This window comes from Rhineura floridana, chromosome 3 (genome assembly GCF_030035675.1).
Source record: "Rhineura floridana isolate rRhiFlo1 chromosome 3, rRhiFlo1.hap2, whole genome shotgun sequence".
Classification (NCBI taxonomy): domain Eukaryota; kingdom Metazoa; phylum Chordata; class Lepidosauria; order Squamata; family Rhineuridae; genus Rhineura; species Rhineura floridana.
Genome location: NC_084482.1, coordinates 210,238,925 through 210,485,740, shown reverse-complemented (window position 1 = coordinate 210,485,740; position 246,816 = coordinate 210,238,925). Strand labels below are relative to the sequence as shown.

General features: G+C 45.5%; 11 protein-coding genes, 1 non-coding gene and 2 pseudogenes across 23 annotated transcripts; 3 read left to right on the top strand and 11 right to left on the bottom strand.

Moving 5' to 3' along the window:
- Nucleotides 1–8,503: 8,503 nt before the first annotated feature.
- Nucleotides 8,504–10,141, bottom strand: LOC133381465 (zinc finger protein ZFP2-like). Its single transcript, XM_061620618.1, has one exon. The coding sequence runs from the start codon at nt 10,048–10,050 to the stop codon at nt 9,469–9,471; it is 582 nt and encodes a 193-aa protein (XP_061476602.1). The 5' UTR covers nt 10,051–10,141; the 3' UTR covers nt 8,504–9,468.
- LOC133381467 (zinc finger protein 664-like) lies at nt 10,054–19,945 on the bottom strand. Of its 5 annotated transcripts, none has more exons than XM_061620622.1 (4): nt 19,877–19,945; nt 16,544–16,712; nt 12,013–12,057; nt 10,054–11,256 (listed from the first exon to the last, which is right to left on the bottom strand). In XM_061620622.1, exon 4 carries the CDS (start codon nt 10,548–10,550, stop codon nt 10,137–10,139), a length of 414 nt encoding a protein of 137 aa, XP_061476606.1. In that variant the 5' UTR covers nt 10,551–11,256; nt 12,013–12,057; nt 16,544–16,712; nt 19,877–19,945; the 3' UTR covers nt 10,054–10,136. The 5 variants fall into 5 exon arrangements, with proteins under 5 accessions (XP_061476606.1, XP_061476605.1, XP_061476609.1 ...); XM_061620621.1 differs by having other exon boundaries at nt 10,054–11,253; XM_061620625.1 differs by having other exon boundaries at nt 10,054–11,253; nt 16,544–16,626; nt 19,877–19,943.
- A 14,605-nt stretch (nt 19,946–34,550) lies between these two features.
- On the bottom strand, nt 34,551–78,956 carry LOC133381476 (zinc finger protein 420-like). Its single transcript, XM_061620632.1, has 8 exons — nt 78,878–78,956; nt 73,822–73,963; nt 73,160–73,286; nt 68,761–68,838; nt 66,734–66,817; nt 64,965–65,960; nt 57,955–57,962; nt 34,551–38,466 (listed from the first exon to the last, which is right to left on the bottom strand). The coding sequence occupies exons 2-8, from the start codon at nt 73,894–73,896 to the stop codon at nt 37,045–37,047; spliced, it is 2,790 nt and encodes a 929-aa protein (XP_061476616.1). The 5' UTR covers nt 73,897–73,963; nt 78,878–78,956; the 3' UTR covers nt 34,551–37,044.
- Nucleotides 38,541–57,099, bottom strand: LOC133381468 (zinc finger protein 530-like). Of its 3 annotated transcripts, none has more exons than XM_061620626.1 (5): nt 56,979–57,099; nt 48,787–48,929; nt 48,185–48,308; nt 46,774–46,898; nt 38,541–38,627 (listed from the first exon to the last, which is right to left on the bottom strand). In XM_061620626.1, the coding sequence occupies exons 1-4, from the start codon at nt 56,983–56,985 to the stop codon at nt 46,798–46,800; spliced, it is 375 nt and encodes a 124-aa protein (XP_061476610.1). In that variant the 5' UTR covers nt 56,986–57,099; the 3' UTR covers nt 38,541–38,627; nt 46,774–46,797. The 3 variants fall into 3 exon arrangements, with proteins under 3 accessions (XP_061476610.1, XP_061476611.1, XP_061476613.1); XM_061620627.1 differs by having other exon boundaries at nt 38,545–38,624; XM_061620629.1 differs by lacking the exon at nt 38,541–38,627 and adding an exon at nt 44,687–45,140.
- A 2,388-nt stretch (nt 78,957–81,344) lies between the features above and the next one.
- Nucleotides 81,345–113,934, bottom strand: LOC133378934 (zinc finger protein 546-like). Its single transcript, XM_061613547.1, has 11 exons — nt 113,846–113,934; nt 111,421–112,051; nt 108,094–108,214; nt 106,070–106,152; nt 105,241–105,367; nt 94,933–96,115; nt 91,250–91,323; nt 90,605–90,682; nt 88,588–89,192; nt 84,371–84,497; nt 81,345–83,481 (listed from the first exon to the last, which is right to left on the bottom strand). Exons 2-11 carry the CDS (start codon nt 111,832–111,834, stop codon nt 82,502–82,504), a joined length of 3,792 nt encoding a protein of 1,263 aa, XP_061469531.1. The 5' UTR covers nt 111,835–112,051; nt 113,846–113,934; the 3' UTR covers nt 81,345–82,501.
- A 707-nt stretch (nt 113,935–114,641) lies between these two features.
- On the bottom strand, nt 114,642–120,246 carry LOC133381406 (uncharacterized). Its single transcript, XM_061620492.1, has one exon. The coding sequence runs from the start codon at nt 120,244–120,246 to the stop codon at nt 116,674–116,676; it is 3,573 nt and encodes a 1,190-aa protein (XP_061476476.1). The 3' UTR covers nt 114,642–116,673.
- A 3,925-nt stretch (nt 120,247–124,171) lies between these two features.
- LOC133378933 (uncharacterized) lies at nt 124,172–151,016 on the bottom strand. The gene is given in 14 exon segments (XM_061613546.1): nt 124,172–126,300; nt 128,706–128,786; nt 130,004–130,081; nt 130,948–131,092; nt 131,501–131,677; nt 134,527–135,488; nt 140,307–140,527; nt 143,263–143,754; nt 143,756–144,239; nt 145,420–145,546; nt 146,593–146,675; nt 147,381–147,501; nt 149,256–149,883; nt 150,906–151,016. Coding segments are annotated over 13 exon segments (4,500 nt in total). The 5' UTR covers nt 149,712–149,883; nt 150,906–151,016; the 3' UTR covers nt 124,172–125,227.
- LOC133382466 (5S ribosomal RNA) lies at nt 136,139–136,264 on the bottom strand (annotated as a pseudogene).
- Nucleotides 151,017–155,097: 4,081 nt separating the features above from the next.
- Nucleotides 155,098–187,000, bottom strand: LOC133378931 (uncharacterized). Its single transcript, XM_061613545.1, has 11 exons — nt 186,930–187,000; nt 179,082–179,954; nt 177,670–177,796; nt 174,250–175,629; nt 171,829–171,863; nt 170,136–170,222; nt 166,781–167,260; nt 165,570–165,696; nt 162,214–162,296; nt 160,959–161,085; nt 155,098–160,384 (listed from the first exon to the last, which is right to left on the bottom strand). The coding sequence occupies exons 2-11, from the start codon at nt 179,901–179,903 to the stop codon at nt 159,435–159,437; spliced, it is 4,218 nt and encodes a 1,405-aa protein (XP_061469529.1). The 5' UTR covers nt 179,904–179,954; nt 186,930–187,000; the 3' UTR covers nt 155,098–159,434.
- Nucleotides 155,712–157,540, top strand: LOC133378932 (ATP-dependent RNA helicase DHX15-like; annotated as a pseudogene).
- Nucleotides 179,846–195,640, top strand: LOC133381456 (zinc finger protein 708-like). Of its 5 annotated transcripts, none has more exons than XM_061620604.1 (3): nt 179,846–179,956; nt 190,239–190,360; nt 191,956–195,640. In XM_061620604.1, the coding sequence occupies exons 2-3, from the start codon at nt 190,330–190,332 to the stop codon at nt 192,744–192,746; spliced, it is 822 nt and encodes a 273-aa protein (XP_061476588.1). In that variant the 5' UTR covers nt 179,846–179,956; nt 190,239–190,329; the 3' UTR covers nt 192,747–195,640. The 5 variants fall into 5 exon arrangements, with proteins under 5 accessions (XP_061476588.1, XP_061476584.1, XP_061476585.1 ...); XM_061620600.1 differs by lacking the exon at nt 179,846–179,956 and adding an exon at nt 188,876–189,007; XM_061620601.1 differs by lacking the exon at nt 179,846–179,956 and adding an exon at nt 188,876–189,014.
- LOC133381448 (uncharacterized) lies at nt 184,173–185,569 on the bottom strand (the record flags this gene model as incomplete). Its single annotated transcript, XM_061620576.1, has 1 exon — nt 184,173–185,569. A coding segment is annotated over exon 1 (1,371 nt), but the record flags the coding sequence as incomplete, so codon positions are not given.
- Nucleotides 195,641–199,472: 3,832 nt separating the features above from the next.
- Nucleotides 199,473–244,193, top strand: LOC133381426 (zinc finger protein 420-like). Of its 2 annotated transcripts, XM_061620532.1 has the most exons (9): nt 199,473–199,681; nt 201,762–201,888; nt 207,280–207,360; nt 207,837–207,919; nt 210,765–210,891; nt 212,458–212,574; nt 214,338–215,708; nt 220,241–220,248; nt 241,954–244,193. In XM_061620532.1, exons 1-9 carry the CDS (start codon nt 199,679–199,681, stop codon nt 242,719–242,721), a joined length of 2,685 nt encoding a protein of 894 aa, XP_061476516.1. In that variant the 5' UTR covers nt 199,473–199,678; the 3' UTR covers nt 242,722–244,193. The 2 variants fall into 2 exon arrangements, with proteins under 2 accessions (XP_061476516.1, XP_061476515.1); XM_061620531.1 differs by lacking the exons at nt 212,458–212,574; nt 220,241–220,248; nt 241,954–244,193 and having other exon boundaries at nt 199,481–199,681; nt 214,338–217,683.
- On the bottom strand, nt 212,202–212,272 carry TRNAG-GCC (transfer RNA glycine (anticodon GCC)). Its single transcript has one exon. It is a non-coding gene; the product is annotated as a tRNA-Gly (tRNA).
- Nucleotides 244,194–246,816: the final 2,623 nt, after the last annotated feature.

The following is a 246,816-nucleotide window of genomic DNA, read 5'->3' as shown; positions in this document are numbered from 1 at the left end:
TGGGAAGGCTAGCCAGAGGGCCTCGCTCAACCCTTGCAACCAACTGGATTCTCCTCCTGTGTGCAAGAATCCTCTATGACCCAATCCACCTCTGTGCTTGTCTGGTCTCATCACTGCACCTCTCTAATCGATGCAAACAGAAGAATCACCTAAGCTGTTAAATCTGTAGAAGTCATCCCTCCATGGAGTTCGTGGTCATGTGCAAATTTTTCCCTTCTTTATTTTATCCCCACAACAACCCTATGAGGTAGGTTAGGGTGGGAGATAGTGATTTGCCCAAGGTTACCAACTGAACATCATGGGTGAGTGGGAATTTGAAACTCGCTCTCCGCATTCCTCATCTGACACTCTAACCCGGGGCTGGGGATCCTTTTGTGGGTGAGGCTAGAGGCAAAAGTGGTGGAACTGTAGTGAAAGCAGGGAGTTCCACTCCTCCTACTTTTACTGTCCCAGGAATCAATCCCCAGCCTTGGGCAATTGATCCTAGCAATCCTGGTCTGCTAGGGTTGTGTCTGCTTACACCAACCCCGCACGGTAGTACTGCCACCACCCTTTTATTGGTTAACTACTCTGGGGTGAAGGGACCCCCAGAGCCCACTGAACACCTGAGCCTCTCAGGACCAGAGGCTAGATACCCTCCTGGCCCCTTCAGAGGTCTTAGGCAAAAACGTTCCTCTAGTACACTGTAGTATGGTCAAGCAGCCAGGACTGAATTTAGGAACTGAGCCCCTTCTCTGGAATAAACACACGTTGCTTTAAAATAAGTAAAGTTTATTAAAAGAAAAAAAATAAGAAAAGGGATAAAAGGGTACAAGGGATAAAAAGGTACATACAAATGATTTTGGAGCAGCAAATCAAATCCTAGAACCATACACCCAAAGGGGCAAGGTATATAACAAAACAGTCTACAAGAGGTTCTGGGCACAAAATGAAAATAACAAAGCTAACTGCCTCAGCTATACTTACAAAGCTTCAGATCTCTCTGAAGTTAGCGTTCTTCCCCTCCGGGTCTGCCAGTCAGGATGGATAATGGAGCCACCGCAGAGCATCACCATAAGCAAGGTGGTGCCCACAAGTGGAACACAGCCCAGAGTCCGAGGCCTCCTCTTATGGAGAAAATCCCTGCCTCAGCCGGAGACAATCACCTAATTAACATTTTCATCAAAGGAATGATGAAATGATGTTCCCACAGCACCTGGCACTGTTCCTCTTGGTTTCTCATAACAAGCCGAAGGAGTTTTACGGCCTTGAAGGAACCAGGCCCCTCTTACTGATAGAGAGGTGCCAAATTGCTGCAAGCTGATACAGCTGGGCTGTAAAATCACCAGGTCACCGAGATGGGAAAATATACAAAAAGTTTAACTGTTTGTTACAAGCGACCCAGGAAAATAATTAAGGGGAGAAATCCCCTGAAAGCTTTTAAAAATAGCCAATTTATTGGTAAACTCATGTTAGGGGATCAGGCTGGCATGACAGGAACAATGGATGTAAATTTTCCCTTTGTACGGGAGACAAGTGTCTGCACGCACATTCTCCTTTATTTATTATTAGAGGCAATGGTGTGTCTGCTTCTTTAAAAGCCCTCTCTGGATCCAATGGAATGAAATAACTTTAGACCAGTCACCAACACCCCTTTCTTGGCAAAGGTGGTGGTTCGGGAACATTCCTGGATGAGACTCATTACAGTAGGGCCCCACTTTACAGCGCTTTGCTTTACAGCGCTTCGCTAATGCGGCAGCTTTCAATTAGGGAAAGTCCCCGCATTAAGCTGCTTGTTCCGCTTTTACGGCATTTTTTTTCTGTCGCGTGCCGTTTTGACGTCAATTTGGTGTGACATGCCCCATTATTGTCAATGGGGTTCCGCTTTATGGCGATTTCCGCTTTACGGCGGGGGTCCGGAACGGAACCCACCGTATAAGCGGGGCCCGCCTGTACCTAGATCCACTACAATCTGGGTTCAGACCTGGTTTCAGAGTTGAATCAGCCTTGGCCACCCTGACGCATTACTTTTATCATAACAGAGATGGGGAGTGCAACCCTGTTATTTCTGCTCCATCTCTCAGTGGGTTTTGGTACCCTTGATGGTGATATCCGGACACTCCAGCTCTGGGAGCTGATTTTCAAACGCCTGCTGAAAATTCTTCTACGTCACCAGGCCCATGCAAGCAATTGAGACAATAATTGTCTGCAATAGTTAGCTGATTTCTGATTTTAAGTTTTCAGATGTTCTTCCCCCTATTTTTATATATGTTGTAATCCGCTTTGATATGTTTTTTAAATGAATAGCAGTATATAAATATTTTTATAAATAAATAAATAAATGTAAATCGTTTTGTGAGATCTGCCTTAAACAAACAGATGCATATTATTCATAATCATTAATTAATCATAATTATTCATTCATAATTATTCATTGCCATCATCATTATTATTAAATGCCTTAAATCAATCGATGAATATTGGTCATTTATTTATTCATTGCATTTATATCCTGCCTTTTCTCCCAGGAGCTCTAGGTGGCGCACAATGGTTCTCCCCCTCCTCATTTAATCCCCCCAACAACCCTGCGAGGTAGGCTAGGCTGAGAGGCAGTGACTAGCCCAAACTCACCCAGCGAGCTTCATGGCTGAGCGGGGATTTGAACTCTGGTCTCCTGGGTCCTAGTCCGACACTCTGACCACTTCGCCACGCTGACTCTACCCTCCGTCCAGACAAGGAAGAGGCATTGCCAGAGTTCAAGGACTCATTCTAGTCCAGAGGAAACTCTCAACAAGGAGGGTGCAAAGCAATGCCAGTAAGGGGCGTGGCCTAGCGGCAGTCTTGAGGACCTGATAGAGAGGCTTGGAGGCCCACATTTGGGAGCCTGCGGTTCCCCACTTTTACTCTAACCACCGCACGATGCTGGCTTTGTTGAGGGAGGGATACCCCCAAGGCTAGCAGGGAGGGGAGCCCCATGTAGCTCTGCCATGCTCACAGACCCAGCCAGAAAGGGCTTTTGAACTACACTGACTGGCAGCGGCTCTCCAGGGTTTCAGACGAGGTTCTCCCCAATCCCTATCTGGGGGTGGCGGGGATCGGAACAGAGACCTTCTGCATGCAAAGCAGATTCTCTACCACTGAGCCACAGCCCTGTCCCTCAAGGCTGAAAAGATGATGAATGGACTCCGCCTGGAGATTTTTACTGATTAATTCAAAGGGACAATCTTTATTTATTTACAACAGCGATTCCCAATGTGGGCGGTAGTGCCCCCCTGGGGGGCGTTACAGCCTTTCAGGGGGCGTTGGCATGACTACAAACTTTAGGGGGCATTTGGGTTCATTGGGGGGCGTTGACATTTGGCCGTCTGATGCAACAGTTGAAGCATTTAAGTTTAATTTTATTTAATATACAAATCATTAATTTTTAAACTGTTTTGTCCCCAGTTAGGATGTATTTAATAGTCTCAATTCATGGAAATAACACTATAAATAGTGTGTGCTCTTTAGTAAAGAAATTCTGAATAGCGGTCAGTGTCATAACAAGGAATGGGGATATTAGCCATGCCCCAGCACTAGGTAATGTTCCGATGCTGTCTTGAGGGACGTTGGAACCAATCATGAGAGAGTGTTTGATAAGCTGGGTGTATTGGTGGAGGGTGCATTCTTCCAACGGATGAGTGCTGTGTGCAAACGGGTGACGCAGACAGTCAGTTATTTGCTGGTTTTCTTCAGGAATGGGACACACTCGCTACCCGTTTTTTCTGTGATGTTTAAATGAACTTGTTTAACGAAACGATGCCGGTAAACTGAATGAGTTTGTTGTTAAGTAACACAGTGTATTCTATTGGTTCATACTGTGTGGACTTAATTAGTTCTTTATATTGCCTTTCCATCTTCTTATCTCATTGAACAAGGATTTAGTGCAGTGAATCGCATACTAGTGAAGAATGGAAACCATTTGGATATTGTTAGTCGTGGTGACTTAAGACTGTTACTATCCAAGTATACTCCAGATATTGTGAAGTTAGCCAAAACTCTTCAAGCTCAAGGATCACACTAGTATTTTACAATAAATCTCATTTTATTTACTTTTCTATAACTATGTATGTATATTAGTAATTCATACTAAGAATTCAATGTGTAATCTAAGTGCAATAAAAAGGCATTATAAAAACGATCAGTAATAATAATTGAAAATACCTTTTATGCATTACTCATATTTTAAGGGAAGAATAGGAAGCATTGGCATATATGAACGTAATTGTGATTAACAAAACGTTTCAGCTTCCGCCTTCATCAGCTGCTAACATACAAATGCTGTTACCAAGGTGGCAGTTATAGAGCTTTGAGGATGGAATGCTCAGAGGGGCTTCATTTGCAGAAGCTAAGTCGTGGTGGTACTGTCCTCCAGGTTCAGGCCATGTGGTGCCAATGTGTCCAGAGAGTAAATCCAAAAGTTCTCCCTTTTGGTCAATGCTGCTGGATCTGCTGGCATCTCTATCACTGTAACGGAAAAGTCCAACAGGCTGTGACCCTTGATGTTAAAATGCTTTGCAACTGGTTGCTCCACTTTTTTTGTCAGAATTGCGGACTTGTGGTTCCTGAAGCGCGTGCATAGGTCAGTTGTGGTCTTTCCTACGTATTGGATATGACATCCTGGTCTTTTGCACTCGATGATGTAAACTATATTGCAGGACCTGCAGGTGATGTTCTGTTTGATGTAATATGTTCTGCCTGTCCTAGTGCTTTTGAAAGTGGCTGTCTCCCTGAGGTACACGCAGATGATACAGCGTTTGGAGTGACAAGGATGAGACCCTGGATTGGTGATAGGTGGCTTAAGCACAGCTCTCACCAACAGTCTGCACAAATTAGGAGGTTGGCGAAATGCTGTAACAGGAGGCCTGCTGATGGCTCTAGCAAGATGTTCAGAGTTTGCCAGGATGGTTCATGACAGATGCTCTTGGAGGTCGCTGATTCATATGGTCGCCATAAGTCGTAATTGACTTGAAGGCACATAACAACAACAACAATAGTAATATGATCCTTGAAGAGTTAAATATTAGAACTTTATAAGATGGGCTACCGTTAGACTCCAACCATTGGACTTTCTTTTGCTCTGCTTTTCGTTTTCATTTTCCGTTCTGCTGTCTACCCAAACAACAGTAACAACGCATGTTTGTTTGCCTGCAGTAAGAGTTTGTTTATTCTGTAGTTAAAATGAGTAGAGCAGGATTGGGTGCTGATTGCTAAAATAAAGAGATAACAATATGATCTGAAAAATATTGCTACCCTTTACTCTTTTAAAGCACTCACTATATTCAATCATATTGGCTATTTTTTTGTTTCTTCCTTTTCCTGATTACATGATGGCAAAGGATGAAAACAGCCTTAGAGGAATAGTGCTGTGTATATTACCCTATACCCAATATATGTAGCTTTTAAGGGGTTTTGACAGAAAAATCATGCCAGCAAACCAATAAAAAAATTAATTCCGGTTGCTTTCCACAATTAGCTTCCAATTGCTGAGTTCATCCTTAATATAGCAGCCAGTTAAAAAGTTTTCCCTTGATTGTCCAACAGGAAGGGAAATCAGCCAGGAACAAGTCCAGAAAGGACTCTCAAGGTGGAGTTAAGAAACACACCCTATAGTCAGGGCTGGCTCCAGCCTGACCCAGGCTCCAACCTGCCCCGGGCCCTGGCACACGCTGCCGTTGATGGCACCGCCTGTCCGTCTGTCCCCTCGCTCCGCCTATCTTTCTGTCCCGTGTTTTGCGGCTGCCCTTACCCAAGATGACGGCTGAGGTTTCCCTAAGGGGCTGAAGCCTCCACCGCCATTTTGGTGATAGCATGCATGCATGCTATCCACAGGCAGGACTGCCATCAACCAAGATGGCGGCGGACACTTCAGCCTCTTAGGGAAACCTAGGCCGCCATCATGGTTAAGGGCAGAGCTGTGTGCACAGCCGCAAAACACAGGAAAGGTAGGTGGAGCGAGAGAACTGGCAGGCGGTGCTATCTGCGGCAGCGATTATGCCGCAGACTGCAGAAGGGGAGCGCTACTCCCCCACCCTAAAGAGGGGCCCTTCAAGGGGCCCCCTGGGCCACAGGGCCCTCGACCAGGGCCCAACCTCGCCGTCCTTTAGAGCAGACCCTGCCTATAGTATTTATTTTCTGTGCTCTTCCCTAAGCTTGTAGAATCATAGAATGATAGAGTTGGAAGGGGCCCATAAGGCTATCAAGTCCAAGTCAAAGGGGCGGCTGTACAGCTGGTAGGTACAGCTCTAGGTAATTGGTTCCATTGTCATATAGCTCTAACAGTTAGGAAGCTTTTCCTGATGTTCAGTAGAAATCTGGCTTCCTGCAACTTGAGCCCATTATTCCGTGTCCTGCACTCTGGGATGATCGAGAAGAGATCCCGGCCCTCCCCTGTGTGTACTTGAAGAGTGCTATCATATCTTCCCTCAGTCTTCTCTTCTCCAGGCTAAACATGCCCAGTTCTTTCAGTCTCTCTTCCTAGGGCTTTGTTTCCAGTCCCCTGATCGTCCTTGTTGCCCTCCTCTGAACCTGTTCCACTTTGTATCTTTCTTAAAATGCGGTGTCCGAAAGTGGACACAGTACTCAGGATGAGGCCTAACCAGTGCCGAATAGAGGGGAACAAGTACTTCACACGATTTGGAAACTGTAGGTCTGTATTTTATTTTTATTTCCATTTATTAATCACTTCCCATAATCTCAAAACATCAACAATGGAACCAAAAAAGATTTCATATGTCAACATGATTAAAAATATTTTCAAAGCTAATACATATACAGACTGGGATAAAGAGCTCCACTTAAAAGGTTTGTTGAAAAAGGAAGGTCTTAAAATAGATGTGCAAAAGAGGACAGAGACAGTGCCTGAATAAGTCTTTAATCTTTCTAGCCTGCGTGATTAAAATTAACTACAAACCTAACATTGCTACATTCTGTTGTCATGGGCTCTTCCCATTTCTTATGTATTTTTACCTCCTCAGGCTCTCATCTGTACAATAAATGCATATTATGTACCATGTATAATGCTGTCTAATGTTGTCTAATGTTAAACAAGCTTAGAATAAAAGACTTGGGCATTTCTCCCCCTCTGTTTTTCAGTCTGCATTTCAATCACCAGGCAGTCTGTGAAGTTAGTAGTAAACAAAGATTAGAGAGCTGGCACCAAAGCCAAATGTAGCTACATGACACTGCAGTTAGGAGGGAAATGGAGCCAAAAATGTGGAAATAAGCTGGCCGAGATATTTTTACAAGTCTTAATGGGAACACTTTCATGTAAGACATGATTATCTGCTTTACATGTATTATATTTATTTATTACAATGTACCATGTACCCAGAATGATTCTGATATACATTATATAGTATGCATTCATAAAAGTGTTTAAGAAATCCCAAATTTCTTTCTACATTTCCTGATGTGTTCAAAGTCCCAAGGCTCCTTGGGAAGGATCTCTAACCATTAGCCTCCCTATTCAGACAACTGCTGTCAGTAAACGTACCCACATAGTTTTGTGCAAAGTCTGAGAATAAGGAATCAGAGTAGCCTAAGGGCAAAACGAAGAACTTAAGACCCCTCAACCTTGTCTAATCATAAGAGGCTGTTTTCGCAGTTTCACTAGAGTGGCCCACCTAAATTCCTCCAGTCTTCTAGGTTAAAGATTTAAAGTGAGGCTCACACTGAGGTTCTATCTACATTCCATGCATTTGAATGGCTTCTTCACTGTGTGGGTTCTGCGATTTCCAGTAAGGCTACTGCTTACACTGAAGCACTGTCCACAGTCCATGCATCTAAATGGTTTCTCCCCGTGTGGGTTCTTTGATGTGAAGTAAGGTTACCATTCTGACTAAAGCTCTTTCCACACTCCATGCACTTAAATGATTTCTCCTCTGTGTGTATTCTGTGATGTGAAGTAAGGCGACTGCTTCTACTAAAGCTCTTTCCACACTCCATGCATTTAAATGGTTTCTCCCCTGTGTGGGTTCTTTCATGTGACGTACGGCTACTACTGTCAGTGAAGTTCTTGCCACATTCCATGCATGTAAATGGTTTCTCTCCTGTGTGGGTTCTTTGATGTGACATAAGGCTACTGTAGTGAAAGCGGGGAGCCCTCCCCGTCTGCTCTCACTGTCCCAGGAGTCAATTCCCTGCCTTGGGCAATTGATCCCAGCAAATCCTGCTTTACCAAGGTTGTGCACGCTCACACCAACCCTGCAAGGTAGTAACTGCCACCACCCTTCAACTGGTTAGCTACTCTGGGGCAAAGGGAACCCCAGAGCCCAATTAAACACCAGAGCTCCTCAGGACAAGAGTCTAGCTTTACTCCTTGTCCCTTCTGAAGTCTCAGGTAAAACATTTCTCTGTTACACGGTAGTTGTGGTCAAATGGCAAGGACTGAATTGTGGAACTGACCCCTCTCTCTGGAATGAACACACGTTGGTTAAAGTAATTAAAGTTTATTAAAAAAAAGAAAATAAGAAAAGCATAAAAAGGTTACAAAAACAAAGAGATGCACAAAAGTAAGTTTTAGCAGCAAATTAAATCCTGTTACCATACACCCAAACGGGTAAGGTTTCAGTAAGTAAAAAGATAAAATAAGTTTCTTGGCACAGATCAAAATAACAAAGTTTTCTGGCCTAAGCTATACTTACAAAGCATAGGATCTCTAAATGGATAGCCTTCTTCCCATCAGGGAATTGCGAGTCAGGATGGAAATGGAGCCACAACAGAACATCACCAAAGAGGCAAGGTGGTGCTCCAAAGTGGGACACTTAACCCAAAGTTCTGAGCTTCTTCTTATGGAAGAAATCTTCCGCCCAGCCAGAGACAATTAACCAATTAACATTTTCATCAAAGGGATGAAAAAACTATGTTCCCACAGCACCTGGCGCCTCCTCTTGGTTTCCCATAACAAATGCAAGGAGTTATATGGCCTTGACGGAACCAGGCCCCTTCTGCTGATAAGAAGTTCCGAAGCTAACTGTAAGCTGATACAGCTGTGTTGTAAAAATCACCAAGTCACAGTGATGAAAGAGAATCAAATGTTTAACTGCTTGCTAGCAAGTTAAAAAAAAAGTTGTCAAGGGGAAAAATTCCCCACAAAATTCCCTTTGGGATTTAGCCATTTTAAATGCAGGCCAGGGCAAGGCTGGCAGGCTGGCATGACAGCTACTGCTGTCAGTGAAGCTCTTTCCACATTCTATGTATGTAAATGGTTTCTCCCCTGTGTGTGTCCGTTGATGCTTACTAAGTTGACCATTCTGACTGAACCTCTTTCCACACTCCATACATTTAAATGGTTTCTCTCCTCTGTGTGTTTGTTGATGTCTATTAATGTTACAGCTTCGACTGAAGCTCTTTCCACATTCCATGCATTTAAATAATTTCTTCCCTGTGTGTGTTGTGTGATGTGAAGTAAGGCTGCTGCTTACACTGAAGCACTGTCCACACTCCATGCATTTATATGGTTTCTCCCGTGTGGATTCTTTGATGTATCCTAAGGTAACTATTCTGACTGAACCTCTTTCCACACTCCATGCATTTAAATGGTTTCTCTCCTCTGTGTGTTCGTTGATGTCTACTGAGGCCACTGCTTACAGTGGAGCTCTTTCCACACTCCATGCATTTAAATGGTTTCTCCCCTGTGTGGGTTCTTTGATGTAAAGTAAGGCTACTGCTCTCCCTGAAGCTCTTTCCACATTCTGTGCATTTAAATGGTTTCTCCCCTGTGTGCCTTCTTTGATGTGAAGTAAGGTGACTGCTTCTACTGAAGCTCTTTCCACACTTCCTGCATGTAAATGGTTTCTCCCCTGTGTGGGTTCTTTGATGTGATGTAAGGCTACTGCTGGCAGTGAACCTCTTTCCACAATCCATGCATTTAAATGGTTTCTCCCCTGTGTGTGTTCGTTGATGCATACTAAGTTGACCATTTCGACTGAACCTCTTTCCACACTCCATACATTTAAATGGTTTCTCTCCTCTGTGTGTTTGTTGATGTCTAATAAGGTCACAGCTTCGACTGAAGCTCTTTCCACATTCCATGCATTTAAATAATTTCTCCCGTGTGTGTTGCGCGATGTGAAGTAAGACTGCTGCTGCCACTGAAGCACTGTCCACACTCCATGCATTTATATGTTTTTTCCCGTGTGGATTCTTTGATGTATCCTAAGGTAACTATTCTGATTGAAGCTCTTTCCACACTCCATGCATTTAAATGGTTTCTCCCCTATGTGGGTTCTTTGATGTGAAGTAAGGCTACTGCTCCCCCTGAAGCTCTTTCCACATTCTCTGCATTTAGATGGTTTCTCCCCTCTTTGTGTTCTGAGATGTGAAGTAAGGTGACTGCTTCTACTGAAGCTCTTTCCACACTTCATGCATGTAAATGGTTTCTCCCCTGTGTGTGTTCTTTGATGTGATGTAAGGCTACTGCTGGCAGTGAACCTCTTTCCACAATCCATGCATTTAAATGGTTTCTCCCCTGTGTGTGTTCGTTGATGCATACTAAGTTGACCATTGCAACTGAACCTCTTTCCACACTCCATACATTTAAATGGTTTCTCCCGTGTGTGTTTGTTGATGTCTAATAAGGTCACAGCTTCGACTGAAGCTCTTTCCACATTCCATGCATTTAAATAATTTCTCCGCTGTGTGTGTTGTGCGATGTGAAGTAAGGCTGCTGCTTACACTGAAGCACTGTCCACACTCCATGCATTTATATGGTTTCTCCCGTGTGGATTCTTTGATGTATCCTAAGGTAACTATTCTGACTGAACCTCTTTCCACACTCCATGCATTTAAATGGTTTCTCTCCTCTGTGTGTTCGTTGATGTCTAATAAGGTCACAGCTTCGACTGAAGCTCTTTCCACATTCCATGCATTTAAATAATTTCTCCGCTGTGTGTGTTGTGCGATGTGAAGTAAGGCTGCTGCTTACACTGAAGCTCTGTCTACACTCCATGCATTTAAATGGTTTCTCTGCTGTGTGGCTTCTTTCGTATTCAGCAATGTTACCATTCTGACCGAAGCTCTTTCCACATTCCATGCATTTAAATGGTTTGTTCCCTGTGTGGGTTCTTCGATGCAAAATCTGAGAAGAGGATTTCTTAATCCCATTCTTTGACTAGTTTCCTTCATCCTTTTTTGGTCCCCAATGATTTCCAAACATCTCTTTTTGTGCTTCACATTTGGCTATTACCAATAACACCATTTGTGCTTCCGTATAATTCTCTTTCTTCTGGGCATCTTCTGCTGAGGGGGAGGAGAGAGAAATAAGAAAACAATGTTGGTATTTCAAAGCAAAAACAAAGAAACTCATCACAGATCAAGACCAATTAGCTGCTTCTGAGGTTTTTACACCTCCAAAATTCTTATTTCTCTCTGTATGCCCAGCTGAAACAAAGCTTACATGAATATTCTACAGTCTCACAGAACAGCATGAATTCTCTTCTGGTCCATATGTCACTTGATGTCACTAAGCCCTGATGTGTCTGGTGTTTCCTCCTACTGCAAAGCAACTGCGGTATACATTTCTAAAATAATACAACAATTTGATGAGGGAGAAGACAAGGGCAGCAAGGCTGCAGAAGAGGCAAACTGGGCACTGCTCACTGGTTCCTGTGGTGGTCAGACAGAAATACAGGAACACAGGAAGTTGTCTGATTCTGAATCAGACCATGTGTTTCTCTACCTCACTACTGTCTACACTGGCTGGCTGCTGCCCCACAGGGTTTCCTATGAGGATCCTTCCAAGATCTATCTGAAGATTCCAGGGATTAAACGTAGGAACGTCTTCACAGAACTCGGTACTCTATTGCTGAGTTAAAACAGGGATGGCCCAAGACCAATATTACAAGAGTTTGCAATGACGCTCTGAACTGTGAGGGGAATCACTCAACACACAGCGGAGTATATATTTCGCTGGCAACTTTTGAATTTAGGCACAGGTACTGCATCATCCTTTCATTCCCAGTATAACCTTTCCCAAGTTATTTTTAAAATCCATACCTGCTGGTCTCTCCAGGCAAAAGATGAAATCCAGTTTTGAAATTTCTGTCCAAGAATCAGACAAGCTAGTTAGTTCTGAAACCAAATACCTAGGCATTTCATGTCCACCCACCGCTATGGCCCCCTCCCAAAAGCAAAGGAAAGCAAGTGATAAATAGGACGACGCACGTGGATCTAATTGGCACTTGTTGACAGGCAACTATACATAAAGCTCCATTCAGTGGTACTAAGGAAACCAATCCAGCTATTGTAATTAGGGGATTTTCTCAGGAGATGGAAACTTCAACCTGGAGGCCACCTCTCCTCTTTATAAGTACAGCTCTGCTAGATCAGATTAAAAGCCCATCTAGTCCAGCATCCCCACAGTGCCTGAGTAGAAGCACTCCCTTGGAAGTCCACAAGGAGGCCATAAAGGCACCACCCCTCTCCAGCTGCTCGTCCTGATTCCAGAGGTAGCAAATATCCAAAAGGTGTTTGCAATAAAGAAATCAAGGAAGCATCCAAAAGAGAATATGTTGCAGTAATGGGTGACTTCAACTACCCTTATCTAGACAGCGTACATCTGTGTCGCACTCACACCAAAGAGGCAAAGTCTCTAGGGTCCCTAAATGACTGTGTCCTAGAACAGCTAGTCATGGAACCAACCAGAGGGGTGGGGACCCTGGAAAAGATCCTAGATCTCCTGGTAATGAATAGGACGGGCATGTGGATCCAATTGGCACTTGTGAACAGGCAACAATACATACAGCTCCACTCAGTGGCACTATTGAAATCTATCCAGCTATCATAATTAGGGGACTTTCTCAGAAGGTAGAAACTTCAACCTGAAGGCCACTTTACAAGAACAGCCCTGTTGTATAACTCTAATAGCCTATCTAGTCTAGCATCAGCACAGTGTCTGAGTTGATACATCTGGGAAGTGTCATGAAATCGCAATATTGGTTCAGACTGGTTTAAAATGAACTGTGTAAAATGGCTCAGATGCAGAGAATTGTGGGGATTTCATCTTGGGAGGAGATGGGCCTCTGTGTGAGTGGAAAACTTTAGGTTTCGTTTCTCAGCTGAAACTAATTAGGAGGCCTGAATAGCAGCTCCTGGTTATCTCTGTTATCTGGTGAGAGCCTGGTACTCAAGGCCATGCGGGCCTGAGAAGGTTTGAGATCAGGAAGGGAGGGGGCCTGCCAAGGCGCAAAAAGTGAAGAAGCGTCGGGAATATTACTTCATGAGAAAGCCCCCTGATTGGCTGAATCATTATGAACTGTTGCTGGGGGTTTTTCCTTAAGTATAGGGGATGAGACCCATAGCCTTTGTTCCCCTGGATACCATGCGGGGTTCCATTGCCTTTGTTTCCAGTCCCCTGATCATCCTTGTTGCCCTCCTCTGAACCTGTTCCAGTTTGTCGGCATCCTTCTTGAAGTGCGGAGACCAGAACTGGACACAGTACTCAAGATAAGGCCTAACCAGTGCTGAATAGAGGGGAACTAGTACTTCACGCAATTTGGAAACTATACTTCTGTTAATGCAGCCTAAAATAGCATTTGCCTTTTTTGCACCCACATCACACTGTTGGCTCATATTCAGCTTGTGATCACCGACAATTCCAAGATCCTTCTCACATGTCATATTGCTGAGCCAAGTATCCCCCATCTTATAACTGTGCATTTGGTTTCTTTTTCCTAAGTGTAGAACTTTGCATTTATCCCTGTTGAATTGCATTCTGTTGTTTTCAGCCCAATGCTCCATGCTTTCCTGGCACCCCCTGCAAAACCAAGAAGGTCCTGCAGCGGTTCTTGGGCTTTGCCAACTACTACAGACGCTTCATTGCTGCCTTGTCCAACAAGACACCCCCCCCTAACAGAATGTTTAAAAGAGACTGGCCCTTTCATTGGACTGAAGAAGCCCAAAAGGCTTTCAAACAACTGAAGGTGTCGTTCACTTCAGAACCCATACTACAACATGCTGACGCCTGACTACCGTTCATGGTGGAATCAGATGCCTTGGACGTAGCCATTGGAGTGGTGTTGTTACAACCCACCGAAAAGGGAAGGGAATTGCTTCCCTGCGCCTACTTCTCCCAAAAACTATCTAGCTCGGAGGAAAACTACACTGTATGGGAGAAGGAGCTACTCGCCATCTGAGATTCATTCAAGGCCTGGTGACACCTCCTGAAGGGAGCCCAGCATGAAGTGGAGGTCCGCACTGACCATCAAAACCTCGAGAGCCTACAAACAACCTGGAAGGTGAACCAACGGCAAGTGTGCTGGGCTCAACTCTTTGTGAGATTTTATTTCCACATCAACTACATTCTCCAAGCACAAAACCACAGGGCTGATGTCCTGTCCCACAAGCCGGAATATCATGAAACCCTCCTTACTCCTCATCATTCCCCTGGATAAGATGATAGCGGTGGCCTGCCCCAATCTGTGGGCTGAAGAACTGCATGCTGCTCAGGAACAAGACCCATTCGCTCAAGAGCAACTGCAAGACCACACCCCAGCCTTCACCCAGAGGGGGGGTGCTGCTCTATCATTTCAAAGCCCTGTACGTACCCCCTGGAGAGCTTTGGGCCGAAGTTCGATGGCAATGCCATAACATTCCGATAGCAGGACATTTTGGGGTATCAAGACTTATGCAGGCTGTTACATGTGGCTTCTGGTGGCCACGAATGAAATACGATGTCAAAAAATACATCTACTCCTGTTTTACTTGCACGAGTGCCAAGCACACCCCTGGTCACCAGGCCGGGTTGCTGGAGCCACACCCCATGCCAGAGGGCCCTTGGCAGATGGTCACACTGGACTTTATCATGGACTTACCTGCCTCTCAGGGAAAAACCACGGTCCTGTTGGTTGTGGAGGCCTTCAGCAAGATGGTTCATTTTATTCCATGTACCAGCATACCAACAGCCCAAGAGATGGTGCAGTTGTTTATCCAGCACGTGTAGGGGCTACATGCACTCCGCACCAGTCTGGTCTTGGATTGGGCCCCCCAATTCATGGCCCGATTCTGGCATGCCCTGTGGCAGCTGTTACAGATCCAACTGAGGGCTGTCATCATCACACCACCCCCAGACAAATGGACAGACTGAAAAGGTGAATGCCACCCTGGAGCAGTACCTCCGCTGCTATGTCAACTATCAGCAGGACACCTGAGTGTCTTTGTTGCCCCTGGCTGAGTTCGCCTACAACAACTCACTAATACTTCTACCCAAAAAACTCCCTTCTTTCGCCAGCGTTGGGTACCACCCTAGAACCTTCTCCACACCTAACTCCACCCTGGCAGTACCTGCAACGGCAGAGTTTGTTCAAGGCAATGCAACAGGCAATGCAACAGTTGTTACAAGAGCAGCTGGCAAGAGCTAAGGCCACTTAGGAGAGAGTTGCTGACCAACACCGGCAGCCTGGCCCCAAGATACGGGTGGGGGATAGGGCATTGCTCTCGACACAGTACCTGCCCACGAGGGCACCTTCCCATAAACTGGAAGAAAGGAGTGTGGGACCCTTTGAAGTAGAAGCCCAGATCAACCTGGTGGTGTTCCTGCTACGCTTGCCCGCCTCCATGAGAATACACCCCGTGTTCCACCAGTCTTTGCTAACCCTGGAGGAGACTCCGAGTCCCTACCGAGCGCCCGATGCCCCTCCCCCCACCGCTGGTCATTGTCTATGGCCAGGAAGGATATGAAATGGAACAGATCCTCGACTCCCACCGGTGCCGATGGAAGTTACAGTATTTAATCCACTGGAAAGGTTTTTGGACTGGAGGAAAGATTGTGGGAGGCGGCAACAGACATCCATGCACTGGACCTGGTGAGAAAGTTCCATGAAACTTACCCTGACAAACCCAAGGCTCCAGGGTGGGAAGAGGCCCGGCATGGAGAGGGGATGATGTCGTGAGCCATGCTAGTAGGGGGTGGACCAATGAGGAGGAGGACTTGGATTGGGACTTCCCAGTCGGTGAAGGACCAGCCGAGGTGGGAACACCAAAGCAGGCCCCACTCTGGACATTGACACCTCCACTCTGGATGTTGATGGGTCACCTCCATCAGTTCCAGCTACCCCCTTGGAGAGACCCCCAGACCTGTCAGTCACTCCTCAGTCTGACATTGCACCTCTCCTGGCACCCATGCTACCACTGGACAGCCCTCCCCTCGCAGAGGAAGAGGACAGGACATTGCCTGAAACACATGTTTATGGAGATGAGGCTACCAATGGCTACTAGCCACAATGGCTATGCTCTACCTCCATGGTCATATGCAGTATGCCTCTGAATACCAGTTGCTGGGGATCACAAGAGGGGACAGCGCTGTTGCTCTCGGATCCTGCTTGCTCAGGGGCTTCCCGTAGGCATCTGGTCGGCCACTGTGGGAACAGGACGCTGGACAGGATGGGCCTTTGGCTGGTCCAGCTTCAGGCCTCTTCTTACGCAGTGTTAAAAGTAGAGAAAAAAAGGCAGACTCTTTCCCTGCCATCCAACCCAGAAAGAGGCACCTGGGTTGTCCTCTCTGTCTTTACCCCAGAGATCTTTCACTTACCTGAGGTGGCCGCCCAGCACCTCTTCCCATTCTGCCCCAGGGAAGAGACGATCCGGACGGTGCCTCTGAGGCCATTGCGCTGCCTGTGGGGGAGATGGAGGAGACGTCAACTAGGCCACCTCTGGGACTCTCACAGATTTTGCCACAATGGGGAACAGCTCTCAAGAGCCTGCAGGGGAGAGACAGGGGATGGGAGGAATGTTCTCCTTTATGCAAATGTGGAGGCGAGGAGTGTAAATATTATAAGCGTCCCGAAGCTTGTGCGGAACTGTAAAGGCTCTAAACAAATAAAAGGGACGTCACTTTCCTCAGCTGTTTCTCTTCATCTCAGTTGGCTTCTGGATGCCTGACCTACAAAAGGCCTTAACCTTTAGGCCCTAAATCTCTCCCAGACCCCTCCCCAGTTTCTTCCAGACTGTCCTCCATGCGGGGGTGGGGTCTCATCTCCTTCACCACCCTCAGTCAAGCCACCCATCTTGGTCCCCCCCATCTTGTCTCCACTCTGGCATCCTCAAAGCCTTTCCTTCCTCCCCACCGCAGAGTCTCTCCTTCAACATGTCAACCATTCCAGGCTTTGTTACTGGGCCCTCTTCACTGTGTCTTATGCATCTTTTTGCAGGCACCCCAATCTCTGAGTGATGAGAGACCTCCAGAGGCTCCACAGATTAGCCAGGGTTTGGTTTCCCTGGAATGAAGGTGTCTTTAGGATATATGGTTTCATTTATACATATATACAACCTGAGCATAAGATGGAGGGGTTCTCGGCATTAACAATCTAACAGATCTTGGTTCCCCATCAGGATTCTAGAGAAGTCCCCCAAAGCCATACCTTTGGGACGAAGCACAGAGAACAGAGACTAACTCTAACACAGACCACTTCTTAGCTCTAGGATGAGGGAGCCTCCAGCCAAAGGAGCGGGAGGAGGGCCTCTCTTCTGAAAGTTTCTATGGCAACACATTGCTCCAGTGCCCAATATTTACACATGCTAATGGGGGCCACTTGACAAACTTGGCTGGACCTATTAGCTTATGCAAGGAATTAGTTCGTCTCCTGGAGCAGGTTTCTTTGCTACAACTCCACCTGTAGATTCCAAATCAGAGGCTGGAAAAGGGACCCAAAGACATCATCCATCCCAACCACACACTCCTATAACACTGTCATTAAAAATTAACACGTTGTGTATGTTAATCAAATATCAGGTCCCTGACAGTTGGCAGTCGTATGCTTTGTACGTATTGAAACAGAGGAGTGGATGGAGAACAAGTCTTATGAGGAAAGGTTGAAGGAACTTGGCATGTTCAGTCTGGTGAAGAGAAGGCTGAGGGGTGACATGATTGCACTCTTTAAGTACCTGAAGGGCTGTCACATAGAGGAGGGTACAGATTTGTTCTCTGCTGCCCCAGAGGGTAGGACTAGGTCTAATGGTTTTAAGTTGCAGGAGCGTAGATTCAGATTGGACATTAGAAGGAACTTCTAAAGGGCAGTTCCGGCAATGGAACCAACTGCCTAGGGAGGTGGTGGGATCCCCTTCGCTGGATGTCTTCAAGCAGAGGCTGGACAGCTATCTACAGGAGATGCTCTAGCTGTGGATTTCCTGCTGTGAGCAGGGGCTTGGACTCAATGGCCTACAAGGCCCCTTCCAACTCTATGATTCTATGAGGTCAATGGCTCCATCTTGGATCTCTCTGGGGATGAGGAAGACCTCCACCGCTTCCATCGGAAGTATGGAGAGAGAAAAACTGAGCTGCATTTAGTCTGCTCCAGCTCACTGGGCAATGTAAAGTGTTTGAACTATTTGCAACACATCTACTTTAAAAACAGCAGGGCAAATGGCTGGTATCACCTATTCATATAATCTGAGTTAACTTTTGGATCAAGTGTGGGGAAACTATTATCAAGCGTGGGGAAACTATTACTGAATTACAACTCCCATCAGCCCCAGCAAACATGACCAGTGGCCAGGGATCACTGGAGTTGTATTTCAGAATCATCTGGAGGGCCAAAGCTTCCTCATGCCTGCTTTAGATGTTGTGGACTACAAGTCCCATCATCCCTGGCCATTGGCCTTGCTGGCAGGAGCTGATGGGGGTTGAAGTCTGGCAACATCTGGAGGGCACTAAATGGCAGGTCAGTTCCAAGTTGAGCAGCTGGTGTACAAGGTGGACAGGTTAACAGCATTCTTGCCTACTTTATAGGGTTGTAGTTTGGGCGACTAAGATAAGAGGTTTATTATCTTTAGCTGCATGTTTTATTGCTTTAATATTTTTCCCAGGCCTTCTTCAAAGGAGCCGAGTGTGAAATATAATTTGACACACACACACCCCTTTGTCTTCACAAAAACCTTGTCACTGGGCCAAGATCACCAACTGAGTTACACTCCTGAGTAGGGATTTGAACCTGGAAAGTAATTCTAATAATCTCTCTTTGTCTCTGTCTCACACACACGTGTCCAGAACTTATCCACCTTTAACTTCACAACAACCCAGTGAGGTAAGTTAGGTTTAGAAACAGTCACTGGTCCAAGGTGGCCCAGCAAGCTGTGTAGGTTAGTACGGGGGTTTAATTCTGGGTTTCCCTGGTAGAGATGTGAATACCTGGAAAAATATGAGGGGATAAAACTATTTTTCTTCTGATTTTTCCCCCTGAGCTGGCACATCTCTACCCCAACTCAGACTAAGTGTAGTACTCTGCATCCCCCTAAAGTGTTCTCTCTCTGTGTGTCGCTCTCTCTCTTGATATGCATATACTTTCTGACTTTGGCTACAATTTAGTCTACTGTAAGAGTCACATCCATTGCTCCACCCCCTTTTGCCTCTGGCCCCGCCCACCAATGAAAGTGGCCCCGGAAGGCTGCTCATAACGGAATGTGGCCCTCAGGCTGGAGAAAGCTCTCCCCCACCTCCACTTACCAATCTATTATATCCAGCCTTTCACCCGGGCCCACCTCACAGGGTTGTTGCGAGCATTGCCCACTACACGCTGTACTGTGGACCTTCTGTAGCACCCGGAGGCCCTCCCACCAGCGCGGGTGATCCCAGGGCAAGGGGTGAAGCCGGGCAGGAGGGGGGCGGGCAGCGCCAGCAGAGGCAGACCCTCCGCCCCTCCGTTGGGCCAGTCCTGCCAGAGAAGCTCAGATCCACCCCGGGGGAGGAGGCTTTGATCTTCCCTTTCAACACACTCGGAAGGGGAAGTCTGGAGAAGGCTCTTAACCCCCCCCCCGGTCCAGCTGAGGGGGGACATTCAGAGGGGGGAGTTTCTTCCCTCAACCCCCCCAAATCCTTTTTCTTCCTCCTTCTCTCCCCTCCTCTTTTTCTGTCCCCCGCATGCCGCACCTCTTTGTCCTCTGCACGCCCCAGCCTCTCCTCCTCCCTCCTCCTCTCTGGTCTGATTTCTCTCGCCGGGTGACAAAGAGAGACCTCCCCGCCCCCTCCCCTTCACTATTCTCTCTCCCCCTCCTCCTCTACAACTTCCTGCCCCTCTAGGAGCCAGAGCTCGTTTCCTTGACCTATTGGAGGACTGAATGACCCCCTTTGAAAGCCAAAGATTCCCTCCCTCCTCCCCCCGGTGCTTAGTCAATGGGGCTTAGATCGCCTCCTTCCCCGCCAGTTTAATCCTCCTCCTCCCTGCGGTCGTGTGGGGGCTCTTGGGGGGTGCACATTTGGCCAGCCTCCCCCCCCCCCATCATACTGGGCACCCCCTGCATTTCCAGCTCTTCCCCTTTTGCTCTTTGTCCGGAATTGAAAGGGGCCCAGCAGCAGGCAATGGCGGATAAGTGGGGTTGGGGGAGGGGGTGATCAGAGGAGCTGCAGGCTCCCAGGCTCACTCCCTCCCTCCTTCCAGCTGCAAGGGGACCCCCACCGCTCTCCCTGGCCTCAGGCCCTTGCTACTGGCTACAAAAACACTGGACCTCACTGAGGTTTTCATGGGGGGAAGGTAAGCTTTTGCAGCAACAAAAAATCCTCTCTGCCCCCCCCCTTTCCAGCTGTCTGATCTTCCTGGTTTTGATGCAACTCAGGGCTAAGGTCTGTGATGATCAAACTCATCAGGATTGGGACTTGGGCCAGGCTGAACTTAGCACAGGGGGTTGCCTTTCCTCCCTTGGCTTCAGTGTCAGTGGGCTAACATTTTGCATCAACCGCCCTGGGCTCCTGCTGGAAGGAAGGGCAGGGTATAAATGAAATAATAAATAAATAAAATAAATAAACGAGAGCCATTTGACCCCCCAGTTGTACAGCTAGCTGCAAGCCTTGTTCATTCACTATCCCAACTAGGGTTGCAATTTGATGAAGTCATTTTGTATTTTCTGCCTAGGAATCTGCCTTATACTGAGCCAGACCACTGGTCTTATCTAGGTCAATATTTCCTACACTGACAGGCAGCGACAAATGAACCTGGGACCTTCTGAAATCAGAAATCAGCTAACTGTTACTGTAATGCGCTCTATGTGGGGCTGCCCTTGAGGTTGGTCTGGAAGCTGCAGCTGGTGCAAAATGCAGTGGCGAGACTGCTCACTGGGGCAGGGTATCGCCAACATGTCACCCCACTGCTGAAAGAATTGCACTGGCTGCCCATTTGCTGCTGGGCCAAGTTCAAGATTCTGGTCTTGGTGTACACAGCCCTATACAGCTTGGGACCAGGACACCTGAAAGACTGTCTTACCCCTTATATATCCAGTCGATTACTGCGCTCTGCAGATGAGGTTGTTAGAATGCTGAGACATGATGTATTCCAAAAGACATGGACAGAGTTAAAACAGAGTTAAAACACACACACACACACACTCTGGAGCTCAAGGACAAAGAGCAGACCGAAGGCTGCAGGTGGCTGGGCAGGAAAGCTGCCAAGGCTATATAACTCCATAGAAACAGCTCAGGGTGTGGGGGGTGCATTTGATGTATGTGAAGGAGAGAGCTCGTGTATCTGTGTATCTGAACTAAGCTATTGAATCAGTAAAAGATTCATCTTCACCACTTCTAGCGTTCTGTCTCTATTCATTCCTGTCATACGCAGTGGCATTGCCCTGACAGGCAAGCCGCAATTCCAACAAAGGGTTATGGGCCCAGAGACAGGAAAGGAATAGAGCATAAGCAGAGTGCAGTGAAGAAAGAAAGGCAGCAGAGCTGAGCCGACTGTCGACAGCAGCACGAACGGTGACAGGAGCCAGTGGAAGCCTGTGCAGATCGTAAAAGGGACCTGCAGTGTAAAGAAATCAGATACGGTACAGCTGTCAAAAGAGAAGTTTCGTTTCTCCAAAGTGACGCAAGGAAACTGTGAAAAATGGCAGTTTCGCTTTCGCAAGGGATGCCGCTGGAGCGTCTGAACGAAACTAATTACTTGAATTGGAGACTGAGGATGCAGGCGTTTCTCACAAAGGAAGACTTATGGACTGTTGTAACAGAGGATCCCCCGTCTGATCCCCCACCGGCACCGTGGATAAGACTGGATGAACGTGCAAGATCGTATATTATCCTGGCAGTAAGTGACTCTCAATTGCTATACGTGCAGGATAAAGAAACAGCGAAATTAACCTGGCAAGCTCTGAATGAGATCCATGTCCGAAAAGCAGCAAGCAATAAAATAAGTTTAACAAGAAGATTGTACCAGCTCAAGTACACGGATAACATCACGATGGCTGAACATTTGTTTAAAATTTCAAAGCTGTTTGCTGAGTTACAAGAAAGAAATGTAATATAGCCGGACACACAAAAAATATATATAATCCTGGCAACATTAAATTCATCATGGGACAATCTTATTAGTTCACTCGAAGCGCTCCCTGAAGAGGATTTATCGCTCCCTTACGTGACTGGCAAGTTGATACAGCAGTGGGAGAGACGTCAGGAGGCTTCTGAACAGGAGAAGGAAAGAAAGCCGGAAGGAAAAAGTGAAAAGACTGAGATTAATGGCAGGTCGTTTGGCAGGTCGTTTGGTACAAAGGCATGCTATCGTTGTGGGTCATTAACTCATCTGCAAAGAGACTGTGAGTTGCGGCAAAGAAAACAGAGAAGGAATTAGTCACAAGTGCAGCTAGTGAAAGCGGAAGGTAAAGACAGAGACAGAGACTATAAAATTAAAGGAACCTGGCTTATTGATTCTGGGGCTACGCACAATTTGATAAATGACAAATCAATCTTCAGGACAATGGTTCCAGCGACTTCACACGTGATGCTGGCTGATGGAACACGGAAACAGGTACAAGCTATGGGTACTGTGACTTTAAGGGATTTAAATACAATTATTACTGACGTTTTGTACGTGCCAGACATTCAATGTAACATTTTATCTGTGTTCAGACTGTGTGCAATGGGGTTCACAGTTACATTCAGAAACAGAACATGTGAGATAGTGAAGGGAAATAAGACATGTGTGAAAGGTTTCATTAAGCAGTCTTTGTTTCATGTGACACTCACCGCAGTTACAGGTACTCAAGTAGTGGAGGAAAAAGTGCAAGCACTGCCACAAATAAAAGCCACGTTAGTGTTGTGCGAGGAACGTCCCTCGTGGATTGAGGGAGGCACAAAGAGAGATCCAGGGGATATAAATGAGATTAAACAAATGTCTCCGGATGAGCAAGCCAAATGGCAAAAGGCCATGCAGGATGAATTAGAGGCAATGGATAGCAATAAAACGTGGACATTGGAGCCATTGCCTCCTGGCAAGTCAATGATAAGGTGCAAGTGGGTATTTAAACATAAAAGAACAAACACAGGTGAAATACATAGAGCACGTCTGGTTGCCAAAGGGTTCTTACAGAAACAGGGCACAGATTATGATGTCGTCTTTGCACCGGTAATCAGACATGAGTCTGTTCGTCTCCTATTGAAGGTGGCAGCTGTAAGAGGCTTAAAGGTATATCATTATGATATCAAGACTGCATTTCTCTATGGGGATTTAACAGAAGAGATTTATATGCAGCCTCCACCAGGGTGTGTAACACCACCAGGAATGGCATGCAGGTTACACAAATCTATATATGGCCTGAAACAAAGTGCAAGATGTTGGAACATCAAGTTGGATGAGGTTTTAAAGGCCATGGGGTTTCAACGTTGCGTAGCAGATCCATGTGTCTATATTAAACAAGGGAAAGAAATCTCTTACTGTCTAGTTTATGTAGACGATATCCTATATATGCATAACAATGAGAGGGAGGAACAGGAATTTGCCTCTGGTTTGAAACAAAACATGCAAACAAAATGCTTAGGGCCCGTACAGGAGTATCTGGGTATGCATGTAATTCATGATGGTAACGGTGGTTTCATCCTACATCAAGGAAGCAAAATAGAGCAGCTATTAGCTGACAGTAAGATGGCAGATTGCAATGAAACGAAAACACCCATGTCGGTGTCATTTCAAAACGAAACAGAAGGTGACTACTTTACTGACCCAGACTTGTATAGACAAATCATAGGTAAACTACAGTATTTAGCCAAAGTGACACGCCCGGATATAGCTAATGCTATTAGCTTACTGTGTAGTAAAGTAGCAAACCCACAGAGAAAGATTGGCGTGGAGTTAAACGTGTAGTTAGATATCTCAAGGGTACAGTGAATTATGGACTCGCCCTATCTGCTGTAGCAACAGGAAATCTAGCATGTTATGTAGATGCAGACCATGCTGGAGACAAAAATAACCGTAAATCAACAGCGGGTGTGTTGATTATGTGTCATGGGTCTACAATAGACTGGTTCAGCAGAAAGCAAACGCTTGTGGCAACATCCAGTACTGAAGCAGAATACATCAGCCTGTCCATGGCATGTCACGAATTAAATTGGTATGAACTCTTAATGGAGGAAGCACAGATAAAAATACATAAGCCAATAAGAGTATATGAGGATAATCAGTCTTGCATACGTTTGGCTGAATCAGAAGCCAACAATAGGCGCACTAAACACGTGAGTGTGCGGTTTCACCACGTTAGAGACTGTGTACAGAGCAAAATGATTGAATTGAGCTATGTGAACACTAAAGAAATGCTTGCTGACGTATTAACAAAACCGTTGACTGAAGAAATACATGACAGGTTAATAAACAAAATGGGCATGTGTATAGTAAAAGATTAACAATGATTGCAATGTAACAATAAAACAATAACAAGCAACAGAAAAAAGAGAAACTATAAAACTGTAAATAACTGAACTGTAATTGTGGTATGTGTAAGATGAAAAATCATAATCTGTAAAATGTAAAATGTATAAGAAGCCATGTGTGTTTGGAAGGTGGGGGCTTGTTAGAATGCTGAGACATGATGTATTCCAAAAGACATGGACAGAGTTAAAACAGAGTTAAAAAAAAAAAAAACACTCTGGAGCTCAAGGACAAATAGCAGACCGAAGGCTGCAGGTGGCTGGGCAGGAAAGCTGCCAAGGCTATATAACTCCATAGAAACAGCTCAGGGTGTGGGGGGTGCATTTGATGTATGTGAAGGAGAGAGTTCGTGTATCTGTGTATCTGAACTAAGCTATTGAATCAGTAAAAGATTCATCTTCACCACTTCTAGCGTTCTGTCTCTATTCATTCCTGTCATACGCAGTGGCATTGCCCTGACAGGCAAGCCGCAATTCCAACAGAGGTCTCCTGCAGATACCATCTTATCAGGAGGTCCATTCTGCACAACATAGGAAACGGACCTTTAGTGTGGCAGCACCTACCCTGTGGAATTCCCTCCCCTTAAATATTAGGCAGGCGCCATCTCTGTTATCTTTTCGGCACCTTTTGAAGACTTTTCTCTTTCAACAAGCATTTTAAGTTGAGACCTATCCCAGTCTGCATCTGTGTTAGAAATGCTTTTTAATATATATATATATTTAATGATATGTTTTCAACCCTTTTTAAAAGTTGCCAGGCCCAGCCTCCAAGAGGTCTTCTGTATCTTTAAAAGTTGTGCAGGGGGAAAGGAGAATTTCACCTTGTGGTTTTTCCCACTACAGTGTTGCACGAAAACCTGCACTTGGCTGAATTTTCTCTTCTCTTAAAGATACAGAATCATTCTCAGGCCCTGAGCCTGGCAACCCTAGTAAGTATATAGCTTTCAGGGTTTTTTCTCTTGTGTGCAAGAGTCAAACCCTAGGATGTTGAAGAGGGCAGTGCTTTGAGAACCTTCCCAATATGAAAGCTTTAATCCAATACTTGTTTTTGTGGGAGTAAAGCAATGCTAATCCCACGTACCTGGAGTAAACCCCATTGAATTTAATAGGACTTACTTTTGAGTAGACATGGTTAGGATTGTGCTGTAAATTATTAGGACTTTTGATTGAACATAGCAAAGAATTGTGTATATCACAGTTTTTATTATGTAGGAAATAGGGTTGCCAGGCTCAGGGCCTGAGAATGATTCTGTATCTTTAAGAGAAGAGAAAATTCCTTGGGGTGGTCATGGTCCCCTTCTGTTGTTTTCATCCTGAGGGACAGATTAGGCTGAGGGATGACGTGTAGCCCTTGGCCACCCAGTACACTTTGTAGCTTATTTCCATTTTAAAATTTAAGTAAAATGATTTATACATAGGCAAAGTTTATGAAGTAATGCAGATCCACATAATACATTTAAAGCACATCCAACTCACATTTAAAGCACATGACTTTCCCCAAAGAATCCTGGGAAGTGTAGTTTTTCCCTCACAGTTATAGTACCCACCACCCTTAGCAAACTACAGTTCCCAGGATTCATGTGCTTCAAATGTATGTTGAATGTGCTTTAAATACATGGTGTGGATCTGCCCTAGGTATACTGTGCATTCATTATTGCAGTGGTTCCCTACCTTTACAATTACGGGACCCCCTTTGTAAGTTCAAAAATTGTCATGACTCCTCCCCCCTGCTAATTGTAATTTTAGTTTCTTTTTATTGAAAAAATGGTGTGTGGCACAATCACATCTCCAAATATCCCTTTCCATAAAAAGCTCCCTGCAGACAGGGAGGTGTTGCTTTCTTAATGCAAAGGTCCAATCAAATTGGTATCCCCCTCCCACCTCACCCACAGTCTGAAGATGTACAGTCCTGTCTCCCAACACCAGTGGCCTAAGATCCAGGTTCAAATCCCCACCCAGCCATGAAGCCCACTGGGTGACTTTGGACCAGACACACTCTCTCAGCCTGACCTTTCTCACAAGGTTGGTGTAAGGACAAGATGGAAAGGGGGGGGACAATATATACCACCTTGAGCAACTTGAAGGAAAAGTAAAATGCAATAATAATTAAATAAATAAATTTCAGCTGCTGAGCATTTTTTAAAATAATAATAATCAGAAGCAGCACTGTGGTAGTGGTGGGGACGCTAGATTGTGAAGACAAAAGGGTGGATAGGTTGAGGAGGGGGGTTAGTGCTTTTAGGCCTTGGGATGATCACCAGAACTGATGACTTGGTTAGCGTGCACTTGGGGAATGACAGTGGAGCACAAGACAGATCAGTGCATGCATGCACCCACACAAATACACCTGCCCCTCCTGCAAGCATCTGCAGGCAGGCATTTGGGCACGTGGGAAACCCTCAATTACTGCAGCATCTTGGAGAGAGAGGTTGGGTGGTGGTGGAATGTAAGTGGAAGAAAGGGGGAATGCTGGCACACACACTTAGCTTCAGAGATGGGGGGAGAGTAAGTCCTGAGCTTCCTCACTGCTCCTTGGCTCTGTGTGGGCCGAAGGTGAGATCTGAGCGGCCTTGCCAATAAGAATATTTAAAAGGAAGTGGCAGCAAAGCAGGAGCCAAGAAAGGCAGGCAGGCTGGCTGTTAGGAAGGAAGAGGGAAAAGAGCCTTTCCTTGCAGCCTTGCTGCTTTTTGCTTCACAAAAAGCCCTCTCCTGTCTTTCTGAGTAAGGGCATTGTCAGCTGTGGCAGTGTGAGGAGACAGGAGTCAGGATAGTAATCCCCTCTTCTTCCTGGTAGCGTTCAGCCTCCTTCGGTATCTGCCATGTGTGGTATAGGCAGATGCCTGCACTTGGTGTGCCTGAAAGATGCTCTGGCACTTCAGCAAAGCCCTTTCCTCTTGTTTGGAGCAAGGAGGAGGTGTCATCTGCAGCGGCAGTTGGGAGCAGTCAGTGTCCTGGAAGTGAAGACCTTTTTTTAAAAAACAACAAATTTCTTTACTGTTTGCAGCCCCCTCTGGATTACTTCACAGTCCCCCTAGGAGTCATGGCCTCCAGGTTGGGAAGCACTGCATTAGTGAATTGAAATTTGTTTTCTTAAAAAAAATGTTTTTAAACAGTGCTGTAGCTCAGTAGTAGGGCACATGCTTTTTATGCCAAGGTCCAAAATTCAATATCTGGAAGAGACTATTCCCTGGAATCCTGGAGAGCCAATGCTGGTCCATGTCATCAGTACTGAGCTAGGTGGTACCAAATGGCCTGACTCGGTACAAAAGAGGAAAGAGACCCAAGGGCCACAGTGACTCCAAAATTTAATTATGTATTTTATTTACCACATTTATATATTGCTTTATTGTAAAAACCTCAAAACGGTTTATAGAAGGAATTAAAACAATAAAATTATTGGCAAAACAGTTAAAAACAGGTATTTAAAAACATTCAAAATAATAAAACTAACAATGTTAAAAGAAGATAAAAAACATAATAGCTTCTACATGCCTGGGTAGGCTTGCATAAACAAAAATGTTTTTAGCAGGTGCCAATATGAGTACAATGAAGGCGCCTGCCTAATGTAAATGGCAGGGAGTTCCAAAGCATAGGTACTGCCACACTAAAAGATCGATTTCTTACAAGAACAGAACAAGTACTGTGTGGCATCTGTGACATGGAAAGCACACCTTGAACTTGGCCTGGTAGCAGATCAGCAACCAGTGCAGAATTCAGAGCAAAAGTGTTATGTGCTGATAGGGTCTCACTCATGTCAGCAATCATGCAGCAGCATTCTGCACTAACTGCAGCCCCAGGGTCAGGTTGTGCTGTATGAGGATTTCTGTGACCTTGGCTAACTGGCTGCCAGAATTATTTTAGTTTTGGTTAGGAACCCCAACTGGTTGAGGGATGCTGAGTTTTCTGTCTTACTCATAGGAATCTTGTTGTGGTTGGTATGGTATTGCATTTAGGAAATCATCACTTTTGTTTGTTTTTTTCTATTTGAATTTAATTTACCTCTGACCTTCCTCCCTTACATCCATAGAAGCAACAACAGTGGTTCCATGTTGTCAGCTCAACCCCCTTAAACCCACTACACCTTGTTATTTGCATGATGGTTTGTTTCTTTGCCAATAGTGGTAAAAGAGAATTCACATACTGGGAAGTGTGGCTTCAATTGCTGTTGTTCTCAGTCTACTGCCTGTGAAGGTAGACCAAACCATTTGTGTTTTCTCTCTGTCAATTATTACTCATTGGAATTGAGTTGGCGGTCAAATTGAGTATAGCAGCCCACAGAGTAGGCAGGAAGGAGTAGAGAATCTTTTTAACTCTTACTCGTTTCTCAAACCTCTCTCTGCAACGAAGGGTCAAGTCTGTAAAGAGGTTTGGAACAACCATGGCATGGCATCCAGTATGGAATAACGGGAAGCCTCATGGTAGCGACACTAAGGTCTCCACGAGCTAGAGGGAGCCCCAGCTGATGAAGCCTCAAGGCCCCAGCTGACAAAGCGTCAAGGCGAGTTAAGCAGCAGAGCGAAAAGAGGATAAGTAGCTCCCATTTATTCCATTATTTAATTGAAGTAAAACAGCTCAGAGCAATAACTAATAAGGGCAGCCCAAGGTCACCCTGAGCTAGGAGCCAAATCCTGAAAGAACCTATATCTTAGGAGACAGATCCTAGGAGAAGGAAGTGTATAGAAAGCTAGTTTTCAACACCACCCTAGCAGGAAAGCTTCAGGGGACACTGTAAACAAGGCTAAATTCCAGTTGGAGAGAAGGGGGAAAAAGAAACTCCACCGATACATACAGGGAGAGAGTCAGCTCAGTCCTTGCTAAAAAGGGCAGCTTCAGCCTTCCTGAAACACAACCACAAACTCTGTTTCCCTAGGTTAAAGAAAGGTCAGGCTGTTCTAGGTGGGAAAACAACAAACACAAAAGACTTGCCTGGAAGGCGCAGCCCCTTGCTGAGATTAAAAGCAGCCAAAAGCTTAAACAGCCCCGCCCCTCACTCAGGAAGGAAGCCTGAGAGAATACTAAAGAGTTAAGCCCCAGCTGATAGCCATCAGCCTCAAGTAACACATCATTGGCTGGCAGCAGTAGCTGGGAGGAACCAGCCACACATATAAAGTCAGAGCACCCTAGCGAGGGAGCCTGCTCCATGAGCTAGAGGGAGCCCCAGCTGACAAAGCATCAAGGCGAGTTCGGCAGCAGAGCGAGTTCGGCAGCAGGGCGAGGAGGCCAGGGCCCCCTACTCTGCCCGTCTGTTTCCTGACCTCAACTAAACCGCAGTCTCCAACCCATTGACGTAATAAACCTTAAACAAAACTATGCAGGTAAGAAGCCAGCAGGGGTGTGGGGGCTTTCCAGTGTTTTGCACCGCCTGCAGCATGTACGACTATCTGCCTGTTGGACAGAAGTCGTGGGTGTGCTCTCGGTGCAATGAGCTCCTGGCTCTCCGGGAACGACTTCATTTCCTTGAGGCCAAGGTGGCGGACCTGGAAAAGCTGAGAGAGGCAGAGAGGTGTGTGGAGGAGGCCTTCAGGGACGTTATAGCTGTGTCCCACTCCAACGATGATAGCTCTCCTGCTATCATGGAGAACGATGGTCTCGGGGAAGGAGAGCATCCAGCTGAGGAAGAGGGAAACGATCCCTTAGAAGGGACCCATTCCTTGGGGGATGAGCAGCTATCCTCTCGTGCCGAGGATATATCTCCAGGGGGTGGAGGGATCCTTGTAGTGGGTGATTCGATCATTAGGAACATAGACAGTGGGGTGTGTGATGGGCGTGTAGACCGCAAGGTGTTTTGCCTGCCTGGTGCGAAGGTTGCGGATATCGCCCGTCGTTTAGATAGTTTGGTAGACAGTGCTGGGAAGGAGTCAGTGGTCGTGGTGCACGTTGGCACCAACGACATGGGGAAATGCAGCCATGAGGTCCTGGAAGCAAAATTTAGGTTGCTAGGTAGGATGCTGAAAGCCAGGACCTCCAAGGTGGCTTTCTCTGAAATGCTACCAGTTCCATGCGCAGGACCAGCCAGACAGGCCCAACTTCGCAGTCTCAATGCGTGGATGACACGATGGTGTCGGGTGGAAGGGTTTGGATTTGTTAGGCACTGGGGAACATTTTGGGACAAGCCGGGCCTGTACAAAAGGGACGGGCTCCACTTGAACCAGAATGGAACCAGACTGCTGGCACTTAAAATTAAAAAGGTGGCAGAGCAGCTTTTAAACTGACTGAGGGGGGAAACCCGACAGGAGCTGAGAAAGGTCTGGTTCACAATAAACCTCCCCCCTGGGATAAAAACCAAAGAAATGATGAAATTTTAAAAGGGGTAGGCCTAGAAGTAGGCATTGTGAGAGCAGGGGCACAGGATATAAATTCAGAAGAGCAAAATTACCACAGGCCTAACCACAAGTGCCAAAGACAGTTGAAGAGAGACACTGCTTACAAGTGCCTGTACGCTAATGCTAGGAGCCTGCGAACCAAGATGGGAGAACTGGAGTGCTTGGTCTTAGAGGAGAGCATTGATATAGTGAGCATAACGGAGACCTGGTGGAATGGAGAAAACCAGTGGGATACGGTTATCTCTGGATATAAACTATATCGGAAGGACAGGGAAGGACGTATTGGTGGCGGAGTCGCTCTATACGTGAAAGAAGGCATTGAATCCAGCAAGCTCGAAACCCCAAAAGAGGCAGACTCCTCCACAGAATCGTTGTGGGTGGTGATACCATGCCCCAGGAGGGACTTAATACTGGGAACGATCTATCGTCCCCCTGATCAAAATGCTCAGGGAGACCTGGAGATGAGATATGAAATTGAGGAAGCATCCAAACTAGGGAATGTGGTAGTAATGGGTGACTTCCACTACCTGGACATAGACTGGCTGCATATGTGTTCCAGTCATGACAAAGAAGCAAAGTTTCTAGATATTCTAAATGACTATTCCCTAGACCAGTTGGTCATGGAACCGACCAGAGGGACGGCAACCCTGGACTTAATCCTCAGTGGGGACCGGGACCTGGTGCGAGATGTAAGTGTTGTTGAACCGATTGGGAGCAGTGACCACAGTGCTATTAAATTAAACATACATGTAACTGGCCAATTGCCAAGAAAATCCAACACGGTTACATTTGACTTCAAAAGAGGAAACTTCACAAAAATGAGGGCACTGGTAAAAAGAAAACTGAAAAACAAAGTCCAGAGGGTCACATCACTCGAAAATGCTTGGAAGTTGTTTAAAAACACTATATTAGAAGCTCAACTGGAGTGCATATCGCAGATCAGAAAAGGTACCGCCAGGGCCAAGAAGATGCCAGCATGGTTAACGAGCAAAGTCAAGGAAGCTCTTAGAGGCAAAAAGTCTTCCTTCAAAAAATGGAAGTCTTGTCCGAATGAAGAAAATAAAAAAGAACACAAACTCTGGCAAAAGAAATGCAAGAAAATAAGGGATGCTAAAAAAGAATTTGAGGAGCACATTGCCAAGAACATAAAAACCAACAACAAAAAATTCTATAAATACATTCAAAGCAGGAGACCACCTAGGGAGACGATTGGACCCTTGGATGATAAGGGAGTCAAAGGTGTACTAAAGAACGATAAGAAGATTGCAGAGAAGCTAAATGAATTCTTTGCATCTGTCTTCACAGTGGAAGAGATAGGGCAGATCCCTGAACCTGAACTAACATTTGCAGGAAGGGATTCTGAGGAACTGAGACAAATAGTGGTAACGAGAGAGGAAGTTCTAAGCTTAATGGACAATATAAAAACTGACAAATCACCGGGCCCGGATGGCATCCACCCGAGAGTTCTCAAAGAACTCAAATGTGAAATTGCTGATCTGCTAACTAAAATATGTAACTTGTCCTTTGGGTCCCCCTCCATGCCTGAGGACTGGAAAGTGGCAAATGTAACGCCAATCTTCAAAAAGGGATCCAGAGGGGATCCCGGAAATTACAGGCCAGTTAGCTTAACTTCTGTCCCTGGAAAACTGGTAGAAAGTATTATTAAACCTAGATTAACTAAGCACATAGAAGAACAAGCCTTGCTGAAGCAGAGCCAGCATGGCTTCTGCAAGGGAAAGTCCTGTCTCAGTAACCTATTAGAATTCTTTGAGAGTGTCAACAAGCATATAGATAGAGGTGATCCAGTGGACATAGTGTACTTAGACTTTCAAAAAGCGTTTGACAAGGTACCTCACCAAAGGCTTCTGAGGAAGCTTAGCAGTCATGGAATAAGAGGAGAGGTCCTCTTGTGGATAAGGAATTGGTTAAGAAGCAGAAAGCAGAGAGTAGGAATAAACGGACAGTTCTCCCAATGGAGGGCTGTAGAAAGTGGAGTCCCTCAAGGATCGGTATTGGGACCTGTACTTTTCAACTTGTTCATTAATGACCTAGAATTAGGAGTGAGCAGTGAAGTGGCCAAGTTTGCTGATGACACTAAATTGTTCAGGGTTGTTAAAACAAAAAGGGATTGCGAAGAGCTCCAAAAAGATCTCTCCAAACTGAGTGAATGGGCAGAAAAATGGCAAATGCAATTCAATATAAACAAGTGTAAAATTATGCATATTGGAGCAAAAAATCTTAATTTCACATATACGCTCATGGGGTCTGAACTGGCGGTGACCGACCAGGAGAGAGACCTCGGGGTTGTAGTGGACAGCACGATGAAAATGTCGACCCAGTGTGCGGCAGCTGTGAAAAAGGCAAATTCCATGCTAGCAATAATTAGGAAAGGTATTGAAAATAAAACAGCCGATATCATAATGCCGTTGTATAAATCTATGGTGCGGCCGCATTTGGAATACTGTGTACAGTTCTGGTCGCCTCATCTCAAAAAGGATATTATAGAGTTGGAAAAGGTTCAGAAGAGGGCAACCAGAATGATCAAGGGGATGGAGCGACTCCCTTACGAGGAAAGGTTGCAGCATTTGGGGCTTTTTAGTTTAGAGAAAAGGAGGGTCAGAGGAGACATGATAGAAGTGTATAAAATTATGCATGGCATTGAGAAAGTGGATAGAGAAAAGTTCTTCTCCCTCTCTCATAATACTAGAACTCGTGGACATTCAAAGAAGCTGAATGTTGGAAGATTCAGGACAGACAAAAGGAAGTACTTCTTTACTCAGCGCATAGTTAAATTATGGAGTTTGCTCCCACAAGACACAGTAATGGCCACCAGCTTGGATGGCTTTAAAAGAAGATTAGACAAATTCATGGAGGACAGGGCTATCAATGGCTACTAGCCATGACGGCTGTGCTCTGCCACCCTAGTCAGAGGCAGCATGCTTCTGAAAACCAGTTGCCGGAAGCCTCAGGAGGGGAGTGTGTTCTTGCACTCGGGTCCTGCTTGCGGGCTTCCCCCAGGCACCTGGTTGGCCACTGTGAGAACAGGATGCTGGACTAGATGGGCCACTGGCCTGATCCAGCAGGCTCTTCTTATGTTCTTATGTTCATTAAGTCAGCCAGACTGCCACTCACTCTCCCACTTGCTGCTTGGTCTCATGTGTCCAGCTGCCTTCCTTCCTTCCCTCCCCCCCCCACATTTGAGCCCAGTGTGGCTCGGTCATGCTGCAGTTCCCATCGCCACCTGTCTGTGGCAAACTGACCTGCCTGACATTTACTCTATAAGTTCACAGTGCCACCTGTCTGTGGCCAGGTGAACTGCAGCATGGCGTGTCACAAAAATATAATATAGAGAAAAATCAACATTTAAAAACAAGTTTAGAAAAGGAAATGAATAAATTCAACAGCTAAAACTATACTAAACTGTATGAATGCACCTACTAAAGTGACCTTTACATACAAGGATTAGCATTATTTATTTTTATTTCCATTAATCACTACTCATAAAAAATCACAAAACACCAACCATGGAAACAAAAAATATTTCATATGTCAAAACGATTAAAATTATTTTCAAACCAATACAGATACAAACTGGGATAAAGAACTCCACTTAAAAGGTTTGTTGAAAAAGGAAGGTCTCAAAAAGACCCGCAAAAGAAAACAGAGACACTGCCCATGTAAGGCTTTAATCTTTGTAGCCTGCAAAATTAAAATTAACTATAAACCTAACTTTGCTAAATTCTGTCATGGGCTCTCCGCATTTCTTGTGCATTTTGTAGCACAGTGGGGAGGAGACCCTGGCTGGGAGGCCAGAGTCTGTGAGTTCAAATCCCCGCTCATGCCTCCTGGATGTCAAGGGGCAGCTAAAGATCACCCCCACAGTGAGTGGCTCAGGGGTTATGTGCCCTGCCGTGGGCAAGCTGCATAGTCGCAAGGAGCTCAGTTGCCCCCCAGCTGGCAGTTGCAGACAAGGAAGGGGCTGGCTTGTGCCAGCTGTGGCAAGCTGAGCAGGCCCTAGCCAGTTGGGGAGGACTAGCCTCAGAGGGGGGCAATGGGAAACCCCCTCTGAATACCGCTTACCATGAAAACCCTATTCGTAGGGTCACCATGAGTCGGGATCGACTTGAAGGCAGGCCATTTCCATTTTCTATGTATCATGTATAATGCTGCCTAATGTTGAACAAGGTAAGAATAAAAGACTTGGGCATTTCTCTCCCTCCGTTCTTCGGCCTGCATTTCAATGTCCAGGCAGTCTGAGAGGTTAGTAGTAAGCAAAGATTAGAGAGCTGGGACCAAAGCCAAATGCAGCTGCATGAAAATGCAGTTAGGAGGGGAATGGAGTAAGAAACTTGAATATAACCTGGTCGAGATATCTTTACAGGCCTTACTGGGAACACAGACTGATGTCTAATCGGGACATACAGTGAATAACCCCATGGAGCATACAAAGGCGACACCAGTAGATAACACAGACTGCTATAAATATCAAAGAAATGTAACCCTTTTCACCAGTCTTTCTTGACTGGTCGAAGATGTGCTTCTACTGACTCAGATATTGGGTGAGATAACATTTCTTTCCTGAGCATTTCTTTCCTGGTTGTTGAGATATTCAACTGAACAATAAGAGTTAAAGCTTTGCTAAGGCTAGCTTTCAGGTATGACATGACTGCCTGATTTACATGCATTTTATTTATTTATTACAATGTACCATGTACCCGGAATGATTCTGATATACATTATATGGTATGTATTCATTATAAGAGTGTTTAAGAAATAAATAGTAATAAAACTATCCACTGTGGGACTCCCAAATCACTTTATAAATTTCCAGATCAGTCCCAAGTCTTTTTGGGAGAGATCTCTAACCATTAGCCTGACTATTCAAACAACTGCTGTCAGTAGACACACCCACATAGTTTTGCACAAAGTCTGACAATAAGGAATCTGAATAGCCCACGGGCAAAGGGAAGAACGTAAGACCCCTCTACCTTGTGTAATTCGAAGAGGCCATCTTGGCAGTTTCACTACACTGGCCCATCTAAATTCCTCGTCTTCTAGGTTAGAGATTTAAAGTACAGCTCATACTGAAGTTCTTTCCACATTTCATGAATTTGAATGGCTTCTTCCCTGTGTGGGTTATGTGATTTCAAGTTAGGCTACTGCTTACACTGAAGCTCTGTCCATAGCCCACGCATTTAAATAGCTTCTCCCCTTGTGGGTTCTTTGATGTACAATAAGACTACTGCTCTGAATTAAGTTCTTTCCACACTCCATGCATTTAAATGTTTCCCCTCTGCATGGCTTCTTTAATGTGAAGTAAGGCTAGTGCCTACACTGAAGCTCTTTCCACATTCCATGCATTTAGACGATTTCTCCTCGTGTGGGTTCTTTGATGTACAGTAAGTTGACCTCTCCACCTGAAGCTCTTTCCATATTTCATACACTTAAATGATTTCTCACCTCTGTGAGTTCTTTGATGTGCATTAAGGTTACTGCTCCCACTGAAGCTCTGTCCACAGTCCATACATTTAAATGGTTTCTTCCTTGTGTGGGTTCTTTGATGTACAGTAAGTGAACTGCTCTGCCTGAAGCACTTTCCACAGGCTATGCATTTAGATGGTTTCTTCTGTGTGGATTCGATGTACAGTAAGCTGTCCTCCCCCGCTGAACTTCTTTCCACGTTTCATACACTTAAATGGTTTCTCCCCTGTGTGTATTCTATAATGTGAAGTAAGGCTATTGCTGTGGTTGAAGGTCTTTCCATATACCATGCATTTAAATGGTTTCTCCCCTGTGTGTGTGTGTTCTTTGATGTGAAGTAAGGCTATGGCTGCGACTGAAGCTCTTTCCACATTTCATGCACTTAATGGTTTTTCACCTGTGTGGGTTCTTTGATGTGAATTATGGCTACTGCCCCCACTGAAGATCTGTCTACAGACTATGCATTTAAATGGTTTCTCCCCTGTGTGGGATCTGTGATGTAAAGTAAGGCTACTGCTCTGCTGAAGGTCTTTCCACACACCATGCACTTAAATGGTTTCTCCCGTGTGTGTGTTCTTTGATGTGAAGCAAGTCTAGTGCTTACAGTGAAGCTCATTCCATGCATTTAAATGGTTTCTCCCGTGTGTGTATTCTATAATGTGAAGTAAGGCTATTCCTGCAGCTGAAGGTCTTTCCACATACCATGCATTTAAATGGTTTCTCCCCTGTGTGTGTTCTATAATGTGAAGTAAGGCTATTCCTGCGGCTGAAGGTCTTTTCACACACCATACATTTAAATGGTTTCTCTCCTGTGTGTGTTCTATAATGTGAAGTAAGGCTATTCCTGCGGCTGAAGGTCTTTTCACACACCATACATTTAAATGGTTTCTCTCCTGTGTGTGTTCTTTGATGTGAAGTAAGGCTACTGTTTACAGTGAAGCTCTTTCCACAGTCCATGCATTGAAATGGTTTCTCCCCTGTGTGTGTTCGTTGATGCTTACTAAGTTCACTATTCTGAATGAACCTCTTTCCACACTCCACACATTTAAATGGTTTCTCCCCTGTGTGAGTTCTTTGATGTACAGTAAGTGAACTGCTATTCCTGAATCTGTTTCCACAAGCTATGCATTTAAATGGTTTCTCCCCTGTGTGTGTTCTATGATGTGAAGTAAGGCCACTGCTTATAGTGAAGCTCTTTCCACACTCCATACATTTAAATGGTTTCTTTCCTGTGTGTATTCGTTGATGTGAAGTAAGGGCACTGCTTATAGTGAAGCTCTTTCCACACTCCATACACTTAAATGGTTTCTCTCCTCTGTGTGTTCGTTGATGTGTATTAAGGGTACTGCTTACAGTGAAGCTCTTTCCACATTCCATGCATTTAAATGGTTTCTCCCCTGTGTGGGTTCTTTGATGTGATGTAAGGCTACTGCTGGCAGTGAACCTCTTTCCACAATCCATGCATTTAAATGGTTTCTCCCCTGTGTGTGTTCGTTGATGCATACTAAGGTGACCATTGCGACTGAACCTCTTTCCACACTCCATACATTTAAATGGTTTCTCCCCTGTGTGGCTTTTTTGATGTGTAGTAAGGTTACTCCTCTGGCTATAGCTCTTTCCACATTCCATGCATTTAAATGGTTTCTCCCCCATATGTGTCCGTTGATTCCCTCCTGTGTGTTTTTGTTGATGTGAAGTAAGTCCACCATTCTGACTAAAGCTCTTTCCACACTCCACACACTTAAATGGTTTCTCTCCTCTGTGTGTTTGTTGATGTCTACTGAGGCCACTGCTTACAGTGAAGCTCTTTTCACACTCCATGCATTTAAATGGTTTCTCCCCTGTGTGAGTTCTTTGATGTGGCGTAAGGCCACTGCTGTCAGTGAAGCTCTTTCCACATTCCATGCATTTAAATGGTTTCTCCCCTGTGTGTGTCCGTTGATGCCTACTAAGGTGACTATTGTTACTGAACCTCTTTCCACACTCCATACATTTAAATGGTTCCTCCCCTGTGTGGGTTCTTCGATGCAAAATCTGAGAAGTAGAGGATTTCTTCACATTCTTTGACTGGTTTGTTTCAGACTTTTCTGGTCCCCCATGATTTCCAAACATTTCGTTTTGTGCTTCACACTTGCTTATTACCAATGACATCATCTGTGGTTCCATATAATTCTCATTCTTCTGCCCATCATCTGCTGAGAGGGAGGAGAGAGAAAAAAGAAAACCATATTGGGATTTCAAAGCAAAAACAATTAGCTGCTTCTCAGATTTTTACATCTCAACAATTCTCCCCATTTCTCCCTGTATGCCCAGCTGAAACAAAGGTTACCTGAATATTCTACAGTCTCACATAACAGCATGAATTTTTTCCTGGTCCATACACTGCTAGATGTCCCTAAGCCGAGATGTGTCTGATTTTTCCTCCTGCGGCAATACAACTGCGGTATACATTTCTAACTCCCCCTAGGATGCACACCTTAATGTGGTGAGGGGGGTTGAGTGTTGAAGAAGCTGAGACTAATACAAGCAGGGGCACCCAAGGCAGAATGGTCAGAGCTGAGACACCAGACTAAGATGCCTCCAAGCTCAGAGGAAGGCAATGGTAAACCACCTCTGAATACCTCTTACCATGAAAACCCTTAAAGGGGTTCCTTTAATAGTGAGAAGTGATGAAGGAAAGCAAATAGTAGCTATAATGCAAGGTCTGAGCAAGTGATATTAATTAGATTAAACAGGAAACCTATTAACATAACCATCATCCAAGTCTATGCTCTAATGGCAAACACAGAAGACGAACTGGAGAGATGTTATGCAGAAGTGCAGGAAGAAATTGATCACACACCAAAACAAGATGTGCTGAGAATTATGGGAGACTGGAATGCAAAAGTAGGGAACAGAGAAGAATTAGGAATTGTGGGGAAATGGGGCCTAGGAGACAGAAATGAAGCAGTAGAAAGACTTACTGAATTCTATGAAGCCAATAATTTGTTTTTCACAAACACATTTTTTTGAGCAACTGAAAAGATGACTGTACACGTGGACATCACCAACTGGTCAATATAGGAATCAAATTGATTATAAAATTGGTAGCAGAAGATGAAGAAGTTCCATACTTTCTGCGAAAACAAGACCAGGAGCAGACTGCGGTACAGATCATAAACTGGTCATATCGAAGATCAGAGTAAAGCTAAAGAAGAAGAACAAAGCAATCATAATGCCAAAATACAATTTAAATAACATCCCAGAAGAGTTTAAAAATCAAATAAGGAACAGATTTGAGGCTTTAAATTTAGTTGACAGAGAACCAGAAGAACTATGGAGTGAAATCAGAGACATTATCAGGGAAGAATGCAAAAAGACAATACCTCTAGTTAAAAAGAGAGAAAGACCTCAATGGATGACAGAAGAAACTCTTCAAATGGTTAGAGAGAGAAGAAACGCAAAAGCAAAAGGAGACAGGAACACGTTTAGAATCCTAAATAGAACTATACAGCAACTAATACGTAGGGACAAAGAGAACTATTACAATAGTTATGGTACAGAGATGGAAGAGGACAACAGAAAGGGTAGAACAAGTGCCCTATTCCAAAATATTACAGAAATTAAAGGGAAATTTAAACCAACAATAGGGATGTTGAAAATCAACAGGGGAACACACTGACTGACCGAGATAAAATAAAAGGAAGATGGAAGCAATACAATGAAGAACTCTATGAAAGAGATGCAAAAATGACAGATTTATTCATGGAGGAACCGTATAATGAAGAACCAGAAATTTTAGAAATTTTAGAAATTTTAAAATACTTGGAAGAAACAAATAATCAGGAACAGATGGCATACCAATAGAGTTGCTACTAGGTACTGAGACTGAATCTGTCCAAATTCTGACAAAAATCTCAACAGGGGATCCCAGGGAATGCAGTAATTGCTGAACTATTGCATCAATATCCCATGCAAGTAAAGTAATGCTCAAGATTCTACGACAAAGGCTCGTACCATATATGGAGCAAGAAATGCCAGATGTCCAAGCTGGATTCAGAAAGGGAAGAGGCACCAGAGATCATATCGCAAGTATACGTTGGATAATGGAATGGACCAAGGAATTTCAGAAGGAAATCACCCTGTGCTTTATAGATTACAGCAAAGCCTTTGATTATGTAGATCACAAAAAACTATGGAATGCTTTAAAAGAAATGGGGGTGCCACAGCATCTCATTGTCCTGATGTGCAACCTATACTCTGGACAAGAGGCTATTGTAAGGCCAGAATATTTCGGAAAGGGTGTGAGACGGGTGTATTTTATCACCCTATTTATTTAAAGTTTGTTTAGTGTATATGCAGAACATATAATACGGAAAGCAGGATTGGACCAAGATGAAGGAGGTGTGAAAATTGGAGGGAGAAATATAAATAATTTAAGATAAGCAGACAATACCATACTACTAGCAGAAACCAGTAATGCTCTGAAACGAATGCTGATGAAAGTTAAAGAGGAAAGCACAAAAGCAGGACTACAGCTGAATGTCAAAAAGACTAAAGTAATGACAGCGGAAGATTTATGTAACTTTAAAGTTGACAATGAGGACATTGAACTTGTCAAGGATTATCAATACCTCGGCACAGTCATTAACCAAAATGGAGACAACAGTCAAGAATTCAGAAGAAGGCTAGGACTGGGGAGGACAGCTACAAGAGAACTAGAAAAGATCCTCAAATGCAAAGATGTGTCACTGAACACCAAAGTCAGGATCATTCAGACCATGGTATTCCTTATCTCTATGTATGGATGTGAAAGTTGGACTGTGAAAAAAGTAGGTAAGAGAAAAATCAACTCATTTGAAATGTGGTATTGGAAGGGAGGTTTACACATACCATGGACTGCAAAAAACACAAATAATTGGGTGTTAGAACAAATTAAACCAGAACTATCACTAGAAGCTAAAATGATGAAACTGAGGTTGTCATACTTTGGACACATAACGGGAAGACATGATTCACTAGAAAAGACAATAATTCTGGGAAAAACAAATAACCTGCAACAAGATGCGGGATGATGGGGAAGAGAAGGCCACAAGGCTGCGGCAGAGGCAAACTGGGCACTGCTTACACGTTCTTGTGAATGTGACGGCAGTCAAAAGTGGTGATCCGATAGAAATATAGGAACACAGGAAGTTGCCTGATACTGAATCAGACCATTTCTTTCTCTACCTCAGTACTGTCTACATTGGCTGGCAACTTCTCTACAGACTTTCAGATGAGTAAGATCTATCTGAAGATGCCATGAATTAAATGTAGGAACTTCATAGAACTTATGCTTTCTTTCGCTGAGCTAAGACAAGGATGTCCCAAGCCCAATATTACATGTGTTTGCAATGATGTTCTGAACTGTGAGGGGAATCCCTCAACAGTTAATACACAGTGGGGTGTATATTTCACTGGCAACTTTGGAATTTAAGCACATGTATTGCATCAGCATTTCGTTACCATTATAACCTTTCCCTAGTTATTTTTAAAATCCACACCTGCTGGTCTCTCCCCTTCATCAGAGCCCCATCCAACTAGATCTTGGAATTCCAGGGAACAGATCAAATCCAGTTTTGAAATTTCTTTCCAAGAAACAGACAAGCTAGTTAGTTCTGAACCCAAATACCCAGGCACTTCATGTCCACTCATTGCTATGGCCCCCTCTAAAAAGCAAAGTAAGGCAAGATCTTAGATCTCCTGGTGATGAATAGGACATGGTATGTGGATCCAAACTGGCACTTGTAAACAGACAACTATACGTATGGCTCCATTCAGTGGAACAACGGAAACCAATCCAGCTATCGTAATTAGGGGACTTTCTCAGATGGAAACTTAAACCTAGCGGCCACCTCTTCACAAGAGCAGCCCTGCTAGTTCAGACCCAAAACCTATCTAGTCCAGCATCCTCACAGTGCCTGAGTAGAAGCACTCCCTTGGAAGTCCACAAGGAGGCCATAAAGGCACCACCCCTCTCCAGCTGCTCGTCCTGATTCCAGAGGTAGCAAATAGCCAAAAGGTGTTTGCAATAAAGAAATCAAGGAAGCATCCAAAAGAGAATATGTTGCAGTAATGGGTGACTTCAGCTACCCTTACCTAAACAGGGTACATCTGTGTCGCACTCACAACAAAGAGGCAAAGTCTCTAGAGACCCTAAACAATTGTGTCCTCGAACGGTTGGTCATGGAACCAACTAGAGGGATGGCGACCTGGACAAGATCTTAGATCTCCTGGTGATGAATATGGCAGGGGCACATGCATCCAACTGGCACTTGTGAACAGACAACAGTACATACAACTCCACTCAGTGGCACTATAGAAATCTATCCAGCTATTTTAATTAGGGGCTTTCTCAGAAGGTAGAAACTTCGACCAGGAGGCCACTTTACAAGAACAGCCCTGCTGGATAACACCAACATTCTATCTAATGTAGCATCTGCACAGTGTCTGACCTGATACATCTGGGAAGTCCACAGGGAGGACATGAAGGTGCCACCCCGCTCCAGCTGCTCTTCCCCTCATTCTACCTCAGAGTTCTCCAAGAACTCAAATATGAATTTTTTCCCTAAGAACCGCCTCCATACCTGAGGACTTTAAAGTGGCCGATGACACACAAATGTTTAAAAAGAGATCCAGGAGGAACTCTGGAAATTACAGCCGGTTTGCTTAACACCTGCCCCAGGAAAACCACTGGAAAGTATTGTTAAAGATAAAATAACCAAGCATGTAGAAGAACAAACCTTGCTGAAGCAGAATCAGCATGGCTTCAGTGAGGGTAAGTCCTGTTTCCCTCACCTATTAGAGTCCTTTGAGAGTGTCAACAAGCACAGAGATGATCCAGCTGATGTAGTGTACTTGGGCTTTCAAAAAGCTTTTGACAAGGGACCTCACCACAGACTCCTGAGTAAGCTCAGCAGTCATGGAATAAGAGGAGGGGTCCTCTTGTGCATCAGGGACTGGCTACGGAACAGAACCACAGAGTAAGAATAAATGGGCAGTTCTCCAGTGGAATGATGTAGAAAATGGACTTTGTGTATTCCATTGTAAACCGCTTTGAGATCTTTTAGATAGTAAGCGGTCTATAAATGGAAATATAATAATGAAAAAAATGGAAAATAATAATGGGGAAAATGGAAAATAAAAATGGAATTATTATTATTATTATTATTATTATTATTATTATTATTATTATTATTATTATTATTCATCTGCGTCCCCCAAGGATCGGTATTGGGACCTATGCTTTGTTACTTGTACATAAACAATCTAGAGTTAGGAGTGAGCAGGAAGGTGGCCAAGTTTGCTGATGATACTCAATTGTTCAAAAACAAAAAGGGATTGTGAAGAGCTTCAAAGGAACTCTCCAACTGAGTGAGTGGGCAATAAAATAGCAAATGCAGTTCAGTGTAAACAAACTAAGGTGATGCACATCGCTGCAAAAATCTTAACAGGCTGTTATATAAATCTATGGTTGCACCCACATTTGGAATACTGTGTACTGTACAGTTCTGGTTGCCTCACCTCAAAAAGGATACTGTAGAGTTGGAAAAGGTTCAGAAAAGGGCAACCAAAATTATTAACGCTGTGAAGAAACTCTTATATGAGAAAAGGTATTGGGGGCTTTTTAGATTAGACAAAAGGCAAGTAAGAGGCTACATTATAGAAGTGTATAAAATTATGCACAGCATGGAGAAAGTATATAGAGAAATATTTTTCTCCCTCTCACATAATGCTAGAACTCATGGACATCTAATGGAGCTGAACGTTAGAAGGTTTCGGACAGACAAAAGAAAGTACTTCTTCACGCTATGCATACTTAAACTATGGAATTCGATCCCACAGGAGACAATGATGGCCACCAACTTGGATGGCTTTAAAAAGGATTAGACAAATATTTATTTCTTTGTTCTTTTTATTTATTATTACATTTATATCCTGCCCTTCCTCCCAGCAGGAGCCCAGGGCAGCAAACAAAAGCAGTAAAAATACTCTAAAACATCATAAAAACAGACCATAAAATACACTACAACAAAACATCCTGAAAAACAAATTAAAACAAAACATCTTTAAACACATTAAAAAAAAAAAAAAAGCTTAAAAAACTTCTTGTTTGGAAAAGCTTTAAAAACATATTAAAAAAACAATTCCAACACAGAAGCAGACTGGGATAAGGTTTGTACTTAAAAAAAAAAAAAGCATCTCAAAAATAATTCCAGTACAGATGCAGACTGGAATAAAAGTCACTACTTAAAAAGCTTGTTGAAAGAGGAAGGTCTTCAATAGGCGTCAAAAAGATAACAATATATTGTCTAATATTCAAGGGGAGGGAATTCCAAAGGGTCGGTGCCACTACACTAAAGCTTCCCAAGTTGTGCAGAACGGGCCTCCTGATAAGTTGGTATCTGCAGGAGCCCCTCACCTGCAAAGCGCAGTGATCGACTGGGTATATAAGGGATAAGAAGGTCTTTCAGGTATCCTGGTCCCAAGCTGTATAGGGCTTTATACACCGAAACTAGAACCTTGAACTTTCTGCTCCAAACCCAGAACCTTGAGTTAATAGGTAGCCAGTGCAATTCTTTCAGCAGCAGGGTGACATGTAGAGATGTGAAGGCCCAGGAAAAAACGGGAAAAATTCAGGAAAAAAAGGGGGTTTTCCATTTTTTTACAAAGCAGTTTTTGGTATTTTTCTGAAAAATTGAAAAAAAATGAAGAAAAAACGGATTATGGAATGTTTTATTTTAGCATGATGAATAAAATGTTTCACTGAATCTTGGTTCCCCTCTTTTTTCACTTCTTTTTATAGGAATGGATGCTTTATGTCTGCTTGACACTGTGGAGGGCTAGCGGAGACATAAATGATTTTCTTCGTTATTAATGTTGATGGTTTCTTCTGTTATTTTAAATTGTTTTTTGCCTGCTCCTCATAAACTGGCAAAACGAAAGAGGTTTCTTAAAGTTCAGGTGTTCCTTACAGTTCAGGATCTTGTAGATCCATTTGTTACAAAAAAAAGTAAAAATTTAAAAAAGTAAATTCAATTTGTAATAACTGTTTGAATAAAATGTACTTTTAATATCCCAAATGTGATAATTTTATGCCAAACCAACTTGCACATAATTACATTTTATGTTCCTGAAGTAACAAAGTGACTTTCAATCTGTAAAATGTGCGAATATTGCATTTTTTCAATTTTTCTGAAAATTTCCATTTTTTAAAGAAAACCAAACAGAAAAAACCCAGTTTTTTTTCCATGGCTTCAAAATTTCTGGAAATGTTACATCTCTAATGATGCCACTGCATTTTGCACCAGCTGCAGCTTCTGGATCAACCTCAAGGGCAGCCCCACGTAGAGTGTATTACAGTAATCGAGGCTAGAGGTTACAAGTGCGTGGACAACAGTGGTCAGGCTATCCCGGTCCAGAAACGGTTGCAGCTGTCTTATCAGCCGAAGCTGGTAAACGGCACTCCTACCCACTGAGGTCACCTGGGCCTCTAGTGACAAAGATGGATCCAGGAGCACCCCCAGACTACGGACCTGCTCTTTCAGAGGGAGTACGACCCCGTCCAAAGCAGACTACTGACCAATTATCCGAACTCGGGAACCACCAACCCACAGCGCCTCCGTCTTGCTAGGATTTAGGCTTAGCTTATTGGTCCTCATCCAGCCCACCACTGAGTCCATGGGTCAAGATAATCTGTTTCATCCAAGAGTACTTGCAACTGCTGTCCCACAACCCTCTCAGTCACCTTCCCTAAAAAGGGGGTATTTGCAACCGGTCGGTAGTTGTCACAACCCAATGGGTCCAGGCTGGGCTTTTTCAGGAGTGGTTAGATCACCGCCTCTTTCAAGGTGGCTGGAACCACTCCCTCCTGCAATGATGCACTGACCACACCCTGGATCCACTTGGTCAAACCTCCTTGGCAAGTTTTAATAAGTCAAGAAGGGCAAGGGTCAAGAGGACATGTTGCTGGCTACATCGTCACAAGCACCTTGTCCACATCATCAGGCTACATCAACTGAAACTGTTCCCAAGAAGTTGCAGCAGACGTTGCACTGGACACCTCATTGGGGACTACAGTATATGTAGATGGGGCATCAAGATTGCTATGGATGTGAGCAACTTTACCCTCAAAGTGCCTCGCAAACAATTCACAGTGGGCTTCCAAAGGGTCTAAAACTCCCAAGGGGTGACCCCCAAGGACAGGTGGACTTGTATGTCCCCTGACCCAGCCAGGAACTGATGCAAGAGGCTGCAAGACAGACTGCAGCCTCTCTCTGTAGTCAGGGTTAAGCAGGGGGTCCCAGTCCTTGCAGCACTTACCAGGGAATCCAACTGTCTTGAGAGTCAGCAACCCAGAGGAGCAAGCAAACAATCAAACACCCAGATGCTCAGGTACCCACTTCCAGGGCAGGTCTTCTCTAGTCCCCCAGTGCCGTAACTGTTCCCTTATCAAAGAGGATAAGGGTATCAATGTCTATTAGCCACAATGTCTATGTTCTCCCTCCACTGTTGAAGGCAATAGGCTTGTGAATACCAGTTGCAAACTGAGATCATACTTCCCATTTGGGGCATCTGGTTAGCCACTGTGAGAACAGGATGATGGACTAGATGGGCCACTGGCATGATCCAACAGAGCTCCTCTTACGTCTTTAAAATTAACTAGGGACTGCACCCCTGCTCGCTTTGCTTGACAACCCTTCCTACCCCACTCCAACATCTGCTTCACTCACCAACCTCACCTACAGGGCTGCACTCTGCTGGAGATGCAAAGGAGAACAGCAGGGAAATGCCAAGCCCTTTGCTGTCCTCATTCCCTTCTCCTTTGCACCCCCAACGTCCCAGCTGTTCTCCTTCGGACCTCACCAGCTCCTTCCACTCCCCAGCCCTTTTCAAGCCCCCCAATCCCTTAGACCTTAACTGCATAAGTTGAGAATATGTGCTACTCAACTGCATGGCTACTCAGCTGCATGCAGGCAGCACCAACTCTCCCTCCACCAGTCCCTAATGTTTAATCTTTCTAATTTAATTTCTCCACTTTTTGTTCTGAGAGCTGGCATAATTGTAATCTCTAACTTACAGTTAGGAAGTTTTTCCTGAAGTTCAACCAAAATCTGACTTCCTATAAGTTGAGCAGATGAAGCCAATTTCAGCTGAGCATCAGGAAAAACTTCAGGGAAGCCATCCCAATTGCTTTTCCAGCGCTAAGAGACAAAGCCCTTTAGGAATTGGCAGGAGCCCACTGCCGTTTTCAGCAGCACATAGGCGGGCAGCAAAGGGATTGGAGAAATCATCTCCATTGCTTCTCCAACTTTCACATGCAAGCTCGAGGGGAAAAGCCCTTTGAAGCATTGCAAGCGCCCTCCACTGCAGCAAAGCAACAGGGGGAATAATCCCCCTCTCTTCTCCAACCTCCCCCACGGCAGCAGATTACCAGGCTGGCTGACTCCCTTGCCCTTGCCCTTGTTGCCCCTCCTGCTGGGCCGCCTCTTCATCATAATCAGCAGAGGCAGCACAAAGCAGCAGACCCCCAAGCTTGCTGGGAAGGAGAACAGCGGCCAGGTATTGAACAAAGAATCTTCTGCATGCAAAGCAGGTGCTCTCTCACTCAGATGCAGTCTCTCCCAGACACCCATTTCCATCACAGCATCCCTGCAGTGCAGGATTCAATGGCACAAATACCAAATTCACACCTTCCACATTTATCAGGCAAGAAACCAAAGAGTGCCCTTACCTAGAGAGGCCACCGTCTTGTAATTCTCCATGACTTCCCTATGCAGAGCTCTCTGGTCAGGATCCAGCAGAGCCCACTCCTCCTCGGAGAAATACACAGCCACCTCCTCAAAGGTCAAGGGAGCCTGGAAGAAGAAGAAGAGGAAAATGCAATCTCTCCAACATGCTCCATTCTCCCAATCTGAAAGGCGAGGAAGTCATAGGGCAGTTGCATCCTGGCTTTTATTGATTTATCAGACCCTAGAACTAGGCCACTTTGAGGTCTTGCCGTGAAGGCCGCCAACTTGGATGGCTTTAAAAGATTAGAGTTTCATGGAGGGTAAGGCTATCAGTGGGTAGGAGCCCCGATAGCTATGTTCTACCTCCACTGTCAGAGGCAGCACGCCTCTCAATACCATGTGGTGGAAACGGCAGGAGGGGAGAGATGCTGTTGCACTCCGGTCTTGCTTTAGGGCTTTCCATTGGCACATCTGGTTAGCCTCTGTGAGAACAGGATGCTGGGTGGGATGGGCCTTTGGTCTGGTCCAGCTTCAGGCCTCTTCTTAGGCAGCGTTAATGGTAGAGACAAAAAGTCAGATTCTTTCAGGGCTCCTTCCCACTCACCATAGAGAGAGGCGCCCGGGATGTCCTCTCTGTCTTTCGCCCAGTCATCTTTCCCTTACCTGAGGTGGATGCCCAGCAGCAATTTCCCTTTCTGCCCCAAGGCAGAGACAATCCAGACAGTGCCTCTGAGGTCACTGCGCTGCCTGTGGGGAAGATGGAGGAGGAGATGTAAACTAGGCTAGTGATTTCCATCCTGGAGGCTGTGACCCCCAGGGAGTCTGCAAACAGTAAAGAAATGAAATTATTTAGTAATTTTTTTAAAAAAAGTCTTCACTCCCTGAACACTGTCTGCTCCCCAGATAACACCTCCCCTTGCTCCAAATGAGAGGGGAGAACTTTTGCTGAAGCACCAAAGCGTCTTTCACCTGCACAGAGGGCAGGCATCGGCCTATTAAACATGTGGCAGATGCCACAGGAGGCTGAGGGCGGAGCTACCAGGAAGAGATGACTATTGCCGACTCCCATCTCCTCGCACTGCAGCTGCTGACGATGCCTTTACTCAGAACGAGACAAGAGGGTTTTCATGAAGAAAAAAGCAGTAAGACTGCAAGGAAAGGCTCCTTTCCTCCTTCCTTCCTTACAGCCAGCCTGCCTGCCTTTCCTGGCTCCTGCTTCACTGCCACCTCCTTTAAAAACTGTTCTTATTTGCAAGGCTGTCCAGATATTGTCTTCGGGTCAGACGGAGCCAAGGGGCAGTTAGGAAGCTCAGGACTTGCTCGCCCCCCATCTCTGAGGCTAAGTGTGTGTGCCAGCATCCCCCCTTCCACCTACACTCAGCCCCCCCCAATCTCTCTCTCCAAGATGCTGCAGCAGTTGAGGCTCCCCCTCTCACGTGCCCAAATGCATGCATGCCTGCAGATGCTTTCAGGAGGGGCAGGTGTGTTTGCATGTTGCCTGCATGCACTGATCTGTCTTGTTCTCCACTCTGATTCCCCAAGTGCACACTAACCAAGTCATCAGTTCTGGTGATCATCCCAAGGCCTAAAAGCACTAACCCCCCTCCTCAACCTATCCACCCTTTTGTCTTCACAATCTAGCATCCCCACCACTACCACACTGCTGCTTCTGATTATCATTATTTTTAAAAATGCTCAGCAGGTTGGCTGAGGCTGGGGTCCACATACTGCAGCTGAAATATATTTACTTATTGAATTATTATTGCATTTATATCCCACCTTTCCTCCAAGTTGCTCAAGGTTCTGCACATGGTTCCCCCCCACTTTCCATTTTGTCCTTACACCAACCTTGTGAGAAAGGTCAGGCTGACAGAGTGTCTGGTCCAAAGTCATCCAGTGGGCTTCATGGCTGGGTGGGGATTTGAACCTGGATCTTAGTCCAACATTGTAACCTGCTGGTGTTGGGAGGCAGGACTGAACATCTTCAGCCCGTGTATGGGGGGGGGGGAGAGATACCAATCTGAACGGACCTTTGCAACACCTTCCCATCTGCAGGGAGCTTTTTATGGAAAGGGATACTTGGAGATGTGATTTTGCCACACATCATTTTTTCAAATAACAGAGACTAAAATTACAATTAGCGGGGGGGGGGATGTCATGACATTTTTTGAGCTTACAAAGGGGGTCCCGTACTCATAAAGGTTGGGAACCACTGAACTAGGCCACTTCTGGGACTTTCACAGCTTCTGCAAGGATGCACTTCAGAGTCAGGAGCAGCTCCCAAAAGCCTGCAGGGGAGAGACGGGATGGGAGGGAATTTGTTCTTGTGAACCGCCCAGAGAGCTTCGGCTATGGGGCGGTCTATAAGTTTAATGAAATAAATGAAATAAATAAAATAATCCTTTATACAAATTTGGATGTGTGGGGTTTAAATATTGTAAGCCGCCTGAGGCTTTTGCCGGGAGGCAAATGCTCTAAATAAAGAAATGGGACACATTTAAAGGTGTATATCACAGAACAGAAAAACCACTAGAAAAAAGGTTTTAAAAATGTGCAAGCGAGAATAAACGCCACTCAGCCAGCACATCATTAAGGAAATCCAGAGTTTTCCAGAGCTTCATCTTGCAAGGGAGAGCACCCGCCACCCCCGTTGAACTGTTTGTATGCAGCCAGAGATGAAAGCAGAGTCAGTGCAGACTGCCCTGTATGCAGGGCCCAAGTTGCAATGTTAGCACGCAATATCACTTTTTGTACATTGTTGAAAAATGAAAATGGACTGCTTTCAAGTCGATCCCGACTTATGACGACCCTACAAATAGGGTTTTCATGGTAAGCGGTATTCAGAGGGAGTTTACCATTGCCTTCCTCTGAGGCTGAGAGGCAGTGACTGGCACAAGGTCAACCAGTGGGCTTCATGGCTGTGTGGGGATTCGAACCCTCATCTCCCAGGTCCTAGTCCAACACCTTAACCACTACACCACACTGGTTCTCTATTGTGCCCTGATAGCATTTGCTATTTTATCCTTCCGGTTCTTATGAAATTGCTTTTGCAATTGTTGATTTTGTGATGTGTTGCTGTTCTACCTTTGAGCATATTTTTTGGTGGGAAAGCGGCAAACAAATAAAATGATGATGATGCTTACAATACATGGCATGCCACTTTCCTTGGCTATTTCTTTTCATGCTCCTTCTGGGTGTTTCCTTCTGGATGCTTGACCGACAAAAGGCCTTAACATTTAGACCCTAAATTGCTTTCAAACCCTTCCCTAGTTTCTTCCAGACTGTGCTCCATGATGGGGGGTGGGGGTGTCTCGCCTCCTTTGCCACCCCAAGTCAAGTAAGCCATCTTGGGCCCCCCCATCTCGTCTCCATTACAGCATCCTAAGAGCCTCTCCTTCCTGCCCACCAGAGTCTCTCCTCCAACTAGTCAACCATTTCAGGCTGTGTTATTGGGCCCTTTTCATCATGTCTCATGCATATCGTTAAAAGCTTAACTTGTGTGCATGTCAATCAAACATCACATCCCAGGCAGTTAGCAGCCAATCCACTTTGTACGTATTGCAAGGAGGGAGTGGATGAGGTCATTGGCAAAGGCCCATCTAGTCCAGCGTCCTGTTCTCACAGTGGCCAACCTTCACTGGGAAGCCCACAAGCAGAGTCTGAGTGCAAGAGTGCTCTCCCCTCCTGCGGTTGTCCAGCAAGTGGCATTCCAAGATACACTGCCTCTGAACATGGAGGTTCTATTTAGCCAGCATAATAAGAGTCTGGCTGTTAAGTCAGGCCAATGGCCCATCTAGGCCAGCATTCTGTCTCACAGCAGCCAACCCGATGCTTCAATGGGAAGCCCACAAGCAGGCCCTGAGCGCAACAGCAACACTGTCCCCTCTTGTTTCTAACAAGTGGCAATTGCGGGAAACCAATTATTAGCCACATAGTGTATTATCTTGGAGCTTCCCGGGGATGGGGAAAGCCTCCTCTTTTTCCCCACCAGAAATATGGGAAGAGGAATACTGAGCGACGTTCAGTCCAGTTCAGCCCACTGAGAAATGAAGAGTCTGAACTACTTGCAACACATCTGCTTTAAAAATGGCAGGCACATTATTGACATTATCTACTCGTATCATTCCAGTTAACCTTTAGATTGAATATGGGGAACCTCTGGCTCTCCAGATGTTCCTGAACTATACCTCCCAGCCAGCATGATCAATGGCCAGGGATTATGGGAGTTGTAGTTCAGCAACATCTGGTGGGCCAAAGCTTCCTCGAAACCTGTTTAAGATGTTGTGGACTACAACTCCAATCGTCCCTGACTATTGGCCATGAAGAGAATTGCAGCCCAGTGTGCTCAGGCTAACCCCTACTTTGGTTCATTTGGAATTGAAGGGGTGGCAAGGCCCTGGAGTATTCCGGACTACAATTCCCACCCCACACCCCCTGTTTTCTGACTAGTTGTGCATTCCTGAAGTACTGTGAAAAAGGACAGAACCAAAGCCATTATGTTGGCAACTAAAAGGATAAGGAGAAAAGTGAAGTAAATGTTATCTTCTTCTTTGGCAACCTTCCTTCAAGCGCAGCAGAACAATCCCATTGTTCAAAGACAGCATTAGAAAACAGAACTAGTTTTTCTGAGTGTCAGCGAGAAATACACACCCAACACGAGACCACCTCACACCCAGACCCTCCTTTCCATGTTGATTTATAAGAGGGAAAGTGTATTTAAGAGCAGTTTTGGAGACCCAAGATGGCGATCTGAGCTCCAACAGGTGTAACTACGCTCTCAAGGAACGCAGCGCAGGACTGCAGAATGGGAAGGGAGTCTGTGTCTTGGTGCAAACCTTGAGACAAAGAGATTATTTCCTGCTTTTTGGTCAGAGCTCCTTCACATCACTTCAGCTGTATTCCGCTGCCCAATCCTGGGCCTAGGATAGATACAGCAGGGCCCCACTCATACAGCAGGTTACATTCCAGGCCCCCGCAGAAAAGCGAAAACCGCCGGAAAGTGGGGGCCTACTGTATTCTGGCCACAGCGCTAGAGCTGACAGCGATCAGCTGTAGCGCATGAGCTCCCCACGCTACAGCGGATCGCCCCACTGGCACCATCGTATTAGCAGAGCGCCGAAAAGTGGAGCACCGAAAAGCAGGGCCCTACTGTAATCTCTGCTACCTGTCATTCCTTATAGCAATAGGGATCTTTTATTTCTCTAGTGCAGAGTTATGAATGGGATAGTGTATTAATGACTAATGCTGCCATGCACCCAGTAATTTTGTAATGCTATTCTTCTCTTTCAATAAAAGAATGCTTTGCTTTAGTCTGGCTTGGACCTGTAACTCTTGGGTTATCCACACACTGTTTAGGCACATTTCAGGGCAAAGCGCTTGTTTTATCCCTAGCAAAAGATCCTCCTCCTCTGAAGGAGGTGTGTTTAATGAGACACGTGGGTGGTAGGTTCACACACTCAGGTTCCCAACAGACACATGTCTTAACACCAGCAACATCTGGAGGGCAGCAGGTTACAGAAGGCGGTTCTAAGTTGAGCACAAGGTGGAAAGCTTAACAGCGTTCCTGCCCACCTTATCGGGTTGTAGTCTGGGTGACTGAGATACGAACGTTTATTTACTTATATTTTTAGCTGCATATTTGATTCTGGGGCTCTGTGCTAGATATGTGAATGCCTGGAAAAATACCAGGAAAAGCTCCTTCCCCTGCTTTTTTCTCCTGAGCCTTCAGATCTCTACTGGGGCTTCTGCATGAAGGGCAGGTAATAGATGATGGCAGTAATAATGCTCCCTCATCAAAGTGCAGTACTCTGCACCGTTCTCCAGTGCTCTTACCTTGGCATGGCTAAAATGCAGACCACTGTAAGCAATGCATCCTTCACTCCACCCACTTTTGCCCCTGGCCCCGCCCAGTACTGCAAAGTGGCCCCTGGAAGGCTGCTCCTGAGGGAATGTGGCCCTCGGGCTGGAGAAAGCTCTCCCCCATCTGCACCAACCACAGCTTTACACCCAGCCGTTCACCCAAGCCCACCTCACAGGGCTGTTGCGAACATTGTCCACTAGGCATTCTACTTTGGACCCTCTGTAACACCCGGAGGCCCTCCTGCCAATGTGGCTGTTCCCAATGAAAGAGGCAAAGCCCGGCAGGAGGGAGGCAGGCAGCGTCAGCAGTGGAAGACCCTCAACACCCTCCGCTGGGCCAAGCCTGCCAGAGAAGCTGAGATGAGATCCACGGGGGGGGGCTTGATCTTCCCCCCAACAGACTCCCAAGGGGAAGTCTGGAGAAGGCCCTTAACACCCCCAGGTCCAGCTGAGGGGGGCCATTAATTTATTTCCATTTATTTCCTCCAACCTCTGCCTTGAGACTCTTTAGAAGGCCAGGAAAAGCCTATGCACCCCCACATCTTTATGCTTTCCCCTCCTCGGCACTTTGCAGGTGGGCTGCATGGATCAAATCTCCCCTCCCCATTCCTTTGCACCAAGACCCCCTTTCCCCCACCCCCGCCCGGTGTATTTCCCTGGAGGGGTGTGGGGGTTGATCTCTACTGAGGGGAGGGGGGCTTCCAAAAAAGATATTGCAATGGAGACCCTGCAGCAAGGGGGGGCACTTTACACCTGGTCTGCATGGATCAGCCCCCCTCTTCCCCCACCCCCCTCAAAAATCCTTTTTCTCCCTCCTTCTCCCCCCCCCGCCCTCATGTTGCACCTCTTTGTCCTCTGGGCGCCCCAGTTGCCGCCTCCTCTTCCTCCTCTCCGGTCTGATTTCTCTCGTCGGGTGACAAAGAGAGACCACCGCGCCCCCTCCCACTTCATATTATTTCTCCCCCTCCGCTAAAACTTCCTGCCTATCTAGGAGCCAGAGCTCGGTTCCTTGACCCAATCGGAGGACTGAATGGCAGGAGCCCCCCCCCTTTGAAAGCTGAATAATTCACCCCCCCCCCGTTCTCAGTCACAGGGGCTGAGATTCCCTGAGTTTTGATGCAACTCAGGGCTAAGTTTCTCCTACTTGTGATGATAGAACGCATCATATTATATGAGAGCCGGTGTGGCCTAGCAGTTAGTGTTGGACTAGGACCTGGGAGACAGGGGTTCAAATCCACACTCAGCCATGAAGCTCACTGGGTGACCTTGGGCCAGTCAGCGCCTCTCAGCCCAGCCTACCTCACAGGGTTGTTGTGAGGATAAAATGGAGAGGGAGGAAAACAATGTACACCACGTTGAGCTCCTTGGAGGAAAGGGGGAATAGAAATGTAATAAATAAAATAAACAAACATGATTGTAACTTGTGTCAGGCTGAACTTTCAGTGATGTTGATGGTTGTGTATAAGTTTGCATCAACACCAGCTATTAAATTCCTCAATTGTGCAGCTAGCTGCAAGCCTTGTTATTTATTATTCCAACTAGTGTGGCAATTTGGTGGATTTGTTTTCTATTTTCTACCTAGGAAGCTGCCTTACACAGTGTGGGACCGTAATACCTTGTAGAACGCCTCTCCCACTATGAACCTACCCGCTCACTTCGTTCAGTATCTAAGGCCCTCCTCCGGGTACCAACTCACCAGGATGCCCGGAGGATTGTTACTAGATCTAGGGCCTTTTCTGTGGTGGCCCCTGAACTGTGGAACAGCTTACCGGAGGAGATACGCCTGGCACCTACGGTTCTTTCTTTTACGCGCCAGGTCAAGACCTGGTTATACTCCCAGGCATTTTAATGTTCAATGTTTTTATGTTTAATGTTTTAGTTTAATTTTGTTGCTCTTTATTATTGATTTTATTCTAATATTGTATTTTAATCTTGTTTTGTACACCGCCCAGAGAGCTATTAGCTATGGGCGGTTTAGAAATGAAAATAAATAAATAAAATAATAAATATTGAGTCAGACCATTGGTCTATCTAGGTGCCTACACTGCCTGGCAGCAACTCCAGAATTTCAGAGACGTTTCTGTACCAATCCTACCTGGAGATGCTGGGGACTGAACCTGGCACCTTCTGCATGCAAAGCACATGCTGTACCGCTGAGTTACGGCGCTTAAGACTGAAAGATGACGAATGGACTATTTTGAGTTTTTTATATATTCATTAAAAAGTTACAATATTTAGTTACAACATTTTTTTTCAAAATCACACTGCAATAATAATAATAAAAAAAGCAACCAAGATGGTGGCAGAGGCTTCAGCCCCTTAGGGAAACCTTGGCGCCATCTTGATAGATGGCAACCCTGCATGCACAGTGCGCATAGCTGCAAAAAACAGCAGAGAGAAAGGTAGGTGAAGCAGGGGTATGGCAGGCGGCTCAGAAGCTCCTGCCCTGTGATTGCTACCGTGGATTGCAGAAGGAGAGTGCAGGGGCCCCCCAGGGGCCCCTGTAGTCCCAGGGGCCAGGTCCCATCTGGCCACCCTTTAGAGCTGGCCCTGACATAATGTAATGCCTATGCAAAGACTATGTAATACTCTAATGCCTATGTAATACTAATGTGTAAACTCCTGATTCATTAATGCTAATTTCTTTGCCCTGAAGTGTATAAAACTCCAGGCAAGCAGTACCATGTGGCAGTTCTCCATTCGCTCAGAGGGACACCAATCAAGCCTACGCTTGTCATCCAATAAAGGCCTACCTTTTTGCTGTAAGCCTGTGTCTTCGATTCCCTTAAGGACCCCCAGTCCAACAAACTACAAAATTCCCCGTCAAATTTGTGTGAACTTCAGCTCCCAGCACCTCATCAGAGCTGTGCCTGCAGATTGACAGTAGGTGTGAAGGTCGTTGCCTGGAGCACAAGGCTTCCTCGGCTCGTCAGTTACCTTCCATACCTGTCTCCCTCAAATGCTTCTCTCCCAGTGTGGGAACCTCTGCTCAGTTGGGGGAGGAGCCCATGCAGATCAGAGGCACACAGTCATGCCTGACATAGGCAGAGAAAGAGAGCAAGTCAAGATGGATGGAAAATGAACAACTAACTGAAGAACCATCCTTTTTATGGGTTTTTTCTGGTGGCAGCAAGCAGGCCAATTAGCCAATCCCGGCACTCTTTCAATGATCCAATCCAGGCACCTCTTTGAAGATGAAATAGCCTAGAAAATTCACACAGGCTGACTCTGATTTACAGCACTCAGACCTCCTGACTTTGATAACAGGAAGTAGATAAGGCTCAGCTGCCTCTCCTTTGAATAACAATCTGCAGCTAGCTGGTACAAGACATCTTAATTTTCCCAGCACTGAGCATCCCAAGGATCTTTGCAGAAAAACCCATAATTCTGTCTGGCTGAGCCATTTTACTTTGGTCACCCTTGGTTCATCCTTAGCTATTCTTGACACTGGCCTTGCTACTGCAAAAGAGACTACCCATTTGTTCATCTAACATATTTTCCGGGTGCATGGACTCCCAAACAGCTTTGTCTTGGATAGGGGACCCCAATTCACCGCCTGATTTTGGTGCACCTTGTTACAGTTGCTACAAATCGAGCTACGGCTGTCCTCCACTGACCATCCCCAGATGGATGGGCAGACAGAAAATTTTAATGCCACTTTGGAGCAATACCTCTGCTGTTATGGAAATCATCAGCAGGACAACCGGGTGTCTCTGCTGCCTCTAGCAGAGTTTGCCTCCAACAACTTGGTGCACTCCTCCACCCAGCAGACCCCCTTTTTTTTGCCAACCATAGCTATCACCCACACTCCTTCCATAATCCTACCACCACCGTGGCTGTCCCCATGGCAGCTGAACATGTGCAGGAGTTACAAGCAATGTAACAGATATTACAGGAGCAATTAGAGAGGGACAAGGTTGCCTACGAATGGGTAGATGACCAACACCACCAGCCTGGTCCCAAAATCCAGGTGGGGATAGAGTGTGGCTTTCCACGTGCTACTTGCCAACCATCTCCCGCAGTCACAAACTAGAAGCTCAGAATGTGGGTCCTTCTGAAGTGGAGGCACAGATGAACCAAGTTGCATATGGATTACATGTCCCAGCCTCCACGAGGACCCACGTGGTATTTCACCGTTCACTGCTGACCCCCGAGGAACAGCCATATCCTTACCAGGCCCCTGAGGTACCGCCCACTCCCATAATTGTCGATGGCCAGGAAGAGTATGAGGTGGAGCAAATTCTTGACTCTCGGCAGGGCCTGGAGAAGGTGCAGTACCTGATCCACTGGAAGTGTTTCGGACCAGAGGAAAGATCTTGGGAAGCAATGTTGGATGTCCACATGCCAGACTTGGTGAGAGAATGCCATGAATGCTGTCCTGATAAACCGAAGCCTTAGGGGTGAGGGGAGGACTGGCATGGAGGGGGCGATGATGTCGTGAGCCTTATGGAATGGGCTTGGGGAAGCGCAAGTGAAGAGCAGTCGGACTTTGAAGTGGAGGGAAAAGTGTATTTGTTATTTGATGTATATCCCGCCCTTCCTCCCAGCAGAAGCCCAGGGCTTAGCAACACACCTTCAGACGTGCTTGAGCCCAAACGTGCTTGTGCTGTTGACAGTGACAGTTCTGCCCACTAAGTCCTGTCACCAGAGAGGAGGAATGGCAGGACCTGGAGGTGGCCTCTCTACCTCTTTTTCTCCTTCTTCCTTCACCTGCTCTGCCATCACCTTCTCGCAGCCCCCCTCTTCCTGTTGGGAAGTTCAGCCACCCTCACCTATAACCCTGTGGGATTCCCTGCCCTTAAATATTAGATATGTTATCTTTTCGGTGCCTATCGGAGACCTTCCTCTTTCAACAAGCCTTTTAAGTTGAGACCTATCCCAGTCTGCGTCTGTGTTGGAATTGCTTTTTAAGATGTTCTTAAACCTTCTTTTTCAATTGTTTTTAATCTTAGATGTTTTGAAAGCTTTTTTTAAGTAACGTTTTTGAAGATGTTTTGTTTTAATGTGTTTTAAAGTTTGTTTTTATGATGTTTTATTGTTTTTGGTGCTTTTGTTTGTCACGCGGGGCTCCGGGGCGGGATATAAATCCAAAATAATAATAATAATAATAATAATAAATATAAATACATCGGCTGTGGTGCTGGTAAGCTCAATGAGCCCCCTACTCCCCTTTTGAGGAGTGCTCATGTGCGTGCGTGCACTCCCAACAGTGACTCTTAGACCTCGCAAGTAGGGTGCCCACCCATCCATACTTAAGGTCTACAAGGGGGCATGTCTAGTTGCTACAACATCTTACCTCAGCGTAGCCATGCCTTGTTAGTTCTAATAATGATGCTGAATCCTGTGTAGCCTGTAAGCCGATTCATGAAGCGCTCTCAACTGAAACTATGCATTAAGTCTTCTAAAGGAAAACACACTTCTGCGTACATGCCTGACATCAGCGGGTTTGGGCAGGACAGGCTCAGGGACACATTTGGAAGTTTGAGGGGGGTCTGTGGGCTCCCCAAGTCTCCTGGGGACAGAGGTGTCCAGCAGCAGCGCCAGCTGGTTGGAGGATGTGGTTCCTGGAGGCAGCAGGGGCCTCGGAAAACACCACTACCGCTTCTCACCTTCCCTCCATCCTACCTCCCTCCGGTGTCACTCTCTGCCGACCAAGTGAAATAGTTTATAGCTGCAGTAATTAACAGATAATGGCCAGCGGCCAGACCATAAATCTGTCAGGCATGAGTTGAGGAGAAGAGGCCCACAACTACAACAACCGTAAATATTGGGTGGGAAGAGCCAAGAGAGAGTAGAATAAATCCGAGGGTCGGCGAGGTGGGGTCGCTGTGGTCTATAAGAGTTCCATCTCACTCATCAAGCACCATGTCCATGTAGTTACTGGTCTGGAGTGTTTGCACCTTGTGTTGGGCCAGAGGGACAGACTGGGAATCTTGTTGGTGTACCGCCCACCCTGCTGCCCAACGGCTTCCCTAACTGAGCTGACGGAGGTGGTCTCGGAAGTGTTGCTGAGATCCCCTAGACTATTGGTTCTGGGGGATATTAACATTCACGCTGAAGCTACTGTATCCGGGGCAGCTCAGGACTTCATGGCTTCCATGACAACCATGGGGCTGTCCCAATATGTTAGCGGCCCAACACATGTATCAGGGCACACTCTAGATCTTATATTTGCGACTGGACATGGGGATCGTGATCTGGATGTAGGGAGTTTCACATCTCTCCCTTTGTCATGGACAGATCACCGCTTGCTGAAGTTTAGACTTACAGTGGCCTTTCCCCTCTGCAAGGGTGGGGGACCTATTAAACTGGTCTGCCCCTGGAGACTAATGAATCCTGAAGGTTTTCAAAGGGCTCTGGGGGATTTTCCGGCTGGGAAGACTGGCGCTCCTGTCGATGCCCTGGTCGAACTGTGGAATGCAGAGATGACTGGGGCTGCTGACACGATTGCTCCTGCGCGCCCTCTCCTGTGTAGAGCTCATACAGCTCCGTGGTATACCCCCGAGCTGAGAGCAATGAAACAAAATAGGAGACGGCTTGAGCGGAAGTGGAGGCGAATTCCCGATGGATGCAATCATGCGCTGGTAAGTGCTTCCACTAAGCTGTATTTAGAAGCGGTGAGGGTGGCGAAGAAACAACATTTTGCTGCCACTATTAAGTCATCCCTTTCCCGCCCAGCGGAGCTTTTTAAAGTTGTCCGAGGGTTACTTCATTCTGGCCCTCAGGACTTGGTTGAGTCATTGGTGGCCCGCTGTAATGAGTTTGCTGGACACTTCCAGAATAAGATCTTATGCATCCGTCGGGACTTAGACTCCCAGTTTATAGCAGTTGATCCTATTGAGGTGTCCAGAGCACAGTCTTGTCATGTTTTATTGGATGAGTTTCAGTTGGTTCCACTCGAGGATGTGGACAAGGTGCTTGGACAGGCACGTGCAACCACTTTGGTACTAGATCCTTGCCCCTCTTGGCTTATAAAAGCTAGCAGGGATGGAACAGCTGTCTGGGCCAGGGAAGTGATAAACGCCTCTTTACAAGAGGGAGTGGTCCCTGGCTGTCTAAAGGAGGCGGCAGTAAGACCACTCCTGAAAAAACCTTCCTTGGACCCAGAAAATTTCAACAGCTACAGACCGGTAGCAAATGTTCCATTCCTGGGCAAGATCTTAGAACGAGTGGTTGCTGGCCAACTCCAGGCGCTTTTGGATGAAACTGATTATCTAGATCCATTTCAATCGGGTTTCAGGCCTGGTTTCGGCACTGAGACAGCCTTGGTTGCCCTGTATGATGACCTGTGTCGGGAGAAAGACAGAGGGAGTGTAACTCTGCTGATTCTCCTTGATCTCTCAGCGGCTTTTGATACCATCGACCATGGTATCCTTCTGGAGAGGCTTGCAGAGTTGGGAGTTGGAGGCACTGCTTGGCAGTGGTTCCGCTCCTACTTGGCGGGTCGTCTCAAGAAGGTAGTGCTTGGGGAACATTGCTCGACCCCGTGGGTTCTCCAATATGGAGTCCCGCAGGGGTCGGTTCTGTCTCCCATGCTTTTCAACATCTACATGAAGCCGTTGGGTGCGGTCATCAGGAGTTTTGGGGTGCGTTGTCATCAGTATGCTGATGACACGCAGCTCTACTTCTCCTTTTCATCTTCTTCAGGTGAGGCTGTCAATGTGCTGAACCGTTGCCTAGCCACGATAATGGACTGGATGGGAGCTAACAAACTGAGGCTCAATCCATACAAGACTGAGATGCTGCTCATGGATGGTTTCTCTGACCAGGTGCTGGATAGTTACCCTGTTCTGGACGGGGTTACACTCCCCCTAAAGGAGCGGGTTCGTAGTCTGGGAGTTTTCTTAGATCCTTCCCTGTCACTTGAGGCTCAAGTGGCCTCGGTGGCACGGAATGCGTTCTACCAACTTCGGTTGGTAGCCCAGCTACGTCCCTACCTGAGCAGAGAGGATCTTACATCAGTTGTACATGCTCTGGTAACCTCGCGATTAGACTACTGCAATGCGCTCTACATTGGGCTGCCTTTGAAGACCGTTCGGAAGCTACAGCTTGTCCAAAATGCGGCGGCCAGATTAATAACGAGGACCAAGCGGTCGGAACACATAACACCTGTTCTGGCTTGCTTGCATTGGCTGCCAATATGCTTCTGGGCCAGATTCAAAGTGTTGGTTTTGACCTATAAAGCCCTATACAGCGCGGGACCACAATACCTGTCGGAACGCCTCTCCCGATACGAACCTGCCCGTACACTGCGCTCTACATCGAAGGCCCTCCTCCGAGTCCCGACTGATAGAGAGGCTCGGAGGGTGGTGACGAGATCTAGGGCCTTCTCAGTGGTGGCCCCCGAACTCTGGAACAGTCTCCCCAATGAGGTGCGTATGGCGCCGACGCTGTTGTCTTTTCGGCGCCAGCTTAAGACCTACCTCTTCTCTATGGCGTTTTTAACTTAAATTTTATACAGGAAATTATTATGAAATTTTGATCTTTGTATTTATATGTTTTGTAGTATTATCATGTAATTTTTATGAGATGTATTTGTATTTTTTGTTGTTCACCGCCCAGAGAGCTTTTGCTGGTCGGGCGGTCTAGAAATCCAATAAATAATAATAATAATAATAATAATAATAATAATAATAATGAGTCCTTCGGAGTCCAAAGTCAAGGTATAAAATATCCCATCGGGCACGGTCAAAGACACAGGATCACAAGTAGGGCTGGCGACGAGGTGACACAGAGGCTCAGTGCGTTGTTTCAAGCAAGAGCCCAAGCCACTCATGGCCTTTTAAGCTCAGCATCTGAGGCCAGGGGTTTGCAGTCAGCCTTCCCACTTTCCAGAGCTTGTGGTTCTTAAACAGGCCGACTGCCTGCATTGTTCTAACACCTGTTGGTGTCTCTTCTCTGCGGGGATCAGATTAGCTTCCTGGTTGCTCTCTGAATCTGACAGGATGGCTCCAGCATGGTCCTTCTCCTTATCTGAGGGCGAAGGGTCTTGAGGAGCTGCCTCTCTGCTCATCCCTTCTCCTGGGACTGAAGTCTCTTATTCCCCTTCATCATCTGTTGAGTCCTCTGAAGAATGCATGACATCCAGTATGGAGTAAAGGGAAGCCTCGTGGTAGCGATACCAAGGTCTCCCATTCAGTAGGCGAATGGGTCAGCCAGGCTGCTGCCCACTCTCCCACTCCCTACTCAGTCTTGTGGGTCCGGCTGCTTTCCTTCCTTCCTTCCCCAACCACCTTTGAGCCTAGTGCGGCTTGGTCATGCTGCAATTCCCAGCACCATCTGCCTGTGGCCCAGTGAACTGCAGCATGAAACTTAATAAATAGTTCACAGTGCCACCTGTCGATGGCCAAGTGAACTTTAGCATAGCATGACAGAAAAATCTAGAAGAAATCAATATTTAAAAACACATTTAGAAAAGCAAAATGAATAACTTCAATAGCTACGAGTATACTAAACTATATGAATGCACTTGCTAAAGTGGTCCTTACGTACAAGGATGAGCATTATTTGTTTTTATTTCCATTTATTAATCACTTCCCATAAAGACTGTCAAAACACCACCAATGGAAACAAAAAACATTTCAGATGTCAAAACGATTAAAAATATTTTCAAAGCCAGTACAGATACAGACTGGGATAAAGATCTACACTTAAAAGGTCTGTTGAAAAAGCAAGGTCTTAAATAGACCCGCAAAAGAAAACAAGAGACACTGCCTGTAAGGCTTTAATCTTTGTAGCCTGCAAAATTAAAATTAACTACAGACCTAACATTGCTAAATTCTTCCGTCATGGGCTGTCCCCATTTCTTATGTATTTTTACCACCTCAGGCTCTCATCTGTACAATAAATGCATATTATTTATAATGCCATCACATGATAAACAAGTTTAGAATAAAAGACTTGGGCATTTCTCCCTCTCTGTTCTTCGGCCTGCATTTTGATGTCCAGGCAGTCTGCAGGGTTAGAAGTAAACAAAGATTAGAGAGCTGGCACCAAAGCCAAATGTAGCTGCATGAAACTGCAGTGGAGAGGGGAATGGAGCAGAAAATGTGGAAGTAACTTGGTTGTGATATCTTTACAGGTCTTACTGGGAACACAGACTGATGTCTTACAGGGAGATGCCGTGAATAACCCCATGAAGCTTACAAAGGTGACACCGGTAGATAACACAGCGTGCTGTAAACATGAAAGAAATGTAAGATTTTTACCAGTCTTTCTTGACTGGTTGAAGATGTGCTTCTGCTGACTCAGATACTGGGTGAGATAATATTTGTTTCCTGAGCATTTCTTTCCTGGTCTTTGAGATATTTAATTGAAGAGTAAGAGTTAACGTTTTGCTAAGCCTAGCTTTCATGTATGACATGATTAGCAGATTAACATGTATTATACTGGTTTATTTGTTTATTACAATGTACCATGTACCTGGAATGATTCTGATATACATTATTATAATATGTATTATAAAAGTGGTTAAGAAATAAATGGTAAAAAGACTATCCACTGTAGGACTTCCAAATCTCTTTATAAATTTCCTGATCTGTCCCAAGTCCTCTTCAGAGGGATCTCTAACCATGAACCTGACTATTCCGACAACTGCTCTCAGTAAACATACCGACATAGTTTTGCACACAGTGTGACAATAAGGTATCTGAATAGGTACCCCTCAAACTTTTGTAATCATAAGAGGCCATCCTGGCAGTTTCCATACACTGGCCGTACAATGTCTTCTTCCCTGTGTGGGCTCTGTGTCTTCTAGTAAGGCTACAGCTTACACTGAAGCTCTGTCCACAGTCCATACATTTAATGGTTTCTCCTCTGTGTGTGTTTTATGATGTACAGTAAGTGGACATTTCCAGCTGAAGCTCTTTCCACACCCCATGCATTTAAACGGTTTCTCCCCTGTGTGGGTTATTTGATATGAACAGCTTTGGCCGAAGCTCTTTCCACAATCCATGCATTTACATGGTTTCTCCCCTGTGTGGGTTGTTTGATGTGAAGTAAGTGAACGGCTTTGCCTGAAGCTCTTTCCACATTCCATGCATTTAAATGGTTTCTCCCCTGTGTGGATTCTTTGATGTGCAGTAAGTTGACCTCTCTGGATAAAGCTCTTTCCACATTCTATGCATTTAAATGGTTTCTCCCCTGTGTGTGTTCTTTGATGTGCAGTAAGTTGACCTCTCTGGGTAAAGCTCTTTCCACATTCTGTACATTTAAATGGTTTCTCCCCTGTGTGGGTTCGTTGATGTACAGTAAGTGAATTGCTCTGCCTGAAGCTCTTTCCACAAACTATGCATTTAAAAGGTTTCTCCCCAGTGTGGGTTCTTTGATGTACAGTACGTTGACCTCTCTGGTTGAAGCTTTTTCCACATTCCATGCACTTAAACGGTTTCTCCCGTGTGTGGGCTCTTTGATGTGAAGTAAGTGAACTGCTCTCCCTGAAGCTCTTTCCACACTCCAAGCACTTAAATGGTTTCTCCCCTGTGTGGGTTCTTTTATGCGCAGTAAGTGAACTGCTATGCCTGAAGCTCTTTCCACAAGCTATGCATTCAAATAGTTTCTCCCCTGTATGTGTTCGTTGATGTTTAGTAACAGTTCCCCTGTCTCTGAAGTGCTTTCCACACTCCATGCATTTAAATGGTTTCTCTCCTGTGTGGATTCTTTGATGTATAGTAAGTTTACATCTCCAACTGAAGCTTTTTCCACACTCCAAGCATTTAAATGGTTTCTCCCCTGTGTGGGTTCTTCGATGCAAAACCTGAGAAGTAGAGGATTTCTTCCTCCCATTCTTTGATTGGTTTGTTTCAAACTCTTTTGGTCCCCCATGAGTTTGAAACATCTCCATTTGTGCTTCACGCTTGCTTATTACCAATGACATCATCTGTGGTTCCATATAATTCTCATTCTTCTGCCTATCATCTGCTGAGGAAGAACAAGGAGAAAAGATATGTTGGACTTTCAAGCCAAAAATAACAGATCTCATCACACGTTAACCTCAATTAGCTGCTTCTCAGATTTTTACATCTCCCAAATTCTCCCTATTTCTCCCTGTATGCCCAGCTGAAACAAATATTCTACACTCTCACACAACAGCGTGAATTCCTTTCTGCTCCACATACCACTGGATGTCACTAAGCGCAGACATGTCTGGTTTTTCCTCCTACTGCATTGCTCCTGCAGTATAATTTCTAAAATAATGTGCAACAAGAAGTGGGGTGAGGGGGAAGAGAAGGGCAGCAAGGCTCAGAAGAGGCAAACTGGGCACTGCTCACTGGTTCCTAGGAATTTGATGGCAGTCAAAAGTGGTGGCCAGATAAAAATATAGCAACACAGGAAGTTGCCTGACACTGAATCAGACCATAAGTCCCTCTCATTCAGTACTGTATACACTGGCTGGCAGCTGCTCTGCAGGGTTCAGATGAGGACCCTTCCAAGATCTATCTGAAGATGCCATGAATTAAACATAGAAACTGCTTCATAGAACTTATGTATTTTTTCGCTGAGCTAAAACAGAGATGGTCCAAGACGAATATATTCAGGAGTTTGCAATGATGCTCTGAACTGTGAGGGGAATCCCACAACAGTTAACACACAGCAGGATATATATTTCACTGGCAACTTTTGAATTTAGGCATAAGTATTGCATCATTTTGTTCCCAGTATAACCTTTCCAAAGTTATTTTTAAAATCCATACCTGCTGGTCTCTCCTCTTCATCACAGCCCCATCCAACTGGATCTTGTCCTTCCAGGCAAGAGATGAAATCTGGTTTTGAAATCTCTTTCCAAGAAACAGACAAGCTAGTCAGTTCTGAACCCAAATACCCAGGCATTTCATGTCCACCCATTCGTATGACCCCCTCTCAAAAGCAAAGGAAAGCAGGAAGTTCTTAGATCTCCTGGTGATAAATAGGACATGGTACATGGATCCAAACTGGCACTTGTAAACAGGCAACTATGCTTATAGCTCCATTCAGTGGCACTAAGGAAACCAATCCAGCTATTGTAATTAGGGGATTTTCTCAGCAGATGGAAACTTCAACCTGGAGGCCACCTCTCCTCTTCATAAGAACAGCCCTGCTGAATCAGATCAAAAGCCCATCTAGTCCAGCATCCTCACGGTGCCTGAGTGGAAGCATTCCCTTGGACGGGAGGACATAAAGGCACCATCCATCTCCAGCAGCATTTCCCCTGATTCCAGAGATAGCAAATAGCCAAAATGTGTTTGCAATAAATAAAGAAAGGAAGCATCCAAAAGAGAAAATGCTGTGGAAATGGGTGAATTCAACTACCCTCACCTAGACAGGGGACATCTGTGTTCTACTCACAACAAAGAGGTAAAATCTCTAGAGACCCTAATAACGACCATGTCCTAGAATGGTTGGCCATGGAACCAACCAGGGGGATGGCGACCCTGGACTTAGCTGAAGTGACACCCAGGACCTTGTGCGAGATATAAATGTTGTCAAACTGACTGGGAGCAGTGACCATGGTGTTATTAAACTTTCCTGTATATGGTCAATTGCCAAGAATATCAAACAGGGTCACATATGACTTCAAAAGAGGGAACTTGCCAAAAATGAGGGGATTGGTAAAAAGAAAGTTGAAAGGCAACGTCAAGAGGATAAAGTAACTCCAAAAGGTTTTTTTATGATGTTTTTAAGTGTTTTTAGTGTTTCTGTTGGCCGCCCTGGGCTCCTGCTGGAAGGAAGGGCAGGGTATAAATAAAATAATAAATAAGATAATAATGAATAAATAAAATATTTCTGAGTTGTTTAAAATCACAGTATCAGAAGCTCAACTGGAGTGTATCCTGCAGATCAGGAAAGGTACCACCAGGGCCAAGAGGATGCCAGCGTGGCTAACAAGCAGAGTCAAAGAACCTATTAGAGGCAAAAAGGCAACCTTCAAAAAGCGGAACTCTTATCCGAATGAGGAGAATAAAAAGGAACACAAACCCTGGCAAAAGAAATGCAAGCAGACAAAATGAGATGCTAAAGAAGAACGCACGGAGGATATTGCTAAAAACATAAAGACCAGCAACAAAAATATTTAAATGCATCAGTATCCAGAGGGAATCGTGGAAATAGCAGGCTGGTTAGCTTAACGTCTGTCCTGGGAATACTGGCGGAAAGTCATTGTTAAAGACAGAATCACCAAGTGTAGGAAAGAAGGTGGCTTGCTGTAGATTCAGCATAGTTTCTACCAGGAAAAAATCCTGTCTCACTTCTTTGAAACAAGCATATAGACAGAAGTGATCCAGTGGACACAGTATATTTGGATTTCAAAAGCTTTTGACAAAGTACCTCACCAAGACTCCTGAGTAAGCATGGCAGTCACGGATAAGGGGAACGGTCTTCTTCTAGATCAGCAAAAGCAGACTTTCAGGCAGCCTCCCCCCCTTTAAACACCACTCTTTTAAAGGAGGGAGGAGGCTGCTTCAAAGAGGCTTTGCACCTTTAAGCCAGTCACTGTGCTCCCAGTGGGTCAACTGTTGTGTTCACGTCCTGCTTGCAGACTTCTCATAGTCCTCTGGTTGGCCACTGTGAGGACTGGATGCTCCACTAGATGGGCCATTCTTATGTTCTTACAGACATCTAAGATATCCTCCAGGAGAACTCACAATCTAATGGGTTAATCTACCATGAATGATATCAAACAGGAACTGACAAATCCTTCAATTCCCAGACCCAAAAGGGCCCCACAACACAACTAAGCATGTACCTGCTGTGTTCGCCTCTTCTTTGGGACCCTGGATCACCGGATCTTCTCCTTCTTCCCGATAGGCATTGAGATCCAATTCTTTCAAGGAAACGGACAAGGCTAGTTACTTTCGATCCCCAAATATTCAGCCATTCCAAATGGAACCGTTTAAAGGTAACAAGAAGTATAATCTTTATTGCATAACTCCTGCCCCCCATAAATAGGATAGGACCTGGTGGATCCAGCAGGATCAGTCTGGCACTTGTGAACATGCACTCATTGGGCATAAAACTCAGCTTGAAAGGTCTGTTGGGGATGACACTGCGGAACTTTGCAAAGCCAGCTGTTTTGTTTTAGCCCTTTAATTTCATACGCTGAAAGCCAAAATCACCCTAGAAGCAGTCCCTCCTCCTCCCCCAATTAGCAAGCCAGCAGTGCATGTCAAATGGGCAATTCTGGGGAAATCTTTTTCATGGCAATTAAGATCTAAGCTGCTGGAACACATATATGTAGTCACAAATGCTCCAATCAACACCATCAGCTTTTTGGTGTCTTGGTATGAAAAAACATCAGTCACAGCACTACAAATATGTATATAATGTTTGTGATGAGTGCGTGCATATATAATATATATAGGGATAGGAGACACAGATGAAGCAAAGTACGTAAGGGAAAACTTACATGTTAGATATCTGAAAGAGAAAAGAATGCCACATTTTACATGAACGCTTCTGTCTTAAACAGGGGAGCAGTGTCAGAGGCAGCAGCAGAAGCCAAGGCAGCAAGAGCAGGGAAGGAACCTTTGCAACGTCTGCTCCCCCTACTCCCGTCAATAACAACAACGGATGCCAATTCACAGCCACCTGAACAGTGATGGCTACGAGGAGGGGCAGTGTTACTTCAAGAGCAACAAGGATGTCGCACCTTTCTGAGAATGGCTGATGGGTTGAAGATGGAGGGCTCCCTGTGTGGGAGTCACAGAAGGAAGGTGTGATAGGGTGGGAGACTGGGGTGAAGCCTCCCAGGTGGGAGCTGAGAGAGTCAGCCAGGGCAGAGGAGGAAGCACAGTGGGAAAAACCACAGACACTAGAAGCAACTGTGGAAAAGGTAGTAGTTTAGCTTATCTTGCACACATCATTTTTCGCATATAACACACAGACACTATATGATCTATATCGTGCAACACACTCACATGCACATATATTGCTGCTGCTACTCACGGAGCAAAGAGAAAAGAACAATGATATTGCGTAATAATATCAATGTAATAAATCGGTGTAATAATCAACTATTATTAGTTGATCATTTTGTTGTATATTTTCAGCTCTGCTATAAACTGATTTATTAAATTTATTTTTATTTACTTAGATGATTTGTTGCATACCACATTTTCCACACTCCACAGGGCAGTTTAAAATAAAAACAGGTAGATAAAAACACAAAAAACCAATGAAAATTAACACCAGGGCTGCACTTGTTATTCAGTGGCGTGTTGTGCATTTTAATGGATTGTGCTATTCAGTAGTGCAGTGGCAAATTCATAAGAACATAAGAACATAAGAAGAGCCTGCTGGATCAGGCCAGTGGCCCATCTAGTCCAGCATCCTGTTCTCACAGTGGCCTACCAGGTGCCTGGGGGAAGCCCGCAAGCAGGACCCGAGTGCAAGAACACTCTCCCCTCCTGAGGCTTCCGGCAACTGGTTTTCAGAAGCATGCTGCCTCTGACTAGGGTGGCAGAGCACAGCCATCATGGCTAGTAGCCATTGATAGCCCTGTCCTCCATGAATTTGTCTAATCTTCTTTTAAAGCCATCCAAGCTGGTGTCCATTACTGCATCTTGTGGGAGCAAATTCCATAGTTTAACTATGCGCTGAGTAAAGAAGTACTTCCTTTTGTCTGTCCTGAATCTTCCAACATTCAGCTTCTTTGAATGTCCACGAGTTCTAGTATTATGAGAGAGGGAGAAGAACTTTTCTCTATCCACTTTCTCAATGCCATGCATAATTTTATACACTTCTATCATGTCTCCTCTGACCCGCCTTTTCTCTAAACTAAAAAGCCCCAAATGCTGCAACCTTTCCTCGTAAGGGAGTCGCTCCATCCCCTTGATCATTCTGGTTGCCCTCTTCTGAACCTTTTCCAACTCTATAATATCCTTTCTGAGATGAGGCGACCAGAACTGTACACAGTATTCCAAATGCGGCCGCACCATAGATTTATACAACGGCATTATGATATCGGCTGTTTTATTTTCAATACCTTTCCTAATTATTGCTAGCATGGAATTTGCCTTTTTCACAGCTGCCGCACACTGGGTCGACATTTTCATCGTGCTGTCCACCACAACCCCGAGGTCTCTCTCCTGGTCGGTCACCGCCAGTTCAGACCCCATGAGCGTATATGTGAAATTAAGATTTTTTGCTCCAATATGCACTCCAATATTACACTTGTTTATATTGAATTGCATTTGCCATTTTTCTGCCCATTCACTCAGTTTGGAGAGATCTTTTTGGAGCTCTTCGCAATCCCTTTTTGTTTTAACAACCCTGAACAATTTAGTGTCATCAGCAAACTTGGCCACTTCACTGCTCACTCCTAATTCTAGGTCATTAATGAACAAGTTGAAAAGTACAGGTCCCAATACCGATCCTTGAGGGACTCCACTTTCTACAGCCCTCCATTGGGAGAACTGTCCGTTGATTCCTACTCTCTGCTTTCTGCTTCTTAACCAATTCCTTATCCACAAGAGGACCTCTCCTCTTATTCCATGACTGCTAAGCTTCCTCAGAAGCCTTTGGTGAGGTACCTTGTCAAACGCTTTTTGAAAGTCTAAGTACACTATGTCCACTGGATCACCTCTATCTATATGCTTGTTGACACTCTCAAAGAATTCTAATAGGTTACTGAGACAGGACTTTCCCTTGCAGAAGCCATGCTGGCTCTGCTTCAGCAAGGCTTGTTCTTCTATGTGCTTAGTTAATCTAGGTTTAATAATACTTTCTACCAGTTTTCCAGGGACAGAAGTTAAGCTAACTGGCCTGTAATTTCCGGGATCCCCTCTGGATCCCTTTCTGAAGATTGGCGTTACATTTGCCACTTTCCAGTCCTCAGGCACGGAGGAGGACCCGAGGGACAAGTTACATATTTTAGTTAGCAGATCAGCAATTTCACCTTTGAGTTCTTTGAGAACTCTCGGGTGGATGCCATCCGGGCCCGGTGATTTGTCAGTTTTTATATTGTCCATTAAGCTTAGAACTTCCTCTCTCGTTACCACTATTTGTCTTAGTTCCTCAGAATCCCTTCCTGCAAATGTTAGTTCAGGTTCAGGGATCTGCCCTATATCTTCCACTGTGAAGATAGATGCAAAGAATTCATTTAGCTTCTCTGCAATCTCCTTATCGTTCTTTAGTACACCTTTGACTCCCTTATCATCCAAGGGTCCAATTGTCTCCCTAGATGGTCTCCTGCTTTGAATGTATTTATAGAATTTTTTGTTGTTGGTTTTTATGTTCTTAGCAATGTGCTCCTCAAATTATTTTTTAGCATCCCTTATTGTCTTCTTGCATTTCTTTTGCCAGAGTTTGTGTTCTTTTTTATTTTCTTCATTTGGACAAGACTTCCATTTTCTGAAGGAAGACTTTTTGCCTCTAAGAGCTTCCTTGACTTTGCTCGTTAACCATGCTGGCATCTTCTTGGCCCTGGCGGTACCTTTTCTGATCTGCGGTATGCACTCCAGTTGAGCTTCTAATATATTCTAATATATAATATATTCTAATATATTCAGAAGTGCAGGGTCTCTTGACAGCCACACACCCTTTTAAAATTATAGAATATTCTAGCCGGCTTGAATACTGCTTTCTGCTTTTCCATTATCATTTAACAGTCCTTTCTCACTGTCAGAGATTCTGCTTGAATTACTGAATTCAGTGTCTACGCGTTTATTTCCTGCTGCCACCAAACTGCTTGATGATGCAGATGGGATGCTCTCATCAGGATTCACTGTCTCTTTGTCTGCAATTACAGCATTCTCACTGAATGACAATTTTTAATAGCAGGAAGCACAGATCGGGTTGCACGGAATGATCATACACATACCCCGGGAATTTAGGAAGCTGCATTATCAGAGTCTTTCTTCATCTAGTCCAACCTTGTCTACTGCAACTAGCCATAGATCTCCAGGATCTCAGGCAAAGACTTTTCTCACTGCCTGCTACCTGTTCATCCCATCACCCTCTGCTGGAGATACCAGCTATTGAACCAAGAATCTTGTGCATGCAAAGCAGGTCCTCTTCCACTCAGCTGCAGTCTCTCCCAGACACCCATTTCCAAAACAGCATCCCTGCAGTGCAGGATTCAATGGCAGAACACTATATTCACACCTTCCACATACATCAGGCAAGAAACCAAAGAGTGCCCTTACCTAGAGAGGCCACTGTCTTGTAATTCTCCTCCATGACTTCCCTATGCAGAGCTCTCTGCTCAGGATCCAGCAGAGCCCACTCCTCCTCGGAGAAATACACAGCCACCTCCTCAAAGGTCAAGGGAGCCTGGAAGAAGAAGAAGAGGAAAATGCAGTATCTCCAACATGCTCCATTCTCCCAGTCTGAAAGGGGACGGGGTCACAGGGTAGTTGCATGAGGGCTTTTGTTAGATGTATCAGCACCCATTATTAGGCCACTTTGTGATCTTGCAGAGACAGCCTCCAACTTGGACAACTTTAAAAGATTACACATACTTATGGAAGTTAAGACTATCAATGGCTACAAGCCACAATGGCAATGTTCTACCCTCATTGGTGGCTGTAGTATGCCACTGAATACCAGTTGATGGGAATCACAAGTGGGAGAGTGCTGCTGTTCTCGGGTCCTGCTTCCTCATGGGCTTCCCGTAGGCATCAGGTCGGCCACTGTGAGAACAGGATGCCTGACCAGGTGGGCCTTTGACCTGGTCCAGCTTCAGGGCTCTTCTTAAGCAGCATTAACAGTAGACAAAAAAAGGCAGATTCCTTCAGAGCTCCTTCCCTTCACCACAAAGAGGTGCCCAGGATCTCCCTTCTGCCTTTCCCCGTGATTTTTCCCTTACCTGAAGTGGCCACCGAGCACCTCTTTTCACTCTGTCCCAAGGCAGAGACGATCTGGACAGTGCCTCTGAGGCCATTGTGCCTCAATCTCCAAGTGGTGAGGGACTTCCAGAGAATCCACCGCTCACACAGGGTTTGGTTTTCCTGCAACGAAGGTCAGCAGAGACTGTGGTGTCTTTAGGATATGTGGTTTTATTTACACTTATAAACAACCTGAGCGTAAGATGGAGGACTTCTCAGCACTAACAGTCCAACAGATTTTGGTTCCCCATTAGGTTCCTAGAGGAGTCCCCCAAAGCCATACCTTCGGGATGGTGCACAGAGAGCAGGCCTCCCTGTGTGTCTTTCCAGTTTCACCTCACGCTATAACTCTAACAGACTACTTCTTAGCTCTAGTATGAGGGTGTCTTCAGCCAGGGGAAGGGTAGAGCATGGCCTCTACTGAAAGAGTTCCTATGGCAACACATTGCTCCGCTGGCCTACTTTTTACACATTCTAATGGTGACCGCTTGACAAACTTGGCTGGACTCATTAGCTTATGAAAGGAACTAGTTTGACTCGTAGAACAGGTTTGTTTGCTACAACTCCACCTGTACAGATTCCAAATCAGAGGGTGGATGAAAGATCCCAACCCCACAATCCTATAACACTTGCATTAAAAATGTAACCCATGTACATATCAATCAAGTATCACATCCCTGACAGATGGCAGTCAGTACGCTTTGTACATAAACTACAAGGTAGGAATGGATGAGGTAAATGGCTCCATCTTGGACCTCCCTGGGGCTGGGGAAGGCCTCCACCCCTTCCATCAAAATAGGGGGAGAGGGATACTGAGCTGCATTCAGTTCGGTCCATCCCACTGGGCAATGAAAACATCTGAACTACTTGCAACACATTTATTTTAAAAACAGCAGGCCAAATAGATCAAGCGCGGGCAGCTTTTACAGAATTACAGCTCCCATCAGCCCCAGCAAATATGGCCAATGGCCAGGGATCATGGGAGTCATAGTTCAGCAACATCTGGAGAGTGAAAGCTTCCTCACAACTGCTTTAGATGTTGTGGACTGCAACTCCCATCATCCCTGGCCACTGGCCATGCTGGCTGGGGCTGATGGGGGTTGCAGCCCATTAACAACTTGAAGAAGGCTGTTCCAAAGTGAGCTGGTGGTGTACAAGGTGGAAACCTCAACAGCATTCTTGCCTACCTTATAGAGTTGTAGTTTGGGTGACTAATATAAGAGGTTTTTTACATATACTTTCAAGAGTCAGTGTGGCGTGGAGGTTAGTGTGCTGGACTACGACCTGGGAGACGAGGGTTCAAATCCCCACGTAGCCATGAATCTCACTGGGTGACTGTGGGCCAGTCACTGCCTCTCAGCCTCAGAGGAAGGCAATGGTAAACCCCCTCTGAATACCACTTACCATGAAAACCCTATTCATAGGGTCACTATAAGTCGGAATCGACTTGAAGGCAGTCCATTTTTCCCCCATTTTAAGTATACTTTTAGCTGCATGTTTTATTATGTTTTAAGATTTTTCCCAGGCCTTCTTCTAAGGAGCTAACAGTGGGAAATATAACTGGATCCCCCTCCCTTTGACTTCACTACACTGTCACTGGACTGAGGTAACCAAGTGAATTTCACTCCTGAGCAGGGATTTGAATCTGAGTCCCTTGGGACATAGTTTGCTGTTAAATGGTAACTGTAATAATCACACACACACACGTTGTAGTGCCAATCTCTGCAAAATCTAGATGCAAGGGCCAAGGAGGTTTAGTTGTCTATATTCAAAAGCAGCACTTGGGAAAAGTTGTTCAAGTAACCAAAACAATCCAGCTCATCTCACTTCTGCTTGCCCAGGTGGGCTTGTTTGTGGCTTTCCCAAGCTCAGAAGAGACAGTGAGCATAATTGGTTTATGAATGTTCTCATCCTGCTTATGTAAACAAAACTCTTGATAGTCAAAACAAGCTGTTGTGCCTATGAAGGGAAAGCTGGGAGTGCAGCTGCATTCCCAGCCCATGGTGTCTCACATACAGGGTCAGGAGAGATCAACAAAAGTCACCTGAGGGGAAAATCAGCTACCTGGATGCTAGGAAGATAATGATCTCACAGGTATAAGGTACCCCCTCCCAGAGGGTCTTTTGGGTATAAATACATGACCCCTAGATTAGGGAGATTAAGCCTTAAGGGGGTTGAAAAAGCCTTGAAGTACCATCAAGAGAGCCTCAGAGTAAGAGTTTCAAGCAAGAATCCTCACTGTGCTGTTTCATAAGGCTTCCAGCTGTGAGGAAAAAACGTAACACAAGGGCAAAGACAGGGAGGAAGGGACCCATTAGCCATTAGCTTTGTTTTAGTGTTTTATTGCTTGCAAACGACAGCTCAATGTAAACAGCTTGCTTTAATAAACCATTTAACTTCTTCACAACTAGAAGTGTTCATTGCCCCCTGAAATTTCAAACTAATTTGTGTCTTGCCTGCCAGAGCGAGGCATTTGGCAAAACACACATATACTATGTCCAGAATTTAGAGTGGGAGATTATCCACTTTAACCTTATAACAATCCAGTGAGGTAGGTTACTAGTAACTGGCCCAGGTTGACTAAGGGACCTATGCAGCTGAGTACAGTTTGAGTCTGGGTCTCCTTGGTAGAGATGGGAATGCCTGGGAAAATACCAGAGGAGGAAAAAAATTCTGATTTTTTCCTCCCTGAGCTTTCATATATCTACTCCCTGGTCTAAGTGCAGTAGTCTGCACCCTCCTCTAGGGTCCTCCAGTGTATTTGTGTACAGACAAAACTTCTGACTTTTCAATGGCTAAAATGTAGCCTACAGTAAGAGTCACAACCTTCACTCCACCCCCTTTTGCCTCTGGCTCCACCCACCACTGAAAAGTGCCCCCTGGAAGGCTACTCCTGAAGGAACTTGGCCCTCAGGCTGGAATGTGGCCCCGTTTCCCACACCCGCACTAACCAGAGCATTACACCCAGCCATTCATCCAGGCCCACCTCACAGGTTTGTTGTGAGCACTGCCAACTAGGCATTGCTCCTTGGACCCTCTGTAGCACCTGGAGGCCCTTCCGCCAACGTGGGTGTTCCCAAGGCAAGGAGTGAAGCTGGGCAGCAGGGAGGCGTGCAGCACCAGCAGAGGAAGACCCTCAGCACCTTTCGCTGGGCCAAGCCTGCCAGAGAAGCTCAGATCCACTTGGGGGGGTCGTATTCTTCCCCTCCGACATACTCCAAAGGGGAGGCCTAGTGAAGACCCTTTACTCCCCCTATGTCCAGGTGAGGGGGGGTGTTTAGATTTATTTATTTTCTCCAGCCTCTGCCTTGAGCCTGTATAGAAGGCCAGGAAGAGACTGGTCAGTTTCAATGCCCCCCTTTGGGGTCTTTCCTCCAGGACTGGCCCTAAAATGCATCACAACAAATCCCCCTTTTCTCCCCCAAAGTGCCCCCCGTAAGGCTGTTCCGTTTCTGCAAAGGCAGCCTCACCCGATCAGCCCCTTAACTGTGGATTGCAAAATGGGACTGAGGAGGGGGGACTCTTTTCTCCCTCCCAACTCATTCTTGGGCCCCCATCCTCCCCCCCTTGCCAAGGAATCTCATAAGGGTGATGCCCCCTCCCAATCTCTCTCTATTCCTGCCCCCCAAGAACATGGCACACAGCGGCATCCGCCCCAGGAAGTGCCCCCCAAGAAGAATGCTTCCTCTGCACCAAGGGGCGTTTGCCCCCTCCCCCCAGGCTGCAGAACCCCTGAGGGGAGGGCTGGCTGGGCTGATTTCTTCAAAAGAAGGACCCTGCAGTGGAGACCCTGCAGCCCACGGGGCCCTTTACAGCGGGCTTGCATGGATCAGGGCCACCCTGTGCCTATGAAAGGGGGCAGGGAAACTGTGGAGTCGGAGCGTTGTGGTCCATGTAGCTCAGTGCCGTCGACACTGACAGGCAGCAGCTCTCCCAGCCCTGGCCGGAGATGGATGCTGCGTGTGGGATGTTCTGCATGCAAAGCAGGCACCCTGCCCTGCAATCCAAGGGGGAGGTCCCTTCCCTCCTTTTCCCCCAATGCCCCCCCATCCTTTTCTCCCTTCCTCTCTGCATTGTCTGTGGATTCACTGAAGTTCTGCTTGAGGATCCTAAAAACCACTTCAGGCTCTTTTACGGGGTCAAAATCAGGATTATTGCACAGACTGATCATCACTACATCTTTCGCTCTTCCCCTCAGTCTGTCCATTATCTCCTCACTTCGTTCAAGTATCAGAATCCCTCTTTTCCTGAGGTACCCTCTCATCGTATCTACCCACTCATGAATGCTAAGCCCTTCTGTATCATCCCCACCAACAACTAGAGGCGCCTTACCCAGTCGCCAAGGAAGTGTCCCCCCCCAAAAAAACTGCTTCCTCTGCACCAAGGGGCCCTTCCCCCCCCGGGGGCTGCAGATCCCCTGAACGGGGGGGGCAGCCTGGGCTGATCTCTGCGAAAGAAGGACCCTGCAGTGGAGACCCTGCAGCCCTTGGGGCCTTTTACAGCAGGGATCACCCCCTCCGCTCGCCTATGGAAGGGGGCAGGGAACCTGGGAAGCCCCTTCTGCGGAGGCGGACCATTCGGATCCATGTAGCTCAGTGCTGTCGACACTGACAGGCAGCGGCTGTCCCAGCCTGGCCCGGCGATGCATGCCGGGGTGGGACCTTCTGCATGCAAAGCAGGCGACCTGCCTTGAGCTCTGGCTCCTTCCCCGTGTGGGGGGGTCCACTTCCCTCCTATTCTCTCCTTCTCTTTCCCTCTTTTCTCCCGTCCCCGCTGCATTGCCTGCGGACTCAGGAGGGGAAAAGCGAATCGTTTCCCTCGACCCCTCCCCCGCTTGTTGCACCTCTTTGTCCTCGGCGCGCTGCAGGCTCCTCCCCCTCCTGGAGCTTCATGGGGAATGAAGGCCAGGGAAAGGTCTCACTATCGCCACCTGCCGGCAGAAAACTCGCAGCACACCTTCTTGCCTTGCCTGGAGTTTGTGGGGGCCTTAACGAAGCGGCAGTGAAATCTCCACCCCCCAGCCCCAAAGATGCTTACCTGGAAGGGCCGATCCCACAGATGGGTCTGTCATCCTTTTCTCTTCCTGGGTTAGGAATGAAGAGCCCCCCTCCTCTCCTTCAATATGCTCTCGCCCCCCCCCCATCCTGCCTCTCTAGGAACCAGAGCTCGGTTCCTTGACCTTTTGGAGGACTGAATTGCAGGAGCTCCCCCCCCCTCCCGGCAAGCCTCTGCCCCCGCACAGCCTCACGGGCCTTTCTGCCTCGGGCCTCAAAAGCACGGAGCCTCACTGGAGTTTGTAGCACCGATTTGCAGGGGGGAGGAGGCAGCAAAAAACCCGACTCTGCTCCGCCTCCGTCAGTTCAAAAGCACTTGAGCCCCTTGGGAGTTGCAGCAGCGACTGGCAGGGGGAGGAGGCCCGTGAGCTTTTGCAACGAAAAACCTGGCTCTGCCCCCCCCCCCGTTCCAGCTCTCTGCTCTCCTTATTAAGTTCCTCCTGCCTGTGTTGGCGTCAGGCACACCTCTTCAGGGAGATCATTCCATAATTTGGGGGCCACCACTAAGAAGGCCCTCTCGTTGCCATCCTCCAAGCTTCCCTCAGAGTAGGCACCTGGAGGAGAGCCTTAGATGTTGAGCATAGTGCAGAGGGAAGAAAACAATGAACACCACCTTGAGCTCCTTGGAGGAAAGGGGGAATAGAAATGTAATAAATAAAATAAACATGATTGTAACTTGTGTCAGGCTGAACTTAGCACAGCTGACTACCTTCTGTTATAGCCATTCAGTGTAGGATGTGGATTGGCTGTCATAACTCATTTTGATTTTTACATTGTTTTATTTATATGTTGTAATTTGTTTTAGTATGCTGTAATTTGTATTTCAATATGTATTTTATTTTTGTTGTACATCGCCTAGAGTGACAGGATTTACTTGCCAGATAGGCGTCTAATAAATTTTAGATAATAATAATAATAATACCTTAACTTCCTTGGCTTCAATGAAGTTGATGGTTATGTATAAGTTTGCATCAACACCAGCTATTAAATTCCCCAATTGTGCAGCTAGCTGCAAGCCTTGTTATTTATTATTCCAACTAGTGTGGCAAATTGTTTTCTATCTTTTATCTAGGAAGCTGCCTTATACTGAGTCAGACCATTAGTCTATCTAGGTCAATACTACCTACACTGACCGGCAGCAACTCCAGAATTTCAGTGTACGTTCTGTACCAACCCTACCTGGAGAAGCTGCGGATTGAAGCTGGCATATTCTGCATGCAAAGCAGATGCTGTACTGCTGAGTCACGGCTCTTAAGGCTGAAAAATGACGAGTGGACTATTTGAGTTTTTTATTTATTCATTAAAAAGTTACAATATTTAGTTGCAACATTTTTTTTCAAAATCCCACTGAAATTAAAAAAAGACGAAAAGTGAGTGAAAGCACAACAAAATCAAAAAGCCACTAACAAACCCACTATATTCTCTAAAATAGAAACAAAAAAGAGAATCAAATAATGCAGCGTAAGAAAAGCCCTGCTAGATCAGGCCAAAGGTCCACCTAGTCCAGCATCCAGTTTTCACAGTGGCCAAGCAGAAGCAGAAGCGGCACCTGAGCTCAACAGCCCTCTCCCCGCCTGTGATTCCCATCCGAAACTGCAGGTTGCATAGCCCCATCATGGCTAGTAGCCATGGCAGAACCCCTGTCCCAAAGCATCATGTGCTACAGCAGTCATTAAATGCCTGGTCTTGCATATGGTTAAGTACTCCCCACTCCCTCAAAACAGTAAGAATTCCAGGGCCAGTCCTGCATGGTTTAGCTTCCTTTAAGCAAAGTAGAATTGGAGGCTCACAGGGTCACCCTGGCATCTGCTTCTTTACAAATATAAAAGATCATAGTGGAAGCAAGGCGACTTCAGAAAGCAGGTAGCACAGCCACTAGTCCTGCATCAGGTTCCCAAGGAGAGGATCCTCCAGCCAAAGAGGCTTCCCAATTTGGGCAACTTCAGCTAAATACTTTCAGCTTCTGCTGGTTTTGCAAATTCATCGCTGCAAAAATTCCTACTAATTTGTCTCTCTGTCCTTCCCCCGCAAATTCTGAAGGGTGTTGCGTTCCAAAATACTAGTGCCATCAAGGCACTTCCTGCCCTTTTTGTTAAGGTGAGTCTCATCACCAGCAGGTTATAGCGCAAACCTAACCATGTCTGCTCAGAAGTAAGTCCTACTGAATTCAATGGGGCTTACTCCCAAAGAAAGCAGGGAATAGGGCTGGATAATTATAGTTACAATAAGCCCATTCACAACAGTGATCGAGACGAGCTAAAAGCATGCTGTGCCATCCTAACACACCTTGTCATCTAATTATTACATGCCTCATGTATCATGATTAATCAACATCAGGCACTCGGCTCCAGAGACAGAAAGTACCTGCAGAAGACAGGTAGGTAGGCAGGCAAGTTAGGCAGGCAAGTTGGCAATCTCTTCTGGCACAGAGGGATACTCGGTTGACCTTTCTCAGCAATCGGCTTCCAAAGCAGGACAACAGCCGATCCGACAGCTTTATAGCAGGCAGCAGTCTGGTGCTGTCTCTCCATAATCACCTGAGCTGCAAAATTTATTTATTTATTATCACATTTCCGTCCCACCCTTCCTCTAAGGAGCTCGAGGTGGCGTACGTGGTCCTCCCTTTCCCCGATTTTATCCTTGCAACAACCCTGTGAGGTAGGTTTAGGCTGAGAGATGGTGACTGGCCAAAAGTCACCCAATGGGCTTCATGGCTGAGTGAGGATTTGACCCCTGGCCTCCCAGGCTCTAGTCGTAGTCACTAGAGTAGCCACTGTGGCAACTTCTTTGCAACAGCAAAAGACAGAGGATGCTACCTGCTTCTCCAGAACTGGTGTTTACATATCCTGGGCCAGGGTCTTTCTTAAAATTACACATTCATCCCTCTCTCTATGGCCCCTGTTGTCTCTTTCAGATTGTTAGCTCCTTGAAAGGCAGGGACAGGTCTCTGGTTGTTTATATAACTCTATAAGGCAGGGACAGAGAATTTGTGGCCCTCAGATGTTGATGGACTACAGCTCCCATCATCCTTGACTGTTGGCCATGCTGGCTGCTGGGGCTGCTGGGAGCTGGAGTCCAACAGCATCTGGAGAACCACAGATGTTCTCCATCCCTGATGAAAGGCACCAGGTCCATGGAGTGCTGTATAATGAACAAGCCTGGGGTTAATACACAGACACCTTCCTGTTGGGATCCAGCTAGGTACATATTCATGGGTACCAATGGAGCAATAGCACATAATAAACATGTTGATTTTCTGAGGTTTGTGCGCCTTTTAACTGAGGTTTCAGCATGAGGATGGAGGCCAGTGGCCACTATTATTGCTCTTTGCCACTTTAACAAAACAAACGGCTGGACGAGGAGTTCCAGTGGTTAGATTAAACAATGCTGTCTAAAGAGTCTCCTTCATCAAATACATCCCATAAAAAATCTTGCCACGGATAAATCCATCTTTCTATATAGTGCCACAGGGCTCTGATAGTCATTCTGTTAACAGGAAATTAATATAGCTCCTTTTCCTGGATTTATATTGTTTATTGTAAAGTGAGCACACTTCTCTGATGTGAAGTAAGGGTGGCATTTTGACTGAACTTCTTTCCATGCACTTTTATGGATTCTCCCCTACATGAATTCTTTGGTGGGAAGCAAGCTGCTCACACCGACTGAACAGCTTCCCACATGCCAGGCATTTATACGGCTTCTCTCCCGTGTGGATCCTCCTATGTCTAAGAAGGTGTGATGTATTACGAAAGCTTTTCCCACAATCTGAGCATTTGTATGGTCTCTCCCCTGTGTGAGTTCTTTGATGTGAAGTAAGGTTTATTCTCCGACCAAATTTCTTTCCACACTCTGAGCATTTATATGGTTTCTCCCCTGTGTGGACTCTTTGATGCAAAGTTAGATCCGACTTGGCTGTGAAGTTCATTCCACAATCAAAGCAATTATATGGCTTCTCTCCTGTGTGGGTTCTCTGATGTCTCATAAGGCTTGATTTAACACAAAAGCTCATGCTACAGTCTGAGCATTTGTATGGCTTCTCCCCTGTGTGGGTTTTTTGATGGTATGCGAGGCTTGTGCTCGAACTGAAGCTTTTCCCACACTCCAGGCATATATATGGTTTCTCCCCTGTGTGAATTCTTTGATGTCTTATAAGGTGTGTACTCCAATTGAAACTCTTCCAACACTCTGTGCATTTATAAGGTTTCTCCCCTCTATGTATTATCTGATGTCTAATAAGATTTGTGCTCCAGTTGAAGCTCTTGCCACACTCCAAACATGTATATGGCTTCTCCCCCGTGTGAGTTCGCTGATGTCCCTTAAGGTTTAATTCACTACTGAAGGTGCTTGCACATACAGAGCACTTGTACTCTCGCTTTCCATTGTTCCTTTCATTTTGAATTGGAATTATATGGGAGTCCCCGTCATGATCATCGCTGGATTCATCCCCCCAATTCTCTGTTTGGCTTCCCTCCTGTCTGACTGAATAATTGTGAGTTCCAGCTTTCTCATGCATCTCTGGACACTTGTCACTTTCCACCAACACCTCTCGAGGGTCCCCCTCAACATCACCCTCCTGCCCATCATCACCTGGAATAAAGAGGGAAAGGAAAGGGGAATGGTGACTGACCGAGGAACCGAAATTCACTGTTATAGGGAAGAACAGAAAATGATCTAGCCCAGAGGCAGATGCTGACATGCGTTCACTGCTTTTAGGGTTTGTTAAAAAAAAGTTTTATCACTGTTCTGTCTGCCACCCTGGTGAGATATAAATCAAATCAAACAAATAAAACAAACTTGATAGATATCAACTGGAGCTGCTTTAACTGCCCAGGGAGGAATGCTAACTAGTGGCTCTTTCTCCACCCAGAAGAACAAGAGCACTGAAGATGGATCAGACCAGTGGCCCATTCTAGTCCAGCATCCTGTTCTCACAGTGGCTAACCAGATGCCCCAAAGGGAAGCTCACAAGCAGGACCTGAGCGCAACCAGGGCTGTGGAGTCGGAGTCGTGGAGTTGGGAGCAATTTTGGGTGGAGTCAGAGTCGGAAGCAATTTTGGGTGGAGTCAGAGTCGGAGAGTAGAAAAACAGAGGAGCCGGTCAGAGTCGAAGGTTTGGCGTACCGACTCCACAGCCCTGAGCACAACAGCATATCTCCCCTCCTGCGGTTTCCAGCAACTGGCATTTGGAAACATGCTGCCTCCAACAGTGGAGGCAGAGCATAGCCACCCTAGTCAGTAGCCACTGAAAGCCTTATTCTCCATGAATTTGTCTAATCCTCTTTTAAAGCCACCCAAGCTGGTGGGCCTCACTGCCTCTTGTGGGAAGGCAGACCTGCAAACACAAGATGTAAGCACAAACCAGAGTGGACCCCAGAAAGGTTCAGTCCCTGGCATCTCCAGATAGAGCTGGGAATATCCCCAGCCGAGCCCCTAGCGAGCTGCTGCCAGTCATGAATTCAGGAACACCCAATCCTTACCCATTGAATGCGTGTCCTCTTTCTTTTCTTGACAAAACTCCCTATCGAGCTGCCTCTGGACTTTTTGGAACGATGCCCCTTCTTTGCTGGTGAAAGTCTCGGCCGCCTCCAGGAACTGTCCCAGCCCCTGAAATATCAGCAGATACACATATAACAAGAGCCTGGAACAAAAGAACAGTGGAAGCTGCCTTATGCCAAGTCAGAGAAGCTGGTCCTTCTACCTCAGTATTGTCGACACTGACTGGCAGCAGCTCTCCAGGGTTTCAGGCAGGAAGTCTTTCCAAGCCCTATCTGGAGATGCCGGGGATTGAATCCAGGACAGACTGCATGAAAAGCAGGTACTCTTCCATTCAGCGACATAGACCCTCGGTCCATCTAGCTCAGTAGTGTCTGCACTGACTGGCAGCAACTCTCCAGGATTTCTGGCAGGGACTCTTTCCCAGCCTTACCGTGAGATGCTGGGGACTGAACCTGGGACTTTCTGCGTACAAGACAGATGCTCTACCAAAGAGCTGTTGCCTTTTGACTCAGGCAGCAAAATGTCTTGGGCTGGTCCTGATAGTCACAGGCTCTGGAGAGCAGCTGCCGGCAAAGATACAATACTAGGCACAGGGACAAGCCGTCTGACCTAGTATAAGGCTGTTTCCTGTACTCCTCTTCCTCCAAGGATCTCAAGGCAGGGCACATCCTATTTCTTTCTTTAACAAAATGTACATGCCTGAATGTGAATTTAAACACATTTTAAACAATTAAAACAAGCTACTGAAAAGATGAAAACAGTTCAACATCCATCCTCAAAACAACCTTGTAAGGTAGGCCAGGAGGAGAGACAAGCCATCCAGCGAACTACATGGCTGAGTGGGGGGTTTGAACACAGGTCTCCCCACTTCCAGTCGCAACACTCTTACCGCAACAGCACACTCACTGGCTCTCCCAGGAGTCAAGATGGTCAGCTGAATGGCTCATTTAGCAACTCCTGCTCAAGAATATGGGGATGCGTCATTGGACAAGTTCATTCGGCATGCCACTTGGCAAGCGTGTAAGACATCACCTGAACGCTGACTTGTGTGGTTTGGTGATACCATGCAGTAAATGGCTGGTAGTTGCTCCCTCTTCTCCAAGGGAAGCCCCTCTGAAGAAAGTGACCTGATTTATGACATGTTATGTTCTCCATAGTCTCTGATTCCAACCCCGTCTGTCTACAAACACTTCCACAAGGAAGTGTAACACTCTAGGCCAGGGAGGCGGGGGCAGGGGTCCTGCCATTTGGCCCGTGAGGCCATTTTCCTGACACCATGCCTGCCTCCCCACACCTGGGGCAGATCCACACCACGCATTTCAAGCACATCCGATGCACATTTCAAGCACGTGGCTTCCCCCAAGGAATCATGGGCACTGTCATTTGCTAAAGGTGCTCAGAAGATGTGACTCTACAAGGGGGAAATTGACAATTTCCAGGATACTTTGGAGGAAGTCGCGTGCCTGAAATGTGTGTTGAATAAATATATGGTGTGGATCTGCCACGTGTGAAGTCAGAAGTGGGGCAGGCAGACGCGGCTGCACAAAGCAGGACTGAACTCACTGCACGCATCAGCTGATGTGTGGGGAGTTCAATCCTGCTTGAGCTTGGGTGCACCAGCCAGTTATGCCTGAACCCTGCACAAAGTAGGACTGAGCCTCCTGCACATCAGCTGATGCACGCAGGGAGTTCAGTCCTGCTTTCTGCAGTATCTCCCCCACACACACAACCTGCCCACAGGACCACAGCAGATTTGGGAGGTGCACTGGGGGAGGGGAGAGGGGAAGTTCCGTTACATGAGTGGAAGTCACTGCATGAGCAGAACAACTTCAATTGATACAACTCCAAGACAAATTGTGTTTGCCTGGAAGAAATCCTCTGACTCCCTCCCATGACGTATATCAGGCAGGCATCTATTGTCTTTGCATCTCCCAACAGGCTTTTCTCTTTCAACAAGCCTGGTATTCCATATTTGCAATTTATTTCTAGGTGCTTTTATTGTATTCATGAAGTTGAGTCCAACCCCCTAATCAATGCAGGAACCCAACCTAAGCATCCCCGACAGAGGGCTGTCCAGCTGCCTCTTGAATGCCTCCAGCGCTGGAGAGCCCACCACCTTCCTAGGTCATTGGTTCCATTGTCGCATGGCATTAACAGTTAAGAAGTTTTTCCTGATGTTCAGTCAATGGCTTCCTTGATTCTTGAAAGGTATCCTTGAAATCCTTGAAAATTATCAGCTGCTTCTTAAAGTATGGATATTGAGGGTTCGTGTCAACAAAAGGTTAGTGTTCTGGAACTTTGGCCTTAAACTTTGTTGATAACACTTGCAACTGGTCGCAGCAACCAAAGGAATCTCGTCCTGATTAATCTTCACAGTGTATGTCAGGGGTGGTGGGGAACTTTTTTTAGCCTGCAAGCCACATTCTCTCATGGGTGGGGCCAGAGGCAGAAAGTGGGTGGAGCAATGTATGTAAATGTTACCTTTGCACAGGTAACATTTACATACACACAAAAGTTTTCTACACATACACACACATGTCTCTCCACCCTCCTTCCAGGAGATATTTTTATATATTAAGCTGTATAGAAATAGTTTAAATAAATAAATAAATAAATAATAAATAGAGAGGCCTGGGGGCACCATTTGGCCTTGAGGTCTGATGGTTCTTCCCACTCTTGCAATATATTACCAGCATAACTTTGGTTATAATTAATTTTTTTATAGGGTTTACATCCTACAAGTAACAGCAACTCACAGCTTAGAAACTTCAGTAAATAACAGGCATATAAATAGCTAAAATATTTTATTTTATTTTATTTGCAATTACACTTTTGTCACTTACTGGATGCTAAGAAGTTAAACGGTTTAACTTAGGTTCCCAAACGTTCCCTCCCCCTGCAAAAAACTGAGCAGGGTCTTGGCGGATCACTTCATGACTTGTCTGCCTGTTGTCGCAATTGTAATGCCCTGTGCTAGATGCTGTGTGGTTTTTAATTGCATTTTTATTGCTCCTTTCAGTATATAGAAATAAACTGTACAGAATTCAAATCGTACTACAATCTAAGATATCAAATAGAAATACTATTAAAAATCAATAGGGATATTTAATGCAGACATACCCCTGAATGAAGCTCATGGACCACAGTTTGGGAACCCCTGGTTTAGGAGAACCAAAGAAGCAAAATGTAATAAAGATGTCACTGGACCTAAAGCCTTTCTGTAAAAAAGCAAAAACCAAAATACCCAGCCCTCAAGGCTCATACCACGCTTCGCTGTTCCTTTCTTTCTTACACCAAGGACTGATTATACACAATCCGGGTACTGTATTTGATTTGCAATGAATGACTGGGTGATCTCCAGCTAACTCAGAAGTGGGCCACCCTGCCCACCTGTCCATCACCTGACATCTGGTGACCCACTTGACATCTGGTGACCTTTTCCCCCCTGCCAACCATGCGTGTCAGGGCTTGCACAGCACCATGCATGTCCCTTCGACCCAGCCGCATCTTCACCTGCCCCACACCTGAGGTCATATATTGACATGAGGGAGGGCCTTCCCCTGTATTCTTTCGGCACCTGCTTAAAACATTACTGTTTTGTCAAGCCTATCCAGACACATCGACGCTGAAGTGATTTCATCTCGTTTTAGCTTACCATTGTTTTTAATCGTCTTTCAGATGTTTTTAATTTCTTGTTTACAACTGTTTTTACTAATAATTTCAATGGTTCTTGCAAACCACTTGCAGGTTTCTTACGATCTAGCGGTCTATGCATTTCGTTGAGACCTATCCCAGTCTGCGTCTGTGTTAAAATTGCTTAATATATTTTTTAATAATGTTTTTAACCCTTTTTTAAAGTTGTTTTTTAAAAAAATGTTTTTAACACTGTTTTGTTTTAATGTATTTTAAGATCTGTTTTTATGATGTTTTAAAGTGTTTTTAGCGCTTTGTTTGCTGCCCTGGGCTCCTGCTGGGAGGAAGGCCGGGATACAAATTAAATAATTAATAAATAAATAAATAGTTAAATGTAAGTTGGCAAGCAGGCATGGCTCGGCCAAAACGGCTTCATACGAAAAGGAAAAAGCCTTGTAGGGCTAATCAGTCCCATGATCCAGAGGGTTCCACCCTCGTACTTTAGAATAATTCTTGCATGCACCCTCAGCCCTATAATAGAACTACCAGGATAAAACCCTCTCACCTGTTCTTCTTCCTGCTTCTTGTCCTCTGCCTCACTCTGGAGAAAATCTTCTGCCAGGGCCACTGCCTCAGCACTGGTCTCCGGCCCACAATCTCTGACCCAGTTCTCCATCTCCGTGGGCAGGACAGCCAGGAACTGCTCCAGGATCACCAAGTCCAGCATTTGACTTTTGGTGTGCTGCTCTGGCTTCAGCCACCGACAGCAGAGGTCGTGGAGTTGGCTGCAAACCTTTCGGGGTCCCTCGGCCTCCTGGTAGCGGAACTGCCTGAACCTCCAGCGCTGGACATCAAGACTGATGGCTTTTTCATCCAGGATCTTCTGCACGTTCCTCTCCCAGAATTCCCCACCGCTTCCAGCCTGAACGACATGGCAGCTTTGTCCTTGTTCAGGGCCGTCTTGTTCTGCCATCCGCAATCTAGCACAGCACTCAGCAAAACCTGAAAGATCTCCTTGCTCTGCTGCCAATTCCTTCCTTGAAATGTTTGGATCTGCAGAGTGTAGGGACCAAGTCCTGAAAAGATTAACAGGGACCTTCCAAGTGAAAATATTCCAGTCACCAAATGGGAAGTTGCTTCCAAGCAAAATAAGTGACCAGATTTCCCCCCCTGTACAAACAAACAGGCAAAAAAGCAAAATTCAGAGAGATGCTAGTAACTGGAGATGGGGGGTGGCAGTTTCTCCACCTACAAGGCACAGATCGAAATCTTTTACCTAATTCACAACCATGCAGTGTGTCCAAGCACAGCAACTCTCTCAGTGCCCCACAAAGGTGAGCTCTGCAAGTCAAGAAGCAAACGCTCTTTCACACAAGCACGTGTCATGGTGTAGAGGCAGCTTGTACCTGTGTACTGTGTAAACAAGCCTTTTTTGTGTGTGTACACCGACAGGCCCACAGATTGTACACTCATTGAATAGGACATGTAAACATCCCTACAGAAACAGCCCAATGTGGGTTTTGTGGCCCAAGATGGGTGCCACAGCACCCCCAACCCTTCCTTCTCCCTGACCACAGCCACACCATACTTTGGGAAGAGGGACTGACTGACTCACTCGGGGAACTGTAGCTCTGTGAGGGAGACTTCTAACAACTCGACAGCCAGCGTGGTTTAGTGGTTAGAGTGTTGGACTAGGACCTGAGAGAACAGGGTTCAAATACCTGCTCAGCCATTAAGCTCACTGGATGACTTTGGGCCAGCCACAATCTCAGCCTAACCTACCTCACAGAGTTGTGAGGATAAAACGAAGAGGAAAGGCAACCACGTATACCACCTTGAGCTCCTTGAGGAAAGGTGGGATAGAAATGTGATGATAAATAAAATAAATAAACTCTCAGAACCCTTCAAAACTACCCTTCCCAGGATTGTTTGGGGGAAACCAGGAATAATAGTGGAACAACAGTGGAATAAGTGTATAGGGAACGGGCTGCAGCACTGTGGCAGAACACCTACTTAGCATACAGAAGGTCCTAGGGGTCAATCCTTGGCATCTCCAGGTAGAGCTGGGAGAGTTTCCCTCTCTGAAAACCCGGAGAGCCTCTGCTAGTCAATGTAGACAAAGTGGACCAATGGTCTTATCCTATTTTGGTTCCACAGTCTAGTGGTTATCCCGTCTGCTTTACACACTGAAGGTTCTGGGTTTGAGCCCCAGTGGAACCACTAAAAGCTGTTGGGGAGGGGCTATAGATCAGGGGCAAAGCATCTGCTTTGCGTGCGGAAGTCCCAGGTTCATTCCCCAATGGCATCCCCGGGTAGGGCTGGGAAAGACACTCCCTGCCTGAAACCCTGGACAGCTGCTGCCAGTCAGGTAGACACTACTGAGCTAGATGGACCAAGGGTCAGAGTCAGTATAAACCGGCTTCCTGCGTTCCTATGGGGTGAATGTGGCACCTATCAGGGGCCCTCCCTGCCTTTTGTTATTTCCACTGACTCGCTGGGCATCATCTCTGAGCTAGTTCCGACCTCCCCGTTTCTTCCTTCCTTCCTTCCTTGCACCGCCCCCCCAAGCGCTTTGCACTCACTCTGGAAGCCGCCGCCGCCGCCCGTGTTGCAAAATGAAAGGGCGCCTTCCCATCGGAGGAGGAGGGGATGAGGGGGCGCTGCCGGAAGTTACCGTCCCACTCGGGGGCCCGTCCCCCTTTTCTTTTTGGAAGCCCGGCTAGGAACTGAGACTCTCTCACTTTAACCCTTAGGAACTGAGACTCTCTCAGGAACTGAGACTCTCTCACTTTAACCCTTAGGTTGCAAAAGCGAAGAAGACGTGCCTCTCCAAACTTCGCCCTGCACTGCAAGTTCGTTTTTTTGAAAAAGACAAGTCAAAACTCCAGATTCACTGAAACAGGGACTCATCGTGGTCAAGTGGGGCGGAATCTTCCCCATATTTCGCTCCGGATCCTCCCTCCCTCCCTCTCTGTGCTTTTAGCACAAATTACGTAGCCCTCCAGATGTTGCTGGGCTCCTACCATCGCCAGCTGCCAGCATGTCCCAGGGTCAGGGATGGAGGGAGGGATGGAGGAGGTTTCCCCACTCCTGCTCTACTGGTTTCATGAGAAGAAATCCAAGAGGTGCCGCTCTTCCCTGGCATGCACTCTGCCAATTGGATTTCTGTCTGCTACACAGTTGTTAAAAGCACAGAAGAAGGTGACACACACACCCCACTTATATACTTCCGTACTGGGATAGGTCCTCCAGCTTTAGGAACTTCGTGAGAGGAAGAATGTCAACAGGTGCACCAGCTCTCCTCCAGCATAGAAACAGACTGAGGCTTTATCAGTTGAATTTCTGCCTGCCTAAAAATACAGAGGAAAAGACAGGTGGCCCTGTCTATCCATTTCTCCTGGGCCTGAGCTTAGCATCGGTTGTGATGTGTACCCAGGGCCTTCTAAGGCAGGGCGGATCCTACTCTTCTGGCCTTGAGAAAGGGCAAAAGGGAGTAATTTCAGTCTTCCCACACCCAAGAGAACAACATTTTTCCATGAGTGTTTGGTGGAGTTTATTTTATTTATTTATTGGATTTCTAAGTCGCCCATCTGGCTGGCTAACCAGTCACTCTGGGCGACGTACAAAATAAGCAAAATAGCACAACATGACACATCAATACAATAACATTAAAATCTAAAATATAGATAATAAAACAATTTAACCCTGTAGGATTGGAGAACAAAGAGTTTACTATTTTGATAGCCCTTGAATTTAATCCTCTGTATACCTTCTATTGTTGCCACTATCATAATGCCTGGGGTGGGGGGGGGGAGAAGTGCTAGGCATTTTGGCCTCTTCCAGGAGAGGCAGGGCTCAGATAACTTACCCGAGATTTACCTGAGAATTTGATAATGAGTTTTGGAGCTATTGGTCCTGGATGTACTATTGTGTATTAATAACAATACTACCACTAATATATTCTACCTCTCCTCCACAGTGGTGGACTCCTTCCTGTTTTATCCTGACCATAACCCTCAGAAATATGTGAGTCTGAAGGTTGGTGACTGGCTTGCTGGACCTTAAAGTTATGCTAATAAATTTCCGTGAGCTTCCTGAGTGTGTACTTTAGGAACACTAGGTGTCTATTTAAATTCACACTAGCTAGATAACCCCACTATAAACTATCTCAGCTGGTCTATAAGGCAGAGAACTGTGTGCCACTTTGTCCAATGACAATGCAAATAAATCTTTATTTTTTATTTTTATTATTACTCCTCCTCCTTTATGGCATTTTGAAATTGGCTTCAACATGACAGAATGACCCATGTTGTTGAAAAATCATTTTGAAACTAGTTGCAGAACAAAGGGGAGGGAAAGTAATTAACATTAAGTAACAAGAGAAAACAACAAGATTGTTAACAAGAGATTGTTAACAAACTGCTGAGATTAACAAACTGTAAGACTAAAACTACCAGTTATCATAGTGAGACAATCCACAAGCTTTACTGATCTAGATCTGTTCAAGGAGAACATTTGCCTGGTTTGTGATAAGGCCGTTCATTTGGGACACTGATGATGACCAAGACAGTAGGAATTGTATTTCAAAAAGGCTTTATTAACACAACCTACAGAACTGTACAGAACACTGTGAACGATGGTCAGATACAGGCAAGATCTAACACTTACAGCATTAGTTGAATCAGAACAGGCAAACGAGGATTTGCTTTTATTTTTGAAAAGAGTACCTCAGTGTGCCAAGCTAAAAGGGAAGATTTTGGACACTTCCACCACATATCAGCATGACAGAGAAGTATACAGCACCCTACAGACAGACTCCGAGGTTCACAAGCAACGCCTTTCTCTTTGGGATCTATATGCAGGACCTCCCAAAGATTAGCTAAACATTTCTGAACATTAAGTTTGGCCTCATAATTAACTTCTAATTAATAATTTCACCTTTGAGTGCATCACATCATTATCCCCCCAATTCTAAAACTTCCAAAAATACCCATGGCAGAGAGGCAAACTGTGAGGCACCAACAGGTTTAAACTGGGAGAGGCATGGGTTGAACCAGGAGTGGCCAATATGATGGTGCCATGGATGTCATCGTGGAAACTCAAATATTCAGAGCTTTCTTTGTCTGTGGCAGCAATGGTACATGTTCATCTAATCCAGCCTTTCCCAACCAGTGTGCCTCCAGATGTTGTTGGACCACAACTCCCATCAGCCTCAGCCAGCATTGCCAATGGTCAGGAAGATGGGAGTTGTGGTCCAACAACATCTGGAGGCACACTGGTTGGGAAAGGCTGATCTAATCCCTTGTGCCAACCTACCAACTTCACTCAGCAATACTGTATGCGAGAAGGATCTTGGAATTGTTGTTGATCAGAAGCTGAATATGAGCCAACAGTGTGAGATGGCTGCAAAAAAGGCAAATGCTATTTTCGGCTGCATTAACAGAAGTATAGTTTCCAAACTGCGTGAAGTACTAGTTCCCCTTTATTCAGCACTGGATAGGCCTCATCCTGTGTACTGTGCCCAGTTCTGGGCACCACACTTTAAGAAGGATGCAGACAAACTGGAACAGGTTCAGAGGAAGGCAATGAGGATGATCAGGAGACTGGAAACAAAGCCCTATAAGGAGAGACTGGAAGAACTGGGCATGTTTAAGCCTTGGGAAGAGAAGACTGAGGGGAGATGGGAAAACACTCTTCAAGTACTTAAAAGATTGTCACCCAGAGGAGGGCCAGGATCTCTTCTTGATTGTCCCAGAGTACAGGACACAGAATAATGGGCTCAAGTTGCAGGAAGCCAGATTTCGACTGAACATCATGAAAAACTTCCTGTTAGAGCAGTACAACAACGAAACCAACTCCCTAGGGAGGTGGTGGACTCTCCAACACTGGGGGCATTCAAGAGGCAGCTGGATAGCCACCTGTCGCATACGGTTTAAGTTGAATTCCTGACTTGAGCAGGGAGTTGGGCTCAATGGCCTTATAGGCCCCTGCAAATTCTACTATTCTAGATTCTATGGTCCATCTAACGTGGCATTGTCTAAACTGACGGGCAACACCTCTCCAGGATTTCAGAGAAGGGTCTTTCCCAGGCCTACTTGAAGATGCTGGTGACTGAATCTGGGATCTTCTGCATGCAAAGCAGATGCTCTGCCACTGAGATATGACCTTCCCTTATCACAGGAAGCTGTCTCATACCAAGTGTGAGCCATTGGTCCATCTGATTCAGTATTGTCTACACTGACTGGCAGAAGCTCCCCAAATTTGCAGGCAGGGTACTCTCCCACTTCTAGCTTGAGATGCAGAGGACTGAACTGGGGACCTTCCGCATGCAAAGCAGATGCTCTACCCACTGAGCTACAGTCCCTTCTGTAGCACAGACCTATGTAGTCACTGGGAGGCATCCTGATAAATATCAAAGCCACACCACCTACAGACAAGAGGGAGGTATCAGTAGGCTCAGGAGAAGCCCAACATTTGAAAAAAAAAAGATTAGTTAGAACACAAGGGGGAAATCCCCTCTGCCCCCCAAAAAACAGCCCAATTAAGACTGATCATGCTTGCTGAACAGGCAATTCTGACTAGTGGTTGGAGCGGGGTAAAGGAAAATCAGGTAGGAAAGGGAATGGAATGGAGTGTCCTGACCAGGAAGATTCTGCACTGCAAGATTTTGTTGAAGGTCCCACTTCCATGTCCTATGCTGACATGAGGAAAGCCTGATCTCAGGACTACTCAGAAATCTTGTAAAATATTTTTCTCTCTCATTCCCTCTATAGGTAATATAGCTACCATGCTGATGAAGTTTCTGCCACCGTCTGAGCATTTATATGCTACCCCACCCCAGTGTGAATTCTGTGCTGGACAGTATAGTTTGATTGGGCAGAAAAGCTCTAGTCTATTTATATGCTTTCACTTGGAAGCATATCCTCCTGACATGACAATCTGTGCTCCACTGGGAGTTGTTTCCACAATCCAGGCATTTCTAGGATTCACAGGATTCTCCTGTGTGTGGATTTTTTTATGTTCTTTAAAGTGCGTGCTCCACCGGAAGCTCTTTCCACATGCTGAGCATGTGTACGGTTTCTCCCCTGTGTGAATTCTTTGATGAGTCTTGAGGTATGAAATTCCTATGAAGCTTTTCCCACAGTCTGAGCAGGTAAAAGGTTTCTCCCCTGCATGCACTTTTAGGTGGATAGCATGGCTTCTTCTGTGACTGAAACTCTTCCCACATAATGAACACGTATACGGTTTCTCCCCTGTGTGAATTCTCTGATGTATGGTAAGGCTGGTGTTCCGACTGAAGCTCTTTCCACACTCTAAGCACTTAAACGGTCTCTCTTCTGTGTGTGTTACTTTATGGGAACTCAGGCTTCTGCTGTGGGTGAAGCTTTTTCCACACAATGAACATGTGTACGGCTTCTCCCCTGTGTGGATTCTTTGATGTGATCTAAGGTCTGTGCTCCGACTGAAACTCTTCCCACACTCAGAGCATCCAAATGGTTTCACCTGTGTGTGGCTTCTGTAGGGCAAAGCAAGGCTTTTGCTGGAGCCAAGACACTTTCCACACTCTGAAGAGTCACATACTTTTTCCCTACTGTGTATACTTTGATGGGATGTCAGATTTTTCCTGTGCTTGAAATTTTTTCCACACTGTAAGCATGTATACGGTTTCTCCTCTGTGTGAGTTCTTTGATGTGATGTAAGGTGCTCCCGCCGACTGAAGCTCTTTCCACAGACTGAGCATTTATATGGTTTCTCCCCTGTGTGAGTTCGTTTATGTTCATTAAGGTGGGATTTACTAATGCTTTTCCCACACACATCACACTTAATCTTTTTCTTACCCTCGTTTCTCCCTTCTTGGATTTCAGTCTCATCAAAGCCGGCCTCCAAAGAAGCAGCAGATGTTTCCCCCTCGCTTATTTTCTCTCGAGTGGTTGTTTCAGGGAAATCAGTACCTTCAGATGCAAAAGTTTTGTTCCTCTCTCTCTGTTTTGCTTCAGTTGTCCTTCTCTGCTCTTCCCATTCTGCACACCTGACTCTTTCAAAGGATGCTTCATGCAACTCTTCCTTGTTCCTGCTCGCCCAGGCATCATCTGCTGCAACAGAGGAAGACAACTGGTAAGATCCTTGTGGGGAAAATGGAGCTTCAAGACAGGGACCAAACCCAGTTACCTGCTGTTGTGAACTGGAAGGCAGATCCCACCACATGTTAAATAAACTTTGCTGACTGGCATGAAATGAGTGCCAAATACCACCCTTCATCCATGGAGAGACACTTGCAGTTCAGCATCCACCTAAACCAGAGGCTGCCATCCTTGGATGTGTTCAGATATGGGGTTTATTGTCATGGAGCGCTTCTGTCCCGATTTCTAACATTTCTTACCCATGTGGAATTCCACAATTATGGAATTGTGGCTTTTTCTTTTTTTTAAAATAATTTTTATTCAAATTTTTCAAAAGACAAACAAAACAAAGTCAAAAAACATAACAATACAACAAAAAAATAAAAATAAAATAGTTGACTTCCGATTTGTCGCAGATCAGCTATAAGTATATAATATACATCAAACCTGTCCCTTAATATATACATACAGGATCACTTTTCTCCATAGGCTATCTTAGTTAATCGTCAAATCCCAATATCATCATTTTATTTTGATCTTTCAACAAAAAGTCTAAGAGAGGCTTCCATTCCTTAAGAAATGTGTCTGTCGATTTTTCTCTAAGTAGACATGTCAATTTATCCATCTCTACTAAGTCCATTAATTTCAATAGCCATTCTTCCATTGTTGGTGTTGATTCCATTTTCCACTTTTGTGCATATAATAATCTTGCTGCCGTAATCATATATAATATTATTCTTCCATATTTCTTTTCTATTTGTTTATCCATAAAACCCAGTAAAAAAAATTCTGGTTTTGACTGAATATTTATCTTTAGAATTTTTTGCATCATCCTACCTATCTGTGCCCAAAATGATTTTGCCTTTTTACACAGCCACCACATATGATAAAATGATCCTTCTTGTTGTTTACATTTCCAACAAACATTAGAAACATTACTATACATTTTTGACAACTTTTCTGGAGTCATGTACCAACGGTACATCATTTTATAGAAATTTTCTTTAAGATTATAGCAAAATGTAAATCTCAAGCCTTTTTTCCACATATTTTCCCATTGATCCATTTGTATGTTATAACCAAAATTTTTTGCCCACTTTACCATACACTCTTTTACTTGTTCTTCTTCCATATCCATTTTCAGTAAGAGTTTATACATTTTTGCAATTATATTTTCATTTGTACACAAACCTATTTCAAAATCAGATTTACTTATTTCAAACCCATATTTTCTTGTCCATTTTATATCTTTCTAACAATTGTAAATAGGCAAACCATTGAGAACTATATCCTTCCTTTATCAGTTGTTCTCTCTCTTTCATTATATATTCTCCATGTACATTTTCTAATAGTTCTTGATAAGTTAACCATTTCTCTTTTCCAGCCATTTCTCTTCTGTAAAACGCTTCTTGACTTGAGACACATAATGGTATTTTCGAATAGAACCTTGGTTTATATCTATTCCATATTTTCAACAGAGGACGTCTTATAAAATGATTATTAAAGTCTACATTTACTTTTACTTTGTCATACCATAGATATCCATGCCATCCCCACTTCAGGTTATGGCCCTCCAAATCCAATAGTCTTTTATTCCTCAATAAAATCCATTCCTTTATCCAGACTAAACAGCAGGCAGCAAAATAAAGTCTCAGATTTGGTAATCCCAGTCCTCCTCTTTCTTTGGCGTCTTGTAGTAATTTAAATTTAACTCTTGGTTTTTTTCCTTGCCATACAAATTTAGAGATATCTTTTTGCCATTGTTTAAAAGGTAAATCAGAGGATATTACAGGTATTGTTTGAAACAAAAACATCATTCTCGGTAATACATTCATTTTTATCACAGATATTCTACCCATTAATGACAATTGTAGTTTATCCCATCTTAGCAGATCTTTCTTAATCTCTGTCCATAATTTTTCATAATTATTATGAAACAACTTTGAATTTTTATTTGTCATAATGATACCTAAATATTTCAACTGTTTCTCTATTGTAAAATCTATCTTGTCCATTAACTCTTTCTGTTCCCTTAAAGTTAAATTTTTCACCAACATCTTTGTTTTTTGATTGTTGATCTTAAATCCTGCTAACGGTCCAAATTCTTTTAATTTGTCCATCAATACATTAATTCCTTCCAAAGGGTTTTCTAATACAATTATCAAATCATCAGCAAATGCTCTCAGTTTATATTCTTCTTTTTTTATCTTTAATCCCGAAATCCTTTTATCTTGCCTTATATCTCTAAGCAGCACTTCTAAGACCAGAATAAATAGAAGGGGAGATAATGGACATCCCTGTCTTGTACCCTTTTGTATTTCACATGAATCCGTTAAATTTCCATTAACAATTATCTGAGCCTTCTGAGATGTATAAATCAATCTAATCCATTTTATAAAATTGTCTCCAAAATCCATTTGCTCCAAAACCTGAAACATAAATTTCCAATTCAAATTATCAAATGCTTTCTCAGCATCTAAGAAAATCAAAGCTGCTTGTTTATCTTTTCGTTGTTCTAAATATTCCAACACATTCAAGACATTCCTGACGTTGTCACGTAATTGTCTTTTAGGTAAAAACCCCGATTGATCTTCCTGGATAAATTGTTGCAATATTATTTTCATTCTTTCTGCCAAGATCATTGTAAAAATTTTATAGTCATTATTCAATAGAGATATCGGCCGATAATTTTTTGTTTTAGTTAAATCTTGCTCCTCTTTAGGTATTAATGTTATGTTAGCATTTTTCCAACTATCCGGTATCTTTCCCTCTTGCAAAATAGAATTCATTGTATACTGTAAAGGTAGCAAGAGTTCTTCCTCCAAACATTTATAGTACATTGCAGATAACCCATCTGGTCCTGGCGCCTTTCCTGATTTAATTTTGTTTATAGCTTCAGATATCTCTCTTGACGTGATAGGGCCATTAATAGCTTGTCTCTGAAAGTCTGTAATTTTAGGCAAATTCTGTTTAGATATATACTCTTCTATTTTTTCAGATGGGATTTCCTGACACTTGTACAATGATGAATAACACTGATGAAAAATCTTTTTGATTTTTACATTATCTGTCAGCATCTCATCTCCTTCTTGTATCTTTAAAATAATATTTTTTGACGTTCTTTTCTTAATTTATATGCTAACCATTTCCCCGGTTTATTTGCAAATTCAAAAGTCCTTTGTTTAGCAAAATTTAGTTTCCTTTCAATTTCTCTAACTGTCAGCATTGATACTTGATTCTGTAACATTTTAATTTGATTTACAATAGAAACGTTAGTTGGATTCTTTTTCAATTCTTCCTCTTTTTGTTTTATTTCTTCCAAAATTAATTGCATTTTCTGTTGTTTCTTTTTTTTTAATTCAGAGTTACATTTAATAAAATATCCCCTCATAAATGCCTTACTTGTATCCCAAACAATATTTTCATTTGTTCCTTTATGTAAATTATATTCAAAAAACTCTTTTAATTTCTTCTTACATTCTTGTACTACTTTGTCATTCTGTAATAAAGATTCATTTAGTCTCCATCTAAATCCAAGATTTTTTTTTTTTAAAGTTAATATCACAGGATTGTGGTCCGAAAAAGTTTTTGGTAATATATCCATTTTAAAAATATCTTTCACTAGATTTTTAGACATCCAAATCATATCAATCCTCGAGAATGTTTTATGTCTTTCTGAAAAATAAGTAAATTCCTTTGCGTTATCATTTATATATCTCCAGGTATCGACCAATTCTAAATTTTCCATCAGTTCAAAGCAAATCTTCGGTAATTTACCCTGTGTCTCTTTAATATTTTTTTCAGAAAGTCTATCAATTTTTGGTGAGATTACCCCATTCCAATCACCCATGACACACCAATGATCATATGAAAACTCTGACAATTTTTCCATAAGTCCTGTGTAAAACCTTGTTTTATCTTCATTGGGGGCATAAATACCCACTATCAAAATTTTTATGCCCTGTAAAGTAATTTCAACCCCCACAAATCTACCACTATCATCCAGTAATATCAATTTAGGAAGCAACTGTGGGTTAATGTAAAGAACAACTCCATTTTTTTTTTTGATCCAGCCGAAATAAATTCTTCACCCAAATTTTTACAAATCAAATATTTGGAATCTTTCTTCTTAATATGAGTTTCTTGTAAACAAATTATATCCAATTTTAATTTTTTCAAATAATGAAACACTTTCTTTCTCTTCTGCGCCGTGTTGGCTCCATTTATATTCCAAGTTAGATATTTGTAATCCATCTTTAAGCGTGTATTTTAAAATGTACCCGATGCTCCCTTTAATCCATCATCTTCCTTCCCCTCCTCTGCATGTTCCTGTTGACTTTGTTTCCCAGGAATTATATCCATATCTTTGAGTTTATCTTCTTCCATGTCTTTTGAAGCTTTTCTCAAGAAATCCCTTGCTTTTGAACAGTATTCAATCGATATTTCTGTTGTCTGAATGTAAAAATCACTCCTTCTGGAACATCCCATCTAAATTGAATTTTGCATTGCTTAAGTTTTTCTGTAAAGAAAGCATATTCTTTTCTCTTACGTAAAAGTCTAATAGGAATTTCTTTCATCACCAGTATTTCCTTACCATCAATTTTAAAGGTATTGTTGAAGTGTTGTTGTAATACCATATCTCTGGTCGTCTTTTTTATAAAGTGAACAAGCACATCTCTTGGGATTTTTTTCATTGTTGCATATCTGGAATTAATTCTATAAACTTTATCTATTTCAAATTTCATCCGATCTTCATTCAAATCCAGAAATTTTACTAAAGCATTAACAATTTTATCTCTGATATTTTCCCGTTTCCTCAGGGATTGCACGGAATCTCAAACAATGTTCTTTATTTCTCACTGCAATCACAGCCATGTAGTCCAAATTTTTTTCTAATTCCAGATTTAATATATCTGTTCTATTCTCCAAGATTTGTACCTTTTCTTTAGTATTTTTTGCATCCTCCTTTATTTGCCCAATTGTCCCTTTAATCTCATCCACTTGTGTTTTAATATAGTCTTTTATATCTATCAATTCAGTTTTCATTTCCTGTTTTATATCACTAATCCCTTCCATTATTTTTTGAAACATATCTGGGGGTATAGCCCCTTCCTGTGGATCAATTGAACCTCTTCGCTCCTGAGCCTTAGCTGCTTTTCTGGTTGTCATTCTCAAAAAAAGCCTTTAATTTCTGATATTAACCACTGTTCCAAAACCTAGAGGCAGTCTATTTTTTCCTCCACCAACAAAAGAGTTAATATTCCAGGCCTGTTATTATAGTCCGGCCAGCACAGTTCGTATCTACGTCCAGGAATGCAAAACAATTCTGGTTCACAACACCAAGCGATTAGTAACATATACGAACAGCAGATTCGTCCAAAAAGAAATAATCCAAGGAGAAAAATAGTCCAAAATATATTTCCATCAAATAATAATTACCTCTCATCCGTTTCTAATCTTTAAAACTCCAAATTCAGGCCAGCTTTTTGTCGTAAAAAAAAAAATATATAAATTGTTTACATTTTCTTTCTTCCTTAATTATATTTAAAAGAGAAAAAGTATGACTCACCCAGATTTCTCAGTTGCTGATTCGTAAACAAATCCCTTTTATTGTAGTAATTTAAGCCAAGTGATAAGATTTAGACAGAAGGAGGCTCGCTGGTTAAGAACGTTTTTAGAAAGAAAAAAAAAGCTTCGCTTTTTTTCAGTACAGCTTGTTGGAAGTCCTGACTCCGTCTTCAGCTGATCGGTATGCCTTCTTATCTCAGGGAATTCCTGATCAATTCCAGCAGCCGACAGCTCAACGAAGTCCTGTGGAAAATCTGATCGGTTCACCTATACCTTGGAGAACATTTAAGCCAGTCAAAGTTTCCTCTTGGCTGGCTTTTAAACTGAAAAAACCTTCCTCTGAGGCAGAGATCTCTCACAGACAATCACCAGCTGAGCACTCACTTCCGGGAAGTCCCTGGAATTGTGGCTTTTTGACCGATTTACCGCCAGGTCAGTTCAAGGGGTTGGAGCGACTCCCCAATGAGGAAAGGTTGCAGCGTTTGGGCCTTTTTGGTTTAGAGAAAAGGCAAGTCAGAGGGGACATGAGAGAAATGTATAAAATTATGCACGGCATGGAGAAAGTGGACACAGAAAAGTTTTTCTCTCTCATAACACTAGGACTCGTGGACATCCAGTGAAGCTGAATGTTGGAAGATTCAGGACATATACAAGAAAGTCCTTCTTCAGACAGCGCATAATTAAACTATGGGATTTGCTGCCACAAGAGGCAGTGATGGCCACCAAGTTGGATGGCTTTAAAAGAGGATTAGACAAATTCATGGAGGAAAAAGCTATCAGTGGCTACTGTGCTCTCCCTCCATGGGCAGAGTCAGTATACGCTTCTGAATACCGACTGCTGGAAGCCACAGGAGGGGAGCGTGTTCTTTGCACTCAGGTCCTGCTTGTGGGTTTTCCATGGGCAGCCTGTTGGCCACTATGAGAACAGGATGCTGGACTAGATGTGCCACTGGCCTGATACCAGCATGACACTTCTTACGGTGCACTGAATTTCATTCATTCATTCATTCATTCAAAATATTTCTATCCTGCCCTTCTACCCTATAATAGGGCACTCAAGGGTGGCTTACAAAAATAAAATCAAACACATACATAATAAAATTGTAAACAACAAAATCACAAAAACATTAAAATAAATTCAAATACATAAAATACAATTAAAATACATAAAATAATTCTCTCTCTCTCTCTCTCTCTCTGGATCCCTATAAGGATTCTGTTAATCACCTAAAAATATATGAATGCAATTGTGATTAACCAAACAGAGGTTTTTATTGTATTAACAAAACGTTTCGGCTTCCGCCTTCATCAGCTGCTAACATACAAATGCTGTTACCAAGGTGGCAGTTATAGAGCTTTGAGGATGGAATGCTCAGAGGGGCTTCATTTGCAGAAGCTAAGTAATGTTTGTACTGTCCTCCAGGTTCAGGCCATGTGGTGCCAATGTGTCCAGGGAGTACATCCAAAAGTTCTCCCTTTTGGTCAATGCTGCTGGATCTGCTGGCATCTCTATACGTATTATAGAAAAGTCCAACAGGCTGTGACCCTCAAAGCTCTATAACTGCCACCTTGGTAACAGCATTTGTATGTTAGCAGCTGATGAAGGCGGAAGCTGAAACGTTTTGTTAATACAATAAAAACCTCTGTTTTGTTAATCACAATTACGTTCATATAGAGAGGGGGGGGAGTGGTAATAAAGGGGACTACAAGGGTAGTCCCCACCCAAGGATCCTGGGAACTGTAGTTTACCCCTCACAGAACTTGTGACACAACAATGTATGTGAGTGGACATGTCGCTACTCTCCCACCCTTTCTGCACATTTATTTATTTTATTTATATCCCGCCCTTCCTCCCAGTAGAAGTCCAGGGCAGCAAACAAAAAACACTCTAAAACATCCTAAGAACAGATTTTAAGAAAATTAAAACAAAACATCTTTTTTAAAAAAGCTTTAAAAACATCTCAAAAAGCAATTCCAACACAAATGCAGACATCCCCACCTCTGTTCCCCCATGATTTCCCCATGAAAATGGCAAGAAAGAACTGTGTGCCAGTATACTGCCCCAAATTTCATCACTTTACTCCGACAATTTTCTGGGTTGGGGGTTGCAAACAGTTTTATTCTGGAAGTGATTAGCATCCGCATCTAGTGTACTCCCCAGTGAAGTGTCCACTACAACATCTGCTACAACATTTTGGGATTGGTTTCAGTTAATGCAGCCTGATGACATGGACAAGCTGCTTGTTCTTGTGTCCTCTCGACTGTTGCCCTTCTTGGCTTATTAAAGCTTGCTGAGGGGGTTTGACCAAGTGGATCCAGTGTGTGGTCAACGTGTTGTTGCAGGAGGGAGTGGCTCCAGCCGCCCTAAAAGAGGCAGTGATCTGACCACTCCTGAAAAAGCCCACCACAGACCCATCCGTTTGTGACAACTACTGCCCGATCGCAAATGCCCCTTTAGGGAAGGTGATCAAGACGGTTGTGGAGCATCAATTTTAAGTACTCTTGGATGCTCACTCGCTGGATCGTCACCTTGTAGTGGTGAGTGGGCTTGCGTGTTCTAATGAAACCTGTGAGCGATGCCGTCGGGAGTCATGTACTCCCAAGCAGGGTCACCCATGGCGGTAAGGTCAAGCGAGAGGAACCAGACAAAGAACGATCCAAGAACGTCCTCAACGGCAGAACAGGCGGAGGATAACAATGCTTCACAATGCGTTGTGAAGGCGGATGAAGGCTGCAGCAGATAAAAGACTTCCAATGGTTGTGGTATCCATGCCATGCATCAAAGCCTTTTTCTGTCAAGATTGTGTGTTGATCGCGGTGTGCCGATCTCCCCACATAAAACAAATTCATGCACAAGCATCTTCCAAAATAAAACAAAAGTCCCGTGGTGATTGGCGAATAGCGACAGGGGCAGGACTGTGCTTGGCCTCCACAGCCACTTACGGACCCACTGTTAAAGACTTTATTTTGGAAGACAAGCTTACTCGGTCATGAGTGATCGCCACTGACTGATTGATCGGAAAGCAACGCTAAAGTTCTACTAGATTCTACTAGATTTCCAGGAGTGGTTTTTTTGGTCATGTGAAATATCAAATAAAAAGTGGAAATTATCAGTTAAGGGAACGTCGGGAAAACAGAATAAACTGCTGACTGAATGCAGCACTTTTCAGGCCCATGGGCGTGTTCGGATTTTTGAGTGTGTCCCACGGGTGCCACCCCCTCTGCCCGCTTCTTTCCTGCCTCCCGCACAAAAAGCAAGGACATATTCCAGCCAGAAGGGAGAAAGGGTGCAGCTGGCCTAGAAAGAATCTCCCAAGGGCCAAGTAGAGAAGCCTGGAGGGCCACCTTTGCCTCCTGAGCCTGCGTTTTCCCCCATCCCGGTCATACAGAAAAAGTGCTCTGCAAAGAGATTTCTCTCCCAGCACGGCAGGGTTGCAAAGGGCATTGGCTTGAGTGCAAAAATGATTTGGGGGGGGAGCGGGGGCTTTGGAAACTGATTTTTATCAACCAAGAGAAAGAGGGACCCTTACCCAGAGAGGCCAGATTCCCATAATTCTCATCCATGACGTCCCACTGCAGGGCTCTCTGGCCTGGATCCAGCAGAGTCCACTCTTCCTCAGTGAAACACACAGCCACATCCTCGAAGGTCACCAGACCCTGGCAGGGGAAGAAGAAAAGCGTTGTTGCTCACAGCTAAAAGTAACAATGAATGAATGAAAGAATGAATGACAGGGAAGGAGAGGTGAAGTGCCTGGTGGTTCTCCTGGAGGAGGTACTTAGGAAGCTGCCTTATACTGAGTCAGACCATGGCTCCCTCTAGCTCAGTACAGTCTACACAGACTGGCAGCGGCTCCCCAGGGTTTCAAGCAGAGGACATTCCCAGCCCTAAAAGGGAGCTGCCAAGGACTGACCCGGAACCTTCAGCACACCAGACAGATCATTATCACTGAACTACGACCCTCTATTTAAATAGGAATATAGAAAGCTGCCTTATACCATTGGTCCATCTAGCATTAGTATTGTTGACACTGACCGGCAGAAGTTCTCCAGGGTTACAGGCAGGGGACGTTCCCAACTCTAACCAGAGATGCTGGGAATTGAACCAGGGATTTTCTGCATCCAAAGCAAGATGCTCTGCCAGTGAGCTATGACCCTTCTTCTGTTTACTGATGTATTTTATGCCATTCATGCCCCTTGTCCTTCCTTGGTAAGAGTCCAAGGTGGGTGTAGGTGCGGTTCCTAGCAGGAGGCTTTGACCCAAGCAAAGGGAAAGAGGCGGCTTCTTTCTGGCACGACGGGAAGATTTGCAGGGGACCACTCGGACCCCAAACCCTTTTCTCCAGTGACCTTCTCCCTTACCTTATCTGGCTGCCAAGAAGCTGGTTCCGCGCCGCCACCAAGGGGAGATGCCTTAGAGAGTGTTTCCAGCGACTTTCCACCGCCTGAAAGTTACGCAAACTGTGGTTGGATAGATGTTTATGCATTTCGCTCTTGGCCACAACTCAAAGCGCTGCCATTCCCAAAATAGGTTTGGCACCATGGACAGCTCCTTGAAAGCACGGGCTAAAACCCGGAGCAGATTCCCCCGCCCCACTGACGCAGCGCCACCAGACGCCACCACTTTGTAATATCCTCCCGGTATGAAACATGAAAGTTCTTTCCCTCGCAGCAGCCTCCGCCGACCTGCTGCTCCTCCAGATGTTTGGGACTACAGCTCCCATCAGCCCCAGCTAGCACAGGCCATGCCGGCTGGGGCAAATAGGAGGTGTCACCCGAATCATCCGAAGGGGGTGCCAGGTTAGGGACATCTGCCTTGCAGTATGCAGCGGAGAGGATTTCTCCTACCAGGACATAATCTGATGCACGGAATCTGCACGTGGAGGCCTATGAATTGTTTCACAGCAGCTTGGCAGGGGTCACAGTGATAAACATTTTGAGTTAAGAATGCCTCCTTGAGCTCCTTGGAGGAAACAAATGGCATATGGGACTGCCTTCCAGTCGATCCCGACTTACGCCTACCCTATGAATAGGGTGTTCATGGTAAGCAGTATTCAGAGGGGTTTACCACGGCCTTCCTCTGAGGCTAGTCCTCCCCCGCTTGCTAGGGCCTGCTCAGCTTGCCACAGCTGCACAAGCCAGCCCCTTCCTTGTCTGCCACTGCCACCTGGGAGGCAACTGGGCTCCTTGGGACTCTGCAGCTTGCCCACAGCTGCACAGGTGGCAGGGCACGTAACCCCTGAGCCACTCCCAGTGGGGGTGATCGTTAGCTGGCTCTTGATGCCCAGGAGACACGAGCAGGGATTTGAACTCGTAGACTCTGGACTCCCAGCCAGGCTCTCCTCCTCACTGTGCTATACAGGGGGAAAATGGAAATGGACTGCCTTCAAGTCAATCCCGACTTATGGCGACCCTATGAATAGGGTTTTCATAGTAAGCGGTATTCAGAGGTGGTTTACCATCGCCTTCCTCTGAGACTGAGAGGCAGTGACTGGCCCAAGGGCACCCAGTGAGCTGCATGGCTGTGTGGGGATTTGAACCCTGGTCTCACAGGTCATAGTCCAACACTCTAACCACTACACCACACTGGCCCTCGCGGAGTATAAATGTAATGAACAAATAAACAAAAAGGGGTTTCGTGGAGGAAGTGGGGCGCCATTAGATGTGCATTGCTTCAGCCCAATATCTCCTCCTCAAGTTCACCTAGGGGAAGGGGTTGGAAGAAACAAGCATGTTAAACACCCCCGAACTGTACTGCAGTGGAAGCTTCCAGGTGAGTCAGTATTTGCTTTGATCTTGCTCCAGACTAAGGCTGTATACACAACATACATTTAAAGCACAATTAAAGCATGTCTTTCCCCCACCCAAGGTTCCTGGGAACTGTACTTTACCCCTCACAGAGCTACAATTCCCAGCACAATTGTGCTGGCTGAGGATGGTGGGGGTTGCAGCCCAGCCACATCTGGAGGGCCCCATGTTGGCAAAGGCTGCCCTAGAAGCTCGCTTCAGGGTTGGATTGGAAGCCGCTGCTTCCGCCGCCAGTTAGCAGTTAGAGTGTGGGACTGGGACCTGGGAGACCAGGTTTCAAATTCCCACTCACTGGGCCAGTCACTGTATCTCTCAGCCTAACCTACCTCGCAGGGTTGTTGCGAGAATAAAATGAGGAGGGAGACAGCCATGTTTGTACACCGCCTTGAGCTCCTTGGAGGAAAGGTGGGATATAAATGTGACCATAATTATTTGTTTTGTATTCTGTTCTATCCAAAACCAATAAAAACATTATTAAAACAAATTAATCATAATACATAAACCAACCAACCAGCATGTGGGTTTTAAGCATTGCCGTAAGAGGGAGACCAATTTGAAATATCCACTTCCATCCTTACCCAGCAAGGTAGCCTCTCCCTCGCCCTCCTGCATGATCCACCTGTACAGCAGCCCCGGCCTAGCGTCCAATAGAGCCTCCTCTGCCTGAGGTAACCCAGTAGCCACTTCCGCTGACAGGCCCTGCGTGTAAAAGAGTCGTGAGGATCCCATATGGCAACGATGGGGGAATTTCAGGCCTGGGAACTGAATGCGGCCCTCAAGGCCTCTCTGTCCGGCCCTTGAGACTCTCTTCAGGCCCCACCCCTTCCCCAGCCACACCCCCTCACCAGCCTGGCTTTGTACCTTCCCGGAGTGTTTTACACCTGGCTGGAGCATGTGCTTGAATTCTGGGAATGCCTCAGCGGTGGCTAGAGAGGGCTGTGTGTAGAAACTAGCCTACTGTTCAAAGGCAACACTGGAATTCACTGCGCCTCCCTCTTTTGCCTCTGACCCCATGCACTACTGGCATGTGGCCCTTGAAACATTGCCTAGAAGGGAATGCGGCCCTCGGGGTGAAAAATCTTCCCCACCATTGCCTTCCAGGGAATGCAAGGAGGGATTCGAAAAGGAATGGTGAAGGAGGAGGGGTTGATGCATTCAATTTTTGGATGATTAAAGAAAAAAAGGCAACTAATAGGGATCATAGAATCACGGAAGGGGCCTATAAGGTCATCAAGTCCACCCCCCTGCTCAATTTTTTAACAGTACATTTGTTACCATGCCCCTGCATGTCCGCCAACATGCCAAGAGTGGCTTACAGCATGTGTAAGAGGCCAGACAGCAGGGCTAGAACACTAAGAGCTAGTGCGGCCTAGCAGTTACAGTGGCGGACTATGATCTAGGACACCAGGGTTCAGATCCCCACTTGGCTGACTTTAAGCCTAACCCACCTCGCAGAGGTGTTGAGAGGATAAAATGGAGAGGGGAATATCAACGTATGCCGCCTTGAGCTCCTTGGAGGAAAGGGGGGGATACAAACACAAATAAATAAAAACATTAAAAAATATAAATAATGGGCAAATATTGCTGGGAAGTAGATTTTGATGACACATCAGGAGAAACTTCCTAATGAGTGGAATTTTCTGCCTCAATTATTATTGTTGTTATGTGCCTCCAAGTCGACTACGACTTATGGCGACCCTTTGAATCAGTGACCTCCAAGAGCATCTGTCATGAACCACCCTGTTCAAATCTTGCAAGTTCAGGTCTGTGGCTTCCTTTATGGAATCAATCCATCTCTTGTTTGGCCTTCCTCTTTTTCTACTCCCTTCTGTTTTCCCCAGCATTATTCTTGTGAATCATGTTTTCTCATTATGTGTCCAAAGTATGATAACCTCAGTTTCATCATTTTAGCTTCTAGTGACAGTTCTGGTTTAATTTGTTCTGACACCCAATTATTATTATTAATCTTTATCTATTAGGGCACAATCCTATAGGTATTTACACCAGGCTGAGGTGAGTTAGGATACAGCAGATCTCTGGCTGAGCCAGTGGCGTTTTTTATTTTTATTTCCTCTCCGCCCTGCTCTGTCCGCTCAGCTGGCATTCTCTTCTTCCAAGAGCTCCTAAATGGGGTTAGGATCTGAAGTACTTTAAGCTCCTCCAAGCAGGATTGCTCTGCCTGTCACAATTTTGCACTCCAGTGCCCTCAAAGCGACTTACACAGTAGAAGTAAAACAACAAAGACATTAACATCAGGAGAAGAAGCTGAGGAACTGTTACTATCCAGCTGCTATAGCGGCCCTTCCCTCCTTCCCCCAGCTGTCACCACAGGGGCATCTGCAGTAGAACCATCTTGACCCGAGAGGAGAGAAGAAGCAGTAACTGTCTCTTCTTAAACAAGCTGTCTTTCCATTTTACTGTAACCTTTTTTTAAAAAATTACTTATTGTGGTAATAATCTTTTGTAAACCGCTTTGTGAGGTCCGCCGGAAAAGCGGCATATAAATGCCTTAATTAAATAAATAAATACAGCGGCAAACGCAAACAAGAAGACTCATCCAACAATACATTTAAACAGAACCAGTCCTACCCACCCCGCTTCAAGGGCAAGCACAACAAAGGCCACCGGCGTACCTACCCACCCTCCCAATTAAAAACCATACAGCTGGGTAAATAAGAATGTTTTTGCCTTGCACATAAATAGAGACAGCAATGGCTCCAGGCATGCTTCCTGAGCAAGAGTATTGCACAAGCAAGGAGATTTTGGGCTCTCCCCCACTGAAGCAGAGGCTCAATGGGCTATCTCTCTCAGGGATGCTGTAAGTTGCATCCTGTGTTGCAGATCCTGCTTGGAACAGCAGGTTGGACTAGATGACCTCCAAAGTCCATTCCAACTAAACGATGATATAAAATGATACAGTGTGAAATTCAGAGCATGGCACGAAAAACCAGCCATAGAAATACTAACAATATTACTGCTGTTAAAAACTGGCCCCATTTTAATCTTTAAAATGTTATAAAGCCTGTTGAAACAAAAACAATTTCTTTCTTTTTTATTACAAACTTTAGTGAAGAATGAAAAAGGAAGATCATCCTTTTTATAACTAACAAGTAAATCATACACACGCTCCCCCTACCCATACATTTTCCATTCAGGGCCATCTTTTCTTAAACTTATTAATTTACTTCATAACACAAAGGAGTCCACGCCAACAGCTGATATCTCTAATTTTCTTTGTACATAAGCTGTTGACTGACTCCATTTATTTAATTCTTCATGGTAATTAATGCTGTTCTTTAACATTGCTGACAATATAATCAAACATAGCGGTACCCAGATTTTTCTAAGAATATCCTGTTTTGTTGGTTTACGAGTGCTTTAACATGCTTTGGCATGCTACAGCCTTGCAACTGTCAAAACGTGCAAAATCCAGATCTTATGTGAATATAGGGGTGGCTCCTTGCAAAATTTAATAAGCAGACAACGGGATTTAGTGGTAATTCGACGTGCCAGCTTTCTCTTGTGATCTCAGCCATGCAGTTCCATGCAGTTTCAAAACCACTTTGCTTTGGAACACCTCCACCACAAAAGGGAAAAGAGCGTCTTCAGTTTTTTACACGAGACACTCTTACGGATCTCAGCCAGGGGAGTATTCCAGAAAGTATCTCCATGTAATGGAGATATTTGTTAGAACAGCAAATAATAGACATGAGGAATGGTTTTACATTTTATTTATTGTTCTAGTGGTTGTTTTGTATAATAATAATAATAATAATAAATCTCAAGATGGCACTAGGAGCAGAACTCTCAAGGCAATTCTGGGGATGCCTATATGGAACTCTAAAGAGAACCTTGCTCATATTCTCTGCCCTTTGGAACTACCAGGATGAAATTTGCTCTCTCACCTCTTCCTCCTCCTCCTTCTTCTCCTCTGCCTGACTCAGGAGGAAACCTTCAGCCAGGGCCACCGCCTGGGAACTGGTCTCCACTCCACATTCCCTCACCCAGGTCGCCATCTCTGGTGGGAGGACAGCCAACAATTGCTCCAGGATCACCAGGTCCAGGATCTGTTTCTTGGTGTGCTGCTCTGGCTTCAGCCACTGATGGCAAAGACGGTGGAGTCGGCTGCAGACCTCTCGGGGACCCTCAGCCTCCTGATAGCCAAACCACCTGAAACGTTGGCACTGGACAAGTGAACTGAGGTTGTCCTCACCCAGGATCTTCTGTGCTGTCTTTTCCCATGATTCCCCACAGGTCACAGCCTGGATGTTTTGGGGGGCTCTCCCTGCTTTGGGGGCAGCCAAGTCTCGTCTTTCCATCTTCAATCCGTGCTGCAGCTCAGATTCCTAACAGGGTTTGAGAGATCCCCTTGATCTGCTGCCAAATTCCTCCTAACCATCAGGACTGCCCAAATTTGGGGTTGGGGGACAAATCTGACAGAGGTAGGCAGGTCTTTTCATGATGCAACAGTCACGCGCGCACACACACCCAAGCAGGTAAAAGCGAGATGACCCACGTCAACAACGAGGCTTCTTCCTGGAAGCAAGGTAGAGATGAACACTGATACTCGGGGGGAAATTAAACACTGGGGTTGGGTCAGGTGATAAATTCCTTCACCTAAGAGGCAGAGATCAAAACTTTCACCTTGTTCACAAACGTACATGATTATGATTATTTATTAAATTTATATCCTGCCCTTCCTCCTAGTAGGAGCCCAGGGTGGCCAACAAAAACACTAAAAACACTCTAAAACATCTTAAAAACAAACTTTATATTAAAACAAAAATCTTGAAAAAAACATGTCAACATCTTTTGAAAAAAAGCTTTACAAACATCTTAACAAGCGATTCCAGCACAGATGCAGACTGGGGTAAGGTCTCTACTTAAAAGTCTTGTTGAAAGAGGAAGGGCTTCAGTAGGTGAGTCAACACAACACCTCTAGCACTGTTCCATCTTTCAGATCCTGGACCCTATGTCTGCTTACACACCATAACTCAAAGCACATTAAAAGCTCATGACGTCACTCAAAGAATCCTGGGAACTGTAGTTTACCCCCTCACAGAGTTACAATTCCAAAGACCCTTAACAAAGTACAGTTCCCATTATTCTTTGAGGAAAGTCATGTGCTTTAAAGGTATGGCATGCATGGAGCCTTCCTTTCCTTAAACAAATGTCCCTACTTCACCCACCTTTCTCCCCCAAAGCCCTGGCACCAGACCCTCTCTCAGTTCTCCACCAGTTCTGAAACTGGGTCCAATATGAACAAATTCAGAATGAATTGCCCCAAACTGTATCCGCAATGGCTACTTGCCACAATGGCTGTGTTCTGCCTCCAATGTCAGAAGTAGTAAATGTGTCTGAATATCAGATGCTGGAAACTGCAGGCACAGGGAGAGTGCTGCTCTTGCACTCAGGTCCTGCTTGTGGGCATCCAACTGGGGCATCTGGGTGGCTATTGTAAGAACAAGATGCAGGACTATGATGAACCGTTGCCTGACTCAGCAGCGAGGCTCTTTTTACGGTGAAGTACACACCGTAAGGCACACCGAAGAAAACATTAATTTCCCCAGAGAATTTTGGGAACTGCAGTTTATTAAAGGTGCTGGGAACTGTACCTCTGTGAGTGGTAAACTACAGTTCCCAGGATTCTTGCGGGGAAAGTCATATGCTTCCCAAGTCCTTTAAATGTATTGGGTATGTACGCAGCCCAAGTTACGGTGGGCTGTAGGGACTTGCTGGTTGAGAAGGGAGAAGAAAACAGAAACTCCTCAGATGGAATAGGAAGGCACTCCAAATGCCCTGTGGGGTGAAATGGCACCTCTTCCGCTCTCCCAAGAACATAGGAAGCTGCCTTATACCGATTCAGATCATTGATCTATCTAACTTGGTACTGTTCACACTGACTGGCAGCATTTCCCCAGGGTATCAAATGGGGGGGGCTATCCCAACGCTAGATGCTGGGGATTGAACCTGGGACTTTCTGCATGCCAAACAGATGCTCTGACGCTAAGCTACGGCCCTTCCCCAGACAGAAAGCTGCCTTATACCAAGTCAGACCATTGATCCATCTAGCTTAGTATTGCCCACACTGGCTGGCAGCGGCTCTCTGGGATTTTCAAAGAGCGAGCCTTTCCTAGCTCTTCCTGGAGATGCTGGTGTTTGAACCTCGGGACCTTCTGCACGCCAAGCAGCTGCTCTGAGCTACCACCCATTCTGCCCCCCTTTTGTCTCCATCGCCCTGCCCGGCACTTCCAAACCCACGCCCCGCTCTCCTGCCTTGGATTTGCCTCCAACTCCTCCAGGGGCCCCCAATGCACTTTGCACGCTCACCAGATCCATGGATGGGTGGAGGGCGCATGGGGCGGAGGTCACAGAAGCAGCATGGGGGTGAATCCGCAGCAATCAAAGCATCTTTTCTCCGCTGGAGAAGGGGCGGGGCAGGATGTGACTCTTTCAGACTAGGAACGCACACTCTGTCACTTTAACCCTTAGACTGCATCCTTGTAATTTATGTGTTGCCATGTGGTATGAACGAATCACTTCCCATAAAATATCTCAGCAGTTATCTCAGAGTATAAAAATGCCAACAACAAAACAATTTCCCATGTAAAAAAGAATTAAAATCAGTTTTAAATCCAATACAGATACAGGGTTGTATTCACAGAATCATAGAGTTGGGAGGGGCCTACAAGGCCATCGAGTCCAAACCCCTGCTCAATGCAGGAATCCAAATTAAAGCATGCCCGACAGGTGGCTGTTGCATATGTATATCATTATACTAAATGTGGTTTAACAATCCCTCCCTCTTCCCAGGGGACTCTGCTAATTGTAGCCCTGTGAGGAGAATAGGGGATCTCCTAACAACTCTCAGCATTCTTCACAAACTTCTCATCCTGGGATTCTTTGGGGGAAGCCATGACTGTTAAAGTGGAATAATAGCGGAACAAATGTATGATATGAGTGTGGGCCTTCAATAATGATAAGGGATGTCCTTGAGAATAAGCATTACTAGATCAAGGTAGGTATAACAAAGTTTTATTTCTGCAGCAAGGCGCTAGGGAGTCAAGCTCAGCCAACAGTGCGCCAAAATGCAAAGAACAGAGAATACTTATACACTTTGCCTGGGCTCTGTCTCTGCGTCCCATAATTTCAGTCACAAACTGTTACAAAAGAACATTGCCTTATAAGGCCAGGAATACAGCAAAACAACAAGTGCATATGTGTCAAGATGGCGTGACTGCAATGAAAGTAACATTTGGAAGGTACAACAGACTAAGGGGGTTATTTATCCTTATCATTCCCCCCTTTAATACTTTAACTTCTTATTTTTAATAATTAAAGTATTACACAATACTGTACTACAAATGATTTTTTTCCTCTTCTTCTTGAGGTACTGGCTGATATCGGTTGGTTTGTAACACCATCTGTCGGGCTACCTGGTTTTCCATTGTACCTAAAATTATACTTTTAAAGCGATTTACGATTACTGACAAAACACATGGCAACAACAAACATAACAATAATAATACAGTGACAATACCTATTAACCCTTTCAATCCTCCAAACCAACTGAACCACGAACTCCAATCACCTAAATCTATTCCCTTCCAGGTTTGTATGGGTACATGGGCGAGTTTCTTCTTCTTATTTGTAAGATCTTTTACAGCCTGCCCATTGTTGTCAATCTTTAAGCAACATTCTGTCAGATTTAACAATTTGCAAACTCCACCCTCTTTAGCCAATAAATAATCCAGGGCTAAACGATTTTGCAAAATACCTTCCCTCATTTGAGTGGATTGGTCTGCTAGGAGATCCAGCGCTCCAGCAGTCTGATTTGTGATTATTTCCACTACCGCCTGCAACCGGATGAGACGGTTCAATATATAAATAGGAGTCCTATAGCCCCACATACCATCCTGTGCCCAGGACGCAGGATCATAAGTGGCAATGATTCTTTCGGGTGGCCATTCGTCCTCCCAATCATTTCCCTGACCTTTGGCTATACTTGTATCTATGGTCCGCTTTCTCCGAGCATCTTTGTCATCAGCAAACACTGGAACTAAGGGATTTAGATTTTCCCCTTTTAAGGTGTACATGGGTTGAATGATTCCTACATAACAGGTAACTGTCCAATTTACTGGCAGGATGGCATATGCTTTATGACCGCATATCCAGTAATGTCCTTTTAGGGCATATCGGATTGAGTCAGGTAATTGTGGAGCTCGATGTTCATATGAGAAATATTTTGTATCCTTATTTCCCAATGGCCCTGTCAGCAATGCCGCCTTTGTCCCCTGAAGTGTACATTTCCATATTCCTGTGGAGTTATTAAATTTACAACTTCTACCAGTCCTGGTATCATTTACTATACTCCAGTATTGACTGAACCCCATTACTACGGTTCCATTTGGATGGCGCCATTGCCAGGCCCAATCCTCAAGTATCTGATCTGAGGTACAGTTATGCAACTGACATAATAAAGTGGTGGAATTTGCTGCATCACATACCACATCACAGTTTATAAGTGGATTTTCACTACCAGGAGTACAGACACACCAAGTACCATTTTTCAATTGAATATGGGTTTGATTCCACCTATGCATTTCTTTGCTACAATCCGTAATGGGACAGTAGGCAATAACACAAAATTGTTCCCATTGCATAGTCCAATTGCAATATGATTTTCCGACCAAGACCCCCTCCGACAAATTTTGTTGTATGCAATAATGACCTCCAGGATTCCAGCGGACTTCCCAATTGTGATTAGTAGTCCAAAGGTCACTTCCATTATGAACATCACTCTTGTTGCTTAACAACCATTTAGGGTTTAAGGGAATTGCCATCCACGGCCATTGAGGAAACCCTTGAGGATTTCCACAAATCCAGCAATTTGACAAATTAAATTCTTTTGCCACTTGATTTACCAATGTTAGAAAGGTATTTTCTTGGCAATTTTGACACATGCCTGGGGGTTCAGATGCTTGACAATAAGGGGGAAACAATATCAGAATCAAAAGAACTAAGAACTGAAACAAAATGATCACATAAGACAATTTACAACAGGACATAATTGCTATTTCTGGACAGATCTGGATCTTCGGGCGGTGTCCCACTACTTCTTCCGGGTAAGTAGGGGATGCAGCACCCTCTGGTTTCGCTCACTCGGTTGCCGGTCCCGAGGAGGCTTCTCCCGTCGCGTCCCTGCTTCCAGTAGTGGCACGCTTCCGGATCCTCATCCGCAACGCCCCTGGTGTGTTGGTTACTACTTCCCATTCTGGATTCGCTGCTGGTTTCACTCTGGTCCAGTGAATCCATGGAGTCTGCCCTTCAACCTTCAAGGACGTGGGAGTAACCATTATTACTGCAAATGGACCTTTCCACTTAGGCTGCAATGGTTTATCATCCCATACCTTGACCCATACTAAATCCCCTGGCTCAAAGGCGTGCATGTTAGTTGTAACTTGTAATGGACTGGGATCAGTATACTGTTGTAATTGTCCAACAATCCTATTCAGAGCCTGCAGTTGTTTCTGAAGGCGTACTTGTCCATGGTCTTCCAATACCTCAACTCCAGTTGGCAGAGGTGGTGGTCTGCCATACATTAATTCATACGGAGTGTAGCCTGAGCTTCGTGGGGTGCATCTGGCTAATGGTAACAGCCAAGGCCATTTTTCTTTAGTCTCTATGCATAACTTAGTGAGATGAGCCTTGATAGTCTGATTTGCCCTCTCAACCATTCCACTACTCTGTGGTCGCCATGCACAGTGTAACTTCCAAGTCAACCCTAATGCCGTTGATAGACTATTCACTAGAGTATTTACAAACGCTGGTCCATTATCAGAATTGATTTGTATTGGTAGACCATATCGAGGAATAATTTCTTCCAAAATAAATTTTGACACTACAGCTGCTGTCTCTCCTGTTGCTGGTTTAGCCTCTATCCATCCAGTGTAAGTACAAACAGCAACGAGCAATACCTTTAGTCCACAAGCGGCTGGCATATGGCTGTAGTCAACCTGAATCACTTGAAAGGGCCTAGTGCCCTTCAGTATGGCTCCTGGGGTCAGATTTGGTCCACGACGAGGATTCACTTGTGCACAGGTAAGGCATTCTTTGGTGATTATATCACACCATTTAGATATATGGTCAATATAATACCATTTCTTTAGCAACGTTTCCAGAGCTATCTTTCCCAGGTGGCATTGTTGGTGAACCTTGGAAACTATAGGATGAGCCAAATTTTGAGGTATCCAGACACAACCGTCAGGCAAGACTTTCCATCCACTCACATCCCGGTAACTATAATCTTGAGCTTCTCTTTTTTCCTCTGGAGTGTAGACAGGACTTCCCACATCCGTGGGAACTTCTACATAATACAGGTGAGCAAAACTCCTGGCAACAGGGGGGGCTTTAAGAGCTGCAGACTTAGCTGCTTTATCGGCCTGAGCATTTCCTTGATGGACCAGACCATCCTGTCTTTTATGAGCCCTACAATGTACCACAGCCACTTTCCTAGGTTTCCACACTGCATCTAAGAGTGCCCTGATTTCATGTGCGTACGCTATAGGCCTTCCTTCAGAGGTGAGGAATCCTCTTTCCTTATACAGGGCTCCATGCACTTGCAAGGTGAGGAAAGCGTTTTTACTATCTGTATAGATTGTCACTTCCTGTCCTGCTCCTTCCCGTAGGGCTTCAGTAAGTGCTATAATTTCAGCTTTATGGGCCGAAGTTCCTGGGGGCAGCTTGCCATGCTGGACTATATGTCCTCCTTGTTCCACTACTGCGTATCCTGCTACTTTAGTCCCTTGCTGTAAGTAACTACTTCCGTCGCAGAATAGGGATCGTCTCTTCCTTAATGGCTGATCTTTTAGGTCCGGTCTACTGGAGAACACTTTAGTCATTATTTCTTCACAATCGTGTACTGGCTCTTGCTCTGGCACTGGCATTAATGTAGCTGGATTCAATGTTGCCCTATCCTGTACAATCACGTTTGGATTTTCACACAACTGGGCAGTATATTTACTTAAACGGGAACTCGTCATCCATTTCGGCCCTTGTTTTTCCAGCAGATTTCGAATGGAGTGTGATGCAGTCACTTGAATGGTTTGCCCGAAGGTGAGTTTCAATGCTTCAGTTAACAACAAGGATGTAGCCGCAATGCTCCTCAAGCAGCCTGGCCAGCCTTGGCTTACGGGGTCCAATTTCTTACTTAGATACGCCACGGGGCGTTCCCAGGAGCCCAAGGCTTGGGTCAGCATTCCCACCGCAACTCCTCTTCTATCATCCACAAATAGTTTGAATGGTCTTGTCGTATCGGGTATCCCTAATGCTGGTGGGTTTAGCAGGGCATTGTTCAGTTTTTCCAAGCTCGCAACGTGGGAGGGCTCCCAATCTAAAGGGGCAGTTTCTGGCCTCCATTCTTGTAACATGGAATATAATGGTTTTGTAATGGTGGCATAGTCCAGAATCCATATCCTGCAATACCCGGCCATTCCTAACAATGTACGGAGCTCTTTCTTAGTTTCAGGTCTCGGTAGTGAACGTATTGCAGCAGTACGAGCCAGACTAAGGTACCTTTGGTCTTTCTGGATTATAAATCCTAAATATTCTACTTCCAGCTGACAGATCTGGGCCTTCTTCTGACTTGCCCGGTAACCCAGGGCCTCCAAGGTTTGCAACAAAGATTTGGAATATTTCCAACAAGTATCAAAGTCTGGACTGGGGAGCAAAATATCATCCACATAAATTAACAAGGGCCCATTTTCCTCTTGCCAGCTGATCAAGTCTTTATTCAACTGTTGGCTAAAAATAGATGGGGAGTGGCAGAACCCTTGGGGCAGCCGGGTCCAAGAGTACTGGCTAGTAACTCCTGTTTGGACATCTTCCCAAGTAAAGGCAAACAAAGGTATTGCTTCTGCAGCCAACGGTATGCTGAAGAACGCGTCTTTCAGATCAATTACTGTGTAGATAGTACTCCCTCCAGGTATTCTTCCCAACAAAGTGTAGGGGTTAGGTACTATAGGGGTCATGGATATGACGGATTCATTTACTGCCTTCAAGTCCTGTACTGGACGATAATCGCCTTCTGTCCCTGGCTTCTTAACAGGCAGCAAAGGTGTGTTCCATGCAGAAGTAATACTTGTCAGCACCCCTAACTCCATCAGCCTGTTAAGGTGATGTTGAATTGGTTCTCTGGCCTCACTTGGAATTGGGTACTGCTTAAGTTGTATAGGGCTGGCTTGAGGTTTCAGGGTAATTCGGACTGGTTCTGCACGTATTGCTAAACTTGACGGGTTGTTCTCAGCCCACACCCCAGGTACAGATTGTATCAGTTCCCACTCTTCAGACGTCCTTTCCCTCATGACACACACTGATGTATAACATCTCCAAGCCTCCTGTATTGGACATAACAGTACGGGTAATTCTGTGGCGGGGGTACTCATCTTCACCTGGCCCGAAGGGCTGAATTCTAGGGTAGCTTGCATTTTACACAGAAGATCCCTTCCAATAAGAGGGACAGGACACTCGGGCATATACAAAAATTCATGGAAAAGTACTTGAGATCCAATTGCCACTGGTTGCCCCTTTAAATTAATTGCCAAGACAGACTTCCCTGATGCTCCGATGATGGGAGTTGTATGTTTGCTACAGCTCCCAAGGGGTTGATTTAAAACTGACCGTTGGGCCCCTGAATTTACTAGTCCTGCGACTGTTACTCCCCCAATCTCCATTTCCAATACGGGCTCAGGGGGGTTTGCCCGTAGGCCTCCCTAAGGTTGGACAGGGTATAATCCGTCCTCATCTCCTTTCTGAATTCCTTCGCCTCTGCCTCTCCCTCTGTATCCTATTCCCTGTTGCCTTCCTCGTTCCCGGAGCAACCCTCTGATCTCCGTCATGGTTCCTTCAGCTTCCATTCGCCGTTGACTATTCTGATTTCTTTCTGGGCATTCATTTTTCCAATGATTAAATCCCTTACAGTATGCACACTGGTTCCGATCCAAAACTGGACGGTCCACGTTTCTCTTTCCTCTTCCTCTATCCATGCCCCTGCCTCTTCCTCTAATTGGCCCAGCTGTCCCTTGCAATGCTGCGGCCAGTAAACATGCTTTGTCCTTCATTCTCCTATCTTTTTCCTTAGCTTCCTCGGCGTCCCGGTTGGTATATACCCTGTCCGCTATAGCCTTTAATTGTGATAGGGTCATTCCCTCAAACCCCTCGGTCTTCTGCAATTTCTTCCGGATATCAGGAGCTGACTGTGCCACAAAACTCATTACTATGATAGACCTATTCCCTTCCTCTTCAGGGTCTAGGGGACTGTATTTTCGGTATGCTTCCTGCAATCTTTCCAAGAAATCGCCGGGTGTTTCTTCCCTCTTCTGGACCACATCATGAATTTTCTGCATATTCATCAACTTCTTCTTCCCTTTCTTCACTGCTTCTAGGAAGAGCGCTTGATAGTCTGCCTGGGCAGCCTGTCCTGCGGCTGTATTTAGACCCCAATTCGGATTGGTGAGTGGGGCTGTTTCCCTTACCCAGATTGACGGATCAGCTTGATTTGCGGCTGTAGCTGCCTGTCGTACGGCACTCTCCATGTTGTCCTGGATAGTGCGACGCTGCTCACTTGTAAACAAATATGCCTCTAATTGCTGAATATCTGCCCATGTCGGGTTTTGAGCCTGAATTATGCCTTCCAGCATGTCAATGAATTTCTTTGTATCTGCTTCATAAGAGGGACCATGATTTTTCCAGTTTAATAAATCTGCAGTTGAAAAGGGCACATAAGACCGAGTTTCCACTACTATTCCTTGTACTTGTCCATCATCATCAGTCTGGGGTACTATTCCCGCCGTAACTCGAACTGGCGCTGTCAGTATTCCTTCTTTTTTGATACGGCTTTGGTTTCTAGTCTGCACGGGGGTAAGTCTTTGAACTTCAGGCGGGGCAGATGGCACGATAGGCCGTATGTCAACAGACAGCTGCGAGAGTTCTGGATATAGACGGAGTGGAGAATCACTGGAATTATCATTCGGCTGGGTTGAATCTGGTTCTTGATCTCTGTCAGAATTCTCGGGGGGCTGGGGCCTCGCAGTATTTGCCACATATGGTGGTAGTAATTCAGGGGGCCGGGAATCTTCCAACTCCGGTGGTCTTGACTTTCTTTTTTCTGGTTGGCTTTTACACTGCGCTATCATCAATCTGGCAGGTCCATCACCTTCTTTCTTCTGGATGGCCTTAACTGTTTTGGGCGGGTGTTTACTCAGTTCCAACCAGCCTAGAGCGTAACGGGCATCATCAGGCAGTATTCCCGGATTTGTATCAACTATCACATAGTTAAACAGTCTTGCGACGGCTGGTACATAAAAGGTTCCTTCCGGTGGCCACCAAATGAAACTAGGGGCCATGTTAGGCCATGTTTCCTCACATTTGGTCTTCATTGTATTCAGGTTACATTTTGTCTGGTCAAAGTAATTTTTAAACTGGGCAGTGGCCACATCTAAGGGAGTACTCTGCCCTTTTCCCATCCTGTCTATTCCTAATATCTATTAGGATAGTAAACACAAAAGCGGGTGTAAGGCGCCGTAGAGTAAGGGGTCTCTACGGGGAGGTCAACAAGAGGGTTTTCTTTTCTCAGTGAATTCCGCTCTATTTGTGGTCGCCACCAGCGCTTACTAGTCCTCGGTGATACTTGGCCTGGAGCCAGAGGCACTAGGAGCGGGAAACACTAGTGCTTAGCCAGGTCCAGAGATACCTTTACTCCGGACTTTCGTCACTGGGCAACACACTTTCGAACATTTCACTCCACTCATTCACCATTCATGCCAACAGGAAACCCACCAACCCGTTTCCTATGACTCCAGGTGAGGGACTGGCCTTGTCCCCCCTTCAGTCCTTAAGGACTGGCCAGAACTGTCTAAGGGACCCACTATACTCGCCTGTTCCTGTGTGTTGGTGGATCAGTCCCTTCCCGTGCCGGCTGGTCTTTTACTGGAAAGTTTGTTTTACCCCCTTAGTCTCTAGCGGAGGTGCTGGAGAAGGAGCTGGCCGTTCGTGCCGCAGGGCGAACAGTAAATCTTCGTTCGGCGCGCTCCCGTTGGTGACGTTCGGCCGGGCCCTTGCCCCGCCAGTCCACTTGCAAAGAGAGGTGGAATACCACAATCTACAATAATGCACTATTCTCGGGTCCCATCTGGGGTGCCAAATGATAAGGGATGTCCTTGAGAATAAGCATTACTAGATCAAGGTAGGTATAACAAAGTTTTATTGCTGCAGCAAGGCGCTAGGGAGTCAAGCTCAGCCAACAGCGCGCCAAAATGCAAAGAACAGAGAATACTTATACACTTTGCCTGGGCTCTGTCTCTGCATCCCATAATTTCAGTCACAAACTGTTACAAAAGAACATTGCCTTATAAGGCCAGGAATACAGCAAAACAACAAGTGCATATGTGTCAAGATGGCGTGACTGCAATGAAAGTAACATTTGGAAGGTACAACAGACTAAGGGGGTTATTTATCCTTATCAATAAGGGCAGGTTTATGTAACTTTAAAGTTGACAACGAGGACATTGAATTTGTCAAGGATTATCAGTACCTTGGCACAGTTGTTAACCAAAATGGAGACAATAGTCAAGAAATCAGAAGAAGGCTTAGGACTGGGGAGGGGCCCCGGAGGGCAGCTGTGAGAGAACTAGAAAAGGTCCTCAAATGTAAAGATGTATCACTGAACACTAAAGTCAGGATCATTCAGACCATGGTATTCCCAATCTCTATGCATGGGTGTGAAAGTTGGACAGTGAAAAAAGCAGACAAGAGAAGAATCAACTCATTTGAAATGTGGTGTTGGAGGAGAGCTTTGCACATACCATGGACTGTGTTAGAACAAATTAAACCAGAACTGTCACTAGAAGCTAAAATGATGAAACTGAGGTTATCATACTTTGGACACATAATAAGACATGATTCATTAGAAAAGACCATAATGCTGGGAAAAACAGAAGGGAGTAGAAAAAGAGGAAGGCCAAACATAAAGGAAGCCACAGACCTGAACTTACAAGATCTGAACAGGGTGGTTCATGACAGATGCTATTGGAAGTTACTGATTCATAGGGTTGCCACAAATTGTAATCGACTTGAAGGCACATAACAACAACAAGCCTTGTGGGCTTATTAGCCAGCATTCTGAGTGATGATGATGATGTTGATGAATTCAGAGTGCCGGCTAACATGCCGACAAGGTTTGGCTGGCCAACTAATAATAATATTTACAAAATTGTTTAACCCCACAAATTGGCTGCTTCTTATTGTTTGTGGTTAGCAACTGGAAATTAATAACAACAATAATATAATTCAGAAAGCGGTGGCTAAATATGCCCATAAGGTTTAATAATAATTCATATCAATGGGAAGAGAATAAAATTAAAAAACACAGACAACAAACATTTTCATATATATATAGAGAGAGAGAGAGAGAGACAGTTTTGAAAGCAACAAACAGAACTTCACTCAAGCTTGCTCTGGATCCCTATAAGGATTCCGTTAATCACCTAAAAATATATGAATGTAATTGTGATTAATAAAACAGAGGTTTTTTATTGTATCAACAAAACGTTTCAGCTTCCGCCTTCATCAGCTGCTAACATACAAATGCTGTTACCAAGGTGGCAGTTATAGAGCTTTGAGGATGGAATGCTCAGAGGGGCTTCATTTGCAGAAGCTAATTAGTGGTGGTGCTGTCCTCCAGGTTCAGGCCATGTGGTGCCAATGTGTCCAGAGAGTATATCCAAACGTTCTCCCTTTTGGTCAATGCTGCTGAATCTGTTGGCGTCTCTATCGGTATTATAGAAAAGTCCAACAGGCTGTGACCCTCAGAGCTCTATAAATGCCACCTGGGTAACAGCATTTGTATGTTAGCAGCTGATGAAGGCAGAAGCTGAAACATTTTGTTAATACAATAAAAACCTCTGTTTTGTTAATCACAATTACGTTCATATATATGTATTATGTTCGTATTATATATATGGGACTGGGATTGATTGAGAAGGAAGACAAAACATTACAAGCTTAACAAATGCCACGCAACACCCACGAAACATTTCTAAAAGACAAAATTTACAAAAGATTTCTGCATTTTAAGACTTCACCCCCTACAAGCACTGTGATAGGAGAGTGTTTGGTGGGGTGACAGCATTTTAGCCTTCTTCCCCTCTCTCCCCCTAGTGTTCTTCTTATATAGTGCTGTAATTGCTACATTTCAGAGGCACTCTATCAGGGTTCATTAAAGATTCTTTGGAGCTACAAATCTGCACAAATCGATTCAGGATTAGCCAATCCACTCGTAGAGAGATGTAGCTGCTTCAAGCCAGTCCGGTCAGGATAGAAATTGAACCGAATCAGCCTAATTTGGTTTGGGATTTGGTTCATTCTGATGCACAGCCCTAGTGAAAAAAGTAACCTATACAAACAAAATGTTCTCTATAGGCCAAAGGCCAGAAAAGCTGATTCTATGTAAAAATCACCAGGAAGGGCTCTTATAAGGGAAAAATAAAATCTCCCAAAAGATTAATCAGAGAGGTACAACAAAGACTGTGGAAAAGACAGCACGAGAAAACCTAACCTAGTGTAAAATTGTGACAAGCAGCAAGAATGGATTCTAAAAGCAAAGATTTCTGCTCTCTGTGTCTGCTTAGGAAGGCTACTGCTCTGAATTAAGCTCTTTCAACACTCAATGCATTGAAATGGTTTCTCCCCTGTGTGTCTTCGTTTATGTTTAGCAAGACTTCCACTATCTCTGAACTGCTTTCCACACTCCATGCATTTAAATGGTTTCTCCCCTGTGTGGGTTCGTTGATGTATAGTAAGGGTTCCACGATCTCTGAAGCACTTTCCGCACTCCTTGCATTGAAATGGTTTCTCCCCTGTATGGGTTCTTCGATGTACAGAAAGGTTTCCACTTTCTCTGAAGTGCTTTCCACACTGCATGCATTTAAATGGTTTCTCCCCTGTGTGTGTTCGTTGATGTCTAGTAAGTTCACCACTCATACTATAGCTCTTTCCACACTCAGTGCATTTAAATGGTTTCTCCCCTGTGTGTGTTCGCTGATGTTTAATAAAGGATCCACTACCTCTGAAGCTCTTTCCACACTCGGTGCATTTAAATGGTTTCTCCCCTGTGTGTATTCGTTGATGTATAATAAGGGTACAGCTCAAACTGAAGCTCTTTCCACACTCCATACATTTAAATGGTTTCGCCCCTGTGTGCTTTCGTTGATGTTTAGCAAAAGTTCCACTATCTCTGAAGCTCTGTCCACACTCCATGCATTTAAATGGTTTCTCCCCTGTATGTGTTCGTTGATGTGTAGTAAGGGTACCGCTCTGGCCAAAGCTCTTTCCACATTCCATGCATTTAAATGGTTTCTCCCCTGTGTGGGTTCTTCGATGTCTAGTAAGATGAGCATGCTTGCTGAAGCTCTTCCCACATTCTACGCATTTATATGGTTCTTCCCCTGTGTGGATTGTGCAATGTCTATTTAAATGTGAGTTGCACCTAAATATTTTCCCATATAATGTACATGTTTTCCTGTTGTTTCCTTGGTGATCTTCCCATGTGAGGAGGGGTTCACTGACATCAAGACTATGAGAAGTATTCTTCCTGCCATGCTTTGACTGGTTTCCCTCATGCCTTTCTGGTCCCCTCAGATTTCCGATCATCTGCGTTCCTGCTTCTTTCTTGGCTATCTCTGATGACACCATCCGTTGATCCCTGTAATTCCCATTGTTCTGCACGTCACCTGATGGCGGCAGGAGGGCGGGGGAAGAAAAGAAAATCATGTTTGAATGTTAAGGGAAAAACAAAAAATCTTATCATGGATCTTTTCTCTCTATATGCTGAACTGAAACTGAGCTTACCTTCTGAATATTTATTATTATTATTACTATTTATTTATTACATTTATAACCTGCTTTTCTTTTTTCATGAAACCCAAGGCAGCTTACATATGGTTCCCAGGCGGCCTCCCATCCAGGCACTGACCAGACCTGACCCTGCTTAGCTTCAGCAGGGACATGGCTTTATATGCCTTCAGACTATAGCCTACAGTGTACGACAGGGATGGAGAACCTCTGGTCTCTGAGCCAAACTTGGATCGTCGGCCCTCCCCCATTGGCCCACCAGGTCATTTAGGGGCAGTCATGCCCATCCACTCTACACCTAACATCATACATGATGGGTAAAAATGGGGCTTCTAAGTGCACTCCCCATTGTTCCATTGCTGGAGCAAGGCATGCCTCTTTGCCAGGGGTGTAGTCGTCCAGGGTTGCAGGGAGTCATAGATTGGGAAAAGGGTCCCAGTCAGGTCCCTGCGTATGAGCCAATCAGCATGTGTTAGCCATTGAGAAGAGTCCTGTCCTTCCTTGCTGACTGGAGCCAATCAGAATGAACGGAGGTGAAAGCCACTAAGAAGACGCTTCTCAGTAGCTAACCCACAGGCTCCCCTTCCGTGCCGATTGGCTCCTAGGGACGTCTGCTGTAGTGGAGGACAGGAAAGGAGACGAGGGAAAGTGGAAAAGGAGGTGTGCCTGCGAGGGGGGATCGGGTCACTATCATGAGGGGAACCTGCACTTCTGCATTTGCCGCTACACTACTGCTCTTTGTGAGCTTCAAAGCCATTTGCGAGCCTCCCCATGTTCCTCTCTCCTGTATACCTCCAACATCCAAGGAGGAAAGCAGCAGCGTGGAGAGGATTGTGCTGATGCTGCAGGAAGCGAAAGAAAGAAGCCTGCACCTTAAGCTACCGTTGTTGGCAGTTTCCAAGAAGGAGCACGGGGGCAGGGCAGTGTGGCTCTGCTGCTGTGCCCGCAAAGCGCTGAGGTTCCTGCTGCCTTGCCCCTACACCCCTCTCGCGACGTGTGCCAAGGCAGGGAAGCAACATGCCCCATTACTGAAATGTAACCCTTGGAAAACACAGCGAGGGAAGGAAAGAAGAGGAAGCGATTCCCGGGACAATCCCTTGAGTCACGCGTTTCATCTGCAGCTGAATGGAAATCACACATTGTGTATGCTTGGCTACCATGACAACTTGAGATATGCTGCCCTAGAGGAGAAACCCCACTGGGCTCACTGGGGCTTGCTTCAAGGGAAGGAGTTTGGGTTGCACATGTAGAAAGATCCGCTGCTGTTCAGCCAGACTGTACGTATGCTTCCTTGAAAGGAAGCCCCAAGTGAGATAAAGGGAGCTTACTTCCTGGTAAGAATGTATGCCCAGCCTCTCCTTCTCTCTCGCCCGCTCGACTGCCCTGCTTTTTGGCAGCTGCAGATCACTCCGAGTGAGCTGACCTGGCCCGGGGTCATGAGAGACTGTCTCACCCTGATCGGGTGGAAGCCCAGATCAGCCCAAATGGGCACAATGCAGTTCAGGATCTGGACTTTGGCTGGATCTGGTGCCTAGCCTTACTTAACACAGGAGAGAGAAAGAGAGAGAGAGCATGTGTGCATGTGCATGTATATATTTCACTGGCAACCTTTGAGTTTAGCCAAATCAACACAGATATTTCACCACACTTTTATTTCTGTTATAATCTTTCCCAGGACAGCACTGGTTAGGCCTCATCTTGAATACTGCGTCCAGTTCTGGTCTCCACACATCAAGAAGGATGCAGACAAACTGGAACAGGTTCAGAGGAGGGCAACAAAGATGATCAGGGGAATGGAAACAAAGCCCTATGAGGAGAGACTGAAAGAACTGGGCATGGAGAAGACTGAGGGGAGATATGATAGCACTCTTCAAGTACATGAAAGGCTGTCACGTAGAGGAGGGCCGGGATCTCTTCTCCATCGTTCCAGAGTGAAGGACATGGAATGGGCTCAAGTTGCAGGAAGCCAGATTTTGACTGGTTATCAGGAAACACTTCCTAAATGTTAGAGCCATACAACAATGGAACCAATTACCTAGAGGGATAGTGGGCTCTCCCGACACTGGAAGCATTCAAGAGGCAGCTGGACAGCCATCTGCCGGGAATGCTTTGATGTGGATTCCTGCATTGAGCAGGCGGTTGGACTGGATGGCCTTATAGGCCACTTCCAACTCTACTATTCTATGATTCTATGACATTCTTATTTTTATTTATTTATTTATAGCCAGCTCTTCATTGAATATTTTCAATCCCAGAGTGAGGAACCATTCTTAAAAATCAGTACCTGCCAATCTCTTCCCATCCTCAGAGCCCTGTCCAGTTGGATCTTCACCCAGCCAAGAGATGTGGTCTGGTTTGAGAATTTCTTCCAAAGAAAAGAGACAGGCTAGTTAGTTCTGCATACAAAAATATTTAGGCATTCCAGATCCACCACCTGCTGTATTCCCCTCCCAAAAGCCATGAGAAGGAAAAGGCATGATCTCCCAGGACAGGGTTGTGTGGTCCCAGCGGGAATCAACCTGGCACTTGTAGCCTAGCATTCGCTCTCCATTAAGCTCAGCTGAGTGGCACGGCAGAAGCCAAGTCAGCTACTTTAATGCTCAGCAGACGGAAGGGAAACCTTGGCTCAGAGGCCGTCCTTCCTCTTTATAAGAGGAGGTCTGCTGGAGCAGACCAAAGGCATCCCCACAGGGGACAAGTAGATCCATAAGAGAATCTCACAAGCAGGACATTTAGGCAAGAACCCCGTCCTCCTGATGTTCCTCTGATTTCAGATTTCAGAGAGAGCATGCAGCCAACATGATTAGTAGCCACTGAGAGTGTGAATGTTTGGAAGGACTCTGTCTGTTGCTGCAGCTGTTGCCATTCATCTGCCTTCATTTTTTGTCTCCTGCTCCAGGCATATGAAGGGGAAGAGCTGCATGAGGCAGCGCCTCGGTGCGTGCCTCGGCGTTGCATCCAGTGCGACGCTAAGTGTGTACTTGGCATCGCACTTGGCGTTGTCTTGGGGTTGTCTTGGAGAAAGAAGACAATGGAAGAAATGTTATAGAAGATGGAGTTAGGTGGGGAGAAGCACAATGGGACATTGGAGAATATTTTTAGACATTTTTATAACTGTTATATTCGGTTTGTTTTGTTTATTCTTTTATGTTATGTACATTGTTGAGATTTATTGTTTAGTTATGTTTATTTAAATGTGATATTTTTCCTTTTAATTGTACCAAATATGAAGTGTTTATTGTATATTGTATATTGATTTTTATGTTGTAAACCGCCCAGAGAGCTTCGGTTATGGAGCTGTATAAAAATTTAATTAAACAAACAATTTGCCTAACCCCCTTTTCAAGCCATCAAAGATGTCCTCCTGGAGAACTCACAGCCTGATGGGTCAATTCACCCTGGATGATTTTATTTATTTATTTATTACATTGATACCCCGCCTTCCTTTTCATGATAGAAATCCAAGGCGGCTTACATATGGTTCCCAGGCGGTCTCCCATCCAGGCACTGACCAGACCCGACCCTGCTTAGCTTCAATTCCCAGACCAAGAAAAGGGCTCCACAACTCAGCTAAGCAACTACCTGCTGGCGTCTCCTCTTCTTTGGGATCCCGGATAAACGGATCTAGTCCTTCTTCCCACCAGGAAAAGGCATCCGATTCTTTCAAGGGAACAGACAAAACTAATTAGGACTTTTAACCACAAAAGACTCGAAAGGTAAACATTTCTATACTGCTTCCAACCTAAAAATCTCAGAAGAGAGGTAATTTTGATCTTCCTGCACCCCATGAGTAGGGCAGGGCCATGTGTGTGCAACTGAGTCTCCATCCATCCATCATTCCCACTGAGGAGAAGAAGCAGAAAGCCAGTAACTTACTGGGGATTGCAAAGAATATGCTGTGATGGGTCTTGGGAGCACTTGCCTTCTCCTGTTACACGTGACTTTCAGAACCTGCGTGTAACATGCATTCACATGTGACCCTTAAAACATGTTACCGAAGAGGTGAGATTTTTACGTGAGCCAATTGCGTCTGGTCCCGTTAAAGTGTCTAAAGCCAAACTCAGAAATTCACACCCACACACAAACGTTCTCTTTGAATGCCCAAGTGTAACATCCATTTATTACAAGGGGGAGGTGAGAGAGATTTAATCCCAACAGCGCAAGGTTACTGCTGGGTCACAAAGAAGCAGATTCATTTTGGACTGTTGGCAAGGTGCACAACAAAAGGCGGGACTTTAAAAAAACCAAAAAGTTACAGGATTTTAGCAGGAAACTCTGGGACATACACCAATTGCAGCTGAAGCAGTAGAACCGCTCCAAACCTTTTGCAAGTGCAAATGGAACTGACAGCGTGATTGCATTTAACTGCTCAATAACTTTAGATTTTATTTATTTATTTATTTGATTTCTATCCCACCCTTCCTCCAGGAGCCCAGGTGAATGGTGCAATAAAAAGGATGCCTGGAGAGGCCCACCAAATTCATTTCTTCGACATCCATGAGCCAAGAAGGAACAAGGTTCTTTACCCAGAGAGGCCACCGTCTCATAATTCTCCTTCGTGACTTCCCTGTGCAGAGCTCTTTGGCCGGGATCCAGCAGAGCCCATTCCTCCTCCGTGAAATGCACAGCCACCTCCTCAAACGTCAAGAGAGCCTGGAAGGTCACCAGACCCTAGTAATACATACAAGAAGAAGAAGATTTCTCCATCAAGCACCATTCTCCCAGTCTGAAAAGGGAAGCCATAAAAGTTGCACGTGTGTGATTGATTAGCCCCTATAAAAATTTAAATGTGCTGCCCAAGTTGATTCCGACTTATGGCGACCCTATGAATAGGGTTTTCATGAGGCTGAGAGGCAGTGACTGGCCCAAAGTCACCTAGTGAGCTTCATGGCTATGTGGGGATTCGAACCCTGCTCTCCCAGGTCATAGTCCAACACCTTAACCACTACCAGCCACTTTTAGAGCTCGCTCAGCCAGAAGTAAAGAGGAAAAAGCATATTCTTTCAGAGCCCCTCCCCACTCAACATAGAAGGAAGCACGCAGGCAACCCGTCACTCTCCTGGATCCCCCTTCTCTTACCTGAGGGGGCCTCCCGGCAACCCTCTCCACTTCACCCCAAGGAAGAAACGATCCAGACGCTGCAGGGGAGATGGAGGAGGAAGAGGTGTAAACTGAGCCACCTCTGGGACTCTCATTGCTGCGGTCACGATGGACTTTCAAGTCGGGAGCAGCTGTCAAGTGGCATTGTTCCAGAACCTGCAGAGGAGAGAGGAGGAATTTCATCCTTTACAACAATTTGGGTTTCAGGGGGTTTAGGTATTAGAGACGCCAAGATCTGAAGACGTGGCCTCATATGACCCTTTCCTGACCAGGTAGGGTAGCAGTGGCTAAGACGTCACTGTTACCCAAATTTCCTTTCTTCTTTCAAACGCTTCCAATTTCTCTTAAACAATTTAAGATTTGGAAGGTGGTGATAAGTGGTTTTATCCCTGGTGGCAAGAAACCTCGCCTCAGTCCCTTCCCTTCCATCACATAATAAGGAGTATTGCCCCTCTGGGTATCTAACTGCCTGGGCCTGCTGTAAGGCATAGGTCGGAATCATTCTGCTGCCATTCCTGCAGCTGAGCCCTTGTTACACTCGGTGGATTCTGCTCCTGCCAATGCGGTGACAGACCAGCCAGCCGCAAGAATGACAGCTGTGACATTCCACACTTTTACGTTAAAAACATTGTATGCGTTTGTATTATGTTATTTATGGTAAGTGGGGTTTATTGGAATGATTAAGGTAAGTGACGAGTGTTGGGAGGGGAGAATGAATGAGACAGAATGTCGGTGCCGACTGGCTGGTGATTGGTTGAGTGAATGGGTCTGAGGGTTTTGTATTTGAGTGTTTGGCAGTTGAACGGCAAATAGGGATTCGACTTGGAAGGAAGAGGGTGGGAAGAGCAGTTGTCGTGTGGGTAGCTAGGCAGGACGTTATTCTTCCTGTTAACAGAGCCACTGAATGAGGGTATTTCATCCAGGAGTAAAGAACGTTTAATTACAACCCCATGCTTCAGAACCTGAGCACAAAATATTCTTACGTTCAAATATGTCATTTAATAAATCACTTTGGTTCAAAACACGCTTGGCTATTTGTCCGGCTACTACAATACATACAAGGATTGACACAAATATATTATTACATAAACAAGGGTTGTGAAACAGTATCAAAGGGTGGCAGCAAAATTACCTCAGAGTACAGTAGCAGGTTAAGGAAGGCTACAAAGAGGCACGGGAGGGGGCACGTTTGCCTGTAAACCTGGTGGATATAGCAACAGCTAAGAAAATCAAGCGGCATTGCTATCTAAAAGTGCATTTGGGGAGAAATCAATAACGTGCCCTCCACATCTGCTACGAGAAAAAAGGAGGAGGGGTGGTGGGTGTGACGTCCTTCCCCGGTTCTCCCTGTCAGGTTCCCACCTGCTTGTGGCTACTGCCTTTCACTAGGCACCACCAGGGATATCACCAGTCCGGACCGTCCTTTATATGGTTTCTCACTCCGCTCTAGCACAGATCTCACTAGATCCCCCTGCTAGGCAGCACCACCAGTCACGTCCTATAACCAATACTCCCAGAGACTTTGCCTGAGTCTCTCTCTAGCTGGTTACTTTTGTGACTGCGTGCTTATGCTGTTCCCAACCCCCTTGTATCTTTATAGATAACGCATACAACTCTGGGTTGCTCTGGATACTTGAATTGTTATTATTCCTCGCTTCACCACTGCCACCATTAGATACTGTTTCTGTTCAGCCTTGGTAATTACCTGGCCCTCCCTTCTGGTATGTATATCCCCCAGCCAAGGATCAGGCCTTTGGTAAACCAAATAAGTATTTATTAAATATCAGAAATAACAAGATTAGTTTTAGCATGTTTCACAAGCGTATGGTTTCATCTATTCCTGTTTTGTACTTGACTTATTATTAATCAGAACTCCAACTCCCTCTTTCTCCACACTCCTGACCTCCACCCTCAAACACCTCTTTCTCCACACTCCCATCCACCACCAAACACCTTCTTCTCCACCCTACTAACATCCACCCAGATTCAACTGTCATTCTTCCATTTATACTCCCAGCCATTCAAACGCTCAGCCAATCATCCAGCATTCTACTGCTCATGTACTCCCCCCTCCTCTTTCACTCCACTTACCATATGTCTTCTATATAAACAGCACTTACCATATTTACACTATAAGCAGGAACATTACAGTGGGTGAATAGAGAGGTGTGTTAGTTCCCCTCTATTCAGCACTGGTTAGGCCTCATCTTGAACACTGCGTCCAGTTCTGGTCTCTGCACTTCAAGAACGATGCAGACAAACTGGAACAGGTTCAGAGGAGGGCAACAAGGATGATCAGGGGAATGGAAACAAAGCCTTATGAGGAGAGACTGAAAGAACTGGGCATGTTTAGCCTGGAGAAGACTGAGGGGAGACATGATAGCATTCTTCAAGTACATTAAAGGTTGTCACATAGAGGAGGGCCGGGATCTCTTCTTGATCGTCCCAGAGTGCAGGACACGGAATAATGGGCTCAAGTTGCAGGAAGCCAGATTTCGAGTGGACTTCAGGAATAACTTCCTAACTGTTAGAGCCATACGACAATGGAACCAATTACCTAGAGAGGTAGTGGGCTCTCCGACACTGGAGGCCTTCAAGAGGCAGCTGGACAGCCATCTGTCAGGAATGCTTTGATTTGGATTCCTGCATTGAGCAGGGGGTTGGACGTGATGGCCTTAGAGGCCCCTTCCAGCTCTACTATTCTATGATTCTATGAAGGTGCAACAAGGCCAATCCCTCCTTATCAGAAGCTCGTGGGCCAGGTTGGGGCCAATCCCTACAGGTAAATGGCAGGTTTTCACTGTGGATGGATATGCAGGTTACTGGTGTGGGATAGCCCTTTATGTCCTCATGGATGCACTTTTACCTGCAGCACTGGTGGTGACTGGGGATCCAGTTCCTCTCTGAACCAGGGTGCGGCTACATCCTGTGTCTATGAGGCCCTTTACTCAACTGCCATCCACCAGGGCTGTTACCACCCACTTCCCTGCCGGAGCCCGGCTTACCTGGGCAGCAATCCATGCCTCCTTCCCGGCGCACTCCATAATGGGACACTCCTTTTTAATGTGTCCTCCTTTCCCACGCTGGACGAAGGGGTGCCCTGCCCCATCCTGTGGTTTCCATGGCTGGGTTTTAATTGCTGGTCTGGGTTGTCCTCTGTGGAGATTCCCCCTTTCCCCAGAAGAATTAGGCTGAGTCCCCTCAGGCCGAACCCTGTCACTGCCCCTGGGGGAGCCACCCCCGCTATTCCTCCCAGCAAGTCTTTTGGCTTTAGGGTCATCGTTGCCGCTCTGGGTCCTAGCTTGTCGCCTCTCCAGTTCCTCTTTTGCAGGATAGGCCTCTGTTAATGTAATGGCTGCCTCCAGGTTCCTGGGCTGCTGGAGCTGCACCCAGTTCCACAGGGCCGGCGGCAGTATGGAGATGAACTGTTCCAGCAAAATCATTTCCGCGACTTGCTCTGCAGTGTGGATTTCTGGCTTCAACCACCGCAACCCATTCGACCGGATTTCTTGGGCCAGGGCGCGCGGGGGAACTTTGGGGTTCCAGCAGACCTCTCGCATTCTCCTCCGAGAGGACTCTTCAGAGGCATTCCAAGGCCCCAGGACAATGGCCTTTACCTTGTCGTAACTCCCCGTCTCTGCTGGGAATAGGGTATTTACGCTAGCTTGGGCAGGTGTCAAAAGAATAGGCCACCCTGCTGCAGAGGCCACACGCTCGAATGTGTTAATAAAAGCCTCTGGGTGATCCTCCGAGCCCATCTTCATTATCTCAATGGGAGGGACAAACTGGCAGGCACCATCTCTGCCAAGCCCTGGATTCCCCGGCGGAGGCTGTAGGGCCTCCAACACCTGCCTCAGCATTTTGTCCTGGGTCCGCTGCTGGGCCGCGAGCAATTGTTCCATCAGCTGGTTATGCCGCACAGCCGTCTGTTGCAGTAACCTTTGCTTTATTTGCTCTTGGCTGTTGTCTGTGACAAGAAAAAATAATTTTAAAAAATCATTTAGAAAACAGCAGGAAATGTTCTTGGTATCATCCACTCCCCTAATCTGAATCAATCCCCCCAAAGCAAATCCCCTCCCCCCCCATGTTGCTCAACCGTACTCTTTCTGCCTAATACTTTTGCTTTTCGTTGCTGTTATATGCCTTCAAGTCGATTACGACTTATGGCGACCCTATGAATCTTTTTTGGATCTATTCATAGGGTGTTCACAGTAAGACAGCTGGTATAGCACAGTGGGGAGGAGAGCCTGCCTGAGAGTCCAGAGTCTGAGAGTTCAAATCCCCCCTGCTCATGTCTCCTGGGTGTCAAGGGTGAACTAAAGATCACCCCACAGTGAGTGGCTCAGGGGCTACGTGCCCTGCCACCTGTGCAGCTGTGGGCAAGCTGCAGAGTCCCAAGGAGCCCAGTTGCCCCCCAGCTGGCAGCTGCGGACAAGGAAGGGGCTGGCTGGGGAGGACTAGCCTCAGAGGGAGGCAATGGTAAACCCCCTCTGAATACCTCTTACCATGAACACCCTATTCATAGGGTTGCCCTAAGTTGGGATCGACTTGAAGGCAGTCCATTTCCATTTTCATGGTAAGAGGTATTCAGAGGTGGTTTACCATTGCCTTCCTCTAAGCCTACAGCACCCGGTATTCCCAGGTGGTCTCCCATCCAAGTACTAATCAGGCCTGCCGCCTGACCCTGCTTAGCTTCCAAGATCAGATGAGATTGGGTGTGTTTAGGGTAGTAGGGCTGTAGGCTGCTTTTGCTTTTAAGGGTTTTGAAAAGAGTGGACTCTACTGGCGTTTGCAGTGGTTCCAACAGGAGTGATTTGCCTGGTGAACAAGTTAACTTTTGCAACAACAAAAAACAGTTTCTGCCTCTTTTTTTGTTGATGTCCCCTTATTTTGATGCAAATCGGCGCTAAGTTCCCACTGGCTGTGATCTAACTAACACGTCAGGATTGAAATATATGTCAGGCTGAATTTAGCCTAGGAGGGCTGCCTTAACTTCCTTGGCTTCCTGGAAAAGCTCAGCCTTGATATTTGTGCGAAAATATTAGATCCTTCATTTGTGCACCTCACGGCAAGTCATTTTTTAACAACCCAACTGGTGCTGCAATTTGATAAAGTCATTTTGTATTTTCTATATACTGTCAGTATTTATTTTATGATACCTGCCATTAAAATTTTAAAAATGCTTAGATGCCTGGAGTATTTTAGCAGTTATTTCTAAATGTGCATCTATGCATATAAATCAGCACACACAACTTTTGTGCAAATTTGTGTCCTCTATTTCTCTATTTTGTGTCCTATTTTTTTTGCAATGCAAAACAAGCCATAGAAGTTAAATGTAAAGTGGAAGTTCACAGCACGACCCCCATTCCCCTGACAGAGCTCCAGGTAGCCAGAGTGGTTTAATGGTCAGCCCCTCTTCTGGAGATTGTAGCTCTGTGAGGGGAACAGGGCGTCTCCTAGCAACTCTCAGCACCCTTCACAAACTACACTTCCCAGGATTCTTTGGGGAAGCCATGACTGTCCAAAGTGAAAGAAAGGTCTGGTGCGGATGTGGCCAGGGACAGCTTTGGTTTAAAGGTGGGAGGCTACATGTGCTTGCTGTAGAATAAAAAGGTGGGGGAAACCCTGAAAAGCAATGATACTGTTCATAATGTTTTCCTTCTAGAACGGAAAGGGGCTTCCCCTCTGCCCAGTGCCTGCCCACTCTCCTCCTCCCCTTCTGTATTACTGTATATCGTGGTAACAAAACAGAAATATACTGTTATGGGTTTGGGGAGTGAGATAGATGATTTATATGAGTCCCCTCCCAGTCTCTGAATTGGAACCCTGCACCTGGAGGTGGGCTTTGCAGCTGAGAAACCTGCTCTGTTGGTCAGATGAGCCTCCTTTGTTAATCTAATAGAGTAGCCAGGTGAGCTAACAGGCCTGTCAATTGCCCATTAACTGGAGAATGAGCCAGGGAGATCCTATTGTTATTGAAACTCTTCAGGAGAGCTCTCCCCCTTCCTGGGGACTAAGAGAGGCTTGTGTTTTTAGCTAGTCTGAGGAAAGGCTGGGAACTGGGGACAGGGCACCATGGCTTTAGGATGCCTCCTGTAAGCCTGATGGAAAAGCAAGATCTACTGGATTGCTAATGCTTTGAACTCCTCCATCTTAAGCTCAGGTTGGAATGTGTGTAAATAAAAACCATATTTCCTAAAAGACACCACAGTCTCTGCTGACCTTCTTTCCAAGGAAACCAAACCCTGGGTAAGCGCAGGGACCCCTGGAGATCTCTCACCACTGGAAGATTGGGGTGGTGTGCAACAATGGTGTCAACAGTGGGATTAGGTTTCCTGAAAGAAGCATTGGGAGCAAGGTGTGCCTTGATGAAGTTTATTTGCTTAATTATATTTTAAGCCATATATTGTGTTGTACTTTTATATTTTTATCCAGGCCTTCCTCCAAGGAGCTCACAGTGAGAAATATAGTTTGACCCCCTCCACTCCCTTTGTCTTCACAACAACACTGTCACTGGCCCAAGGTCACCAGATGAATTTCATTCCTGAGTAGGGATTTGAACCTGGGTCCCTTGGGACATAGTTCAATATTAACACTGAGCTAATTAAATATAATAAGACACACACATACACACATATGCCAGTGTGCAAATAGTGGATGTCCAAAATTTAGAGAAGCACATAAAGTTTACTACCTTTTATCCTCATAACAGTCCAGTGAGGTAGGCTCGGCTGAGAAATAGTCATTGGCTCACAGTGACCAGGGAGCTGTGTAGCTGATTGGGGATTTGGTTCTGGTCTTAGCCCAGCGCTCTGCACTCTCTCCACGTGCTGTCTCTGTGTATACAGAAGAACCTTCTGACTTCTGCATTTTGTCCCTGGCCCCACTCACCACTGGAAAGTTGCCCCTGTAATGCTGCTCATGAGGGAATGTAGCCCTCAGGCTGGAGAAAATTCTCCCCAACCTGCACGAACCACTGCATTATACACAGCCTCTCATCCTGACCCACCTTACGGGGTTGTTGTGAGTACTGCTATTGTACTTTGGACCCTCTTTAGCTCTCCTGCCAACATGGATGTTTCCAAGGAAAGTGGTGAGGCTGAGCAGGAGGGAGGTGGGCAGCCCCAACAGAGGAAGATCCTCAGCATCCCTCGGCTGGGCCAATCCTGAAGGGGACGCAAGATCCCCACCAGGAGGAGGGTTATTTTCTCCTCCAACCAACTGGGGTGGTGGTGGTATAGTGGTTAGTGGTGGTATAGTGAACTGGGACACCAGGGTATTAAATCACCACTCATTGGGTGACCTTGGGCTAGTCATTGTCTCTCTGCCTAGCCTACCTCACAGGGTTGTTGTGAGGATAACATCAGCTAAGTTTGTGTGCCACCTTGAGCTTCTTGGAGGAAAGGTGGGCTATAAATGTATTAAACAAACAAACTCTTATGGGGAGGTCTCTGGAGAAGCCCCTCCCTCTCAAGTTCAGCGGAGAAGGGGCCACATACATATTTCCTCCAGCCTCTGTCTTGAGGTGGTTCATGAGTCATGACAGATGCTCTTGGAGGTCACTGATTCATAGGATCGCCATAAGTCGTAGTCGACTTGAAGGCACATAACAACAACTGTCTTGTGGAATCTTCGAAAGCCCTCAAGAAGCGGATCACTTTCAAATTCCCTCAATCTAAAAATCCCCCACCAAAAATGCACATCTTATTTATTATTTTATTTATTTCATTAAACTTATAGACCTCCCCATAGCCGAAGCTCTCTGGGCGGTTCACAAGACAAGATTTTCCACATCTCCAACCCCACCCCAACCCTCCCTTTGCCAAGGAATCTCTCAACAAGGCCGATATTCCTTCCCAATGTCTGTCTATTCCTCTCTCCCCCCCACCCACATTTAAAATCTCCTTCCTCGAGTCTCGCCCTTCAAAGGGGTCTCTCCTCCTCCAGCTCCGGGGCACAAACGTCACACAGCAACAGCACCCCCACCCCAGGAAGCGTCCTCTTCCCCCCCCCATAAGGCGGCTTCCTTTACACGAGGGGCCCCTTTCCCCCTCCCCTCCCGGGGCTGCGTATCCCCCTGGGGTGGGGATTGATCTGTACGGAGGGGAGGGGAGGTTTCACAAAAAAGATCTTGCATTGGAGACCCTGCAGCAAGTTGGGGGGGCACTTTACACCTAGGCTGCATGGATCAGCCCCCCCTCCACTATGGATCCCCAGAGTGGGGTGGTCTCTTCCCTCCTTTTCCCACACACCCCAAAATCCTTTTTCTCCCTCCTTCTCTCCCCTCCCCTTTGCACTGTCTGCAGAAAACCGCAAAATCGTTTCTCCTTCCCCCCGCATATTGCACCTCTTTGTCCTCTGCACACCCCAGCCTCAGCCTCCTCCTCCTCCTCTCCAGGCTTTCTTCTCTCCCCGGGTTATGAATGGAGACCTCCCCGCCCCTTCAATATTCTCTCCCCTCCCTCTAAAACTTCCTGCCTCTCTAGGAGCCAGAGCTCGGTACCTTGACCCAATCGGAGGACTGAATGACAGGAGCCCCACCCCCTCACTGCAAGCCAGAGATTTCCTCCTCTCTCCCCCTCCCCCGGGCTTGGTTGGTGGGGCTGATATCTCCTTCCTTCCTTCCCCCCCCCAGTTTAATCCTCCTTCTCCTCCGGGACTCCAGCTGCTCGAGGGAACCTGGGGGGGGTACATTTGGCCAGCCCCCTCCCATCATAGGAACCACATAGGAAGCTGCATATGGCGGCTCTCCAGCATTTCAGGCAGGATTCTCTCCCAGCCTTACCTGGAGATGCCATGGAGGATTGAACCGGGGACCTTCTGCACATGCTCTGCCCACTGAGCAAAGGCCCTTCCTCCGCCGCACTGGGCACCCCCTGCATTGCCAGCTCTTTCCCTTCTGGGATCCGCTTTCCCTCTTGGGCTGGAATTGAAAGGGGCCTGCATTGCTGCCCTGCTGGAGCAGTCCTGGTGGGGCCAACTGCCCCTAGCCCAGCCTTTGCCAACCTGGTGCCCTCCAGCTCTTTTGAACTACAGCTCCCATGAGCCCCAGCGTGCAGCGGTCGGATTTGCTGGCCAGAGTTGCATTTATAAACACACACATTTGAAAACAGCTGCCCTGGATGCCTCTTCGCTTCTGACCCCGTTTCAGGGTACTTGCCTTTGGGGTTTAAAACCCTAAATGACTTAGGCCCCATATCTGGTTGGACCCTGTGAGAACAGGATTTTGGACTAGATGGGCCACTGGCCTGATCCCCCAGGCTATTCTTAGGTTGCTACGTTCTTCAAACTAGGATTGGTTGGCTCTGTCTGTCACTGGCCCAGGCTCCGCCTACTGTTGGCCTTCTGCCTTCTCCCCTCCAGTCCCAATGGGCACCAGCTGCCAATGAGTGTTTAAGTGGCTTTACTTACTTTTAGTGGTATGAATATAGTGTTGTAACTCGCCTTGGAATCTTCTGGTGAAGGGCAGGGAGGACATCTTATCTAGATCTAGATTTTGGGACGTTGTCTGTCCATCTGTTCTCTATGCTTTTGGACACCTCTGAAGCTTTCATCACCGAATTTGCTATAAGGATTCCTCAGATCTGGAGCTGGTTTTGGTTTCTGTTTGGATGCCATTTTGAATCAAGGAGGCAAAGTGAGCCTTTCAAAATGGCACTAATTTTAACCATCCACTACAACCCTACACTCGGTTTTGGGGTTCTTTGCATTTTTGAGCAACGTGGGATATGAGTCTGCTTGTAAAGTCCAAAACATCTGGAAGACACCAGGCTGCCAAAGGCTGATCTAGCCAAATATCTTTGGCAAAGAGGCGATGAAGGGGACATGGCCAGTCTATTTCACTGATCAGTTCAAATGTGCAGCCTGCAGCAGTGCCTATGGATTTATTATGAGATTAACAGCTGGTATAGCACAGTGGGGAGGAGAGCCTGGCTGGGAGTCCAGAGTCTGTGAGTTCAAATCCCTGCTTGTGTCTCCTGGGTATCAAGGGCCAGCTAAAGGTCACCCCCACAGAGTGGCTCAGGGGTTACGTGCCCTGCCACCTGTGCAGCTGTGGGCAAGCTGCAGAGTCCCAAGGAGCCCAGTTGCCCCCCAGCTGGCAGTTGCGGACAAGGAAGGGGCTGGCTTGTGTAGCTGTGGCAAGCTGAGCAGGCCCTAGCCAGCTGGGGAGGACTAGCCTCAGAGGGAGGCAATGATAAACCCACTCTGAATATTGATTACCATGAAAACCCTATTCATAGGGTAGCCGTAAGTTGGGATCGACTTGAAGGCAGTCCATTTCCATTTCGAGATGAAAATAAAACAGCCAGTATCAGAGCTAATGTGGTAGAGTGGTTAGAATGCTGGACTAAGATCTGGGAGACTAGGGTTCAAATCCCCACTTAGCCATGAAGCTCACTGGGCCGCTTTGGGCCAATCACTGCCTCTCAGCCTAAGCTACCTCACAGGTTGTTATGGGGATTGAATGAGGAAGGGGAGAACCACGTACACCACCTTGAGCTCCTTGGACAAAAGGTGGCATGTAAATGCCATAAATAAATTACCATGGTACAATGCATGGCTTTCCAAAAGTGATAAACGTTACCTCAATCCATGGCATGGTTCCAAGTTACTAGCTGGGGGCAGGCCAATGAAGATTGTAACAGTTAAGAATGACATTTGTTATGTGCCTTGAAGTCAACTACGTCTTATAGCGACCCTATGAATGTGACCTCCAATTGCATGTTTTAAACCACCCTGTTCAGATCTTGTAAGTTGAGATCTTGTAAGGTCTGTGGCTTCCTTTGTGGAATCAATCCATTTCTTGTTTGGCCTTCCTCTTTTTCTATGGAAAGGATTTATTATCACAGCCTACAAAAGTGTGCAGGTCATCAGATATGGTGAAAGAATTTAACGCTTAGGCCACTCGGTGTTACGTCTGTTGCTGCAAAAACAGCAGAGTCCTCCCGGCACCTTAAAGGTTAATACATTTATTTACAGCAGCCGAGAGTCCACCCAATCCAAGAAAAACAAAGAACTTGCAAAGCCTGAGGATAAAAAAAAAATGAAGGAATGAAAAGTGAACGTTGCAATGCATCTATCCAGCCCAAATCAGCTTGACAGAGGATTGAAGAGGCGAGAAGCCCATGCCTCTGGGATGTATGATTAGGCCCCCAAAGATTGGCTAAGCACCCCTGACTGCTGAATATTAGCCTGGTCCTCAAACGTTAAATCTGGAAACTTCCACTTTCTTAAGGGTGTCATATGAGCATGCCCAATTCAAAATGATGCACAAGCCAGGGAGGCAACCTTTGACACACATTAATTTCTTTAATCCGTTTTTAAAGCCGTCCAGATTGGTGGCCATTACTGCCTCTAGTGGGAGTGAATTCCATAGTTTAACTTTGTGCTGCGTGAGAATTTAAAGTACCTTGTTTTGTCTGTCGTGAATCATCTATGGTTCAACTTCACTGGGAGAATTAGGATTTTCTCCCGATCCACTCCACACCACCCATTGTCTTACACACCTCCATCATGTGCCCACTTCCTTGCCTTTTTTTAAAATAAATTTACCCCACCTTTTGTAACCAAGGGGACTTGCTCCAGCCCTTTGATAATTACAGCAGCCCTTTTCTGAACCTTTTTGAGCTCTTTTTGTGTTGTCTATAGCAATAGAGTTTTACAAGCCAAGGGGGGTTTCTACTACATTGAGTGGGTTTTTATGCTCTATCTCAGAAAATGATTGTTCAGAAAAGCTCTAATCTATGTATATGGTTTCTCCTGGAAGTGAAGGGTGTAATACAAACTGTGATCCCCCTGGAGAATTCATGGAACAATCCTCTGTGTGGATTTTTTTATGATCATTTAAGTTTGCTAGCCACCTGAAGCTCTTTCCACACACCAAGCATATATATGGTCTTTCCCCTGTGTGGATTCTTTGATGTGACTTAAGGTATGAACTCTCTATAAAGCTCCTTCCACACTCTAAGCATTTGTATGGTTTCTCCCCAGTGAGCAGTTTTAGATGGTTAGCATGGCTTTGGCTGCGGCTGAAGCTCCTCCCAACGAATGAACATGTATACGGTCTCTCCCCAGTGTGAATTCTTTGATGCATAGTCAGGCTTGTGTTTCGACTGAAGCTCTTTCCGCACTCTGAGCACTTAAACGGTTGCTCCCCTGTGTGGCTCCTTTGATGGGAGCATAGGCTTATGCTGTGACTAAAGCTCTTTTCACACATGGAGCACTGATATGGTTTCTCCCGTGTGGATTCTCTGATGAGAGGTAAGGGTGGTGGTCTGGCTGAAGCTCATTCCACATTCTGAACACGTATATGGTTTCTCCCCTGTGTGAATGCGTTTATGTTCATTAAGGAGCGATTTATGACTAAAGCTCTTCCCACACGCATTGCACTTGCTCCTTTTCTTTTCATGGCCCTTTTTGTGGGGAAGATCACTTTCAGGAGGAAACCATGTATGCCCATGGGTGATTTTGGGGGGCATTGTTGTTTCACGGGACTCAGGACTTTCAGAAGCAAATGATGCATGCCTATTGCTTATTTTTTCTTGGACTGTTATTTCAGGGAAATCAACCCTTTCTGAAGCAAAGGGAGTGGTCCTCCTCTCCTGTTTTGCTTCAGTCTCAGTTGCCTTGAACTGCTCTTCTGCCTTTGCACATGAGACTCTTTCTAAGGACACTCCATGTGGCTCTTCCTCATTCCTGCTCTCCCAGACATCACCAGCTGGAATAAAAAGAGAAATGGTGTGAAGATGATGAGAGAGAAATGGAGGTCAGGAAATAAGCCCAAATAATTGCTGGTGTGAAAGACACAACAGGGAGTATTCAGCTAAATAGTTGCACTGGTGCAAGGATTAGTATTAGCGCAATGGGATTCTCCCTCCCTCTACACCCTCGCCCCATGTTGTCGCAAATATGCTCTGATGGATTGGGGGAAAGCTCAGAACAGATTTAGAAGATGTACCAATGGGCGGAGGGGATGTAGCTCAGTGGGTAGAGCATCTGCTTTGCATGCAGAAGGCCCCAGGCTGAATCCCCAGCATTGCCAGGTAAGAGAGGGAGACACCCCTGCCTGAAATCCTGGAGAGTTGCTGCCAGTCAGTGTAGACCACTGTTCTCCAACCTTGGGTCTCCAGATGCTGTCAGGCGACAACTCCCATCATCCTTGGCCATTGGCTAAGCTGGCTGGGGTTGATGGGAGCTTTAATCCGACAACATCTGGGGACCCAAGGTTGAAGAACCCTGTTATAGACGATACTGAGGTAGATGGGCCATGGGGTAGTATACAGCAAGACCAAGCCCAGGAGGAGAACATGCCATTGCGCAAGGAGTTCCCTGAGGTTCTGTTGTGCAAGGAGAATGATCTGCTTAACGTTATGTTGAATACAACCCAACGGATGCTGACTCAGTGCAACAGAGTATTGAGGGGGGCCAGCAAAACATCATGGCTTTGAAGAAGTCTAGCCGCGTAAAGGCTCTGTAACCTGTAAAAAGATTTCTCTTCCAGCTTGGCAGGTTTGCAGAAGATGCCCAATCATAGCATGCTGAGCATAAAGGCTAACCATGTTGTTGTTGTATAGCAGAGGTTCCCAAATTCCCACACACAGACGGACCACTTGAAAATTGCTGTGGTCTTAGCAGACCACTTCATGATTTTTCTGCCAGCCGCAGCAACTGTAATACGCTGTGCTAGATGCCGCATGATTTTTAATTGTATTTGTTAATTGTTTCTTATATTGTATTTTATTATAATACAATTATAACACAATTAAATACAATTAAAAATCGATGTGGATATTCAAAGCAGACATGCCACGGACCACCTGGATGGAGCTTGTGGACCCAGTTTGGGAATCCCTGATCTAAAAATGCCTGTATCAACCAAGGGAAAGTGGGAGCCTCACCCAGCGAGGTCAGATTTGCATAGTTCTCCACCATGACTTCCCACTGCAGGGCTCTTTGAGACGGATCAAGCAGAGGCCACTCTTCCTCTGTGAAAAGCACAGCTGCATCCTTGAAGGTCACCGGACCCTGGAAGGGGAAGAAAAGCATTTTCCCAAAACACGTAATGGAACAACCGAGTGACCTTACTCGGTTTTCTTGTACCCACTACTGTCATAGGGTTCTTGCTGTTTATTGCAATCAAGCAGTATATCAATCCTGTTCAATAAATAACGAAATAATCGTGGTGTTCAAAGGTTTCCTAGCGGAGAAGCAAATGGGAAAGGGTGGTTTCGTTCAGGCCCAGGCCGCTGCGCAGGGCATCAGCATATCCAACTCTCCTAAGAACATAAGAACAATCTGGCTGCTGGATCAGAGTCCTCAGCACAAAGGCCCCTTCTGGTCCAGCCTCCTCTTCTCACAGTCGCCAACCAGATGCCCCGATGGGAAGCCCGCAAGCAGGAGTGGAGTGCACCAGCAACTCCGCCCATCTGTGGTTCCCAGCAACTGGTACTGCAACAGTAGAGGGGCAACATAGCCATTCTGGTTAGTAGCCGCTGATAGCCTTATCCTCCCTGCATTCAAATAATCCTCTTTTAAAGCCATCCAGGTTGGGGGCCATCACTGCCTCTTGTGGGAGCAAATGCCACAGTTTATTTCGTGGAGGATAAGGCTATCGACGGCTACTAGCCAGGATGGCTGTGCTGTGCCATCATAGTCAGAGGCAGCATGCTTCTGAAAACCAGTTGCTGGAAGCCACAGGAGGAGAGAGTGCTGGAGCACTCAAGTCCTGCTTACGGGCTTCCCATGGGCACCTGGTTGGCCACTGTGAGAACATGCTGGACTAGATGGGCCGCTGGCCTGATCCAGCAGGCTCTTCTTACGTTCTTAACTACGCACTGTGTGAAAAAGTCCTTTTTTACTGCCTTCCAACATTCAGCTTCATTGGATGGCCTTTCCTCATCGGGGAGTTGCTCCATCCCCTTGATAATTTTGATTGCACATTTCTGAAACTTTTCCACCTTTTTTGGGCAAGGCAACCAGAACTGTACATGGTATTCTGAGTGCGGTCGCACCGCCAATTGGTAGGACGGCACTGTAATATTGGCAGTCTCTCCGGCGGCGCCGACCCCTACCTGACCAGGGTGCCCGGACACTGGTTCCCCTCCACCACCAACAGGAGGAGGCGCGGTCTCCATCGCCAGCAGCTTTCCACCACCTGCAAATGACACAAATGTGCTAGGAAGATGCCACCATCCTCAAGACCAGGGGTGGGAGACCTCAGGCCCGGGGGCCAAATGCGGCCCTCTAGTCTGTTGCATCTGGCCCTCAGGACTCTGCCCAGGCCACATCCTTCATCAGCCCTGCTTTGTAGCCTCTCTGTTGTTGTTTTTTTCCTGGCTGTGTCCTTGAACTCTGATAGTCCTCCTTGCTTGGGTGGATGGAGGACACAGAAAAGTGCAGGAATGTGCAGAGCTTGGAAAAGTTACTTTTTTGAACTACAACTCCCATCAGCCCCAGCTGATGGGAGTTGTAGTTCAAAAATTAACTTTTCCAAGCTCTGAGAATGTGTGTGTAGAAAGTAGCCTACTGCACAAAGGTGAAGGTCACATGCATCACTCTGCCCACTTGTCATCTCTGGCTCTGCCCACCACTTGCATGTGGCCCTCAGAAGGTGGCCCAGAAGGGAGCGCGGCCCTCAGGCTGAAGGTTCCCCATCCCTGCTTTAGACACCAACAAACCCTCAGTTGGAAGAGGAAGGGTTGCTCTAACCCATTAAAACGATTTAACACCTACTGAAACATTTCTGAACTGGCGGAATAGGCTAGGCAAGGGTTTCAAGGGGAACATGAAAGCAGGCCAGGGATGTTAAGCATGGTCAGGGGAAGGAGGCCAAGTGAAACACCGCCCCTTTTATCCTTACCTGGCAAGGCGGGGCTTCCATCCCTCCCCTGTGTGGGTCTCCTGGAGCACAACCTCGGCCTGGCGTCCGACGGAGCCTCCTCTGCTTCAGGGAAATCAAGAACAACTTCCCCTAGCAGGCCCTGCATAAAAAATATAATTGAGAATCCCATAAGGCAAACATAGGGGATCTCAGGCCTGGCAGCTGAATATGGCCCTCCAAGCCTCTCTGTCAGGCCCTTGGGACTGTCTCCAGGCCACACCCCTTCTTCCCCAGGCCACACCCCCTCACTAGCCTGCTTTGCACCATCCTTAAAATAGCAGTGAGGATCCCACCCAGGTTAACAGGGTGAGCGATTAGAAAAGAAATTGTGAAGTCAATGATATGGGAGCTTTATTTACTTGGTGTTTTTCTACCCTAATCCAGAGCACAGGGAGGCTCCACACACCTCCCTGTGCTTTGGATTAGGGTAGAAAAACACCAACTAAGTAAATTGTTTTAATAACAACCATTTAAAATAAATGCAATTGGTTTCCATTATATGCAGATGACACAGCTCTTTATCCTGGTCCTTCAACTCCTGAGATGTGTATTTTTAGGACCCAACCTATTCTCTTTGATTGTAATCTGTTTTAACTGGTTTTTAAACAGTGTTATTTTAAAATGCTGCAACCTGCCCTGATGGAGAAGGGCGGGGAAAATAAAATAGAAATACTGTAATACACGAAAAAAGGGTTTCTTTAGGCAACCCTACCCAGATATGTAAAGTTGACATGTGTTTTAACGTAACTTTTTATCAGGTATATTTCTATGTATTTATTGAGATCTTTTACATCTAATGTTTTAGCTTTTGACTTTTTACTGGTAGTTTTAATGTACATTTTATATCTTATGTAAACCGCTTTGAGGTTTTCTACAATCAAGCAGCATACAAATTATGTTAAATGAATAAATAATCTCTGCTTAACACTAAAAAAAAGTAAATAAAGAGTGGGGGGAGGAGATGTCCCCGACATAAAACAAATCACAGAGCAAGTGCCTGCATAAAAAAGAGTTTTCATTTAGTACTTAAATATGTCAGCCGTAGGTCCATACCAAATATCTCCCAGTGGGGGGGGGGAGTTTCATACATTGGGAGCCACCACCAGTAGCGTAGCGGCAAATTCAGTGCATGGTCCCTTCATGATAGTCACAGCCACATCCCCTTCTAAGATTACACAACCTTCTAAGATTATAGCATAATCTGGCCAGGCTTGAATACTGTTTTCTGCTTCTCTGTCACTGTCACCATTTGGCTGTTCTTTCTCACTGTCAGAGATATTGCTTAAATTCCTGAATTCAGTGTCTACATGTTTACAAACTGCTTGATGATATAGTTGGGATGCTATCACCAGGATTCACTGTCTCTTCTCTGCAATTACAGAATTCTTACTCTCCACAGCATGGTCTTTTGAAGTAGGAACTAATAGGAACTCCTTTCACTCTGATTAGCTCCAATCAGCAGCAAGGGAGCAAGTTAGAAGACTCTTCCCAGTGCCTAACACCTTCATGCTGATTAGCTCATAGAATGCTGGCGACATGGGGACCTGGCCAGGACCTGGGTCCCAAAAAAGGAAGGGGTCGCAGACCCTCTGAGATCCTGGACGACTACATCCCTGGCCACCACTAAAAAAGCCCTGTCTCATGTTGTTGTTCTCCTAGCTTCTGCAAAGGGGAGGACTAACAAGGGGAAAGGTAATCTCCTGCTGGTTGCAATAACTGGGATGGAAGATAATTTTTTTAGTTGTTTGAAAGTGGTCTAGGTCATCCCTCCACAAAAAAAGTTGGACCACTAGTGGCATTTGTTAGGCTATCCTTACTCACGTTCTCAGCCCAACCTGGATGGCTGGTTCTCACCTGATCTTTGTGCCTCTTGTCATCTGCCCGGCTCAGAAGGAAACCTTCTGCCAGGGCCACCACCTGGGAGCAGGTCTCCGCTCTACATTCCATGACCCAGTTCTTCATCTCTGGGGGGAGGATGGTCAGGAACTGCTCCAACATCACCAGGTCCAGGATCTGGCTTTTGGCATGTCTCTCTGGCTTCAGCCACTGGCAGCAAAGTTCATGGAGTTGGCTGCAGACCGCTCGGGGCCCGGCAGCCTCCTGGTAACGGAACTGCCTGAAACGCCGGCACTGCACACTTGAGCTGGCGTCGTCTCCACCGAGGATCTTCTTCACTATTTTTTCCCAGCATTCCTCTGTGCCCCCAGCCTCAACCGAGCCAGAGCCTCGTGTGGATTCAGGGCCCACCAAGTCTTGGGCTTCTGTCTTCAATCCGTGCGTCAGCACAGTCTCCAAGAGGATCCGAAGCATCACCTTGTTCTTTTGCAAGTGCCAATTGGCCAAATTTGAGGAGGGGGAGGGGAAGAAGGGATAAATAAATTCTGCAAAAGTAATCTTTTCTTGTGTGGCAATTACATCTGCCAAACAGAAAGAATCCTGATGAGAAAAAGCGAGTGGCACCTGGAATGACCCAAACTTCCTCCTGTAAGGCAAGGAGGTAAAAACAAGATTCAGAGGGCAGGGTGGGGAAATCCTCCACCTCCACGGCACAGACAAGAAGCCAGCGCAGACCTGGCTGACAGGAACTAATAGGAAGCCATTATACTGAGCCTCCATCTGACTCAGTGTTGACTACACTGACTGGCAGCAGCTTCTGAAACAGAGGAGAAAACACCCAGACCAAGCTATACGATTGCCCTCCCGTCATCTCAGCCAGCTGGGGATGGTGGGTCCTGTTTAGTTTTTGGTTCCTGCTTTGCACAACGCTCCAAAGGCTCCCGACCCCCAGCCAGTTGTCAGGTGCTTTGGAAGCTGCTCAGGTGGGCTTTGGCAAAGTCCCACCCTATTTGTCCAAGCCCTGCCTTTGACCGAGTTAAGACTTTGCTCCACCTAGCTCAGTATTGTTTACACTGACTGGCACCAGCTCGCCTGGGTTTCAGGCAGGGGACATGAACCCAGCCTTACCTGGAGATCGGAGGGATTGGACTTGGGCAGTAGAGTAGTACAATGTCAGGGCTAGGGTGGGTGCGCGTGGCTTTTGGGGGGAGCCAGGTCCCAGCAGGGTCCCCACGTCTCCAGCATCCTATGAGCCAATCAGCATGAAAGGGGAGTGTGTTAGCCACTGAGAAGGGGGGGTGTCTATCTTCAAGGGACCCTGCACTGCTGAATTTGCCACTACTCTACTGCCCAAGTCCAATCCCTCCGATCTCCAGGTAAGGCTGGGTTCATGTCCCCTGCCTGAAACCCAGGCGAGCTGGTGCCAGTCAGTGTAAACAATACTGAGCTAGGTGGAGCAAAGTCTTAACTCGGTCAAAGGCAGCTTTCAATGTTCCTGATTTACTTGGTCCTAACAACAGATTTTGCATAGCTGTGCAATTTTTTCCCCTCTGTTGGGGATCACCAGGGCTACCTACTTCTCTCTCCCTCTTCCAACCCATTACTCGCTTTCCTCCCTTGCATTGTCCACCCACTTCCTGCTGCACCCCAAAGGCATTTTTCACTCACCAGATAGGGGGGGGGCGCAGGGGGGGGGCGGAGACGCTAAGGCAGCCTGTGCAGAGCCATCAAAGGGATTTCTCCCACTGGAAGGCTTGGAAAGGGATCGGGCCGGATGTGGCACTTCCCATTCACCCTTCCCAAATTTCCCTCTAGTAATCCGAGCTCTACCACTTTAACCCTTAGACTGACTCTGCTTCTCTTTGTTTCCCATCCACCCTGATGAAGAATTCTGCAAAGCTGGAAAGCTTGCTCACTCTTTTGTGACTTTTGGCAAAGCTGGAGGATCGGGTGCCCTCCAGACGCTGACTTCAGTTCCCCCAGCAGCCAGCATGACCAATGGTGAGGGATGATGACGTTATAAGGATGAAAGCTGCAGTTCAGCAACATCTGGAAGGCACCTAGTCGAGGAAGGCTGGAGTTAGACAATCTTGACCTTCCTAGATCATCCTAGGCCTACCTGGTGCCTGTGCTTTGCAGATGTTGTTGGACTCCAAATCCCATGAGCCTCAGCCAGCGTGGCCAACCCTGAGGAATGATGGGAGTTGGAGTCTGACAGCATCTAGAGGACCACACTTTCTGCATTGTAATACACAGACACAGCCTGCCTGTCGATTTTGGTTTTTCCCTAGTGGATTAGGATCGCTTCCTTCAGAGCTTGGAAGATTACTTTTAAAAAGTAATAAATTACAGTTACAGGTACATGGCCCAAAAAAGTAGTAATCACCGTTACAATTACAATTGCTCTGAAAGTAACTGATTACTTACTTTTCCTCCAAAGTAATCACTACAATTACATTTGTTACTTTTTAAAAAAAACCCTACAAGGTGCTGGCCTTGGCTGCTGCACATCTGAGTAGCCTAAAACAACATTAAAAATAAACAAACATATACAGAGGTAGTAGAATAATTATTTTTATTCATAAGATAGCAATGGTGGTCTCTCCGCTGGTAAGGGTGGTGGGGAGGGTGGCTGAGACCACTACTCAGATCTTTGCACGTTAAACCAAGTGCAATCCCCCCCACTGAGCCAGCCAGCGTAATCTCTCTCACTCAACAACCTCCCAGACCCTGCCCTGCCCCCAGTTCAGGGACACGCACTCAAGCAAACATTTTCCTCTGAGATGCCAGAGAGGGTGGTGGAGGCCACTTTGTGTGCCAAGTACAAACACTGTGTGTGCATGCACGCACGCACACACACACACTTAGTCATCTTTCACCTCCACAGTTCTTTATCTCCATTCTGCTGCTGCCTCCTTCTCCTCTTTTATCCATGTTCTTGACCTCCGGCTCCTGTTTCCCTCCACTCCATTCTTCACCACCACTATCCATTTTTTTAAACAATTGTTTTCTCCACTCCGCCCCGTCTTACTCTCCGTCTCCTCCCTCGTCGCCTCCTACCCATCCACAGAGCATGAGGGAAGAGCGACGCTGCACAGAAGCCCAGTTTGAGGCACATGATTTTCCACATGGGCGGAAAAATGGCAAATGCAATTCAATATAAACAAGTGTAAAATTATGCATATTGGAGCAAAAAATCTGAATTTCACATATACGCTCATGGGGTCTGAACTGGCGGTGACCGACCAGGAGAGAGACCTCGGGGTTGTAGTGGACAGCACGATGAAAATGTCGACCCAGTGTGCGGCAGCTGTGAAAAAGGCAAATTCCATGCTAGCGATAATTAGGAAAGGTATTGAAAATAAAACAGCCGATATCATAATGCCGTTGTATAAATCTATGGTGCGGCCGCATTTGGAATACTGTGTACAGTTCTGGTCGCCTCATCTCAAAAAGGATATTATAGAGTTGGAAAAGGTTCAGAAGAGGGCAACCAGAATGATCAAGGGGATGGAGCGACTCCCTTACGAGGAAAGGTTGCAGCATTTGGGGCTTTTTAGTTTAGAGAAAAGGCGGGTCAGAGGAGACATGATAGAAGTGTATAAAATTATGCATGGCATGGAGAAAGTGGATAGAGAAAAGTTCTTCTCCCTCTCTCATACTAGAACTCGTGGACATTCAAAGAAGCTGAATGTTGGAAGATTCAGGACAGACAAAAGGAAGTACTTCTTTACTCAGCGCATAGTTAAACTATGGAATTTGCTCCCACAAGATGCAGTAATGGCCACCAGCTTGGATGGCTTTAAAAGAAGATTAGACAAATTCATGGAGGACAGGGCTATCAATGGCTACTAGCCATGATGGCTGTGCTCTGCCACCCTAGTCAGAGGCAGCATGCTTCTGAAAACCAGTTGCCGGAAGCCTCAGGAGGGGAGAGTGTTCTTGCACTTGGGTCCTGCTTGCGGGCTTCCCCCAGGCACCTGGTTGGCCACTGTGAGAACAGGATGCTGGACTAGATGGGCCACTGGCCTGATCCAGCAGGCTCTTCTTATGTTCTAACCACAAATCCCCCCCCCCAAAAGTAATGCCCCAAAGTAATGCTGGAAACATTACAGTTACTCCACAAAAGTATTAAAATTACTCCTAGTTCTATTACAATCAAAATGTAAAGGAATTACCCACTCGTTACTCAAAAAAGTAATGAATTACAAGTAATTTGTTACTTGTAACTAGTTACTTCCAAGCTCTGGCTTCCTTCATCATTGAGTGCTACAGCCTCCTTTGCCCTGAAACTGCAGGGCCCCACACATGATCCAAAGGGGGGCGGAGGCTGTTGGGTTGTGTGAGTTTGGGGGCTTGTGTGTCTGAATTATTACCATCTATTCCAGCTCCCTAGGACCTCCACTCCTGCAAAATGTTGCAAAAGACTGAGCAAGTGTAATCCCTTGCAGGTTCCTATGGGCCAAAAATGAAATGAATTTGCAAAGATTCCATGAATAACTTGTGAACTTTTTTTTCCCATAAAGAAAATATAACATTAAATATAACACAGTTTTATACGGTTCTCAGCTTCCAAATACTTCAAAGATCCTTGTCCGTGTTAGGGTTGCCAGGTTCAGGGCCTGAGACTGATCCTGTATCTTTAGGAGAAGGGAAAGTCAGCCAAGTGCCGGTGTTCTTGCAACTCTGTAATGGGAAAAACCAGAGCTTGGAAGATTACTTTTAAAAAGTAATACATTACAGTTACATGGCCCAGAAAGTAGTAATTACCGTTGCAATTACAATTGCTCTGAAAGTAACTGATTGCTTTACTTTTCCTCCAAAGTAATCACTACAATTACATTTCAGTTGCTTTAAAAAAATGCCTGCAAGGTGCTGGCCTTGGCTGCTGCACATCTAAGTAGCCTAAAACAACATTAAAAATAAACAAACACATACAGAGGTAGTAGAATAATTATTTTTATTCATAAGATAGCAATGGTGGTCTCTCCGCTGGTAAGGGTGGTGGGGAGGCCATTACTCAGATCTTTGCCCGTCAAACCAAGTGCAACACCCCCCACTGAGCCAGCCAGCATAATCTCTCTCACTTAACCACCTCCCAGACCCTGCCCTGCCACCAACTAAGGGACACTCACTCAAGCAAACATTTTTCCGAGATGCAAAAAAGTTAAAATACTGCAAATGCAGCACAGTAGCCAGAGAGGGTGGTGGAGGCCACTTTGTGTGCCAAGTACAAACACAGTCTTACCTCTCCCTCTCCCTCTCCCTCTCCCCCCCCCTCCCTCTCTCTCACACACACACACACACACACACACACACGTTGTCATCTTTCACCTCCACAGTTCTTTATCTCCACTCTGCTGCTGCCTCCTTCTCCTCCTTTAGCCATGTTCTTGACCTCCAGATCCTTTTTCCCTCCACTCCATTCTTCACCACCACTATCTGTTTGTTTAATAATTGTTTTCTCCACTCCACCCTGTCTCACTCTCCGCCTCCTCCCTCATTGCCTCCCACCCATCCACAGAGCATGAGGAATGAGCGACACTGCACAGAAGCCCAGTTTGAGGCACATGATTCTCATCCACAAATCAGAGGAGCAGATGACTTCCCCTGCTCCCTCCCCAAGTAATGCCCAAAAGTAATTCTGGAAACGTTACAATTACTCCACAAAAGTAGTAAAATTACTCCTAGTTCTATTACAATCAAAATGTGAAGGAATTACCCACTCGTTACTCAAAAAAGTAATGAATTACAGTAACAAGTTACTTCCAAGCTCTGGGAAAAACCACAAGGTGGAATTCTCCCTTCACCCTCCACAACTTTTAAAGATACAGAAGACCTCTTGGAGGCTGGGCCTGGCAACCAAGAGGTCTTCTGTATCTTTAAAAGGTATGCGGGGAAGGGAGAATTCCACCTTGTGGTTTTTCCCATTACAGAGTTGCAAGAACACCTGCACTTGGCTGACTTTCTCTTCTCCTAAAGATACAGGATCAGTCTGAGGCCCTGAATCTGGCAACCCTATTTACATCCCACCCTTCCTCCCAGCAGGAACCCAGGGCGGCACTGGAATCTTACTTTATCTGTAAGGGAAGGCCCTACAGCTTAGTGGTAGAGCATCAGCCTTGCATGCAGAAGAGCCCAAGCCCAAGCCCGTGTCTCCAAGAAGGGCTGGGAATGTCCCCAGCCTGAAATGCCGGAGAGCTGCTGCCAGTCAGTGTTAACAATACTGATCTAGATGGACAAGTGGCAGCTTTCTCTTCCTGTTCAGTTTTTCCCTGTGCTTCTTAGGTGGAGGAACTCTCCACTTGCCCTTCTTTCCGAGTCTCGTTTTCACCTGCTTTGTGTTTTACAGAAAGAGACTTGTGTCGTTTGGAGCTGTCGTCCACTTCTTTCCATAATTGTTTCTGATCGGCGAGTGTAATCCTTTGCGGGATTTGTCAACAGGGCCTGTTGGTCCTTGGAAAGAGCGAGGAGATGCTTCAATTCCTCTTGGAGACTGTGCTGGGGCTCAGATGGAAGAAGGATCGAGATTGTGAAAGGGATCGTGATGACCAGTCCGAAGACCGTGACAGAGATCGAGACCGTGAGAAAAGAGGTCAGAGAAAGGATTTGTCTCCATCAACTAATTGTTTGCTCATTGCTGGTGCTGGGTTGCCCCATCTAAAGCCGACTCTACTTGTGCAGGGTATTAATCCATTTACAAACCTACCTCATACACCTCGTTGTTATGAAATCTTGAAGAAACGGCTTCAGCTCCCTGTCTGGGAATATAAAGAAAGATTTACTGATATTCTGATCAGACACCAATCTATTGTACTTGTTGGTGAGACCGGTTCCGGCAAAACTACTCAGATCCCTCAGTGGTGCATTGACTATCTGCGGTCACTGCCAGGACCGAAGAGAGGTGTTGCATGTGCCCAGACCAGAAGAATCGCTGCAATGAGCGTGGCACAGCGAGTTGCTGATGAAATGGATGTGATGTTGGGAGCAGAAGTTGGTTATGCTATTCAATTTGAAGACTGTTGCAGTGCAAAAACTATTCTGAAGTACATGACTGATGGTATGTTACTCCGGGAAGCTATGAATGAGCCTTTACTGGAATGTTATGGAGTAATAATTCTTGACGAAGCCCACGAAAGAACCCTGGCTACCGACATTTTGGTGGGAATTCTGAAAGAGGTTGTCTGATTTAAAGTTATCATTATGAGTGGCACTCTTGATGCTGGCAAATTTCAAATTTATTTTGACAATTGCCCTCTCCTCACTTTCCCTGGCCGGACATAACCTGTCAAGATCTTCTATACTCCAGAACCAGAAAGGGATTACTTCGAGGCAGCTATTCGTACAGTAATCCAGATTCATATGTACGAAGAGGAGGAAGGAGATATTCTCCTTTTTCTTACTGGACAAGAATAGATGAAGCCTGCAAGAGGATAAAGCGTGAAATCGATGATCTGGGCCCTGAAGTTGGTCGCATCAAAATCATCCCATTATATTCAACACTTCCACCACAGCAGCAGCAGCGGGTTTTTGAGCCTCCCCCTCAAAAAAGAACAAATGGTGCAATAGGACGAAAAGTAGTTGTGTCAACTAATCTCATTGAGACATCATTGACAATAGATGGTGTTGTATTTGTCATTGATCCTGGATTTGCCAAGCAAAACGTATACAATCCTCGTATAAGGGTAGAATCTGTCTTGGTCACTGCAATAAGTAGAGCTTCTGCTCAGCAAAGAGCTGGCCGTGCTGGCCGTACTAGACCAGGCAAGTGTTTCCAACTGTATACAGAGAAGGCTTACAAAACCAAGATGCAGGACAACACCTATCCTGAAATTCTGAGGTCCAACTTGGGTCCTGCGGTATTACAGCTGAAGAAACTCGGCATAGACGATTTGGTTCAATTTGATTTTATGGACCCACCTGCTCCAGAATCCTTGATGAGGGCTCTCGAACTTTTGAATTTCCTAGCCGCTTTAAATGACGATGGAGACTTGGCTGAACTGGGATCCATGATGGCAGAATTTCCACTCCATCCACAGCTGGCTAAAATGGTTATTGCAAGTTGCAACTACAACTGTTCCATCGAGATTCTACCTATTACTGCCATGCTCTCCATCCCACAGTGTTTTGTTCGCCCCATGGAAGCCAAGAAAGCCCCAGATGAGGCCAAGATGAGGTTCGCCCACATCGATGCAGATCACTTGACGTTGCTGAATGTCTACCATGCTTTCAAACAAAATCATGAATCTGTAGATTTAATCAAAAATTGTTGGTTTAATCAACTGCTCCACAGAATGAACTAGACCAATAGTTCCCAAACTGTGGTCCGTGAGCATGTCTGTGGAGTTCTGGTTGAAGGCAGGAGACAAAACATCCCTTCCACTGTTCATTATTATGATTATTAATTTTATTTATTTATTTATTTATTTATTAAATTTATATCCTGCCCTTCCTGTCAGAAGTAGCCAAGGGCAGCAAAGAAAAACACTTAAAGCACTCTAAAACATCTTTTAAAAAGACTTTAAAACATATTAAAACATCTTTAAAAACATCTTAAAAAGCAATTCCAACACAGGCACAGACTGGGAGAGGGTCTCTACTTAAAAGTCTTGCTGAAAGAGGGCGGTCTTCAGTAGGTGCCAAAAAGATAACAGAGATGGCGCCTGCCTAATATTCAAAGGGAGGGAATTCCACAGGGTAGGTGCCGCCACACTAAACGTCCGTTTCCTATATTGTGCAGAACGAACCTCCTGATAAGATGGCATCTGCAGGAGGCCCTCACCTGCAGAACGCAGTGATCGACTGGGTATATAAGGGGTAAGACGATCTTTCAGGTATCCTGGTCCCAAGCTGTATAGGGCTTTGTACACCGAAACCAGAACCTTGAACTTAGCCTGGTAGTTAATGGGCAGCCAGTGCAACTCTTTCAGCAGCAGGGTGACATGTTGCCGATACCCTGCCCCAGTGAGCAGTCTCCCCACCACGTTTTGCATCAGCTGCAGCTTCCAGACAAACCTCAAGGGTAGCCCCACATATAACATATTACACTAATCCAGCCAGGAGGTTACAAGTGCATGGATACCAGCGGTCAGGCTATCCCGGTTCAGGAATGGTCACAGCTGTCTTACCAGCTGAAGCTGGTAAACGGCACTCCTAGCCACGGAGGTCACCTGGGCCTCTAGCAACAAAGATGTATCTAGAAGCACCCCCAGACTACGGACCTGCTCTTTCAGAGCGAGTATGACCCCATCCAAAGCAGGCAACTGACCAATTATTCGGACTCAGGAACCACCAAGCCACAGTACCTCCATCTTGTTAAGATTCAGGATCAGTTTATTGGCCCTCATCCAGCCCACCACCGAGTCCAGGCAGCAGTCCAGGGCTTGCACAGCCTCTCCCGATTCAGATTTTACACAGAAACGTAGCTGGGTATCATCAGCGTACTGCTGACACCTTGCCCCAAATCTCCTGATGACCGCTCCCAAGGGCTTCATATAAATGTTAAACAGCAAGAGGGACAAGATGGTACCCTGCAGCACCCCACACACAACGGCCAGGGGGTCAAAAGACAATCACCCAACTTATTCTGTGAAAATGACCCTGGAGATAGCATCGGAACGACTATAAAGCAGTGCCTCTGATATCTATCTCACCAACTCAATTCAGAAGGATACTGTGGTTAATGTATCAAAAGTCACTGAGCGATCAAGCAAGAATAACGGGGTTGCACTGCCCTTGTCCTTCTTCCAATAAAGATCATTCATCAGGGTGACCAAGGCCGATTCAGTCACATAACCAGGCCTGAACCCAGACTGGAATGGGTCAAGAGAATGTTTCATCCCAGAGTACTTGCAATTGTTGCGCCACAACCCTCTCAATCACCTTCCCTAAAAAGGGAGTTTTTGTGCCCGGGCAGTAATTGTCACAAACCAATGGGTCCAGGATGGGCTTTTTCAGGAGCAGTTGGATCACCTCCTCTTTCAGGGGACTGGGACCACTCCCTCCCACAAAGACGCATTGGCCACACTCTGGATCCACTTGGTCTTACCCCCCTCGGCAAGCTTTAATAAGCTAAGAAGGGCAAGGGTCGAGAGGACATGTTGTTGGCCGTATTGTCACAAGCACCTTGTCCACGTCATTAACTGAAACTGATCCCAAGAGGTTGCAGCAGGCATGTACTGTTCACCTCACTGGGGACTACAGTAGCTGTGGATGGGGCATCAAGATTGCTACGGAGGTGAGCAACTTTACCCTCAAGGCGTCTTGCAAACAATTCACAGTATTCTCCCCCGTGTGGATTTTTTTATGTTCATTAAAGTTTGTGCTCCACCTGAAGCTTTTCCCGCATACTGAGCATGTATATGGTTTCTCCCCTGTGTGGATTCGCTGATGTGATTTAAGGTATGAGCTCCCAATGAAGCTTTTCCCACACTCTGAGCATGTATATGGTTTCTCCCCTGCGTGCACTTTTAGGTGGATAGCATGGCTTTTACTGTGACTGAAGCTCTTTCCACACAGGGAGCATGTATACGGTTTCTCACCTGTGTGAATGCGCTGATGCAGAGTAAGGCCTGTGTTGCGCGTGAAGCTTTTCCCACACACCAAGCATTTAAATGGTTGCTCCCCTGTGTGGATTCTTTGATGGGAATTAAGGCTTATGCTGTGACTGAAACTCTTCCCACACAAAGAACAGGTATATGGTTTCTCCCCTGTGTGGATTCGTTTGTGAGACCTAAGATCTGAACTCCCTCGGAAACTCTTTCCACACTCTGAGCATTTAAACGGCTGCTCTTCAGTGTGAGTTCTTTGATGCGATGTAAGGTCTGTGCTCCGTCTGAAGCTTTTCCCACACTCTGAGCATTTGTATGGTTTCTCCCCTGTGTGGATTCTCTGATGTTCATTAAGGTGTGATTTACGACTAAAGGTTTTCCCACACACATTGCATATACTCCTCTTCTTTTCATTGTCTGTCTTTTCCTGGATTGTTTTTTCATGGAAGTTAGCATCTTCAGACACACAGAATATATTTCCCCTCTCCTCTGTTGCATCAGTCTCCCTCCTTTGTTCTTCCCCTTCAGTACATGTGGCTCTTTCCAAGGATACTGTGCATGGCTCTTCTTCATTCCTGTTCTTCCACTCATCACCTGCTGGATGAAAGAGAGAAAACTAGTAAGATCTCAAGGAAGAAATGAAGCCTCCAATCAGGGAACAAACACAATTAACTGTTGTTGTGAACACCAAAATGAAAGACAGATTTGCCCAAGTACTAAATGAAAATGGAAACGGACTGCCTTCAAGTTGATTCCGACTTATGGTGACCCTCTGAATAGGGTTTTCATGGTAAGCGGTATTCAGAGGTGGTTTACTGTTGCTGTCCTCTGAGGCTGAGAGGCAGTGACTGGCTCAAGATCACCCAGTGAGCTTCATGGCTATGTGGGGATTTGAACCCTGGTCTCCCAGGTCGTAGTCCAACACTAACCACTACGCCACACTGGCTCTCTAAGTACTAAATAGGCTTTGCTAATTGGCATTAACTGACAGTGAAGAGTGCCGGGGTCTCTGATATTTAATGCGATTTTAAGTGTCTCCAATATAGGACCTCTAGATAAGGACTCCGTCTGCACAACCCAAGGGAACACAAAATATTCAAAACACTGCAAGAGCGCAAAAATGCTTAACATGCTTTGGCTTTGGATATTGATTGGAAAATGGAAGCCTTACCCAGAGAAGCCAGATTCCCATAATTCTCCACCATGACTTCCCATTGCAGTGTTCTTTGGCCTGAATCCAGCAGAGCCCACTCTTCCTCGGTAAAATACACAGCCACCTCCTCAAAGGTCACGGGACCCTGGAGGAAGAAGAAAACAGTTTTTCCTTACAGACAATGTAAGAGCCCTTCATCATATATGCCAAGGGTGGGGAAATGTATTCCAGCCGGTGAGCTGTTTCCCAACCTCTCCCACCAAGCATATGACATCAGGCGACAACTTCAAAAGGGCTCGCTGTCAGTACCGATCAGCTAATTGGCATTGTCAACGAGCCCAGCTTTATTCATTTGCAAGTATATAATTTGGATACAAGAAATCAGACATTTTTCTACTCTACAGCATCAAAGATGTCTGCAAACGGACAACTCCAAATGGGCTTTGAAGGCATGCCAATCAGCTTGAAGCACCCAATTGTTCCTTTGCAGCTGCATCTTTACCAGCCCCACATCTGATGTCACATAAAATGTCAGATGTGGGGCAAGTGGACATGGTGTGGGGAAAAGGTCCTTGTGGGCCATACTAGGATCCCTGCCAGGCCTAATTGTGCTCTTCAGATGGGGCACTGCTGAGAGTACTGCATGCCCCAGAGTTGCCCTCAGCTTGTACCAGACACTGGACTTTTAGTGTTGCAGATCCAGCCCTCTGGAATCCATCCCCAGCTGAAATTGGATAGTTGCTTAGCGTTATGATGTTGAAGTGCCTGCTGAAGGCATTTCTGATTAAGGATTTACCTGAAGTGTGACCCAGCCATTTATGAAATATACATCTTCATGAATGGTTTTAACTGTTTTTAGATTTTTTTAAAATCTTATTTTTATCTTGTTGTTTTATCTTTGACAGACTCAGGCTGCAAAGCATTTTATATATCTATAAAATAAAGAACGAGGCGTGTGGACCAGAGGTTTCCCACTGCTGATCTATTTAAAGCTGCGTCTAAAGCTACTCCAATTCAGAGTAGGCTCATTAAAATGAGTGGACATGGCTAACTTAGTTCTAATAATTTTAATGGGTCTACTATGAGCAGGAAATTATTGGCAACAACCCACACGGGGAGAAACAAACAAAAAAATGAAACCATCTCCAGTGGCATTCAGAGCTTTCCTAGCAGGCTGCTTTGACAGAAGCTAGGGGAAAGAGGCAGATTCTTTCAGGTCCAGGGAAATTTGCAAGGGATTGAGGTGCCGAGGCTGCCCCCAACCTTCTCCTACCTGATCAGGTTGCCCAGAAGCTGGTTCCCCTCCACCACCATGAAGAGAAGATTTGGTCTGTGTCACCAATGGCTTTCCACCACCTATAAAAGACAGAAATGTGGTGGGAAGATGTTGCATCCTTTACGCACATCTTTATACTTCAGTTTCTGATATTCAAGATCTCCCTCTAGGATTACCTTAACGGGGTGAGGAGGTTTGAGTGTGTTGAAGAAGCTGCATGCAATGCCGTCAGGAGTCTAGACCAAGAGGCTAGACTCCTAGCAGGGTAATTCAAGGCGGAATGGTCCAAGCTGAGACACCAGACTAAGATGCATCCAGACTCAGAGGAAGGGAATGGTAAACCACCTCTGAATATCTCTTACCACGAAAACCCTATGAACAGAGTATCCAAAATGCAACATGAGATAGTGCTGGAAAATGAGACCCCCAGGTCAGAAGGCACTCACCGAGCTACTGGGGAAGAACAAAGGACAAGTACGAGTAGCGCTGTGACTAATGACGCAGGTGCGTCAAAGCCAAAAGGAAGCCCAGAGGCTGATGCGCACAGATGCGAAAGGAGAGTCCGGAGTTGTACGACGCACACAATAGGAACATGGAATGTGAGAAGCATGAATCAGGGAAAGTTAGAAATTGTCAAGCAAGAAATGGAATGTATTAACATTACAATACTTGGCGTGAGTGAATTAAAATCGATGGGAATAGGACATTTTCATTTAGGCAACTACAAAATATTTTACACAGGAAATGATAAATTAAGAAGAAATAGGGTTGTTCTAACAGTGAGAAGTGATGTAGCAAAAGCAATTAGGAGCTATAACGCTAGGTCTGAGTGAGTGATATCGATGAGACTCAACGGGAAATCTATTAACATAACCATCATCCAAGTCTATGCTCCAACGGCAAACACAGAAGAGGAGGAATTGGAGACTTTATGCAGAAGTACAGGAAGAAATTGATCACACACCAAAATAAGATGTGCTGATAATCATGGGGGACTGGAATGCAAAAGCAGGGAACAGAGAAGAACTAGGAATTGTCAGAAAATGGGGCTTAGGTGATAGAAATGAAGTAGGAGAATCCTTTATTGAATCCTGTGAAGCCAATAATCTATTTCTAGCAAACACATTTTTTGAGCAGCCGAATTACCAAATGGTCAATATAGGAATCAAATTGATTATATAATTAGTAGCAGAAGATGGAGAAGTTCCATACTTTCTGCAAAAACAAGAACAGGAGCAGACTGCGGTACAGATCATGAACTGGTCGTATCGAAAATCAGAGTAAAGCTAAAGAAGAAGAACAAAGCAATCATAATGCCAAAATACAATTTAAATAACATCCCAGAAGTATATAAAGATCAAATAAGGAACAGATTTGACGCTTTAAACTAGGTTGACAGAGAACCAGAAGAACAATGGAGTGAAGCAAGATACATTATCAGGGAAGAATGCGAAAACACAATACCTCTAGTTAAAAAGAGAGAAAGGAGAGAAAAACAGAGATGTATCAGTGAACACTAAAGTGAGGATCATTCAGACCATGGTATTCCCGATCTCTATGTATGGATGTGAAAGTTGGATAGTAAAAAAGGGGATAAGAGAAAAATCAACTCATTTGAAATGTGTTGTTGGAGGAGAGCTTTGTGCATACCATGGACTGCGAAAAAGGCAAATAATTGGGTGTTAGAACAAATTAAACCAGAACTGTCACTAGAAGCAAAATGATGAAACTGAGGTTATCATACTTTGGACACATAATGAGAAGACAGGATTCATTAGAACAGACAATAATGCTGGGAAAAACAGAAGGGAGTAGAAAAAGAGGAAGGCCAAACAAGAGATGGACTGATTCCATAAAGGAAGCCACAGACCTGAACTTACAGGATCTGAACAGGGTGGTTCATGACAGATGTTCTTGGAGGTCACTGATTCATAGGGTCGCCATAAATCGCTATCCACTTGAAGGCACATAACAATGACAATGGCTACTGGCCGCAATATCTGTCTTCTACCACTGTTGAAGGCAGCGTAGCACTTGAGTCTTACTTGCAGACTTCCCATTAGGGCATCTGGCTGGCCACAATGAGAAAGGGATGCTGAGTTATGTTGGGTGATTGGCCTAATCCAGCAGCTGCTTTGGCTGAAGGTCTTTCCACACACTATGTTAGAACAAATTAAACCAGAACTATCCCTAGAAGCTAAAATGATGAAACGCAGGTTATCATACTTTGGACACATCATGAGAAGACACGATTCATTAGAAAAGACAATAATGTTGGGAAAAACAGAAGGGAGTAGAAAAAGAGGAAGGCCAAACAAGAGATGGATTGATTCCATAAAGGAAGCCACAGACCTACATTTACAAGCTCTCAACAGGGTGGTTCACGACAGATGCCGTTGGAGGTCACTGATACATAGGGTCGCCATAAGTCGCAATCGACTTGAAGGCACATTACACACACACAGAAATAGATAGGACTGGGATAGGACAACAAACAAACAACAAGTTGGGAACAGAGGAAGCTACCTGACACCAAGGCAGAACCTTAGTCCATCTACCTCCATATTGTCGACACCAACTGGCAGTGGCTCTCCAGGGTTTCAGGCAGGGGTCATTCCCAGCCCTATTTAAAGATGCCGAGGACTGAACCGGGGAACCAGATGCTCTGCCACTGAGCTGCAGTCCCTGCCCTTATAGAGAAAGTAAGATTCCAGTCTTTGTGGTTCTCCATGAAGAGCAGTTTAATGCTGAGTTGTGGCCCTCTACCGAAACAGGAAGATAGGAAGCTGTCTTATACGGACTCAGGGTACTGGTCCATGTAGCTCAGTATTGTCTACATGGATTGGCAGCAGCTCTCCAGGATTTCAGGCTGGGGGCATTCCCAGCCTTACCCGGAGATGCGTGGAGTGGAGCAGGGACGTTCTGCACGCCAAGCAAGATGCTCTATCCTTGAGGCTGCAGCCCAATCCAAAATATTTTTGCAGCTTTAGGCAGCGCACAACGCGGCATCTCCACCCTTTCAGGTACGGAAGCCGAGTGGATACAGGGTTGCAGTTTACTCCAGCGCTGCCACAGTGGCCCTTTTGTCATTCAACAGCTCACAACCACGCCCTGCCCACCCCCTGGAATCTGTCGCCTGAGGCGGCTGCCTCAGTTTGCCTAATGGTAGGGCCGGCGCTCAATGGAAAAAAACCAGCTTCGGAGCTGCTTTCAACCTGAAGCAGATGACTGGGCCGCAACATTTTTCAAGCTGGCAACATTTCTAGCACACAGGCTCAAGCTGAACAAAGAAGGCATCCCCCCAAGATAAAAGGCATGTCCATCAAGTCAAAATACGCCCTGTCACTCCTTACCTGATGAGCCAGCACTTCTTTCACCTTCCTGTGAGATCCCCCAGAAAAGCGCACTCTGCTTGGTGCCTGAGGCGGGCGGTGCAGCTTCAGTCAAATCAGGGGTCAATTCTGCTGACAGCACGAGGACCTGAAAGAGGAAGGAAGATCCCCGGCAAGCAACAGGGACAGAAGTCAGAGAATAACACGATGCAAGCAAAGGCTGCAGACAGTTTCTGAATTGCAGAGGCAGAGCTTTCACAAGCTACAGCCAGGTGTGTGTGTGTGGGAAATCCTTTTCAGACCAAGGGCTGCTTTCCCTCCTGGGCACCCTCCGGGGGGGGGGGACATAACGGGGGTTGGTGGGGCCAGGGGCAAAAGTGGGTGGAGCAATGGATGTGAATTTCACCTTTATATTATTTATTTGTTTATGATTTGATTTATATCCTGCCCTTCCTCCCAGCAGGAGCCTTTGTGCGGTAGGGTAGTTTCTGCACACCCTCACGCACACCCTCTCTCTATTCTCATCCCGATAAGCGAGAGGCATGATGAGAGTTCAAGGGCGCATTTGAGACAGGCATTTTATTTCGTGCCGTGATTTTAACTGTTTTAAAGTGGCCTCTTTTTTTCTTTCTTTCCAGGGTTAGCTGTTCTGGGTTCTCATGAGGGCGTGCGTTGGCTTTTAGGGATGTGTGGCATGATGTCATCGCAGGATTTCTCTCAGCGGAACGTGATGACATCATATTCGCATTGTATTTCTCTCACTAGGCAGAACCACGAAGGTGCATGGGGCAGATGCAGGCGGGCAGCAGCTTAGGCCCTTAATGAAAGCTCTATTTCGGTGTTCAAGGCTCACATGATGAGGTGGGAAATGGGACGAGCCTGTTAGCTCTGTTCCCTCCGTCATGGGCCCATCGCTGGCTACATCACCTTCCATGCTGTGGGCTTCCCCATGTGATTTAGAACCCTGATCTTTCAAGATTCTAACAGATCGAAACTTCCTGAGGGCACCAAGCTGGCAATAGCTGTGCAGCCCAATGGGTTTGGTATACTTTTTTTTTTAAAATACAAATTAAGTAACATAAATATCCCCTCCTTGGATGATGTCCAGAAAAGTTGAGCAACTGGTAGGGATTTTTAGGATACCTCTCCGCCCAATCTGAGGTCATTATTAAAGTTATACATACCACCTAAGTGCCAAAATAGGATTCTTCTGGGGTGAAACTGTCTCTCACCTGCTCTTCCTGTTTCTTCTCCTCTGCCCGGCTCAGAAGAAAACCTTCGGCCAGGGCCACCGCCTGGGAACTGGTCTCCGCTCCACATTCCCTCACCCAGCTCGCCATCTCCAGGGGAAGGACAGCCAGGAACTGCTCCAGGATCACCAGGTCCAGGATCTGATTTTTTGTGTGTCGCTCTGGCCTGAGCCACCGATGGCAGAGATTGTGGAGCCGGTTGCAAACCTCTCGGGGGCCCTCAGCCTCCTGGTAGCAGAACCGCCTGAAATGCTGGCGCTGCGCATCTGAGCTGAGAGTGTCCTTAGCCAGGATCTTCTTCTGCACTGTCCTCTCCCAGCATTCCTCACTGTTCCCATCCTGGACGACAGGAGGGTCTCTTCCTGCTTGGGATGCAGTCAAGTCCCGCTCTCGCATCTTCAGTGCGTGCCTCCAACAGGATGGAAGGATCCCCTTTCTTTGCTGCCAGGATCTTTTGACTGCCTGAATTTAGGTGGAGACAAACCCAGCAAGGGAAACAAGCCTCTCTCAGGGCAACAATTACACACCCCGAGCGGAAAAGGTGCTTTACAACAAAAACTGGATGGCCGCTTCTCACGACGAGGGCCTCTCCCTGGAAACAAGACAGGCAACGAACACCAATAAATTAGACACTAGGTCTGAGTGAATGCCAAAGAAGGGAACAGAGAAGAACTAGGAATTGTGGGGAAATGGGGCCTAGGATGATGAAGAACCAGAAATTTTAGAATGCGAGGTGAAAGCTGCTCTTAAAATACTTGGAAGAAACAAATCACCAGGAATAGATGGCATACCAATAGAGTTGCTACAAGCTACTGAGACTGCATCAGTCCACATTTTGACTAAAATCTGTCAAGAAATATGGAAAACTAAACAATGGCCCACAGAATGGAAGCGTTCCATATACATCCCAATTCCAAAGAAAGGGGATCCCAGGGAATGCAGTAATTATCGAACTATTGCCTTAATATCCCATGCAAGTAAAGTAATGCTCAAGATTCTACAACAAAGGCTCTTGCCATATATGGAGCGAGAAATGCCAGACGTCCAAGCTGGATTTAGAAAGGGAAGAGGTACCAGAGATCATATCGCAAAGGAATTTCAGAAGAAAATCACCCTGTGCTTTATAGATTACAGCAGAACTGCCCCTAGGCATCGGGAAGTGGGGCAGTTGCCATGGGCCCCGTGGTTTCGGGGGGGGCCGCGCTTTTGGGGGGGCGCGCTTGGTGATCTGCTCACCAGCCAGCTCCTCCCTCCCTGCCTGCTTGCCTTCACCAGGCAGGGCGCAGCACTCGCTTGCTCTCTTTCCGCCAGGGACAGGGACTCGCTTGCCTGCCTGCCCGCCCACCATGCCAAAGCTGCCGCCACCACCGCCACTCCTGCTGCGGTCAGCAAGCGGTAGCTGCCCCGGGGACAGTGAGCTGGGCCGGCAGTTCCGGGACTGGTGCCCGCACACCTACGGTGGCGATTCAGCCAAGACCATGACCCAGAGCAAATGTGGGGGGCCCCCAACTTTGCTTTTGCTCCAGGCCCCGCACATGCTAAGGGAGGACCTGGATTACAGCAAACCCTTTGACTGTGTAAATCATGAAAAACTATGAAATGCTTTAAAAGAAATCGGGGTGCCACAGCATCTGATTGTCCTGATGCACAACTTATACTCTGCACAAGAGGCTACTGTTAGGACAGAATATGGAGAAACCGATTGGTTCCCCATCAGAAAGGGTGTGAGACAGGGGTGTATTTTATCACTGTATTTATTTAATCTGTACGCAGAACATATCATACAGAAAGCAGGATTGGACCAAGATGAAGGAGGTGTGAAAATTGGAGGGAGAAATATCAATAATTTAAGATATGTAGACGATACCATACTACTAGCAGAAACCAGTAATGATTTGAAACGAATGCTGATGAAAGTTAAAGAGGAAAGCACAAAAGCAGGACTACAGCTGAACGTCAAAAAGACTAAAGTAATGACAACAGAAGATTTATGCAACTTTACAGTTGACAATAAGGACATTGAACTTGTCAAGGATTATCAATACCTTGGTACAATCATTAACCAAAATGGAGACAATAGTCAAGAAATCAGAAGAAGGCTAGGACTGGGGAGGGCAGCTATGAGAGAACTAGAAAAGGTCCTCAAATGCAAAGATGTATCACTGAACACCAAAGTCAGGATCATTCAGACCATGGTATTTCCGATCTCTATGTATGGATGTGAAGGTTGGACAGTGAAAAAAGCTGATAAGAGAAAAATCAACTCATTTGAAATCTGGTGTTGGAGAAGAGCTTTGCAGATACCATGGACTGCAAAAAAAGACAAATAATTGATTCATAGGGTCACCATAAGTCGTAGTCGACTTGGAGGCACATAACAACAGCATACCACTCAACTGTAAAAAACAACAACCTCTAAGCGGTTTACAAAAACAGCAACAGCCTAAAAAAAGATGAAAACACATCAACATCTATCTGTCTGGTCAGGTTTTCCTAAACAAAAAAGTCTTAAGCAGTTGCAGAAAAGAATACAGTGAAGGCGCCTGCCTGATGTCAATAGGCAGGGAGTTCCAAAGAGAAGGTGCTGCCACACTAAAAGAACGATTCCTTGCGAGTGCCGAACAAGTGTTATGTGGCACCTGTAGCAGTGCCTGTTCCACAGAGGGAAGCACGCGAGGGGGCATATGTGGGGTTAGGCGGTCCCGAAAACAACTCCGTTCCCAAAGTGTTAAGGGCTTTATATACCAACAGTAATACCTCGAAATCGGCCCGGCAGCAAATGGGCAACCAGTGCAGATCCCTGAGCAGGGGTGTTCCACCCTGAGAGGATCTCACTCCCGTCAGCAATCTGGCTGCAGCATCCTGCGCTAGCTGCAGTGGGGCGGGGAGTGGGGAATCTCCCCAGAAGGAGAGTCCCGCTGATGGACCAGGCGAAAGGCCCAGCCTCCTGTTCTCACAGGGGGCAAGAGGGTGCCCCAATGGGAAGCCCCAAAGCGGCAGCGGAGTGCAACAGCCCATCTCCCCACTTGTCGGTCCCAGCAGCGGCCATGCGGCGGCATATACCGCCTCCGGCTGCGGAGGCGAAGGTGGCTAATAGCCACTGAGAGCTTTGTCTCCGTGGCTTTGTCTCCTCCTCTTTGAAAACCATCCAAGTTGGTGGCCACGGCTAAGCCCATCATCGGCGGCGGCGGCGCCCTTTGTCTTTAAGCACTGCCTGGCTTTCTCCATCGGGGCACTTCGAAGCCCCCTCTCCTGCCTCGCTTTCCCCACTCACCTTCCCTCAACGCAATCCTGCCTGGGACTCCCCTTCCCCCAAAGGCACTTTGTTCCCACTCACCAGATCCCGCGGGGGAGAAGAGGCGCCCTCGATAGGGCACATGGGGGAGATCCCTGGGGGTGGGGCAGGATGCGACGCTTCCGATTCCTAATTCCTTCCTTCCCAGCTGCCTCTCTAGGAAGCCGGACTCTTCCACTTTAACCCTTAAGACCGGTTGACCCCGCCTACGACGAGTCTTTCAGACAAGGCTGCCTTACACCGAGTCAGACTCATCGGTCTCTCTGCCTCAGTACTGCCGACGCTGAGTGGCAGAGCCTGTCCAGGGTTTCCGGGTGGGATTCTTTCCCCAGCCCTACCTGGAGATGCCCTTGGGGTTTGAGCCTGGGACCTTCTGCATGCAAAGCAGCTGCTCTGCCCACTTAGCTATAAGGCCCTTTGCCACACTGGAGGTGGGATTTGTATGCAAGCCCCTGGACAGCTCTCTCGGGCCTTGCCGCCTCCTGCGCATTGTCCCAGACCCCCAAGCTGCAGTAAAAAGATTTCTAGTTCCAAAAATGTGCTTTCCTCAATTGACCGCTCATGCTTCCTTAAAGCATGCGGGGCCAAAGGCTAACTTTCCCCCATGCTACTTAGTTAGTCAGGGGTGTAGCTGCTCAGGGGATCTCAAACCCCTTACTTTTTTGAAAGCAGAGTCCCAGGCAGGTCCCTATGTCTCCAGTGTCCTACAAGCCAATCAGCTACAGAGAATAATCTTCTCGCATGCTTCCTTGTCCTTTCCTGCTGACTGGAGCTAATCAGAGTGAAAAGACTCTTTTCAGTAGCTAACACACTCCCCTTTCAGGCTGACTGCCTCCTAAGGATGTCTTTGTCGGAGGGAGGACTGGGGAGTGTGAAGATAATGAGGGAGAGCAAGTGAGTGAGGGGGTGGGCATGACTATCATGAAGGGACTCTGCGCTTCTGAATTTGCCACTCTGCTACTGGTTAGGGTTGCCCTGCTGTTTCCAAGACATGTGGTTTGGCTCACCTCTTTTCAGCTTATTGGAGGGTAGTCCATTAGGGCAAATGAGGCACTGCCTTACCAACTGCAGTCTGCCCTCAGCCAGCCCCCACCTGTCTGCCTTTACTTAACACCAGCTCCCTCCTCATTAGAGAGAGAGAGAGAAGCTCAGAAAGAACTGGTCTGCTAAGACTGGTAGTTAAAAGAAGAAACCTAAGACTGATTACTACAAAGAGGTGAAGTCATGCATGCTGAAGCAGGAGACCATTAGTAACTAACTGAGAACAAAAACAAGAAAAGGAGGAGCAAAGCCTGCAAACGCAACAAGCAATTTAGAGGAGGAATCATCGGAGGGGAAAATAGATTGCCTTTCTTTCTATTGCCACCCACTGGTTCAGGTCACTTGGAACATGCGTTGGTGCTTTACTTCCAACGTTCCTTAGTCTCAGACTCAGTGTTGCCCTTGTAGAACTCAGCAGGGAGGATGGGGACAAGAACAGAATTAGTTGGCTCCATCTGTCATTGGCTCAGGCTCTGCCTGTTGTTGGCCTCCCCATTTTCTCCCCTACTAGTCCCAATGGGCTCCAGTCACCACTACTGGATCTCTCTGCAGGAACCTTTATATGCTACAACCCTGCGGTGCTTGTAGCACATCTTGTGCTGTGGCAGGGTTGGGCTTGCGCAGTTCTGCATCACAGCAGGATGAAACAGTAATGCATAGTCACAAGAAAGGAGTTGCAATTAGTTCATTTTACTGTATTTTCAGCCCACCCTGTAAGGGGCTTAGGATCTAAAAGACAAAAGGGGGATGCTATGCAGGGGACAGAGATAGGAGGGGACCTTTAGTGCTATGGCACAGACTCTTTGGAATTCTCTCCCCTTAAATATTAGACAGGTGCCATCTCCATGATCTTTTCAGTGCCTACTGAAGACCTTCCTTTTTCAACAAGCCTTTTAAGCAGAGACCTCATTCCCATATGTTCTGTGTTGCAGTTGCTTTTTAAGATGTTCTTAAAGCTGCTTTAAAAAAGAGATGTTTTTAAGGATGTTTTAATATGTTTTAGTCCTTTTGTTTTTAAGAGGTTTTAGAGTGATTTTGTCTGCCGCCCTGGGCTCCTTCTGGGAGGAAGGGCGGGATATAAATTTAATTAACAAATATGAGAACTTGCAGGTATATGCTCCCTTGCACAGGTAGGTGATTTATTCTGTCCTGACAAGGTTTTGAAGTGGGGGTAGGATGGTTTGCATGAATTTGATGAGTTTCCCCATTGTACTGTTGTTTTAAGGACGTTGCATTTTGATGTTGTAATTTTAAATGGATATCATGTCCATTAAGTTTGCGCTTTTGTTATGTTTTGCACACTGCGCCTTGTCACCGGAAGCTGAAGGGCAGTATGTAAATATTCATATAAAATAAATAAAATAACATTTGCAGACTTTTTGTAAAGTGCAAATTGGAGAAAACCAAGGGTTTAAATTCCTTTTCTGAAATAAGAGAGGGGGAGGATTTGTGAGTATCCACTTACTAGAAAAACACTCCTAATCTATGGGGAAGTTAGGGAAAATGGAGGGGGTTTGGGGAGAGCAACAGGAAAAGGGAAAGTTGGAATATCATGATTATTTTAACATAGTAGTCATTTATTTAGTTACATATATACCCTGCTCTTCCTCCCAAATCAGCAAGCAACAAGCGATTAAACAATGAAAAGCATCATAAAAACAATCTGAGTACAGATGCAGACTGGGAAAGAGCTCTGCTTAAAAGGCCTGTTGGAAGAGGATGGTCTTCTGTAAGCGCTGAGAGACTTGCCACCTCAGGCATCTCCAAGAGACTTGCAAAGTCCTAAGAGCATAAAGCATAATTAATTTCGTTTTGGGGTAGCACTCTGAACAATTCCTAGCTCATCTTCTTGTTCATTCTCCTAAGTGTGTTTTTTACACTTTAGATTCTTTGGGCCTTTAGGCTTAAAGGTCATAATTGTTGAGAAAGATAAATGAAACAATTCCACTGTGTGTGCATTCTTCATTGTCTTAGGTATGTTTTCTATTTCTGTACTTTTGTGTTTCTGTACTTGTAACTGAATGCTGGAAAACTGCCAGGGATCATTTGGATAAACCGGACTTGAACTGCAACTCCCATCAGCCCCAGCAAGCACAACGAATAGTCAAGGATGATGGGAATTGTAGTCCAACAACATCTAGGGTGCCACAGGTTTGCCACACCTGGTCTAAAACTTTTGATAAGTGGCCATGTTTTTGAGAGGCGGCATTCTTGATGGCAGCCAGCTTACCATGGAAGCAGAAAGGAAGGACACGGGCCCAATCAATGTTATTGAGAGATGGCGTTTATGCATAAATCACTGGAATATAAACTCTCAAGATAAGGTTGGCAAGTTACATTACTGACATTTGCTTTCTGATTGTTATTATTTGTGTTATAGGACAAACAACCTTTGTGCGGCATGCGCAAAGGCTCTTCCTCAGGGAAGGGCTGTGGCTCAGTGGCGGAGGATCTGCCTTGCATGCGGAAGGTCCCAGGTTCAATCCCCAGCGTCCCCAGGTATGGCTGGCAGAGAATCCTGTCTGAAATCCTGGGAAGCTGCTGCCAGTCAGTGTAGACACTACTGAGCTAGATGGACCAAGGGTCTGGCTCTGTGTACAGCATCTTCCTATGCGCACATTTTATTTATTTATTTATTATTTTATTTATATCCCGCTGTTCCTCCTCGCAGGAGCACACCGCTTTTTGTTCTCCTCTTTCGAATTTTAATTCTCTCTTTTTATTTTCCTTTGTATGTTTAGGCATGATCCAGCAATAATGTGTTATTTATATGATATAGAAAGGATGGAGAACCTTTGGCCCTCCAGATGTTACTGAACTACAGTTCCCATCATCCCTGGCCATTGGCCATGCTTGCTGGGGCTGATGGGGAATATAGCTCAGCAACATCTGGAGGGCCAAAGGTTCCCCAACCCTGTGACATAGTATACTGTCTCACACTGTAAACGTTTGCATTTTTCTAAATTTAAAAAATATGTTCAGAAAATATCTAGTCTAAATTATTTATACAATGTCTTCTGGAGAGGAATCCTTTGAAACGAAGATCTGCACATCAATGTAAGTTATGTGCATGCTCCAGATATTTCTAGGATTCATAGGATACTCCCTTATGTGCTTCCTTTTATGTTAATTTTAGTGTGTGTGGCTCTTTCCACACTTTGAGCATTTACATGGTTTCTCCCTTTGTGAATTTCCTGATGAGAAGTAAGGCCTGTGCTCCGGCTGAAGCTCTTTCCGCATTCCAAGCATTTATATGGTTTCTCCCCAGTGTGGATTCTCTGATGGGAAACAAGGCTGGTGTTCCGAGTGAAGCTCTTTCCACATTCTGAGCATGTATGTGGTTTCTCCCCTGTGTGGATTCTCTGATGAGACCGAAGATTGGTGCTCCGACTGAAGCTCTTTCCACATTCTGAGCATGTATATGGTTTCTCCCCAGTGTGGATTCTGCGATGTCTTGTAAGACTTATGTTGTGACTGAAGCTCTTTCCACACACTGAGCACGTAAACGGCTTCTCTCCTGTGTGGCTTCTGCAATGTCTTGTAAGACTTATGTTGTGACTGAAGCTCTTTCCACACACTGAGCACGTAAACGGCTTCTCTCCTGTGTGGCTTCTGTGATGTATAGTAAGGGTTATGCTGTGACGGTAGCTCTTTCCACACTCTAAACATTTATATGGCTTCTCCTCTGTGTGTATTCTTTGATGTGACCTAAGATTTGAGCTCCTGCTGAACCTCTTTCCACACAGTATACATACATATGGCTTTTCCCCCGTGTGGCTTCTATGATGCAGAGTAAGGCTTTTGCTCCTATTGAAACTTTTCCCACACTCTGAACATGTATATGGCTTCTCTCCTGTATGGATTCTTTCATGCAAATGAAGACTTTTGCTTCTACTAAAGATCTTCCCACACTTTGAGCATTTAAATGCTTTTACCCCTCTGTGTATTTTTTCATGTAACTTAAGGCTTTTACTCCGATTGAAACTCTTTCCGCATACTGAGCATTGAAAGGGTTTCTCCCCTGTGTGGATTCTTTGATGGGAAATAAGGTTTGAGCTACAACGAAAGCTCTTTCCACACTGCAAGCATATAAACGGTTTCTCTCCAGTGTGGATTCTTTGATGGATAGTAAGCTGTATCCTTTGCCTGAAGCTCTTTCCACAGTCTGAGCATTTATATGGTTTCTCCCCTGTGTGGATTCTTTGATGGATTATGTAGCTTTTCCTATTGCTGAAACTCTTTCCACAGTCTGAGCATTTCAATGGTTTCTTCCCGGTTTGCATTTTTGTCTGTGAGCTAAGGCTTGATTTACTAGCTAAGCTTTTTGCAAATAGAGGGAATTCATTTCTCTTGTTTCCTATGCAACAGTCTTCTTCGATTTGAATTTCATGCAAGTCAGCACCGGCAGAAGCAACAGATTTCATCCTCCATGTTTGCTTTGCTTGAGTTTTCCGTTTCAGGAGTTTGCCATCCTGATCACTTTCTCCCGCATCACCTGCAGGGAGAGAAAGGGGGGAAGAGAAACTGAGCCTCAACTATCACAATAGAGAAGACTTAGTGGGGGAGGCAGATCTTACCACAAAATAAGTCTCTGATGAGTGATATTAATTGGGATACAATGGGTTGTATCCAGTGCAAGTCCTACTCAGAATAAATCCACTGAAGTTAATAGACATTACTAAAAGGTCCAATGGATAGCATTCAACTATATTTTTGAGATAATACAAAGGGACTTTCCCCTCCTCCTTCTGCATGTGTCCTGTACTATCCCCAAATCTGCTCTGGAGGGTTGGGGATCCCCCAAAATAGATTTAGGGGGTATGCAGGGAGGGGGAGAGCATTCCGTTGAGCAAAAATATATAACGTTTATGGTGTTAGTGTGTAGACCATAGCAAAATAAAACAAGGAACTCAAACTTTCATTAAAAGTAGTAGTCACAATGAAAATGAATATATAAAATATATACATATCCTTAAAATACAAAGGGCTTTGCTTATAAGACAAATAAAGAAAGACTACATATGGAAGGGACATTCGGTGATTATGTCAGGATACATTTAGTGTTCTTATGCCTTTATATCGCCATGACAATTTATGGAAATGGAATACAAAAACTCTTCCCGCCATTTAGCGGTCTTTACTGCAAACAAAGCAACCCTCTAGATCACATCCTGGTTTGTTGCTTGTGACAAAAAGCCCAATTTCTGTTTTATTTGCCAGTAACTTACTCTCTTTAGAAAGGTCTCTAAACAGTATTCTCTATATAACTGACACTCGAGAATGAAACGGGCAAGGAAAACTCCTGGCACTGACGGCACAATCTGCTCAATGCTACATTAGATACAACACATTCATTTCAAGGGGTCTAGTCTGAGTAGAACGTAGCTGGCTGCAGCCCATTGTGGAAGGCAGCAACATTCAAGATTCAGGGGAAGAATCATGTACACCATCAAGGTCTCCTTGGAGGACAGGAGGAATATAAATGTGATATTAAATATGTAAAGTACAGCAGATAGCCAATAACTGGGCCTATAAAACTCCTGTTCCCCCAGTATAAAATAAATCAAATGCACAGATATTTCATTCACATTTTCTTGCATTTTGGATGGGGTCGTACTCCCTCTGAAAGAGCAGGTTTGTAGCCGGGGGGTGCTCCTGGATCCGTCTTTGTCACCAGAGGCCCAGGTAACCTCCGTGGCTAGGAGTGCCTTTTACCACCTTCAGCTGGTAAGACAGCTGCGGCCATTTCTAGCCTGACCACTGTTGTCCATGCACTGGTAACCTCCAGGTTAGATTACTGTAATGTGCTCTATGTGGGACTGCCCTTGAGATTGGTCCGGAAGCTGCAGCTGGTGCAAAGTGCACCAGTGGGAATGCTCACTGGAGCAGGTTATTGCCAACATGTGACTCCGCTACTGAAAGAATTGAACTGGCTGCTCCTTAGCTACCAGGCTAAGTTCAAGGTTCTGGTTTTCATATATAAAGCCTTATACAGCTCAGGACCAGGATACCTGAAAGACCGTCTTATCCCTTATATACCCAGTTGATCACTACGCTCTGCAGGTGAGGGCCTCCTGCAGATACCATCTTATCAGGAGGTCCGTTCAGCACAACATAGGACACAAACCCTTAGTGTAATGGCACCTACCCTTTGGACTCCCCTCCTCTTAAATATTAGACAGGTGCCGTCTCTGTTATCTTTTTGGTGCCTAACGAACACCTTCCTCTTTCAACAAGCCTTTTAAGTACAGACCTTATCCCAGTCTGTGTCTGAATTGCTTTCCAAGATTTTTAAAGCATTTTTAAAAAAGATGTTTTAAAAGATGTTTTGTTCTGTTATTAGATGTTTTGTTTTAATATATTTTAATGTCTGTTTTTATGATGTTTTAGAGCGTTTTAGTGTTTTTGTTTGCTGCCCTGGGCTCCTACTGGAAGGAAGGACGGGATATAAATTTAATAAATAATAACAACTCACGACAAACCCCTCACTTCTTCCCTCAAGTCCTGATTTGGGAGGGAAGAAAGAATTTTTTACCAAAAGATTCCTTGTTTTCAGAGTTCTCCTGCGTGACTTCCCTGTGCTCAGCTCTTTGTCCAGGATCCAGCAGGGAATTTTCTCCTTTGGCGACAGGGATGCCCACCCCTTCAATGGTTCCCAGTCCCTGAAAGAAAAGAAAGCGGGTTTTTTCTATCCAACCCCTGCAATGCACAACAGAGCACAAGGAACAACACCTTCCACTTTATGGGACGTTAAATGAACTTTCTGCTCTGTCCTGGGACAAGGCTATGCAATTTAGTGGAAGGGCTGTGCCTCAGAGGTAGAATACATGTTTTACAGGCCAAAGGTCTTGGGTTTGAACCCCAGCGTCTCCAGGCAGGGCTGGGAACGTCCTACGTCTGAAATCCTGGCGAGCCACTGCAGTACTGAACTAGATGGATCAGGGGTTTGACGCAGTACAAGGCAGCTTCCTATGGTCCTACGTAATTCAGCACTTTATTCAGAACATTGAGGACCAGGATCTTATTTTATTTTTAGGGGAAAGGGCCGTAGCTCAGCGGTAGAGCACCTGCTTTGCATACAGAAGTTTTAATTCTTGGCATTTCAAGGTAGGGCTGGGGGGGTAGCTGCCGGTCAGTGTAGGCACGACTGATCTAGATAGACCAACAGTTCTTCATATGTTCCTTTGGCTTCGGAGCTTTCAGCTGACGTTGTCCCAACAGGTTCAAGCCCGTCTTCATCACCTCTGAGGGCTAGAAAGTTTGGGGGGGATTTAGATTTTTTTTTTAAAAAAAAGCACCAGGATTCTCAGGAAGGTGAATTCTGGGCCTAGCACCCCATTCTGAGTTTTCCACTGCCATTCTGTGGAATCTCAGCATAAAACAACCCTCACTGTATAGCAACAGCAGCTGCTAGATCTGAAGATCTCGGAAGAGCCCCAGAAGAAGAAACAACTGCGAACACGTCGGTCAAGACAGAGTGACCCAAATGGAAGGGAAATGCGTCAAGGAAAGAATGCTGTCTAGTGAGGGCCCCCAAACTGGAAGACTTTCGGAAAGGGTTAGAGGAACTTCACAGAGAATAAGGCTATAATTGCTACTAGGCACAATGGCTATATTCCACCGTTGGGGACAGCATGCCTCTGAATGCCAGTTGCTGGGAATTCAAAGGTGGGGAGAGTGGTGATGATAGAGAGACAGACAGACAGACAGAAAGGCAACCCTTTATCAATAGGTCCCAGAGTGGGTTATAAAATCCAAAAAACAATATTGCAGGCTTCCCAAAAGAGGCACCCAGTTGGCCACTGTGAGTACAGGATGCTGAACTAGAAGGACCTTTGCCCTGATCCAGCATCCAGGCTCCTCTTATGCTCTCTAAGCCAAATGGCCACATTCTTTGTCCCTTTGTTTAGACCACCGAATGCTACCCGGATGAGACACTTCTCTCACCTTCCGTTCCAATTTCTCATCCTCTCGCTGCCTCAGGAAGAAATCCTCCGTGAGGGCCACAGCCTCCAGGCAGCTCTCGCAGCCTTGCTCCGTCACCCAGCTCCCCATTTCCGAGGGCAGGACAGCCACGAGCTGCTCCAGAATCACCAGGTCCAGGATCTGCTCCTTCGTGAGCCTCTCCGGCATCAGCCACTGGTGGCAAAGCTCCCAGAGCCGGCCGTAAACCTCTCGAGGCCCCTGGGCGTCCCGGTAGCAGAGCTGCCTGAAGAGCCGGCGCTGGGCCTCTGAGCCGACGGCGTCCTCCGTCTTGATGTCTGCCGTTTGCCCGACGTCTCCCTCGCCTGCGGCGTCTGGCCTGGAACTGGCTTGCCGGGCTGTTCCAGGTGGGAGTCTGGTTCCACTCTCTGCTTCTCCAGCCCACCGGCTGTCGGCTGGTGCTCCCTCGAAGGAGGGCATGCGAGACTTAGCCTCACCCCACGGCAGAGTCCCCGGAAGACGTGGGTCCCCTTCTGCTCCACAGGACGGGGCCTGCACTGTCTGAAGGAACTCCTGCCATTGGGCTTCCCATTGTTGTGACGACAGTTCCTCCTCTGGTTCTTGTTGGATGCGTTGCGGCTCTGCCCAGCCGAGATGCAGTCCCGCCGTCCCCCTCTGGGTGGCAGGAGAGGGGCCTCCTGTTCCTTCCAGCTCCATCTCTGGTTTGGGCTCTGCCAATCCCACCTGCTCGGCTTTCGTCCCTGGCTTCACACCTTCCTCTGGAGCTGTCTGAAGACGGAGATCCGGGGAAGCCGCTGCGAATTCTCCCCCCGGCTCTGCAGCCATCTCCACTCACAGGGGAACGTCCCTCGCTTAGCTCAGTCTCCCTGTCTGGTTCTGTAAGTGTATAAGGGAAAAGGTTTTGTGTTCGCCGTTATGTCAAGACTTCTGGTCTCAGGCCTTGCTTCCGGGCTTCCCATTGGGGCAAATGGTTGGCTGCTGTGTGATCTGGATGTGGGACTAGATGGGCCACTGGCCTGATCCAGAAGTCAGGCTCTTCTTACGTTTTTACAGGGTCACAGCGCAACCAATAGCTTCCTCATGTGCCGCTACATCATTTGTCCTCAAAAAAAATGGGGGGGGGGAAGAATGAGGTGATTAGCCCGGCACATAGTTGAGCTACGTGAAAAAAGTGAAAAAAGTAGATAAGAGAAAAAGCAACACATTTGAAATGTGTTGGAGGAGAGCCTTGTGGGTACCATGGACTGCAAAAAAGACAAATGATTGGGTGTTATAACAAATTAAACCAAAACTATCTATCACTAGAGGTCCTCCGTGGCACAGAGTGGTAAGCGGCGGTAACACAGCCGAAGCTCTGCTCACGGCCGGAGTTCGATTCCAACGGAAGAAGAAAGTCGAATCTCCGGTAAAAGGGGTTGAGGTCCACTCAGCCTTCCATCCATCCGTGGTCGGTAAAATGAGTACCCGGCATATGCTGGGGGGTAAAGAAAGGCCGGGGAAGGAACTGGCAATCCCACCCCATATATATGGTCTGCCTAGTAAACGTCGCAAGATGTCACCCTAAGAGTCAGAAACGACTCGCACTACAAGTGCGGGAAACCTTTACCTTATCTATCACTAGAAGCTAAAATGATGAAACTGAGGTGATCATACTTTAGACACATCATGAGAAGACATGATTCACTAGAAAAGACAATAATGCTGGAAAAAACAGAAGGGAGTAGAAAAAGAGGAAGGCCAAACAAGAGATGGATTGATTCCATAAAGGAAGCCACAGACCTGAACGTACAAGATCTGAACAGGGTGGTTTACGACAGATGCTGTTGGAGGTAGCTGATTCATAGGGTCGCCATAAGTCGTAATCGACTTGAAGGAACATTATGCACACACTGTTGATCTATGGAATTCACTTCCACAAGGGGCAGTGATGGCCACCAACCTGGATTAGACACATTCACAGAGGATAAGGCTATCAGTGGCTACTAACCCTGTTGGCTATACTCTCCTTCCAATGTCAGAAGCAGTAAGTGGCTCCGAATATCAGTTGCAGCTGGTTGGCCACTGTGAGAACAGGATGGTGGATGAGTTGGGCCTCTGGCCTGATCCAGCTTCTGGGCTACTCTTGTGTTCTGAGGGTGCTTCTGAGCAACAAAAGGTCTAGAGCCCGGCTGATTCAGGCAAAGGCCCACCTCCCCCAGCGCAGTGTCCTGTTTCCCGGTGGGGCCAGCCCCAGATGCTCACAAGCAAGGTGGAAAGGATCCAGTCTTAACTCATTTTGCCCCGCAGCCGCCGATATTCTAAGGTACACTCCCTCTGAACATGGAAGCTCCCTTTGAGCAAAAGAAGAGGCTACATAGTGAGCTAGCAATGTCTCCTCACCTGATGGGAGAGGCCAAGGACAGCAGGGGGCACGCCTGGACCTTTAAGGCACAAGAAGCATGGCACCAGCTTTACATGCAAAAGGTCCCAGGTTTGTTTGTTTATTTATTATTTGATTTATATCCTGCTCTTCCTCCCAGCAGGAGCCCAGGGCAGCAAACAAAAGCACTAATGTATACCGCCCCATAGCAGAAGCTCTCTGGGTGGTTTACAACAATCAAAAACATTAAACACAAATACACAAATTTAAAAACACATTTTTTAAAAAGTAATTTAAAAACACACATTATTCAAATGCTGTTAAAATGCCTGGGATAAGGGGAAAGTGTTGACCTGGTGCAGAAAAGATAACAGTGTTGGCGCCAGGCGCACCTCATCAGACACATTAAAACATAAAAACAGACTTTAAAATACATTAAAGGAAAACAACAATTTTTTTAGAAAGCGTTGAAGACATATTTTAAAAAAAGGTTAAAAACATATTGTTTTTTTTAAAAAAGGTTTAAAAACATCTTAAAAAGCAATTCCAACACAGACGTAGACTGGGATAGATCTCAACTTAAAAGGCTTAAAAGATTCAATCCCCAACAGGGCATCTCCAGGTAAGGCTGGGAGAGAATCCTTGCCTGAAACCTTGCAGAGCTGCTGCCGGTCAGTGTAGACAATACTGAGGTGATTGGACCAATGGTGTGGCTCAGTATAAGGAAGGTTCTTATGTTCCTATTTAGGTAGACGATAATAGCTCAGTGGTAGAGCATCTGCTGTCTGTGCAGAAGGTCCCAGGTTCAATCCTCAGCAGCATCTCCAGGGAAGGTTGGGAATATCCCCCATCCGAAATCCCAGAGAGCTGCTGCCAGCCAGTGCAGACAACACGGAGCAAAATGGACCAATGGTCTGACTCGATACAAGGCATCTAAGTCTGCAGGCAGAGCATTATTGTCCCTAGCGGCTTCTACGATCTCGTACAAGACCTTGTCTTCCTTTCAGTTGGGGACAGGGAACCTGTGGCCCTTCTCGTGTTTCTGGGACTACAGCTCCCATCAACCTTGACTACTGGGCACGCTGGCAGAGACTGATGGAAGTGGGAATCGAACCACAAGCAACCTACCTCCGTTTTAGACGGTTAAGAAATGTTATCAATGTCAGACCAAGGAAGGAGAACCAGCAACTTGTGGAATTCTCTCTTCTAGTCAAGGCGTGGGGAACCTTTGGCCCCCAGGGGCCACTGAACGACAACGCCCACTGTTGGATGTTGTATCTGGCGCAAGCAGATGCCCAGGATGCAGAACAATATAGTGACAGGCTAGATGCCAGTTGAAGCAATGAGCCGGACAAGCAATAAGTTTTAAGAGTCACTTTCCTGACAATATATCACAAGCTCTCTCTGTACAAACTCCTCGACCCCCACACTCACAAGTGTCTGTTGGCCCTCTATATAGATAAGGCCAGCTGCCCGAGCCTAGGTTGCATAGCAACGTGTCCTTGAAGATGGCTCGAGCTCTGCCAACTTTCGCTTCTAAGTCACGTAGCTCACTTGTGGAAATTTAACCTCTGCTTTCTCGGTTTAATAGCCAACAATCCCCCACCTTAAATTTCCACATTCAGCTAGTTACATTTCTCTTCCATTTACATGTGTTACATTTTACATGTCATTACATTTACATCATTTGGTTTTATTTCAGTTTACATCACTTTCATTTGTAATCATTATTTCATTAGAATCGTAGCATCACTTTTATTACATACAGTTATTACAGCAATTATTCTCATGAAATTTCACACTTTTGCTGTCATACCTACTTGATTTATCAGTTTTGAGAACTTGTCTTCACTTAGTGGTTTTGTCATAACGTCAGCCAGCATATCAGCAGTGTTACAATAAGTTAATTCCACAAACCCTTGTTTAATCATTTCTCTGACGTGGTGATATTTGATGCTGATATGCTTGGTTCTCTTGGTGTGTGCTTCTGACTGAGCTAGCTTAATGCAGGTCTGATTGTCCTCATATATTTTGATTGGTTTGTCTATGCCTTTTCCAATTTCAAACAGTAGATGGTCGAACCAGGTAAGTTTGTTACAAACCAGAGACAACGCTATATATTCAGCTTCTGAACTCGATGTAGCCACTATAGTTTGCCTCTTACTGCACCAATCAATCACTGAATCATATAATAGAATGACAACACCAGTAGTAGACTTGCGGCTACTGGGATCGCCAGCATGATCCGCATCTACATAGCAGCACATACTCCCGTGTTTACTGCTGGACAACACTAGACCTTTACTGCTAGTACCTTGTAAATACCTCAGGACTTGTTTTATTCCTTGCCAATCTGTCTCAGTAGGCTGTTCTACTTTTCGACTTAAGATGCTAACAGCATTACAAATGTCAGGTCTTGTTACCTTAACAAGATATTGCAACTGTCCTATGATGTGTCTGTACCTAGCAGGGTTTTCACAAGCTGTCTCTGTGTTTTCTTGTTGAAATGATGTTGTCATGGGAGTCCCTACTGCCTTGCATTCAGACATCCCACAATCTGCTAGTATTTGGTTTATCTTTCCTTCCTGTTTTAACACGAAACTCCCGTCTGAACCCCGTATGACCTCTGTACCTAAATAATGACTTACAGGTCCCAAACTTTTCATTACCACATGTTGTTTCAGACTATTATGGAACTCTCTTTCGTCTTCCTCCTCATGGGACAAGTACAGGATGTCATCCACATAAACTAGGCAGTATGTGAGCCCCCCCTTTGTTTCTTTCACATACACACAGGGGTCTGCCACACAACGCTTGAAATTCATTGACTGCAGAACATCATCTAGTTTTTCGTTCGAACAGCGCGCACTCTGGCGCAGACCATACAGGGATTTCTGTAACTTGCAAACTAGACCTGGCTGTGTTTCACATCCGGGAGGCTGTTCCATATAGATTTCTTCTTTCAACTCCCCATGTAAAAACGCCGTGCCAATGTCATAGTGGCTTACATGCATGTTTTCTATGGCAGCTATTTTTAGCAAAACCCTGATTGACTCATGTTTCACCACGGGAGCGAAAACTGTATCGTAGTCCGTCCCGAATTGCTGTGTAAAGCCCTTAGCTACTAGGCGTGCCCTATACCTTTGTATCTGTCCTGTACTCGACCGCTTACGTTTAAATATCCACTTACACCCTATAGCTTTTTTCCCTGGGGGCAGAGGTACTAGCGTCCATGTGCCATTTTTTCGCATTGCTTCCAGCTCCTCTTTCATCGCTGCATGCCATTCATTCTGTTCGGCTATGGGTAATTGTTTTATATCCCCGAGGCTTGAGGGTTCTTTTTCCTGCTCTGTTTTATTAGCCACGACATCAGCATCAATCACTGGCGTCTGTGCTTTCACTGACTGCGTTAGGTTAATCCCTATTGAACCTCTATGTGTCCTGTCTGTGTCTGTACTGAGGACTCTCAGCTGCATATAGAACAGTGACTTCTTTACTAACCCTTTCATGAATATTTTTTCTCCTCTCATTACATGCACTGAACCCCTTTTGAACATTACTGTGAACCCCATTTCATTGAGTTTCGAAACAGCCATGATGTTACATTCGATATCAGGAACAAACAGCACATCTGTCATAATGGTATTGAAACCTGCTAATTTCACTGTACCCCTACTTTTGATAAGTTTCTTAGTCCCATCAGCCATTATTACATGATCCTCTACGTCACAAAATGTATGAAACAGGGATTTATCTTTGATTATACTATTTGTTGCCCCACTGTCAATTGCCCATAAATCTTTACAGTTATTTCCCTGCTCATTGTTAATACATTGCTTATTCTTACTAGCATAGATCACCTGTACACATGGTTTTCTTCCTCTTTCTCTTCTTCTTGCTTCACAATTCCTTTGAAGATGTTGCTTGGAACCACAAAAATAACATGCCTTTTGTCCATACAGTCTCTCTTGTGCTGCTTTGTTGTTCTGCTTTTCCACGTTGTGTTTAGACTCAGTCTTTTCCTGCTTTGTCATTTCTTGCCTTCTTTGAAATTCTTGTAAAAGTTTGCCTTCTATATAATCCATATTGAGATTGGCATCGTCCATTGCTTCCAAAGAGCTCACCAGTCTATCATAACTTGAATCTAGTGAAGATAATGTGATATACACTTTTTGTGTTTGAGAATGTTCAATTTCACGTTCTGACAACTCAGTAAACAGTCTGTTTATTTCCAACAAATGCTCTGACATGGTTGTATCTCCAGATAAGCGCATCTGATACAATCTTCTGGCAAGATATATTTTAGAACTGGCAGTCTTTTTCACATGAATATTTCTTAAAGTTTCCCAGGTTTCCTTTGCTGTTACTGCATCACGCACGTGCAGTAGTTGAGAATCATCAATAGCAAGAACAATTAACGCCTTTGCCCTCTCATCCAGCCTTCTCCAATCTGCTGGAATAGGCACCCCGGCGGGTGGGTCTTCTGCGATAGCTTTCCACAGGTCTTCTTTCACTAGAAAAGCCTGCATTCTCTGTTTCCAAGTGCCATAATTTTTCCCTGTCAGCCTTTCCAAGGGAATCCCGGTCGATAACGTAACAGACATACTTTCACTTTTCACAGTTCACCGCCTTTGTAATTAGAGCTTCTCACCTCTGTCCTTCAGTTAGTTTTTTTTTCTTTCCCACGGCTCTCTCACAGCTTTCAACTCAGCTTTCGGTTTCTCCATCTCTCTGCTGTTTTTCCCGCAGGTCTGCAGTTCTGGCTTTTCTCTGCCGCTTTTCTGCAATCCTCCGCTCCAGGTAATCCTCAGCACCAGGTAACCATCAGCACCAGGTACCATCAGCACCAGGAAACCATCCTCTGCTACCACTTGTTGGATGTTGTATCTGGCGCAAGCAGATGCCCAGGATGCAGAACAATATAGTGACAGGCTAGATGCCAGTTGAAGCAATGAGCCGGACAAGCAATAAGTTTTAAGAGTCACTTTCCTGACAATATATCACAAGCTCTCTCTGTACAAACTCCTTGACCCCCACACTCACAAGTGTCTGCTGGCCCTCTATATAGATAAGGCCAGCTGCCCGAGCCTAGGTTGCATAGCAACGTGTCCTTGAAGATGGCTCGAGCTCTGCCAACTTTCGCTTCTAAGTCACGTAGCTCACTTGTGGAAATTTAACCTCTGCTTTCTCGGTTTAATAGCCAACACCCACCATGCCTGACCACCAGCTGTGTTTGCTGGGGCTGTCGGGAGTGGTCGTTCAGCAACATCTGGAGGGCCACGCAGATTCCAGGTCGCCCATTCCGTGCAATATTTGGTCACCCTAATCACACCTACCCACCCTGGGACCTTCTGCATGCAAAGCAGGTGCACTGCCATTCAGCTATGGCCCTTCCAGCCACAACAATATTTATTCACACACACCCTTCCCAAGACCAACCACCCCTCTTTCCCCGACCCCCATTTCTTTATAGATGCACCTTTAACACTCACCATTGACAGGGACAAGCCTCTTCCAGTTCTTCTCCTAAAAGGAACAGAAAAGCCCTGTTCCTAGAAAGAGATAGAACGCGTAAGGTGCATCTCCCACTAATGTCCCCTTTTGTTTTCCCACTTCCTTCTTCTCTAGGAAGAAAAGCTCTGTTCTCTCTTTAACTATTAAGGGACTGAAAAGAGGCAGCAATTCTGTAAATGTAAATGTACTGCCTTCAAGTCGATTCCGACTTATGGCAACCCTATGAATAGGGTTTTCAAGAGGCTGAGAGGCAGCGACTGGCCCAAGGTCACCCAGCGAGCTTCATGGCTGTGTGGGGATTCGAACCCTGGGCTCCCAGGTCCAACACCTTAACCCAGCCTTTCCCAACCGATGTGCCTCCAGATGTTGTTGGACCACAACTCCCATCAGCCTCAGCCATTGGCAATACTGGCTGAGGCTGATGGGAGTTGTGGTCCAACAACACCTGGAGGCACACTGGTTGGGAAAGGCTGCCTTAACCACTATACCACACTGGCTCTCGACTTGGATAGAAGCAGGATTTATTTCATTTCCAGTAGTGTAGTGGCAAATTCAGAACTGCAGGGTCCCTTCATGATAGTCATAGCCACACCTTCTCCCATCCTTTTGTTTGATTGTTTGTTTGCTGGGTTGAGAATGAGTTCCTTGTTAATGCTTTCTCCCACAACAGATGTTCCTAGGAGCAAATCAGCATGAAAGGGGAGAGTGTTAGCTACTTAGAAGAGGCTTCTCAGTGGTTGTCTCGCCTCCTTTCACTCTGATTGGCTCCAATCAACAGGAAAAATGAAGGAAGCAGGTTGGAAGATTCTCCTCAGTGGGTGAGAAGCTCCCCTTTCATGCTGATTGGCTTGTAGGATGCCGGAAACATAGGCACCTGGCTGCCCAAAAAGTAAGGGGTCTAAGACCCCCTGAGACCCTGGATGACTACAACTCTCGTCAGCAGTCCCAGAGAGGAAAAAAAGGGGGTATCCAAGCGAGCCATTTCCTAGCTCTCTCAAGCCACGTTTAAAGAGCCACATTTAAAGCACACCCCTCTCTCTCTCACACACACACACACAAACACAAACACACACACGTATGTACAGAGTAAAGACATCTTATCTTTCTGGGAAGTGGGTTTATTTCACAAGGCCAATCAATTACTTTTATGAATTGAATTTGCCCTTATGCAAGGGTGTAATCATCCAGGGTCTCAGGGGGTACTAGACCCCTTACCTTTTGGGGAGCCAGGTCCCAGCAGGCTTCCTATGTCTCCAGCATCCTATCATCCAATCAGCATGAACGGGAGTGTGTTGGCTTCTGAGAAGAGTCTTCTAACTTGCTTCCTTGTCCTTCCCTGCTGTTTTGCGCCAGAGTGAAAGAAGTTCCTATTAGGTCCTACTTCAAAAAGCCAAGTTATGGCAAGTTATAATTCTGTAACTGCAGAAGAGACGGTGAATACCAAGGATAGCATCCCATCTACATCATCAAGCAGGTTGGCGTCAGCAGGAGATAAACATGCAAACGCTGAATTCAGTAACTCAAGCAATATCTCTGATGGTGAGAAAGAACAGCCAAACAGCGACAGTGACAGAGAAGCAGAAAGCAGCATTCAAGCCTGGCCAGATTTATTCTATAATCTTAGAAAAGTGTATAATCTTAGAAGGAGGTGTGGCTGGGACTATTCTGAAGGAACTCTGCGCTTCTGCATTTGCCACAGCACTTTTGTAAGGACAAAATCCCACCCCAAAATAGTGATATTTTAGCAACGCGGGAGGGGAAGAGATGGATAGCTGCTTCTGCCACACGGTCCTCCCATGGGCAGATAAACTGCATTCTGCTTCCTTCTGTTGCGGCTTGTGGTGTTTAACGGCGAATCAAGGCCAGGATATTACCGCCACCTACTGTCAATCTCGTGCAACACAACTCATTTAAACTCTGGTTCCTAGAGAGGCAGGAAGTTGTAAACGGAGGGGGAAGACCACAGCGAGCGCACCTTCTTTGGTCTTCCAGGAAGCGAAAGCGACGTGATGACGCCCTTTGGTGGGGGAGGCTGGTTCGTGGGAGGACCAAACAGGTAAAAGGTACAACACTGGGAGGGGGGGGAGCCAAGAATTTGCTTTTGAGGGCTTCCCTCCCGGGGTCTGGCCCATGCAATCCAGGTCACAGATGAGGGCTGGGCATTTCCATTGCACAATCCTCTTTGAAGCCCCCGCTCCCACTCACTGTCCCCGATCATCCCGTGGGGTGGGGTGGGGTGGTCGGTTTGGTGCAGAGAAAATATCCTTGGTTGGGGTGGAGGGGAGAGAATGAGGAGGCCGAGCCCCTCTGAAGAAAAGAGGGCAGGGGGCACACATACACACCCCCAAAATCCAAGCTCATCCAGCTGCAAGGAGGGATCCTTCGCAAAACTGCATTATTCAATTGCAGTTCCTGCTCTCCCCTCTTGCAGCTCAATCCAAACTCTGTAGAGACTGTAAAGGAAAGAGTCTTGTGGAGGGAGGAGGAAGGAGCAGCTGTGTTGCTTTGGTGTGCTGGAGGGGAGCCGCCTTTGCATTTTCTGGAGGAGGGGAAGTCCTGGTCAGTTTTGCTCCTGCTAGTCTCTTATTTACTTTCTAAAGCTCAAGGCAGAGGCAATAAATGAATACTGCCCTACTAGAATTGCTGCAGCTGCTTAGGAATGAAGAGGCTTCTCCAGACCGCCTCTTGAGAAATTGGCTAGACTCTGTGATGTGGAAGGGAAGATAAAAGCTGCCAGATGGATCTCACTTACTTTGCAGAGTTGGCAGCAGAGAGTTGCTGACAGTGCATGCAGGTCCTTCTGTGCTGGTGTCAGGTCATGCCCAGCCTCAAAACTTACCCTATGACATCCATGGCAGGAGGTCTCCATAGTGCTCCAGATTAGAGCATGAGATGTTGCTGGACTCAGATTAGAATTCCCACTCAGCTACAGAGCTAGTTGGGTGGTCTTGGGCCATTTATTCTCTTAGCCCAGCCTACTCCTCTGTGAGGAAATGTTGCAGCATTGGGGGCTTTTTAGTGTAGAGAAAAGGTGAGCAAAAAGAAGACAAGTTCCAGTGTTATGAGAGGGAGAAAAGATTTGCTGTGTCTGCTTTCTCCACACCACACATAATTTGAGAAACTTCTATCACGCCACCCCTTTCTTGGAGCACTTACAGAGGCGGCGCACAAAGTTTAATCTTGTAAATGAGTCTGAAAGAACAGGCCTCGGTCCCTTTCCTCTTGGCACTACGGGATGTTCCCTCTTCCCCTTTCAAACCGGAAACTGTTTTTCTTCCTTTCGGCAGCTGGTGACCTTTGAGGAGGAGGCTGTCTCTTTTTCCAGAGGGGAGCCGGATCTCCTGGGTCCAGGCCAAAAAACTGTACGAGGAGGTCACGATGGAGGATTGCGGGGATGAGCCCTCTGCAGGTGCGGATGCTTTTTCCTCGTCTGATCGATGCTGAAGGGGCGGACTCCTATTCTTGTCATTTATCAAGATGCTATGAGGATGCCAGCATGGAAATAGGTGGCCGGTAGTCGCGGAGGGAGGGATGGCACTGTGTGCCTGACCTCCCATCGCTGTGGCGGACTGGGAGGGCGAGGGGAAGAAGCAAAGCCGGTGAGGTGGAAACGCACCGGAAGGAGCGCCAGATTGGTGCTGGCGGTGCACGTGCACCACACCAACCTCTCCGCCTCCCCTCCCAGTGCACAGCAGCGACCGGAGGCCAGGTAAGCAGCAGTGCCTTGCCCCGTCAACCACTGCTGGTAGAACATAAGAATCTGCCTTATACTGAGTCACTGGTCTATCTAGCTCAGTATTGTATACACTGACCGGCAGCAGCTCTCCAGGGTTTCAGGCAGGAGTCTCTCCTAGCCCTCCTTGGAGATGCCATTGGGGATTGAACCTGGGACCTCCTGCATGCAAAGCAGATGCTGTCCTTGCCATGTCTCCCATGCCTGTGTAAGCCTTAAAGGTCCGGCAGCGCCCCCTGCTGTCCACCTTGGCCTCTCCCATATGGCTGTGAAGGGACATTGCTAGCTCCCTGGGTAGCCCCTTCTTTTGCTCAAAGGGAGCCTCCATGTTCAGGGGGAGTGTACCTTAGAATATAAGTGGCTGCAGGGGAGAACGAGTGAAGGCTGGATCCTTTCCCCCTTGCTTGTGAGCATCTGGGGCTGGCCCCACCGGGAATGTTGATCTCAGTTCCTTCCCTCCTTTCTCAGTTTTCTCTTTCTCTCGAGAGGGGAGCAGGCATCTTCTCTTTGTCTCTCCTCTCAACCAGGGTGAGGGCGAGTACTGGGACCAGTGCTCGTTGCTCCAGCATAGCCAGTTAAGCTAGATATAGAACAAGTAGTTGTTTCTTATTTTAAAGCTTAAAGTCTCTGTCTGACTAATTTGCAGGGAAGGTAGAATCTTAGTAAAGATTCAAACACACACACACACAGCTCGCTCAGTACTCTCCGTTCCACAACACTACGCAACTTTGCTACGCATCTCAGTAGAGAGCAATTCCGACACCCTTTTCATCTTCTTGGCTCCCAGGGGTGTCTGTTGATACGACATTAACCAAGGACCTCATTCTCAACCCAGCAGCAAAAAAAGGGAGGAGGGGGAATGGCTGTGACTGACGTAGTTCTGCCACCCTCTGAAGTGTGGGGAATGGTGGCCCAGGAGAGGGTGTTCTCTCTGGCAGCCCCAAATTGTGGCACTCCTCACCCAGATGCTTCTAGGACCATCATTATTCAGCATCCAACATATGCTGAAGGCTCACCCCTTTGCCTGGCCTCTGACAGTTAAGGTGTTTTTGTGGGAAACCTCCCCCCCTTCTTTGTTTAATCTATGTTGTGTTGCTTTTGCTTGGAATTGGTTTAGTCAGGATCTTATAGTGAAGGGTGGGCAAGAAATCTTCTTAAATAAACCAACCAACCTTGATGCTGAAATGAGAGAAGCTGTTGAATGGGCTTGATCCCTGACAAGCTACTAATTTTTTTTTTCTTTCTCTCTCCCCACCCCCATCTGCAAGCAGGGGATTGGCAGGACAGTGAAAATGAGAAGGAAACATCCGTGGTGTCAGAAACAATAAAGCAGGAAGCAGGACAAGAGACATTTGGAAATCGAAGGGGATCGAAAAGGCACAAGGGAAAACAATCAAAGAATAGGAGGAAGATATCCTCCCTTTCTAAGGGTCCTGAAAGCCATGGGCTCCTTATTCCAGAACAAGATCACAAAGGAAAGAGAGGGGTCAAGTGTCCTGTGTGTGAGAAGATATTCAAATGTAGGTCAGACTTTAATAGACATCGTGTAACCCACACAGGGGAGAAGCCATATAAATGCATAGAGTGTGGAAAGAGCTACAGTGATAGTGGAACTCTTACTGCACATCAAAGAATCCACACAGGGGAGAAACCATATGAGTGTATGGAATGTGGAAAAAGTTTCAATCGTAGCGGGACCCTTAGGAGACATCAAAGAAGCCACACAGGGGAAAAACCATATAAATGCATGGCGTGTGGGAAAAGCTTTGGTCGGAATTCCATCCTTACAGCACATGAAAGAACCCACACAGGGGAGAAGCCATATAAATGTATGGAATGTGGAAAAAGCTTTAGTCGTAATATCACTCTTAATAGACATAAAAAAAAACACGATCAGGAGGAACTGTGTAGATGTGTAGAGTGTGGGAAGTTTTCGAGCCAGACATGCATGGCATGTGGAAAAGGTTTGAACCAGAGTCAACACCTTACGTCCCATCAAATAATCTATACAGGAGAACACGGGAACAACCATATAAAATTATGGAGGGTGGAAAGAGCTTAAGCCAGAGTCAACACCTTACGTTAGTATACATCAAAGTACCTGTGCAAGGTACAAAGCATGTAAACCAGAAAAGCTGCGCTGGAATACTTTAGATGTCAGAGAACCCATACAAGGGAGAAGCCATAAAAATGGACCAACTGTGGTAGGGGCTTCAGTATTTCACATCAAAGAACTCTCACAGGGGAGAAACTATTTAAATGTGTCTTTAATGGAAAGTTGCGCTGAAGAGATATTTACAGTGCTATAAAAAATTTCAAAGATGAAACAAGATTTTGCATGTCGAGATTGTTAATAATGAGGCAAACACAAAATACGGGATTTAAACGAGGGCCATTTTCTTAAATAGAAAATGCATGGGTGAAATGTGTGGAAATAAACTTGAAATCTTGACTGACAGCCTACTAACTAATTATAACTGGGTGAATTACCCAGCCTGGGGGTGAAGCAAGGCAATAAATATGCCATTCTTCTTCCCCCCCCAGCCCCACTTCTTCAGGCCCCATTCTCTTGATGCCCCACAATTCTCTGGGTGAAACGGGTTAGCCCCCAAAATGACCCATATCCTGTCCATGGGTCTCACAGCCCTGAGTGCAAATCCTGGGAATTGGCATGTATTGGGGAAGTGCCTGTTCTGCACAAGCCCTTGTGCACAAAGGGTTCCAAGCCCTTTAACCTAGTTTCACTTGGTTCTTCCACTGACTACCACACCCGTAGACCCCAATACAGGTGGCGGGGGTATCCCATTCTTCTGGGCCAGCCAAAGATTGGGACAAAAATCCCTCCTACTGGCCCCATACAGGTAGTCAGCTAATCCATTACTGGTGACTGGAAGCTAAAGAGCAAGGTGTTTGGGTGAGGTGAGTTTATATACTACAGCAGAGGTTCCCAAAGGGCGGTGTATGGACCACCAGTGGTCCAGAAGCTTCTTTTGAGTTGTCCGTGGCATGTCCATGTTAAATATTCATGTGAATGTTTAATTGTTTTTGTTGCTTTTTTTCTTTCTTGTATTTTATTGTTGAATTCACATTGTAATACACTAAAACGCAGTGCAGGGAATTAAAGAAGCAATAACAATGCATTTATAACATCATGCAGCATCTAGCACAGCGCATTGCCTGTGCCACAACAGGTAGAAAAATCATGAAGTGGTCCACCAAGGCTATCATCAATTTTCAAGTGGTCTGTGGGGAAAAATCTTTTTGGAACCGCTCTACCGCAGGGATGGAGGATCTACACCCACACACCACACCCACACACCAGGTCTAATTAGGCCTAGCAGACCATTTTGGCCAAGCCACGCCTACCGGGCATCAGCTGATTGGAGAGGCTGGGGAAGCCCAGTGCACTGTGCTGCCTCTCCTCACATTGTTTGATTTCAAGCCGTGTGGGCAAAAACGGGTCACCTGACATCGCTGTGACTTCAGGTGATGGACAGTGCACACCTGTCTTGGCCTGGGGGGGGGAGAAATAAGGATCCTGCCCACCAGCCAGATCCAGTTTACCACCCTGATACCCAAGCTCACTCTGTTACACCAGTGGTGGCTTCTTCCAGCACTCGCACAAAAGCGTCTGCCCTTGGACCTGTGGCTTGGAGGTTGAGTGGCAATCCAGGTGCTTTGAAATTGGAATAGATAGTGCTTGTCGTTGGCAGCTATGTAAATAGCTTAAGATATTCGGGGGTGGGATGGGAATTCTGGCAGCAATTAACACAATTCTTAAGGTGAAGTCTCGATACCAAGGTCGTTGTCTTCACATATGTGAAAGCATAGGCAGCGAAGGATAAAGTGACATTTTTCTACATGATTGTGGCAGCTGGAACATGCAAAGCACTGAAAATCAAAGCAGATATCCAGACTTGGAGGTTGGTATGTTGTTCAGATGGAACAGGGAAGCCTCCTCCAACCTGGGCACCCTCCAGGTGTACATAGAACAGAGAGGAGACAAGCTCCTGTGCTTCATTGAAAGAGATGTTTATTTTGCTCTTCCTCTCTGTGGAACTCCATCAGGAGAGGTAAACACTTTCAAATTTCTAGGACCTAAAAACAACAACACCTTGTTCTGTACACCCAAAATAAAAGCCTCGAGAAACCTATGAGGCTATAAAATACTGGGTTTTTTTCTTGCTGCCACTCTTCAGTGAATAAGGTTCTCTGGGCACTAAAAGTGCAAGGCTATTGTGCTTAATTTAGTTACAAGGAATCTTTTTCTTTTTTTGGAAAGGCATTTACAGCTCCTGACAAAGGAGTTCCACTCTGAATCATAAAGTAAGAGCAAAATAAACTTCTCTTTCCAGGAAGCACCAAAGCCTGTCTCCTCTCTGTTCTGCTTATTGTTGTGTTTCCCCTCTCCCTGTTCACCCTCCAGATGTGCTGGCACAGCTGTGTTGATGGGAGTTACAATCTGAAACATCCAGAGGGCACTAGCTTGGGGAAGGGTGCAAGATGGCACGACTGGACAAAATTAACCGGAGTTGTTTATGCTTGTCCGGGAAGGTGTATTTGTGCACTAGGTTTGAACAAGTTTGGAAGTAGTTTAAGCAATTTTGGAATGACCTAACAGCTTGAAATGATTGTTAATGTATCAGAACACCCCTAAACGTGTTTTTTTTTGTATTTACAGTTTTGTATAGATAGTGTATGAAAGTCTTTTGATATTTTCCAGGTGAAATAGTTTCCAGGTGAAGGATTTGAGAATGACAAATGGCTTTAATTTAATAACCAGGAGGACTACAGTCAATATGATTTAGAAGGATTAACGTGAGAATTTTTACAGGGAATATGTATGTTGTTATATTGTGTCTCCCTGCTGTTAGTTCCCGTTGTTTGTTTTGCAACAGCTTGACAGTGTAGCTGTGATGTAACACTTGTACATACATACAAAACTGTTTTCTCTCCCTGACTGTTTTGCATTTTACAAAAATAATATAATTTTTTAAAAATTTCTGGGTTCTATTTCATTCATGACCTTTATCTGTTTTTCTCTTTTGGAATATTACCATTTTACCCATCTTTGGGTATTTAAATGATGAACTGTGATAAAATTGGAAGTGTGTAGCAATCTCCATATCCTAGTTTTGAATATTAGCAAGTAAATGAGGGACAATAACTCTTGCAGCCCCTGATAGAGTAACAAACACATTGTGGAATAAGCTTTATTGGTGTAGAATCCACTTTTTATCCTCAGTGGACAAGTATAAGAACAGCCGTGTGGCTGCATCAGGCCAGTGGCCCATCTAGTCCAGCAACCTGTTCTCACAGCAGCCAACCAGGTGCCCATGGGAAGCCCACAAACAGGATCTGAGCACAAGAGCATCTCTCCCATCCTGCAGTTTCCAGCAACTTTAATTTTAATTTAATTTATTGGATTTCTTAGTCGCCCATCTGGCTGGCCATCCAGCCACTCTGGGCGATGTACAAAATGAACAAAATAACACAAAATAACACACCAATACAATAACATTAAAATCTAAAAGCAATAATGATAAAATCTAATCCACCCCAAAGGCCTGTCTGAAGAGCCAGGTCTTCACGGCCCGGCGGAAACTCATTGTAGAGGGGTATTCAAAAGCATACTGCCTCCGTCTATGGAGGTGGAGCATAGCCTTTGTGGCTAATAGTCATTGAAAGCCAATCAATGAAATGTGGTGGAGGAGAGCTTTGCGCATACCATGGACTGCAAAAAAGACAATTGGGTGTTAGAACAAATTAAACCAGAGCTATCACTAGAAGCTAAAATGATGAAACTGAGGTTATCGTACTTTGGACACATCATGAGAAGACATGATTCACTAGAAAAGACAATAATGCTGAGAAAAACAGCAGGGAGTAGAAAAAGAGGAAGACCAAACAAGAGATGGATTGATTCCATAAAGGAAGCCGCAGACCTGAACTTACAAGATCTGAACAGGGTGGTTCACAACAGATGCTGTTGGAGGTCACTGATACATAGGGTCACCATAAGTTGTAATCGACTTGAAGGCACATAACAACAACAATTGTCTTTTTGCATTCTTCCCTGATGTCTCCTGCTTCACTCCATAATTCTTCTGGTTCTCTGTCAACTAAGTTTAAAGCCTCAAATCGTAATCGACTTGAAGGCACATAACAACTTTTAAAGTCATCCAAGTTGGTGGCCATCACTGCCTCTCGTGAGCGAATTCCATCGTTTGACTCTGTGCTGTGTGAAGAAGGACTTTTCTTTTGTCTGTCCTGAATCGTCCAACATTCGGCTTCAGCAGACAGCCCAAAGTTCTGGTGTTATGAGAGAGAAAAGCTTCTTTCTCTCCACACCATTCGTAATTTTATGCACTTCTATCATGTTGCCTCTAATTTTCCCTTTCTCTAAACCCTCCAAAGCCCCAAATGTGGTATGTTTTCCTCATAGGATCATTTTGGTTGCCCTTGTCCGAACCCCTTCCACTTCTACAATATCCTTTCTGAAGTGAGTTGAACAGAACTGCATCCGAGGGAACTCCAAGCGTGGTTCAACCGTAGCTTTGTGTAATGACATTACAATATCAGCAGGTTGGATTTCAGTCCCTTTCCTGAAGATCCCTAGCATGGAATTTCCCTTTTCCACAGCTGTTGTATGCTGGGTCAACATCTAAAAAGCAGCAAATCCAGATGAGATGGACCACAGGTCTGATCCGGCACATGTTCTTCTGATATTTTTGATGAGCAGCCAAGTTAGCAAATTCTGCAAAAGTCTGTATTTGGGAGTTCTCCTGACCTGGGGTGATGGGTGCTGACCCTAGAGTTGACTAGTAGCCCAAAGAATAAGAGTCCAGCTTCAAGTTGCCTATAATGTCTCTTTTAGAACCTGCTTCTATGAACTCAACCAAAGTTACTACATGCTATAAGTGTGCTCTCATTTGAAACGTGGTGTGGGAGGACAGCTTTGTGCATACCATGGACTGCAAAAAAGACCAATAATTGGGTGTTAGAACAAATTAAACCAGAACTATCACTAGAAGCTAAAATGATGAAACTGAGGTTATCCTACTTTGGACACATAATAAGAAGACATGATTCACTAGAAAAGATAATAATGCTGGGAAAAACAGAAGGGAGTAGAAAAAGAGGAAGGCCAAACAAGAGATGGATTGATTCCATAAAGGAAGCCACAGATCTGAACAGGGTGGTTCACAACAGATGCTCTTGGAGGTCGCTGATTCATAGGGTCACCATAAGTTGTAATCAATTTGAAGGCACATAACAACAACAACATATATGTGCTCAAGTTATGCGGATCCTCAGCCTTGCCACTTGCCCCCTTTCATTACAGGCATATAGGAAGCTGCCTTATGCTGAGTCAGACCATTGGGCCATCTAGCTCCATGTTACCTACACTGGCTAGCAGCAGCGCTCCAGGCAGGTGTGTCTTCCAGCTGAGCACTGAGATGTGTCTCCCGACGAGACAGCCTTTCCTGTAAAGGTGTGTGAGCATATAGAGAGAGTTTTCTCATATGATCGTATATGCTAGGTTGCATATTTTTTCCATCTCTGATTGTTATTTATTTATTATTAATAAGTCATCTGAAAGGGAAATTTTAAGGTGATATGACCCTTCCCCAAAAGAACAAGTGATGGAGGTTTCTGTCAAGGTTAGCTGATGGGGGCAGTTGCATCCCAATAAATGTGACCAGAGGTGTACTCATCCAGCGTCTCAGGGGGTCTTAGACCCCTTACTTTTTGGGGAGCAGGGTCCCTATGTCTCCACCATTCTACAAATCAATCGGCATGAAAGAGGAGTGTATTAGCTACTGAGAAGAGTCTTCTAACATGTTTCATTGTCCTTTCCTGCTGATTGGAGCCAATCAGAGCGAAAGGAGGTGAGTCAGCCACTGAGAAGACTCTTCTCAGTAGCTAATGCTCTCCCCTTTCATGCTGTTGTGGGAGAAGGCATTAACAATGATCTCAGTTGTTAATATCAGCAGGAAAAGGGGGAGGGGCATGGTTGTGACTAATATGAAAGGACCCTGCACTTCTGAATTTGCCACTACGATACTGAATGTGACTCCTTTTACTCACTGATGGTATCAATTCAGAGACAAGCACATCATTTATCTGAATAAAATCTTTGCTGGGGTCAGAAAAGTCCACCTCTTCCCCACAGTAGGCAGCTGACTGCTTCTGGAGGTGAGACCAGGCTGGGAATTCTAAGGTGGGATATAAAGGAGTACGTTACACTTAGAGGAAGGGTCGCACCTCAGCGGCAGAGCATCTGCGTTGCATGCAGAAGGTCCCAGGTTCAGTCCCCAGCATCCCCAGGTAAAGCTGGGAATGTCCCCCTCTCTGAAACCCTAGGGAGCTGCTGCCAGTCAGTATAGGCAATGCTAGACGGACCAACGGTTTAACACTGTATCTGGCAGGTCCCTGTGTATACGCCAAGAAGCATGAAAAGGGAGTGTGTTAGCCATTGAGAAGCGTCCTTGTCCTTTCGCGCTGATTGGAACCAAAGGAGGTGGGCCAGCCACTGAGAAGACTCTTCTCAGCAGCTAACACACAGCCTCCCCTTTCATGCTGATTGGCTCCTAGGGAAGTCTCTTGTAGAGGAGCGTGGACTCGAAAGGCCACAGGGAGAGCAAAGGGAACGAGGGAAAGTGGAAAAGCACGTGTGGCATCACTAAGGGACCCTGCACTTCAGAAGTTGCTACTACACTTCTGGTCAAGGTGCGTGCCGTGGATGCAGTTGAAAAAAATTGCAGAAAGAGAGAGGGGAGGGCATTCGGCCATTCAGCCCTCCAATGGTTAACTGAAGTGAGCTCCGAATCCTAGAGAGGCAGGAAGTTTTTAAAAAGAGTCTGTATGCGTGCGTGGAGATACAGACAATAGTGAACCCCCCCCCTCCGCGCCTCGGTCTTCCAGGAAGGAAAGCAGGCCGAGTGGCCTTCCTTGGCGACAAGTGGGCGGCTGGTGCCTGGAGAGGACGCTATGGTGAGTGTAGATGTGACATTGGGGGGGATGATGTGTGTGTGTGTGTGTGTGTGTGTGAATTTGCTTTTGAGGAAGGGTTGGGGGGTGAGATATAGAAGATCCCCCCCTAAAAAAGTTGGAACCTCATAACTAGGGGGCAGCTCCGTGCAATCCAGCTGCAAAATAGGGCCCAAACATTTGCATGACTGCTTGTTGTGCTGAGCCTCTTAGAACCCCACATCTCCCCCCCCCGCAAATCCATCAGCCTAGGAGTCCCCATGGGATATGGAGCGGGAGGTGGGGCATGGGCGGGGAGAAGAGAGAGAGAAAGGACACTCATCTCCATAAGGGATGCAGGCTTACCCAGCTGCAAAGTGCGCCCTTCTCAAATCTGATAAATAAATAAATAAATAATCTCTCTCCGCTCTTCTCGCAGCTCGATCCAATCTCTGTAGAGGCTGCAGAGGAAAAAGTCTCGCTGAGGGAGGAGGGGAACATAACCCTACTGCGTTGGTGTGCCCTGGCGAGAGGGAGAAACTGACCAGCCTCTGATTTGCCTTCCAAAGCTCAAGGCAGAGGCTAGGGGAAATAAATGCATCCCTTCCCAAAATGGGTTTGCTGCTGCTGAAGGGGCTACTCCACACCTGTGCTTGAGAGATCTGCCACGGCGGCGTAATGCTCTGTTCCCCACTCAGCCGCAGAGCTGCACCTGGCAACCTTAGGCCTGCGGCTTTCCCTCGCAGGGTTGTTGTAAGGCTGAAGCAGGGAGAAGTCTGCATGAACTCCTTGGAGGAGTTGATGGTGGTGGTGATGATATTTTGCCCGTATTACAGAGAAGGAATATTTTTCATATTGCCAACAGTGTGTTATTGTGAGGATCCCTTTCATTTTGAAGCCTTAGTTTGATCGCTGGGTTTTTGGCATAGGTGGCACCAACGTGGAGGGGGGAAGTGCACCCCCAGACCAGGGGTAGCACCAAGGGAGGGCAAGTGGGACAACCACTCTCCCAATAAGAAGGTAGTCCCCCCTTAGTATATTTTGCCCACCTAGAAATATACTTTGCCTTCTGTGCCCCCCTCGAATTTTTTTCTGATGCTGCTGCTGCCCCAGACTAGTAGCTTGTCTCCAAACCTACCAATTTCTTAAAGGAAACTTTCACTTGGTTACCTCTTCAACCCCCCCCCCCCCCCGGTGGGAGGGGAGAGATGCTCTTGTGCTCAACTCCTGCTTGCAGGCTTCCCATTGGGGCATCTGACTGGCCACTGAGAACAAGATGCTGGACCAGATGGCCACTGACCTGACCTAGCAATCAGACTCTTCTTATCTTGGCTTAATAGAACCTCCATGTTCAGAGGCAGTGTATCTTGGAATGTCAGTTGCTGGGAAACTGCAAGAGGGGAAACGGCTCTTGCGCTCAGGTCCAGCTTGCAGGCTTCCCATTGGGCATCAGGTCGGCTACTGTAAGAACAGGATGCTCTCATTTGTTTTATTATAAATAAATAAATAAATAACGTTCAACTAAGTCCTTCTCAGAGTAGACCCATTGAAATCAATGTACCTTAATTTATTAACCTCAGTGGATCTACTATGAGTAGGACTAACATTGAACACCACCCATTTTGGCTACATTACCACCAGATCAAAGGCTGTAAATGCCTCGGGATACCAGGAATCTCAAGTGAGGAGAGTTGCTGTTTATTTTTTATTATTATTTATTATTACATTTATATCCCGCCTTTCCTCCAAAAAGCTCAAGGTGGCATCAAAGCATGGTTCTCCCCCTCCTCATTTTATCCTCACAACAACCCTGTGAGGTAGGTTAGGCTGAGAGATATAGTGACTGGCCCAAGGTCACCCAGTGAGCTTCATGGCCGAGCGGGGATTTGAACCCTGGTCTCCCAGGTCCCAGCCCAACATTCTAACCACTATACCACACTGGCTCTCTCTCTCACTCACTGTTGTCCTCAAGTCCTGCTTATGGGCTTCCCATTGTGACAACTGGTTGGCCACTGTGAGAACAGGAGGCTGGACTACGCTGGGCCTTTGGACTGATCCAGCAGCCAGGCTGTTCTTCACAGCACCCGGTATTTTTCCTTTTCAGGTCCCTGTATCCTTTGAGGAAGTGGCTGTCCATTTCACCAGGGAGGAGTGGACTCTACTGGATCCAAACCAAAAGACTCTGTACAGGGAAGTCATGCTGGAGAACTTTGGGGCAGTGGCCTCTCTGGGTAAGGACCCCCCCCTTGCCTTGGACTGATAGATGCCAAGAACGCCTGCGGCTATAATGAAGGGGAAAGTGTGTAGCCAGACTCTGTCTCCTGGCCTTACTTCCTAAACCCATTCCTTCTATGCCAGCATGGATTATGGGGCTCTTTTCCGGCTCCATGTGAGAGGGCACCGTGGTGGCTGGTGGCCATTGCGACTGGCGGGGTGGAAGGTAGGGAAGCCCAACAGTAGGTGGAGCCAGTGGCAGGTGGAGCCAATTCATTCACAGAATCATAGAAAAGTAGAGTTGGAAGGGGCCTGTAAGGCCATCAAGTCCAACCCCCTGCTCAGTGCAGAAATCTAAATCAAAGCATTCCCGACAGGTGGCTATCCAGCTACCTCTTGAATGCCTCCAGTGTCGGAGAGCCCACTACCTCCCTGGGTCATTGGCTCCATTGTCGTATGGCTCTAACAGTTAGGAGGTTTTTCCTGATGTCCAGTGGAAATCTGGCTTCCTGCAACTTGAGCCCATTATTCCATGTCCTGCACTCTGGGATGATTGAGAAGAGATCCCGGCCCTCCCCTATGTGACAAACTTTCATGTACTTGAAGAGTGCTATCATATCTCCCCTCAGTCTTCTCTTCTCAAGCTAAACATGCCCAGTTCTTTCAGTCTCTCCTCATGGGGCTTTGTTTCCAGTCCCGATTCTGCATTTGGCCCCATCCTCCTCCCTCCCGAGTTCTACAAAAGCAACACTGAGGCTGCATTCCCTCACACATTCATTCTGCTGTTACTCCACTTTAAATATAGCATCCTGCCGTCTTTCTATTTAGAACACAGGAAGATCTCTGCTGGACCACACTTCTCCCAGCCACATCTGTACTATGCATCAAAAGCACTGTCATACCACTTTAAACAGTCATGGCTTCCCCCCAAAGAATCCTGGGAAGTGTAGCCTGGGAAGGCTGCTGAGAGTTGCTAGGAGACGCCCTGTTCCCCTCACAGAGCTATCATTGCCAGAGTTCTCTTGAGAAGAGGGACTGACTGTCAAACTACCCTGACAGTGGTAGCCCTGTGAGGAGAACAGGAGTCTCCTAACGACTCTCAGTGCCCTTCACAAACGACACTTCCCAGAATTCTTTGGGAGGAAGCCATGAGTGTTTAACATGGAGTAAACGTATGGTGTGAACGTGGCCCGAGGAGGAAGCTAGCAGACAGGGCAACCCCCTGCTTGTAATGAAGAAGGCAGGCAGATGTGGGCTGGCTGAGGGCAGACTGGTTGGTGAGGCAGTGCCCCCTTTGCCGTAAAGGACCAGCCTCCACTGGTGCCAAAGGATGCTTCCGGGACCTTGTTTGGAGGAGATGGGATGGTCTAGGCCAGTGGTTTTCCACCATGGACCTCTTGAAAATGGCTGAGGGCCTTGGCGGACCACTTAATAATTTTTTCTGCTGGTTGTAGCAATTGTAATGTGCTGTGCTCAGAGTCCGTCTTATTTTTAATTGTAATTTCATGGCGTCTTTTGTTCCTTGTATTTTATTGTATTACAATTTGCATTCTGTCGAATTCAAACTGTAACACAATAAAACACAATATAGAAATATACTCCTACTGGGAGGAAGGGTGGGATATAAATCTAATTAATTAATTAACTAATTAATTAAAGATCTGTACACGTGGACATCACCAAATGGCCAATATAGGAATCAAATTGATTATATAATTGGTAGCAGAAGATGGAGAAGTTCCATACTTCCTGCAAAAACAAGACCAGGAGCAGACTGCGGTACAGATCATGAACTGGTCGTATCGAAAATCAGAGTAAAGCTAAAGAAGACCAACAAAGCAATCATAATGCCAAAATACAATTTAAATAACATCCCAGAAGCATATAAAGATCAAATAAGGAACAGGTTTGAGGCTTTAAACTTAGTTGACAGAAAACCAGAAGAACTATGGAAAGAAGTCAGAGAAGAATGCAAAAAGACAATACCTCTAGTTAAAAAGAGAGAAAGACCCCAATGGATGACTGAAGAAACTCTTAAAATGGTTAAAGAGAGAAGGAAAGCAAAAGCAAAAGGGGATCGAAACACAATCAGAACTCTAAATGCAACAATACAGCGACTAGTATGTAGGGACAAAGAGAACTATTACAATAGTTACTGTATAGAAATAGAAGAGAACAACAAAAAGGGTAGAACAAGAGCCCTGTTCCAAAAGATTAGAGAAATGAAAGAGAAATTTAAACCAAGAGTAGGGATGTTGAATACTCAGCAGGGGAATACACTGACTGACCGAGATGAAATAAAAGGAGGATGGAAGCAATACACTGAAGAACTCTATAAAAGAGATGCCAGGATGACAGTTTCATTCACGGAGGAACCATATGATGAAGAACCAGAAATTTTAGAATGCGAGGTGAAAGCTGCTCTTAAAATACTTGGAAGAAACAAATCACCAGGAATAGATGGCATACCAATAGAGTTGCTACAAGCTACTGAGACTGCATCAGTCCACATTTTGACTAAAATCTGTCAAGAAATATGGAAAACTAAACAATGGCCCACAGACTGGAAGCGTTCCATATACATCCCAATTCCAAAGAAAGGGGATCCCAGGGAATGCAGTAATTATCGAACTATTGCCTTAATATCCCATGCAAGTAAAGTAATGCTCAAGATTCTACAACAAAGGCTTTTGCCATATATGGAGCGAGAAATGCCAGACGTCCAAGCTGGATTTAGAAAGGGAAGAGGTATCAGAGATCATATCGCAAACATACATTAGATAATGGAACGGACCAAGGAATTTCACCCTGTGCTTTATAGATTACAGCAAAGCCTTTGACTGTGTGGATCATGAAAAACTATGGAATGCTTTAAAGAAATGGGGGTGCCACAGCATCTGATTGTCCTGATGTGCAACCTATACTCTGCACAAGAGGCTACTGTAAGGACAGAATATGGAGAAACCGATGGGTTCCCCATCGGAAAGGGTGTGAGACAGGGGTGTATTTTATCACCCTGTTTGTTTAATCTGTATGCAGAACATATCATACGGAAAGCAGGATTGGACCAAGATGAAGGTGTGAAAATTGGAGGGAGAAACATCAATAATTTAAGATATGCAGACGATACCATACTCTCAGCAGAAACCAGTAATGATTTGAAACAAATGCTGATGCAAGTTAAAGAGGAAAGCACAAAAGCAGGACTACAGCTGAACGTCAAGAAGACTAAAGTAATGACAACAGAAGATTTATGTAACTTTACAGTTGACAATAAGGACATTGAACTTGTCAAGGATTATCAATACCTTGGTACAATCATTAACCAAAATGGAGACAATAGTCAAGAAATCAGAAGAAGGCTAGGACTGGGGAGGGCAGCTATGAGAGAACTAGAAAAGGTCCTCAAATGCAAAGATGTATCACTGACCACTAAAGTCAGGATCATTCAGACCATGGTATTCCCGAATTCTATGTATGGATGTGAAAGTTGGACAGTGAAAAAAGCGGATAATAATAATAAACTTTAATTTATAGGCCGCCTATCTAGCCAGTGGTTACCTTGGTTTACCGAAGGCCTGATCCTTGGCTGGGGTTTCACAGACCAGAAGGGAGGGTAAGGTAATGACCAAGGCTGAAGGGGAACTGTAACAAAGTACTCAAGTGTTCTGAGCGTGTGGTATGGACGGATGAATGTCAGAAGGCTTTTGATCTACTGAAGCAAGCCTTGTGCCAAGGACCCATATTAATAGCACCAGACTATGAGAAACCATTCATCGTGGCTACGGATGCGTCAGACCTGGCGCTGGGAGTCGTCTTGCTACAGGAGAGAGAAGGCACCAGACATCCAGTGGCGTACCTGAGTCGCAAGCTGACGCCGAGGGAGAAAAACTATTCGTCGGTCCAGAAGGAGTGCCTAGCGGTCGTGTGGGGACTGAACAAGTTGTGCCCATACGTGTGGGGACGGAGATTCACAGTGACTACGGATCATCGGGCCTTGTTATGGTTGCAGACTATGAAAAACCATAACACTATGCTGCAGAGGTGGTCCTGGGCCCTACAGGACTATCAAGTGGACTTCCAGAGAAAAATCAACTTGTTTGAAATGTGGTGTTGGAGAAGAGCTTTGCATATACCATGGACTGCAAAAAAGACCAATAATTGGGTGTTAGAACAAATTAAACCAGAACTATCACTAGAAGCTAAAATGATGAAACTGAAGTTATCATACTTTGGACACATAACGAGAAGACAGGATTCACTAGAAAAGACAATAATACTGGGGAAAACAGAAGGGAGGAGAAAAAGAGGAAGGCCAAACAAGAGATGGATTGATTCCATAAAGGAAGCCACAGACTTGAACTTACAAGATCTGAACAGGGCGGTTCATGACAGATGCTCTTGGAGGTCACTGATTCATAGGGTCGCCATAAGTCGTAGTCGACTTGGAGGCACATAACAACAACAACAATTAAAGAAGCAATAAAAATACAATTCAGGAGCCGTATGAATTTATTTATTTATTATTTGATTTATATCCTGCCCTTCCTCCTAGCAGGGGCCCAGGGCAGCAAACAAAAGCACTAAAAACACTTTAAAACATCATAAAAACAGACATTGGAATACATTAAAACAAAACAACTTTAAAAACATTGTTTGAAGACTTTTTTAAAAAAAAAAGTTAAAAAACATTGTTTTTAAAAAAGGTTTAAAAACATTAAAAAGCAATTCCAACGCAGAATGGGATAAGGTCTCAAAAGGCTGGTTGAAAGAGGAAGGTCTTCAATAGGTGCCGAAAAGATAACAGAGATGGCACCTGTCTAATATTTAAGGGGAGGGAGTTCTACAGGGTAGACAGGAGGCCCTCACCTGCAGAGCGCAGTGATCAACTGGGTGTATAAGGGATAAGACAGTCTTTCAGGTATCCTGGTCCCAAGCTGTATAGGGGTTTGTACACCAAAACTAGAACCTTGAACTTGGCCCAGTAGCATCGCACTGAATATCCAGTGCAGACATGCCACGGACCACCTAGATGAAGCTCGCAGACCACTGGTGGTCCACAGACCACAGTCTGAAAATCCCTAGTCTAAGCAGGCACATCCTCCCAGGTCAGGCTTTCCCTTCCTTGGGCTCAGATATGGCCTTGAGCGGAGGCCTGGGGGATTCTCCTCCACTGTGCCATTTCCCCTCTGGTATTTCAGTCTGGGCTGCTGTGCAAGGAATGGGCACCAGAAGGACGATTCAAGGGCCACGGTATATCCTGATTTTTCTCTTATCCGCGTTTTTTACTGTCCAACTTTCACATCCATACATAGAGATCGGGAACACCATGGTCTGAATGATCCTGACTTTGGTGTTCAGTGAATATTAGAAGTAAAAAAAACCAGTTTCTCTTTTTCCTGTTGAAGAAGGGTCTCTGATTCCTCGGCCTTGCCTCATCGCCTGGTTGGAAGAACAGGAAGAACAGTTTGTCCAGGGACTGTCGGCAGGTAGGTGCTTTGATGATTTGTGGTTGGGGCTGATCTTTCCTGGTTCCCCAAGTGGGTAGGGCAGCTTCCACGGTCGGCAGGAACATCCAGTGCACATATAAAGCATAAGATTTCCCCCAAAGAATCCTGGGAACTGCTGTTTACAGAGCTACACGTTCCCAGCACCCTTAACAGACTACAGTTCCCAGGATTGTTTGGGGGAAATCTTGTATTTTCAGTGTGCATTGGATGGGCTTTAAAGGTATGGTGTAACCTGCCCTTAATGTCTTGACGTCTTCTGCTAACGTTGTTTGTGGTTTCACCCACTTGGTTCCTCACAAATATGTGGCCAAATGCTCTCTGAGCATTTCGAGATCAAGCCCAATATCTTGAATTTGCAGCCCCAGGGTAATGACAAGATTGTCGTACAAGGAACTGGCATAGAAAATATATATCCTGCTATCTTTTTTTTATTATTGCTATTGTCACCCTCACAGGCAGGGAAGAAAGCTCAGCGACATGTTCCAGACTCTTCCCTCTTTGTGGTGAAGTGGAAAAAGCTGCTCTGCCCTCAGTTCAGGTAAGGGGGGTGCTCTTCCTCCTCCAGTTGTTGTTGTTGTTATGTACTTTCAAGTCGATTATGACTTATGGCGACCCTATCAATGACCTCCAATAATATTTGTTATAAACCACCCTGTTCAGATCTTGTAAATTCAGGTCTGTGGCTTCCTTTATGGAATCAATCCATCTCTTGTCTGGCCTTCCTCTTTTTCTACTCCCTTCTGTTTTTCCCAGCATTATTGTCTTTTCTAGTGAATCGTGTCTTCTCATTATGTGTCCAAAGTATGATCACCTCAGTTTCATCATTTTAGCTTCTAGTGATAGTTCTGGTGGTGGAGGCTAATCCAGGAGAGGGTGGCTCCTCCCACTTGCTCCTGAGGCGGGGCTATGCAAATGATCCTTGGCGCTTTACTCCTCGCTCTGTGGGAGGAGCTTCCTGCAGTCCCAGTCCCACTTTCTTCAAGGCAGCAGGGCTTTTGCCGAGCTCCAGCTTTGCTAACCGTCTTGATCCACCAGGTTCAGTGTTTGTCGACTTGGCACTTTGTCCCCAAAAGGGCGCCTTCTGTTGTGTTTCTGTGGCAATTAGGCCACGAAGACTGGTTCCCTCGCAAGGAGATATAACCATCCAGGATGGCAGTAGCTGGTGTTGGGCCCAGTTCTCTCATAAGGCTGCTTTGTGATCTTGGTGGGTCCTTGCAAAAAATATGTTTCTACTGCTCCTGCTTGGATTTTTATTGTATTTATTGAATATAGATGAGCTAGTCCCTCCAATCGAATAAAGCGCCAGGGGAAGATATGCTACCCCCTGAGCTTTTTATGATGGATAGGACATGGTGGAGCCCTATATTAGCCGCCCTTTTTACACATATTAATAATACGGGTGACTTTCCAAAAGGGTGGCGCACCAGTATAATAGTTCCCGTGTTCAAGAAAGGAGACCCAGCTGATCCCAGTAATTACAGGCCTATCAGCCTAATTGACATTACTGTGAAATTATATGGGAGATTTTTATTAAACAAACTGGTAGAATGGGAAATAAAGCATTCAATTATACACCAAGAACAAGCGGGATTTAGAAAAGGAAGAAGTACGATAGATCAAATATATATTCTACACCATCTTATAAATAATGCTGTAAAGAGAGTAATCCCATCGCTATGCATTTATTGATTTTGCAGCGGCGTTTGATTCGGTAGACAGGGAGTTATTATGGGATAAACTAGAAAAATCAAATATTGACAGGTGCTTGATTTGGCTTATCAAATCCTTCTATCACGCTAATACGGTAAGGGTTCGATTAGGGAGAAATGGCGCCCTGTCAGCAAACATTTTCACTGGGAAAGGGGTGAAACAAGGGTGCTTATTGGCTCCTTTTCTTTTTAATTATTTCATTAATGATATAGTTCCGGCCCTTTCCTCTTTAAATTTTTTCCCACCCTCTATAAAAGGGAAAAAAAATTATGTTTTATTATACGCGGACGACGTAGTACTTAATGTGTGTGCGTTGTTGCGTGAACACTTTTTTCCCTAAATAAAATAGGACTAAAAAGAATGTTAGCCAGGCTAGAAGATTTCTGTTGTAGTCAGCATCTCCAGATAAACCATGCAAAATCGAAAATCATGATTTGCGGAAAATACAGGAAGACTAAAAGTGTCTGGACACTGGATGGAATCCGTTTGGAACAAGTCCAGTCCTTTAAATACCTTGGGATAACCTTTTCATCAACTCTCACCTGGAAACCACAATTAGAAGAAATAAAACTAGCCAGTGTTAGAATATTAGGTCAACTAAAAAAATTTTTTTACACCAGAGGAGGACAGCAAATTGCACCAATGTTAAAAATCTATAAAGCCAAAGCATTGACGAAATTACTTTATGGAGCAGAACTGTGGGGCCATTTACTAAAGCCTTCTATAGAACCCCTTCAAAATGTATTTCTGAAACAAATTTTGGGTCTTCCGAAAGGCACGCCCTCAGCTCATGTAAGGATGGAAGTGGGAATCCATTCCTTGAGGGCTAAAATCGATTTAGCAATCTTGCGATTTTGGAGGAAAATATTACTTTTGGGGGACCACTCAATTGTCAAAGACTGTTGGTACGTACAACTACAAAAAGGGGGCTGGGCAGAAGCAACAAAAACACTAATTGAGTATTATAAGCTCTCCTCATGTGCTCTTAAACTTTTTACGCCAACGGAACTTCGCAATTGGGTTTTTAACTTTGATGAGATCCAAGACAGGTTATATATTGTGTCATCCCCGTATTCAAGATGGTTTCCCCTTTTTAAACCTAATTTTCATACAGCTGCATATTTTACTACCTTACAAAATCCTTCCTATTTTATGGAAATTAGGTTTCAATCAATGCCTACATCTGTCCTAGAGGGTAGATATAAGGGGATCCCGAGGGGGCAACGTTTTTGTATTTGTGGTTGTAAGGAGGTTGAAGATCTTGTCCATTATATATTAAATTGTCCATTTTACTCAAGTCCAAGAAGGAAATTTTTAGAGGTTTTTATAAAGCCCAGAGAGGGCCTTTTACCAGATATTTTAATTACAGATTTGCTGGCAGACATCCACAAAGAGATTACAATAGCAGTTACTAATTTTGCTCTTGCTGCAAAACACATTAGAGCACAGTATGTTAAAACTACAAAACAAACACCTGATTCCTGATAATTTAACCCTTTGATACCGGACATGTGATTGTAATGGTTGTTCTGTTTTGTATGCTATGCAGTGGCCTATGGCTACAGTGCAATACAGTTTGTTTGTTGTTGTTGTTGACTTTTTTTTTTTTTCCAAAGGGTCCAAGATGGCCATCCATCACTTTGGTGTTGACAAAACCCTTCTTTTTTTTCCAGGGCTTGGTGTCCTTTGAGGAGGTGAGTCTCTCCTTCACCAGGGAGGAGTGGGCTCTGCTGGATGCGGCCCAAAGAGCGCTGTACAAAGAAGTCATGCTGGAGAATTACGGGAACGTGGCCTCTCTGGGTGAGGATCGTAATGTCAGAAAGAGCCCTGCAGCTGGGCCAGGCCCAAGGCCCATCCTCGTCCTGCATCCTGTCCTCACAGTGGCCAACCCCAACGGGAAGCCTGCAAGTGGGATATGAGCACAACAGTGATCTTCTGTGGGCATCCACAGGATTTTTTTCCTGGGGTAGTGGGATGTTTTAAAACACTGAAAGTGCGGGAGCAGACTTACAGATATAAAGACCTGGAAAACGAAGACGAAGAAAAATCAGGAATTTTTTTCCTGTTTCCCCCCTCCCCCCCCTCAGAAAAAAGTGGAAAAAAATGGGGACAAGATGGGAGGGGAATTTCCTCCCCTTCCATTTTTTCTCCAGACTTTCAGATCTGTAAGTAGACTAATTTATCACAAAAATGAGAAGAATCATGCCTGTATATTTTGCCTCATATCTCAGGTTCTACAGGTGCTAGGAACTTAAATGTAAATGTACTGCCTTCAAGTCGATTCCGACTAATGGCGACGCTATGAATAGGGTTTTCATGGTAAACGGTATTCAGAGGTGGTTTATCATTGCCTTCCTCTGAGGCTGAGAGGCAGTGACTGGCCCAAGGTCACCCAGTGAGGTTATGTGGAGATTCGAACCCTAGTCTCCCAGGTTGTAGTCCAACACCTTAACTACTACACCACACTGCCTCTCGCTAGGAACTTACTCTTTTTTAAAATGAAAGCTGAGAATCTTGGGATTATGGGTCATCCAGGGGAGAGGAACTGCCCATTCTGCACCGCACAGACACCCATCGCACTCTCCCCACTTGTAGTTCCCAGCAGCTGGCATTCAGAGCCATACTGCCTCAGAGGGCGGAGGGAGAGCTGTGCTGAGACATGGAAGACGAGTGGGGGGCACAGAAGACCACAATGGCTTCCACTACACCTTTGATCTAGTATTTCAGTTGTAGGTGGGCAAGCAGAGAGTACCAGATTAGGAACTCAAGCAGATGTCTTGTACTGAGACAGACTCTTGGTCCATCTAGCCTAGTGTTGTCTACACTGACTGGCAGGGTTCCAGGCAGGGGCATTCCAAGACCTACCTGGAGATGCTGGGTACTGAACCCGGGGCCTTCTGCTGCATGCAGAGAAGGTGCGCTAACAGTGAGCTGCGGTTCCTTCCTGGAATGATAAAGCAAGATTCCCGTTCTGCGTGAAGAGCTGTTTAAATAGGACTACAGGAGGCTAGCTTGTACTGAGTCAGACCCACTGGTCCATCCGGCAGTGTCTGCCCCAGCTGGCAGTGGCTTTCCAGGGATTCAGACGGGGAGTCTTTCCCAGCCGCACCTGGAGATGCCAGGGATTGAACCTGGAACCTTCTGCATGGCAGGCAGGTGCTCTACCGCTGAGCCAGGGTCCTTCCCCTTAGGAGCCCAGGTCTCCTTGTTTCTTGCCTATTTTAAAATATTGCTTTCATGCCGTTTGTGCTTTTGGGTGGGATAGAGGTGGAGAACAGAGTCAGTGTGGCTTGGAATTTCTGGATGTGCCAGTCACAAGGGCCATCAATTTTCGTTGCTTTTGGTTTGTTTTTAAATCGCATGAAGAAGGGCCTTTGATGCTCCGGTCTGACCTCATCTCCTGGCTTGAAGTAAAGGAAGAGCTGTTTAACCTGGAGAAGCCTGTAAAGAAGGAAGAGGTATTTGTCCAGGAGAGACTGACAGGTAAGTGCTTTGATATTTTTCATATATCGGATATATTCCCTTGCAGCTGATCCGGAGGCCACAGGTGGTGCAGAACCCCGCGGCCCAGTTGGTGAGTGATGCTCATCGAGTACATATCACGCCAGTGCTGATGGATCTGCCTGGGGAGCCTCCTTTAAGGTTCTGCTACTTCCACGTAAAGCCCTAAACAACTCTGGACCAGGTGACCTGGAAAAAAATATCTTAACCCTCCACTGCTGGTTAAGGGCATTACAGTCAGCAAATCGAACCCGGCTAGTTTTGCCACGGCCTGATGACGATGAGCTTATGGTCCCATGGAAGTGGGGTTTTTCACAAGTGGCACCAGTGTTGTGAAATGCCCTCGTGTTTGAAATACGAGAGGCCCCATCTGTATTTGCATTCCACCGGCTCTTGAAGATACGCCCATTTAGACGAACATTCCCCTGAACTTGTGCTGACCCCCAAGTACCAGTATCGTTCAGCTGAACCCCAAGTATTAGTACCTGTCACTAGCCTCTGTAAATCCCTCACATCTTGAGCCGTAGTCTAAGCAGCCCATCTCTGATACGTGGGTGTTAACTTTTTCCTGATGGCCTCAGATAAGCTCATCCCTGCTTGCTTGTCTGGATCCTGCTCCCTGCCTGCTTCGAACTGCACATTTCCCCTGGGCCTCTTGGACAGCCAACACCCCCTGAGTCCTGGTTATACCGACTGCCTGCAGCCTGACTCTTGCTAGGCCTGAAAGGAACAGGCAGAAAAAAAATGGTTCATTGAGTGGAAAGGTTGTAATGGGAACAAGAAATCTCAGTAGCAAAATCCAATGCTGGCTCTTGCCAGCCTACAATTCAGAGGGTGCAGATTAAATGCACCTCCAACTGGGTGTTACCTGGTGGGGAATATTCCTCTCACAGTACAAAACTGGTGAGCAAACCTGTGTAGTGTTAGTCTTGATCCATCACTGGTCTGGTATCTGACCATTATTTATATTTTACATTTAAATCCCACCTTTCCTCCAAGGAGCCGTTGGGGAAGGGCCGTAGCTCAGTGGTCGAGCATCTGCTTTGCATGCAGAAGGTCCCAGGTTCAATCCCTGGCATCTCCAGGTAGGGCTGGGAGTGTCCTCTGCCTGAAACCTTGGAGAGCTGCCAGCAGACAGTGTGATAGATACTACATGGGCCAGTGGTCTGACTCAATGTAAGGCAGCTTCCTGTGTTCTGTGAGCTCAAGGTGGTGTACATGTTTCTCCCTCTCCCCATCTTATCCTCAGAACAACTCTATTTGGACTGGGAGTTAGTCACTTGCCCTAGGCAACCCAGTGAGCTTCATGATCAAGTGGGGATTTGAACTCTGGTCTCCCAGGTCCTAGTCTCATACTTGAACCACTAAACGGCACTGGCTCTCTATTGACTCTGTTGATTGCCGTCAAACTAACTGGAACTGCCAGTTTGCACCCTCTCTACTTCCCCTTTCCCTTCTGCTGTTCTTCCCCCCACCCACTTCCCATAATATAAAATTGTGGAAATGTACTGCAGTTGTATCTAATGTGGGGGGAAAACAGTGCACATAGTGAAATCCAGTGGGAAGCGGACCACAGATAACTTCGTTTTTTTCTGCGATATTAACATATGCGAAACGTAACCTACGTTTCAGCAGGGTGTGAAGAGAGAAGAGGGACGATTATTGGAGATGTTGAAACAAGAAACGCAGCTAGTCCTCATATTCTGCCTTGACCTCCTAATGGGATTTTCTTTTTTTCCAAACAGGCAATGGACAAGGATATGAAAATTATAGGGAGACATCTGCAGTGGCATTGGAAATATCCAAGCACCAAGCAGGAAAAGAGACATTTGGATATCAATGGGGACCTACGGATCTTGAGGGAAATGAATCCTCTACTTCTCAGCATGATAACTTCCATGAAATCCTGAGCATGCATCTATATCACATGAGAAAGAAGTGTCCAGTGTGTGGGAAGGCATTCAAAGATGAAGCAAGCCTGAATAAGCATTTCAGAACCCACACAGGGGAGAACCCATATAAATGCATGGTGTGTGGAAAGAGCTTTAGTGGTAGTGGGAAACTTACCAGACATGAACGAAGCCACACGGGAGAGAAACCATATCAATGCACTGAATGTGGAAAGAGTTTCAGCGAGAGAGGAACACTTATTAGACATCAAAGAACCCACACAGGAGAAAAACCATATCAATGCATTGAGTGTGGAAAGAGCTTCAGTGATAGCAAGACACTTAGTAATCATCAAAGGACTCACACAGGGGAGAAACCGTATCAATGCCTGGAGTGTGGCAAAAGCTTCAGTTACAGTAGCATACTTAATACTCACAGAAGAACTCACACAGGGGAAAAACCATTTCAATGCATTGAGTGTGGAAAGAGCTTCAGTCGGAGCACGCACCTTTCTGCCCATCAGAGAATTCACACAGGGGAGAAACCATATAAATGCCTGGAGTGTGGAAAGAGCTTCACTGTTAGCTCAAATCTTAGTTGTCATCAAAGAACCCACACAGGGGTGAAACCATATAAATGTATGGAGTGTGGAAAGAGCTTCAGTGCTAGCTCAAGCCTTACTTTACACGAAAGGACTCACACAGGGGAGAAACCATATAAATGCCCAGAATGTGGAAAGAGCTTCAATCACAGCTCAAATCTTACCTCGCATCAGAGAACTCACACAGGGGAAAAACCATTTAAATGCATGGAGTGTGGAAAGAGCTTCACTCAGAGCATAAGCCTTACTGCCCATCAAAGAATTCACACTGGGTTGAAACCATATACATGCATGGAGTGTGGAAAGAGCTTCAGTGATAGCAAAACACTTGCTACTCATCAAAGGACTCACACAGGGGAGAAACCGTATAAATGCACAGAGTGTGGAAAGAGCTTCAGTGTTAGCTCAAGCCTTACTTCACATCAAAGAACTCACACAGGGGAAAAACCATTCAAATGCATGGAGTGTGGAAAGAGTTTCAGCCAGAAAGCACACCTTTGTGCCCATCAAAGAATTCACACTGGGGAGAAACCATATGAATGTCAGCAGTGTGGAAAAAGTTTCAGTCAGAGCACAAGCCTTACTGCCCATCAAAGAATTCACACTGAGGACAAACCATATGAATGTCTACAATATGGAAAAAGCTTCAAGGAGAGCTCAGATGTTACTTCACATCAGGGAAGCCATGTAAGGCAACTTTGGATATATGGCCCCTTGCCTACAAACCAAGACGATGGTGCTTTACCTGTATTCTGTTCATCTGGCAATGAGGTGGATTTTGATGAAAAATTCTATGTTGTACTTAAAAGATGAACAATTCAGATATTTGACTCTTGGGTGAATGCTGTTTAGTCCCATCATTTTGTCTCTTTGCATTTGCTAGTAATGGCATTCACCTCTTGCCTTCATCGTCTCTTTAGTGTTGTCATACTTTCAAGGGAAGGGTGTGGTGATAATAATTTATTATTTCCTTTGTATCCTGTTTTATGATGATTCTAATAAGTCGTCTTGTACAATGACCTGGAGTAATCCCAAGAGAGGTTCGGGGCAGGCAGTTGTTCTGAAGGGAAAGTAGCTTTTCCAGTAGAAACATTGGGAAATTTTGGAGAACACTGAAAAAAAAACCTTTATGATTTTTGTTTGTTTTGGAACTGTAATGTGTAGTAGGAACTTTTTTTACATGAAACAATCTACAGCATTAGAGTGATAATTTTCATATATCCTATAGAGCTCAGTGCTTTCAGTGTTATAAAGTTTAACAAATATGATGCTAGTTTTTCATACTGTGACAGTATGACAGGGTGGAGAACATTTTTTCTGTATGGAGCATGGAAAGAGTTTTAGTGATAGGGGAACACTTACTAAATGTCAAAGAACTCAAATGGAGGCAAATCTTTTCAGTGTCTGGAGTGTTGAGAGCACTTTACTTAGACTCAACACCTTACTACACATGAAAGAATCCACACAGGGGAGGAAACTATAGAAATGTATGGAGCATAGAAAAAACAGAGTCAACACCTTGCTTGACTTACACCACAGAACTGACACAGTTAGGAAGCCATATTAATGCATGGATTGTTGTAAATCCATGTTTTATTCAACGTCACAAGAGGGAAGACCATACAAATGCTCACTCTCTGGCTAAATCTTCTGTAATCAATTTGGAGTGAATATGATTAGGATCTCCTATCTTTTTTTTTCTCCAAAGCCTGAATAGGAATTCCTCACTCTTGCTGTTGGGGAATATATCCCTGCCAGCAGAGGGCCATGTGCAGGCACTAGACTTTGATCTTTGGAGCATGTCTGAGGAATATGTGTCAGGGAAGATTGTGCACCCAGAATCTGCAAGGGTCCTGTCAGCAGTGAGCAGGGGCAAGGACTGCCCAAAGACTGCCCAATTGTTCATTGGAATCTGGGCAGGTGAAATTAGGATGAGGAGATGTGAAGGACACAGCATTGTTCCTTGGAGCCACCATTTCTCACACCCCAAGGAGGACTGCCTCCTTTTTAGCAAAAGGGTTGTTGAGAAGCGGGGGACCTCAGTCAGAGGACCTCAGCACAAAAGAAATCTCCCTTCCCTTAAGGATCCTTTGGGTAAGGAACTTACAGCTTCCCCTCATCACAAGGATCATAAGGTGAGAAGGGGGCGCTTTGCATGAAATCAGAAGGAAAAGACTACATTTAATTGATAAAACAAATCACACCAAAGAAATTGGTGGGGGTTTTGGTGTTTGCCCATTTTTGCTCAAACTTTTTAGAGTTTTTTATTTAAAAAAAGAAAAAATGTGGCTCAGTATTTTAACAATTAAATCGAATGCTTTAGCACTGCTTTTGCATTTTATCGTAAGGGTCTTGATGATCTCTCCTTTCTGTCCTCCCTAATTTCTACAGACAGGGAGGGGAAGGAGGAAAGTATTCCTGGTTATTAACATGATGCGTTTCAAGGCATCCCTTAGAAGTTTTGTGCTAGATTATTAAGACGATCATTACAGCAGGAGAGGGTAGGGCGATCTTGATGGCTGCTAAATTTTTGCTAGAAACCTTTTAGAGCTTGAGTAGGGGCAGTTGCATGTGTTCAAATAAAAATGAACTCGCCTTCATGACATGTCTCTGATTATTAAGTAAGAAAGAGGTGTTTTGTCCTTTATCAGAAATCACTGCTTTCAAAATTTTGAGTTTGGTACTCTGTCTATGAGCCACATTTTATACCCCACTCTTTGAGGAACTTCACAAAGCGGCTTATTTATTTTATTTATTTATTCCTCCTAGTCTGAGAAGAAGATACGTATTTTTATTTATTTTATTTATAAATTCCTACCCACCCTTCACCAGAAGAACCTGGGGAGGGCAGGTTACAATACAGCAATATGATACGACATATGGTGTGCACTTACAAAACAGATAAAATCATTAACAATTGTAAAACAGGTAAAACTGTTCCACATTGAACAGAACAGTAAAATTTCAGTGAAAGAGGTGGAGATCCCACACAAAAAAAATACCTTAACTGTCAAAGGCCAAGGTAAAGTGGTACGTCTTCAGCATATGGAGAAAGTTTGGGCAGGGTGGGTGGGAGTTCCACATTTTAGAAGCCTCCATAGAGAAAGCCTTCTTTCAGGTCACCATTGCCAGTACTTCTGAGGCTGGTGGAACTACCAAGAGAGCCCCTCTGCAGATCTTCACACCTGAGAAGGTCAGTGAGGTGGAGAGGGTCCTTCAGAGATTTGGGCTTACAACTTCCACCTGACAATGAAATATAAAACCTAACGAAACCATGTCGGCGCTTGCTTTGCTTCTAAGAGAAAAGAATGCAAGAGAGCTGATGCCACAATGCTAAAAGCACCTGCTTGAGTTACAGGATGCTTTACCCCAGGGTTGTGTGGCACCTTCAACAAGTCTCCCTCCACAGATCTAAGCAACCAGGATGGGATGCAGGGGGAGAGTCGGCTTCTCAGCACCATCTAGGGTTTCATACACCAGCAGTAAAACCTTGAATCTGACTCAGTAGCACACTGGCAGGCAAGTACAATGCTTTCAAGAGAGGTGTGGCATGTTCTTCATAGGTGCCCCAGAGACCAACCATGCTCTAGGGGTTTCCATTAGTCACAGCTGCCAGAGCACTTGGAAACATCTTGAATAATCATCAATAAAACTAACATCAATTTCCACCATGTGAATGTATTGGCATTTCACAAATGTCACTGTGAATCACCTCTAGGGGGCGCTTTGTCTTCCTTTCACTCTGCTTAGGAAAACTTGGTCTTGTCCCTTTAGCTTTAACACAGCATATACATCTTCCTTTTCCTTGGCAGGGTTCAATTTTCATGCCTTTTACTAAATTCTCCTTTTGAAGGGTATTAATTTTTGCAATATCTCCATGTGCAAGCCTTCTATACCATAAATGCAAGCATGGTTTGTTACAGCAGTCCTTCACAATATTGGCCTCTGGACTCTGCTGATCCACGGCATACATCCCTCCTTTCTTGGAAGCAGTGCAAATAATTACACCCTCTCAAGAAATTCTGCAATAATCTTCTTCAAACAGCACTGAACACCCTTTAGTAGTCGCCTCACTGCCAGAGATCAAACTACAGGTATTAGAAATTCTTGGTATCCAGAGACCATTTCTAAGGTAAATCTCTTTGGTGCCATCTGGCAAACTAACATTCCAGTCCCTTTCCCTTTTATCTGCACTTCTTGTGAGTCAGCAACTTTAACAAAGCCTCCACATGGGGTTAGACTTTTAAATAATGTTTTTGAATTTAGAATATGGGTGCTCACTCCAGAATCTATATAGACTTTATTATTATTACATTTTTCAACATGAGTAACTTGTAAACGGTTGAAATCTTTCTTGTCTGTCTTTTTAAATCCTTTATTTTGTCCTTCAGACTTGCCTTTCATCACACTGATCCTTAAGGTGATTCTGTGAACCACATAGGAAACAGCCCTTGTCTTTAACACCTTTTGTCTGTTTCCTTACTAGATCTGCATGCGACTGACTTCTTTGGGCTAGAAGTTAGCTTGCTAAGGAATGAGGCATTGCTGTTCTTCCCTGAAGCAATTTTCTCGCTTTGCTGAAAGAATTGTTCCCTAACTTCTGATACAATTTCATTCAATGTCCTTTGCTGTTGTTGCAAGATTAGACAAAATGTACTCATTGATTCTGGGAAGGAATCTAGAAACAGAGCAATTTTTGTTGGGTCATCAAACTTAGTCCCACATTCAGCCACTCCATGAGTCAATTCTATAAACATAGTGAGGTGCTCCTCAAATGAGTCATTCTCCTTCATTTGCAAATTAATAAGACTTAACATGCTGATTAAATGACCTTGGCCTTTAGGCTGGTGGTTTGACTCCAGTGCATTCCACATTTCTCTGGCATTTTTAGAGTTAATAATCAAAGGGATTTGTGAATTACACGTAGGTAAGTACTAATTGAAGGGAGGGGACAACAACACACAGCCCAGACACATCCCTTCAAGCACTCTCCACTAGTCTGGACAGGAAACGGTGAGACAGATTTGGGAACCACAACATTGAAAGTGCTCATGTGAGGATGAATCACCATAGTCTGGACACAGTCTGGAAAATGAATGCACCTTCTAAAGTGTTATAGTTTCTTTCTTGACTAAGTAGTCAAGAAACAGCATTCAGGCATAAAGGTAAAGGTGTCCCTGCACTTATAGTGTGAGTCGTTTCTGACTCTTGGGGTGACATAACGTTTACTAGGCAGACCGTATATATGGGGTGGGATTGCCAGTTCCTTCCCCAGCCTTTCTTTACCCCCCAGCATATGCCTGGTACTCATTTTACCGACCACGGATGGATGGAAGGCTGAGTGGACCTCGACTCCTTTTACCGGAGATTCGACTTCTTCCATTGGAATCGAACTCCGGCCGTGAGCAGAGCTTCAGCTGTGTTACCGCCGCTTACCACTCAGCCCAGACTACTTGACAACATAGAAACAAATATTAAAGTGTTGCCAAAAAACATTTTAATGGAGCTTAACAGACCTATCGCATCTTCAGAGCAATTTTTTACAGCTTGGAAGCCACAGCAACCTCCCCTCCCAGACCCTCAGGTCTACCCTGATGCTGGACCAGGTACCCTGGCAGGCATAGGTGGGAGAGACTGACTCCCCCCTGTTCACCTACCCAGGTCGTGGTTATACATGTCAGATTGGCTGCCTCATCCACAATTAAATTCTGAATGAGGGAGATCTTATTATGCACCGATCTGGCATTTAGAAGCAGCATCAGGAGGCCTGAGAGCAGGCTGATAGGGCAACCAACAAACCTGCGGGTGCGGGGAGGACCGGAACAAGGCACAGTCATTAAGTGCCTGGGCCACGTTCCCCTTACCTGGCAAGTCCTCACAACGCCATATCTCCCTCTACCCATCACTACACTAACTGGGGCCCCCTCAGATCTCCCCACTTGCCTCTGAGTCCTCTCTCCCAGGCACATGACTCTACCCACAAAAAGGCAGACAAAGCAGGAGGCACCTCAGCCAGCCAGCTTATGTATCCCCTCCAGAGAAGGGACAGGTGGAAGAATCAGCAACAGCTGGCTAAGTACCTGGGGCCTGGTCCTGCAAGGCGTGACACCTGCCAAGCAGAAGTCCAACAAGGAGAGAGTGGTGGTGGTAGCCGAGCAGCAGCAGCAAGCAAGCAGGCAGGCTGGCAGACAGCAGCAGCAAACGGCTCTCCTTCCCTGGACGGTGATGGTCTCCTTCCTCCTGCAGGCACTGAATTGGAAACAGTCACACCTGTCAAAGATCCATCCCCCTGGGGTTCCTCAGCCTCGGTACTCCAAGGGGGTTCTTTGCGTCTGAGAACAGTCCCCACCCCACTGGGTTCCCACTTCTCAGGCACACTTCTCCCTTTCCACGGAAATAATCATCCCTGGTATTCACTGCCACCACCCTTCTTTCTAAATTCTTCCCAAGTGAAGGGACCTCAGAGAACTATGTGATTTTAGAGGGATTTACCCTCACTAAATCCGTAGCGTTCAGCCTTCTAGCACTAGATTTAGAATCCTTAGTTCCAAGCCAATACACACCTTTTATACAAAGATTGTTTATTTAAGAGTAGATACGTTGGTATATACAAGAGGAGAAATAGCAGTTTGATTCCTTAAAGCTAATCACCCTCAGGCGGGCTCCACACGGTCATTGGCATAACAAAAGGAGAAATGTTCAATACAGACACGAACAAAAGAAAGACTTATCTTAACTAAGATCCTATACTTACATCCAAGTAACTCTATTCCCTGGTGGAGCAGCCCGGTTCCCAAACGGCTGTCCCTGTTACACGTCAGCGAGTCGAGGTCAATGGAACAAGGGGGAACTCCGTTTTGAAAGAACTTTCTTCATATTTATGGGTTTCTTTTCCTCAACAAGGATGGGGGAAAGTAAATAGCCATATCCCGCCCCTGCTGGGGATCCCTTCCTTTGAAGTCTTTGAAGATTGAGAGAGCAACATCCAGGTGTCCCAATCTACAACATCCCCTCTTCCTGACTTTTAATCCCAGGAAGCTGGTAAGGGGCAACACCTAAGAATCAGTTGCATTTCCTTGCAAGGTTGTAAATTGCCTGTCTGACACTGAGCTTCGGATCTTCCCCAGTAAGGAATCTTAAGGAAGCCACAGGCTCCCAGAATTCTCTCTGGTTGCCTCACTTCAGCTTGACCAAAGTTAGCTATTCTTGACAACACCCATTCAAACTTTTTCACGCAGGGCCCATCTACTTCCCCTCCTGTCTCACACCCAGGCAGGGCCAGCCTTCTGCCAGTTACAGACTCTCACTCTGAAGGCATCTGGCGACTTTCTCCTATCGTTCAGTTCACTGCACAGGCTCTCACCCTGTGCAGGAACTACACATGCACCACACGCCCTCCCCACCACCAATCTCCTCTAGATTGGTTTAACAGAAAAAGTTGTATAAGGTTTCTCCCCTGTATGAGTTCTTTGATGTTCAGTAATTCATATAGCAACTCTTTCCACACTCCAAGCATTTGTAAGGTTTGTCCCCTGTATGAGATCTTTGATGTAAAGTAACAGAGCTACTCTGACTGAAACTCTTTCCACACTCCAAGCATTTATAGGGTTTCTCCCCTGTATGAGTTCTTTGATGTGAAGTAAGGGCGCTACTTGTACGGCAGCTCTTTCCACACTCCAAGCATTGATAAGGTTTCTCCCCTGTATGAGTTCTTTGATGTAAAGTAACAGAGCTACTCTGACTGAAACTCTTTCCACACTCCAAGCATTTATATGGTTTCTCCCCTGTATGAGAGCTTTGATGTGTAGTAACAGAGCTACTCCGACTGAAGCTCTTTCCACACTCCAAGCGTTTATAGGGTTTCTCCCCTGTATGAGTTCTTTGATGTGAAGTAAGGGCGCTACTTGTACGGCAGCTCTTTCCACACTCCAAGCATTTATAAGGTTTCTCCCCTGTATGAGTTCTTTGATGTAAAGTAACAGAGCTACTCTGACTGAAGCTCTTTCCACACTCCAAGCATTGATAAGGTTTCTCCCCTGTATGAGTTCTTTCATGTAAAGTAAGAAAGGTAATCCAACTGAAGCTCTTTCCACACTCCAAGCATTTATGAGGTTTCTCCCCTGTATGAGTTCTTTGATGTGCAGTAAGGGCACTACTCGTACGGCAGCTCTTTCCGCACTCCAAGCATTTATAAGGTTTCTCCCCTGTATGAGTTCTTTGATGCACAGTAAGGGCGCTACTCGTACGGCAGCTCTTTCCACACTCCAAGCATTTATAAGGTTTCTCCCCTGTATGAGTTCTTTCATGTGAAGTAAGGGCGCTACTCGTAGGGCAGCTCTTTCCACACTCCAAGCATTTATAAGGTTTCTCCCCTGTATGAGTTCTTTGATGTTGAGTAAGGGCACTACTCGTACTGCAGTGCTTTCCACACTCCAAACATTTATGAGGTTTGTCCCCTGAATGAGTTCTTTGATGTAAAGTAAGGGCACCCTTGTAACTGAAGCTCTTTCCACACTTTAAGCATTGATAAGGTTTCTCCCCTGTATGTGTTCTTTGATGTAGTGCAAGGGCTCCATTCTGTCTAAACCTTTTTCCACACTCCAAGCACTGATAAGGTTTGTACCCTGTATGAATTCTTTGATGCACAGTAAGGTTTCCATACTGACTAAAGCTCTTTTCACACTCCAAGCATTGATAAGGTTTGTCTCCAGTATGAGTTCTTTGATGTACTGTAAAAGTTCCATTATGTCTAAAGCTCTTTCCACACTCCAAGCATTTATAAGGCTTGTCCCCTGTATGAATTCTTTTATGCACATTAAGGACTCCATTTCCATGAAAGCTCTTTCCACATTCCAGGCATGTATAAGGTTTGTACCCTGTGTACACTTTCTTATTTTCCTCTATGTGAGTTCTTTGATGTCTACCCAGGTGATAAACCTGCCTAAAACTCTTGCCACAGTCAATACATTTATATGATTTCCCTGCTGTGTGGATTCTCTCACGGCTAACAATCACTGACCGATTAGAACAGCTCTTGCTACCTTTGGAAAATGTATATCGTTTCTCCCCCATACGTTGTTTTTCACAGGAAGCAAGACTTTCACTCTGAATGATACTTTCCCCACAGCGTAAGGATGTATTTGGCTCCTTTCTTTTTTTTTTTTTCAATAATTTTTATTCAGATTTTCATAAAACATACAAGACAAAATCATAAAACATTCAAAGACAAAAAACAAAATCAAAAATAGTTAAACAAAAAGAAAAAAAGAAAAGAAGAAAAAAAGAAAAAAACAAAAATAAAAAATAAAGAGTAAAATATTGACTTCCCATTTGTCAAAGATCAAATCAGTTATAAGTCTATAATATATAGCAATCCTGTCTCTTAAGTCATATTATAAAATCACTTTCCTCCAGTAGTTATCTTACTTAATCATCAAATCTCATAAACATTACTTTATTCTTTCCACAAAAAGTCAAAGAGAGGTTTCAATTCTTTAAGAAATATATCTATCAATTTTTTTTTCCAGATAAGCATATCGATTAATCCATCTCATTACTAATTATGATAATCTTATTGTCATAACCATAGTCAAAATAAACATTTCAATTAATCCATCACATCAGAATCTGTTAGGTTCAGTAATTTCAGTAGCCATTGTTCTATTATCTCTATTAGTTCCATTTTCCATCTTCCATCTTCAGTAGTCTTGTTAAGTCCAGTAATTTCAATATCCAATCTTCCATTATCAGTATTCCATAATAATCTTGCTGTCAAAGCCATAGTCATATAATAAGAGTCTGATGGGAATTACCTCTATCCCAAATATTTTCTTGCCATCCATTCTGGATAAGTTGCTGAAATATTGCTGTAAAATCATATCTCTGTTCTTTTTTTCAAAATACACTGGGTCATCTCTTAAAAGTTTTTCCATTGTCACATGGCTGCAGTTAATTCCATAGATTTTCTCTATATTGGGCTCCATCACATCATTCCAGTCCAGAAGATAATCCATGCCATTGATAACTTTATCTCTAGAATCTTCATTAATTTCTTCAGAGATAACATTGAGTTCCAAACAATAGATTTTATTTCGAAAGTCCATAGACTCCAAATCTTGTTCCTGTTCCACGTTTGTTCCAATCTCCGGGATCTCCTCTCTCACAGGGACCCCTATTCCAGTCTCCAGGGTCTCCTCTCTCACAGGGACCCCTATTCCAATCTCCGGGGTCTCCTCTCTCACAGGGACCCCTTCCAGGGTCACCTCTCTCACAGGGACCCTTATATCTTTAATCTCCTGCTTCATTTTACTCAATTCAATTTTCGTTATCTCAATCTCATTCATTATTCTCTGAAACATAGTTATTTCCAGATTCTCAGGTATTTGGCTCCTTTCTTGTGTGACCTGTCTGATGTCTAAGAAGGGTTGATTTATCAAAAAATCCCTTCCCACATTTTAAGCATTTATACGGTTTCTTTCTTGTATGACTTCTCCAATATGTACTCAGGGGTTTCTGGCAATTTATGTTTTTACTGCACTCAGGAGACATTCTTGTTTCCTTTAGGTAACGAATACTCCATTGAATTTTATTTTCACCTTGAGAAGCACTGGATTCATTCCCTGACTTTTGCATTTGTCTCCCCTCTTTTCTCTTTGCTCCATCTTGACTCCCCAATTTCCATTCCTCCTCCTGCTCCTCAGCTGTTGCCAGTGACATGTCTGATGGTTCCCACTTAACTGTGATCCCCTGGAGATCACCTGAGGGAATAAAAATGAAAGTTGGTAAAGCGCTGTGGAGATATGCTATTTATATATCTGTCTATGATTTGTACTTTGAAAAAATATTTGTTTGCTCTCTTAAATTATTATTATTGTTGTTAAGTTGGAAATGTAGATTGTGATTATTATTGTTATTTAACTCTTGTAAATTGTGTTTTGTAAATCGTATTGCTTTATTGTGTTGATTTATTGTTTTATTGATGTATTCTTATATGGTATTTTGATATCTGTGTCTTCTGTAAGCTGCCTTGAGGGCCTTGGGCCAAAAGGCGGGTTATAAATAAATCAAAATTCAAGGCCTTGTAGAGTTATTGTTTTAGCCTGGATCAAGTAAATTCATTTTGGTCGGCCTGGAAAACAACATGCTCTGATTAGCTGGAGGTTCTGGAAAACAAAGGACGGGCAGTTAACTGTCATCTGGGAAAGGCAGTTGATGAGAGGTGCGAGGCAGAGGCCAGAGACAGCTGAGGTGAAAATGGAGACCAGAGTAGTGGCAGGCTGGCTATTAGCTTAGAAACGTGGAACACTCTCCACCCCAGCACTGCCTATATGATTTTTAAAATGGCTTCAGTTTGGTTTGCTTTGCAGAGAGGCTGTTTGAGACCCAATGGGAAAAGTAGCTGAAAGAGTTACGTCTGTCACCTCAATTGAGATGATGTCGCTAGGACAGGACATGCCCTTTGGCAATCCCAACAATGCAATCCAAAATTAATTGTAAGAGTTTGGCCCTCAGGAGAGGAGCCCATTGTCAAAATCTAGATCTAATCAGAGTAGCTGAAGGGTGAATATCGCCACCTGCCTCCACAAAAAAAACCCCATCAGCCTGACCACATGACTCGTACTAGGTATAGGAAAAGGGGAATGACACTCCCTTGAGCCAATCGATGCTGGAATTTCATTTGGGGCTTTTGTCCAGAGGATATAAAAACTGGACCCTTGGAGCCGTTTTCTGCTTCTGGGTTCTGGCTATCCACTTCCACTATGAAATCACTTGCTGAATCAATTGTGCAGGCCCTGGCTCCCCAGATCCACTCTGCTGAGTATCACTCTGCTTTAAATCATTTGCTCAATCACTTAGCCAGTCAGAACCCAGTGATATGACTCTCCTGTTTTTCCTCCACCACCTCTGGACCTCTGCTGCTGAAACAGAGGTCTCCGCTTGCTGCAGCTGCTTCAAAAGCCCCTTTCAGGGCTCCACTACTTTTCCTGCTTTCCCCTGGATCTTCGCTAGCTGAAGCAGAGATCCAAGAAGCCATTCACAGGGCCGGCCTGCTGCCTTTGCTGTCTTCCTGCCTGACCCAGGAATTTCAATGCACCCCTCTTCTACTACTTCAGGCTTGCCCACCACGGCTGGGAAAGGTCTGTCTGGTTCTTTCTGCAGTCTTCCGGAGGTCCTTTCCCTGAAAAATGTAGCCTCCACATCTGCTCCCTCAGCCAATCTTTGTACATGTGAGAGACTGTTTTAGGAGCCACCTGTGATGTTCCTATATTAATGTATATATGGTAAGTGTTGTTGTTTAGAAGATACATGGTAAGTGGAGTGAAAGAGGAGGGGGAGTGAATGGGCAGTAGAATGCTAGATGATTGGCTGAGTGTTTAAAATGGCTGAACATATAAAAGGAAGAGGGAGAGTGGAATCTGGGGGGAGAAGAGAGGATTGCTTGGTGGGGTTTGAGAGAGTTGTTTGCCAGGAGAGAGTGGAGAAGGAGGGGGGTGGAGTTCAGATTAGTATTGAGTAAAACCATATGCTTATGTGCCTTAAGAAGAAATCTTGTTAATCTTGTTAGCTTTGTTATCTTTAATAAATACTTAATTTGGTTTACCAAAGGCCTGATCCTTGGCTGGGGTTTCACAGACCAGAAGGGAGGGTAAGGTAATGACCAAGGCTGAAGGGGAACTGTAACAAATGGTGGCAGCGGTGAAGAGAATCACAATACCAGTGTTCAGAGTCTCTGGGAATACTAGTATTAGGACGTGACTGGTGGTTGCCTAGCAGGGGGAATCTGTTGAGATCTGTGCTAGAGCGGGGAGAGAAAAAATAAAATAAAGGACAGTCCAGACTGGTGGAGTCCCTGGTGGTGCCTAGTGACAGGCAGTAGCCACGCGCAGGTAGGAACCTGACAGGGAGAGCCAGGGAAGGACGCTTCACACGTGGTGGCAGTAGCGGTGGGATACGAACAACAGAGAATCCAGATCCGACCAAAGGAGACTACGTCACAGGTGTTGGCTGTAGCAGTAAGATACGAATACTAGAGAATCCCTAACAGTGGTGTGGCAAACAGAAATAACAAAACAAGATTACTTGTGAGAGTGACTGGCAAAGAGTGTGTGGCAAAGAGTGAGTGAACTCAAACACCATGGCTGAATACATAAAAATGAAAAGAGAGGAGCTGGTGGAGAAGTGCGTAACATTCAATTTACCTCACGAGGGTAAAGGGGTAGATGAATTGAGGGTAGCTCTTATAGGATTTGCAACTGCCCAGCAAAAACAACCTGTCAGAGAAGAGACCCCAGAAGGATATTTAAGCAATCCCGCTTATATAGAGTACTTGAGAGAGAAGTTGAGGATGGAAACTGAGAGAATGAGGAGTGGTGGAGTCCCTGGTGGTGCCTAGTGACAGGCAGTAGCCACGCGCAGGTAGGAACCTGACAGGGAGAGCCAGGGAAGGGCGTCACATCACCCTGTATTCCTCCCTGCCCAGCTGCACATGACTGAGGCCTAGTCTGCAAAGGGAGCCGGAGACAGAAAGGGCAGGCCAGTGTGCCTTCCTCAGTCATGCTGAACTCAGTCCCCTCCTCCATTTCCTTTTATGCCTTGTGCACTTGCTCCTTCACATGAGTGAATATTATGTGCAGAGCTTGGAAAAGTTACTTTTTTGAACTACATCTCCCATCAGCCCCAGCCAGCACCATGCTGGCTGGGGCTGATGGGAGTTGTAGTTCAAAAAAAGTAACTTTTCCAAGCTCTGGTTGTGTGTGTGTGTGTGTTAAGTTTAGTTATGGTGACTTGAGTATATTTTTACTTAACTTCCCCCACAGATGTCAATAGATATGAATTGTTACTGAACTATTCCCCACTGAAGTGTTAAATGTATATATTTTGATTCTGTGTTTGTGTACTCAATATATATCCCCATTTTTAAGACCTTAACTCTGCCAAGACACGCTATTGCCAATGTCTAAAGATCATAATTCACAAGATTCACAATGTGTCTACTGAGAAGGCTTGCCAACAGGAGGCCTGAATATTAACCTATTCATACCAAGTGTGTTAACAATACTTGGCTGATGAAGGTAAGAAGGGAGCCTGTGGCTGTGTGATGTTCAGAAGCTGCCCTTGCAAAGTGTTGCCAGAGAAAGGTTTGGGGTTGGAGGGTTATTCCCAGTAGCTGGAACTTCTTGTGAGCAAACTGCAACCTTGTTGTGAGTAAAAGCCACTTAGAAGCACTATCAGTAACAGTATCTCCCAAGCTTTTAAAAACTGTCATCAAGTGCATCCTAGTGGCAGTGTTGGTCTCCATCTCATGTCCAACCATCTTCTACCAACCTGCTAGGTATTAAAGGCATTTTATGGGAATGGTGGCAACAGAAAAGAGTCCGCTATGGGAATTGTGGCAGAGGAAGTCTTGAGTTGTCAGCAATATGCTGATGTCACACAACTCTATGTCCTTTACATCTCCAGGTGTAGCAGTGTAAGTGCTAGACAAATATCTTGCCTTGGTAATGGACTAGATGAGAGCCAGTAAACTGTAGCTCAATCCAGACCAGACTGAAGCACTGTTACTGGGTGGTTCCCTAGACTGGATGGTGGGGATGTGGTCTGCTCTTGATGGAGCTACACTCCCTCTGAAGGAGCAGGTGCATAACTTGCAGGCACTTCTGGATCCATTACTGTCGCTTAAGGCTCAAGTGGCCTCAGTGGCAAGGAGTGCCTTCTACCAGCTTCACCTAGTGGCCCAGTTACAACCCTATCTGGACAGATAGCCTGACTTCTGTTGACTACGCTCTGGTAACTTCTAGGCGTTATATGTGGGGCTGCTTTTGAAGATAGTTCAGAAACTGCAGCTGGTGATGAATTCAGCAGCCAGATTGCTCACCAGGGCAAGACGGTCTGAGCACATAACACCAATTCTGCCACAACTGCACTGGCTACCAATTAGCTTTAAGGGCTCAATTCAAAATGCTGGTTTTGACCTATAAAGCCTTATACAGCTCAGGAGTCCAATACCTGAAGGACCGCCTCCCCCCATATGAACCAACCTGGACCCTGCTTTCAGCATCTGAGGCCTTTCTTTGAGTGCCGGTGCGGAGGGTGGCAACATGAACACGGGCCTTCTCAGTGGTGGCCTCCTGCTTACGGAATGCTCTCTCCAGAGAGGCATGCCTGGCACCATCATTATCTACCTTTAGGTGCCGGACAAAAACATTCCTTTTCTCCCAAGCATTTGGCTCCCAATTTTTGGAGGCCTTCTGACATTGCAGCCTCTTTTAGGGGATGGGTTGTTCCACCATCTTATTCGTGTATTGTGTTTTTTCTTATCTCTGTCACGAACTTTAAGAGCTGCCTTATCACGCTTTTTAGCTCAATGTTCTCCACTGGGATATCCAAAGCTAAGTTATCTTCAACATTAAATTCCAAGCTGAAGAAGAAAAACGTGGCACTTGCTATTTGCGTACGCCATTTTATTCATCACCAAAAATAGGAGATCATATGTTGGCATGAGTGAATTAAAATGGATGGGAATGGGACATTTTCAATTGGGCAACTACAAAATATTTTATGCAGGAAATGGGAAATTAACAAGAAACGTGGTTGCTTTAATAGTGAGGTAGCAAAAGCAATTAGGAGCTATAATGCAAGGTCTGAGTGAGTGATATAAATGAGATTAAACGGGAAACCTATTAACATATAAACATCATCCAAGTCTACGCTCCAACAGCAAACGCAGAAGAAGAGGAATTGGAGAGATTTTAAACAGAAGTACAGGAAGAAATTGATCACACACCAAAACAAGATGTGCTGATAATCATGGGGGACTGGAAAGGAAAAGTAGGGAGCAGACAAGAACTAGAAATTGTGGGAAAATGGGGTTTAGGAGACAGAAATGAAGCAGGAGAAAGACATTGAATTCTGTGAAACCATAATTTGTTTCTTGCAAACACATTTTTTGAGCAACCAAAAGGACGACTGGACATCACCAAATAGACAATACAGGAATCAAACTGATTATATAATTGGTAGCAGAAGATGGAGAAGTTCCATACTTTCTGCGAAAACAAGACCAGGAGCAGACTGTGGTACAGATCATGAAATGATCATATCGAAAATCAGAGCAAAGCTAAAGAAGAACAAAGCAATCATAATGCCAAAATACAATTTAAATAACATCCCAGAAGAATATAAAGATCAAATAAGGAACAGATTTGAGGCTTTAAACTTAGTTGATAAAGAACCAGAAGATGGATTGAAGTCAGAGACATTATCAGGGAAGAATGCAAAAAGAGTGACAATACCTCTAGTTAAAAAGAGAGAAAGACCTCAACGGATGACGGAAGAAACTCTTAAAATGGTTAAAGAGAGAAGGAAATCAAAAGCAAAAGGAGATAGAAACATGGTCAGAACCCTAAATGCAACAATACAGCGACTAGTACCTAGGGACAAAGAGAACTATTACAATAGTTATTGTATAGAAATAGAAGAGGACAACAAAAAAGGTAGAACAAGAGCCCTATTCCAAAAGATTAGAGAAATGAAAGGGAAATTTAAACCAAGAGTAGGGATGCTGAATAATCAACAGGGGAGCACACTGACTAAGATAAAATAAAAAGAAGATGGAAGCAATACACTGAAGAACTCTGTAAAAGAGATGCAAGGATGACAAATTTATTCATGGAGGAACGTTGTGATGAAGAACCAGAAATTTTAGAATGTGAGGCGAAAGCTGCTCTTAAAATACTTGGAAGAAAGAAATCACCAGGAACAGTTGGCATACCAATAGAGCTGCTACAAGCTACTGAGACTGAATCTGTCCAAATTTTGACAAAAGTTTGTCAAGAAATATGGAAAACTAAACAATGGCCCACAGACTGGAAGTATTCAATATACATCCCAATTCCAAAGAAAGGAGATCCCAGGGAATGCAGTAATTATCAAACTATTGCCTTAATATCCCATGCAAGTAAAGTATTGCTCAAGATTCTACAACAAAGCCAATGTGCTCAAAATGTGTTTTAAATGTATGGTGTGGATGTGACCAAAGTAATTGTAAAGGTGGGATGGCAGTTTGCTAGCCGGGAGAGGCAGCTTCTGCCACTCGGCCCTCCAATGGTTAAACAAACTGAGCCCTGGTTCCTAGAGAGGCAGGAAGTTTTTAAAAAGTTGGGGTAGCGAGCCCACCTTCTTTGGGCCTCCTTGAAGAGAAAGAGATCTAGTGGTGGCACCTCTTGGGGAGGAGGGGAAGGCTGATGTCTGGAGAGCAGCAGAGAGGTAAAGGGTGCAACACTGGGGTGAGAGGAGGATGCATTTTGGGAGAGAGGGAAAAGAATAGTAACTCCCCCTTGAAATCATGGTGTGGGGGCAGAGTCATGCAATTCGGCTGCGAGATTGGGCCCAATCAGCGGCACTGATTTGCACGACTGTCTTTGAAGCCCCCACTCTAAAAGGCCATCCCAGTCCCCACAAGATTTTTTGGGGCAGGGGGGAGACCATCTGAGTGCAGATGAAATAACTTTGGCTGATGGGGAAGGAATGAGAAGCAGCTCTTTAAGAAAAATTAAAAGTAGGAAGGGACCCACCAAGATCCCAGGTTCATCCATTGGCAAAGGGGCCCCTTCCCAAAATTGCAGTTTTTGGATTGCAGGATCTCCCTGCCCTCCCCTCCCGCAGCAGCTCAATCCAATCTCTGTAGGGGCTGTAGAGGAAAGAACCTTGCGGAGGGAGAAGGGGAGTGTAGCCCTGTTGCTTTGGTGCGCCCTGGCTGAAGAAGAGCCACCTTTGGATTTCCGGGAGCTGAAAAGAGCTTGGTCAGTTTCCCTCCTGCTAGGCAAGGAAGGTTGAAACTGAGCAGACTTTTATTTGCCTTCTAAAGTTCAAGTCTCAAGGCAGTGGCTGGGGAAATAAATGCCAGTTTGATTGCTGCTGCTCAGGATGGTGAAGGGTCATCTCCAGACCTCCTCTTGAGAGTTTGGCTGGCCTCTCCGCTGAGGAAGGGGAAAATAGGAAGCTGCCTTACACTGAATCAGACCATTGGTCCATCTAGTTCCGTATTATCTGCACTGAGTGGCAGCCGCTGTCCAGAGTTTCCAGCAAAGAGTCTCACCCAGCCCTACCTGGAGAGGCTAGGCATTCATCCTGACACCTGCATGCAAAGCAGATGCTCTACCCACTGAGCTAAGGCCGTTCCCCAAGCTGCAAAGGTGGATTTAACTCCTTTCGCAGGGTTAGTGCAGAAGAACCAGCCTGCTGGATCAGACCAAAGACCTATCTAGTCCAGCGCCCTGTTCTCATAGGATCCAACCAGCTGCTGCAAAGGGAAATCTGCAAGCAGGACTTGAACACAATAGTGTGGCTGGTAGTCAATGGTAGCCTTATTCTCCATGAATTTGCCATGGAGATTTAAAAAAAATTCAAAGTTTATCGATGCTTTTAAATGAATGAATAAATAAAATTAAAGTCAGTTAAAACAATTTATAATCAGAAGAATAGAGTAGGCCCTAATGTCTCTCTCTCTCTCTCTCTCACACACACACACACACACACGCACACAATATCAGATGTTGAAGGCCCAGGGCACTTTAGGCCCAAGTTGTTAGGGCAGGGGTTCCCAAACTATGGGCCATGTACTTCCAATGGTCCGTGAGCTTCTTTCAGATGGTCTGTGGCATATCTGCCTGAAATACTCATATTGTTAATTACATTTTATTGATGTTTTATTGCTTTTATTGTATTACAATTTGAATTCTGTACAATTTATTTCGATATATGAACTAAAAGAAGCAATAAAACAATCAATTCAAAAATCGAACAGCATCTAGCACAGCAAAGTGCAATTGCCCCAAGAGGCAGAAAAAATAATTAAGCGGCCCATCAAGATCTTCAACACTTTTCAAGTGTCCTGTGGGGGGCAAAAATATTGGGAACCACTGGTTTAGGGCTTTGTGAATTAGCACAGAGACCTTGAACATGGCCTGGTAGCAAATCAGCAACCAGTGCAGCTCTCTCAGCATTGTCAGTAACCTAGAACATAAGAATTTTAAGTGTGAGCAGCCTGGCCGCTGCATTTTGTGCTAGCTGCAGGAATCCAGACCACATACAAGGACAGACCCATATCAAGTGTGTTACTGTAATCAAGTCTTGAGATTATGATAGTATCATAGAATCATGGAGTTGGGAGGGTCCAACCCCCTGCTCAATGCAGGAATCCAACTTAAAGCACACCCAACACGTGCCTGTTCACTTGCCTCTTGAATGCCTCCAGTCCAGTGTTGGAGAGCCTGCCACCTCCCTAGGTCATTGGTTCCATTGTTGTACCACTCTAACAGGAAGTTTTTCCTGATGTTCAGCTGAAATCTGAAAAGAGGTGTGCCTTCAGAATACGACGAAAGCTATACAATGAAGGTACCAGTTGCACCTCTGTGTGAGTAACAGCCATAAGAGTCTCAGAGTTGGCCCAGTTTGCACCTCTTTTCTCTCCTCCACAGGCAGCATGACTGCATCAGAGGCACCATCTGGATCCTCCCTCATTTGGGGTGGGCCCAAAAGAACAGCCATGCAGCCTCCACAGGTAAGGGAGAGATCATCGGGGTGAGACGCTGCGTGCAGTCTGAGCGCCTCCCTTCTGTGTTGCGATGTGGAGGTGGAGCTGAAAGTATATTCTCCATTCCTTTTTAGTTTTGTGCTCAAAAACATGAAGGTGGCAAGGTAATAAGGCTGTGAGAGCTCTTGGAAGTACAACAACAGGGACCATTCCGTGTATATGACTTAAGGGGTTAATTCTGTTATTGGTCTGGATGACAGCAGACTCTGATTGGCTGGAGATGCTAGCAGTCAGTTGGGAGTTAGACTGCTGAGATTTGACAGTTGGAGGAGATGGGGGGGGAAGTAGTTCTGAAAGAACCCCCCCCATGAAGGCCTGACTGAAGAAAGATAAACCTCTCTGTTTTACTTCTCATATCATGTACTGTTTTTTTGCTCAGTTGACCTCAGTACGATATGATATGAAGGTGACCAATTTAAAAAGCTGTGAAAGCTGCTGTTGTTTCTCGCGTGAAGTAGCGATTCCTGCAAAAATGAACAGTACACCTACAAAGCTTCCCAGCATTCACCTCTCCTTTCAAATTGGGAGCGATGGCAAAAGTGGAGAACTTTATTCCTGAGTACAGAATGTTTCTTTCTTTCAGTGTCCGGTCTTCTTTGAGGAGGTGGCCGTGCATTTCACCAGGGAGGAGTGGGATCTCCTGGACCCAGGCCAAAGAGCTCTCTACAAGGAAGTCATGCTGGAGAATTATGAGATGGTGACCTCTCTGGGTAAGGATGATCTTTCCTTGATTGACAGACGCTGAAGCACTTCTTATTCTTGGTATTTGTCACTGTGCACTGCGGAAATGCCAGTGTTCAATGAATGGGCAGGCCACATGACCTCAATGTCCCCCCTAAGCCATCCTGTACTAGACCTGAGCTGCGTGTGGCCTGATGTCATTTTGGAAAGTTGCAAAATTCAGGGTTGTAGTCAGCTAAGTTTTACTCACAGCAGACCTATTAAAAATAATGGATCTAATATAGTCATTAATTTCAGTGGGTCTCAGCTGCGAGCCTCCTTGTTCTCTCAAACAGCAGATAAGGTGGTAAGTGTGATGTTCCTGTATTAATGTATATATGGTAAGTGCTGTTTGTATAGAAGATACATGGTAAGTGGAATGAAAGAGGAGGGCGGAGTAAATGAGCAGTAGAATGCTGGATGATTGGCTGAGTGTTTGAATGGCTGGGAGTATAAATGGAAGAATGACAGTTGAATCTGGGTGGAGAATCTGTGGTGAATCTGGGTGGACGTTAGTGGGTTGTTTGAGAAGTGTTTGGTGGTGTTTGGAGGTGGATGTCAGGAGCGTGTGGAGAAAGAGAGAGTGGGAGTTCTAGTTCATGATAAGTCAAGTATCACAGAAATAGATGAAACCATATGCTTAAGTACCATTAGAAAAGTAATCTTGTTATCTCTGTTATTTAATAAAAACTATATTTGGTTTACCAAAGGCCTGATCCTTGGCTGGGGTTTCACAGACCAGAAGGGAGGGTAAGGTAATGACCAAGGCTGAAGGGAAACAGTAACAAATGGTGGCAGCGGTGAAGAGGAGATTATAACATTCATAAGTATCTAGAGCAACCCTGAGTTATGAGTTATCTGCAGTGATACAAGGGGGTTGGGGACAGCTTAAGCACGCAGTCACAGAGGTAACCTGATTGAGAGAGACTCAGGCAGAGTCTCTGGGGATACTGGTTATAGGACGTGACTGGTGGTGCTGCCTAGCAGGGGGATCTGGTGAGGTCTATGCTAGAGCGGAGAGAGAAACCATAAAAAAGGACAGTCCGGACTGGTGGAGTCCCTGGTGGTGCCTAGTGACAGGCAGTAGCCACGAGCAGGTAGGAACCTGACAGAGAGAGCCAGGGAAGGGTGTCACAGGTGTTGGCTGTAGCGGTGGGATACGGACAAAAGAGAGCCCCTAACAGTGGTGTGACAAACAGAAATAACAAATAAAGATTACTTGTGAGAGTGACTGGCAAAGAGTGTGTGGCAAAGAGTGAGTGAACTCAAACACCATGGCTGAATATATAAAGATGAAAAGAGAGGAGCTGGTGGAGAAGTGCATAACATTCAATTTACCTCACGAGGGTAAAGGAGTAGACGAATGGAGGGTAGCACTTATAGGATTTGCAACTGCCCAGCAAAAACAACCTGTCAGGGAAGAGACCCCAGAAGGATACTCAAGCAATCCCGCTTATATAGAGTATTTGAGAGAGAAGTTAAAGTTGGAAACTGAGAGAGTGAGGATGGAAGGTGCAGAGAAGGAAAAACAGCGGGAGTTGGAAATTGAGAGATTGAGGAGGGAGGCTGATGAGAAAGAAAAACAGCGGGAGTTGGAAACTGAGAGATTGAGGAGGGAGGCTGAGGAAAAAGACAAGCAGAGGGTCTTTGAAACGGAAGAGAAGGAAAAGCAGCGGGAGTTGGAAATTGAGAGATTGAGGAGGGAGGCGGATGAGAAAGAAAAGCAGAGGGAGTTGGAATTTGAGAGAATGAGAGTGGATGCTGAATTACAGGTGGAAAAGTTAAAGTTTGAAAGAGAGAAGTTTCATTCTGATGAAACAAGAAAGGACAGAAATGAAACTAAAATAAAGGTGACACCGAAAGATTTTGCAATGTTTGAGCCTGGACAAGATCCACAGATTTACCTCAGCACCTTTGAAAAGGCAGCTCAATTGTGGGGGCTACCGGAGGATAAATATATGCAATATTTATCAAACCTGATCAAGGGGGAGTTGGCAGAGGTATACCAATATTTCCCCTCAGACAAGCCCGTCACATATGCCGAGTTTAAAGAGGCAGTATACAAAAGGTTCAGACTGGGACCTGACTATTTTAGAAAGTTATTCCGAAACTGTCAGATCCAAGCAGGGAGGTCTTTTGTTGAACTGGGAGCAAAGTTGATGGATATATTTGGAAAGTGGATGAGTAGTGCCAAAGCTCAGTCAGTGGAAGAGGTGAAAAGCCTCATGATACTGGATCAATTATTCCATCAATTACCACCAGAAATAAGGCTCCTGGTCAAAGACCGTTCCCCTACGTCGGTGCAGGAGGCCGCAGAGATGGCGGATCACTTTGCCTCCAACAGAACTGGCTGGGTGGGGAAAACATCAAGAGAGTTTAAACCCAGACCATATAATGCTGGCAGAAAGGATGTGGTACCACAGCGAGTGAGTCCTCCAGTAAAATCTGAAGGGCACAGGACACCCCAGAGTGGATCTGTGTACCCTAAAATGGAGGAAAAATTATGCTATAAATGTGGTAGACCAGGGCCAAGCAGAAAACTGCAACTGACTGACTCTCTTCAAAATGGCACAGGCCTTTATAGTTTTTCAAGAAACAAAGATTTCAGCAGATGAACCTTTCACATTTTGAGCATACATAATACACATGAAATTCTTTTAATGCAAAGCATTCCGATGATGTATAAATTGCTAGGACAGGTTGTTAGGGAGTACCGGGCCATGTAGCTAAGGGAGTACTCGCTAACTAGAGTTGTAACACTTTGAAGCTGGTTGTTCTGTTGCTTCAAGGACACACAAGAAAACACAAAAGCATGTTTGCTTGGCCATCTGGTCTGTCAGTTGTTTTCCCACCCTCAGCAGTTTCTTACACTTTCCAGACACAGACAGAACCAATATTTTCAGATACCCAGAATCCTCTACATCCTGGTTGTTTTACTTCCACGGCTTCCCATCGGGGCATCTGGTTGGCCACTGTGAGAACAGGATGCTGGACTAGATGGGCCTTTGGCCTGATTCATCAGACCTCTTCTTATGTTCTTAGTTGCTGAGGGGAAACTGTGAGAGAGGGCTATTGCCCTCATCTCCTGCTTGTGGGATTGCCAGGGGCCTTTGGTTGCCCAAAGTACAAATACAAAGGCTAGGTAGTCCTGTGGTCTGATCCAGAGAGGAGAGTTCTTATGCTCTTAGGAAGAAGAGAGATGGTCACCGGCTTGATGTTTCCCTTCCTTGGGCTGCCGTGTGCCCATCCGTATGTCTTGGCTTGCCCAGTGTCGCTGAGCTGAGCGTAATCCTGCTCTCCTATCCATTGGCAGGAGATATGCTGAAGTCTACTGAAGACCTTCCTCTGTCAACAGGCCTTTTAAGTAGAGCTCTTTCCCAGTCTCCATCTGTACTGGAATTGCTTTTAAGACGCTTTTATTTATTTTTTATTTGATTTATATCCCGCCCTTCCTCACAGCAGGAGCCCAGGGCAGCAAACAGAAACACTAAAAACACTTTAAAACATCATAAAAAGACCTTAAAATACATTAAAACAAATCGTTTCATTGCTTGTGCGTTTGCTCGCCTGGGTTCCTTTTGGGAGGAAGGGTGGGATATTAATGTCAATAAAGAAAAAGAAAATGTTCCCCTTCCCTCCTCTTGGCTTTTGGGAGGGAGCCTTAGGAATAGGTAGGCTTGGGATGCCTAAATACTCTCTACCCACAAGTAACTTGCCTGTCTGTTTCTTTGCAAGAATTTCCCAAACCAGACCTCATCTCCTGGCTGGAAAAAGCACAAGATCCATTTGTCTGGGGCTCCAATGAAGGGGAGAGATCAGCAGCAGGTACCTCTTTCTTAGGAGTGGGGTGGGACCATTTCTTCTTTGGGAACTGAGCGGGGTCTTTGGTGAATTTTTCAGCTTCTGCTTAATTACACCAAGGGCAGACTGAACCATCCGGTTATGGTTACTCCCTGGTAGATGTACCTTGCGGCTTCACTCATATACACTTAAAGCTTCACTCCCAGGGGTGTAGTCTGCCAGGATCTTGGGGGGCGGGGGTGTCTTAGACCCTTTGCTTTTTTGGAAGCCAGGTCCCAGCAGGGTCCCTCTATCTCCAGTGTCCTACAAGCCAATCAGCATGAAAATGTTAGCCATTGGAAAGAGTCTCCTATCTTGCTTCCTTGGCATTTCTTGCTGATTGGAGCCAATCATACTGAAAGGAGTTCCTTTTAGTTCTTACTTCAAAAAGCCAAGCTGTGGACAGTGAGAATTCTGTAACTGCAGAAGAAGAGACGGTGAATCCTGCTGATAGTATCCCCTCTACATCATCAAGCAGTTTGGTGGCAGCAGGAGATAAACACATAGACACTGAATTCAGGGATTCAAGTAGAATCTCTGACAGTGAGAAAGGACAGTCAAATGAAAGCAGAAAGCAGGATTCAAGCCTGGCCAGATTATTCTATAATCTTAGAAGGGGGCATGACTGTGACTGTCATGAAGGGACCCTGCACTTCTGAAATTGCCCCTACACTGCTGCTGTCTCCCTTCCCAGCGTTCTTTTCCTACAGTGGAGCTTAGATGTGAGATGGAGGCTGAAATGGTCCACCTTTCTTTACTGATCAGGTGTCTTACCCACCCTTCACCATTAGGTCCCCAGGCAGGTTACAATAATACAGGCCGCATCCACACCACACATTTAAAGCACTGTTAAGATGTTGGACTACGACCTGGGAGACCAGGGTTCGAATCCCCACACAGCCATGAAGCTCAGTGGGGGACCTTGGACCAGTCACTGCCTCTCAGCCTCATGAAAACCCAATTCATAGGGTTGCCATAAGTTGGAATCGACTTGAAGGCAGTACATTTACATTTTTCTGCCACTTTAAACAATCATGGGTTTTGTCATTTGTGAAGGGTGCTGAGTGCTGTCGGGAGATTCCCATTCCCCTTGCAGAGCTACACTTCCCGGAGTGGTTAAATCGTCAGTCCCTCTTCCCAGGGAAACTCCTGCTTTCAGAGGGTGCCTCTTCGCCCAAGCAGCTCATCTCTGGTGTGCCCCCTTCCCCTGATTACAACCTTGGATAAGGCTGTATAATCTTGGGGAAGGGCCATAGCTCAAGGGGTAGAGCATCTGCTGTGCATGCAGAAGGTCCCCAGTTCAACCCCTGACATCTCCTGGTACGGCTGGGAGAGATTCCCTGCCTGAAACCCTGGAGAGCTGCTGCCAGCCAGTGCAGACAATACTGAGCTAGATGGACCAATAGTCTGATTCAGTATAAGGCAGCTTCCTTTGTGCCTATTTAAGCAGTGGGCCACGGCTTAGTGGCAAAGCATCTGTCCTGCATGCAGAAGGCCTCCGCTTCAGTCCCCATCATCTCCAGGAAGGGCTGTGAGCGACGCCGGTCTCATATCTTGGAGAGCCACTGGCAGTCGGTACAGATAACTGTGCTAGGGGGCCCAATGGGCTGGCTCAGAATAAGCCGATTCCTGTGTCCCTATCATGACACTTGCCTCTGGCTCCTCCGATTCCCCTCTGCTATGGAACTTGCTCCCTGCCTTCCTTTTTAATCGCCTGCTTGTGTCTGGGTTCCTTGGACTGACAGTCAACACTCCCTGGGTCCTGGTTATACTGACTGCCTGGAGGCAAACCCTTGCTAAGGCCTGAAAAGAATAGCCAGGAAGAATGAGTTACAAAGGGAAAGGTTGTAATGGGAACAAAAAAATCCCGATAGCAAAATCGAATACCTTACTGGACTAGATCTGCAGATTAAACAGCAGATCAAACCCCATTAAGTGTTGGCCTTGGTCCATTCTTGCCTTGCTATCTGACCATTTACTGTTTACTTATTTATTACATTACAGTTCGTGACTGGTCCATTGTCACCCGGAAAGCTTCACGACCAAGGGGGTTTGAACCCTGGTCTCCCAGGTCCTAGTCTGCCACTCTGACCATTACACCACACTGGCTCTCTACCCTTGCTGCAGTTCTGTTTCCCTACCCCCTGACTTCCCATTATACAACAGTGTGGAAACTGATATGCAGGGGAAAATGCACACAGATGTGCCCAGCAAAATCAGGTGGGAAGCGGACTAGAAATTAATTGCTGTTATTCTGTGAGAAACTAGTGTATGCAAAAGGTAACCTAGGTATCAGCAGGGTGTGTAGAGAGAAAGTGGAAGGATATTGGAGATGAAGCAGCTAGTCCTCGGTTTTTTTCTTGCAACACCTCATGGGATTTTCTTTTTTGTTTTATTGTCTCAAGCAGGTGATGGACAAGGATATGAGAATTATAGGGAGCCATCTTTGGTGTCATTGGAAACAGCCAAGCAGGAAGCAGGAAAAGAGATATTAGGAAATCAAAGGGAACATAAAAGGCTGAAGAGAAACCAATCCAAGGATGGCAGGACCAAATCCACTGCTTCGGTGCATGAAGAAATCACGAACGCACATGTATATCACAAAGGAAAGAGAAGCAAAAAGTATCCAGCATGTGGGAAAACATTCAAAGATGAATCATACTTGAATAAACGCTGTAGAACCTACAAAGGAAAGGCACCAAATAAATGCATGGAGTGCGGAAAGAGCTTTACTGATAATGGAAAACTTAGTAGACATCAGAGAAGCCACACAGGGGAGAAACCATATAAGTGCATTGAATGTGGAAAGAGATACACTGAAAAGGGAACACTTATTAGACATCAAAGAACGCACAGAGGGGAAAAACCATATAAATGCATGGATTGTGGAAAGAGCTTCACTGATAGGGGAACACTTACTAGACATCAAAGAACTCACACGGGGGAGAAACCATATAAATGCCTGGAGTGTGGAAAGAGTTTCAATGTTAGCTCAAGCCTAACTTTACATGAAAGAACTCACACAGGGGTAAAACCATATAAATGTATGCAGTGTGGAAAGAGCTTCAGTGACAGCAAGGCACTTAATAATCATCAAAGAATTCACACAGGGGGAAAACCATTCAAATGCCTGGAATGTGGAAAGGGCTTCAATCATAGCTCAAATCTTACATCACATCAGAGAACTCACACAGGTGAAAAACCATTTACCTGCTCAGAGTGTGGAAGAAGCTTCAGTCAGAGTACAAGCCTTACTGCCCATCAAAGAATTCACACTGGGGAGAAACCATATGAATGTGTAGTGTGTGGAAAGTGCTTCAGTCAGAGCTCAAGCCTTACTTCACATAAAAAAACTCATACGAGAAACCTGTGGATTTATGGTCCCCTGTTTAAAAAGCCACATGATGATGCATTACCTGTATTCTGTTCATCTGACAAGGAAGCAGATTTTGAAGAAAAAATCTATATTTTATTTAAGAGATGAACAATTCAGCTGTTTGATTATTGGGTGAATGTCATTAATCTCCATCACTGTGTTACTTTTTACATTTGCTAGTAATGAGAATAATATTTAATCACCATCCTTTGTTATTAATGTTACTGAACGTTCAAGGCAATTCTGTGACAGAGAGGTGGTGGTAATTCTGTATTTCAGTTGTATCCTGTTGTATAATGATTCCAGGCCCTCGCTTTGTATCCTGAACTTCCGGAGCAGTACTAGTAGAGAAGCTTAGGGCAGGCAGTCATTTTGAAGGGAGCTGAAAGGAATTTTTCCAGTGAAAACAATTGGAAATTTTGGAGAACGTTGAAAAAACCCTTGTATGGTTTTTCAAAACTGAGATCTGTAGTAGAATGGGTTTTAATCAGATAATCTACAGCATTTGAGAATATGTGTCTCTGTGTGTGTGTGTGTGTATGGTTGTTTTAAATACGGAATTATGTATATAGTGTTTTTACAAAATCAGCACATACATAAAATTAAGACCTTGAGGTCATCGTGGATAGCTCGATGAAGATGTTGACCTGGTGCAGCAGCTGTAAAAAAGGCAACTTCCATGCTAGGGTTTCTTCAGAAAGGAATTTGAAATAAAACTGCCGATACCTTAATGTTATACAAATCTATGGTGTGGCCACATTTGAAATGTAGTGTACAGTTCTGCTTGCCTCACCTCTAAAAGGATATTGTAGAGTTGGAAAAGGTTCAGAAAAGAGCAACCAGAATGCTCAAGGAGATGGAGCAACTCCCCTATGAGGGAAGGTTGCAACACTTGGGGCTTTTTAGTTTAGAGAAAAGGCAAGTCACAGGTGACATGATAGAAATCCTCCCCACTGGCGGCATTAGAATTGTTATCCAAGTGTCTGGAGTCCGTGGGGGAATGGATGGGCAGGAACAAGCTTAGGCTGAATCCGGATAAAACAGGTTCTGTTGGTGGGTGATAAGGCAAAGCGGATAGAGAAAAGTTTCCCCCCCCCCTCTCGTTATGCTAGAACTAGTGATCATATAGTAAAGCTAAATGTTGGAAAATTTAGGACAGAGAAATGAAATTACTTCTTCACCAGCGCATAGTTAAATTATGGAACTCGTGCCCACAGGAGGCAGCGACGGCCACCAAATTGGAGGGCTTTGAAAGAGGATTAGACAGATTCACAGAGGATAAGATGATCAGTGGCTACTAGCCATGATGGCTATGCTCTGCCTCCACAGTTGGAGGCAACATGCTTCCCAGTACCAGTTGCTGGAAACTGCAGGAGGGGAGCGTGCTCTTTGCACTCGGGTCCTGCTTGCAGGCTTCCCATGGCAACTGGTTAGCCGCGAGAACAGGATGCTGGACTAGACGGGCCACCAGCCTGATCCAGCCACAGGGCTCTTACGTTCTTGTGATTCAAAACCAATCTAGATGGAAATGTGTGAATTGTTGTAAAAACATCTGAGAACTCACAAGAAGGCACATACAAATGCACATTCTGTGGCTCAAGCTTCTGCAATAAATCAGGACTCATTTAAGATTATGATCTTAACTTTTTTTCCAATGTCAGAGTAAGAATTCTTCACTCTTGCTGCTGGGAAATATCCCTACCAGCAGAGGCCTTAGATTGCTCTTTGGAGCATGACTGATTATGTGGCTAGGATGATTGTGCACCCAGGAGGTGCACATGTCGTTGAAGTACATCCTTCTCTTCCCTTTCCAAAGGTGTTGGTGGTTGTATTCAACTAAGTCCTACTCAGAGCAGATCCAATGAAATGAATGAACCTAGGTTAGTCATGTTTATTAACTTCAATGGGTCTGCTTTTAGTACAGCCTTTCCCAACTAGTGGGCCACCAGGTGTTGTTGGACCACAACTCCCATCAGCCTCAGCCAGCATTGCCAATGGTCAGGAAAGATGGGAATTGTGGTCCAACAACATCTGGTGGCCCACTAGTTGGGAAAGGCTGTTTTAGTAGGATGAGCACTGAATACTTACCAAGGTCACCCTGTGAGTTTCATGGCTGAGTGGGGATTTGAACCCCGGCTCTCCCTTGTCCCTAGTCATAACTCTAACCCAGGGGTCCTGAACCATTTTTGGGACTGCGGACTGTGACGCCCTTCCCTGGCTCTCCCTGTCAGGTTCCTACCTGCTCGTGGTTACTGCCTGTCTCTAGGCACCACCAGGGACTCCACCAGTCTGGACTGTCCTTTTTTATGGTTTCCCTCTCTGCTCTAGCATAGATCTCAACAGATCCCCCTGCTAGGCAGCACCACCAGTCACGTCCTATAACCAGTATTCCTAGAGACTCTGCCTGAGTCTCCCTCAATTAGGTTACCTCTGTGACTGCATGCTTAAGCTGTCCCAATCCCTTTGATTTACTCAGACTGCTTATAATTCTGGTTTGCTCTGAATACTTGTGGTGTTATATTCTTCCCTTCACCCGCTGCCACCATTTGTTATCCTTCAGCCTTGGTATTTACCTTACCCTCCCTTCTGGTCTGTGAAACCCCAGCCAAGGATCAGGCCTCTGGTAAACCAAATTAAGTATTTATTAAATAACACAGAGAACAAGATTAACAAGATTTCTTCATAAGGCACATAAGCATATGGTTTTATCTAATACTAATCCGAACTCCACCTCCCTCCTTCTCCACGCTCTCCTGACAAACAACTCTGTCAAATCCCACCAACGTCCACCTCACATCCACACCACATCCACCTCACATCCACACCACATCCACCCGGATTTACCTGACATTCTTCCTTTTATACTGTCAGCCATTTTAAACATTCAGCCAATCATCCAGCATTCTACTGCCCATTCACTCCCTCTCCTCTTTCACTCCACTTACCATGTATCTTCTAAACAACACTTACCATATATACATTAATATAGGAACATCACAGTTACATCAATTCCTGAGGTACTGGTCTTAGTATTAATCAGAACTCCACCCTCTCCTTACATCCACCAACTCTCCACACAATCTCCTCTCAAAACCCACCAAAACAACTCAAGTCCACCAACGTCCACCCAGATTTACCTGTCATTCTTCCTTTTATACTGTCAGCCATTTTAAACATTCAGCCAATCATCCAGCATTCTACTGCCCATTCACTCCCCCTTCCTCTTTCATTCTACTTACCATGTATCTCCTATACAACCAGCACTTACCCTATTTGCACTAATATAGGAACATCACACGGACATATTTAGAAATCTATGGAACTCTTGTAGGCACCATTGAAATACCAATTTCACTGGTGATGCTTAGAATTGCCCCCCCCAAAGCCATGCAAAACACTGCACCCAAAACGAGTAAAAAACACCCAAAAAAGCAAGTGATATCCCCACCAAAAAGATAAAAAATTCCCCAAGCAAACAACCTACTGGAAAACATATTTAATTACTTCTTTTTAAAAAATTAACATGCGGGGAGCATGGCTGGGATCAAGAGGGTGATTTAGGGCTCAGTGTCCGGGACCCCAGCTCTAATAATATATACATAATGTTATAAAATATTCCAGCCCAATTACTGAAATCACCTGGAGGAGTGATCTTTGTTGTCAACCAGCCGTTGGGCATTTAGCGTTGCCTGTCCCTTGCTGTGGAAGACTCCCAGCAAAGATGCGCCAGGCAACCTCGGCTACTGGCAAGCCTATGCAGTTGTTTAAAATTTCCTCAAACAGCCAGTCATTTTAATGATTGTTCTGTACTTCTTTACAGTTTTTTTCAGTGTTACTGTACACTGTCCTGATGTCTTGTGACTGACAGGGTGGTATATAAATAGTTTTACAAATCAAATAAATAGAGTAGGGCCCCACTCATACAGCGGGTTACGTTCCAGACCCCCGCCTAAAAGTGGAACTCCGTCAATGAAATGGTACCCGATGCCCGAAAAACGCCATAAAAGCGGAACAAGCGCCGTATGAGTGGGGCCTTACTCTAACTGAAAGCCGCCGTATTAGTGGAACGCCGAAAAGCAGGCCCCTACTGTAAGCCACTTACCCACACTGGGTTCCAATGGTGTCCCCTGCAATGCAGGTGATACCAGTCCAGATGAATTGCTAAGCTGACTCTGTGCAAGCTGCTCTCTCACCAAGACAGCC

Bases quoted from the DNA above. Each gene is read 5' to 3' on its own strand.
- LOC133381465 (XM_061620618.1), bottom strand. From the start codon at position 10,050: ATGGAATGTGGAAAGAGCTTCAGTCGAAGCTGTGACCTTATTAGACAT.
- LOC133381467 (XM_061620622.1), bottom strand. From the start codon at position 10,550: ATGGAGTGTGGAAAGAGGTTCAGTTGCAATGGTCAACTTAGTATGCAT.
- LOC133381468 (XM_061620626.1), bottom strand. The intron at 48,309-48,786 runs GTGAGTGGGAAG...TTCTTCTTCCAG, and splicing joins CCCGGGCGCCTCTCTCTATG to GCTCCCTTGACCTTTGAGGA. The intron at 46,899-48,184 runs GTAAGGGCACTC...CTCTTTGATAAG, and splicing joins CAAGACGGTGGCCTCTCTAG to GGAACAGTTACGGCACTGGG.
- LOC133381476 (XM_061620632.1), bottom strand. From the start codon at position 73,896: ATGGCCTCAGAGGCACTGTCCAGATCGTCTCTGCCTTGGGACAGAGTG. The intron at 68,839-73,159 runs GTAAGGGCACTC...TTTCCTTGAAAG, and splicing joins CAAGACAGTGGCCTCTCTAG to AATTGGATCTCAATGCCTAT. The intron at 66,818-68,760 runs GTACATGCTTAG...TTTCTTGGAAAG, and splicing joins AGAAGAGGCGAACACAGCAG to AGATTTCAAAACCAGATTTC.
- LOC133378934 (XM_061613547.1), bottom strand. From the start codon at position 111,834: ATGGAAAGACGAGACTTGGCTGCCCCCAAAGCAGGGAGAGCCCCCCAA. The intron at 96,116-105,240 runs GTAAGGGTCCCT...CCTCTGTTGCAG, and splicing joins TGGGAATCTGGCCTCTCTGG to CAGATGATGCCTGGGCGAGC. The intron at 84,498-88,587 runs GTGAGAGGGTTT...CTGATATTTCAG, and splicing joins AGAAGCAGGAAGAAGAACAG to GGGCTGGGACAGTTCCTGGA.
- LOC133381406 (XM_061620492.1), bottom strand. From the start codon at position 120,246: ATGGAGATTGGGGGAGTAACAGTCGCAGGACTAGTAAATTCAGGGGCC.
- LOC133378931 (XM_061613545.1), bottom strand. From the start codon at position 179,903: ATGGCTGCAGAGCCGGGGGGAGAATTCGCAGCGGCTTCCCCGGATCTC. The intron at 170,223-171,828 runs GTAAAATGAACT...GGAAGGAATTAG, and splicing joins CAGGGTGGGCTGAAAATACA to GAATCGGAAGCGTCGCATCC. The intron at 161,086-162,213 runs GTAGGAGAAGGT...TTCTTCCTCCAG, and splicing joins CTTCTGGGCAACCTGATCAG to GGTCCCGTGACCTTTGAGGA.
- LOC133381456 (XM_061620604.1), top strand. From the start codon at position 190,330: ATGGAGGATTGCGGGGATGAGCCCTCTGCAG. The intron at 190,361-191,955 runs GTGCGGATGCTT...ATCTGCAAGCAG, and splicing joins CGGGGATGAGCCCTCTGCAG to GGGATTGGCAGGACAGTGAA.
- LOC133381426 (XM_061620532.1), top strand. The intron at 207,361-207,836 runs GTAGGTGCTTTG...TCACCCTCACAG, and splicing joins TGTCCAGGGACTGTCGGCAG to GCAGGGAAGAAAGCTCAGCG. The intron at 212,575-214,337 runs GTAAGTGCTTTG...TTTTCCAAACAG, and splicing joins TGTCCAGGAGAGACTGACAG to GCAATGGACAAGGATATGAA.